The sequence below is a fragment of the Carcharodon carcharias genome, chromosome 33 (genome assembly GCF_017639515.1).
Source record: "Carcharodon carcharias isolate sCarCar2 chromosome 33, sCarCar2.pri, whole genome shotgun sequence".
Taxonomy (NCBI): domain Eukaryota; kingdom Metazoa; phylum Chordata; class Chondrichthyes; order Lamniformes; family Lamnidae; genus Carcharodon; species Carcharodon carcharias.
This window is the reverse complement of record NC_054499.1, coordinates 7,298,205-7,579,843: the sequence shown is the minus strand read 5'-3', so window position 1 is coordinate 7,579,843 and position 281,639 is coordinate 7,298,205. Positions and strand designations below refer to the sequence as shown.

The 281,639-nt window shown below is 50.4% G+C and overlaps 4 protein-coding genes across 6 annotated transcripts in view; 2 read left to right on the top strand and 2 right to left on the bottom strand.

The window, feature by feature from the left end:
• The window catches only part of acap1 (ArfGAP with coiled-coil, ankyrin repeat and PH domains 1), a 107,270-nt gene extending 90,364 nt beyond the window's left edge, over positions 1–16,906 (bottom strand). The window contains exon 1 of the mRNA XM_041179064.1: positions 16,742–16,906. Coding sequence (XP_041034998.1) covers positions 16,742–16,794 — 53 coding nt within the window. The 5' untranslated portion in view covers positions 16,795–16,906. The remainder of the gene's footprint in view (positions 1–16,741) is intronic.
• Positions 16,907–38,804: 21,898 nt separating this feature from the next.
• LOC121272331 (beta-1,3-galactosyltransferase 5-like) lies at positions 38,805–150,579 on the top strand. Of its 3 annotated transcripts, none has more exons than XM_041178953.1 (4): positions 38,805–39,215; positions 39,845–39,913; positions 40,716–41,311; positions 148,585–150,579. In XM_041178953.1, the coding sequence occupies exons 2-4, from the start codon at positions 39,897–39,899 to the stop codon at positions 149,031–149,033; spliced, it is 1,062 nt and encodes a 353-aa protein (XP_041034887.1). In that variant the 5' UTR covers positions 38,805–39,215; positions 39,845–39,896; the 3' UTR covers positions 149,034–150,579. The 3 variants fall into 3 exon arrangements, with proteins under 3 accessions (XP_041034887.1, XP_041034886.1, XP_041034885.1); XM_041178952.1 differs by having other exon boundaries at positions 39,809–39,913; XM_041178951.1 differs by having other exon boundaries at positions 39,480–39,913.
• An 8,619-nt stretch (positions 150,580–159,198) lies between these two features.
• Positions 159,199–166,874, top strand: znhit1 (zinc finger, HIT-type containing 1). Its single transcript, XM_041178899.1, has 5 exons — positions 159,199–159,273; positions 161,259–161,426; positions 162,110–162,189; positions 163,761–163,930; positions 166,103–166,874. The coding sequence occupies exons 1-5, from the start codon at positions 159,246–159,248 to the stop codon at positions 166,122–166,124; spliced, it is 468 nt and encodes a 155-aa protein (XP_041034833.1). The 5' UTR covers positions 159,199–159,245; the 3' UTR covers positions 166,125–166,874.
• Positions 166,875–172,625: 5,751 nt separating this feature from the next.
• On the bottom strand, positions 172,626–194,535 carry ache (acetylcholinesterase). The gene is made up of 3 exons (XM_041178744.1): positions 193,034–194,535; positions 189,331–189,497; positions 172,626–172,747 (listed from the first exon to the last, which is right to left on the bottom strand). The coding sequence occupies exons 1-3, from the start codon at positions 194,533–194,535 to the stop codon at positions 172,626–172,628; spliced, it is 1,791 nt and encodes a 596-aa protein (XP_041034678.1).
• Between the last annotated feature and the right edge of the window lie 87,104 nt (positions 194,536–281,639).

The window sequence follows — 281,639 nt, the reverse complement described above, 5'->3', positions numbered from 1 at the left end:
TCCCCCCAGAGTTTCAGCTTATTACAGCCTCAGGAAAGGGCATCAGTTAGCCCCACGGTGGATCTTAGTTGATCAACCTTCTCCCTTGCTTCCTGTAGGAAAACGGAGACAAGGTCCAGCCGGTGGAAATTGGATTCCCGAATCTTGGCTCGTGTTGGAAACAAGTGTCGCTGAGTCTTGACGGGCGGAAACTGATTGATGTTTCATGGTATTTGTATCCCTGAGGTAGCTCAGTTTCTGTGCAGACACATTAATTTATTTTGGCATCTTGAGCGCCCTTTTCCAAGACTTTCTCCTGGTGTGATTCCTTTTGTGATTGATAAAGGGTGGAGGATGTGCTTCCACAGGTGCTGCACTATTTCACTATGGGCAAGCTTATCAGGTGCTAGCAAAAGCAGGCATGATATAACTTGTAATTTGATGAGGCTAAATACTGTACGGCCTGTTTCCAAGTGCTTAAATCACTAAGGACGCAGTGCGAACTTAATTTAACTTAATTTAATTCCCATTTCACCTATTTTTGAAGAGGTACAATCATCAAACATTGAATAAACAAACATGGCCTCGCAGGCCTGAGGTGTGCAAGAGGTCAAAGGGTGATTTCTAGCCTATCAGAAACTCTCTCACATTTTCACCTCTAATCGAAGGCAGAGCCAGTCGCGATCTTGAGCCAATTACTCAATGAATTAAGGTGGTGTCCATTGCTGCTGACAAATTTGTTCCTTAGGGGGCTCTTCACCGGCTGCTTTTAAAGGCCCCTCTTGGAGAATGAGAAGAAAGTTATCTGTTCCCTGGGCTGATTTCTGAGCCCCAACGCTTGTGGGTTGTCACCACTTCCTATGTGTTTTTATCGTTCCCTGCCATCAATCAACCAAGCATTGCTAGTTTCCTGTTCTCACAACCGTTGCCTAGCGATGCATCATGATATTGTACGGGTAGGCCTCACAGCATACGTTAGACTGACTGTATTGGCTGGATTTTTCAAATGTGGCGACGCTCCGACATAGATCCTTTGAGCTGCGCTGCTACCTCGTTTGAAAAGTTGGAATCTATAGACATGTAAACAGCTCTCACAAGTGGGTATTTTCTGTCCTGGGACCACTCAGGCAGGACCTCCCAGCACCTCTCAGTTCTGCTTTTAATACGCAGAATCCCAACAAGTGAATCTTGAAAGGGAACAAGCTTCACACAACATAGAGGAAGCTGAATATTGTATCTAACCGCGTGCTGTACCTGTCCTGGGAGTGTTTGATGGGGACAGTGTAGAGGGAGCTTTACTCTGTATCTAACCCCGTGCTGTACCTGTCCTGGGAGTGTTTGATGGGAACAGTGTAGAGGGAGCTTTACTCTGTATCTAACCCCGTGCTGTACCTGTCCTGGGAGTGTTTGATGGGGACTGTGTAGAGGGAGATTTACTCTGTATCTAACCTCGTGCTGTACCTGTCCTGGGAGTGTTTGATGGGGACAGTGTAGAGGGAGCTTTACTCTGTATCTAACCCCGTGCTGTACCTGTCCTGGGAGTGTTTGATGGGGACAGTGTAGAGGGAGCTTTACTCTGTATCTAACCCCGTGCTGTACCTGTCCTGGGAGTGTTTGATGGGGACAGTGTAGAGGGAGATTTACTCTGTATCTAAACCGGTGCTGTACCTGTCCTGGGAGTGTTTGATGGGGACAGTGTAGAGGGAGATTTACTCTGTATCTAACCTCGTGCTGTACCTGTCCTGGGAGTGTTTGATGGGGTCTGTGTAGAGGGAGATTTACTCTGTACCTAACCCCGTGCTGTACCTGTCCTGGGAGTGTTTGATGGGGACAGTGTAGAGGGAGATTTACTCTGTATCTAACCCCGTGCTGAACCTGTCCTGGGAGTGTTTGATGGGGACAGTGTAGAGGGAGCTTTACTCTGTATCTAACCCCGTGCTGTACCTATCCTGGGAGTGTTTGATGGGGACTGTGTAGAGGGAGCATTACTCTGTATCTAACCCCGTGCTGTACCTGTCCTGGGAGTGTTTGATGGGGACAGTGTAGAGGGAGATTTACTCTGTATCTAACCCCGTGCTGTACCTGTCCTGGGAGTGTTTGATGGGGACAGTGTAGAGGGAGATTTACTCTGTATCTAATTCCTTTTTATTCCTATGATGGGAGTGATTGTGATGTTGAGACCAGAGATAAAAATAGAAACATACGAAATAGCAGCAGGAATAGGCCATTCAGCCCCTCGAGTCATGTTTGGCCATTCGATCCCATCATAGTTGATTTGATTGTAGCCTTAACTCAACTTTCCTGTCTACACCCCATAAACCTCGACTTCCTTATCGATCAAAAATCTGTCTAACTCTGCCTTGAAGATATTCAGTGACTGAGCCTGCACTGCTCGCTGGGATAGAGTACTCCAAAGATGAACAACTCTCTGGGAGTAGAAATTCCACATCTCAGTCTTAAATGGGAGGCCCAAAACCATGTCTCCTATTGCTTGAATTCTCCATGAGGGGCATCATCCGCTCAGCACCTACTCTGTCAAGCCCCCTTAGAATTGTAATAAGATTATTTAATGTTTCAATCAGGTCATCTCTCATTCTTCTAAACTCCAAGGAGTACAGGCCCAACCTGCTCAACCTCTCCTCATAAAACAATCCCTTTATTCCAGGAATCTCTGAACTGCCTCCAATGCAAGTAAATCCCTCCTTAAATCTCACCAATGCCCGGTACAGTTGTAGCAAGACTTTCACACTTTTATATTCCTCTGCCAACTTTGCAATAAAGGCCAATGTTTCATTTGCCTTCTTAATTACTTCTTGTTAAACTTTGTTGACACTTGAGTCCCTCTGTATTGCAGCATTCTGCAGTCTCTGCCCTTTTAAATCATGTTCTGCTTTTCTATTCTTCCGACCGCCCACATTATACTCCATCTGCCAAATTTTTCCCACTCACTTAACTCATCTATATCCCTTTTTAGACTCTTTGTCTCCTCCTCACAACTTGCTTTCCTACCTCTCTTTGTATCATCACCAAATTTGGCTACAGTACACTCTGTCCCTTCATTCAAGTCATTTTATAGGCTGTAAATAGTTGAGGCCCCAGCACAAATTCACTTAGCACCCCACTAGCTAGTTTGTCAACATGAAAATGACTCACTTATCCCTACTCTCTGTTTCCTGTCAGTAAGCTAATCCTCTATCATACAAGTATATTACCCCCCACAAAACCATGAGCTCTCATCTTGTCTCGGTCACCTTTTTGAATGCCTCTAGAAATCCAAGTATACCACATCTACTGGTTCCCCTTTATCTACCCTGCCTACATCCTCAAAGAGCTCAAATTTGCCCATTCATAAAACCGTGTTGACTTTGATTTTCTGGTATTATTCCCTTAATAATAGATTCCAGCATTTTCTTTAGGTTATAATTCCCTGTCTTCTGCCTCCCTCCTTTCTTACAGATACAGTTCTCCAATCCACAGGGACCTTTCCAGAATCTCAGGAATTTTGGAAGTTTACAGCCAATGCATCTGCTATCTCTGCAGCCACTTTGTTAAGACTCTAGGATGCAGGCCACCAGGGGACTTGTCAAGCTTCGGTCGCATTAGTTTTATTTCATTCATTCATGGGGGGTGGGAGGCTAGGCCTACATTTATTGCCCTTGCGAGCTGAGTGGCTTGCTGGGGCCATTTAAGAGTCAATCACATTGCTGTGGGTCTGGAGTCACGTGTAGACCAGACCAGGGTAAGGACAGCAGATTTCCTTCCCTGAAGGGTATTAGTGAACCAGACGGGCCTTTACAATAATCAACAATGGCTTCGTGCTCATCATCGGACTTGGTAATTGCAGATTAAACCGAACTGAATTCAAATCTCACCATCTGCAGTGGTGGGATTCGAACCCTGGTCCCCAGAGCATTAACTGGATTACTCATCCAGTGGCTGCTTCCTCCCTCCCTTTTGCTTCTTGACTTTCCACTATTCTTTGGATGCTTTCTATGTCCCGCGCTGTGGAGGCTGATACGAAACACTGTTCAAAACATATGAAGAATCAGTTGTGGAAAATACAAAAAATTGATACAGGGAAAGAGAGAGAGAGGCAGGCCCCTCCTTAGAAACAGACTTCAGCAATGTCTGCTCAGGATCATGACGAATGTGAATTGTAATTAGGACGAAATTAGCATTTTGAAAACCACAAGTAAAATGGGGCCTTGATGGCAGGAAATTAAATGCAGAGTGACTGTCTTAGCGTCAGTTCAGACACGCTCCGGGTGAGTCTGGGCCTGTAACTATCACTCAGTGCTCTGGATCAGTGCTGTACAGAGGAGCTGAGAAACACAAGCGAGAAACAGCCCAAATTCCACCTCCGCTTCAGCGCTGGGTTCTCTGATCTCAGCCGAGCAACCAGTTTCAGAAAAATAAGCCGAGGTTCCCGCTGTCCAGTGATTGCCACCTGCAAGGGGCTGAACGTGTGGGTAATGGCGGGTTAGTCCCAGTCCTTTCACTCTGGGCCTGCACTCCGACTCCTACAACCTCATTGTGTCAAGCTTCTACATGAAACAATGTTGGAGCACCCAGCTCCCACAAACTGGTCCTGATTGACGAAGCAACCAATGACTTAACACAAATTCACCGAATCACGGTCCACTCAGTAACCTCCTAATCTCTACTAGCCCCTTGGCGAGGAAGGGCCCTTCCACTGCCTTGTGGGGGCTGGGCCCAAACCCATGTCCTGTACGACTGGGCTCTTCCCCCCGCACAGTGGGACTGGACCCTTCCCCCCACCCTGTGGGACTGGACCCTTCCCCCGGCCTGTGGGACTGGACCCTTCCCCCGGCCTGTGGGACTGGACCCTTCCCCCCGGCCTGTGGGACTGGACCCTTCCCCCCGGCCTGTGGGACTGGGCCCTTCCCCCTGCCCTGTGGGACTGGGCCTTCCCCCCGGCCTGTGGGACTGGGCCTTCCCCCCTGGCCCGGTGGGACTGGGCCTTCCCCCCTGGCCCGGTGGGACTGGGCCTTCCCCCCGGCCTGTGGGACTGGACCCTTCCCCCCGGCCTGTGGGACTGGGCCCTTCCCCCCGGCCTGTGGGACTGGGCCTTCCCCCTGCCCTGTGGGACTGGGCCTTCCCCCCGGCCTGTGGGACTGGGCCTTCCCCCCTGGCCCGGTGGGACTGGGCCTTCCCCCCGGCCTGTGGGACTGGGCCTTCCCCCCGGCCTGTGGGACTGGGCCCTTCCCCCTGCCCTGTGGGACTGGGCCTTCCCCCCGGCCTGTGGGACTGGGCCTTCCCCCTGCCCTGTGGGACTGGGCCTTCCCCCCGGCCTGTGGGACTGGGCCTTCCCCCTGCCCTGTGGGACTGGGCCTTCCCCCCGGCCTGTGGGACTGGGCCTTCCCCCCGGCCTGTGGGACTGGGCCCTTCCCCCTGCCCTGTGGGACTGGGCCTTCCCCCCTGGCCCGGTGGGACTGGGCCTTCCCCCCGCCCTGTGGGACTGGGCCTTCCCCCCCGGCCTGTGGGACCGGGCCTTCCCCCCGGCCTGTGGGACTGGGCCTTCCCCCCCGGCCAGTGGGACTGGGCCTTCCCCCCGGCCTGTGGGACTGGGCCTTCCCCCCCGGCCTGTGGGACTGGGCCTTCCCCCCGGCCTGTGGGACTGGGCCTTCCCCCCGGCCTGTGGGACTGGGCCTTCCCCCCTGGCCCGGTGGGACTGGGCCTTCCCCCCGGCCTGTGGGACTGGACCCTTCCCCCCGCACAGTGGGACTGGGCCCTTCCCCCTGCCCTGTGGGACTGGGCCTTCCCCCCGGCCTGTGGGACTGACCCTTCCCCCCGGCCTGTGGGACTGACCCTTCCCCCCGGCCTGTGGGACTGGGCCTTCCCCCCGTCCTGTGGGACTGGGCCTTCCCCCCGGCCTGTGGGACTGGGCCTTCCCCCCGGCCTGTGGGACTGGGCCTTCCCCCCGGCCTGTGGGACTGGGCCTTCCCCCCGGCCTGTGGGACTGGGCCTTCCCCCCGGCCTGTGGGACTGGGCCTTCCCCCCGGCCTGTGGGACTGGGCCCTTCCCCCTGCCCTGTGGGACTGGACCTTCCCCCCGGCCTGTGGGACTGGGCCTTCCCCCCTGGCCTGTGGGACTGGGCCTTCCCCCCGACCTGTGGGACTGGGCCTTCCCCCCGGCCTGTGGGACTGGGCCTTCCCCCCTGGCCCGGTGGGACTGGGCCTTCCCCCCTGGCCCGGTGGGACTGGGCCTTCCCCCCTGGCCCGGTGGGACTGGGCCTTCCCCCCGGCCCGGTGGGACTGGGCCTTCCCCCCTGGCCCGGTGGGACTGGGCCTTCCCCCCTGGCCCGGTGGGACTGGGCCTTCCCCCCTGGCCCGGTGGGACAGGCCCCTTCCCCCCGGCCTGTGGGACTGGGCCTTCCCCCCGGCCTGTGGGACTGGGCCTTCCCCCCTGGCCCGGTGGGACTGGGCCTTCCCCCCTGGCCCGGTGGGACTGGGCCTTCCCCCCGGCCTGTGGGACTGGGCCTTCCCCCCGGCCTGTGGGACTGGGCCTTCCCCCCGGCCTGTGGGACTGGGCCTTCCCCCCGGCCTGTGGGACTGGGCCTTCCCCCCTGGCCCGGTGGGACTGGGCCTTCCCCCCTGGCCCGGTGGGACTGGGCCTTCCCCCCGGCCTGTGGGACTGGGCCTTCCCCCCGGCCTGTGGGACTGGGCCTTCCCCCCTGGCCCTGTGGGACTGGGCCTTCCCCCCGGCCTGTGGGACTGGGCCTTCCCCCCTGGCCCGGTGGGACTGGGCCTTCCCCCCTGGCCCGGTGGGACTGGGCCTTCCCCCCGGCCTGTGGGACTGGGCCTTCCCCCCGGCCTGTGGGACTGGGCCTTCCCCCCTGGCCCGGTGGGACTGGGCCTTCCCCCCGGCCTGTGGGACTGGGCCTTCCCCCCTGGCCCGGTGGGACTAGGCCTTCCCCCCTGGCCCGGTGGGACTGGGCCTTCCCCCCCCCTGCCCTGTGGGACAGGCCCCTTCCCCCCCCCCGCCCTGTGGGACTGGGCCTTCCCCCCTGGCCCGGTGGGACTGGGCCTTCCCCCCTGGCCCGGTGGGACTGGGCCTTCCCCCCTGGCCCGGTGGGACTGGGCCTTCCCCCCTGGCCCGGTGGGACTGGGCCTTCCCCCCTGGCCCGGTGGGACTGGGCCTTCCCCCCTGGCCCGGTGGGACTGGGCCTTCCCCCCTGGCCCGGTGGGACAGGCCCCTTCCCCCCGGCCTGTGGGACTGGGCCTTCCCCCCGGCCTGTGGGACTGGGCCTTCCCCCCTGGCCCGGTGGGACTGGGCCTTCCCCCCTGGCCCGGTGGGACTGGGCCTTCCCCCCGGCCTGTGGGACTGGGCCTTCCCCCCGGCCTGTGGGACTGGGCCTTCCCCCCGGCCTGTGGGACTGGGCCTTCCCCCCGGCCTGTGGGACTGGGCCTTCCCCCCTGGCCCGGTGGGACTGGGCCTTCCCCCCTGGCCCGGTGGGACTGGGCCTTCCCCCCGGCCTGTGGGACTGGGCCTTCCCCCCGGCCTGTGGGACTGGGCCTTCCCCCCTGGCCCTGTGGGACTGGGCCTTCCCCCCGGCCTGTGGGACTGGGCCTTCCCCCCTGGCCCGGTGGGACTGGGCCTTCCCCCCTGGCCCGGTGGGACTGGGCCTTCCCCCCGGCCTGTGGGACTGGGCCTTCCCCCCGGCCTGTGGGACTGGGCCTTCCCCCCTGGCCCGGTGGGACTGGGCCTTCCCCCCGGCCTGTGGGACTGGGCCTTCCCCCCTGGCCCGGTGGGACTAGGCCTTCCCCCCTGGCCCGGTGGGACTAGGCCTTCCCCCCTGGCCCGGTGGGACTGGGCCTTCCCCCCCCCTGCCCTGTGGGACAGGCCCCTTCCCCCCCCCCGCCCTGTGGGACTGGGCCTTCCCCCCTGGCCCGGTGGGACTGGGCCCTTCCCCCCGGCCTGTGGGACTGGGCCTTCCCCCCTGGCCCGGTGGGACTGGGCCTTCCCCCCGCCCTGTGGGACAGGCCCCTTCCCCCCCCCCCGCCCTGTGGGACTAGGCCCCTTCCCCCCGGCCCGGTGGGAGTGGGTTCCTCCAGCACTGAGCACATAATCCGTTTCCTGACATCGTGTTGATTGAAGGATAAATATCGGCTCGGGACACAGAATCACAGAAGGTTATGGAGCAGAAGGAGGCCATTTGGCCCATCCTGTCTGCACCGGCTCTTCGAACGAGCTTCATGACTTAGCGCCATTCTCCTACTTCTTCCCCCTTCCCCTGCACATTGTTTCTATTTAAATAATAATCCAACGTCCTCTTGAAAGCCTCCATTGAACCTGCCTCCACCGGACGTCCAGGCCGCGCACTCCGGGCTTGAACCGCTCGCTGTGTGGAAAAGTTTTTTGCTCCCATCACACTTGCTTCTCGCTTCCCTGCTTCTTCTCTGCAGTGGCTCATCCTGGGCTCTCTCGCAAACACCTGAGGTGGGTGGTCTCTCTCTTCACATCTCATTCAAAAAAGGTGAGACCCGCAACAGTGCAGGGCCCCCTCGGCGCTGCACTGAGGGTGTCCAACGCAGAGCGTGTGGCTAGGCGATCGGAGAGGAACTGGAACCCGTAACTTGCAGACTCAGGAGGGGGAGATCGCTACCCGTGGAGGCGCAGCTACCTCAGGGAAGCGATGGTCCTGGTTTCCATCCATTGGATGTTAAAAACCCGAAGCTGAGCGTTAAGAGAGGCGGAGGTCATTCTTGGGGAGGAATGGGAGACGGACCGACTGTCGTGCAGCGATGAACATCCACTGCGCCTGCATTAGTGCAAACAGGCACAGCTCCCACAGATTTGGTCAGGGTGCATAAAGGCAGCCTGTGGTTTTTCGACAGAAGTTCAGCAGTGCTGCATGCAACATCCTGTGACTGAATCCACATGAAGTCAACAGTACGGCTCCCAGCTGACTGCGAGCCACCACAGTCCACAGTCGGCGCACAGCACTCTGTGGCCGGATTTCGGCCAGGCTGAGAGGCCTTTGGCCAGGCCAATGTCGCTCCGCCCTGCTTTAGTTGATCCCACTGGCACCCCCTTCCTTCTTCTCTCCACTTCCTGGGGTCCTGCGCAGCTGCCGGCTGCCTGAGTGGCCGTGGGCCGAGGGCCGCTCAAATGGCGAGCTGCTCGACTGTGACGTGAATCGCAGCCGAGGCCAGACCTGTTCTCCCCCACACCGCTTCCTTTCAGCAAGGGTTGTCAGCTGGCGTTCTTCCCTCCCCTCCCTTCTCCACGAGTGCCTGCCTACCTCTGCGGTATCTCGGCCGGGCTCCCAAACCAGGGACTGAACCTGGGACCTTCCAGGCTGCAGAGTTGCCAACTCTCCAGGGATATCCCGGAGGATCCAGGGATTAAAGGTTAACCTCCGGCACCCTCCGCTGCCAGACAAATGGGGAGGAAAATCACAGGGCCTTTAAAGGAATGCTTGCCCGCCATTTCTTTGAACCCTTTTAGCTTTTTTGGTCATACAAGTGCTAGAGTTTGGGGAAGAATGTGGTTTGTCTAAAAGCCATCTCAGTCAAGAAGAGTCTGTTCGTTTTCCCAATTGACTAAGGGGAGGCAGGGGATCCATGACGATGAATGTCAGGTGACTGGCGGCAGGAGGATGGGGTTGAGACTGTGGGGGGGGATGGGGGCAGGATGTCACCTGATTAGACCTCCAGGAATACAACTGGCCAGGGTTGGCAACTCAGTTACATTAGGCACAAAATTGATTCAGCCAGATATTTGGCTGCAGAGGCTGCGGTTTGCCTGTTCAGATTGAGGTGGCTAAAATACAATATTCATCTCACCACCTCATCCGAATGGTTATGGTACCAGTGCCCAGGCCTCCAGCCCTGACCTCCTCTTCTCCACGCTGCTGCTCTGCACACAGCAGGAGGGGCCAGCAGTGTTGCTGCACACCTACGAGGTACTGGCGGCCTGCTTTTCCTTAAAGGCAGGCTGTTTCTTAAAGGCACCGTGAAACGAAAGATTGCTGCAATGGGAATTCTTGCAGACGGGACACTGGGGTATATAGAGGGATCCAGATCCATGGAGGCAGCGCTGGAGGCATCAGTGGTGCAGGTGGGTAGGAGGAGGTAGGTCAGGGGGTCAGGTGGTCTTGCAGGGACCAACCCTCGGAAGGGAGTGGGACCAGGTGCCCAGGGGGGTTACGTCCTGGAGTCTGAACCTTAAAACCTGTCAGCGGTGCCAGAAGGAGCTCAATGACCTTACGCGAGAGGTCAAGGTCTGTGACTGAACCGTCACCCTGATATCTCCGGCTTACCACAGCTTTCTCACTGCTCAGTGCACCATACCCCATCACTCAGCCAGCAGCGCTCCCTGCACTCAGGGTTCACACTTACCGCCCATTCAGAAACCCCGCACACACCTACCAAGCACAGTCAGCCTCACATCTGCCTTTCACAGCTATCCACAGGCCTTATTGAGCAACACCAGCCAAACGCACAGCTACACAATCACTGCCCTCCGGCCCTGCCTCCTGTAGACAGAGGGTGGGACACAGAAGGAGGGAGCAGAGCAGAAGTGGGGGGGGGACGGGGGGGGAACGCGGATGCCTGTATCGCCTGGACCCCCGGGGAAAGGAGATGGCCCCTTGCATCATGGGGCAGGCAGCATTGATACCTCTGGGAAAATGGATAACTTCCCAGCGCACCCTCATCCTGCTGCTGGGCGTCCCCATGGACCTCTTGCTTTTCACCCCACCCCCCCCTCTGCCCCAAACAACCCTCCCCCCCTGAGTCCCTCTGTGCCGACTTCGCTGCAGCCCCCAACGGTGGGGGGTGGTGGGGGTGGTGGGGGTGGTGGTGGTGGGGGGGGGGGAAGCGGGGGGGGGTGGGGGTGGGAAGATGGGCAGCAATTGCCCAGCAGCACTGAAGAGACCCCTCCTGACCCCCGACCCCTCACCTGATCCGACCCTGGCAGCCACCAGCTCAGATACTGGCACTGCCCGTACACTGAGGGCCGGAACAGGAGTTGGGATAAGCACATGTTAAGACATCAGGTTGCAGGGTCACTGCAGAGCGAGGCAGCAGGCAAGTCTTGCCGGTTTTGAAGGAAAGCGCTTACTGGGCATGCGCACTGCCATTCTCTGGCCTCTCCCGTCAACGTCAATAAGCTTGGAGGGGTCCTGCTTCAGATCGACAGAGGGACAGGGTGTGCAGCTCCCCCCTCCCCCCACACCCCCCTCCGCAGCCTCTCTACACCACACACGCTGCAGATCCAGAGACATAGTCACACCTTTGTGTGTGGGCAGGTCACTTAACCCTCTGCCATCCCTGAGGCAAAACTCTCTGACCAAAACACCTCCGAAAACTCTCGGGGGGTGGGGCACCTTCAGGCATTTGCGAATAGAGAACGTTCCAGAAGTTTGACTGACCTGCAATCAGGGTTTGCCTGGTCCTTTAAGTAGCATCACCGCAGGGGCCATTGTGTTGCTTCAGGCCTCTGACGTTGGCCGATGCCAACTGTGGCTTTATGAGAGTCGGTATTGCCCCATTAGGAGGTGTGACATCCTATTAGCTGTGAAGCTGTGAGGTGCCAGGATAGTGACAATGCGGAGTGTTCAGGCACACTTGGAGCAGCACAGAGCAAATACATTGCTCGCCCATTAACACATTACTAAATAGGCAGATTTAAAGCAGCTTCACTTACACCACACTTTAGTTAGGCTGCAATTGTAGTATTGAACATGACTATTCGATGCCTGTTTATAGACGGGTATTAAAAGCAGAGAGAGGGAGAGAGAGAGTACAGTGTGGGTTCACCAAGATAATGCAGGTTTTGGAAACTCTAATTAGAAGAGAGAGTTACTAAGAATCAATGAATGATACAGTTGCAGAATGAGGCCATTCCACCTTTCTTGCCTGTGCTAGCCCTTTGAAAGAGCCATCCAATCAGTCCCAGTCCTTCTGCTCAATCCCCCATTGGCCCTGCAATTTTTTTCCATTAGGTATTTATCCAGTTCCCTTTGGAGTTTTTGGAACAGATTTCACTGCAGAAGGGAGGAGCCAAAAGGAAATGTAACAGCAGATTTGAAGATAATAATTTGGTAGAGTGAATAAGGAAAAATGTATTCGATAGGCTTAGGAAATCACATCATCAATAGCAAGTTGCCAATAAGAGAGGTTAGGAAGAATGTGTTTACACAAAGAGCTTGGTAAGTAGATCAATATTTCAAACACAGAGCTATGGAGAGAGAGAGCTGGGCAGTAGGATTAACTTTACATTGAAACAGAGCTTTGAGGAGAGAGCAGTCCAATAGGATTAGTTTTAGATTAATACAGGGCTATGGAGAGAGAGTGGGGCAGTGGGATTAGTTTGGGATTGATAAAGGGCTATGGGGAGTGAGTGGGGCAGTGGGATTAGTTTGGGGATTGATACCGGGCTATGGGGAGAGAGTGGGGCAGTGGGATTAGTTTGGGATTGATAAAGGGCTATGGGGAGAGAATAGGGCAGTGGGATTAGTTTGGGGATTGATACAGGGCTATGGGGAGAGAATAGGGCAGTGGGATTAGTTTGGGGATTGATACAGGGCTATGGGGAGAGAATAGGGCAGTGGGATTAGTTTGGGATTGTTACAGGGCTATGGGGAGAGAGTGGGGCAGTGAGGTTAGTTTAGGATTGATATAGGGCTATGGGGAGAGAGTGGGACAGTGGGATTAGTTTGGGATTGATACAGGGCTATGGGGAGAGAGTGGGGCAGTGAGGTTAGTTTAGGATTGATATAGGGCTATGGGGAGAGAGTGGGGCAGTGGGATTAGTTTGGGATTGATACAGGGCTATGGGGAGAGAATGGGGCAGTGGGATTAGTTTGGGATTGATACAGGGCTATGGGGAGAGAGAGCGGGGCAGTGGGATTAGTTTGGGGATTGATACAGGGCTATGGGGAGAGAGCAGCACAATATGTATCTCTTAACCAGTGTCGCCAGAACAGATTTATCTGTTGTTACTGGGAACTTGGAGGGGATTCAGCACAAGTTCACCACAATAATAGCGACACTGAAGGAGTTAAATTATCAGGATAGGTTTCATCAAGTCAATTTGTATTTTCTTGCCAATGAGAGCTGTAATGTTGGAGGTGTTCATAATATTAAAAAGACTGGAAAGGGAACAGAATAAGAAACTAATTCCTCTGGTGGGCAATTCCAAACCAAGGTCATTTTAATCGCAATGGGATTAATTGACGTCAAAGCGCAGTGCAAATCTAGAACTCTCTCGCTGCTGCTCAGTTCGAGTGTTCAGGACTACGATTGGTAGATTTTTGTTTGGGTAAGAGTAGCGTCATAGAATAATACAGTACAGAAGAAGGCCATTCAGCCCATTGCACCGGTGCTGGCTCTTTGGTGGAGCTATTACAGTTAATTCACTCGGCCCGTTATTTCTCCATGTATTTTATCCCTTCTAGTATTTCAGTCACTATTGAATCTGCTTGCTTCACTCTTCCTAGCAGTACATCCCAGATCGTCAGAGCTCACTGAACAATGTTTCCTCAAGACACCTCTGCTCTTTTTCCAATCGCCTTAAATGTGTGTCCTCTGGTTACTGACCTTCCTGTCACGGTAAAAAGTGGTTTAAAAAGGGTTAGCCTAACTTGCATACATACGAATTTAGGAATGAGGAGCAGGAATAGGCCACTCGGCCCATCGAGTCTGCTCCGCCATTCAATAAGATCGTGGCTGATCTGATTGTGACCGCAACTCCACATTCCGGCCTACCCACCCACCTAACTCCACATTCCGGCCTACCCACCCCGTGCCCCTCCCCTGCCCCCCCCCCCCACCAATAACCTTTCACACCCTCCGCCTCCCCCTTGCTTATCAAGGACTCATCTAGTTCCGCCTTCAAAATATTCAAAGGCCGGGATTTTCCGGCCCTGTCCTCTGCCGGAAACTTCTGGTCCAGCCGAAAGTTCGTGGACTTCTGTCTGGCCCGCCGCAGACCCCCGCCGCGGGTCCCACCATAGTGGGCCGCAAAATCCCGACCTAAGACCCTGCTTCCGCCGCCTTTGGAGGAAGAGAACTCCAAAGATACACTACCCTCTGAGGGAAAAAGCTTCTCCTCATCTCTCTCTTAAATGGACGACCCCTCATTTTTAAACAGTGACCCCCTAGTTGTAGATTCTCCCACACGAGGAAACACCCTCTCCACATCCACCCTGTCAACACCCCTCAGGATCTTATATGTTTCAATCAAGTCACCTCTCACTCTTCTAGACTCCAGCGGATACAAGCCTAACCTGTCCGACCTTTCCCCATAAGATAACCTGCCACTTACAACCCTTAACCTCTTCACCTTTGTCCTCTATTCTCCTATTTTAATAAAACTGAGGATCTCATATTTATTTATTTTTTTAAGAACAGCCTTCTCCTGCCACCTTCATTCAAAACATCACCTGGCCTCCAAGATCCTGTGGCCCCTTTAATATTGTACCGTTTAGTCTGTATGGCCTCGTCTTTACTCTTCCTACCAGAGTGAACCCTCCCACCTGCTACGTGTCCTCCTACAGTCCATTATCATCCACCTCACTGTTTACTACACTCAAGAATATCACGGGAGATGGAGCAGAGGTGAGTGAATGGAGCGGTTATACAGATCAGCCGCGACCTATTTGAATGGCAAAATAGGTCCGAGGTACTGAATGACCTCCTGCTGTCCCATCAATTCAATTCAACGTGTTTATCCGACCTTGTTCCCAGTTCCTGCCGAAAGGGGATAACCAAATTGATGTCAATTGGTTTACGTGGAGGGGGTCTGTTCATCTGTCCGCTGCTTCGTTAGCTGTGTGCCCAGGATATTCCAGCATTGAAGGCATCACAGTGCCCCCCCGCCCTGCTCAGGGTAAACCCCCAGCGTACCCACCCCACCACTTCCCTGCTCTTCTTCAAATCTTCGCCTTCAGGTCCGTTTCCTCTTGCTGAGCAATGTCTACAATGTTGTGCCAGAAACCTCCACTGGAAGCAACAGCATGTTGGCAACCAGGCTTCGTTGTTAATTATGGGGCAAAACAGCCAAAAAGTCTCAGTATTTTCCAAGGTGACCGGCCAGCAGTCTTGTCAGGAGAGTTCCCCTAGAGGTGTTGCATGGCTTGCTGACGTCCACATTTAGAGCCACTGTCCTCTTGCGAGGGTTATCTGCCTTTTCCAACATCCCAGACCAGTTGTACTTAGAGGCCTTATGTCCCCAGGCGGAGCTGATAATACCCTCGTTTCATTCAGCTCGCCAGCTGAGGCAAGGTACCAGGATGTGCCCCGCTGGTGTCCATTACCAGCTGCTTGGAGGCATAAGTGAGGGCACTGTGGAACACCAAAGAATATTAGCCATGTTCAAAACTGGAGTGCATGGTGGGGGCGCTGGCAATGACTCTCAGGTGGAACCTGAAGTCAAAGTCTCACCTGAAAGATGGCACCCACGTCAGCGCAGCACTCCCTCGGCACTGCACCGGGAGTGCCCGCCTGGACTCTTGTGCTCAAGTCTCTGGAGGGGGCCTTGAGCCCAGAACCTGTTGACTCAGAGACCAACCAACAGAGCCACAGTCGACAGTCCTGAGGAGCTGAGAGAGTGCGGGAGCTGATTTAAGATCCTGACATAGTGTGAGCTAAAGTAGAAGCTTCTGCAGTGGCGAGGAGGAGTGTGCAGGGTGATATATTTGGAGTGTAGGCAGAGAAAGAGAGGAGAGTTCATAGTAGTGCTGACTGGGGGAAGACTGATCATAAATGGAAAGTTGAAAAAATAACAAGCTTGCATTTTTATAGCGCCTTTCACTACATAGGAATACCTTAAAGTGCTTCACAACCAACAAAGCACTTTTGAAATGTAGATGCTGATCTAAAATGTCAGCAATCGGAACATGCTGATGTGATAATGAATGGACAACCTGGTTCTAGTCGAGGGGTCAATATTGGCTCTAGGCAGTGGGACGAATTCCCCTCCTCTTCTTCCAATAGTGCCAAGGCATCACTTTACAGCCACCTGAGAGAGCAGGCGAGGACTTGCATTCACATCTCATCTCAAAGACTGGCACTTCTGGTGATACAGCATGCTGGGGGTGGGGGGGGCAGGTTGGTGGTTGGGGTGGGGGGGGGGGTGGTGGGTAGGGGGGCGAGGAGGCAAGTGGGCTGGGGTGGAAGGGTTTTGTGTGGGAGGGAGGTCACCAACCGTGTGATCTCTATCAGACATGCTAATCACAATTTAGGCCAATTCTGTGACACTTCTGTCACTTCCTTCAAGCAGAGGCAGTGCGATGTAGAGTGTGTGACAACCAAACAAATAGGCCGAGATTTGTGCTATTCACCATGTAGCGGGAGGCACTACCTGCTCGACAAAGTACTGCAAACTCGTCTTGTTAAAACTTAGCTTCCGGATCCTTTAAAGGGCTAGCAAAGGCAAAGTGGGCTGAATGACCTCCTTCTAGGCTGTGTTATCCTGTGAGGTCAGAGGATCGATGACTGAGATGTTCTTAACTTCCTTTCCTGCGATGTTCTGAACTTCGTCACCCCAAAGCAAACAGAGTTTTTTCCCCCAAAGAGTTAGTTTCAAAACAAGACCCTCCGCAAGGCAAGGCAGGCTTGAAATGTTTGGCTTAAATTTTGTTAAAATAATTTCGGAGCAGGGAGAAAGAAAGAACCTTAAAAGCAAGAAAAGAGGAGCAGGGCAGAGAACAGAGAAGGTGCTTGAGGTTGTGACATTCATCTCCTGAATTGTCCGCCTTGTAACCCGAGGCTTTAACGTGACTCGGTCCTACCTGAACTTTAGCGAGTCTTTCAGACATTCTTCAAAGTCCACAGCGATGGTCATCTTGGCCAGCCACAGAGGGGACAAAGGAGCAGATGGCGGAGGTCGTTGTCTCTAATGGTACATCTTATCCAGAGAGAGGTTACAGAGAGCGGCTCTGAAGCGGTTGATCAATTTCTTGCAAGAGGAAGGGTGGTGTGGGCGGAGCAGAGCTGGTGACCACATCCTGGAAATACGGAATCAAATTCGTAAGTCGACAGAAAGAAATTTCAGACGGAACAAAGAGAGAGCCATCTGCTGAGCCCAACTCGGAGATCAGCCGCTGAGTGTGGAGCTCACTGCAGGAGGGTCAGGCCAGTCAGAATCCTTCCCAGAACTCATCCAAGTGGAAAGAGACCAGGACTGTAGATTGGGACAAGGTCAACAAAGAGTGTTACCAGGACAGGTACAGCACGGGGTTAGATACAGAGTAAAGCTCCCTCTACACTGTCCCCATCAAACACTCCCAGGACAGGTACAGCACCGGGTTAGATACAGAGTAAATCTCCCTCTACACTGTCCCCATCAAACACTCCCAGGACAGGTACAGCACGGGGTTAGATACAGAGTAAAGCTCCCTCTACACTGTCCCCATCAAACACTCCCAGGACAGGTACAGCACGGGGTTAGATACAGAGTAAAGCTCCTTCTACACTGTCCCCATCAAACACTCCCAGGACAGGTACAGCACGGGGTTAGATAGTGAGTAAAGCTCCCTCTACACTGTCCCCATCAAACACTCCCAGGATAGGTACAGCACAGGGTTAGATACAGAGTAAATCTCCCTCTACACTGTCCCCATCAAACACTCCCAGGACAGGTACAGCACGGGGTTAGATACAGAGTAAATCTCCCTCTACACTGTCCCCATCAAACACTCCCAGGACAGGTACAGCACGGGGTTAGATACAGAGTAAAGCTCCCTCTACACTGTCCTCATCAAACACTCCCAGGACAGGTACAGCATGGGGTTAGGTACAGAGTAAATCTCCCTCTACACTGTCCCCATCAAACACTCCCAGGACAGGTACAGCACGGGGTTAGATACAGAGTAAATCTCCCTCTACGCTGTCCCCATCAAACACTCCCAGGACAGGTACAGCACGGGGTTAGATACAGAGTAAATCTCCCTCTACGCTGTCCCCATCAAACACTCCCAGGACAGGTACAGCACGGGGTTAGATACAGAGTAAATCTCCCTCTACACTGTCCTCATCAAACACTCCCAGGACAGGTACAGCACGGGGTTAGATACAGAGTAAAGCTCCTTCTACACTGTCCCCATAATACACACCCAGGACAGGTACAGCACGGGGTTAGATACAGACTAAATCTCCCTCTACACAGTCCCCATCAAACACTCCCAGGACAGGTACAGCACGGGGTTAGATACAGAGTAAATCTCCCTCTACACTGTCCCCATCAAACACTCCCAGGACAGGTACAGCACCGGGTTAGATACAGAGTAACTCTCCCTCTACACTGTCCCCATCAAACACTCCCAGGACAGGTACAGCACGGGGTTAGATACAGAGTAAATCTCCCTCTACACTGTCCCCATAATACACACCCAGGACAGGTACAGCACGGGGTTAGATACAGAGTAAAGCTCCCTCTACACTGTCCCCATCAAACACTCCCAGGACAGGTACAGCACGGGGTTCGATACAGAGTAAATCTCCCTCTACACTGTCCCCATCAAACACTCCCAGGACAGGTACAGCACAGGGTTAGATACAGAGTAAATCTCCCTCTACACTGTCCCCATCAAACACTCCCGGGACAAGTACAGCACGGGGTTAGATACAGAGTAAATCTCCCTCTACACTGTCCCCATCAAACACTCCCAGGACAGGTACAGCACGGGGTTAGATACATAGTAAATCTCCTCTACACAGTCCCCATCAAACACTCCCAGGACAGGTACAGCACGGGGTTAGATACAGAGTAAATCTCCCTCTACACTGTCCCCATCAAACACTCCCAGGACAGGTACAGCACGGAGTTAGATACAGAGTAAATCTCCCTCTACACTGTCCCCATCAAACACTCCCAGGACAGGTACAGCACGGGGTTAGATACAGAGTAAAGCTCCCTCTACACTGTCCCCATCAAACTCTCCCAGGACAGGTACAGCACGAGGTTAGATACAGAGTAAAGCTCCCTCTACACTGTCCCCATCAAACACTCCCATTTGAAGTGCTATAAATAAATTTGTCCCAGTTTTCAGGCAAGAGGGGTTGTGATTCACAACCTGGCTGTGCTGGTTCTGTTGGAGGGAGACAGCCCACAGTCTTGGTGCTCTGACCTCCTTTTCCTCAGTGTATCTTTGGGCTGAGCGGGTTCCTGGCTGCTGGTGCCCTCTTGCTGCGGCCATTTGCGTCCCCACTCAGCAGGGACAGGTCAGCATTCCGATTTGAGCACTTGGTCCAGTTAGCAATCTTTTAGGAACATAGGAGATGGAGTAGGCATTCAGCCCATCGAGTCTGCTCCGCCATTCAATACAATCATGCCTGACACTTCAATTCCTTTCACCCCCTCCATTCCCCTTTATGTCATGGTTATTTAGAAATCTGTCAATCTCTCCTTTAAACATACTCAGCTCGTTCATACTGAGCTCAGCACATCAGTGCAAACAATAAAGCTGAAGCTTTTGCTACAATCTTCAGCCAAAAGTGCCGAGTGGATGATCCATCTCGGCCTCCTCCAGAGATCCCCAGTATCACAGATGCCAGTCTTCAGACAATTCAATTCACTCCACACGATATCAAGAAACGGCTGAAGGCACTGGATACTGCAAAGGCTATGGGCCCTGACAATATTCCGGCTATAGAACTGTAGATTGTGCACCAGAGCTTGCCACACCCCTAGCCAAGCTGTTCCAATACAGCTACAACACTGGCATCTACCCAGCTATGTGGAAAATTGCCCAGGTATGTCCTGTACACAAAAAGCAGGACAAATCCAATCCGGCCAATTACCCCCCCATCAGTCTACTCTCCATCATCAGTAAAGTAATGGAAGGGGGCATCAACAGTGCTATCAGGTGACACTTGCTTAGCAATAACCTGCTCACTGACGCCCAGTTTGGGTTCTGCCAGGGCCACTCAGCTCCTGACCTCATTACAGCCTTGGTTCAAACATGGACAAAAGAGCCGAACTCCTGAGGTGAGGTGAGAGTGACTGACATTGACATCAAAGCAGCATTTGACCGAGTGTGGCATCAAGGAGCCCTATCCATTGCTTATGTACCGTCATACCTTTTAATGTATTTTCCCAATCTACCTCAGCCAATTCCAGAACCTTCATAGTTTTCTTTGTTCAAATTTAACATCCTGGCTTCAGATGGAACTACTTCACTTTCAAACAGAATGTAAAATTCGATCATATTATGGTCACTCATCCCTAAAAGTCCTTTTATAACAAGATTATTGATTAGTCCTTTATCGTTACATAATACTCAACACAAAATAGCCCGTTGTCTAGTGAGTTCCTCAACATACTGCTCTAGAAAACCATCCCTAACACACTCTGGAAACTCATCCTCCACAGCATTAGTGCTCATGATGTTTACCCAGTCTATATGCAGATTGAAGTCACCCTCAATTACTGTATTCCCCAATTCTTAAAGGCAGACTGTTCGTCTTAAAGGAACACTGCACTGAATGATTTTGCTGGAGTTTAAAGGGTGGAAAATGGAACATCGGAGCAAAGAGAGAGCTCCAGCCTGATGGAAAGGGTGCTAGAGGCATTAGTGGTCGAAGTGGGCAGGAGGAGAGATGCCATGTGTTGGCGGAGCCAGGAGGCAGTCAAGTGGGAGTAGGTAGCCAGGGTGGTCAGCTCTGCAGCTTGAGCCTACAGACCCATGGCAGCATTATGGCAAGAAGTCTAATGACCTCATGTGGATGGTCAAGCACAGTGAATGCATCTTCTACCCACCACGCCATCAGCCTCTCATGCTGCTCAATGCAACACACCCTCATCAATCACCCAGCAGCACTCCCTCACACACAGGGCTCAAGCCTAACATATAGATACTTCCCATAAGATGTAGGAGCAGAAGTAGGCCATTCAGCCCATCAAGTCTGCTCCGCCATTCAATGAGATCGTGGCTGATCTGATAATCCTCAACACCACTTTCCTGCCTTTTCCCCATAACGCTTGATTCCCTTACTAATTAAAAAGCTGTCCATCTCAGTCTTGAAAATACTGAACGACCCAGCTTCTATAGCCCTCTGCAGTAAAGAATTCCACAGATTGACTACTCACTGAGAGAAGAAATTCCTCCTCATCTCTGTCTTAAATGGGTGACCCCTTACTCTGAGATTATGCCCTCTGGTCCTAGACTCTCCCACAAGGGGAAACAACCTCTCAGCATCTGCCCTGTCAAGTTCCCTAAGAATCTTATATCTTTCCATAAGGTTGCCTCTCATTCTCCTAAACTCCAGTGAGTACAGGCCCAACCTACTCAGCCTCTCCTCATAGGAAAATCCCTCCATCCCTGGGATCAATCCAGTGAACCTTCTCTGGACTGCCTCCAGTACCAATTTTCTTTCCTTAGATAAAGGGACCAAAACTGTTCGCAGTATTCTGGGTGTGGTCTAATTATAGCTTAAGCAAGACTTCCCTATTTTTATATTGCATTCCCTTTGCCTTCCCTATTACCTGTTGAACTTGTATGTTAGCTTTTTGTGATTCATGCACAATGACTGCCAAATCCCTCTGTGCTGCAGCTTTCTGCAGTCTTTCTCCATTTAAATAATAGTCAGCTCCTCTATTCTTCCTGCCAAAGTGCATAACCTCACATTTTCCCACATTATATTCCATCTGCCAATTTTTTGCCCACTCGCTTAACCTGTCTCTATCCCTCTGTAGACTCCTTGTATCATCCACACCACTTGCCTTCCCACCTATTTTTGTGTCATCTGCAAACTTGGTGATAGTACATTCACTTCCCTCATCCAATTCATTAATATATATTGTAAATGATAATAGCATATTCACCCATCTTTCACAGCCTCCACATAACTCCTGCGCTATGACATCACCCAATACTCTTGCATGAAAATGGCACACAACTGAAGGGAACAGAGCAGAGCTGGCAGGGGCTGGGACATCTGCAATTGTTAAAAATTCTTTTGTGGGACATGGGTGTTGCTGGTAAGGCAGCGTTTGTTGCCCATTCCTAATTGCCCTTGAACTGAGTGGCTAGTGAGGCCATTTCAGAGGGGCAGCTAAGAGTCAACCACATCGCTGTGGGTCTGGAGTCACATGTAGGGCCAGACTGGGTAAGGAGGGCAGATTTCCTTCCCTGAAGGGGCATTAGTGACCCAGATGGGCTTTTACAACAATTGATGATAATTTTCATGGACTAGCTTTAGATTCCAGATTTATTAACTGAATTTAAATTTCACCAACTGCAGTGGTGGGATTTGAACACATGCCCCCAGAGCTTTAGGCTGGGCCTCTGGATTACTAGTCCAGTGACATTACCACTAGGCCACCATCTCCTCCCTAAAAGCTTCAGCAATATGGAGGAGTTGGCCCTCAGCATCATGGGAGTGGCTGCAACAGGGCCTATGGCAGATGATGTTGCTCAGAACATTGAGGGTGGGGGCATATTTCCACCTTATTCTCCTTCACGACTCCCAGCGCACCCACATCTTGCTATGTGGCATCACGATTAAGCTGACAATGGTGTGACCATGGCTCTCCTGCTTCCCATCCCGCTCCCCTTCCCTCACAACAACCTAGTTTTCTGATTTCCTGCTTTCAGGTAGCCAAGCACTGCAGCCTGCACAATCAGCCCGAGGGGAGAGAGAGAGAGAGAGAGAGAGAGAGTAGAGAGAGAGAGAGTAGAGAGAGAGAGAGAGTAGAGAGAGAGAGAGAGAGAGAGAGCGAGAGTAGAGAGAGAGAGAGCGAGAGTAGAGAGAGAGAGAGAGAGAGAGATAGAGAGAGAGAGAGCAGAGAGTAGAGAGAGAGAGAGAGTAGAGAGAGAGAGAGAGCAGAGAGAGAGAGTAGAGAGAGAGAGAGCGAGAGTAGAGAGAGAGAGAGAGAGAGTAGAGAGAGAGAGAGAGAGAGCGAGAGTAGAGAGAGAGAGCGAGAGTAGAGAGAGAGAGAGAGAGAGAGAGATAGAGAGAGAGAGAGCAGAGAGAGAGAGAGAGAGCGAGAGTAGAGAGAGAGAGAGAGAGAGTAGAGAGAGAGAGCGAGAACAACAGCACAGCACTAATGAAGAGGCCCTCACAGCCACCAGTTCAGATATTGGCACTGCATTCACCTCAGAGTCAAATATAGAGACAGGATCAGCATGTGGTGAGTCATCCAGGTGATCGTAAAGCTTCGGCCAAGCCAGGATGAAAGGAGGTTTGCTCATTCACTGGAGGGTGAGGCGTTACAGGGGATTCAGGTGAGGGCCCGCGGTGCCTGCTAGACAGCCTCCTGTCACTGTCAAGGAGCTCTGAGGAGTCCGGATTTAACGGGCAGGGGGCATCTTGCAGAGGTTACGCTCCCCGCAGTCTCTGCTTGATATCCTTCTGGTGCTGCTGACCCAGAGTCACAACCAATGCTGTCCCTGTTGCTGTTGCAGTCTTTTTGTGGAGGAGTCACTTGCTCCTCCATCACACCGCTCCACATTTCCAAAGGCACATCCTGTTACTCCCAGACACTTTACAATAGCAGCAGTTCTTAAGAATCACTTTGCCTGCATTTTTGGTCCCTGCCCAAAATGTTCTGGCATCTTTTTAAAAAATTTGTTCATGGGATGTGGGTGTCGCTGGATAGGCCAGTCCTTGTTCAGAGGGCAGTTAAGAGTCAACCACGTTGTGGGTCTGGAGTCACATGTAGGCCAGACCGGGTAAGGTCAGCAGATTTCTTTCCCTACAGGACATTGGTGAACCGGATGGGTTTTTACAACAATTGTTTCATGGTCACCATTAGACTTTGTAAATTCAAGATTTTAAATTGAACTCAAATTTCCCCAGCTGCCGTGGTGGGATTTGAACCCGGGTCCCCAGAGCATTACCCTGGGTCTCTGGATTACACTATGCCACTGCGGGGACTCCCTCCCTCCTGGCCTCTCCACAAACACCCCAACCCTCTCTGCCCATCCCCCCTGGGCCTCACATCCCCACCCTGCCCTGAGACCCTCACACTTGCCTGGTCTTGGACTCCCAGGACTTTGGCTCTGGGGACTGCAAGCAGTTCCAGTACTGTCCACTGCAGCCTCGGGCGCTGCGGGGGTGGGGGGGGGTGCTGGAGAGCTCCCGGCCAATCAGATTGGCTGGTAACTCTCAGAGGCGGGACTTCCTCCAGAGCGAGGGGTGGAAGTCCAGCCTCCAGGCCAATTCACAGAATCACACACAACCACACGGTGCAGTAGAGGCCCTTCGGCCCATCAAGTCTGCACCAACACGTGAGAAACACTTGACCTACGTCCCTAATCCCGTTTACCAGCACTTGGCCCATAGCCTTGAATGTTATGATGTGCCCAGTGCTCATCCAGGTACTTTTTAAAGGATGTGAGGCAACCCGCCTCCACCACCCTCCCAGGCAGCGCATTCCAGACCCTCACCACCCTCTGGGTAAAAATGTTTTTCCTCACACCCCCCCTAAACCTCCTGCCCCTCATCTTGAACTTATGCCCCCTCATGACTGACCCTTCAGCTAAGGGAAACAGCTGCTCCCTATCCACCCTGTCCATGCCCCTCATAATCTTGTACACCTCGATCAGGTCGCCCCTCAGTCTCCTCTGTTCCAATGAAAACAACCCAAGTCTATCCAACCTCTCTTCATAACTTAAATGTTTCATCCCAGGCAACATCCTGGTGAATCTCCTCTGCACCCCCTCCAGTGCAATCACATCCTTCTTATAATGTGGCGACCAGAACTGCACACAGTACTCCAGATGTGGCCTCACCAAGGTTCTATACAACTCCAACATGACCTCCCTACTTTTGTAATCTATGCCTCGATTGATAAAGGCAAGTGTCCCATATGCCTTTTTCATCACCCCACTAACATGCCCCTCTGCCTTCAGAGATCTATGGACATACACGCCAAGGTCCCTTTGTTCCTCAGAACTTCCTAGTGCCATGCTGTTCATTGAATACTTCCATGTCAAATTACTCCTTCCAAAGTGTATCACCTCACACTTTTCAGGGTTGAATTCCATCTGCCACTTATCTGCTCATTTGACCATTCCGTCTATTTCTTCCTGTAGCCCAAGACACTCAACCTCACTGTTAACCACCTGGCCAATCTTTGTGTCATCTGCAAACTTACTAATCCTACCCCCCATATAGTCATCTCTGTCGTTTATATAAATGACAAATAATAGGGGACCCAGCACAGATCCCTGTGGTACACCACTGGACACTGGCTTCCAGTCACTAAAGATCCTTCTGTCATCACCCTCTGTCTCCTCCAGCTAAGCCCATTTTGAATCCACCTTATCAAATTACCCTGTATCCCATGTGCCTTTGCTTTCTTTATAAGTCTCCCATGTGGGACCTTGTCAAAGGCTTTGCTGAAATCCATATAAACTACAATTAACATATATTGGAGTGTTAAATGGCTGTGGGGTGGGCAGTATTGGTGGGGGAGTGTCCAACTCTGACTCCTTGAATGGCGGGTAGAGAAACCCCACCATTCTAAAAATCCTGGCTCCGGTGAAGGAATAATCACAAGTTAATTCCCAGGAAGGGAACAGTTGGACAAACGTGGGCATGAGGGCAAGAGAGACCAGCCTGAACAAGAGGGCGTCAATCTTGTCAAAGGTGAAGCATGCTACACTTCATTGACTCAACATTTCTACCAGCAACAATGGAGATTTTCATATGAAATTTGAAAGGCAGGAATACTGCATCATTGGATGGCCAGAGTAAGTTCCCAAGTGATCTCACCTTGAAACAATGCTTTGAACAACGGAGACATCTCAGTGATGTGGGTGACTTGCTGATTTGTGATGAGAGGTCATTCATAGCAGCCTCAGGCACAAGGCCCTTCAGACAATACACCAGGGACACATGGGCATTACAAAGCAGTGTGTCAGAGTGCAACACTCAATTGGCTGACCAGGGATCTCAAAATGATTAGCAGGAATGATTTCAAACTGCATCACCTGTCCAACCCATCGTCAGGAACAAAGGGAAATGCAGGTGGTATCCTCATCTCCATCCAGACTGTGGGAGCGTCTCAGGATGGATCTTTGCGAGCTCAAAGGTAAGACATTGCTCATCGTTGCTGACCATTACTCCAGGTGGATTGAGGGGTCTACAGGGTATCACCTTGGAAGCTGTCATTACTTTACTAAAAGTAATAAAAAGACTAATAGAGTCAGAAACTTCGGGAGAGATGTAGTGCAAGGGGTTAATGTTAATAGTTTTTGCCATGTACGGTATTCCAGACCTAATCATTTCAGACACAGGCCCACATTTGCCAACAAACATTGTAAACAGTTCACAGAAGTCTATAGCTTTGTCCGCACAATTAGTGTTGTAAAGCATTGGGCGATGTTTGGTAGGTTTTATTAAGGTGTACATGGTTCAACAGTAAGTATTTATTAACTACTAGAAACTATATACATAAGTATGGTAAAGAGTCCAAGCTAGGAGCTGTCTCCATGCTTGCTTCTACACACGGCTCTGTCCAAGACCACACTGACTGCCAAGTGCGGGTCATGTGTTCTCTTACATCACTGTGTGGGCAGTACTGTACTCAGTCCTGGGTTAACCTTTATACTACAACTAGCTCACCCAGATAATGGGGAGGCTGAGCATTGGGGATAGCGGAGGCTTTGCTGAAGAAGAACAATGATATCAACCTAGCACTGCACAGCGACAGAATGGTCTGGCTCTGTCTGAACTGACTGCCTTTTCTTCCACACGCACTTACACCATTACCTGAAAGCAACAGATGTAGAGACAGCGCAACAATTTTCTCTGTGACCCACAGATGAAGGGAGAGACGGGGAGGGGGGAGATGTAAGGGAGGAGGAGGATGAGTATTGTGTAAATCAAACCAGAAACTATACATAACTTACATAACTTACCAGAACTCCAGATAGGGGAGTCAGTTTGGGTTTGTGACCGAAACCGTGAACACCAAGTTTTTGGAAAAAAAACCCATTATATCCACGATTTTATCTTGTGAACGCTGAAAATGGAATAGTGAGAAGAAACAGGAACACACTCGTATCCACAAGGTGGAGGCCTTCAGTGGAATGGACCAGTTACCTGGATCAGGAAGACAGCCAGAACAGCGAGCTTCTCTAACAGGTTTGAGCATGAGCAGGGAGAACTTCAAACCAATGCACCCTCCAAGAGCAATGAGAACAAGGTCAGGGAGATTGGTTAGATCAGCACAGCAGCTTTCTCTGTGAACCAGAGATGAAGGAAGAGACGGGGAGCGGGGAGAAGTAGGATAATGTAACTAATATATTTAATAGAGTCAGAGACTGGGGGGGGAGATGTAGGATAATGTAAATAATGTATTTAATAGAGTCAGAGACCGGGGGGAGATGTAGTGCAAGGGGTTAATGTTAATAGTCACTCCACATCATCAATCACATAAGGCCACATGACAACAGGGCATACTGAGGGATGGTTCTATGTGAAGCTTTATCCTGCACATTGAAGAATGTTTAATAAATGTTAAAGCTTACCAACAGCCTTGCCTCCAGCAGTCCCTATCGATTCTAACCAAGGACAACCGAAGCTGAGTCCCACAACGATGATGACAGAATTCATGGTTGCACGTCAGTCTCACACTGCTGATGCTTGGCTAGCCAGAATGGACGGAAAGGGCCTCTTGCTGGGTCCTGAGCTGCCCACGATGCCACCCGAAAGTCTAGGTGGAGCGCACTTGATGCGGGGGTGGGCTGCCTGCCAGCCTCTTCTCTGTAGCAATGTCCATGTCTGCTTGTGCCTAGAGAGAGAGAGAGAGAGAGCGCGTCTGCTGTGTCTTTTTGAGGGTTTGTGTGGATTATGGGCACCAGGGAGAGTGCAGGACATGGTGGATACAGGAATGGAATTATAATTTGAAAAGTGTTTGAACTTAGTTTTATCATAATTTGGAACTTATTGCTGTGGCAATGTAATAATGGGACACTTAATCACTGAAGTTCTGAAATGTTGCAGTTTGATGGTACTGTATAATCGTCCTTATTAATGAAGTGAAATGGGAAGCTGCAACCTTTACTCTCTCGGTATGAGCTCCTGGACAGAGTGACTGAGCAGGACAGATGGTTTGATCCACTTATGATGCTGAGGCCTGTGATTGGTGGAATCGATTCCATTGGTCTGGGTATTCTTTAGAAGCTTCTTATTGGACAGGATTGGATTGGGTTGATCTGGATATATAGGCAGGCTGATCAGTGGTTTCTCAGGAGTGAGTTTGTATTCAGTGGTGTTGGGGAAAGGGTGGTCAGTGATGCAGTCCTTAGTTTCAGGGCTTTTTTTAGTTGCAGCCGTTTGCTCTAATCATTGGGGGCACTTGAGGCATCTGAAGGGCAGATTCAGGGCCATGCCTGCCCCTGGGCAGGTTACTGGTGGCTGGGCTTCTGCCTCTGTTGTTGGCTCTCCCCGCTCCTTGCAAGCTGTCACTGCTCTGTGTGGGGAGCAGATGTTACTGGTGATTGCCAAGCTGGACCTGTTTGGAGGTGAGCACCCGGTTCAGCCTGCAGACCTGGCCTTAGGGCCTCCTGGATGCCCCTTCACTCAGCTGGACACTTGGACAAACACTGTGCTCTTTCAGTATGGTCTGTCTGATTGTGGCACTACTGTAATGGTAAGGAGGTTGAGTGGGACTAATGGAGTATTGGTTTTTTGGGGAGCCTCCCCTTTCCCTTCTGGAGGGGGTAGGGGGTGGAGGCTCTATCTTTGGGTGTGGGGAGGGAATTCCCCCCTCCCCTTTCTCTTTTGTCTGTTTTTTTTCCCCCCCACTTTTAGTTTGTATTTGCTCAATGTTACTACTATAACCACAAATCTATATTTCAGGTAACTGAACACCACCTCTTCTACTCTACCCACCTGTACTATGTGCCAAGGCCACCTGAATCAGCTGTTGTGCGAACTAGTTCAGCCATTGTCCACATTAAGTGCTGTTATCCCAGGTAATCTTACACTCCTCTAGTCCTGGTGTCCAGTATAAACTTGGAACTTGATGATCTTTTCTTCTGGCAGGGGGGATAATGTCAACAGCCAGGTTGTCTGGGTCCCCTTCAGCTCTATGATGACCACAGGGAGGTTTCTGTCATATTCTCTGTGCCAGATGAATGGTAAGGCCAAAGATGGATGTTTAAACATGGAATTTTGAGCAGTTGCCAGTTAAGGAGTTTAAGCTGGATTCGTTCTCTTTTTTTTTCCTCCTCATATTTCCAGATAACTGGGATGTGGAGTGGGCCTCAAATCTCTACTATTTGGGAGAGTTCATCTACATTGAGGCCTTGGTTATGGCCATGAGCCATGTGCCACTGAAGCTTTATGTTGATAGCTGTGTGGTAACACTGACTGCAGACAAGGACTCCACTCCCAGATACCATCTCATTGACTTCAATGGGTGAGTGCTGTCTGCTTGATTCTGGGCAAGGGAAAAAAAACTGGCTCATTAGATTTACTAGCACACTGATGCACTCTGTCCCCTTCCTTGCAGCTGCCTGATGGACAGTAAAGCTGGTGACTCCTGCTCTTTTGTGTCCCCAAGAACTCACCCAGACAAACTCTGGATCAAGCTATGTGCATTCAGATTCCTGAACGGCGGGAGCTCGGTAAGATGGTCCCCTTAACACCCCCAGTCATAGCCCTGAAATGTTGAGATTGCTCTCAGAGGTTAAGGGATTTAATTGAATGGTCAAAACTGAGGACTTTCTATTAAATAAATAAGGAGAAATAATTTTCCAATAACCAGAGGAAACCAATCTTAAGAAGATTGGTTCATCTGCCAGAGGAGATGAGAATTTTTATTAGGGCAGGGTTATGATTTGCCTGGACCGATGGAGGAAGCAGATTTCAATGGCAATTTCAAACAGTAATTGAAGGGAAATAAACTTGCTGGGTTACAGGAATAATTGGGAAATTGGACTGTTCTACAGAGGGTTGGACCTACTCAATGGGCCAGATGGCTGCTTGTTGTGTCGTTTTGAGACTGGCCAGAATTTAGTTGCTGGTAGCTCAAGTCAATGTTTTATGTTCCAGTTGTTTTAACAATCTATGGAGCTCTTGATCATATGTACTTGATATCGGATTCATGAAACTCACTCAAAGATTTTAAATCTCAAGTGTTCAATCTGTTATTTTAAAAACAAACTTCTATTCATTAACCACATACAAGACAATTAAACTGTTAATAGCTGCTTTAAATTTTCAATCAATGTGAAATCAGCCCCCATGCTGAGATGTGCTTTTGAAACTCAGCCAAGCATTCATAATGGTTGGCTATAATCAGCCTTTGGGGAATGATAAGTCTATTCAAACTGCAGGGACAGAAGGTTTTTTTACTTACCAGTAGATGGTCTGTCAATCAAAGCAGTAGAGCAACAGCAGAGGGTTTTCTATATCCCTTGACAGTTTCAGCCTGTTGTGTTTAAACCCCCAGCCCTTTAAACAAAACTTCAGATCATGACACTTGGAGCTTATCTGCCCTTCAAGAGTGTTTGTCTATACCATGAATTTGACTCTTGCATTATGGGTTAACACCCTCTAGAACAGCAAAAAATGGAGTCTGATTGAATCTGGCACCAATTTCAAGTAGTTTTACTGAGTTTGGTTACCTGCCTATGATTCACACCCTACTCCCTCTCCACTTCTGGCAAAAGTGGGATTAGTTGTAAGTAAGAGTTGGACTCTCTCAGTGGAGTCCTGCCTGCTATTTTAAAGGTCTCTGGATTAGGCCTGACTCCTGTGAAAAGGTGTGTCCAGCCCTAGGACACTCCTACTTGCAGGGGCTTTATTTTCAGGCAGTTCTGAGCAGTGAAGTGGGAATAATTGGATGACTTTCAGAACTAGGCCATGTTTGGCTGAATGGCCTCCTCCTCCTTCTGATCTGTGAATTGTCTCTTGCAGATTTTCATTACCTGTCAGTTAAAAGCTGCTGAAAGAGGTGGAAGGCCGAATCCAGTCGAGGCTTGTTTCTACCAGGAGCCAGCTAATGAGTAAGTGCCTCTATCTCTTTGTTGTTTCCACTGATTACTATGGCAACCTGAGAAATTGCTCCGTTTTTCAGGTGGGCTTCAGTAGAGGGACCCAGTGGAGTTTGTCTGTGCTGTAACCATGGAAACTGCAGAGGGGGAAGAAGAGGGTGGTGGAGTGGTTTCCTCTGGCAGAGAGCGGCCGGTAGGTATACCTGAGGGAGGATGTGCTTTGCATTAGTATAGACTAAATGATCTCTGTGCTCCCTGACCTACACTAACTCCACAACCCTCCAGGCTCTGCTTCTCTTTCTGGGATCTCAACCCCACTGTTCCCAGTTGTAATGCCTGGTTTGGGGGCTGAAAGCACTTCCTGGGCCCTGGCTCTAGAATTCCCATCTTTGCCTCGACCTCCCATCTCCTTTTTTGAGATGCCTCCTGAAAGCCTATCTCTTCGACTGTGTGGTTTCTGTTACCTGCTCTGGTTTGGCTCTGTGTCTGTGTCGGCTTTCACTTCTTGTGAAGCACTTTCACGTCTTTAATGTTAAAAGGTCCCATGTAAATGCAAACTACTGCTGCTGCTGTTGTTAGTGTCTCAGTCTCAGGATGACCAGTTAAGGAAGGGAGGTGAGATTCAGATGGGGCTCTCGGTAATGCTGACAGCTGATCCTGGAGACCTGACTCCTCGAACACAACCCAAAAGCCGGAATGAATCAGACGGGCCGGAGACCCCTGGGCACAGTAAGAATGTTGAATGACCTGGCAAGATCCAATCTTACCAGCTCAGTGGAGTGGGTGGGATGACTGCCTCACCGTTTGTGTCCTCACTGTTTGTGTTCCCTTTCACAGATGGCATCGACCTGAAGAACGCACTGATCCTGATGGGGGTGTCGGCACTCCTATTGTCTGGGCTCCTGGTTGGAGGGGCTGTAATCTGTGGGGCTTTAATCATTTTCAATCTGTACAACAAACTGGCCTAACCCTCCATTCAGCCCCCGGCCTGTGATCTGGGCCCAGTTTGCTGGGCCTGATGTTTCGGTCAATGAAGGAGCTTCCTGACCAATGCCAGGTGGTTGGCGTTGGCTCATCACACTGATCTCCAATGGGATGTTGTTTGATGTGGTCAGTGACCAGTTTTACAATAGTGACAATGCTGTATTGACATTAAATATAAAATATTAACCAAACTGTGATTTGCCCTCCCTTTGGGGACTGGAGTAACTGATCTAGACTAAATCCAATCTGATAATATGATCTGCATCTCGAGTGTTTTTTTTAAAAACCTGCTACAAGCTGCTTCCACACTGATATATCTTTACTAACTCATCACACTTATAGTGAAAAGCCTTTATTCAGAGTACTGAGTACACAGCCCTGCTGCAAGGCTCTCAAACGGAGTCTCACTACTTGAAGGCCTGGACCTTGTACTGAGTGTCAATGACGTGGAAAAACTTTGGATGCAATTTCCACTTTATGTGGAAAATCTTCATTAACCCTTGACTCCTGTTGCCTGGTAAGACCCAGGTGCAGAATCTCACTCTGGGGTGGTCAGTCTACCAAACAAATTCTTTCCCATGTGACTGACTGGGTCATATTTCCTGGCTGCAGCTTTCTATTCCTTTCTGACCCTGGTCTCCCAGCATATTAAGCAATATCTTGACTCAGCAGAGAGAGGAAGGGCAGGGTCTGTAACCAAGGCTGGAACAAAACCATTCATATGAGGCCATTGTTTAGGTCAGTTTTTTGTAGCCAGTGTTAGTCAATGCCCCAATGCCATGTCCTCACATGTGTATCCTTATTCAGTATTTATTTTTAAGAAGTTCCATATAAGCCTCAGGGTTGAAGTCTTGAGTCAGAATTCTTCTCCATTTGTCCCAATGTCCTCCACATTCCAATCTTCCTACCACTCAGTGTGAGCTCTGTACACTGGTCCACGTGGCAACTGGCTATGTTTCAGAAACCCAAGACATAAATGACAGTACAACAGGGATATGCAAATATCTTTCACTACCCAGCATCCATAAGTGTGCACAGAGGTGAATCACCTGTTTTGATGCCCTTTATTGTGGATCAGTAACAATCAAAGCACTAAACAAAGCTTGCCTGGATGATTTGCATCGTGTAGACATAGGCCAGAATTTGATATTTCTGCGGTGGGGTTTTGTGCTGGGGTGGGGGGGGTGTGAAATTGAAGGGACAGGGTTGCTACCTACCACGACCACACACTGATTTTACACTGGGGTGGGCAAGGCCCCAAATGGGCCAATTGGCTACTTAAAGCATTTATTGAGGAGGATTGAACGTGCATGGGGGAGGCCTGAAACACTACAGAATTACATCTCGGGTGTGGCAGGGGAGGGGTGCCTCAATCAGAAGCCCCCTTAAGTTGGGCACCCCACCTTCCCCCACCCCCCCCACCAAGGCAGTGGCCTCTGAACCACCTCCTCCTCCTCCTCCTCCTTGCCAGCCTTTACCCATTCACCCCTTTGTGCCCCACCCCCCCATCCCCCACCAGGCCTTCTCTACCCTCCCTGTCCTGGGGCCCCTTGAACTTACCTGGACCTCTGGTGCCTGGGCTTCGGCTCTGATGTCCTCCAGCAATTCTTCTTCTGTCCACTGCGGCGCTGTTGCTGCAGGGGGACTGGAGAGCTGCTGGCCATTGGCATTGGCCGGCAGCTCTCTGAGGCGGGACTTCCTCCCGAGTGAGGGGCGCAAGTCCCGCCTTCAGCCTCTTAACGCTCATTCGAGGGTGAAGTGGCTACGGGATGCTGGGAGTTGGTGATCCCCACTGACTCTTCGGATGGTGGGAGGCGAGACCTCACTATCTGGGAAAAATTCAGGCCATGGTTTCAAATTGCTTGGGTTCTGACTGTTTTTGGCCTTTGGCACCCCTTATCGGGGTAGCTGTGCCCAAACAACGAATAGTATTTTCCTACCAAGAAACCTAACTTAACCCCAGAGGCACCATTCATGTGATGTCAGCATTGCTAGCAAGTCTGTCACTTATTGCCCATTCCTGGTTCACCATGCGGAGGTGATGAGCTGCTGCAGTCTGTGTGGGATAGGTACACCACACCTACAGTGATGCTGGGGAGCGAGTTCCAGGATTCTGGCCCAGTGAATAGTTGAGGAGCAGGGATATCGTTCCAAGACAGGGTGGTGTGTGGCTTGTGTTGCAGGGTACTAGCTATAGTTTGGTTAGTCTGATGAGATCTTCATAGTCCTAAGTAGGTTAACTAAGCCTTTATTGACTCTTGTGCCCTTTACTGTAATTTGTAAATAGTTTAAGCTAGGAACTGTCTCCATGCCTGGTCCAGCATGTCGCTCTGTCCAACACCACACTGACTCTCGATGTGGGGGCCACAGTATTTGTGGATTGTCCAGTTCAGTTTCTGGTCAATGGTAACCCAGGATATTGGTGGTGCACTTCAGCAGTGTAGCGCTGTTCAACATCAAGGGGAGGTGGTCATTGCCTGGTATTTGTGTGGTGTGAATGTAACTTGTCACTCATCAGCTGAAAGTTTACCTGGGTCTTGGATATGGGGGAAAACTGCTTCAGTATCTGGGGAGTTGTGAATGCTACTGAATGCTGCAATCAGCTCACCACCTTTGTGAACAGGAACATACCAACGTATGAACTAGGAGTAGGCCGTTTGACTCCTCGAGCCTGCTTCAGCATTCAATAAGATCATGGCTGATCTGATTGTAACCTCCTCTCCACATTCCTGCCTATCCCGATAACCAAGAGGGTCAAAGGTTATCAAGAATCTAGCTCTGCTTTAAAAATATTCGAAGACTCGGCTCCCACCCCATTCTCTCAAAGTTCCAAAGACTCATGACCCTCTGAAGGCAATTTCTCCTCATCTGTCTTAAATAAGTGACCCCTTATTTTTAAACAGTGACCCCCTAGTTCTAGATCCTCCTACGAGAGGAAACATCATCTCCACATCCACCCTGTCAAGATCCCTCTGGATCTTTAAAGGTTTCAATCAAGTCACCTCTTACTCTTCTAAACTCCACTGGATACAAGCCTAGTCTGTCCAACCTTTCCTCTATAATACAGCCCACCCATTCCAGTATTAGTCTGGTAAACCTTCTCTGCACTGCTTCCAATGCATTTACATCCTTCCCTAAATTTGGAGACCAATACTGTACATAGTACTCCAGATGTGCTCTCACCAATATCCTGTGCAACTGAAGCATAATGTTACTACTTTTGTATTCAATTCCCCTTGCAGTAAACAATAGCATTCTATTAGCTTTCCTAATTACTCGCTGGACCTTTTTAATTCAATCACAGGATGTGGGCTTCGCTGGCTGGGCCAGCACTTCTTGCCCATCCCTAGTTGCCCTTTGAGAAGGGGGCGGTGAACTGCTGCCTTGAACCACTGCAGTCCATGTGGTGTACGTACACCCACAGTGCTATTCGGAAGAGTTCCAGGATTTTGACCCAGTGACAGTAAAGGAATGGTGATATATTTCCAAATCTGGATGGTGAGTGACTTGGAGGGGGACTTCCAGTTGGTGTTCCCATCTATCTGCTGCCCTTGTCCTTCTAGATGGTAGTGGTTATGGGTTTGGAAGGTGCTGTCAAAGGAGTCTTGGTGAATTCCTGCAGTGCATCTTGTAGATGGTACACACACTGCTGCTACTGTGTGTCGGTGGTGGAGGGAGTGAATGTTTGTGGATGGGGGGGCCAATCAAGTGGGGCTGCTTTATCCTGGATGGTGTCGAGCTGCTTGAGTGTTGTGGGAGCTGCACTCATCCAGGCAATGGGGGAGTATTCCATCACACTCCTGACTTGTGCCTTGTAGATGGTGGACAGGCTCTGGGGAGTCAGGAGGTGAGTTAAACATCAGTGATGGTAACGCCATTGAATGTCAAGGTGTGATGGTTAGATTCTCTCTTGTTGGAGATGGTCTTTACCTGGCACTTGTGTGGTGTGAACGTTACTTGCCTCTTGTCAGCCCAAGCCTGGATATTGTCCAGGTCTTGCTGCATTTGTACATGGACTGCTTCAGTATCTGAGGAGTCGTGAATGGTGCTGAACATTGTACAATCATCAGCGAACATCCCCACTTCTGACCTTATGATGGAAGGAAGGTCATTGATGAAGCAACTGAAGATGGTTGGGCTGAGGACACTACCCTGATTCCCTCCCCACCAACGCACAGTAGCAGCAGTGTGTGTACCATCTACAAGATGCACTGCAGGAATTCACCAAGGCTCCTTAGACAGCACCTTCCAAACCCACGACCACTGCCATCTAGAAGGACAAGGGCAGCAGAACACTCACCACCTGGAAGTTCCCCTCTAAGCCACTCACCATCTTGATTTGGAAATATATCGGCTGTTCCTTCACTGTCACTGGGTCAAAATCCTGGAACTCCCTCCCTAACAGCACTGTGGGTGTACCTACACCACAGGGACTGCAGCGGCTCAAGAAAGTGGCTCACCTTCTCAAGGGGCAATTAGGGATGGGCAATAAATGCTGGGCCCAGCCAGTGATGCCCACATTGCCGTGAATGAATTTAAAAAGGTTGTTGCTGATTGAATCCTTCTCCTTCAGGGTTTCCATATGCTCCAGAGACCTTGTTGATTTTCAGTTCATCAATGGTGTTTTCAACTTCACTCCAGATCAGGGTAGCTCTGAGACAGAATCAGACAAGGGACTGTGGAATGGAATTGAGAACCTTAAATATCATAGAAAATCAGCAAGGCAGAGTCAGAATTTAGGTCTTCCATTATCGTCAGAGCAGAAAATTATTTCTCGATGTTTAGGGGACTCCAGGAATGTGAAACCAATGTCATGAAAGCTGATTACAGCCACGAATTACTGACGGAGAACTTGAATTTCTTAAGGAAGACCTGTGTTTTTCTTTTTAAAAAGGGGTGATGGTTAGATTCTCTCGTGTTGGAGATGCTCATTGCCTGGTACTTGTGTGGTACGAATATTACCTGCCACTTCTCAGCCCAAGCTTGGATGTTGTCCAGGTCTTGCTGCATTTGGACATGGACTGCTTCAGTATCTGAGTCGTGAATGGTGCTGAACATTGTGCATTGTACAATTATCAGCGAACATCCCCACTTCTGACCTTATGACGGAAAGAAGGTCATTGATGAAGCAGCTGAAGACGGTTGGGCCAGGGACACTACCCTGATTCCCTCCACAAGTAAAGACACTGAGTAAAATATGGCTTTCCAGAAAATGCCTATGTGGATTATACTTGACCAGCTGGTCCTGAGAGAACATGGAATGTCGCACCTGAAAAGGTGTCATGACCTTCTTCAAGCAGAGACACTTGGAAGGGAGATAGAAAAGATGCAAAAGACTGAACTTTGATCTCCTATGTTTGCGGAGGCAAAAGACTGATCCACACATCTCAGCAGTCACCCAAAAATTCATCTCCTATTGATTTATATCTCAATTTGTAAATGGCCTGAGATGAAAAGGACATGGACTTTGGGTGTGTGTCAGTACACAGGGAAAATTGGTATGCTGTGTGTGACAGCAAGGAGGAGACTAACTGGTCACCCCTGCAGTTGCAGGTGCTCTCTGTGTCTCTCTCGGTCTCTGTGTCTCTCTCGGTCTCTGTGTCTCTCTCGGTCTCTATGTCTCTCTCTGACTCTGTGTCTCTCTCTGTCTCTGTGTGCAAGGCTCAGTAAAAGCCACCATCACAATGGTAATAGGGCTGCTGAGTCAGCTACCCTGCAGAACCAAGTGTCTCCAAACCAACTGCCAAAGTCAGCTTCTCCGGACTCACCCAACTTAATGGCCCCAATGTAACACCATCTACGCTTCATGGACAAGCCAAAGACTGATTCATATTTTCTTTTAACTTTTATTTGGATTCTTAACTTCTCATTTCTGATCTGAGTGCATGTGTGTTGTGTTGTTACTATTTTTCTCTGGGTTTAAGAAACAAATAAACTTATTATTTCGTTGACTCAAGAAAGCCTGGTTAAATTGGCTCCTTCTAAAAAATATATACATTTGGACTGGGAAAAGGTTTTTTTGGAGGGAAGGGATTGCTTGTAAGTTAACCTTGTTGCGACCAGCCAAGGGAGTTGAATAAGGAAGGGGAGCCAGCTCATTCCTCCTCAACCCGGGAGCATAACAAAATAGGATTCCCATTCGGGAAGATAACAAATTGGGGAACCTTGCCTGGGGACAGGTTGTAACGCCAAGCGTGAAAGATGATGTAGATCTAGATTGTTCCACAATTTGCAGATCATAGTGTTAGGGTGCTTGGCAGAGCAAAGGTCAATAAGGGACTGGGGAAACAGTACCACCCCCAATATAACGTAGAGAGTCAAACGATAGTGGACTGAGTAAAGGAGTAGCCTAGCAGAAACCAACATGGAGATGGATGCTGGAGAGAAGGTGGGAGAATGGGGTTGAGAAACTTATTAGCCATGATTGAATGGCGGAGCAGACTCGATGGGCCGAATGGCCTAATTTCTGCTCCTATGTCTTATGGTCTCAAATCTGAAACAAAAACAAAAAGTGCTGGAAAAACTCAGCAGGTCCGACAGCATCTGTGGAGAGAGAGAGAGACGGAGTTAACGTTTCGAGTCCGTATGACTCTTCCTCAGAGCCGTGAAGAAGGGTCCAACAGAGTCGAAACCTTAACCGTCTTCCTCTCCACAGATACTGTCAGACCTGCAGTGTGTTTCCAGTATTTTTTTGTTTCCGCTGGAGGTGGTATCGAGTTATGGCTAATTACCCTGGAAATGTATAAAGTAATCTGTTACCAACAGCCACTTGCTGTTGAACCACACAAGACGCCAGACCCCCCTCTTGAGAGACGCAGAGCAATTCCTTCCGCAGCTCAGCAGGGAAGAAGAAAACATGATTCGCATCAGATTCTGAGGCTGAATAGACAAACAGGGAAAACGTGGTAAAACAAAAGCAGAATTGCCTGGAAAAACTCAGCAGGTCTGGCAGCATCGGCGGAGAAAAGAGTTGACGTTTCGAGTCCTCATGACCCTTCGACAGAACTTGAGTGAATCCAAGAAAGGGGTGAAAACGTGGTACTGGAAAATATTTATGACAGGTGACATCAGTTAAAGAGCTAACTTATCCACAGCCCTGGTCTGATTGATGGAGGCAGCTTCTAAAAGTGAAATCAAAACATGTGATTCAGCTATCAAATTTCAACCGATTACACATTTGGAGATTGTGACACTGTGCAACACCCCGAAGTTCATTTGCACAGTTCGAATGCAGAGACTCTGTTTGTCCCTCCGGAACAGCCAGAAGCAGCGTCGATTTCCACCCGTCTCTGCTGAAGGATGGACGAGTGAAAGTTTGACAAAACAGGTAGATTTGAAGGGAAGGAACCCGGGGTTTAGGGATCAAAGGAAGCTGGTTCCCAGCTTTGTGTTCCCCAAAGGGGTTTTTTCAGTGAGATTTGGTTGAAAACAGAGCCTCCGGGCTGGAGGAGTTTGGAGAGAGGCGAGGGGTGGGGGGAGGTGAGCTTTGCAAATACCTCTGGAGGTATTAATTTAAAATGAGAGTTACACAGCTAGCGATGTAACCCAGGCCCTGACAGCTTGAGAATTTGAATTCTGTTTTCTTTTTAAGCAAATCTGTTAACAAAAAGTTGGCTGTTGAAGGGACCCCGAAGCTGTTGAACTGACAGAACCCAAGTGATTCACTGATGTCCTACCCAGTTCGAACATTGTGCCTTCAGTCCCACACCAACTGCAACTGCCCCTCTGGAGTGGGCCAGCGAGCCCCTCAGTTCCATCACAACCATCTCAGGGAAGCTAGGGAGTGAGAAATGAGTGTCAACTTTACCAGCAATGCCTGTACACGGAAAAGGAGAAAGGTCCTGCTCAAAAGTGTGTCAGCAACCATACCTGGGGCCAATGGGAACAATTCTGATTTTCAACTTGGGTTCTGCTGTCCAGGTGGAAGAGTTTATCATCAGCAACTGCATGTTTCAGGTCGCAGTGCATAAACGAATCAGGAGTGAAGACAAACAAGCCTGGAGCCAAAATGAATGGCAAAATAAGGTCAGTAGCTTTACCTGGCTAGGGGCTGGGTGAATGAGCGTCAGTGCGTTTGTGAGTGCTAGTGTGTGTCTGCGTGTTTGGGTGCGTGTATGTGTGTGGCTGCGAGTGCGGGTGCGGATGTATGTGTGTGTTGGTGCATGTATGTGCGTGTGTGTTTTAGTGTGATGTGTGTTTTAGTGTGGTGTGTGTGTTTTAGTGTGGTGTGTGTGTTTTGGTGTGGTGTGTGTGTGTTTTGGTGTGGTGTGTGTGTGTTTTGGTGTGATGTGTGTGTTTTGGTGTGATGTGTGTGTTTTGGTGTGGTGTGTGTGTTTTGGTGTGGTGTGTGTGTTTTAGTGTGGTGTGTGTGTTTTGGTGTGATGTGTGTGTTTTAGTGTGGTGTGTGTGTTTTAGTGTGTGTGTGTTTTGGTGCGGCGTGTGTGTGTGTTTTGGTGCGTGGACGCGGATGGGTTAGCAGTTCCACTCATTAGATATCTGGTCATTTGATTAGTGAATCAGTGTTTTGTGTTTATCCAGCACCTGGTTCGATTGTTAGGTGGATGGGCAGCTCGTTGGGTGGAAGTGTTGATTATAAGTGAGATAAATGGGGCAGCGAGGTGGTGGCTGGTGAGGGAACAATGATCAAGAACAGAGAGACTTGCCAACATTTCTCACCTTATGTCAGTTTATTTACATCAATCTATTTTCATCAATGTTCAATCTTGGTCGTAAGTTATAAAGCGTTATACTCTACACCCATCAATTCCCTAATAAGCTGAAACACTTTTATAAACCTGCCCTTGCTTAACATTTGTTGTATATTTAGGAGGAACATGTATTGTGTGTTTGGACTGATGATAGTGATCGGTGTTGGATTTCTAGTCATGGATTTCTACTTTTCCAACTTCATTGTTCCAAAGAGATTTTTCAAGGATTTAATTTATTATCCAAGCGAAGCAAACGAAACCAAAAAAATCTATCATAGACAATCGATCAATCTGACTGACGGCAAGAACACTTTCCACATGGACCTGAACCGCTTCCGAGCAGAGTACAGCTACATGCAAGATTACAAGTGCAAAGTTAATATCAGTAACCCTGAAATGTGCTCCACACCAAAGTCCAGCAAACTGCTCCTAATTGCTACCAACTCCTATCCGAACTCGTTTGCTAAGAGGTTAGCCCTACGAAGGGCCTACGCCAAACGCCAACAAATTAAGGACTACCTGGTGGTCACGGTTTTCATGTTGGCCATGACCCACGATAAGAAGATGATGGAACTGGTTGGCATCGAGTCACGTCAACACGGGGACATTATTATGTGGGATTTCGAAGAGCATCGTGCCAACCTAACCCTGAAGATCAGCTGCCTCCTGGAGTGGCTGAATAACGAATGCACGTCAGCAGATTTTTTTGTGAAAGGTTAGTGCATTGGCTGGATTGATGGGGCTGCTGGGTGAAATAATAGCGGTGAACCAGGAAATGGCAGAGGAGTTGAATAAATACTTTGCATCAGGAGACACTAATTGCTTTCCAAGACTAAATAATCAAGGCAGCAGAGGAGGAGGAGGAAATAAATACTATTGGCTTTTATTTTATTCGTTCATGGGATGTAGGCATCACTGGCACAGCCAGCGTTTATTGCCCATCCCTAATCACCCTTTGTTCAGGGGGCATTTAAGAGTCAACTGTGTTGCAGAGGGTCTGGAGTCACATGTAGGCCAGACCAGGTAAGGACAGCAAATTTCCCTCCCTAAAGGGGCAATAGTGAATCAAATGGGGTTTTTAATGAAAACGGGCGATGATTTTCCAGTCATCATTAGACTTTTAATTCCAGATTTTTAGTGGATTCAAATTGCACTATCCCATGGTGGGATTTGAACCCCAGCCCCCAAAGCATTACCGCTAGGTTCCCAGATTATTGGTCTAGTGACAATACCACTACACCATTACCTCTCCTAATCATGAGAGAAGAAGTACTAGGGAAACTAATGGGGCTAAAGGCCGATAAGTCCCCTGGACCTGATGGGTTGCATCCTAGGATATTAAAGGAAGTAGCTACAGAGATAATGGATGTAGTGATTACTGGTAGTAATCTTCCAAGAATCCTTAGGTTCTGGAAAAATCCCAGAGGATTGAAAAATTGCCTTATTCAAAAGGGGAGGGAGACAAAAAACAGGTAACTATAGGCCAGTTAGCTTAACATCTGTCATTTCAAAAATGTTAGAGGATGTAATAGCGGAACATTTAGAAACTCATCATCTAATCGAGCAGAGTCAGTATGGCTTCATGAAGGAAAAATCATGCCTAACAAATTTATTAGAATTCTTTGAGGAAGTAACAAGCAGGATAGGTAAAGGAGAACCAGTAGATGTAAAATATTTGGATTTCCTAAAGGCATTCGATCAGGTACCGCACGTAAGGCTACTTAATAAGATAAGAGCCCATGGTGTTGGGGGTAGTATATTAGCATGGATAGGGGATTGGCTAACTAATAGAAGACAGAGTTGGGATAAGGGGGGCATTTTCAGGATGGCAACCTGATCAGTGTTGGAGCCTCAATTATTTACAATATATATTAATGACTTAGATGAGAGAAGTGAATGTACTATCGCCAAGTTTGCAGATGACACAAAAATAAGTGGGAAGGCAAGTGGTGAGGGTGACACAAAGAGTCTACAGAGGGATAGAGACAGGTTAAGTGAGTGGACAAAAACTTGGCAGATGGAATATAATGTGGGAAAATGTGAGATTATGTACTTCGGCAGGAAGAATAGAGGAACTGAATATTATTTAAATGGAGAAAGACTGCAGAAAACTGCAGCACAGAGGGATTTGGGAGTCCTTGTGCATGAATCCCAAACAGCTAACATACAAGCTCAACAGGTAATAGGGAAGGCAAATGGAATGTTGGCCTTTATTTCAAAGGGAATGGAGTCTAAAAATAGGGAAGTCTTGCTAAAACTACACAAGGCACTAGTTAGACCACACCTAGAATACTGCGAACAGTTTTGGTCCCCTTATCTAAGGAAAGATATACTGGCATTGGAGGGAGTCCAGAGAAGGTTCACTAGGTTGATCCCAGGTATGGAGGGATTTTCTTATGAGAGGTTGAGTAGGTTGGGCCTGAACTCACTGGAGCTTAGAAAAATCAGAGGCGACCTTAATGAAATATATAAGATTCTTAGGAGGCTTGATAGGGTAGATGCGGAGAGGTTATTTCCCCTTGTGGGAGAGTCTAGGACCAGAGGGTATAATCTTGGAGTGAGGGGTGGCCCATTAAAAACAGAGATGAGGAGGAATTTCTTCTCTCAGAGGGTAGTGAATCTGTGGAATTCTTTACCGCAGAGGCCTGTAGAGGCTGGGTCGATCAGTATATTCAAGGCTTCTAAGTGTGGATATTCAATGGGTATGTTCATTTAGGGATTGTCAAATGTTAACAAACATTTGGGTACAGAAAGCAATTAGGAAGGCAAATGGCATGTTGGCCTTTATTGCAAGGGGGGATGGGTGACAAGAATAAAGAAGCCTTGCTACAATTGGACAGAGTTTCGGTGTGACCACATCTGGAGCACTGTTTGCAGTTTTGATCTCCATATTTAAGAAAGGATACACTTGCATTGGAGGTGGTACAGTGAAGGTTCACTAGATTGGTCACTGGGATGAGGGGGCTGTCCAATGGTGAGAGGCTGAGAAAGTTGGGTCTAATTTCTCTGGGGTTTGGAAGAATGCAGGGCGATCTCATTGAAGCATACAGGATTCTGAAGGGGTGGACGCTGAGGGATCGCTTCTACTGGCCGGGGAGTCTAAAACATGGGGGACACAGTCTCAGGGTAAAGGGGATAATCATTTCGGACTGTGATGAGGAGAAATTACTTCACTCAAAGGGTGGTGAATCTTTGGAATTCCCAACCCCAGAGGATTGTAGATGTTCCATCATTGCGTACATTTCAGGCTGGGATAGACAGATTTTTACTCTCTCAGGGAATCAAGTGATATGGGGAGTGGGCAGGAAAATGAAGTTCAAACCCAAGATCAGCCAGGATGGTATTGAATAATGAACAGGCAGGATGGGCCAAATGGCCTACTCCTCGTATTTCTTGTGTTCTTGATTTCCTCTGTCTCCGTGTGGAGCAGTCTCCCTATCCCTCTGTCTCCGTGTGGAGCAGTATCCCTGTGCCTCTGTCTCCACGTGGAGCAGTCTCCCTGTCCCTCTGTCTCCGTGTAGAGCAGTCTCCCTGTCCCTCTGTCTCCGTGTAGAGCAGTCTCCCTGTCCCACTGTCTCCATGTAGAGCAGTCTCCCTGTCCCTCTGTCTCCATGTAGAGCAGTCTCCCTGTCCCTCTGTCTCCGTGTAGAGCTGTCTCCCTGTCCCCCTCTGTCTCCATGTGGAGCAGTATCCCTGTGCCTCTGTCTCCACGTGGAGCAGTCTCCCTGTCCCTCTGTCTCCGTGTAGAGCAGTCTCCCTGTCTCTCTGTCTCCGTGTAGAGCAGTCTCCCTGTCCCTCTGTCTCCGTGTAGAGCAGTCTCCCTGTCCCACTGTCTCCACGTAGAGCAGTCTCCCTGTCCCTCTGTCTCCGTGTAGAGCAGTCTCCCTGTCCCCCTCTGTCTCCGTGTAGAGCAATCTCCCTGTCCCTCTGTCTCCCTGTAGAGATGTCTCCCTTTCCCCATTTGTCTCCGTGTAGAGCAGTCTCCCTGTCCTCCTCTGTCTCTGTGTAAAGATGTCGCCCTGTCCCCAACTGTCTCCGTGTAGAGCAGTCTCCCTGTCCCTCTGTCTCCCTGTAGACATGTCTCCCTTTCCCCATTTGTCTCCATGTAGAGCAGTCTCCCTGTCCCTCTGTCTCCGTGTAGAGAAGTCGCACTGTCCCCTTTTGTCTCCTTGTACAGCAGTCTCCCTGTCCCTCTGTCTCCATGTAGAGCAGTCTCCCTGTCCCACTCTGTATCTGTGTAGAGAAGTCTCCCTGTCCCCCGCTGTCTCCGTGTAGAGCAGTCTCCCTGTCCCCCTCTGTCTCTGTGTAGAGCTGTCTCCCTGTCCCCCTCTGTCTCCATGTGGAGCAGTCTCCCTGTCCCTCTGTCTCCGTGTAGAGCAGTCTCCCTGTCCCTCTGTCTCCGTGTAGAGCAGTCTCCCTGTCACACTCTGTCTCTGTGTGGAGCAGATCCCTGTCCCTCTGTCTCCGCGTAGGGCAGTCTACCAGTCCCTCTGTCTCCGTACAGAGCAGTCTCCCTGTCCCCCTCTGTCTCCGTGTAGAGCAGTCTCCCTGTCCCCCTCTGTCTCCGTGTAGATCTGTCTCCCTGTCCCCCTCTGTCTCCATGTAAAGCAGTCTCCCTGTCCCCCTCTGTCTCCGTATAGAGCTGTCTCCCTGTCCCCCTCTGTCTACATGTAGAGCAGTCTCCCTGTCCGCATCTGTCTCTGGGTAGAGCAGTCTCCCTGTCCCCCTCTGTCTCCATGTAGAGTTGTCTCCCTGCCGCCCTCTGTCTCCATGTAGACCTGTCTCCGTTTACCCCTCTGTCTCCGTGTAGAGCAGTTTCCCGGTCCCTCTGTCTCCGTGTAGACCAGTCTCCCTGTCCATCTGTCACCGTGTAGAGCAGTGTCCCTGTCCCACTCTGTCTCTGTGTAGAGCAATCTCCCTGTCCCTCTGTCTCCGTGGAGAGCATTCTCCCTGTCCCTCTGTCTCCGTGTAGAGCAGTCTCCTTCACCCTCTGTCTCTGTGGAGAGCAGTCTCCCTGTGCCTTTGTCTCCATGTAGAGCAGTCTCCCTGTCCATCTGTCCATATGTAGAGCAGTCTCCCTGTCCCTCTGTCTCCGTGTAGAGAAGTCTCCCTGTCCCTCTGTCTCCGTGTAGAGCAGTCTCCCTGTCATTCTGTCTCCATGTAGAGCATTCTCCCTGTCATTCTGTCTCCGTGTAGAGCAGTCTCCCTGTCCCTCAGTCTCCCTGTAGAGAAAGCTCCCTGTCATTCTGTCTCTGTGTAGAGCAGTCTCCCTATCCCTCTGTCTCCATGTAGTGCAGACAAACTGTCCCTCTGTCTCCGTGTACAGCAGTCTCCCTGTGCCTCTGTCTCCGTGTAGAGCAGTCTCGCTGTCCCTCTGTCTCCGTGTAGAGCAGTCTCCCTGTCCCTCTGTCTCCATGTAGAGCAGTCTCCCTGTCCCTCTGTCTCCATGTAGAGCAGTCTCCCTGTGCATCTGCCTCCATGTAGAGCAGTCTCCCTGTCCCTCTGTCTCCGTGTAGAGCAGTCTCCCTGTCCCTCTGTCTCCGTGTAGAGCAGTCTCGCTGTCCCTCTGCCTCCATGTAGAGAAGTCTCCCTGTCCCCATTTGTCTCCGTGTAGAGCAGTCTCCCTGTCCCCCTCTGTCTCCGTGTAGAGCAGTCTCCCTGTCCCTCTGTCTCCGTGTAGAGCAGTCTATCCATCCCCCTCTATCTCCGTGTAGAGCAATCTCCCTGTCCCCCTCTATCTCCGTGTAGAGCAATCTCCCTGTCACACTCTGTCTCTGTGTGGAGCAGATCCCTCTCACACTCTGTCTCTGTGTGGAGCAGATCCCTGTCCCTCTGTCTCCGCGTAGGGCAGTCTACCAGTCCCTCTGTCTCCGTACAGAGCAGTCTCCCTGTCCCCTCTGTCTCCGTGTAGAGCAGTCTCCCTGTCCCCCTCTGTCTCCGTGTAGATCTGTCTCCCTGTCCCCCTCTGTCTCCATGTAAAGCAGTCTCCCTGTCCCCCTCTGTCTCCGTATAGAGCTGTCTCCCTGTCCCCCTCTGTCTACATGTAGAGCAGTCTCCCTGTCCGCATCTGTCTCTGGGTAGAGCAGTCTCCCTGTCCCCCTCTGTCTCCATGTAGAGTTGTCTCCCTGCCCCCCTCTGTCTCCATGTAGACCTGTCTCCATTTACCCCTCTGTCTCCGTGTAGAGCAGTTTCCCGGTCCCTCTGTCTCCGTGTAGACCAGTCTCCCTGTCCATCTGTCACCGTGTAGAGCAGTGTCCCTGTCCCACTCTGTCTCTGTGTAGAGCAATCTCCCTGTCCCTCTGTCTCCGTGGAGAGCAATCTCCCTGTCCCTCTGTCTCCGTGTAGAGCAGTCTCCTTCACCCTCTGTCTCTGTGGAGAGCAGTCTCCCTGTGCCTTTGTCTCCATGTAGAGCAGTCTCCCTGTCCATCTGTCCATATGTAGAGCAGTCTCCCTGTCCCTCTGTCTCCGTGTAGAGAAGTCTCCCTGTCCCTCTGTCTCCGTGTAGAGCAGTCTCCCTGTCATTCTGTCTCCATGTAGAGCATTCTCCCTGTCATTCTGTCTCCGTGTAGAGCAGTCTCCCTGTCCCTCAGTCTCCCTGTAGAGAAAGCTCCCTGTCATTCTGTCTCTGTGTAGAGCAGTCTCCCTATCCCTCTGTCTCCATGTAGTGCAGACAAACTGTCCCTCTGTCTCCGTGTACAGCAGTCTCCCTGTGCCTCTGTCTCCGTGTAGAGCAGTCTCGCTGTCCCTCTGTCTCCGTGTAGAGCAGTCTCCCTGTCCCTCTGTCTCCATGTAGAGCAGTCTCCCTGTCCCTCTGTCTCCATGTAGAGCAGTCTCCCTGTGCATCTGCCTCCATGTAGAGCAGTCTCCCTGTCCCTCTGTCTCCGTGTAGAGCAGTCTCCCTGTCCCTCTGTCTCCGTGTAGAGCAGTCTCGCTGTCCCTCTGCCTCCATGTAGAGAAGTCTCCCTGTCCCCATTTGTCTCCGTGTAGAGCAGTCTCCCTGTCCCCCTCTGTCTCCGTGTAGAGCAGTCTCCCTGTCCCTCTGTCTCCGTGTAGAGCAGTCTATCCATCCCCCTCTATCTCCGTGTAGAGCAATCTCCCTGTCCCCCTCTATCTCCGTGTAGAGCAATCTCCCTGTCCCCCTCTGTCTACATGTAGAGCAGTCTCCCTGTCCCTCTGTCTCCCTGTAGAGCAGTCTCCCTGTCCCTCTGTCTCCCTGTAGAGCAGTCACCCTGTCCCTCTGTCTCCCTGTAGAGCAGCCTCCCTGTCCCTCTGTCTCCGTGTAGATCAGTCTCCCTGTCCCCCTCTGGCTCCATGTAGAGCAATCTCCTTGTCCCCCTCTGTCTCCGTGTAGAGCAGTCTATCCATCCCCCTCTAACTCCATGTAGAGCAATCTCCCTGTCCCCCTCTGTCTCCGTGTAGAGCAATCGCCCTGTCCCCCTCTGTCTCCATGTAGAGCAGTCTCCCTGTCCCTCTGTCTCCCTGTAGAGCAGTCTCCCTGTGCCTCTGTCTCCGTGTAGAGCAGTCTCCCTCTCCCTCTGCATCCATGTAGGGCAGTCTCCCTGTCCCTCTGTCTCCCTGTAGAGCAGTCTCCCTGTCCCTCTGTCCATATATAGAGCAGTCTCCCTGTCCCTCTGTCTCCCTGTAGAGCAGTCTCCCTGTCCCTCTGTCTCCCTGTAGAGCAGCCTCACTGTCCCTCTGTCTCCGTGTAGATCAGTCTCCCTATCCCCCTCTGGCTCCATGTAGAGCAATCTCCTTGTCCCCCTCTGTCTCCGTGTAGAGCAGTCTATCCATCCCCCTCTAACTCCATGTAGAGCAATCTCCCTGTCCCACTCTGTCTCCGTGTAGAGCAATCGTCCTGTCCCCCTCTGTCTCCATGTAGAGCAGTCTCCCTGTCCCTCTGTCTCCGTGTAGAGCAGTCTCCCTCTCCCTCTGCATCCATGTAGGGCAGTCTCCCTGTCCCTCTGTCCATATAGAGAGCAGTCTCCCTGTCCATCTGTCTCCCTGTAGAGCAGTCTGCCTGTCATTCTGTCTCAGTGTAGAGCAGTCTCCCTGTCACCCTCTGTCTCCACGTAGTGCAGTCTCCCTGTCCCTCTGTCTCCTTGTAGTGCAGACTCCCTGTCCATCTGTCTCAGTGTAGAGCCGTCTCCCTGTCCCTCTCTGTCTCCGTGTACAGCTGCCTCACTGTCCCCCTCTGTCTCCACGTGGAGCAGTCTCCCTGTCCGTATCTGTCCCGGGGTAGAGCAGCCTTCCTGTCCCCCTCTGTCTCCATGTAGAGCAGGCTCCCTGTCCCTCTGTCTCCGTGTAGATCAGTCTCCCTGTCCCCCTCTGGCTCCATGTAGAGCAGTCTCCCTGTCCCCCTCTGTCTCTGTATAGAGCAGTCTCCCTGTCCCCCTCTGTCTCCGTGTAGAGCTGTCTCCCTGTCCCACTGTCTCCATGTAGAGCAGTCTCCCTGTCCCTCTCTGTCTCCGTGTAGAGCTGTCTCCCAGTCCCCCTCTGTCTCCATGTAGAGCAGTCTCCCTGTCCGCATCTGTCTCTGGGTAGAGCAGTCTCCCTGTCCCCCTCTGTCTCCATGTAGAGCTGTCTCCCTGTCCCCCTCTGTCTCCATGTAGACCTGTCTCCATTTACCCCTCTGTCTCAGTGTAGAGCAGTTTCCCTGTCCCTCTGTCTCCATGTAGACCAGTCTCCCTGTCCATCTGTCACCGTGTAGAGCAGTGTCCCTGTCCCTCTGTCTCCGTGGAGAGCAGTCTCCCTGTCCCTCTGTCTCCGTGTAGAGCAGTCTCCCTCTCCCTCTGTCTCCATGTAGGGCAGTCTCCCTGTCCCTCTGTTTCCCTCTAGAGCATTCTCCCTGTCTCGCTGTCCATATGTAGAGCAGGTTCCCTGTCCCTCTGTCTCCCTGTAGAGCATTCTCCCTGTCCCTCTGTCCATATATAGAGCAGTCTCCCTGTAGAGCAGTCTCCCTGTCATTCTGTCTCTGTGTAGAGCAGTTTCCCTGTAGAGCAGTCTCCCTGTCATTCTGTCTCTGTGTAGAGCAGTCTCCCTGTCACCCTCTGTCTCCATGTAGTGCAGTCTTCCTGTCCCTCTGTCTCCTTGTAGTGCAGACTCCCTGTCCCTCTGTCTCAGTGTAGAGCCGTCTCCCTGTCCCTCTCTGTCTCCACGTACAGCTGCCTCCCTGTCCCCCTCTGTCGCCACGTGGAGCAGTCTCCCTGTCCGTATCTGTCCCGGGGTAGAGCAGCCTTCCTGTCCCCCTTTGTCTCCGTGTAGAGCAGGCTCCCTGTCCCTTTGCCTCCACGTAGAGCAGTCTCCCTGTCCCTCTGTCTCCGTGTAGATCAGTCTCCCTGTCCCCCTCTGGCTCCATGTAGAGCAGGCTCCTTGTCCCCCTTTGTCTCCGTGTAGAGCAGTCTCTCCATCCCCCTCTGTCTCCGTGTAGAGCAGTCTCTCTGTCCCCCTCTGTCTCCGTGTAGAGCAGTCTCTCTGTCCCCCTCTGTCTCCGTGTAGAGCAGTCTCTCTGTCCCCCTCTGGCTCCATATAGAGCATTCTCCCTGTGCCCCTCTGTCTCTGTATAGAGCAGTCTCCCTGTCCCCCTCTGTCTCCGTGCAGAGCAGTCTCCCTGTCCCACTCTGTCTCTGTGTAGATCAGTCTCCTGTCCTTCGGTCTCCCTGTAGAGAAGTCTCCCTGTCCCCATTTGTCTCCGTGTAGAGCAGTCTCCCTGTCCCTCTGTCTCCCTGCAGAGCAGTCTCCCTGTCCCTCTGTCTCCATGTAGAGCAGTCCCTGTCTCTCTGTCTCCCAGTAGAGCAGTCCCTGTCCCTCTGTCTCCCTGTAGATCAGTCTCCCTGTCATTCTGTCTCCGTGTAGAGCAGTCTCCCTGTCACCCTCTGTCTCCGCGTAGAGCAGTCTCCCTGTCCCTCTGTCTCGGTGTAGAGCAGTCTCCCTGTCCCTCTGCCTCCATGTAGAGAAGTCTCCCTGTCCCCATTTGTCTCCGTGTAGAGCAGTCTCCCTGTCCCCCTCTGTCTCCGTGTAGAGCAGTCTATCCATCCCGCTCTATCTCCGTGTAGAGCAATCTCCCTGTCCCCCTCAGACTCCGTGTAGAGCAATCTCCCTGTCCCCCTCTGTCTCCATGTAGAGCAGTCTCCCTGTCCCTCTGTCTCCCTGTAGAGCAGTCTCCCTGTCCCTCTGTCTCCCTGTAGAGCAGTCACCCTGTCCCTCTGTCTCCCTGTAGAGCAGCCTCCCTGTCCCTCTGTCTCCGTGTAGATCAGTCTCCCTGTCCCCCTCTGGCTCCATGTAGAGCAATCTCCTTGTCCCCCTCTGTCTCCGTGTAGAGCAGTCTATCCATCCCCCTCTAACTCCATGTAGAGCAATCTCCCTGTCCCCCTCTGTCTCCGTGTAGAGCAATCGCCCTGTCCCCCTCTGTCTCCGTGTAGAGCAGTCTCCCTCTCCCTCTGCATCCATGTAGGGCAGTCTCCCTGTCCCTCTGTCTCCCTGTAGAGCAGTCTCCCTGTCCCTCTGTCCATATATAGAGCAGTCTCCCTGTCCCTCTGTCTCCCTGTAGAGCAGTCTCCCTGTCCCTCTGTCTCCCTGTAGAGCAGCCTCCCTGTCCCTCTGTCTCCGTGTAGATCAGTCTCCCTATCCCCCTCTGGCTCCATGTAGAGCAACCTCCCTGTCCCCCTCTGTCTCCGTGTAGAGCAATCGTCCTGTCCCCCTCTGTCTCCATGTAGAGCAGTCTCCCTGTCCCTCTGTCTCCCTGTAGAGCAGTCTCCCTGTGCCTCTGTCTCCGTGTAGAGCAGTCTCCCTCTCCCTCTGCATCCATGTAGGGCAGTCTCCCTGTCCCTCTGTCTCCCTGTAGAGCAGTCTCCCTGTCCCTCTGTCCGTATATAGAGCAGTCTCCCTGTCCCTCTGTCTCCCTGTAGAGCAGTCTCCCTGTCATTCTGTCTCAGTGTAGAGCAGTCTCCCTGTCACCCTCTGTCTCCACGTAGTGCAGCCTCCCTGTCCCTCTGTCTCCTTGTAGTGCAGACTCCCTGTCCCTCTGTCTCAGTGTAGAGCCGTCTCCCTGTCCCTCTCTGTCTCCGTGTACAGCTGCCTCACTGTCCCCCTCTGTCTCCACGTGGAGCAGTCTCCCTGTCCGTATCTGTCCCGGGGTAGAGCAGCCTTCCTGTCCCCCTCTGTCTCCATGTAGAGCAGGCTCCCTGTCCCTTTGCCTCCACGTAGAGCAGTCTCCCTGTCCCTCGGTCTCCGTGTAGACCAGTCTCCCTGTCCCCCTCTGGCTCCATGTAGAGCAGTCTCCCTGTCCCCCTCTGTCTCTGTATAGAGCAGTCTCCCTGTCCCCCTCTGTCTCCGTGTAGAGCTGTCTCCCTGTCCCACTGTCTCCATGTAGAGCAGTCTCCCTGTCCCTCTCTGTCTCCGTGTAGAGCTGTCTCCCAGTCCCCCTCTGTCTCCATGTAGAGCAGTCTCCCTGTCCGCATCTGTCTCTGGGTAGAGCAGTCTCCCTGTCCCCCTCTGTCTCCATGTAGAGCTGTCTCCCTGTCCCCCTCTGTCTCCATGTAGACCTGTCTCCATTTACCCCTCTGTCTCAGTGTAGAGCAGTTTCCCTGTCCCTCTGTCTCCGTGTAGACCAGTCTCCCTGTCCATCTGTCACTGTGTAGAGCAGTGTCCCTGTCCCACTCTGTCTCTGTGTAGAGCAATCTCCCTGTCCCTCTGTCTCCGTGGAGAGCAGGCTCCCTCTCCCTCTGTCTCCGTGTAGAGCAATCTCCCTGTCCCCCTCTGTCTCCATGTAGAGCAGTCTCCCTCTCCCTCTGTCTCCATGTAGGGCAGTCTCCCTGTCCCTCTGTTTCCCTCTAGAGCATTCTCCCTGTCTCGCTTTCCATATGTAGAGCAGGTTCCCTGTCCCTCTGTCTCCCTGTAGAGCATTCTCCCTGTCCCTCTGTCCATATATAGAGCAGTCTCCCTGTAGAGCAGTCCCCCTGTCATTCTGTCTCTGTGTAGAGCAGTCTCCCTGTAGAGCAGTCTCCCTGTCATTCTGTCTCTGTGTAGAGCAGTCTCCTTGTCACCCTCTGTCTCCACGTAGTGCAGTCTCCCTGTCCCTCTGTCTCCTTGTAGTGCAGTCTCCCTGTCCCTCTGTCTCCGTGTAGAGCAGTCTCCCTGTCCCTCTGCCTCCATGTAGAGCAGTCTATCCATCCCCCTCTATCTCCGTGTAGAGCAATCTCCCTGTCCCCCTCTGTCTCCGTGTAGAGCAATCTCCCTGTCCCCCTCTGTCTCCATGTAGAGCAGTCTCCCTGTCCCTCTGTCTCCCTGTAGAGCAGTCTCCCTGTCCCTCTGTCTCCCTGTAGAGCTGTCTCCCTGTCCCTCTGTCTCCCTGTAGAGCAGCCTCCCTGTCCCTCTGTCTCCGTGTAGATCAGTCTCCCTGTCCCCCTCTGGCTCCATGTAGAGCAATCTCCTTGTCCCCCTCTGTCTCCGTGTAGAGCAGTCTATCCATCCCCCTCTAACTCCATGTAGAGCAATCTCCCTGTCCCCCTCTGTCTCCGTGTAGAGCAATCGCCCTGTCCCCCTCTGTCTCCATGTAGAGCAGTCTCCCTGTCCCTCTGTCTCCCTGTAGAGCAGTCTCCCTGTGCCTCTGTCTCCGTGTAGAGCAGTCTCCCTCTCTCTCTGCATCCATGTAGGGCAGTCTCCCTGTCCCTCTGTCTCCCTGTAGAGCAGTCTCCCTGTCCCTCTGTCCATATATAGAGCAGTCTCCCTGTCCCTCTGTCTCCCTGTAGAGCAGTCTCCCTGTCCCTCTGTCTCCCTGTAGAGCAGCCTCCCTGTCCCTCTGTCTCCGTGTAGATCAGTCTCCCTATCCCCCTCTGGCTCCATGTAGAGCAATCTCCTTGTCCCCCTCTGTCTCCGTGTAGAGCAGTCTATCCATCCCCCTCTAACTCCATGTAGAGCAATCTCCCTGTCCCCCTCTGTCTCCGTGTAGAGCAATCGCCCTGTCCCCCTCTGTCTCCATGTAGAGCAGTCTCCCTGTCCCTCTGTCTCCCTGTAGAGCAGTCTCACTGTGCCTCTGTCTCCGTGTAGAGCAGTCTCCCTCTCCCTGTGCATCCATGTAGGGCAGTCTCCCTTTCCCTCTGTCTCCCTGTAGAGCAGTCTCCCTGTCCCTCTGTCCATATATAGAGCAGTCTCCCTCTCCCACTGTCTCCCTGTAGAGCAGTCTCCCTGTCATTCTGTCTCAGTGTAGAGCAGTCTCCCTGTCACCCTCTGTCTCCACGTAGTGCAGTCTCCCTGTCCCTCTGTCTCCTTGTAGTGCAGACTCCCTGTCCCTCTGTCTCAGTGTAGAGACGTCTCCCTGTCCCTCTCTGTCTCCGTGTACAGCTGCCTCACTGTCCCCCTCTGTCTCCACGTGGAGCAGTCTCCCTGTCCGTATCTGTCCCGGGGTAGAGCAGCCTTCCTGTCCCCCTCTGTCTCCATGTAGAGCAGGCTCCCTGTCCCTTTGCCTCCACGTAGAGCAGTCTCCCTGTCCCTCTGTCTCCGTGTAGATCAGTCTCCCTGTCCCCCTCTATCTCTGTATAGAGCAGTCTCCCTGTCCCCCTCTGTCTCCGTGTAGAGCTGTCTCCCTGTCCCACTGTCTCCATGTAGAGCAGTCTCCCTGTCCCTCTCTGTCTCCGTGTAGAGCTGTCTCCCTGTCCCCCTCTGTCTCCATGTAGAGCAGTCTCCCTGTCCGCATCTGTCTCTGGGTAGAGCAGTCTCCCTGTCCCCCTCTGTCTCCATGTAGAGCTGTCTCCCTGTCCCCCTCTGTCTCCATGTAGACCTGTCTCCATTTACCCCTCTGTCTCAGTGTAGAGCAGTCTCCCTGTCCATCTGTAACCGTGTAGAGCAGTGTCCCTGTCCCACTCTGTCTCTGTGTAGAGCAATCTCCCTGTCCCTCTGTCTCCCTGTAGAGCAGTCTCCCTGTCCCTCTGTCTCCCTGTAGAGCAGTCACCCTGTCCCTCTGTCTCCCTGTAGAGCAGCCTCCCTGTCCCTCTGTCTCCGTGTAGATCAGTCTCCCTGTCCCCCTCTGGCTCCATGTAGAGCAATCTCCTTGTCCCCCTCTGTCTCCGTGTAGAGCAGTCTATCCATCCCCCTCTAACTCCATGTAGAGCAATCTCCCTGTCCCCCTCTGTCTCCGTGTAGAGCAATCGCCCTGTCCCCCTCTGTCTCCATGTAGAGCAGTCTCCCTGTCCCTCTGTCTCCCTGTAGAGCAGTCTCCCTGTGCCTCTGTCTCCGTGTAGAGCAGTCTCCCTCTCCCTCTGCATCCATGTAGGGCAGTCTCCCTGTCCCTCTGTCTCCCTGTAGAGCAGTCTCCCTGTCCCTCTGTCCATATATAGAGCAGTCTCCCTGTCCCTCTGTCTCCCTGTAGAGCAGTCTCCCTGTCCCTCTGTCTCCCTGTAGAGCAGCCTCACTGTCCCTCTGTCTCCGTGTAGATCAGTCTCCCTATCCCCCTCTGGCTCCATGTAGAGCAATCTCCTTGTCCCCCTCTGTCTCCGTGTAGAGCAGTCTATCCATCCCCCTCTAACTCCATGTAGAGCAATCTCCCTGTCCCACTCTGTCTCCGTGTAGAGCAATCGTCCTGTCCCCCTCTGTCTCCATGTAGAGCAGTCTCCCTGTCCCTCTGTCTCCGTGTAGAGCAGTCTCCCTCTCCCTCTGCATCCATGTAGGGCAGTCTCCCTGTCCCTCTGTCCATATAGAGAGCAGTCTCCCTGTCCATCTGTCTCCCTGTAGAGCAGTCTGCCTGTCATTCTGTCTCAGTGTAGAGCAGTCTCCCTGTCACCCTCTGTCTCCACGTAGTGCAGTCTCCCTGTCCCTCTGTCTCCTTGTAGTGCAGACTCCCTGTCCATCTGTCTCAGTGTAGAGCCGTCTCCCTGTCCCTCTCTGTCTCCGTGTACAGCTGCCTCACTGTCCCCCTCTGTCTCCACGTGGAGCAGTCTCCCTGTCCGTATCTGTCCCGGGGTAGAGCAGCCTTCCTGTCCCCCTCTGTCTCCATGTAGAGCAGGCTCCCTGTCCCTCTGTCTCCGTGTAGATCAGTCTCCCTGTCCCACTCTGGCTCCATGTAGAGCAGTCTCCCTGTCCCCCTCTGTCTCTGTATAGAGCAGTCTCCCTGTCCCCCTCTGTCTCCGTGTAGAGCTGTCTCCCTGTCCCACTGTCTCCATGTAGAACAGTCTCCCTGTCCCTCTCTGTCTCCGTGTAGAGCTGTCTCCCTGTCCCCCTCTGTCTCCATGTAGAGCTGTCTCCCTGTCCCCCTCTGTCTCCATGTAGACCTGTCTCCATTTACCCCTCTGTCTCAGTGTAGAGCAGTTTCCCTGTCCCTCTGTCTCCATGTAGACCAGTCTCCCTGTCCATCTGTCACCGTGTAGAGCAGTGTCCCTGTCCCTCTGTCTCCGTGGAGAGCAGTCTCCCTGTCCCTCTGTCTCCGTGTAGAGCAGTCTCCCTCTCCCTCTGTCTCCATGTAGGGCAGTCTCCCTGTCCCTCTGTTTCCCTCTAGAGCATTCTCCCTGTCTCGCTGTCCATATGTAGAGCAGGTTCCCTGTCCCTCTGTCTCCCTGTAGAGCATTCTCCCTGTCCCTCTGTCCATATATAGAGCAATCTCCCTGTAGAGCAGTCTCCCTGTCATTCTGTCTCTGTGTAGAGCAGTTTCCCTGTAGAGCAGTCTCCCTGTCATTCTGTCTCTGTGTAGAGCAGTCTCCCTGTCACCCTCTGTCTCCATGTAGTGCAGTCTCCCTGTCCCTCTGTCTCCTTGTAGTGCAGACTCCCTGTCCCTCTGTCTCAGTGTAGAGCCGTCTCCCTGTCCCTCTCTGTCTCCACGTACAGCTGCCTCCCTGTCCCCCTCTGTCGCCACGTGGAGCAGTCTCCCTGTCCGTATCTGTCCCGGGGTAGAGCAGCCTTCCTGTCCCCCTTTGTCTCCGTGTAGAGCAGGCTCCCTGTCCCTTTGCCTCCACGTAGAGCAGTCTCCCTGTCCCTCTGTCTCCGTGTAGATCAGTCTCCCTGTCCCCCTCTGGCTCCATGTAGAGCAGGCTCCTTGTCCCCCTTTGTCTCCGTGTAGAGCAGTCTCTCCATCCCCCTCTGTCTCCGTGTAGAGCAGTCTCTCTGTCCCCCTCTGTCTCCGTGTAGAGCAGTCTCTCTGTCCCCCTCTGTCTCCGTGTAGAGCAGTCTCTCTGTCCCCCTCTGGCTCCATATAGAGCATTCTCCCTGTGCCCCTCTGTCTCTGTATAGAGCAGTCTCCCTGTCCCCCTCTGTCTCCGTGCAGAGCAGTCTCCCTGTCCCACTCTGTCTCTGTGTAGATCAGTCTCCTGTCCTTCGGTCTCCCTGTAGAGAAGTCTCCCTGTCCCCATTTGTCTCCGTGTAGAGCAGTCTCCCTGTCCCTCTGTCTCCCTGCAGAGCAGTCTCCCTGTCCCTCTGTCTCCATGTAGAGCAGTCCCTGTCTCTCTGTCTCCCAGTAGAGCAGTCCCTGTCCCTCTGTCTCCCTGTAGATCAGTCTCCCTGTCATTCTGTCTCCGTGTAGAGCAGTCTCCCTGTCACCCTCTGTCTCCACGTAGAGCAGTCTCCCTGTCCCTCTGTCTCGGTGTAGAGCAGTCTCCCTGTCCCTCTGCCTCCATGTAGAGAAGTCTCCCTGTCCCCATTTGTCTCCGTGTAGAGCAGTCTCCCTGTCCCCCTCTGTCTCCGTGTAGAGCAGTCTATCCATCCCGCTCTATCTCCGTGTAGAGCAATCTCCCTGTCCCCCTCTGTCTCCGTGTAGAGCAATCTCCCTGTCCCCCTCTGTCTCCATGTAGAGCAGTCTCCCTGTCCCTCTGTCTCCCTGTAGAGCAGTCTCCCTGTCCCTCTGTCTCCCTGTAGAGCAGTCACCCTGTCCCTCTGTCTCCCTGTAGAGCAGCCTCCCTGTCCCTCTGTCTCCGTGTAGATCAGTCTCCCTGTCCCCCTCTGGCTCCATGTAGAGCAATCTCCTTGTCCCCCTCTGTCTCCGTGTAGAGCAGTCTATCCATCCCCCTCTAACTCCATGTAGAGCAATCTCCCTGTCCCCCTCTGTCTCCGTGTAGAGCAATCGCCCTGTCCCCCTCTGTCTCCGTGTAGAGCAGTCTCCCTCTCCCTCTGCATCCATGTAGGGCAGTCTCCCTGTCCCTCTGTCTCCCTGTAGAGCAGTCTCCCTGTCCCTCTGTCCATATATAGAGCAGTCTCCCTGTCCCTCTGTCTCCCTGTAGAGCAGTCTCCCTGTCCCTCTGTCTCCCTGTAGAGCAGCCTCCCTGTCCCTCTGTCTCCGTGTAGATCAGTCTCCCTATCCCCCTCTGGCTCCATGTAGAGCAACCTCCCTGTCCCCCTCTGTCTCCGTGTAGAGCAATCGTCCTGTCCCCCTCTGTCTCCATGTAGAGCAGTCTCCCTGTCCCTCTGTCTCCCTGTAGAGCAGTCTCCCTGTGCCTCTGTCTCCGTGTAGAGCAGTCTCCCTCTCCCTCTGCATCCATGTAGGGCAGTCTCCCTGTCCCTCTGTCTCCCTGTAGAGCAGTCTCCCTGTCCCTCTGTCCGTATATAGAGCAGTCTCCCTGTCCCTCTGTCTCCCTGTAGAGCAGTCTCCCTGTCATTCTGTCTCAGTGTAGAGCAGTCTCCCTGTCACCCTCTGTCTCCACGTAGTGCAGCCTCCCTGTCCCTCTGTCTCCTTGTAGTGCAGACTCCCTGTCCCTCTGTCTCAGTGTAGAGCCGTCTCCCTGTCCCTCTCTGTCTCCGTGTACAGCTGCCTCACTGTCCCCCTCTGTCTCCACGTGGAGCAGTCTCCCTGTCCGTATCTGTCCCGGGGTAGAGCAGCCTTCCTGTCCCCCTCTGTCTCCATGTAGAGCAGGCTCCCTGTCCCTTTGCCTCCACGTAGAGCAGTCTCCCTGTCCCTCGGTCTCCGTGTAGACCAGTCTCCCTGTCCCCCTCTGGCTCCATGTAGAGCAGTCTCCCTGTCCCCCTCTGTCTCCGTGTAGAGCTGTCTCCCTGTCCCACTGTCTCCATGTAGAGCAGTCTCCCTGTCCCTCTCTGTCTCCGTGTAGAGCTGTCTCCCAGTCCCCCTCTGTCTCCATGTAGAGCAGTCTCCCTGTCCGCATCTGTCTCTGGGTAGAGCAGTCTCCCTGTCCCCCTCTGTCTCCATGTAGAGCTGTCTCCCTGTCCCCCTCTGTCTCCATGTAGACCTGTCTCCATTTACCCCTCTGTCTCAGTGTAGAGCAGTTTCCCTGTCCCTCTGTCTCCGTGTAGACCAGTCTCCCTGTCCATCTGTCACTGTGTAGAGCAGTGTCCCTGTCCCACTCTGTCTCTGTGTAGAGCAATCTCCCTGTCCCTCTGTCTCCGTGGAGAGCAGTCTCCCTCTCCCTCTGTCTCCGTGTAGAGCAATCTCCCTGTCCCCCTCTGTCTCCATGTAGAGCAGTCTCCCACTCCCTCTGTCTCCATGTAGGGCAGTCTCCCTGTCCCTCTGTTTCCCTCTAGAGCATTCTCCCTGTCTCGCTTTCCATATGTAGAGCAGGTTCCCTGTCCCTCTGTCTCCCTGTAGAGCATTCTCCCTGTCCCTCTGTCCATATATAGAGCAGTCTCCCTGTAGAGCAGTCTCCCTGTCATTCTGTCTCTGTGTAGAGCAGTCTCCCTGTAGAGCAGTCTCCCTGTCATTCTGTCTCTGTGTAGAGCAGTCTCCTTGTCACCCTCTGTCTCCACGTAGTGCAGTCTCCCTGTCCCTCTGTCTCCTTGTAGTGCAGTCTCCCTGTCCCTCTGTCTCCGTGTAGAGCAGTCTCCCTGTCCCTCTGCCTCCATGTAGAGCAGTCTATCCATCCCCCTCTATCTCCGTGTAGAGCAATCTCCCTGTCCCCCTCTGTCTCCGTGTAGAGCAATCTCCCTGTCCCCCTCTGTCTCCGTGTAGAGCAATCTCCCTGTCCCCCTCTGTCTCCATGTAGAGCAGTCTCCCTGTCCCTCTGTCTCCCTGTAGAGCAGTCTCCCTGTCCCTCTGTCTCCCTGTAGAGCTGTCTCCCTGTCCCTCTGTCTCCCTGTAGAGCAGCCTCCCTGTCCCTCTGTCTCCGTGTAGATCAGTCTCCCTGTCCCCCTCTGGCTCCATGTAGAGCAATCTCCTTGTCCCCCTCTGTCTCCGTGTAGAGCAGTCTATCCATCCCCCTCTAACTCCATGTAGAGCAATCTCCCTGTCCCCCTCTGTCTCCGTGTAGAGCAATCGCCCTGTCCCCCTCTGTCTCCATGTAGAGCAGTCTCCCTGTCCCTCTGTCTCCCTGTAGAGCAGTCTCCCTGTGCCTCTGTCTCCGTGTAGAGCAGTCTCCCTCTCTCTCTGCATCCATGTAGGGCAGTCTCCCTGTCCCTCTGTCTCCCTGTAGAGCAGTCTCCCTGTCCCTCTGTCCATATATAGAGCAGTCTCCCTGTCCCTCTGTCTCCCTGTAGAGCAGTCTCCCTGTCCCTCTGTCTCCCTGTAGAGCAGCCTCCCTGTCCCTCTGTCTCCGTGTAGATCAGTCTCCCTATCCCCCTCTGGCTCCATGTAGAGCAATCTCCTTGTCCCCCTCTGTCTCCGTGTAGAGCAGTCTATCCATCCCCCTCTAACTCCATGTAGAGCAATCTCCCTGTCCCCCTCTGTCTCCGTGTAGAGCAATCGCCCTGTCCCCCTCTGTCTCCATGTAGAGCAGTCTCCCTGTCCCTCTGTCTCCCTGTAGAGCAGTCTCACTGTGCCTCTGTCTCCGTGTAGAGCAGTCTCCCTCTCCCTGTGCATCCATGTAGGGCAGTCTCCCTTTCCCTCTGTCTCCCTGTAGAGCAGTCTCCCTGTCATTCTGTCTCAGTGTAGAGCAGTCTCCCTGTCACCCTCTGTCTCCACGTAGTGCAGTCTCCCTGTCCCTCTGTCTCCTTGTAGTGCAGACTCCCTGTCCCTCTGTCTCAGTGTAGAGACGTCTCCCTGTCCCTCTCTGTCTCCGTGTACAGCTGCCTCACTGTCCCCCTCTGTCTCCACGTGGAGCAGTCTCCCTGTCCGTATCTGTCCCGGGGTAGAGCAGCCTTCCTGTCCCCCTCTGTCTCCATGTAGAGCAGGCTCCCTGTCCCTTTGCCTCCACGTAGAGCAGTCTCCCTGTCCCTCTGTCTCCGTGTAGATCAGTCTCCCTGTCCCCCTCTATCTCTGTATAGAGCAGTCTCCCTGTCCCCCTCTGTCTCCGTGTAGAGCTGTCTCCCTGTCCCACTGTCTCCATGTAGAGCAGTCTCCCTGTCCCTCTCTGTCTCCGTGTAGAGCTGTCTCCCTGTCCCCCTCTGTCTCCATGTAGAGCAGTCTCCCTGTCCGCATCTGTCTCTGGGTAGAGCAGTCTCCCTGTCCCCCTCTGTCTCCATGTAGAGCTGTCTCCCTGTCCCCCTCTGTCTCCATGTAGACCTGTCTCCATTTACCCCTCTGTCTCAGTGTAGAGCAGTCTCCCTGTCCATCTGTAACCGTGTAGAGCAGTGTCCCTGTCCCACTCTGTCTCTGTGTAGAGCAATCTCCCTGTCCCTCTGTCTCCCTGTAGAGCAGTCTCCCTGTCCCTCTGTCTCCCTGTAGAGCAGTCACCCTGTCCCTCTGTCTCCCTGTAGAGCAGCCTCCCTGTCCCTCTGTCTCCGTGTAGATCAGTCTCCCTGTCCCCCTCTGGCTCCATGTAGAGCAATCTCCTTGTCCCCCTCTGTCTCCGTGTAGAGCAGTCTATCCATCCCCCTCTAACTCCATGTAGAGCAATCTCCCTGTCCCCCTCTGTCTCCGTGTAGAGCAATCGCCCTGTCCCCCTCTGTCTCCATGTAGAGCAGTCTCCCTGTCCCTCTGTCTCCCTGTAGAGCAGTCTCCCTGTGCCTCTGTCTCCGTGTAGAGCAGTCTCCCTCTCCCTCTGCATCCATGTAGGGCAGTCTCCCTGTCCCTCTGTCTCCCTGTAGAGCAGTCTCCCTGTCCCTCTGTCCATATATAGAGCAGTCTCCCTGTCCCTCTGTCTCCCTGTAGAGCAGTCTCCCTGTCCCTCTGTCTCCCTGTAGAGCAGCCTCACTGTCCCTCTGTCTCCGTGTAGATCAGTCTCCCTATCCCCCTCTGGCTCCATGTAGAGCAATCTCCTTGTCCCCCTCTGTCTCCGTGTAGAGCAGTCTATCCATCCCCCTCTAACTCCATGTAGAGCAATCTCCCTGTCCCACTCTGTCTCCGTGTAGAGCAATCGTCCTGTCCCCCTCTGTCTCCATGTAGAGCAGTCTCCCTGTCCCTCTGTCTCCGTGTAGAGCAGTCTCCCTCTCCCTCTGCATCCATGTAGGGCAGTCTCCCTGTCCCTCTGTCCATATAGAGAGCAGTCTCCCTGTCCATCTGTCTCCCTGTAGAGCAGTCTGCCTGTCATTCTGTCTCAGTGTAGAGCAGTCTCCCTGTCACCCTCTGTCTCCACGTAGTGCAGTCTCCCTTTCCCTCTGTCTCCTTGTAGTGCAGACTCCCTGTCCATCTGTCTCAGTGTAGAGCCGTCTCCCTGTCCCTCTCTGTCTCCGTGTACAGCTGCCTCACTGTCCCCCTTTGTCTCCACGTGGAGCAGTCTCCCTGTCCGTATCTGTCCCGGGGTAGAGCAGCCTTCCTGTCCCCCTCTGTCTCCATGTAGAGCAGGCTCCCTGTCCCTCTGTCTCCGTGTAGATCAGTCTCCCTGTCCCCCTCTGGCTCCATGTAGAGCAGTCTCCCTGTCCCCCTCTGTCTCTGTATAGAGCAGTCTCCCTGTCCCCCTCTGTCTCCGTGTAGAGCTGTCTCCCTGTCCCACTGTCTCCATGTAGAGCAGTCTCCCTGTCCCTCTCTGTCTCCGTGTAGAGCTGTCTCCCAGTCCCCCTCTGTCTCCATGTAGAGCAGTCTCCCTGTCCGCATCTGTCTCTGGGTAGAGCAGTCTCCCTGTCCCCCTCTGTCTCCATGTAGAGCTGTCTCCCTGTCCCCCTCTGTCTCCATGTAGACCTGTCTCCATTTACCCCTCTGTCTCAGTGTAGAGCAGTCTCCCTGTCCATCTGTAACCGTGTAGAGCAGTGTCCCTGTCCCACTCTGTCTCTGTGTAGAGCAATCTCCCTGTCCCTCTGTCTCCCTGTAGAGCAGTCTCCCTGTCCCTCTGTCTCCCTGTAGAGCAGTCACCCTGTCCCTCTGTCTCCCTGTAGAGCAGCCTCCCTGTCCCTCTGTCTCCGTGTAGATCAGTCTCCCTGTCCCCCTCTGGCTCCATGTAGAGCAATCTCCTTGTCCCCCTCTGTCTCCGTGTAGAGCAGTCTATCCATCCCCCTCTAACTCCATGTAGAGCAATCTCCCTGTCCCCCTCTGTCTCCGTGTAGAGCAATCGCCCTGTCCCCCTCTGTCTCCATGTAGAGCAGTCTCCCTGTCCCTCTGTCTCCCTGTAGAGCAGTCTCACTGTGCCTCTGTCTCCGTGTAGAGCAGTCTCCCTCTCCCTGTGCATCCATGTAGGGCAGTCTCCCTTTCCCTCTGTCTCCCTGTAGAGCAGTCTCCCTGTCCCTCTGTCCATATATAGAGCAGTCTCCCTCTCCCACTGTCTCCCTGTAGAGCAGTCTCCCTGTCATTCTGTCTCAGTGTAGAGCAGTCTCCCTGTCACCCTCTGTCTCCACGTAGTGCAGTCTCCCTGTCCCTCTGTCTCCTTGTAGTGCAGACTCCCTGTCCCTCTGTCTCAGTGTAGAGACGTCTCCCTGTCCCTCTCTGTCTCCGTGTACAGCTGCCTCACTGTCCCCCTCTGTCTCCACGTGGAGCAGTCTCCCTGTCCGTATCTGTCCCGGGGTAGAGCAGCCTTCCTGTCCCCCTCTGTCTCCATGTAGAGCAGGCTCCCTGTCCCTTTGCCTCCACGTAGAGCAGTCTCCCTGTCCCTCTGTCTCCGTGTAGATCAGTCTCCCTGTCCCCCTCTATCTCTGTATAGAGCAGTCTCCCTGTCCCCCTCTGTCTCCGTGTAGAGCTGTCTCCCTGTCCCACTGTCTCCATGTAGAGCAGTCTCCCTGTCCCTCTCTGTCTCCGTGTAGAGCTGTCTCCCTGTCCCCCTCTGTCTCCATGTAGAGCAGTCTCCCTGTCCGCATCTGTCTCTGGGTAGAGCAGTCTCCCTGTCCCCCTCTGTCTCCATGTAGAGCTGTCTCCCTGTCCCCCTCTGTCTCCATGTAGACCTGTCTCCATTTACCCCTCTGTCTCAGTGTAGAGCAGTCTCCCTGTCCATCTGTAACCGTGTAGAGCAGTGTCCCTGTCCCACTCTGTCTCTGTGTAGAGCAATCTCCCTGTCCCTCTGTCTCCGTGGAGAGCAGTCTCCCTGTCCCTCTGTCTCCGTGTAGAGCAATCTCCCTGTCCCCCTCTGTCTCCATGTAGAGCAGTCTCCCTCTCCCTCTGTCTCCATGTAGGGCAGTCTCCCTGTCCCTCTGTTTCCCTCTAGAGCATTCTCCCTGTCTCGCTGTCCATATGTAGAGCAGGTTCCCTGTCCCTCTGTCTCCCTGTAGAGCATTCTCCCTGTCCCTCTGTCCATATATAGAGCAGTCTCCCTGTAGAGCAGTCTCCCTGTCATTCTGTCTCTGTGTAGAGCAGTCTCCCTGTAGAGCAGTCTCCCTGTCATTCTGTCTCTGTGTAGAGCAGTCTCCCTGTCACCCTCTGTCTCCATGTAGTGCAGTCTCCCTGTCCCTCTGTCTCCTTGTAGTGCAGACTCCCTGTCCCTCTGTCTCAGTGTAGAGCCGTCTCCCTGTCCCTCTCTGTCTCCACGTACAGCTGCCTCCCTGTCCCCCTTTGTCTCCACGTGGAGCAGTCTCCCTGTCCGTATCTGTCCCGGGGTAGAGCAGCCTTCCTGTCCCCCTTTGTCTCCGTGTAGAGCAGGCTCCCGGTCCCTTTGCCTCCACGTAGAGCAGTCTCCCTGTCCCTCTGTCTCCGTGTAGATCAGTCTCCCTGTCCCCCTCTGTCTCTGTATAGAGCAGTCTCCCTGTCCCCCTCTGTCTCCATGTAGAGCAGTCTCCCTGTCCCCCTCTGTCTCCGTGTAGAGCTGTCTCCCTATCCCCCTCTGTCTCCATGTAGAGCAGTCTCCCTGTCTGCATCTGTCTCTGGGTAGAGCAGTCTCCCTGTCCCCCTCTGTCTCCATGTAGAGCTGTCTCCCTGCCCACTTCTGTCTCCATGTAGACCTGTCTCCATTTACCCCTCTGTCTCCGTGTAGAGCAGTTTCCCTGTCCCTCTGTCTCCGTGTAGACCAATCTCCCTGTCCATCTGTCACCGTGTAGAGCAGTCTCCCTATCCCTCTGTCTCCGTGTAGAGCAGTCTCCCTGTCTCCGTCTGTCTCCGTGTAGAGCAGTCTCCCTGTCCCTTTGCCTCCTTGTAGTGCAGACACCCTGTCCCTCTGTCTCCGTGTAGAGCCGTCTCCCTGTGCCTCTGTCCCCGTATAGAGCAGTCTCCCCGTCCCTCTGTCTCCGTGTAGAGCAGTCTCCCTGTCCCTCTGTCTCCTTGTAGTGCAGACTCCCTGTCCCTCTGTCTCAGTGTAGTGCAGTCTCCCTGTCCCTCTGTCTCCGTGTGCAGCTGCCTCCCTGTCCCCCTCTGTCTCCACGTGGAGCAGTCTCCCTGTCCGTATCTGTCCCGGGGTAGAGCAGCCTTCCTGTCCCCCTCTGTCTCCGTGTAGAGCAGGCTCCCTGTCCCTTGCATCCACCTAGAGCAGTCTCCCTGTCCCTCTGTCTCCGTGTAGAGAAGTCTCCCTGTCCCTCTGTCTCCGTGTAGAGCAGTCTCCCTGTCACCCTCTGTCTCCACGTAGTGCAGTCTCCCTGTCCCTCTGTCTCCTTGTAGTGCAGACTCCCTGTCCCTCTGTCTCAGTGTAGAGCCGTCTCCCTGTCCCTCTCTGTCTCCGCATACAGTTGCCTCACTGTCCCCCTCTGTCTCCAAGTGGAGCAGTCTCCCTGTCCGTATCTGTCCCGGGGTAGAGCAGCCTTCCTGTCCCCCTTTGTCTCTGTGTAGACCAGTCTCTTTGTCCCTCTATCTCCGTGTAGAGCAGGCTCCCTGTCCCTTTGCCTCCATGTAGAGCAGTCTCCCTCTCCCTCTGTCTCCGTGTAGATCAGTCTCCCTGTCCCCCTCTGGCTCCATGTAGAGCAGTCTCCCTGTCCCCCTCTGTCTCTGCATAGAGCAGTCTCCCTGTCACACTGTCTCCATGTAGAGCAGTCTCCCTGTCCGCTTCTGTCTCTGGGTAGAGCAGTCTCCCTGTCCTTCTCTGTCTCCGTGTAGAGCTGTCTCCCTGTCCCTCTCTGTCTCCATGTAGAGCAGTCTCCCTGTCCGCATCTGTCTCTGGATAGAGCAGTCTCCCTGTCCCCCTCTGTCTCCCTGTAGAGCAGTCTCCCTGTCATTCTGTCTCTGTGTAGAGCAGTCTCCCTGTCACCCTCTGTCTCCACGTAGTGCAGTCTCCCTTTCCCTCTGTCTCCTTGTAGTGCAGACTCCCTGTCCCTCTGTCTCAGTGTAGAGCCGTCTCCCTGTCCCTCTCTGTCTCCGCATACAGTTGCCTCACTGTCCCCCTCTGTCTCCAAGTGGAGCAGTCTCCCTGTCCGTATCTGTCCCGGGGTAGAGCAGCCTTCCTGTCCCCCTTTGTCTCTGTGTAGAGCAGCCTTCCTGTCCCCCTCTGTCTCCGTGTAGAGCAGGCTCCCTGTCCCTTGCCTCCACGTAGAGCAGTCTCCCTGTCCCTCTGTCTCCGTGTAGAGAAGTCTCCCTGTCCCTCTGCCTCCGTGTAGAGCAGTCTCCCTGTCATACTGTCTCCATGTAGAGCATTCTCCCTGTCATTCTGTCTCCGTGTAGAGCAGTGTAGAGCAGTCTCCCTGTCCCTCAGTCTCCCTTAGAGAAAGCTCCCTGTCATTCTGTCTCTGTGTAGAGCAGTCTCCCTATCCCTCTGTCTCCGTGTAGAGCAGTCTCCCTGTCTCCGTCTGTCTCCGTGTAGAGCAGTCTCCCTGTCCCTCTGCCTCCTTGTAGTGCAGACACCCTGTCCCTCTGTCTCCGTGTAGAGCAGTCTCCCTGTGCCTCTGTCTCCGTGTAGAGCAGTCTCGCTGTCCCTCTGTCTCCGTGTAGAGCAATCTCCCTGTCCCTCTGTCTCCATGTAGAGCAGTCTCCCTGTCCCTCTGTCTACATGTAGAGCAGTCTCCCTGTCCCTCTGTCTCCATGTAGAGCAGTCTCCCTGTGCCTCTGTCTCCATGTAGAGCAGTGTCCCTGTCCCTCTGTCTCCGTGTAGAGCAGGCTCCCTGTCCCTTGCATCCACCTAGAGCAGTCTCCCTGTCCCTCTGTCTCCGTGTAGAGAAGTCTCCCTGTCCCTCTGTCTCCGTGTAGAGCAGTCTCCCTGTCACCCTCTGTCTCCACGTAGTGCAGTCTCCCTGTCCCTCTGTCTCCTTGTAGTGCAGACTCCCTGTCCCTCTGTCTCAGTGTAGAGCCGTCTCCCTGTCCCTCTCTGTCTCCGCATACAGTTGCCTCACTGTCCCCCTCTGTCTCCAAGTGGAGCAGTCTCCCTGTCCGTATCTGTCCCGGGGTAGAGCAGCCTTCCTGTCCCCCTTTGTCTCTGTGTAGACCAGTCTCTTTGTCCCTCTATCTCCGTGTAGAGCAGGCTCCCTGTCCCTTTGCCTCCATGTAGAGCAGTCTCCCTCTCCCTCTGTCTCCGTGTAGATCAGTCTCCCTGTCCCCCTCTGGCTCCATGTAGAGCAGTCTCCCTGTCCCCCTCTGTCTCTGCATAGAGCAGTCTCCCTGTCACACTGTCTCCATGTAGAGCAGTCTCCCTGTCCGCTTCTGTCTCTGGGTAGAGCAGTCTCCCTGTCCTTCTCTGTCTCCGTGTAGAGCTGTCTCCCTGTCCCTCTCTGTCTCCATGTAGAGCAGTCTCCCTGTCCGCATCTGTCTCTGGATAGAGCAGTCTCCCTGTCCCCCTCTGTCTCCCTGTAGAGCAGTCTCCCTGTCATTCTGTCTCTGTGTAGAGCAGTCTCCCTGTCACCCTCTGTCTCCACGTAGTGCAGTCTCCCTTTCCCTCTGTCTCCTTGTAGTGCAGACTCCCTGTCCCTCTGTCTCAGTGTAGAGCCGTCTCCCTGTCCCTCTCTGTCTCCGCATACAGTTGCCTCACTGTCCCCCTCTGTCTCCAAGTGGAGCAGTCTCCCTGTCCGTATCTGTCCCGGGGTAGAGCAGCCTTCCTGTCCCCCTTTGTCTCTGTGTAGAGCAGCCTTCCTGTCCCCCTCTGTCTCCGTGTAGAGCAGGCTCCCTGTCCCTTGCCTCCACGTAGAGCAGTCTCCCTGTCCCTCTGTCTCCGTGTAGAGAAGTCTCCCTGTCCCTCTGCCTCCGTGTAGAGCAGTCTCCCTGTCATACTGTCTCCATGTAGAGCATTCTCCCTGTCATTCTGTCTCCGTGTAGAGCAGTGTAGAGCAGTCTCCCTGTCCCTCAGTCTCCCTTAGAGAAAGCTCCCTGTCATTCTGTCTCTGTGTAGAGCAGTCTCCCTATCCCTCTGTCTCCGTGTAGAGCAGTCTCCCTGTCTCCGTCTGTCTCCGTGTAGAGCAGTCTCCCTGTCCCTCTGCCTCCTTGTAGTGCAGACACCCTGTCCCTCTGTCTCCGTGTAGAGCAGTCTCCCTGTGCCTCTGTCTCCGTGTAGAGCAGTCTCGCTGTCCCTCTGTCTCCGTGTAGAGCAATCTCCCTGTCCCTCTGTCTCCATGTAGAGCAGTCTCCCTGTCCCTCTGTCTACATGTAGAGCAGTCTCCCTGTCCCTCTGTCTCCATGTAGAGCAGTCTCCCTGTGCCTCTGTCTCCATGTAGAGCAGTGTCCCTGTCCCTCTGTCTCCGTGTAGAGCAGGCTCCCTGTCCCTTGCATCCACCTAGAGCAGTCTCCCTGTCCCTCTGTCTCCGTGTAGAGAAGTCTCCCTGTCCCTCTGTCTCCGTGTAGAGCAGTCTCCCTGTCACCCTCTGTCTCCACGTAGTGCAGTCTCCCTGTCCCTCTGTCTCCTTGTAGTGCAGACTCCCTGTCCCTCTGTCTCAGTGTAGAGCCGTCTCCCTGTCCCTCTCTGTCTCCGCATACAGTTGCCTCACTGTCCCCCTCTGTCTCCAAGTGGAGCAGTCTCCCTGTCCGTATCTGTCCCGGGGTAGAGCAGCCTTCCTGTCCCCCTTTGTCTCTGTGTAGACCAGTCTCTTTGTCCCTCTATCTCCGTGTAGAGCAGGCTCCCTGTCCCTTTGCCTCCATGTAGAGCAGTCTCCCTCTCCCTCTGTCTCCGTGTAGATCAGTCTCCCTGTCCCCCTCTGGCTCCATGTAGAGCAGTCTCCCTGTCCCCCTCTGTCTCTGCATAGAGCAGTCTCCCTGTCACACTGTCTCCATGTAGAGCAGTCTCCCTGTCCGCTTCTGTCTCTGGGTAGAGCAGTCTCCCTGTCCTTCTCTGTCTCCGTGTAGAGCTGTCTCCCTGTCCCTCTCTGTCTCCATGTAGAGCAGTCTCCCTGTCCGCATCTGTCTCTGGATAGAGCAGTCTCCCTGTCCCCCTCTGTCTCCCTGTAGAGCAGTCTCCCTGTCATTCTGTCTCTGTGTAGAGCAGTCTCCCTGTCACCCTCTGTCTCCACGTAGTGCAGTCTCCCTTTCCCTCTGTCTCCTTGTAGTGCAGACTCCCTGTCCCTCTGTCTCAGTGTAGAGCCGTCTCCCTGTCCCTCTCTGTCTCCGCATACAGTTGCCTCACTGTCCCCCTCTGTCTCCAAGTGGAGCAGTCTCCCTGTCCGTATCTGTCCCGGGGTAGAGCAGCCTTCCTGTCCCCCTTTGTCTCTGTGTAGAGCAGCCTTCCTGTCCCCCTCTGTCTCCGTGTAGAGCAGGCTCCCTGTCCCTTGCCTCCACGTAGAGCAGTCTCCCTGTCCCTCTGTCTCCGTGTAGAGAAGTCTCCCTGTCCCTCTGCCTCCGTGTAGAGCAGTCTCCCTGTCATACTGTCTCCATGTAGAGCATTCTCCCTGTCATTCTGTCTCCGTGTAGAGCAGTGTAGAGCAGTCTCCCTGTCCCTCAGTCTCCCTTAGAGAAAGCTCCCTGTCATTCTGTCTCTGTGTAGAGCAGTCTCCCTATCCCTCTGTCTCCGTGTAGAGCAGTCTCCCTGTCTCCGTCTGTCTCCGTGTAGAGCAGTCTCCCTGTCCCTCTGCCTCCTTGTAGTGCAGACACCCTGTCCCTCTGTCTCCGTGTAGAGCAGTCTCCCTGTGCCTCTGTCTCCGTGTAGAGCAGTCTCGCTGTCCCTCTGTCTCCGTGTAGAGCAATCTCCCTGTCCCTCTGTCTCCATGTAGAGCAGTCTCCCTGTCCCTCTGTCTACATGTAGAGCAGTCTCCCTGTCCCTCTGTCTCCATGTAGAGCAGTCTCCCTGTGCCTCTGTCTCCATGTAGAGCAGTGTCCCTGTCCCTCTGTCTCCGTGTAGAGCAGGCTCCCTGTCCCTTGCATCCACCTAGAGCAGTCTCCCTGTCCCTCTGTCTCCGTGTAGAGAAGTCTCCCTGTCCCTCTGTCTCCGTGTAGAGCAGTCTCCCTGTCACCCTCTGTCTCCACGTAGTGCAGTCTCCCTGTCCCTCTGTCTCCTTGTAGTGCAGACTCCCTGTCCCTCTGTCTCAGTGTAGAGCCGTCTCCCTGTCCCTCTCTGTCTCCGCATACAGTTGCCTCACTGTCCCCCTCTGTCTCCAAGTGGAGCAGTCTCCCTGTCCGTATCTGTCCCGGGGTAGAGCAGCCTTCCTGTCCCCCTTTGTCTCTGTGTAGACCAGTCTCTTTGTCCCTCTATCTCCGTGTAGAGCAGGCTCCCTGTCCCTTTGCCTCCATGTAGAGCAGTCTCCCTCTCCCTCTGTCTCCGTGTAGATCAGTCTCCCTGTCCCCCTCTGGCTCCATGTAGAGCAGTCTCCCTGTCCCCCTCTGTCTCTGCATAGAGCAGTCTCCCTGTCACACTGTCTCCATGTAGAGCAGTCTCCCTGTCCGCTTCTGTCTCTGGGTAGAGCAGTCTCCCTGTCCTTCTCTGTCTCCGTGTAGAGCTGTCTCCCTGTCCCTCTCTGTCTCCATGTAGAGCAGTCTCCCTGTCCGCATCTGTCTCTGGATAGAGCAGTCTCCCTGTCCCCCTCTGTCTCCCTGTAGAGCAGTCTCCCTGTCATTCTGTCTCTGTGTAGAGCAGTCTCCCTGTCACCCTCTGTCTCCACGTAGTGCAGTCTCCCTTTCCCTCTGTCTCCTTGTAGTGCAGACTCCCTGTCCCTCTGTCTCAGTGTAGAGCCGTCTCCCTGTCCCTCTCTGTCTCCGCATACAGTTGCCTCACTGTCCCCCTCTGTCTCCAAGTGGAGCAGTCTCCCTGTCCGTATCTGTCCCGGGGTAGAGCAGCCTTCCTGTCCCCCTTTGTCTCTGTGTAGAGCAGCCTTCCTGTCCCCCTCTGTCTCCGTGTAGAGCAGGCTCCCTGTCCCTTGCCTCCACGTAGAGCAGTCTCCCTGTCCCTCTGTCTCCGTGTAGAGAAGTCTCCCTGTCCCTCTGCCTCCGTGTAGAGCAGTCTCCCTGTCATACTGTCTCCATGTAGAGCATTCTCCCTGTCATTCTGTCTCCGTGTAGAGCAGTGTAGAGCAGTCTCCCTGTCCCTCAGTCTCCCTTAGAGAAAGCTCCCTGTCATTCTGTCTCTGTGTAGAGCAGTCTCCCTATCCCTCTGTCTCCGTGTAGAGCAGTCTCCCTGTCTCCGTCTGTCTCCGTGTAGAGCAGTCTCCCTGTCCCTCTGCCTCCTTGTAGTGCAGACACCCTGTCCCTCTGTCTCCGTGTAGAGCAGTCTCCCTGTGCCTCTGTCTCCGTGTAGAGCAGTCTCGCTGTCCCTCTGTCTCCGTGTAGAGCAATCTCCCTGTCCCTCTGTCTCCATGTAGAGCAGTCTCCCTGTCCCTCTGTCTACATGTAGAGCAGTCTCCCTGTCCCTCTGTCTCCATGTAGAGCAGTCTCCCTGTGCCTCTGTCTCCATGTAGAGCAGTGTCCCTGTCCCTCTGTCTCCGTGTAAAGCAGTCTCCCTGTCCCTCTGTCTCCGTGTAGAGCAGTCTCCCTGTCCCTCTGCCTCCATGTAGAGACGTCTCACTGTCCCCATTTGTCTCCGTGTAGAGCAGCCTCCCTGTCCCTCTGTCTCCGTGTAGATCAGTCTCCCTGTCCCCCTCTGTCTCCATGTAGAGCAATCTCCTTGTCCCCCTCTGTCTCCGTGTAGAGCAGTCTATCCATCCCCCTCTATCTCCGTGTACAGCAATCTCCCTGTCCCCCTCTGTCTCCATGTAGAGCAGTCTCCCTGTCCCTCTGTCCCCCTGTAGAGCAGTCTCCCTGTCCCTCTGTCTCCTTGTAGTGCAGACTCCCTGTCCCTCTGTCTCAGTGTAGAGAAGTCTCCCTGTCCCTCTGTCTCCGTGTAGAGCAGTCTCCCTGTCATTCTGTCTCCGTGTAGAGCAGTCTCCCTATCCCTCAGTCTCCCTGTAGAGAAAGCTCCCTGTCATTCTGTCTCTGTGTAGAGCAGTCTCCCTATCCCTCTGTCTCCCTGCAGAGAAAGCTCCCTGTCATTCTGTCTCTGTGTAGAGCAGTCTCCCTATCCCTCTGTCTCCGTGTAGAGCAGTCTCCCTGTCTCCGTCTGTCTCCGTGTAGAGCTGTCTCCCTGTCCCTCTGCCTCCTTGTAGTGCAGACACCCTGTCCCTCTTTCTCCGTGTAGAGCAGTCTCCCTGTGCCTCTGTCTACATGTAGAGCAGTCTCCCTGTCCCTCTGTCTCCGTGTACAGCTGCCTCCCTGTCCCCCTCTGTCTCCACGTGGAGCAGTCTCCCTGTCCGTATCTGTCCTGGGGTAGAGCAGCCTTCCTGTCCCCCTCTGTCTCCGTGTAGAGCAGGCTCCCTGTCCCTTTGCCTCCACGTAGAGCAGTCTCCCTGTCCCTCTGTCTCCGTGTAGATCAGTCTCCCTGTCCCCCTCTGGCTCCATGTAGAGCAGTCTCCATGTCCCTCTGTCTCCCTGTAGAGCAGTCTCCCTGTCCCTCTGTCTCCGTGTAGATCAGTCTCCCTATCCCCCTCTGGCTCCATGTAGAGCAATCTCCTTGTCCCCCTCTGTCTCCGTGTAGAGCAATCTCCCTGTCCCCCTCTGTCTCCGTGTAGAGCAATCTCCCTGTCCCCCTCTGTCTCCGTGTAGAGCAATCTCCCTGTCCCCCTCTGTCTCCATGTAGAGCTGTCTCCCTGTCCCTCTGTCTCCCTGTAGAGCAGTCTCCCTGTGCCTCTGTCTCCGTGTAGAGCAATCTCCCTCTCCCTCTGCATCCATGTAGGGCAGTCTCCCTGTCCCTCTATCTCCCTGTAGAGCAGTCTCCCTGTCCCTCTGTCCATATATAGAGCAGTCTCCCTGTCCCTCTGTCTCCCTGTAGACAGTCTCCCTGTCCCTCTGTCTCCGTGTAGAGCAGTCTCCCTGTCCCTCTGTCTCCTTGTAGTGCAGACTCCCTGTCCTTCTGTCTCAGTGTAGTGCAGTCTCCCTGTCCCTCTGTCTCCGTGTACAGCTGCCTCCCTGTCCCCCTCTGTCTCCACGTGGAGCAGTCTCCCTGTCCGTATCTGTCCTGGGGTAGAGCAGCCTTCCTGTCCCCCTCTGTCTCCGTGTAGAGCAGGCTCCCTGTCCCTTTGCCTTCACGTAGAGCAGTCTCCCTGTCCCTCTGTCTCCGTGTAGATTAGTCTCCCTGTCCCCCTCTGGCTCCATGTAGAGCAGTCTCCCTGTCCCCCTCTGTCTCTGTATAGAGCAGTCTCCCTGTCACCCTCTGTCTCCGTGTAGAGCTGTCTCCCTGTCCCCCTCTGTCCCCATGTAGAGCAGTCTCCCTGTCCGCATCTGTCTCTGTGTAGAGCAGTCTCCCTGTCCCCCTCTGTCTCCATGTAGAGCTGTCTCCCTGTCCCCCTCTGTCTCCATATAGACCTGTCTCCATTTACCCCTCTGTCTCCGTGTAGAGCAGTTTCCCTGTCCCTCTGTCTCCGTGTAGTACAGTCTCCCTGTCCATCTGTCACCGTGTAGAGCAGTGTCCCTGTCCCACTCTGTCTCTGTGTAGAGCAATCTCCCTGTCCCTCTGTCTCCGTGGAGAGCAGTCTCCCTCTCCCTCTGTCTCCGTGTAGAGCAATCTCCCTGTCCCCCTCTGTCTCCATGTAGAGCAGTCTCCCTGTCTCACTGTCTCCCTGTAGAGCAGTCTCCCTGTCCCTCTGTCTCCATGTAGAGCAGTCTCCCTGTGCCTCTGTCTCCGTGTAGAGTAGTCTCCCTCTCCCTCTGTCTCAATGTACGGCAGTCTCCCTGTCCCTCTGTTTCCCTCTAGAGCATTCTCCCTGTCTCTCTGTCCATATGTAGAGCAGGTTCCCTGTCCATCTGTCTCCCTGTAGAGCATTCTCCCTGTCCCTCTGTCCATATATAGAGCAGTCTCCCTGTAGAGCAGTCTCCCTGTCATTCTGTCTCTGTGTAGAGCAGTCTCCCTGTCACCCTCTGTCTCCACATAGTGCAGTCTCCCTGTCCCTCTGTCTCCTTGTAGTGCAGACTCCCTGTCCCTCTGTCTCCTTGTAGAGCCGTCTCCCTGTCCCTCTCTGTCTCCGCATACAGTTGCCTCACTGTCCCCCTCTGTCTCCAAGTGGAGCAGTCTCCCTGTCCGTATCTGTCCCGGGGTAGAGCAGCCTTCCTGTCCCCCTTTGTCTCTGTGTAGAGCAGCCTTCCTGTCCCCCTCTGTCTCCGTGTAGAGCAGGCTCCCTGTCATTCTGTCTCCATGTAGAGCATTCTCCCTGTCATTCTGTCTCCGTGTAGAGCAGTCTCCCTGTCCGTCAGTCTCCCTTAGAGAAAGCTCCCTGTCATTCTGTCTCTGTGTAGAGCAGTCTCCCTATCCCTCTGTCTCCGTGTAGAGCAGTCTCCCTGTCTCCGTCTGTCTCCGTGTAGAGCAGTCTCCCTGTCCCTCTACCTCCTTGTAGTGCAGACACCCTGTCCCTCTGTCTCCGTGTAGAGCAGTCTCCCTGTGCCTCTGTCTCCGTGTAGAGCAGTCTCGCTGTCCCTCTGTCTCCGTGTAGAGCAGTCTCCCTGTCCCTCTGTCTCCATGTAGAGCAGTCTCCCTGTCCCTCTGTCTCCATGTAGAGCAGTCTCCCTGTGCCTCTGTCTCCATGTAGAGCAGTGTCCCTGTCCCTCTGTCTCCATGTAGAGCTGTCTCCCTGTCCCTCTGTCTCCGTGTAGAGCAGTCTCCCTGTCCCTCTGCCTCCATGTAGAGACGTCTCCCTGTCCCCATTTGTCTCCGTGTAGAGCAGCCTCCCTGTCCCTCTGTCTCCATGTAGATCAGTCTCCCTGTCCCCCTCTGGCTCCATGTAGAGCAATCTCCTTGTCCCCCTCTGTCTCCGTGTAGAGCAGTCTATCCATCCCCCTCTATCTCCGTGTACAGCAATTTCCCTGTCCCCCTCTGTCTCCATGTAGAGCAGTCTCCCTGTCCCTCTGTCTCCCTGGAGAGCAGACACCCTGTCCCTCTGTCTCAGTGTAGAGAAGTCTCCCTGTCCCTCTGTCTCCGTGTAGAGCAGTCTCCCTGTCATTCTGTCTCCGTGTAGAGCAGTCTCCCTATCCCTCAGTCTCCCTGTAGAGAAAGCTCCCTGTCATTCTGTCTCTGTGTAGAGCAGTCTCCCTATCCGTCTGTCTCCCTGTAGAGAAAGCTCCCTGTCATTCTGTCTCTGTGTAGAGCAGTCTCCCTATCCCTCTGTCTCCGTGTAGAGCAGTCTCCCTGTCTCCGTCTGTCTCCGTGTAGAGCAGTCTCCCTGTCCCTCTGCCTCCTTGTAGTGCAGACACCCTGTCCCTCTGTCTCCGTGTAGAGCAGTCTCCCTGTCCCTCTGTCTCCATGTAGAGCAGTCTCCCTGTCCCTCTGTCTCCATGTAGAGCAGTCTCCCTGTGCCTCTGTCTACATGTAGAGCAGTCTCCCTGTCCCTCTGTCTCCGTGTACAGCTGCCTCCCTGTCCCCCTCTGTCTCCACGTGGAGCAATCTCCCTGTCCGTATCTGTCCTGGGGTAGAGCAGCCTTCCTGTCCCCCTCTGTCTCCGTGTAGAGCAGGCTCCCTGTCCCTTTGCCTCCACGTAGAGCAGTCTCCCTGTCCCTCTGTCTCCGTGTAGATCAGTCTCCCTGTCCCCCTCTGGCTCCATGTAGAGCAGTCTCCGTGTCCCTCTGTCTCCCTGTAGAGCAGTCTCCCTGTCCCTCTGTCTCCGTGTAGATCAGTCTCCCTGTCCCCCTCTGGCTCCATGTAGAGCAATCTCCTTGTCCCCCTCTGTCTCCGTGTAGAGCAATCTCCCTGTCCCCCTCTGTCTCCGTGTAGAGCAATCTCCCTGTCCCCCTCTGTCTCCGTGTAGAGCAATCTCCCTGTCCCCCTCTGTCTCCATGTAGAGCTGTCTCCCTGTCCCTCTGTCTCCCTGTAGAGCAGTCTCCCTGTGCCTCTGTCTCCGTGTAGAGCAATCTCCCTCTCCCTTTGCATCCATGTAGGGCAGTCTCCCTGTCCCTCTATCTCCCTGTAGAGCAGTCTCCCTGTCCCTCTGTCCATATATAGAGCAGTCTCCCTGTCCCTCTGTCTCCCTGTAGACAGTCTCCCTGTCCCTCTGTCTCCGTGTAGAGCAGTCTCCCTGTCCCTCTGTCTCCTTGTAGTGCAGACTCCCTGTCCTTCTGTCTCAGTGTAGTGCAGTCTCCCTGTCCCTCTGTCTCCGTGTACAGCTGCCTCCCTGTCCCCCTCTGTCTCCACGTGGAGCAGTCTCCCTGTCCGTATCTGTCCTGGGGTAGAGCAGCCTTCCTGTCCCCCTCTGTCTCCGTGTAGAGCAGGCTCCCTGTCCCTTTGCCTTCACGTAGAGCAGTCTCCCTGTCCCTCTGTCTCCGTGTAGATTAGTCTCCCTGTCCCCCTCTGGCTCCATGTAGAGCAGTCTCCCTGTCCCCCTCTGTCTCTGTATAGAGCAGTCTCCCTGTCCCCCTCTGTCTCCGTGTAGAGCTGTCTCCCTGTCCCCCTCTGTCCCCATGTAGAGCAGTCTCCCTGTCCGCATCTGTCTCTGGGTAGAGCAGTCTCCCTGTCCCCCTCTGTCTCCATGTAGAGCTGTCTCCCTGTCCCCCTCTGTCTCCATATAGACCTGTCTCCATTTACCCCTCTGTCTCCGTGTAGAGCAGTTTCCCTGTCCCTCTGTCTCCGTGTAGTACAGTCTCCCTGTCCATCTGTCACCGTGTAGAGCAGTGTCCCTGTCCCACTCTGTCTCTGTGTAGAGCAATCTCCCTGTCCCTCTGTCTCCGTGGAGAGCAGTCTCCCTCTCCCTCTGTCTCCGTGTAGAGCAATCTCCCTGTCCCCCTCTGTCTCCATGTAGAGCAGTCTCCCTGTCTCACTGTCTCCCTGTAGAGCAGTCTCCCTGTCCCTCTGTCTCCATGTAGAGCAGTCTCCCTGTGCCTCTGTCTCCGTGTAGAGTAGTCTCCCTCTCCCTCTGTCTCAATGTACGGCAGTCTCCCTGTCCCTCTGTTTCCCTCTAGAGCATTCTCCCTGTCTCTCTGTCCATATGTAGAGCAGGTTCCCTGTCCATCTGTCTCCCTGTAGAGCATTCTCCCTGTCCCTCTGTCCATATTTAGAGCAGTCTCCCTGTAGAGCAGTCTCCCTGTCATTCTGTCTCTGTGTTGAGCAGTCTCCCTGTCACCCTCTGTCTCCACGTAGTGCAGTCTCCCTGTCCCTCTGTCTCCTTGTAGTGCAGACTCCCTGTCCCTCTGTCTCCATGTAGAGCCGTCTCCCTGTCCCTCTCTGTCTCCGCATACAGTTGCCTCACTGTCCCCCTCTGTCTCCAAGTGGAGCAGTCTCCCTGTCCGTATCTGTCCCGGGGTAGAGCAGCCTTCCTGTCCCCCTTTGTCTCTGTGTAGAGCAGCCTTCCTGTCCCCCTCTGTCTCCGTGTAGAGCAGGCTCCCTGTCATTCTGTCTCCATGTAGAGCATTCTCCCTGTCATTCTGTCTCCGTGTAGAGCAGTCTCCCTGTCCGTCAGTCTCCCTTAGAGAAAGCTCCCTGTCATTCTGTCTCTGTGTAGAGCAGTCTCCCTATCCCTCTGTCTCCGTGTAGAGCAGTCTCCCTGTCTCCGTCTGTCTCCGTGTAGAGCAGTCTCCCTGTCCCTCTGCCTCCTTGTAGTGCAGACACCCTGTCCCTCTGTCTCCGTGTAGAGCAGTCTCCCTGTGCCTCTGTCTCCGTGTAGAGCAGTCTCGCTGTCCCTCTGTCTCCGTGTAGAGCAGTCTCCCTGTCCCTCTGTCTCCATGTAGAGCAGTCTCCCTGTCCCTCTGTCTCCATGTAGAGCAGTCTCCCTGTGCCTCTGTCTACATGTAGAGCAGTCTCCCTGTCCCTCTGTCTCCGTGTACAGCTGCCTCCCTGTCCCCCTCTGTCTCCACGTGGAGCAATCTCCCCGTCCGTATCTGTCCTGGGGTAGAGCAGCCTTCCTGTCCCCCTCTGTCTCCGTGTAGAGCAGGCTCCCTGTCCCTTTGCCTCCACGTAGAGCAGTCTCCCTGTCCCTCTGTCTCCGTGTAGATCAGTCTCCCTGTCCCCCTCTGGCTCCATGTAGAGCAGTCTCCGTGTCCCTCTGTCTCCCTGTAGAGCAGTCTCCCTGTCCCTCTGTCTCCGTGTAGATCAGTCTCCCTATCCCCCTCTGGCTCCATGTAGAGCAATCTCCTTGTCCCCCTCTGTCTCCGTGTAGAGCAATCTCCCTGTCCCCCTCTGTCTCCGTGTAGAGCAATCTCCCTGTCCCCCTCTGTCTCCGTGTAGAGCAATCTCCCTGTCCCCCTCTGTCTCCATGTAGAGCTGTCTCCCTGTCCCTCTGTCTCCCTGTAGAGCAGTCTCCCTGTGCCTCTGTCTCCGTGTAGAGCAATCTCCCTCTCCCTCTGCATCCATGTAGGGCAGTCTCCCTGTCCCTCTATCTCCCTGTAGAGCAGTCTCCCTGTCCCTCTGTCCATATATAGAGCAGTCTCCCTGTCCCTCTGTCTCCCTGTAGACAGTCTCCCTGTCCCTCTGTCTCCGTGTAGAGCAGTCTCCCTGTCCCTCTGTCTCCTTGTAGTGCAGACTCCCTGTCCTTCTGTCTCAGTGTAGTGCAGTCTCCCTGTCCCCCTCTGTCTCCATGTAGAGCTGTCTCCCTGTCCCTCTGTCTCCCTGCAGAGCAGTCTCCCTGTGCCTCTGTCTCCGTGTAGAGCAATCTCCCTCTCCCTCTGCATCCATGTAGGGCAGTCTCCCTGTCCCTCTATCTCCCTGTAGAGCAGTCTCCCTGTCCCTCTGTCCATATATAGAGCAGTCTCCCTGTCCCTCTGTCTCCCTGTAGACAGTCTCCCTGTCCCTCTGTCTCCGTGTAGAGCAGTCTCCCTGTCCCTCTGTCTCCTTGTAGTGCAGACTCCCTGTCCTTCTGTCTCAGTGTAGTGCAGTCTCCCTGTCCCTCTGTCTCCGTGTACAGCTGCCTCCCTGTCCCCCTCTGTCTCCACGTGGAGCAGTCTCCCTGTCCGTATCTGTCCTGGGGTAGAGCAGCCTTCCTGTCCCCCTCTGTCTCCGTGTAGAGCAGGCTCCCTGTCCCTTTGCCTTCACGTAGAGCAGTCTCCCTGTCCCTCTGTCTCCGTGTAGATTAGTCTCCCTGTCCCCCTCTGGCTCCATGTAGAGCAGTCTCCCTGTCGCCCTCTGTCTCTGTATAGAGCAGTCTCCCTGTCCCCCTCTGTCTCCGTGTAGAGCTGTCTCCCTGTCCCCCTCTGTCCCCATGTAGAGCAGTCTCCCTGTCCGCATCTGTCTCTGGGTAGAGCAGTCTCCCTGTCCCCCTCTGTCTCCATGTAGAGCTGTCTCCCTGTCCCCCTCTGTCTCCATATAGACCTGTCTCCATTTACCCCTCTGTCTCCGTGTAGAGCAGTTTCCCTGTCCCTCTGTCTCCGTGTAGTACAGTCTCCCTGTCCATCTGTCACCGTGTAGAGCAGTGTCCCTGTCCCTCTCTGTCTCTGTGTAGAGCAATCTCCCTGTCCCTCTGTCTCCGTGGAGAGCAGTCTCCCTCTCCCTCTGTCTCCGTGTAGAGCAATCTCCCTGTCCCCCTCTGTCTCCATGTAGAGCAGTCTCCCTGTCTCACTGTCTCCCTGTAGAGCAGTCTCCCTGTCCCTCTGTCTCCATGTAGAGCAGTCTCCCTGTGCCTCTGTCTCCGTGTAGAGTAGTCTCCCTCTCCCTCTGTCTCAATGTACGGCAGTCTCCCTGTCCCTCTGTTTCCCTCTAGAGCATTCTCCCTGTCTCTCTGTCCATATGTAGAGCAGGTTCCCTGTCCATCTGTCTCCCTGTAGAGCATTCTCCCTGTCCCTCTGTCCATATATAGAGCAGTCTCCCTGTAGAGCAGTCTCCCTGTCATTCTGTCTCTGTGTAGAGCAGTCTCCCTGTCACCCTCTGTCGCCACGTAGTGCAGTCTCCCTGTCCCTCTGTCTCCTTGTAGTGCAGACTCCCTGTCCCTCTGTCTCCTTGTAGAGCCGTCTCCCTGTCCCTCTCTGTCTCCGCATACAGTTACCTCACTGTCCCCCTCTGTGTCCAAGTGGAGCAGTCTCCCTGTCCGTATCTGTCCCGGGGTAGAGCAGCCTTCCTGTCCCCCTTTGTCTCTGTGTAGAGCAGCCTTCCTGTCCCCCTCTGTCTCCGTGTAGAGCAGGCTCCCTGTCATTCTGTCTCCATGTAGAGCATTCTCCCTGTCATTCTGTCTCCGTGTAGAGCAGTCTCCCTGTCCGTCAGTCTCCCTTAGAGAAAGCTCCCTGTCATTCTGTCTCTGTGTAGAACAGTCTCCCTATCCCTCTGTCTCCGTGTAGAGCAGTCTCCCTGTCTCCGTCTGTCTCCGTGTAGAGCAGTCTCCCTGTCCCTCTGCCTCCTTGTAGTGCAGACACCCTGTCCCTCTGTCTCCGTGTAGAGCAGTCTCCCTGTGCCTCTGTCTCCGTGTAGAGCAGTCTCGCTGTCCCTCTGTCTCCGTGTAGAGCAGTCTCCCTGTCCCTCTGTCTCCATGTAGAGCAGTCTCCCTGTCCCTCTGTCTCCATGTAGCGCAGTCTCCCTGTGCCTCTGTCTCCATGTAGAGCAGTGTCCCTGTCCCTCTGTCTCCGTGTAGAGCAGTCTCCCTGTCCCTCTGTCTCCGTGTAGAGCAGTCTCCCTGTCCCTCTGTCTCCGTGTAGAGCAGCCTCCCTGTCCCTCTGTCTCCATGTAGATCAGTCTCCCTGTCCCCCTCTGGCTCCATGTAGAGCAATCTCCTTGTCCCCCTCTGTCTCCGTGTAGAGCAGTCTATCCATCCCCCTCTATCTCCGTGTACAGCAATCTCCCTGTCCCCCTCTGTCTCCATGTAGAGCAGTCTCCCTGTCCCTCTGTCTCCCTGGAGAGCAGTCTCCCTGTCCCTCTGTCTCCTTGTAGTGCAGACTCCCTGTCCCTCTGTCTCAGTGTAGAGAAGTCTCCCTGTCCCTCTGTCTCCGTGTAGAGCAGTCTCCCTGTCATTCTGTCTCCGTGTAGAGCAGTCTCCCTATCCCTCAGTCTCCCTGTAGAGAAAGCTCCCTGTCATTCTGTCTCTGTGTAGAGCAGTCTCCCTATCCCTCTGTCTCCCTGTAGAGAAAGCTCCCTGTCATTCTGTCTCTGTGTAGAGCAGTCTCCCTATCCCTCTGTCTCCGTGTAGAGCAGTCTCCCTGTCTCCGTCTGTCTCCGTGTAGAGCAGTCTCCCTGTCCCTCTGCCTCCTTGTAGTGCAGACACCCTGTCCCTCTGTCTCCGTGTAGAGCAGTCTCCCTGTCCCTCTGTCTCGATGTAGAGCAGTCTCCCTGTCCCTCTGTCTCCATGTAGAGCAGTCTCCCTGTGCCTCTGTCTACATGTAGAGCAGTCTCCCTGTCCCTCTGTCTCCGTGTACAGCTGCCTCCCTGTCCCCCTCTGTCTCCACGTGGAGCAATCTCCCTGTCCGTATCTGTCCTGGGGTAGAGCAGCCTTCCTGTGCCCCTCTGTCTCCGTGTAGAGCAGGCTCCCTGTCCCTTTGCCTCCACGTAGAGCAGTCTCCCTGTCCCTCTGTCTCCGTGTAGATCAGTCTCCCTGTCCCACTCTGGCTCCATGTAGAGCAGTCTCCGTGTCCCTCTGTCTCCCTGTAGAGCAGTCTCCCTGTCCCTCTGTCTCCGTGTAGATCAGTCTCCCTGTCCCCCTCTGGCTCCATGTAGAGCAGTCTCCGTGTCCCTCTGTCTCCCTGTAGAGCAGTCTCCCTGTCCCTCTGTCTCCGTGTAGATCAGTCTCCCTATCCCCCTCTGGCTCCATGTAGAGCAATCTCCTTGTCCACCTCTGTCTCCGTGTAGAGCAATCTCCCTGTCCCCCTCTGTCTCCGTGTAGAGCAATCTCCCTGTCCCCCTCTGTCTCCGTGTAGAGCAATCTCCCTGTCCCCCTCTGTCTCCATGTAGAGCTGTCTCCCTGTCCCTCTGTCTCCCTGTAGAGCAGTCTCCCTGTGCCTCTGTCTCCGTGTAGAGCAATCTCCCTCTCCCTCTGCATCCATGTAGGGCAGTCTCCCTGTCCCTCTATCTCCCTGTAGAGCAGTCTCCCTGTCCCTCTGTCCATATATAGAGCATTCTCCCTGTCCCTCTGTCTCCCTGTAGACAGTCTCCCTGTCCCTCTGTCTCCGTGTAGAGCAGTCTCCCTGTCCCTCTGTCTCCTTGTAGTGCAGACTCCCTGTCCTTCTGTCTCAGTGTAGTGCAGTCTCCCTGTCCCTCTGTCTCCGTGTACAGCTGCCTCCCTGTCCCCCTCTGTCTCCACTTGGAGCAGTCTCCCTGTCCGTATCTGTCCTGGGGTAGAGCAGCCTTCCTGTCCCCCTCTGTCTCCGTGTAGAGCAGGCTCCCTGTCCCTTTGCCTTTACGTAGAGCAGTCTCCCTGTCCCTCTGTCTCCGTGTAGATTAGTCTCCCTGTCCCCCTCTGGCTCCATGTAGAGCAGTCTCCCTGTCGCCCTCTGTCTCTGTATAGAGCAGTCTCCCTGTCCCCCTCTGTCTCCGTGTAGAGCTGTCTCCCTGTCCCCCTCTGTCCCCATGTAGAGCAGTCTCCCTGTCCGCATCTGTCTCTGGGTAGAGCAGTCTCCCTGTCCCCCTCTGTCTCCATGTAGAGCTGTCTCCCTGTCCCCCTCTGTCTCCATATAGACCTGTCTCCATTTACCCCTCTGTCTCCGTGTAGAGCAGTTTCCCTGTCCCTCTGTCTCCGTGTAGTACAGTCTCCCTGTCCATCTGTCACCGTGTAGAGCAGTGTCCCTGTCCCACTCTGTCTCTGTGTAGAGCAATCTCCCTGTCCCTCTGTCTCCGTGGAGAGCAGTCTCCCTCTCCCTCTGTCTCCGTGTAGAGCAATCTCCCTGTCCCCCTCTGTCTCCATGTAGAGCAGTCTCCCTGTCTCACTGTCTCCCTGTAGAGCAGTCTCCCTGTCCCTCTGTCTCCATGTAGAGCAGTCTCCCTGTGCCTCTGTCTCCGTGTAGAGTAGTCTCCCTCTCCCTCTGTCTCAATGTACGGCAGTCTCCCTGTCCCTCTGTTTCCCTCTAGAGCATTCTCCCTGTCTCTCTGTCCATATGTAGAGCAGGTTCCCTGTCCATCTGTCTCCCTGTAGAGCATTCTCCCTGTCCCTCTGTCCATATATAGAGCCGTCTCCCTGTAGAGCAGTCTCCCTGTCATTCTGTCTCTGTGTAGAGCAGTCTCCCTGTCACCCTCTGTCGCCACGTAGTGCAGTCTCCCTGTCCCTCTGTCTCCTTGTAGTGCAGACTCCCTGTCCCTCTGTCTCCTTGTAGAGCCGTCTCCCTGTCCCTCTCAGTCTCCGCATACAGTTACCTCACTGTCCCCCTCTGTCTCCAAGTGGAGCAGTCTCCCTGTCCGTATCTGTCCCGGGGTAGAGCAGCCTTCCTGTCCCCCTTTGTCTCTGTGTAGAGCAGCCTTCCTGTCCCCCTCTGTCTCCGTGTAGAGCAGGCTCCCTGTCATTCTGTCTCCATGTAGAGCATTCTCCCTGTCATTCTGTCTCCGTGTAGAGCAGTCTCCCTGTCCGTCAGTCTCCCTTAGAGAAAGCTCCCTGTCATTCTGTCTCCTTGTAGAGAAAGCTCCCTGTCATTCTGTCTCTGTGTAGAGCAGTCTCCCTATCCCTCTGCCTCCTTGTAGTGCAGACACCCTGTCCCTCTGTCTCCGTGTAGAGCAGTCTCCCTGTGCCTCTGTCTCCGTGTAGAGCAGTCTCGCTGTCCCTCTGTCTCCGTGTAGAGCAGTCTCCCTGTCCCTCTGTCTCCATGTAGAGCAGTCTCCCTGTCCCTCTGTCTCCATGTAGCGCAGTCTCCCTGTGCCTCTGTCTCCATGTAGAGCAGTGTCCCTGTCCCTCTGTCTCCGTGTAGAGCAGTCTCCCTGTCCCTCTGTCTCCGTGTAGAGCAGTCTCCCTGTCCCTCTGTCTCCGTGTAGAGCAGCCTCCCTGTCCCTCTGTCTCCATGTAGATCAGTCTCCCTGTCCCCCTCTGGCTCCATGTAGAGCAATCTCCTTGTCCCCCTCTGTCTCCGTGTAGAGCAGTCTATCCATCCCCCTCTATCTCCGTGTACAGCAATCTCCCTGTCCCCCTCTGCCTCCATGTAGAGCAGTCTCCCTGTCCCTCTGTCTCCCTGGAGAGCAGTCTCCCTGTCCCTCTGTCTCCTTGTAGTGCAGACTCCCTGTCCCTCTGTCTCAGTGTAGAGAAGTCTCCCTGTCCCTCTGTCTCCGTGTAGAGCAGTCTCCCTGTCATTCTGTCTCCGTGTAGAGCAGTCTCCCTATCCCTCAGTCTCCCTGTAGAGAAAGCTCCCTGTCATTCTGTCTCTGTGTAGAGCAGTCTCCCTATCCCTCTGTCTCCCTGTAGAGAAAGCTCCCTGTCATTCTGTCTCTGTGTAGAGCAGTCTCCCTATCCCTCTGTCTCCGTGTAGAGCAGTCTCCCTGTCTCCGTCTGTCTCCGTGTAGAGCAGTCTCCCTGTCCCTCTGCCTCCTTGTAGTGCAGACACCCTGTCCCTCTGTCTCCGTGTAGAGCAGTCTCCCTGTCCCTCTGTCTCCATGTAGAGCAGTCTCCCTGTGCCTCTGTCTACATGTAGAGCAGTCTCCCTGTCCCTCTGTCTCCGTGTACAGCTGCCTCCCTGTCCCCCTCTGTCTCCACGTGGAGCAATCTCCCTGTCCGTATCTGTCCTGGGGTAGAGCAGCCTTCCTGTCCCCCTCTGTCTCCGTGTACAGCAGGCTCCCTGTCCCTTTGCCTCCACGTAGAGCAGTCTCCCTGTCCCTCTGTCTCCGTGTAGATCAGTCTCCCTGTCCCTCTGTCTCCGTGTAGATCAGTCTCCCTGTCCCCCTCTGGCTCCATGTAGAGCAGTCTCCGTGTCCCTCTGTCTCCCTGTAGAGCAGTCTCCCTGTCCCTCTGTCTCCGTGTAGATCAGTCTCCCTATCCCCCTCTGGCTCCATGTAGAGCAATCTCCTTGTCCCCCTCTGTCTCCGTGTAGAGCAATCTCCCTGTCCCCCTCTGTCTCCGTGTAGAGCAATCTCCCTGTCCCCCTCTTGTCCGTGTAGAGCAATCTCCCTGTCCCCCTCTGTCTCCAAGTAGAGCTGTCTCCCTGTCCCTCTGTCTCCCTGCAGAGCAGTCTCCCTGTGCCTCTGTCTCCGTGTAGAGCAATCTCCCTCTCCCTCTGCATCCATGTAGGGCAGTCTCCCTGTCCCTCTATCTCCCTGTAGAGCAGTCTCCCTGTCCCTCTGTCCATATATAGAGCAGTCTCCCTGTCCCTCTGTCTCCCTGTAGACAGTCTCCCTGTCCCTCTGTCTCCGTGTAGAGCAGTCTCCCTGTCCCTCTGTCTCCTTGTAGTGCAGAGTCCCTGTCCCTCTGTCTCAGTGTAGTGCAGTCTCCCTGTCCCTCTGTCTCCGTGTACAGCTGCCTCCCTGTCCCCCTCTGTCTCCACGTGGAGCAGTCTCCCTGTCCGTATCTGTCCTGGGGTAGAGCAGCCTTCCTGTCCCCCTCTGTCTCCGTGTAGAGCAGGCTCCCTGTCCCTTTGCCTTCACGTAGAGCAGTCTCCCTGTCCCTCTGTCTCCATGTAGATTAGTCTCCCTGTCCCCCTCTGGCTCCATGTAGAGCAGTCTCCCTGTCCCCCTCTGTCTCCGTGTAGAGCTGTCTCCCAGTCCCCCTCTATCCCCATGTAGAGCAGTCTCCCTGTCCGCATCTGTCTCTGGGTAGAGCAGTCTCCCTGTCCCCCTCTGTCTCCATGTAGAGCTCTCTCCCTGTCCCCCTCTGTCTCCATGTAGACCTGTCTCCATTTACCCCTCTGTCTCCGTATCGAGCAGTTTCCCTGTCCCTCTGTCTCCGTGTAGTACAGTCTCCCTGTCCATCTGTCACCGTGTAGAGCAGTGTCCCTGTCCCACTCTGTCTCTGTGTAGAGCAATCTCCCTGTCTCTCTGTCTCCGTGGAGAGCAGTCTCCCTCTCCCTCTGTCTCCGTGTAGAGCAATCTCCCTGTCCCCCTCTGTCTCCATGTAGAGCAGTCTCCCTGTCTCACTGTCTCCCTGTAGAGCAGTCTCCCTGTCCCTCTGTCTCCATGTAGAGCAGTCTCCCTGTGCCTCTGTATCCGTGTAGAGTAGTCTCCCTCTCCCTCTGTCTCAATGTCCGGCAGTCTCCCTGTCCCTCTGTTTCCCTCTAGAGCATTCTCCCTGTCTCTCTGTCCATATGTAGAGCAGGTTCCCTGTCCCTCTGTCTCCCTGTAGAGCATTCTCCCTGTCCCTCTGTCCATATATAGAGCAGTCTCCCTGTAGAGCAGTCTCCCTGTCATTCTGTCTCTGTGTAGAGCAGTCTCCCTGTCACCCTCTGTCTCCACGTAGTGCAGTCTCCCTGTCCCTCTGTCTCCTTATAGTGCAGACTCCCTGTCCCTCTGTCTCAGTGTAGAGCCGTCTCCCTGTCCCCCTCTGTCTCCAAGTGGAGCAGTCTCCCTGTCCGTATCTGTCCCGGGGTAGAGCAGCCTTCCTGTCCCCCTTTGTCTCTGTGTAGAGCAGCCTTCCTGTCCCCCTCTGTCTCCGTGTAGAGCAGTCTCCCTTTCCCTCTGTCTCCTTGTAGTGCAGACTCCCTGTCCCTCTGTCTCAGTGTAGTGCAGTCTCCCTGTCCCTCTGTCTCCGTGTGCAGCTGCCTCCCTGTCCCCCTCTGTCTCCGTGTGCAGCTGCCTCCCTGTCCCCCTCTGTCTCCACGTGGAGCAGTCTCCCTGTCCGTATCTGTCCCGGGGTAGAGCAGCCTTCCTGTCCCCCTCTGTCTCCGTGTAGAGCAGGCTCCCTGTCCCTTGCATCCACCTAGAGCAGTCTCCCTGTCCCTCTGTCTCCGTGTAGAGAAGTCTCCCTGTCCCTCTGTCTCCGTGTAGAGCAGTCTCCCTGTCACCCTCTGTCTCCACGTAGTGCAGTCTCCCTGTCCCTCTGTCTCCTTGTAGTGCAGACTCCCTGTCCCTCTGTCTCAGTGTAGAGCCGTCTCCCTGTCCCTCTCTGTCTCCGCATACAGTTGCCTCACTGTCCCCCTCTGTCTCCAAGTGGAGCAGTCTCCCTGTCCGTATCTGTCCCGGGGTAGAGCAGCCTTCCTGTCCCCCTTTGTCTCTGTGTAGACCAGTCTCTTTGTCCCTCTATCTCCGTGTAGAGCAGGCTCCCTGTCCCTTTGCCTCCATGTAGAGCAGTCTCCCTCTCCCTCTGTCTCCGTGTAGATCAGTCTCCCTGTCCCCCTCTGGCTCCATGTAGAGCAGTCTCCCTGTCCCCCTCTGTCTCTGCATAGAGCAGTCTCCCTGTCACACTGTCTCCATGTAGAGCAGTCTCCCTGTCCGCTTCTGTCTCTGGGTAGAGCAGTCTCCCTGTCCTTCTCTGTCTCCGTGTAGAGCTGTCTCCCTGTCCCTCTCTGTCTCCATGTAGAGCAGTCTCCCTGTCCGCATCTGTCTCTGTGTAGAGCAGCCTTCCTGTCCCCCTCTGTCTCCGTGTAGAGCAGGCTCCCTGTCCCTTGCCTCCACGTAGAGCAGTCTCCCTGTCCCTCTGTCTCCGTGTAGAGAAGTCTCCCTGTCCCTCTGTCTCCGTGTAGAGCAGTCTCCCTGTCATTCTGTCTCCGTGTAGAGCAGTCTCCCTGTCCCTCAGTCTCCCTTAGAGAAAGCTCCCTGTCATTCTGTCTCTGTGTAGAGCAGTCTCCCTATCCCTCTGTCTCCGTGTAGAGCAGTCTCCCTGTCTCCGTCTGTCTCCGTGTAGAGCAGTCTCCCTGTCCCTCTGCCTCCTTGTAGTGCAGACACCCTGTCCCTCTGTCTCCGTGTAGAGCAGTCTCCCTGTGCCTCTTTCTCCGTGTAGAGCAGTCTCGCTGTCCCTCTGTCTCCGTGTAGAGCAGTCTCCCTGTCCCTCTGTCTCCATGTAGAGCAGTCTCCCTGTCCCTCTGTCTCCATGTAGAGCAGTCTCCCTGTGCCTCTGTCTCCATGTAGAGCAGTGTCCCTGTCCCTCTGTCTCCGTGTAGAGCAGTCTCCCTGTCCCTCTGTCTCCGTGTAGTGCAGTCTCCCTGTCCCTCTGCCTCCATGTAGAGACGTCTCCCTGTCCCCATTTGTCTCCGTGTAGAGCAGCCTCCCTGTCCCTCTGTCTCCATGTAGATCAGTCTCCCTGTCCCCCTCTGGCTCCATGTAGAGCAATCTCCTTGTCCCCCTCTGTCTCCGTGTAGAGCAGTCTATCCATCCCCCTCTATCTCCGTGTACAGCAATCTCCCTGTCCCCCTCTGTCTCCATGTAGAGCAGTCTCCCTGTCCCTCTGTCTCCCTGGAGAGCAGTCTCCCTGTCCCTCTGTCTCCTTGTAGTGCAGACTCCCTGTCCCTCTGTCTCAGTGTAGAGAAGTCTCCCTGTCCCTCTGTCTCCGTGTAGAGCAGTCTCCCTGTCATTCTGTCTCCGTGTAGAGCAGTCTCCCTATCCCTCAGTCTCCCTGTAGAGAAAGCTCCCTGTCATTCTGTCTCTGTGTAGAGCAGTCTCCCTATCCCTCTGTCTCCCTGTAGAGAAAGCTCCCTGTCATTCTGTCTCTGTGTAGAGCAGTCTCCCTATCCCTCTGTCTCCGTGTAGAGCAGTCTCCCTGTCTCCGTCTGTCTCCGTGTAGAGCAGTCTCCCTGTCCCTCTGCCTCCTTGTAGTGCAGACACCCTGTCCCTCTGTCTCCGTGTAGAGCAGTCTCCCTGTCCCTCTGTCTCCATGTAGAGCAGTCTCCCTGTCCCTCTGTCTCCATGTAGAGCAGTCTCCCTGTGCCTCTGTCTACATGTAGAGCAGTCTCACTGTCCCTCTGTCTCCGTGTACAGCTGCCTCCCTGTCCCCCTCTGTCTCCACGTGGAGCAGTCTCCCTGTCTGTATCTGTCCTGGGGTAGAGCAGCCTTCCTGTCCCCCTCTGTCTCCGTGTAGAGCAGGCTCCCTGTCCCTTTGCCTCCACGTAGATCAGTCTCCCTGTCCCTCTGTCTCCGTGTAGATCAGTCTCCCTATCCCCCTCTGGCTCCATGTAGAGCAATCTCCTTGTCCCCCTCTGTCTCCCTGTAGAGCATTCTCCCTGTCCCTCTGTCTCCGTGTAGATCAGTCTCCCTATCCCCCTCTGGCTCCATGTAGAGCAATCTCCTTGTCCCCCTCTGTCTCCGTGTAGAGCAATCTCCCTGTCCCCCTCTGTCTCCGTGTAGAGCAATCTCCCTGTCCCCCTCTGTCTCCGTGTAGAGCAATCTCCCTGTCCCCCTCTGTCTCCATGTAGAGCTGTCTCCCTGTCCCTCTGTCTCCCTGCAGAGCAGTCTCCCTGTGCCTCTGTCTCCGTGTAGAGCAATCTCCCTCTCCCTCTGCATCCATGTAGGGCAGTCTCCCTGTCCCTCTATCTCCCTGTAGAGCAGTCTCCCTGTCCCTCTGTCTCCGTGTAGATCAGTCTCCCTATCCCCCTCTGGCTCCATGTAGAGCAATCTCCCTGTCCCCCTCTGTCTCCGTGTAGAGCAATCTCCCTGTCCCCCTCGGTCTCCATGTAGAGCTGTCTCCCTGTCCCTCTGTCTCCCTGTAGAGCAGTCTCCCTGTGCCTCTGTCTCCGTGTAGAGCAATCTCCCTCTCCCTCTGCATCCATGTAGGGCAGTCTCCCTGTCCCTCTATCTCCCTGTAGAGCAGTCTCCCTGTCCCTCTGTCCATATATAGAGCAGTCTCCCTGTCCCTCCGTCTCCCTGTAGAGCAGTCTCCCTGTCCCTCTGTCTCCGTGTAGAGCCGTCTCCCTGTCCCTCTGTCTCCTTGTAGTGCAGACTCCCTTTCCCTCTGTCTCGGTGTAGTGCAGTCTCCCTGTCCCTCTGTCTCCATGTACAGCTGCCTCCCTGTCCCTCTCTGTCTCCACGTGGAGCAGTCTCCCTGTCCGTATCTGTCCTGGGGTAGAGCAGCCTTCCTGTCCCCCTTTGTCTCCGTGTAGAGCAGGCTCCCTGTCCCTTTGCCTCCACGTAGAGCAGTCGCCCTGTCCCTCTGTCTCCGTGTAGATCAGTCTCCCTATCCCCCTCTGGCTCCATGTAGAGCAATCTCCCTGTCCCCCTCTGTCTCCGTGTAGAGCAATCTCCCTGTCCCCCTCTGTCTCCATGTAGAGCTGTCTCCCTGTCCCTCTGTCTCCCTGTAGAGCAGTCTCCCTGTGCCTCTGTCTCCGTGTAGAGCAATCTCCCTCTCCCTCTGCATCCATGTAGGGCAGTCTCCCTGTCCCTCTATCTCCCTGTAGAGCAGTCTCCCTGTCCCTCTGTCCATATATAGAGCAGTCTCCCTGTCCCTCTGTCTCCCTGTAGAGCAGTCTCCCTGTCCCTCTGTCTCCGTGTAGAGCAGTCTCCCTGTCCCTCTGTCTCCTTGTAGTGCAGACTCCCTGTCCCTCTGTCTCAGTGTAGTGCAGTCTCCCTGTCCCTCTGTCTCCGTGTACAGCTGCCTCCCTGTCCCCCTCTGTCTCCACGTGGAGCAGTCTCCCTGTCCGTATCTGTCCTGGGGTAGAGCAGCCTTCCTGTCCCCCTCTGTCTCCGTGTAGAGCAGGCTCCCTGTCCCTTTGCCTCCACGTAGAGCAGTCTCCCTGTCCCTCTGTCTCCGTGTAGATCAGTCTCCCTGTCCCCCTCTGGCTCCATGTAGAACAGTCTCCCTGTCCCCCTCTGTCTCCGTGTAGAGCTGTCTCCCTGTCCCCCTCTGTCTCCATGTAGAGCAGTCTCCCTGTCCGCATCTGTCTCTGGGTAGAGCAGTCTCCCTGTCCCCCTCTGTCTCCATGTAGAGCTGTCTCCCTGTCCCCCTCTGTCTCCATGTAGAGCTGTCTCCCTGTCCCCCTCTGTCTCCATGTAGACCTGTCTCCATTTACCCCTCTGTCTCCGTGTAGAGCAGTCTCCCTGTCCCTCTGTCTCCGTGTAGAGCTGTCTCCCTGTCCCCCTCTGTCTCCACGTAGAGCAGTCTCCCTGTCCGCATCTGTCTCTGGGTAGAGCAGTCTCCCTGTCCCCCTCCATCTCCATGTAGAGCTGTCTCCCTGTCCCCCTCTGTCTCCATGTAGAGCTGTCTCCCTGTCCCCCTCTTTCTCCATTTAGACCTGTCTCCATTTACCCCTCTGTCTCCATGTAGAGCAGTTTCCCTGTCCCTCTGTCTCCGTGTAGTACAGTCTCCCTGTCCATCTGTCACCGTGTAGAGCAGTGTCCCTGTTCCACTCTGTCTCTGTGTAGAGCAATCTCCCTGTCCCGCTGTCTCCGTGGAGAGCAGTCTCCCTGTCCCTCTGTCTCCGTGTAGAGAAGTCTCCCTGTCCCTCTGTCTCCGTGTAGAGCAGTCTCCCTGTCATTCTGTCTCCTTGTAGAGAAAGCTCCCTGTCATTCTGTCTCTGTGTAGAGCAGTCTCCCTATCCCTCTGTCTCCCTGTAGAGAAAGCTCCCTGTCATTCTGTCTCTGTGTAGAGCAGTCTCCCTATCCCTCTGTCTCCGTGTAGAGCAGTCTCCCTGTCTCCGTCTGTCTCCGTGTAGAGCAGTCTCCCTGTCCCTCTGCCTCCTTGTAGTGCAGACACCCTGTCCCTCTGTCTCCGTGTAGAGCAGTCTCCCTGTGCCTCTGTCTCCGTGTAGAGCAGTCTCGCTGTCCCTCTGTCTCCGTGTAGAGCAGTCTCCCTGTCCCTCTGTCTCCATGTAGAGCAGTCTCCCTGTCCCTCTGTCTCCATGTAGAGCAGTCTCCCTGTGCCTCTGTCTCCATGTAGAGCAGTGTCCCTGTCCCTCTGTCTCCGTGTAGAGCAGTCTCCCTGTCCCTCTGTCTCCGTGTAGAGCAGTCTCCCTGTCCCTCTGCCTCCATGTAGAGACGTCTCCCTGTCCCCATTTGTCTCCGTGTAGAGCAGCCTCCCTGTCCCTCTGTCTCCATGTAGATCAGTCTCCCTGTCCCCCTCTGGCTCCATGTAGAGCAATCTCCTTGTCCCCCTCTGTCTCCGTGTAGAGCAGTCTATCCATCCCCCTCTATCTCCGTGTACAGCAATCTCCCTGTCCCCCTCTGTCTCCATGTAGAGCAGTCTCCCTGTCCCTCTTTCTCCCTGGAGAACAGTCTCCCTGTCCCTCTGTCTCCTTGTAGTGCAGACTCCCTGTCCCTCTGTCTCAGTGTAGAGAAGTCTCCCTGTCCCTCTGTCTCCGTGTAGAGCAGTCTCCCTGTCATTCTGTCTCCGTGTAGAGCAGTCTCCCTATCCCTCAGTCTCCCTGTAGAGAAAGCTCCCTGTCATTCTGTCTCTGTGTAGAGCAGTCTCCCTATCCCTCTGTCTCCCTGTAGAGAAAGCTCCCTGTCATTCTGTCTCTGTGTAGAGCAGTCTCCCTATCCCTCTGTCTCCGTGTAGAGCAGTCTCCCTGTCTCCGTCTGTCTCCGTGTAGAGCAGTCTCCCTGTCCCTCTGCCTCCTTGTAGTGCAGACACCCTGTCCCTCTGTCTCCGTGTAGAGCAGTCTCCCTGTCCCTCTGTCTCCATGTAGAGCAGTCTCCCTGTCCCTCTGTCTCCATGTAGAGCAGTCTCCCTGTGCCTCTGTCTACATGTAGAGCAGTCTCACTGTCCCTCTGTCTCCGTGTACAGCTGCCTCCCTGTCCCCCTCTGTCTCCACGTGGAGCAGTCTCCCTGTCTGTATCTGTCCTGGGGTAGAGCAGCCTTCCTGTCCCCCTCTGTCTCCGTGTAGAGCAGGCTCCCTGTCCCTTTGCCTCCACGTAGATCAGTCTCCCTGTCCCTCTGTCTCCGTGTAGATCAGTCTCCCTGTCCCCCTCTGGCTCCATGTAGAGCAGTCTCCGTGTCCCTCTGTCTCCCTGTAGAGCATTCTCCCTGTCCCTCTGTCTCCGTGTAGATCAGTCTCCCTATCCCCCTCTGGCTCCATGTAGAGCAATCTCCTTGTCCCCCTCTGTCTCCGTGTAGAGCAATCTCCCTGTCCCCCTCTGTCTCCGTGTAGAGCAATCTCCCTGTCCCCCTCTGTCTCCGTGTAGAGCAATCTCCCTGTCCCCCTCTGTCTCCATGTAGAGCTGTCTCCCTGTCCCTCTGTCTCCCTGCAGAGCAGTCTCCCTGTGCCTCTGTCTCCGTGTAGAGCAATCTCCCTCTCCCTCTGCATCCATGTAGGGCAGTCTCCCTGTCCCTCTATCACCCTGTAGAGCAGTCTCCCTGTCCCTCTGTCTCCGTGTAGATCAGTCTCCCTATCCCCCTCTGGCTCCATGTAGAGCAATCTCCCTGTCCCCCTCTGTCTCCGTGTAGAGCAATCTCCCTGTCCCCCTCGGTCTCCATGTAGAGCTGTCTCCCTGTCCCTCTGTCTCCCTGTAGAGCAGTCTCCCTGTGCCTCTGTCTCCGTGTAGAGCAATCTCCCTCTCCCTCTGCATCCATGTAGGGCAGTCTCCCTGTCCCTCTATCTCCCTGTAGAGCAGTCTCCCTGTCCCTCTGTCCATATATAGAGCAGTCTCCCTGTCCCTCCGTCTCCCTGTAGAGCAGTCTCCCTGTCCCTCTGTCTCCGTGTAGAGCCGTCTCCCTGTCCCTCTGTCTCCTTGTAGTGCAGACTCCCTTTCCCTCTGTCTCGGTGTAGTGCAGTCTCCCTGTCCCTCTGTCTCCATGTACAGCTGCCTCCCTGTCCCTCTCTGTCTCCACGTGGAGCAGTCTCCCTGTCCGTATCTGTCCTGGGGTAGAGCAGCCTTCCTGTCCCCCTTTGTCTCCGTGTAGAGCAGGCTCCCTGTCCCTTTGCCTCCACGTAGAGCAGTCGCCCTGTCCCTCTGTCTCCGTGTAGATCAGTCTCCCTATCCCCCTCTGGCTCCATGTAGAGCAATCTCCCTGTCCCCCTCTGTCTCCGTGTAGAGCAATCTCCCTGTCCCCCTCTGTCTCCATGTAGAGCTGTCTCCCTGTCCCTCTGTCTCCCTGCAGAGCAGTCTCCCTGTGCCTCTGTCTCCGTGTAGAGCAATCTCCCTCTCCCTCTGCATCCATGTAGGGCAGTCTCCCTGTCCCTCTATCTCCCTGTAGACCAGTCTCCCTGTCCTTCTGTCACCGTGTAGAGCAGTGTCCCTGTCCCACTCTGTCTCTGTGTAGAGCAATCTCCCTGTCCCTCTGTCTCCGTGGAGAGCAGTCTCCCTGTCCCTCTGTCTCCCTGTAGAGCAATCTCCCTGTCCCCCTCTGTTTCCATGTAGAGCAGTCTCCCTGTCTCACTGTCTCCCTGTAGAGCACTCTCCCTGTCCCTCTGTCTCCATGTAGAGCAGTCTCCCTGTGCCTCTGTCTCCGTGTAGAGCAATCTCCCTCTCCCTCTGCATCCATGTAGGGCAGTCTCCCTGTCCCTCTATCTCCCTGTAGAGCAGTCTCCCTGTCCCTCTGTCCATATATAGAGCAGTCTCCCTGTCCCTCTGTCTCCCTGTAGAGCAGTCTCCCTGTCCCTCTGTCTCCGTGTAGAGCAGTCTCCCTGTCCCTCTGTCTCCTTGTAGTGCAGACTCCCTGTCCCTCTGTCTCAGTGTAGTGCAGTCTCCCTGTCCCTCTGTCTCCGTGTACAGCTGCCTCCCTGTCCCCCTCTGTCTCCACGTGGAGCAGTCTCCCTGTCCGTATCTGTCCTGGGGTAGAGCAGCCTTCCTGTCCCCCTCTGTCTCCGTGTAGAGCAGGCTCCCTGTCCCTTTGCCTCCACGTAGAGCAGTCTCCCTGTCCCTCTGTCTCCGTGTAGATCAGTCTCCCTCTCCCCCTCTGGCTCCCTGTAGAACAGTCTCCCTGTCCCCCTCTGTCTCCGTGTAGAGCTGTCTCCCTGTCCCCCTCTGTCTCCATGTAGAGCAGTCTCCCTGTCCGCATCTGTCTCTGGGTAGAGCAGTCTCCCTGTCCCCCTCTGTCTCCATGTAGAGCTGTCTCCCTGTCCCCCTCTGTCTCCATGTAGAGCTGTCTCCCTATCCCCCTCTGTCTCCATGTAGACCTGTCTCCATTTACCCCTCTGTCTCCGTGTAGAGCAGTCTCCCTGTCCCTCTGTCTCCGTGTAGAGCTGTCTCCCTGTCCCCCTCTGTCTCCACGTAGAGCAGTCTCCCTGTCCGCATCTGTCTCTGGGTAGAGCAGTCTCCCTGTCCCCCTCCATCTCCATGTAGAGCTGTCTCCCTGTCCCCCTCTGTCTCCATGTAGAGCTGTCTCCCTGTCCCCCTCTTTCTCCATTTAGACCTGTCTCCATTTACCCCTCTGTCTCCATGTAGAGCAGTCTCCCTGTCTCCGTCTGTCTCCGTGTAGAGCAGTCTCCCTGTCCCTCTGCCTCCTTGTAGTGCAGACACCCTGTCCCTCTGTCTCCGTGTAGAGCAGTCTCCCTGTCCCTCTGTCTCCATGTAGAGCAGTCTCCCTGTCCCTCTGTCTCCATGTAGAGCAGTCTCCCTGTGCCTCTGTCTACATGTAGAGCAGTCTCACTGTCCCTCTGTCTCCGTGTACAGCTGCCTCCCTGTCCCCCTCTGTCTCCACGTGGAGCAGTCTCCCTGTCTGTATCTGTCCTGGGGTAGAGCAGCCTTCCTGTCCCCCTCTGTCTCCGTGTAGAGCAGGCTCCCTGTCCCTTTGCCTCCACGTAGATCAGTCTCCCTGTCCCTCTGTCTCCGTGTAGATCAGTCTCCCTGTCCCCCTCTGGCTCCATGTAGAGCAGTCTCCGTGTCCCTCTGTCTCCCTGTAGAGCATTCTCCCTGTCCCTCTGTCTCCGTGTAGATCAGTCTCCCTATCCCCCTCTGGCTCCATGTAGAGCAATCTCCTTGTCCCCCTCTGTCTCCGTGTAGAGCAATCTCCCTGTCCCCCTCTGTCTCCGTGTAGAGCAATCTCCCTGTCCCCCTCTGTCTCCGTGTAGAGCAATCTCCCTGTCCCCCTCTGTCTCCATGTAGAGCTGTCTCCCTGTCCCTCTGTCTCCCTGCAGAGCAGTCTCCCTGTGCCTCTGTCTCCGTGTAGAGCAATCTCCCTCTCCCTCTGCATCCATGTAGGGCAGTCTCCCTGTCCCTCTATCTCCCTGTAGAGCAGTCTCCCTGTCCCTCTGTCTCCGTGTAGATCAGTCTCCCTATCCCCCTCTGGCTCCATGTAGAGCAATCTCCCTGTCCCCCTCTGTCTCCGTGTAGAGCAATCTCCCTGTCCCCCTCGGTCTCCATGTAGAGCTGTCTCCCTGTCCCTCTGTCTCCCTGTAGAGCAGTCTCCCTGTGCCTCTGTCTCCGTGTAGAGCAATCTCCCTCTCCCTCTGCATCCATGTAGGGCAGTCTCCCTGTCCCTCTATCTCCCTGTAGAGCAGTCTCCCTGTCCCTCTGTCCATATATAGAGCAGTCTCCCTGTCCCTCCGTCTCCCTGTAGAGCAGTCTCCCTGTCCCTCTGTCTCCGTGTAGAGCCGTCTCCCTGTCCCTCTGTCTCCTTGTAGTGCAGACTCCCTTTCCCTCTGTCTCGGTGTAGTGCAGTCTCCCTGTCCCTCTGTCTCCATGTACAGCTGCCTCCCTGTCCCTCTCTGTCTCCACGTGGAGCAGTCTCCCTGTCCGTATCTGTCCTGGGGTAGAGCAGCCTTCCTGTCCCCCTTTGTCTCCGTGTAGAGCAGGCTCCCTGTCCCTTTGCCTCCACGTAGAGCAGTCGCCCTGTCCCTCTGTCTCCGTGTAGATCAGTCTCCCTATCCCCCTCTGGCTCCATGTAGAGCAATCTCCCTGTCCCCCTCTGTCTCCGTGTAGAGCAATCTCCCTGTCCCCCTCTGTCTCCATGTAGAGCTGTCTCCCTGTCCCTCTGTCTCCCTGCAGAGCAGTCTCCCTGTGCCTCTGTCTCCGTGTAGAGCAATCTCCCTCTCCCTCTGCATCCATGTAGGGCAGTCTCCCTGTCCCTCTATCTCCCTGTAGACCAGTCTCCCTGTCCTTCTGTCACCGTGTAGAGCAGTGTCCCTGTCCCACTCTGTCTCTGTGTAGAGCAATCTCCCTGTCCCTCTGTCTCCGTGGAGAGCAGTCTCCCTGTCCCTCTGTCTCCCTGTAGAGCAATCTCCCTGTCCCCCTCTGTTTCCATGTAGAGCAGTCTCCCTGTCTCACTGTCTCCCTGTAGAGCACTCTCCCTGTCCCTCTGTCTCCATGTAGAGCAGTCTCCCTGTGCCTCTGTCTCCGTGTAGAGCAATCTCCCTCTCCCTCTGCATCCATGTAGGGCAGTCTCCCTGTCCCTCTATCTCCCTGTAGAGCAGTCTCCCTGTCCCTCTGTCCATATATAGAGCAGTCTCCCTGTCCCTCTGTCTCCCTGTAGAGCAGTCTCCCTGTCCCTCTGTCTCCGTGTAGAGCAGTCTCCCTGTCCCTCTGTCTCCTTGTAGTGCAGACTCCCTGTCCCTCTGTCTCAGTGTAGTGCAGTCTCCCTGTCCCTCTGTCTCCGTGTACAGCTGCCTCCCTGTCCCCCTCTGTCTCCACGTGGAGCAGTCTCCCTGTCCGTATCTGTCCTGGGGTAGAGCAGCCTTCCTGTCCCCCTCTGTCTCCGTGTAGAGCAGGCTCCCTGTCCCTTTGCCTCCACGTAGAGCAGTCTCCCTGTCCCTCTGTCTCCGTGTAGATCAGTCTCCCTGTCCCCCTCTGTCTCCATGTAGAGCAGTCTCCCTGTCCGCATCTGTCTCTGGGTAGAGCAGTCTCCCTGTCCCCCTCTGTCTCCATGTAGAGCTGTCTCCCTGTCCCCCTCTGTCTCCATGTAGAGCTGTCTCCCTGTCCCCCTCTGTCTCCATGTAGACCTGTCTCCATTTACCCCTCTGTCTCCGTGTAGAGCAGTCTCCCTGTCCCTCTGTCTCCGTGTAGAGCTGTCTCCCTGTCCCCCTCTGTCTCCACGTAGAGCAGTCTCCCTGTCCGCATCTGTCTCTGGGTAGAGCAGTCTCCCTGTCCCCCTCCATCTCCATGTAGAGCTGTCTCCCTGTCCCCCTCTGTCTCCATGTAGAGCTGTCTCCCTGTCCCCCTCTTTCTCCATTTAGACCTGTCTCCATTTACCCCTCTGTCTCCATGTAGAGCAGTTTCCCTGTCCCTCTGTCTCCGTGTAGTACAGTCTCCCTGTCCATCTGTCACCGTGTAGAGCAGTGTCCCTGTTCCACTCTGTCTCTGTGTAGAGCAATCTCCCTGTCCCTCTGTCTCCGTGGAGAGCAGTCTCCCTGTCCCTCTGTCTCCGTGTAGAGAAGTCTCCCTGTCCCTTTGTCTCCGTGTAGAGCAGTCTCCCTGTCATTCTGACTCCTTGTATAGAAAGCTCCCTGTCATTCTGTCTCTGTGTAGAGCAGTCTCCCTATCCCTCTGTCTCCCTGTAGAGAAAGCTCCCTGTCATTCTGTCTCTGTGTAGAGCAGTCTCCCTATCCCTCTGTCTCCGTGTAGAGCAGTCTCCCTGTCTCCGTCTGTCTCCGTGTAGAGCAGTCTCCCTGTCCCTCTGCCTCCTTGTAGTGCAGACACCCTGTCCCTCTGTCTCCATGTAGAGCAGTCTCCCTGTCCCTCTGTCTCCATGTAGAGCAGTCTCCCTGTGCCTCTGTCTACATGCAGAGCAGTCTCCCTGTCCCTCTGTCTCCGTGTACAGCTGCCTCCCTGTCCCCCTCTGTCTCCACGTGGAGCAGTCTCCCTGTCCGTATCTGTCCTGGGGTAGAGCAGCCTTCCTGTCCCCCTCTGTCTCCGTGTAGAGCAGGCTCCCTGTCCCTTTGCCTCCACGTAGAGCAGTCTCCCTGTCCCTCTGTCTCCGTGTAGATCAGTCTCCCTATCCCCCTCTGGCTCCATGTAGAGCAGTCTCCGTGTCCCTCTGTCTCCCTGTAGAGCAGTCTCCCTGTCCCTCTGTCTCCGTGTAGATCAGTCTCCCTATCCCCCTCTGGCTCCATGTAGAGCAATCTCCTTGTCCCCCTCTGTCTCCGTGTAGAGCAATCTCCCTGTCCCCCTCTGTCTCCGTGTAGAGCAATCTCCCTGTCCCCCTCTGTCTCCGTGTAGAGCAATCTCCCTGTCCCCCTCTGTCTCCATGTAGAGCTGTCTCCCTGTCCCTCTGTCTCCCTGTAGAGCAGTCTCCCTGTGCCTCTGTCTCCGTGTAGAGCAATCTCCCTCTCCCTCTGCATCCATGTAGGGCAGTCTCCCTGTCCCTCTATCTCCCTGTAGAGCAGTCTCCCTGTCCCTCTGTCCATATATAGAGCAGTCTCCCTGTCCCTCTGTCTCCCTGTAGACAGTCTCCCTGTCCCTCTGTCTACGTGTAGAGCAGCCTCCCTGTCCCTCTGTCTCCTTGTAGTGCAGAGTCCCTGTCCCTCTCTCTCAGTGTAGTGCAGTCTCCCTGTCCCTCTGTCTCCGTGTACAGCTGCCTCCCTGTCCCACTCTGTCTCCAAGTGGAGCAGTCTCCCTGTCCGTATCTGTCCTGGGGTAGAGCAGCCTTCCTGTCCCCCTCTGTCTCCGTGTAGAGCAGGCTCCCTGTCCCTTTGCCTTCACGTAGAGCAGTCTCCCTGTCCCTCTGTCTCCGTGTAGATTAGTCTCCCTGTCCCCCTCTGGCTCCATGTAGAGCAGTCTCCCTGTCCCCCTCTGTCTCCGTGTAGAGCTGTCTCCCTGTCCCCCTCTGTCCCCATGTAGAGCAGTCTCCCTGTCCGCATCTGTCTCTGGGTAGAGCAGTCTCCCTGTCCCCCTCTGTCTCCATGTAGAGCTGTCTCCCTGTCCCCCTCTGTCTCCATGTAGACCTGTCTCCATTTACCCCTCTGTCTCCGTGAAGAGCAGTTTCCCTGTCCCTCTGTCTCCGTGTAGTACAGTCTCCCTGTCCATCTGTCACCGTGTAGAGCAGTGTCCCTGTCCCACTCTCTCTCTGTGTAGAGCAATCTCCCTGTCCCTCTGTCTCCGTGGAGAGCAGTCTCCCTCTCCCTCTGTCTCCGTGTAGAGCAATCTCCCTGTTCCCCTCTGTCTCCATGTAGAGCAGTCTCCCTGTCTCACTGTCTCCCTGTAGAGCAGTCTCCCTGTCCCTCTGTCTCCATGTAGAGCAGTCTCCCTGTGCCTCTGTCTCCGTGTAGAGTAGTCTCCCTCTCCCTCTGTCTCAATGTACGGCAGTCTCCCTGTCCCTCTGTTTCCCTCTAGAGCATTCTCCCTGTCTCTCTGTCCATATATAGAGCAGGTTCCCTGTCCCTCTGTCTCCCTGTAGAGCATTCTCCCTGTCCCTCTGTCCATATATAGAGCAGTCTCCCTGTAGAGCAGTCTCCCTGTCATTCTGTCTCTGTGTAGAGCAGTCTCCCTGTCACCCTCTGTCTCCACGTAGTGCAGTCTCCCTGTCCCTCTGTCTCCTTGTAGTGCAGACTCCCTGTCCCTCTGTCTCAGTGTAGAGCCGTCTCCCTGTCCCTCTCTGTCTCCGCATACAGTTGCCTCACTGTCCCCCTCTGTCTCCAAGTGGAGCAGTCTCCCTGTCCGTATCTGTCCCGGGGTAGAGCAGCCTTCCTGTCCCCCTTTGTCTCCGTGTAGAGCAGTCTCTCTGTCCCTCTATCTCCGTTTAGAGCAGGCTCCCTGTTCCCCTCTGGCTCCATGTAGAGCAGGCTCCTTGTGCCTCTCTGTCTCCGTGTAGAGCAGTCCCTCTGTCCCCGTCTGGCTCCTTGTAGAGCATTCTCCCTGTGCCCCTCTGTCTCTGTATAGAGCAGTCTCCCTGTCCCCCTCTGTCTCCGTGCAGAGCTGTCTCTCTGTCCCCCTCTGTCTCCGTGCAGAGCAGTCTCCCTGTCCCCCTCTGTCTCCGTGTAGTGCAGTCTCCCTGTCCCTCTGTCTCTATGTAGAGCCCTCTCCCTGTCCCCGTCTGTCTCCGAGTAGAGCTGTCTCCCTCTGTCTCCATGTAGAGCTGTCTCCCTGTCCCCCTCTGTCTCCGTGTAGAGCTGTCTCCCTGTCCCCCTCTGTCTCCATGTAGAGCAGTCTCCCTGTCCCTCTGTCTCCGTGTAGAGCTGTCTCCCTGTCCTCCTCTGTCTCCATGTAGAGCTGTCTCCCTGTCCGCATCTGTCTCTGGGTAGCGCAGTCTCCCTGTCCCCCTCTGTCTCCGTGTAGAGCAGTCTCCCTGTCCGTATCTGTCTCTGGGTAGAGCAGTCTCCCTGTCCCCCTCTGTCTCCATGTAGACCTGTCTCCATTTACCCCTCTGTCTCCATGTAGAGCAGTTTCCCTATCCCTCTGTCTCCGTGTAGACCAGTGTCCCTGTCCCACTCTGTCTCTGTGTAGATCAGTCTCCTGTCCTTCTGTCTCCCTGTAGATAAGTCTCCCTGTCCCCATTTGTCTCCGTGTAGAGCAGTCTCCCTGTCCCTCTGTCTCCCTGCAAAGCAGTCTCCCTGTCCCTGTGTCTCCATGTAGAGCAGTCCCTGTCCCTCTGTCTCACTGTAGAGCAGTCCCTGTCCCTCTGTCTCACTGTAGAGCAGTCCCAGTCCCTCTGTCTCCCTGTAGAGCAGTCTCCCTGTCACTCTGTCTCCCTGTAGAGCAGTCTCCCTGTCATTCTGTCTCCGTGTAGAGCAGTCTCCCTGTCACCCTCTGTCTCCGTGTAGAGCAGTCCCCCAGTCCCTCCTTCTCCATGTAGAGCAGTCTCCCTGTCCCTTTGCCTCCACGTAGAGCAGTCTCCCTGTCCGTCTGTCTCCATGTAGAGCAGTCTCCCTGTCCCCCTCTGTCGCTGTATAGAGCAGTCTCCCTGTCCCCCTCTGTCTCCGTGTAGAGCAGTCTCCCTGTCCCCCTCTGTCTCCGTGTAGAGCAGTCTCCCTGTCCCCCTCTGTCTCCGTGCACAGCTGTCTCCCTGTCCCCCTCTGTCTCCGTGTAGACCAGTCTCCCTGTCCCCCTCTGTCTCCATGTAGAGCAGTCTCCCTGTCCGCATCTGTCTCTGGGTAGAGCAGTCTCCCTGTCCCCCTCTGTCTCCATGTAGAGCTGTCTCCCTGTCCCTCTGTCTCCCTGTAGAGCAGTCTCCTTGTCCCTCTGTCTCTGTGTAGAGCAGTCTCCCTGTGCCTCTGTCTCCGTGTAGAGTAGTCTCCCTCTCCCTCTGTCTCAATGTACGGCCGTCTCCCTGTCCCTCTGTTTCCCTCTAGAGCATTCTCCCTGTCTCTCTGTCTCCACGTAGTGCAGTCTCCCTGTCCCTCTGTCTCCTTGTAGTGCAGATTCCCTGTCCCTCTGTCTCATTGTAGAGCCGTCTCCCTGTCCCTATCTGTCTCCGCATACAGCTGCCTCACTGTCCCCCTCTGTCTCCACGTGGAGCAGTCTCCCTGTCCGTATCTGTCCCGGGGTAGAGCAGCCTTCCTGTCCCCCTTTGTCTCCGTGTAGAGCAGTCTCTCTGTCCCTCTATCTCCGTGTAGAGCAGGGTCCCTGTCCCTTTGCCTCCATGTAGAGCAGTCTCCCTCTCCCTCTGTCTCCGTGTAGATCAGTCTCTCTGACCCCTCTGGCTCCATGTAGAGCAGTCTCCCTGTCCCCCTCTGTCTCTGTATAGAGCAGTCTCCCTGTCCCACTGTCTCCATGTAGAGCAGTCTCCCTGTCCGCTTCTGTCTCTGGGTAGAGCTGTCTCCCTGTCCCCCTCTGTCTCCAAGTAGAGCAGTCTCCCTGTCCGCATCTGTCTCTGGGTAGAGCAGTCTCCCTGTCCCCCTCTGTCTCCACGTAGAGCTGTCTCCCTGTCCCCCTCTGTCTCGATGTAGACTTGTCTCCATTTACCCCTTTGTCTCCGTGTAGACCAGTCTCCCTGTCCATCTGTCACCGTGTAGAGCAGTGTCCCTGTCCCACTCTGTCTCTGTGTAGAGCAATCTCCCTGTCCCTCTGTCTCCGTGGAGAGCAGTCTCCCTGTCCCTCTGTCTCCCTGTAGAGCAATCTCCCTGTCCCTCTGTCTCCGTGGAGAGCAGTCTCCCTCTCCCTCTGTCTCCGTGGAGAGCAGTCTCCCTCTCCCTCTGTCTCCATGTAGGGCAGTCTCCCTGTCCCTCTGTTTCCCTCTAGAGCATTCTCCCTGTCTCTCTGTCCATATGTAGAGCAGGTTCCCTGTCCCTCTGTCTCCCTGTAGAGCATTCTCCCTGTCCCTCTGTCCATATATAGAGCAGTCTCCCTGTAGAGCAGTCTCCCTGTCATTCTGTCTCTGTGTAGAGCAGTCTCCCTGTCACCCTCTGTCTCAACGTAGTGCAGTCTCCCTGTGCCTCTGTCTCCTTGTAGTGCAGACTCCCTGTCCCTCTGTCTCAGTGTAGAGCCGTCTCCCTGTCCATCCCTGACTCCGCGTACAGCTGCCTCCCTGTCCCCCTCTGTCTCCACGTGGAGCAGTCTCCCTGTCCGTATCTGTCCCGGGGTAGAGCAGCCTTCCTGTCCCCCTTTGTCTCCGTGTAGAGCAGTCTCTCTGTCCCTCTATCTCCGTTTAGAGCAGGCTCCCTGACCCTTTGCCTCCACGTAGAGCAGTCTTCCTCTCCCTCTGTCTCCGTGTAGATCAGTCTCCCTGTCCCCCTCTGGCTCCATGTAGAGCAGGCTCCTTGTTCCCCTCTGTCTCCGTGTAGAGCAGTCTCCCTGTGCCCCTCTGTCTCTGTATAGAGCAGTCTCCCTGTCCCCCTCTGTCTCCGTGCAGAGCAGTCTCCCTGACCCCCTCTGTCTCCGTGTAGTGCAGTCTCCCTGTCCCTCTGTCTCTATGTAGAGCCCTCTCCCTGTACCCCTCTGTCTCCGAATAGAGCTGTCTCCATGTAGACCTGTCTCCCTGTCCCCCTCTGTCTCCGTGTAGAGCTGTCTCCCTGTCCCCCTCTGTCTCCATGTAGAGCAGTCTCCCTGTCCCTCTGTCTCCGTGTAGAGCTGTCTCCCTATCCTCCTCTGTCTCCATGTAGAGCTGTCTCCCTGTCCGCATCTGTCTCTGGGTAGAGCAGTCTCCCTGTCCCCCTCTGTCTCCGTGTAGAGCAGTCTCCCTGTCCGTATCTGTCTCTGGCTAGAGCAGTCTCCCTGTCCCCCTCTGTCTCCATGTAGAGCTGTCTCCCTGTCCCCCTCTGTCTCCATGTAGACCTGTCTCCATTTACCCCTCTGTCTCCATGTAGAGCAGTTTCCCTATCCCTCTGTCTCCGTGTAGAGCAGTGTCCCTGTCCCACTCTGTCTCTGTGTAGATCAGTCTCCTGTCCTTCTGTCTCCCTGTAGAGCAGTCTCCCTGTCCCCATTTGTCTCCCTGTAGAGCAGTCTCCCTGTCCCCCTCTGTCTCCGTGTAGTGCAGTCTCCCTGTCCCTCTGTCTCTATGTAGAGCCCTCTCCCTGTACCCCTCTGTCTCCGAATAGAGCTGTCTCCATGTAGACCTGTCTCCCTGTCCCCCTCTGTCTCCGTGTAGAGCTGTCTCCCTGTCCCCCTCTGTCTCCATGTAGAGCAGTCTCCCTGTCCCTCTCTCTCCGTGTAGAGCTGTCTCCCTATCCTCCTCTGTCTCCATGTAGAGCTGTCTCCCTGTCCGCATCTGTCTCTGGGTAGAGCAGTCTCCATGTCCCCCTCTGTCTCCGTGTAGAGCAGTCTCCCTGTCCGTATCTGTCTCTGGGTAGAGCAGTCTCCCTGTCCCCCTCTGTCTCCATGTAGAGCTGTCTCCCTGTCCCCCTCTGTCTCCATGTAGACCTGTCTCCATTTACCCCTCTGTCTCCATGTAGAGCAGTTTCCCTATCCCTCTGTCTCCGTGTAGAGCAGTGTCCCTGTCCCACTCTGTCCCTGTGTAGATCAGTCTCCTGTCCTTCTGTCTCCCTGTAGAGCAGTCTCCCTGTCCCCATTTGTCTCCCTGTAGAGCAGTCTCCCTGTCCCTCTGTCTCCCTGCAGAGCAGTCTCCCTGTCCCTCTGTCTCCATGTAGAGCAGTCCCTGTCCCTCTGTCTCCCTGTAGAGCAGTCCCTGTCCCTCTGTCTCTCTGTAGAGCAGTCTCCCTGTCATTCTGTCTCCGTGTAGAGCAGTCTCCCTGTCACCCTCTGTCTCCATGTAGAGCAGTCCCCCAGTCACTCCTCCGTGTAGAGCAGTCTCCCTGTCCCTTTGCCTCCACGTAGAGCAGTCTCCCTGTCCGTCTGTCTCCGTGTAGATCAGTCTCCCTGTCCCCCTCTGGCTCCTTGTGGAGCAGTCTCCCTGTCCCCCTCTGTCTCTGTATAGAGCAGTCTCCCTGTCCCCCTCTGTCTCTGGGTAGAGCAGTCTCCCTGGCCCCTCTGTCTCCGTGTAGAGCTGTCTCCCTGTCCCCCTCTGTCTCCATGTAGAGCAGTCTCCCTGTCCGCATCTGTCTCTGGGTAGAGCAGTCTCCCTGTCCCCCTCTGTCTCCATGTAGAGCTGTCTCCCTGTCCCCCTCTGTCTCCATGTAGACCTGTCTCCATTTACCCCTCTGTCTCCGTGTAGAGAAGTTTCCCTGTCCCTCTGTCTCCGTGTAGTACAGTCTCCCTGTCCATCTGTAACCGTGTAGAGCAGTGTCCCTGTCCCACTCTGTCTCTGTGTAGAGCAATCTCCCTGTCCCTCTGTCTCCGTGGAGAGCAGTCTCCCTCTCCCTCTGTCTCAATGTAGGGCAGTCTCCCTGTCCCTCTGTTTCCCTCTAGAGCATTCTCCCTGTCTCTCTGTCCATATGTAGAGCAGGTTCCCTGTCCCTCTGTCTCCCTGTAGAACATTCTCCCTGTCCCTCTGTCCATATATAGAGCAGTCTCCCTGTAGAGCAGTCTCCCTGTCCCTCTGTCTCAGTGTAGAGCCGTCTCCCTGTCCCTCTCTGTCTCCGCGTACAGCTACCTCACTGTCCCCCTCTGTCTCCACGTGGAGCAGTCTCCCTGTCCGTATCTGTCCCGGGGTAGAGCAGCCTTCCTGTCCCCCACTGTCTCCGTGTAGAGCAGGATCCCTGTCCCTTTGCCTCCACGTAGAGCAGTCTCTCTTTCCCTCTGTCTCCGTGTAGATCAATCTCCCTGTCCCCCTCTGTCTCTGTATAGAGCATTCTCCCTGTCCCACTGTCTCCGTGTAGAGCAGTCTCCCTGTCCGCTTCTGTCTCTGGGTAGAGCAGTCTCCCTGTCCTTCTCTGTCTCCGTGTAGAGCTGTCTCCCTGTCCCCCTCTGTCTCCATGTAGAGCTGTCTCCCTGTCCCCCTCTGTCTCCATGTAGACCTGTCTCCATTTACCCCTCTGTCTCCGTGTAGAGCAGTTTCCCTGTCCCTCTGTCTCCGTGTAGACCAGTCTCCCTGTCCATCTGTCACCGTGTAGAGCAGTGTCCCTGTCCCACTCTGTCTCTGTGTAGAGCAATCTCCCTGTCCCTCTGTCTCCGTGGAGAGCAGTCTCCCTGTCCCTCTGTCTCCCTGTAGAGCAATCTCCCTGTCCCCCTCTGTTTCCATGTAGAGCAGTCTCCCTGTCTCACTGTCTCCCTGTAGAGCACTCTCCCTGTCCCTCTGTCTCCATGTAGAGCAGTCTCCCTGTGCCTCTGTCCATATATAGAGCAGTCTCCCTGTAGAGCAGTCTCCCTGTCATTCTGTCTCAGTGTAGAGCAGTCTCCCTGTCACCCTCTGTCTCCGTGTAGATCAGTCTCCCTGTCCCCCTCTGTCTCCATGTAGAGCAGTCTCCCTGTCCCCCTCTGTCTCTGTATAGAGCAGTCTCCCTGTCCCCCTCTGTCTCTGGGTAGAGCAGTCACCCTGTCCTTCTCTGTCTCCGTGTAGAGCTGTCTCCCTGTCCCCCTCTGTCTCCATGTAGAGCAGTCTCCCTGTCCACATCAGTGTCTGGGTAGAGCAGTCTCCCTGTCCCCCTCTGTCTCCATGTAGAGCTGTCTCCCTGTCCCCCTCTGTCTCCATGTTGACCTGTCTCCATTTACGCCTCTGTCTCCGTGTAGAGCAATTTCCCTGTCCCTCTGTCTCCGTGTCGACCAGTCTCCCTGTCCCTCTGTCTCCCTTTAGAGCAGTCTCCCTGTCCCTCTGTCTCCATGTAGAGCAGTCTCCCTGTGCCTCTGTCTCCGTGTAGAGCAGTCTCCCTCTCCCTCTGTCTCCATGTAGGGCAGTCTCCCTGTTCTTCTGTTTCCCTCTAGAGCATTCTCCCTGTCTCTATGTCCATATGTAGAGCAGGTTCACTGTCCTTCTGTCTCCCTGTAGAGCATTCTCCCTGTCCCTCTGTCCATATATAGAGCAGTCTCCCTGTAGAGCAGTCTCCCTGTCATTCTGTCTCTGTGTAGAGCAGTCTCCCTGTCACCCTCTGTCTCCACGTAGTGCAGTCTCCCTGTCCCTCTGTCTCCTTGTAGTGCAGACTCCCTGTCCCTCTGTCTCAGTGTAGAGCCGTCTCCCTGTCCATCTCTGTCTCCGCGTACAGCTGCCTCACTGTCCCCCTCTGTCTCCACGTGGAGAAGTCTCCCTGTCCGTATCTGTCCCGGGATAGAGCAGCCTTCCTGTCCCCCTTTGTCTCCGTGTAGAGCAGTCTCTCTGTCCCTCTATCTCCGTTTAGAGCAGGCTCCCTGTCCCCCTCTGGCTCCATGTAGAGCAGGCTCCTTGTCCCCCTCTGTCTCCGTGTAGAGCAGTCTCTCTGTCCCCCTCTGGCTCCATGTAGAGCATTCTCCCTGTGCCCCTCTGTCTCTGTATAGAGCATTCTCCCTGTCCCCCTCTGTCTCCGTGTAGAGCAGTCTCCCTGTCCGTATCTGTCTCTGGGTAGAGCAGTCTCCCTGTCCCCCTCTGTCTCCATGTAGACCTGTCTCCATTTACCCCTCTGTCTCCATGTAGAGCAGTTTCCCTAGCCCTCTGTCTCCGTGTAGACCAGTGGCCCTGTCCCACTCTGTCTCTGTGTAGATCAGTCTCCTGTCCTTCTGTCTCCCTGTAGAGAAGTCTCCCTGTCCCCATTTGTCTCCGTGTAGAGCAGTCTCCCTGTCCCTCTGTCTCCCTGCAGAGCAGTCTCCCTGTCCCTGTGTCTCCATGTAGAGCAGTCCCTGTCCCTCGGTCTCACTGTAGAGCAGTCCCTGTCCCTCTGTCTCACTGTAGAGCAGTCCCTGTCCATCTGTCTCCCTGTAGAGCAGTCTCCCTGTCCCTCTGTCTCCCTGTAGAGCAGTCTCCCTGTCATTCTGTCTCCGTGTAGAGCAGTCTCCCTGTCACCCTCTGTCTCCGTGTAGAGCAGTCCCCCAGTCCCTCCTTCTCCATGTAGAGCAGTCTCCCTGTCCCTTTGCCTCCACGTAGAGCAGTCTCCCTGTCCGTCTGTCTCCGTGTAGAGCAGTCTCCCTGTCCCCCTCTGTCTCTGTATAGAGCAGTCTCCCTGTCCCCCTCTGTCTCCGTGTAGAGCAGTCTCCCTGTCCCCCTCTGTCTCCGTGTAGAGCAGTCTCCCTGTCCCCCTCTGTCTCCGTGCAGAGCTGTCTCCCTGTCCCCCTCTGTCTCCGTGTAGAGCTGTCTCCCTGTCCCCCTCTGTCTCCATGTAGAGCAGTCTCCCTGTCCGCATCTGTCTCTGGGTAGAGCAGTCTCCCTGTCCCCCTCTGTCTCCATGTAGAGCTGTCTCCCTGTCCCTCTGTCTCCCTGTAGAGCAGTCTCCCTGTCCCTCTGTCTCTGTGTAGAGCAGTCTCCCTGTGCCTCTGTCTCCGTGTAGAGTAGTCTCCCTCTCCCTCTGTCTCAATGTACGGCCGTCTCCCTGTCCCTCTGTTTCACTCTAGAGCATTCTCCCTGTCTCTCTGTCTCCACGTAGTGCAGTCTCCCTGTCCCTCTGTCTCCTTGTAGTGCAGACTCCCTGTCCCTCTGTCTCATTGTAGAGCCGTCTCCCTGTCCCTATCTGTCTCCGCATACAGCTGCCTCACTGTCCCCCTCTGTCTCCACGTGGAGCAGTCTCCCTGTCCGTATCTGTCCCGGGGTAGAGCAGCCTTCCTGTCCCCCTTTGTCTCCGTATAGAGCAGTCTCTCTGTCCCTCTATGTCCGTGTAGAGCAGGGTCCCTGTCCCTTTGCCTCCATGTAGAGCAGTCTCCCTGTGCCCCTCTGTCTCTGTATAGAGCAGTCTCCCTGTCCCCCTTTGTCTCCGTGCAGAGCAGTCTCCCTGACCCCCTCTGTCTCCGTGTAGTGCAGTCTCCCTGTCCCTCTGCCTCTATGTAGAGCCCTCTCCCTGTACCCCTCTGTCTCCGAATAGAGCTGTCTCCATGTAGACCTGTCTCCCTGTCCCCCTCTGTCTCCGTGTAGAGCTGTCTCCCTGTCCCCCTCTGTCTCCATGTAGAGCAGACTCCCTGTCCCTCTGTCTCCGTGTAGAGCTGTCTCCCTATCCTCCTCTGTCTCCATGTAGAGCTGTCTCCCTGTCCGCATCTGTCTCTGGGTAGAGCAGTCTCCCTGTCCCCCTCTGTCTCCGTGTAGAGCAGTCTCCCTGTCCGTATCTGTCTCTGGGTAGAGCAGTCTCCCTGTCCCCCTCTGTCTCCATGTAGAGCTGTCTCCCTGTCCCCCTCTGTCTCCATGTAGACCTGTCTCCATTTACCCCTCTGTCTCCATGTAGAGCAGTTTCCCTATCCCTCTGTCTCCGTGTAGAGCAGTGTCCCTGTCCCACTCTGTCTCTGTGTAGATCAGTCTCCTGTCCTTCTGTCTCCCTGTAGAGCAGTCTCCCTGTCCCCATTTGTCTCCCTGTAGAGCAGTCTCCCTGTCCCCATTTGTCTCCCTGCAGAGCAGTCTCCCTGTCCCTCTGTCTCCATGTAGAGCAGTCCCTGTCCCTCTGTCTCCCTGTAGAGCAGTCCCTGTCCCTCTGTCTCTCTGTAGAGCAGTCTCCCTGTCATTCTGTCTCCGTGTAGAGCAGTCTCCCTGTCACCCTCTGTCTCCATGTAGAGCAGTCCCCCAGTCCCTCCTCCGTGTAGAGCAGTCTCCCTGTCCCTTTGCCTCCACGTAGAGCAGTCTCCCTGTCCGTCTGTCTCCGTGTAGATCAGTCTCCCTGTCCCCCTCTGGCTCCTTGTGGAGCAGTCTCCCTGTCCCCCTCTGTCTCTGTATAGAGCAGTCTCCCTGTCCCCCTCTGTCTCTGGGTAGAGCAGTCTCCCTGGCCCCTCTGTCTCCGTGTAGAGCTGTCTCCCTGTCCCCCTCTGTCTCCATGTAGAGCAGTCTCCCTGTCCGCATCTGTCTCTGGGTAGAGCAGTCTCCCTGTCCCCCTCTGTCTCCATGTAGAGCTGTCTCCCTGTCCCCCTCTGTCTCCATGTAGACCTGTCTCCATTTACCCCTCTGTCTCCGTGTAGAGCAGTTTCCCTGTCCCTCTGTCTCCGTGTAGTACAGTCTCCCTGTCCATCTGTCACCGTGTAGAGCAGTGTCCCTGTCCCACTCTGTCTCTGTGTAGAGCAATCTCCCTGTCCCTCTGTCTCCGTGGAGAGCAGTCTCCCTCTCCCTCTGTCTCAATGTAGGGCAGTCTCCCTGTCCCTCTGTTTCCCTCTAGAGCATTCTCCCTGTCTCTCTGTCCATATGTAGAGCAGGTTCCCTGTCCCTCTGTCTCCCTGTAGAACATTCTCCCTGTCCCTCTGTCCATATATAGAGCAGTCTCCCTGTAGAGCAGTCTCCCTGTCCCTCTGTCTCAGTGTAGAGCCGTCTCCCTGTCCCTCTCTGTCTCCGCGTACAGCTACCTCACTGTCCCCCTCTGTCTCCACGTGGAGCAGTCTCCCTGTCCGTATCTGTCCCGGGGTAGAGCAGCCTTCCTGTCCCCCTCTGTCTCCGTGTAGAGCAGGATCCCTGTCCCTTTGCCTCCACGTAGAGCAGTCTCTCTTTCCCTCTGTCTCCGTGTAGTTCAGTCTCCCTGTCCCCCTCTGTCTCCGTGTAGAGCAGGCTCCCTGTCCCTTTGCCTCCACGTAGAGCAGTCTCCCTGTCCATCTGTCTCCGTGTAGATCAATCTCCCTGTCCCCCTCTGTCTCTGTATAGAGCAGTCTCCCTGTCCCACTGTCTCCGTGTAGAGCAGTCTCCCTGTCCGCTTCTGTCTCTGGGTAGAGCAGTCTCCCTGTCCTTCTCTGTCTCCGTGTAGAGCTGTCTCCCTGTCCCCCTCTGTCTCCATGTAGAGCTGTCTCCCTGTCCCCCTCTGTCTCCATGTAGACCTGTCTCCATTTACCCCTCTGTCTCCGTGTAGAGCAGTTTCCCTGTCCCTCTGTCTCTGTGTAGACCAGTCTCCCTGTCCATCTGTCACCGTGTAGAGCAGTGTCCCTGTCCCACTCTGTCTCTGTGTAGAGCAATCTCCCTGTCCCTCTGTCTCCGTGGAGAGCAGTCTCCCTGTCCCTCTGTCTCCCTGTAGAGCAATCTCCCTGTAACCCTCTGTTTCCATGTAGAGCAGTCTCCCTGTCTCACTGTCTCCCTGTAGAGCACTCTCCCTGTCCCTCTGTCTCCATGTAGAGCAGTCTCCTTGTGCCTCTGTCTCCGTGTAGAGCAGTCTCCCTCTCCCTCTGTCTCCATGTAGGGCAGTCTCCCTGTCCCTCTGTTTCCCTCTAGAGCATTCTCCCTGTCTCTCTGTCCATATGTAGAGCAGGTTCCCTGTCCCTCTGTCTCCCTGTAGAGCATTCTCCCTGTCCCTCTGTCCATATATAGAGCAGTCTCCCTGTAGAGCAGTCTCCCTGTCATTCTGTCTCAGTGTAGAGCAGTCTCCCTGTCACCCTCTGTCTCCGTGTAGATCAGTCTCCCTGTCCCCCTCTGTCTCCATGTAGAGCAGTCTCCCTGTCCACCTCTGTCTCTGTATAGAGCAGTCTCCCTGTCCCCCTCTGTCTCTGGGTAGAGCAGTCACCCTGTCCTTCTCTGTCTCCGTGTAGAGCTGTCTCCCTGTCCCCCTCTGTCTCCATGTAGAGCAGTCTCCCTGTCCGCATCTGTGTCTGGGTAGAGCAGTCTCCCTGTCCCCCTCTGTCTCCATGTAGAGCAGTTTCCCTGTCCCTCTGTCTCCGTGTAGACCAGTCTCCCTGTCCCTCTGTCTCCCTTTAGAGCAGTCTCCCTGTCCCTCTGTCTCCATGTAGAGCAGTCTCCCTGTGCCTCTGTCTCTGTGTAGAGCAGTCTCCCTCTCCCTCTGTCTCCATGTAGGGCAGTCTCCCTGTTCTTCTGTTTCCCTCTAGAGCATTCTCCCTGTCTCTATGTCCATATGTAGAGCAGGTTCACTGTCCTTCTGTCTCCCTGTAGAGCATTCTCCCTGTCCCTCTGTCCATATATAGAGCAGTCTCCCTGTAGAGCAGTCTCCCTGTCATTCTGTCTCTGTGTAGAGCAGTCTCCCTGTCACCCTCTGTCTCCTTGTAGTGCAGTCTCCCTGTCCCTCTGTCTCCTTGTAGTGCAGACTCCCTGTCCCTCTGTCTCAGTGTAGAGCCGTCTCCCTGTCCATCTCTGTCTCCGCGTACAGCTGCCTCACTGTCCCCCTCTGTCTCCACGTGGAGAAGTCTCCCTGTCCGTATCTGTCCCGGGATAGAGCAGCCTTCCTGTCCCCCTTTGTCTCCGTGTAGAGCAGTCTCTCTGTCCCTCTATCTCCGTTTAGAGCAGGCTCCCTGTCCCCCTCTGGCTCCATGTAGAGCAGGCTCCTTGTCCCCCTCTGTCTCCGTGTAGAGCAGTCTCTCTGTCCCCCTCTGGCTCCATGTAGAGCATTCTCCCTGTGCCCCTCTGTCTCTGTATAGAGCATTCTCCCTGTCCCCCTCTGTCTCCGTGTAGAGCAGTCTCCCTGTCCGTATCTGTCTCTGGGTAGAGCAGTCTCCCTGTCCCCCTCTGTCTCCATGTAGACCTGTCTCCATTTACCCCTCTGTCTCCATGTAGAGCAGTTTCCCTATCCCTCTGTCTCCGTGTAGACCAGTGGCCCTGTCCCACTCTGTCTCTGTGTAGATCAGTCTCCTGTCCTTCTGTCTCCCTGTAGAGAAGTCTCCCTGTCCCCATTTGTCTCCGTGTAGAGCAGTCTCCCTGTCCCTCTGTCTCCCTGCAGAGCAGTCTCCCTGTCCCTGTGTCTCCATGTAGAGCAGTCCCTGTCCCTCGGTCTCACTGTAGAGCAGTCCCTGTCCCTCTGTCTCACTGTAGAGCAGTCCCTGTCCATCTGTCTCCCTGTAGAGCAGTCTCCCTGTCCCTCTGTCTCCCTGTAGAGCAGTCTCCCTGTCATTCTGTCTCCGTGTAGAGCAGTCTCCCTGTCACCCTCTGTCTCCGTGTAGAGCAGTCCCCCAGTCCCTCCTTCTCCATGTAGAGCAGTCTCCCTGTCCCTTTGCCTCCACGTAGAGCAGTCTCCCTGTCCGTCTGTCTCCGTGTAGAGCAGTCTCCCTGTCCCCCTCTGTCTCTGTATAGAGCAGTCTCCCTGTCCCCCTCTGTCTCCGTGTAGAGCAGTCTCCCTGTCCCCCTCTGTCTCCGTGTAGAGCAGTCTCCCTGTCCCCCTCTGTCTCCGTGCAGAGCTGTCTCCCTGTCCCCCTCTGTCTCCGTGTAGAGCTGTCTCCCTGTCCCCCTCTGTCTCCATGTAGAGCAGTCTCCCTGTCCGCATCTGTCTCTGGGTAGAGCAGTCTCCCTGTCCCCCTCTGTCTCCATGTAGAGCTGTCTCCCTGTCCCTCTGTCTCCCTGTAGAGCAGTCTCCTTGTCCCTCTGTCTCTGTGTAGAGCAGTCTCCCTGTGCCTCTGTCTCCGTGTAGAGTAGTCTCCCTCTCCCTCTGTCTCAATGTACGGCCGTCTCCCTGTCCCTCTGTTTCACTCTAGAGCATTCTCCCTGTCTCTCTGTCTCCACGTAGTGCAGTCTCCCTGTCCCTCTGTCTCCTTGTAGTGCAGACTCCCTGTCCCTCTGTCTCATTGTAGAGCCGTCTCCCTGTCCCTATCTGTCTCCGCATACAGCTGCCTCACTGTCCCCCTCTGTCTCCACGTGGAGCAGTCTCCCTGTCCGTATCTGTCCCAGGGTAGAGCAGCCTTCCTGTCCCCCTTTGTCTCCGTATAGAGCAGTCTCTCTGTCCCTCTATCTCCGTGTAGAGCAGGGTCCCTGTCCCTTTGCCTCCATGTAGAGCAGTCTCCCTCTCCCTCTGTCTCCGTGTAGATCAGTCTCCCTGTCCCCCTCTGGCTCCATGTAGAGCAGTCTCCCTGTCCCCCTCTGTCTCTGTATAGAGCAGTCTCCCTGTCCCACTGTCTCCATGTAGAGCAGTCTCCCTGTCCGCATCTGTCTCTGGGTAGAGCAGTCTCCCTGTCCTTCTCTGTCTCCGTGTAGAGCTGTCTCCCTGTCCCCCTCTGTCTCCATGTAGAGCAGTCTCCCTGTCCGCATCTGTCTCTGGGTAGAGCAGTCTCCCTGTCCCCCTCTGTCTCCACGTAGAGCTGTCTCCCTGTCCCCCTCTGTCTCCATGTAGACCTGTCTCCATTTACCCCTCTGTCTCCGTGTAGACCAGTCTCCCTGTCCATCTGTCACCGTGTAGAGCAGTGTCCCTGTCCCACTCTGTCTCTGTGTAGAGCAATCTCCCTGTTCGTCTGTCTCCGTGGAGAGCAGTCTCCCTGTCCCTCTTTCTCCCTGTAGAGCAATCTCCCTGTCCCTCTGTCTCCGTGGAGAGCAGTCTCCCTCTCCCTCTGTCTCCGTGGAGAGCAGTCTCCCTCTCCCTCTGTCTCCATGTAGGGCAGTCTCCCTGTCCCTCTGTTTCCCTCTAGAGCATTCTCCCTGTCTCTCTGTCCATATGTAGAGCAGGTTCCCTGTCCCTCTGTCTCCCTGTAGAGCATTCTCCCTGTCCCTCTGTCCATATATAGAGCAGTCTCCCTGTAGAGCAGTCTCCCTGTCATTCTGTCTCTGTGTAGAGCAGTCTCCCTGTCACCCTCTGTCTCAACGTAGTGCAGTCTCCCTGTCCCTCTGTCTCCTTGTAGTGCAGACTCCCTGTCCCTCTGTCTCAGTGTAGAGCCGTCTCCCTGTCCATCCCTGACTCCGCGTACAGCTGCCTTACTGTCCCCCTCTGTCTCCACGTGGAGCAGTCTCCCTGTCCGTATCTGTCCCGGGGTAGAGCAGCCTTCCTGTCCCCCTTTGTCTCCGTGTAGAGCAGTCTCTCTGTCCCTCTATCTCCGTTTAGAGCAGGCTCCCTGACCCTTTGCCTCCACGTAGAGCAGTCTTCCTCTCCCTCTGTCTCCGTGTAGATCAGTCTCCCTGGCCCCCTCTGGCTCCATGTAGAGCAGGCTCCTTGTTCCCCTCTGTCTCCGTGTAGAGCAGTCTCCCTGTGCCCCTCTGTCTCTGTATAGAGCAGTCTCCCTGTCCCCCTCTGTCTCCGTGCAGAGCAGTCTCCCCGTCCCCCTCTGTCTCCGTGTAGTGCGGTCTCCCTGTCCCTCTGTCTCTATGTAGAGCCCGCTCCCTGTCCCCCTCTGTCTCCGAGTAGAGCTGTCTCCATGTAGACCTGTCTCCCTGTCCCCCTCTGTCTCCGTGTAGAGCTGTCTCCCTGTCCCCCTCTGTCTCCATGTAGAGCAGTCTCCCTGTCCCTCTGTCTCCGTGTAGAGCTGTGCCCCTGTCCCACTCTGTCTCTGTGTAGATCAGTCTCCTGTCCTTCTGTCTCCCTGTAGAGAAGTCTCCCTGTCCCCATTTGTCTCCATGTAGAGCAGTCCCTGTCCCTCTGTCTCCCTGTAGAGCAGTCCCTGTCCCTCTGTCTCTCTGTAGAGCAGTCTCCCTGTCATTGTGTCTCCGTGTAGAGCAGTCTCCCTGTCCGCATCTGTCTCTGGGTAGAGCAGTCTCCCTGTCCCCCTCTGTCTCCATGTAGAGCTGTCTCCCTGTCCCCCTCTATCTCCATGTAGACCTGTCTCCATTTACCCCTCTGTCTCCGTGTAGAGCAGTTTCCCTGTCCCTCTGTCTCCGTGTAGTACAGTCTCCCTGTCCATCTGTCACCGTGTAGAGCAGTGTCCCTGTCGCACTCTGTCTCTGTGTAGAGCAATCTCCCTGTCCCTCTGTCTCCATGGAGAGCAGTCTCCCTCTCCCTCTGTCTCAATGTAGGGCAGTCTCCCTGTCCCTCTGTTTCCCTCTAGAGCATTCTCCCTGTCTCTCTGTCCATATGTAGAGCAGGTTCCCTGTCCCTCTGTCTCCCTGTAGAACATTCTCCCTGTCCCTCTGTCCATATATAGAGCAGTCTCCCTGTAGAGCAGTCTCCCTGTCCCTCTGTCTCAGTGTAGAGCCGTCTCCCTGTCCCTCTCTGTCTCCGCGTACAGCTACCTCACTGTCCCCCTCTGTCTCCACGTGGAGCAGTCTCCCTGTCCGTATCTGTCCCGGGGTAGAGCAGCCTTCCTGTCCCCCTCTGTCTCCGTGTAGAGCAGGCTCCCTGTCCCTTTGCCTCCACGTAGAGCAGTCTCTATGTCCATCTGTCTCCGTGTAGATCAGTCTCCCTGTCCCCCTCTGTCTCCGTGTAGAGCAGGCTCCCTGTCCCTTTGCCTCCACGTAGAGCAGTCTCCCTGTCCCTCTGTCTCCGTGTAGATCAATCTCCCTGTCCCCCTCTGTCTCTGTATAGAGCAGTCTCCCTGTCCCACTGTCTCCGTGTAGAGCAGTCTCCCTGTCCGCTTCTGTCTCTGGGTAGAGCAGTCTCCCTGTCCTTCTCTGTCTTCGTGTAGAGCAGTCTCCCTGTCCCTCTGTCTCCCTGTAGAGCAATCTCCCTGTCCCTCTGTCTCCGTGGAGAGCAGTCTCCCTCTCCCTCTGTCTCCGTGGAGAGCAGTCTCCCTCTCCCTCTGTCTCCATGTAGGGCAGTGTCCCTGTCCCTCTTTTTCCCTCTAGAGCATTCTCCCTGTCTCTCTGTCCATATGTAGAGCAGGTTCCCTGTCCCTCTGTCTCCCTGTAGAGCATTCTCCCTGTCCCTCTGTCCATATATAGAGCAGTCTCCCTGTAGAGCAGTCTCCCTGTCATTCTGTCTCTGTGTAGAGCAGTCTCCCTGTCACCCTCTGTCTCAACGTAGTGCAGTCTCCCTGTCCCTCTGTCTCCTTGTAGTGCAGACTCCCTGTCCCTCTGTCTCAGTGTAGAGCCGTCTCCCTGTCCATCCCTGACTCCGCGTACAGCTGCCTCACTGTCCCCCTCTGTCTCCACGTGGAGCAGTCTCCCTGTCCGTATCTGTCCCGGGGTAGAGCAGCCTTCCTGTCCCCCTTTGTCTCCGTGTAGAGCAGTCTCTCTGTCCCTCTATCTCCGTTTAGAGCAGGCTCCCTGTCCCTTTGCCTCCACGTAGAGCAGTCTCCCTTTCCCTCTGTCTCCGTGTAGATCAGTCTCCCTGTCCCCCTCTGGCTCCATGTAGAGCAGGCTCCTTATTCCCCTCTGTCTCCGTGTAGAGCAGTCTCCCTGTGCCCCTCTGTCTCTGTATAGAGCAGTCTCCCTGTCCCCCTCTGTCTCCGTGCAGAGCAGTCTCCCCGTCCCCCTCTGTCTCCGTGGAGAGCAGTCTCCCTCTCCCTCTGTCTCCGTGGAGACCAGTCTCCCTCTCCCTCTGTCTCCATGTAGGGCAGTCTCCCTGTCCCTCTGTTTCCCTCTAGAGCATTCTCCCTGTCTCTCTGTCCATATGTAGAGCAGGTTCCCTGTCCCTCTGTCTCCCTGTAGAGCATTCTCCCTGTCCCTCTGTCCATATATAGAGCAGTCTCCCTGTAGAGTAGTCTCCCTGTCATTCTGTCTCTGTGTAGAGCAGTCTCCCTGTCACCCTCTGTCTCAACGTAGTGCAGTCTCCCTGTCCCTCTGTCTCCTTGTAGTGCAGACTCCCTGTCCCTCTGTATCAGTGTAGAGACGTCTCCCTGTCCATCCCTGACTCCGCGTACAGCTGCCTCACTGTCCCCCTCTGTCTCCACGTGGAGCAGTCTCCCTGTCCGTATCTGTCCCGGGGTAGAGCAGCCTTCCTGTCCCCCTTTGTCTCCGTGTAGAGCAGTCTCTCTGTCCCTCTATCTCCGTTTAGAGCAGGCTCCCTGTCCCTTTGCCTCCACGTAGAGCAGTCTTCCTCTCCCTCTGTCTCCGTGTAGATCAGTCTCCCTGTCCCCCTCTGGCTCCATGTAGAGCAGGCTCCTTGTTCCCCTCTGTCTCCGTGTAGAGCAGTCTCCCTGTGCCCCTCTGTCTCTGTATAGAGCAGTCTCCCTGTCCCCCTCTGTCTCCGTGCAGAGCAGTCTCCCTGTCACCCTCTGTCTCCGTGTAGTGCAGTCTCCCTGTCCCTCTGTCTCTATGTAGAGCCCTCTCCCTGTCCCCCTCTGTCTCCGAGTAGAGCTGTCTCCATGTAGACCTGTCTCCCTGTCCCCCTCTGTCTCCGTGTAGAGCTGTCTCCCTGTCCCCCTCTGTCTCCATGTAGAGCAGTCTCCCTGTCCCTCTGTCTCCGTGTAGAGCTGTCTCCCTATCCTCCTCTGTCTCCATGTAGAGCTGTCTCCCTGTCCGCATCTGTCTCTGGGTAGAGCAGTCTCCCTGTCCCCCTCTGTCTCCGTGTAGAGCAGTCTCCCTGTCCGTATCTGTCTCTGGGTAGATCAGTCTCCCTGTCCCCCTCTGTCTCCATGTAGAGCTGTCTCCCTGTCCCCCTCTGTCTCCATGTAGACCTGTCTCCATTTACCCCTCTGTCTCCATGTAGAGCAGTTTCCCTATCCCTCTGTCTCCGTGTAGAGCAGTGTCCCTGTCCCACTCTGTCTCTGTGTAGATCAGTCTCCTGTCCTTCTGTCTCCCTGTAGAGAAGTCTCCCTGTCCCCATTTGTCTCCGTGTAGAGCAGTCTCCCTGTCCCTGTGTCTCCATGTAGAGCAGTCCCTGTCCCTCGGTCTCACTGTAGAGCAGTCCCTGTCCCTCTGTCTCACTGTAGAGCAGTCCCTGTCCATCTGTCTCCCTGTAGAGCAGTCTCCCTGTCCCTCTGTCTCCCTGTAGAGCAGTCTCCCTGTCATTCTGTCTCCGTGTAGAGCAGTCTCCCTGTCACCCTCTGTCTCCGTGTAGAGCAGTCCCCCAGTCCCTCCTTCTCCATGTAGAGCAGTCTCCCTGTCCCTTTGCCTCCACGAAGAGCAGTCTCCCTGTCCGTCTGTCTCCGTGTAGAGCAGTCTCCCTGTCCCCCTCTGTCTCTGTATAGAGCAGTCTCCCTGTCCCCCTCTGTCTCCGTGTAGAGCAGTCTCCCTGTCCCCCTCTGTCTCCGTGTAGAGCAGTCTCCCTGTCCCCCTCTGTCTCCGTGCAGAGCTGTCTCCCTGTCCCCCTCTGTCTCCGTGTAGAGCTGTCTCCCTGTCCCCCTCTGTCTCCATGTAGAGCAGTCTCCCTGTCCGCATCTGTCTCTGGGTAGAGCAGTCTCCCTGTCCCCCTCTGTCTCCATGTAGAGCTGTCTCCCTGTCCCTCTGTCTCCCTGTAGAGCAGTCTCCTTGTCCCTCTGTCTCTGTGTAGAGCAGTCTCCCTGTGCCTCTGTCTCCGTGTAGAGTAGTCTCCCTCTCCCTCTGTCTCAATGTACGGCCGTCTCCCTGTCCCTCTGTTTCACTCTAGAGCATTCTCCCTGTCTCTCTGTCTCCACGTAGTGCAGTCTCCCTGTCCCTCTGTCTCCTTGTAGTGCAGACTCCCTGTCCCTCTGTCTCATTGTAGAGCCGTCTCCCTGTCCCTATCTGTCTCCGCATACAGCTGCCTCACTGTCCCCCTCTGTCTCCACGTGGAGCAGTCTCCCTGTCCGTATCTGTCCCAGGGTAGAGCAGCCTTCCTGTCCCCCTTTGTCTCCGTATAGAGCAGTCTCTCTGTCCCTCTATCTCCGTGTAGAGCAGGGTCCCTGTCCCTTTGCCTCCATGTAGAGCAGTCTCCCTCTCCCTCTGTCTCCGTGTAGATCAGTCTCCCTGTCCCCCTCTGGCTCCATGTAGAGCAGTCTCCCTGTCCCCCTCTGTCTCTGTATAGAGCAGTCTCCCTGTCCCACTGTCTCCATGTAGAGCAGTCTCCCTGTCCGCATCTGTCTCTGGGTAGAGCAGTCTCCCTGTCCTTCTCTGTCTCCGTGTAGAGCTGTCTCCCTGTCCCCCTCTGTCTCCATGTAGAGCAGTCTCCCTGTCCGCATCTGTCTCTGGGTAGAGCAGTCTCCCTGTCCCCCTCTGTCTCCACGTAGAGCTGTCTCCCTGTCCCCCTCTGTCTCCATGTAGACCTGTCTCCATTTACCCCTCTGTCTCCGTGTAGACCAGTCTCCCTGTCCATCTGTCACCGTGTAGAGCAGTGTCCCTGTCCCACTCTGTCTCTGTGTAGAGCAATCTCCCTGTTCGTCTGTCTCCGTGGAGAGCAGTCTCCCTGTCCCTCTTTCTCCCTGTAGAGCAATCTCCCTGTCCCTCTGTCTCCGTGGAGAGCAGTCTCCCTCTCCCTCTGTCTCCGTGGAGAGCAGTCTCCCTCTCCCTCTGTCTCCATGTAGGGCAGTCTCCCTGTCCCTCTGTTTCCCTCTAGAGCATTCTCCCTGTCTCTCTGTCCATATGTAGAGCAGGTTCCCTGTCCCTCTGTCTCCCTGTAGAGCATTCTCCCTGTCCCTCTGTCCATATATAGAGCAGTCTCCCTGTAGAGCAGTCTCCCTGTCATTCTGTCTCTGTGTAGAGCAGTCTCCCTGTCACCCTCTGTCTCAACGTAGTGCAGTCTCCCTGTCCCTCTGTCTCCTTGTAGTGCAGACTCCCTGTCCCTCTGTCTCAGTGTAGAGCCGTCTCCCTGTCCATCCCTGACTCCGCGTACAGCTGCCTTACTGTCCCCCTCTGTCTCCACGTGGAGCAGTCTCCCTGTCCGTATCTGTCCCGGGGTAGAGCAGCCTTCCTGTCCCCCTTTGTCTCCGTGTAGAGCAGTCTCTCTGTCCCTCTATCTCCGTTTAGAGCAGGCTCCCTGACCCTTTGCCTCCACGTAGAGCAGTCTTCCTCTCCCTCTGTCTCCGTGTAGATCAGTCTCCCTGGCCCCCTCTGGCTCCATGTAGAGCAGGCTCCTTGTTCCCCTCTGTCTCCGTGTAGAGCAGTCTCCCTGTGCCCCTCTGTCTCTGTATAGAGCAGTCTCCCTGTCCCCCTCTGTCTCCGTGCAGAGCAGTCTCCCCGTCCCCCTCTGTCTCCGTGTAGTGCGGTCTCCCTGTCCCTCTGTCTCTATGTAGAGCCCGCTCCCTGTCCCCCTCTGTCTCCGAGTAGAGCTGTCTCCATGTAGACCTGTCTCCCTGTCCCCCTCTGTCTCCGTGTAGAGCTGTCTCCCTGTCCCCCTCTGTCTCCATGTAGAGCAGTCTCCCTGTCCCTCTGTCTCCGTGTAGAGCTGTGCCCCTGTCCCACTCTGTCTCTGTGTAGATCAGTCTCCTGTCCTTCTGTCTCCCTGTAGAGAAGTCTCCCTGTCCCCATTTGTCTCCATGTAGAGCAGTCCCTGTCCCTCTGTCTCCCTGTAGAGCAGTCCCTGTCCCTCTGTCTCTCTGTAGAGCAGTCTCCCTGTCATTGTGTCTCCGTGTAGAGCAGTCTCCCTGTCCGCATCTGTCTCTGGGTAGAGCAGTCTCCCTGTCCCCCTCTGTCTCCATGTAGAGCTGTCTCCCTGTCCCCCTCTATCTCCATGTAGACCTGTCTCCATTTACCCCTCTGTCTCCGTGTAGAGCAGTTTCCCTGTCCCTCTGTCTCCGTGTAGTACAGTCTCCCTGTCCATCTGTCACCGTGTAGAGCAGTGTCCCTGTCGCACTCTGTCTCTGTGTAGAGCAATCTCCCTGTCCCTCTGTCTCCATGGAGAGCAGTCTCCCTCTCCCTCTGTCTCAATGTAGGGCAGTCTCCCTGTCCCTCTGTTTCCCTCTAGAGCATTCTCCCTGTCTCTCTGTCCATATGTAGAGCAGGTTCCCTGTCCCTCTGTCTCCCTGTAGAACATTCTCCCTGTCCCTCTGTCCATATATAGAGCAGTCTCCCTGTAGAGCAGTCTCCCTGTCCCTCTGTCTCAGTGTAGAGCCGTCTCCCTGTCCCTCTCTGTCTCCGCGTACAGCTACCTCACTGTCCCCCTCTGTCTCCACGTGGAGCAGTCTCCCTGTCCGTATCTGTCCCGGGGTAGAGCAGCCTTCCTGTCCCCCTCTGTCTCCGTGTAGAGCAGGCTCCCTGTCCCTTTGCCTCCACGTAGAGCAGTCTCTATGTCCATCTGTCTCCGTGTAGATCAGTCTCCCTGTCCCCCTCTGTCTCCGTGTAGAGCAGGCTCCCTGTCCCTTTGCCTCCACGTAGAGCAGTCTCCCTGTCCCTCTGTCTCCGTGTAGATCAATCTCCCTGTCCCCCTCTGTCTCTGTATAGAGCAGTCTCCCTGTCCCACTGTCTCCGTGTAGAGCAGTCTCCCTGTCCGCTTCTGTCTCTGGGTAGAGCAGTCTCCCTGTCCTTCTCTGTCTTCGTGTAGAGCAGTCTCCCTGTCCCTCTGTCTCCCTGTAGAGCAATCTCCCTGTCCCTCTGTCTCCGTGGAGAGCAGTCTCCCTCTCCCTCTGTCTCCGTGGAGAGCAGTCTCCCTCTCCCTCTGTCTCCATGTAGGGCAGTGTCCCTGTCCCTCTTTTTCCCTCTAGAGCATTCTCCCTGTCTCTCTGTCCATATGTAGAGCAGGTTCCCTGTCCCTCTGTCTCCCTGTAGAGCATTCTCCCTGTCCCTCTGTCCATATATAGAGCAGTCTCCCTGTAGAGCAGTCTCCCTGTCATTCTGTCTCTGTGTAGAGCAGTCTCCCTGTCACCCTCTGTCTCAACGTAGTGCAGTCTCCCTGTCCCTCTGTCTCCTTGTAGTGCAGACTCCCTGTCCCTCTGTCTCAGTGTAGAGCCGTCTCCCTGTCCATCCCTGACTCCGCGTACAGCTGCCTCACTGTCCCCCTCTGTCTCCACGTGGAGCAGTCTCCCTGTCCGTATCTGTCCCGGGGTAGAGCAGCCTTCCTGTCCCCCTTTGTCTCCGTGTAGAGCAGTCTCTCTGTCCCTCTATCTCCGTTTAGAGCAGGCTCCCTGTCCCTTTGCCTCCACGTAGAGCAGTCTCCCTTTCCCTCTGTCTCCGTGTAGATCAGTCTCCCTGTCCCCCTCTGGCTCCATGTAGAGCAGGCTCCTTATTCCCCTCTGTCTCCGTGTAGAGCAGTCTCCCTGTGCCCCTCTGTCTCTGTATAGAGCAGTCTCCCTGTCCCCCTCTGTCTCCGTGCAGAGCAGTCTCCCCGTCCCCCTCTGTCTCCGTGGAGAGCAGTCTCCCTCTCCCTCTGTCTCCGTGGAGACCAGTCTCCCTCTCCCTCTGTCTCCATGTAGGGCAGTCTCCCTGTCCCTCTGTTTCCCTCTAGAGCATTCTCCCTGTCTCTCTGTCCATATGTAGAGCAGGTTCCCTGTCCCTCTGTCTCCCTGTAGAGCATTCTCCCTGTCCCTCTGTCCATATATAGAGCAGTCTCCCTGTAGAGTAGTCTCCCTGTCATTCTGTCTCTGTGTAGAGCAGTCTCCCTGTCACCCTCTGTCTCAACGTAGTGCAGTCTCCCTGTCCCTCTGTCTCCTTGTAGTGCAGACTCCCTGTCCCTCTGTATCAGTGTAGAGACGTCTCCCTGTCCATCCCTGACTCCGCGTACAGCTGCCTCACTGTCCCCCTCTGTCTCCACGTGGAGCAGTCTCCCTGTCCGTATCTGTCCCGGGGTAGAGCAGCCTTCCTGTCCCCCTTTGTCTCCGTGTAGAGCAGTCTCTCTGTCCCTCTATCTCCGTTTAGAGCAGGCTCCCTGTCCCTTTGCCTCCACGTAGAGCAGTCTTCCTCTCCCTCTGTCTCCGTGTAGATCAGTCTCCCTGTCCCCCTCTGGCTCCATGTAGAGCAGGCTCCTTGTTCCCCTCTGTCTCCGTGTAGAGCAGTCTCCCTGTGCCCCTCTGTCTCTGTATAGAGCAGTCTCCCTGTCCCCCTCTGTCTCCGTGCAGAGCAGTCTCCCTGTCACCCTCTGTCTCCGTGTAGTGCAGTCTCCCTGTCCCTCTGTCTCTATGTAGAGCCCTCTCCCTGTCCCCCTCTGTCTCCGAGTAGAGCTGTCTCCATGTAGACCTGTCTCCCTGTCCCCCTCTGTCTCCGTGTAGAGCTGTCTCCCTGTCCCCCTCTGTCTCCATGTAGAGCAGTCTCCCTGTCCCTCTGTCTCCGTGTAGAGCTGTCTCCCTATCCTCCTCTGTCTCCATGTAGAGCTGTCTCCCTGTCCGCATCTGTCTCTGGGTAGAGCAGTCTCCCTGTCCCCCTCTGTCTCCGTGTAGAGCAGTCTCCCTGTCCGTATCTGTCTCTGGGTAGATCAGTCTCCCTGTCCCCCTCTGTCTCCATGTAGAGCTGTCTCCCTGTCCCCCTCTGTCTCCATGTAGACCTGTCTCCATTTACCCCTCTGTCTCCATGTAGAGCAGTTTCCCTATCCCTCTGTCTCCGTGTAGAGCAGTGTCCCTGTCCCACTCTGTCTCTGTGTAGATCAGTCTCCTGTCCTTCTGTCTCCCTGTAGAGAAGTCTCCCTGTCCCCATTTGTCTCCGTGTAGAGCAGTCTCCCTGTCCCTGTGTCTCCATGTAGAGCAGTCCCTGTCCCTCGGTCTCACTGTAGAGCAGTCCCTGTCCCTCTGTCTCACTGTAGAGCAGTCCCTGTCCATCTGTCTCCCTGTAGAGCAGTCTCCCTGTCCCTCTGTCTCCCTGTAGAGCAGTCTCCCTGTCATTCTGTCTCCGTGTAGAGCAGTCTCCCTGTCACCCTCTGTCTCCGTGTAGAGCAGTCCCCCAGTCCCTCCTTCTCCATGTAGAGCAGTCTCCCTGTCCCTTTGCCTCCACGTAGAGCAGTCTCCCTGTCCGTCTGTCTCCGTGTAGAGCAGTCTCCCTGTCCCCCTCTGTCTCTGTATAGAGCAGTCTCCCTGTCCCCCTCTGTCTCCGTGTAGAGCAGTCTCCCTGTCCCCCTCTGTCTCCGTGTAGAGCAGTCTCCCTGTCCCCCTCTGTCTCCGTGCAGAGCTGTCTCCCTGTCCCCCTCTGTCTCCGTGTAGAGCTGTCTCCCTGTCCCCCTCTGTCTCCATGTAGAGCAGTCTCCCTGTCCGCATCTGTCTCTGGGTAGAGCAGTCTCCCTGTCCCCCTCTGTCTCCATGTAGAGCTGTCTCCCTGTCCCTCTGTCTCCCTGTAGAGCAGTCTCCTTGTCCCTCTGTCTCTGTGTAGAGCAGTCTCCCTGTGCCTCTGTCTCCGTGTAGAGTAGTCTCCCTCTCCCTCTGTCTCAATGTACGGCCGTCTCCCTGTCCCTCTGTTTCACTCTAGATCATTCTCCCTGTCTCTCTGTCTCCACGTAGTGCAGTCTCCCTGTCCCTCTGTCTCCTTGTAGTGCAGACTCCCTGTCCCTCTGTCTCATTGTAGAGCCGTCTCCCTGTCCCTATCTGTCTCCGCATACAGCTGCCTCACTGTCCCCCTCTGTCTCCACGTGGAGCAGTCTCCCTGTCCGTATCTGTCCCAGGGTAGAGCAGCCTTCCTGTCCCCCTTTGTCTCCGTATAGAGCAGTCTCTCTGTCCCTCTATCTCCGTGTAGAGCAGGGTCCCTGTCCCTTTGCCTCCATGTAGAGCAGTCTCCCTCTCCCTCTGTCTCCGTGTAGATCAGTCTCCCTGTCCCCCTCTGGCTCCATGTAGAGCAGTCTCCCTGTCCCCCTCTGTCTCTGTATAGAGCAGTCTCCCTGTCCCACTGTCTCCATGTAGAGCAGTCTCCCTGTCCGCATCTGTCTCTGGGTAGAGCAGTCTCCCTGTCCTTCTCTGTCTCCGTGTAGAGCTGTCTCCCTGTCCCCCTCTGTCTCCATGTAGAGCAGTCTCCCTGTCCGCATCTGTCTCTGGGTAGAGCAGTCTCCCTGTCCCCCTCTGTCTCCACGTAGAGCTGTCTCCCTGTCCCCCTCTGTCTCCATGTAGACCTGTCTCCATTTACCCCTCTGTCTCCGTGTAGACCAGTCTCCCTGTCCATCTGTCACCGTGTAGAGCAGTGTCCCTGTCCCACTCTGTCTCTGTGTAGAGCAATCTCCCTGTTCGTCTGTCTCCGTGGAGAGCAGTCTCCCTGTCCCTCTTTCTCCCTGTAGAGCAATCTCCCTGTCCCTCTGTCTCCGTGGAGAGCAGTCTCCCTCTCCCTCTGTCTCCGTGGAGAGCAGTCTCCCTCTCCCTCTGTCTCCATGTAGGGCAGTCTCCCTGTCCCTCTGTTTCCCTCTAGAGCATTCTCCCTGTCTCTCTGTCCATATGTAGAGCAGGTTCCCTGTCCCTCTGTCTCCCTGTAGAGCATTCTCCCTGTCCCTCTGTCCATATATAGAGCAGTCTCCCTGTAGAGCAGTCTCCCTGTCATTCTGTCTCTGTGTAGAGCAGTCTCCCTGTCACCCTCTGTCTCAACGTAGTGCAGTCTCCCTGTCCCTCTGTCTCCTTGTAGTGCAGACTCCCTGTCCCTCTGTCTCAGTGTAGAGCCGTCTCCCTGTCCATCCCTGACTCCGCGTACAGCTGCCTTACTGTCCCCCTCTGTCTCCACGTGGAGCAGTCTCCCTGTCCGTATCTGTCCCGGGGTAGAGCAGCCTTCCTGTCCCCCTTTGTCTCCGTGTAGAGCAGTCTCTCTGTCCCTCTATCTCCGTTTAGAGCAGGCTCCCTGACCCTTTGCCTCCACGTAGAGCAGTCTTCCTCTCCCTCTGTCTCCGTGTAGATCAGTCTCCCTGGCCCCCTCTGGCTCCATGTAGAGCAGGCTCCTTGTTCCCCTCTGTCTCCGTGTAGAGCAGTCTCCCTGTGCCCCTCTGTCTCTGTATAGAGCAGTCTCCCTGTCCCCCTCTGTCTCCGTGCAGAGCAGTCTCCCCGTCCCCCTCTGTCTCCGTGTAGTGCGGTCTCCCTGTCCCTCTGTCTCTATGTAGAGCCCGCTCCCTGTCCCCCTCTGTCTCCGAGTAGAGCTGTCTCCATGTAGACCTGTCTCCCTGTCCCCCTCTGTCTCCGTGTAGAGCTGTCTCCCTGTCCCCCTCTGTCTCCATGTAGAGCAGTCTCCCTGTCCCTCTGTCTCCGTGTAGAGCTGTGCCCCTGTCCCACTCTGTCTCTGTGTAGATCAGTCTCCTGTCCTTCTGTCTCCCTGTAGAGAAGTCTCCCTGTCCCCATTTGTCTCCATGTAGAGCAGTCCCTGTCCCTCTGTCTCCCTGTAGAGCAGTCCCTGTCCCTCTGTCTCTCTGTAGAGCAGTCTCCCTGTCATTGTGTCTCCGTGTAGAGCAGTCTCCCTGTCCGCATCTGTCTCTGGGTAGAGCAGTCTCCCTGTCCCCCTCTGTCTCCATGTAGAGCTGTCTCCCTGTCCCCCTCTATCTCCATGTAGACCTGTCTCCATTTACCCCTCTGTCTCCGTGTAGAGCAGTTTCCCTGTCCCTCTGTCTCCGTGTAGTACAGTCTCCCTGTCCATCTGTCACCGTGTAGAGCAGTGTCCCTGTCGCACTCTGTCTCTGTGTAGAGCAATCTCCCTGTCCCTCTGTCTCCATGGAGAGCAGTCTCCCTCTCCCTCTGTCTCAATGTAGGGCAGTCTCCCTGTCCCTCTGTTTCCCTCTAGAGCATTCTCCCTGTCTCTCTGTCCATATGTAGAGCAGGTTCCCTGTCCCTCTGTCTCCCTGTAGAACATTCTCCCTGTCCCTCTGTCCATATATAGAGCAGTCTCCCTGTAGAGCAGTCTCCCTGTCCCTCTGTCTCAGTGTAGAGCCGTCTCCCTGTCCCTCTCTGTCTCCGCGTACAGCTACCTCACTGTCCCCCTCTGTCTCCACGTGGAGCAGTCTCCCTGTCCGTATCTGTCCCGGGGTAGAGCAGCCTTCCTGTCCCCCTCTGTCTCCGTGTAGAGCAGGCTCCCTGTCCCTTTGCCTCCACGTAGAGCAGTCTCTATGTCCATCTGTCTCCGTGTAGATCAGTCTCCCTGTCCCCCTCTGTCTCCGTGTAGAGCAGGCTCCCTGTCCCTTTGCCTCCACGTAGAGCAGTCTCCCTGTCCCTCTGTCTCCGTGTAGATCAATCTCCCTGTCCCCCTCTGTCTCTGTATAGAGCAGTCTCCCTGTCCCACTGTCTCCGTGTAGAGCAGTCTCCCTGTCCGCTTCTGTCTCTGGGTAGAGCAGTCTCCCTGTCCTTCTCTGTCTTCGTGTAGAGCAGTCTCCCTGTCCCTCTGTCTCCCTGTAGAGCAATCTCCCTGTCCCTCTGTCTCCGTGGAGAGCAGTCTCCCTCTCCCTCTGTCTCCGTGGAGAGCAGTCTCCCTCTCCCTCTGTCTCCATGTAGGGCAGTGTCCCTGTCCCTCTTTTTCCCTCTAGAGCATTCTCCCTGTCTCTCTGTCCATATGTAGAGCAGGTTCCCTGTCCCTCTGTCTCCCTGTAGAGCATTCTCCCTGTCCCTCTGTCCATATATAGAGCAGTCTCCCTGTAGAGCAGTCTCCCTGTCATTCTGTCTCTGTGTAGAGCAGTCTCCCTGTCACCCTCTGTCTCAACGTAGTGCAGTCTCCCTGTCCCTCTGTCTCCTTGTAGTGCAGACTCCCTGTCCCTCTGTCTCAGTGTAGAGCCGTCTCCCTGTCCATCCCTGACTCCGCGTACAGCTGCCTCACTGTCCCCCTCTGTCTCCACGTGGAGCAGTCTCCCTGTCCGTATCTGTCCCGGGGTAGAGCAGCCTTCCTGTCCCCCTTTGTCTCCGTGTAGAGCAGTCTCTCTGTCCCTCTATCTCCGTTTAGAGCAGGCTCCCTGTCCCTTTGCCTCCACGTAGAGCAGTCTCCCTTTCCCTCTGTCTCCGTGTAGATCAGTCTCCCTGTCCCCCTCTGGCTCCATGTAGAGCAGGCTCCTTATTCCCCTCTGTCTCCGTGTAGAGCAGTCTCCCTGTGCCCCTCTGTCTCTGTATAGAGCAGTCTCCCTGTCCCCCTCTGTCTCCGTGCAGAGCAGTCTCCCCGTCCCCCTCTGTCTCCGTGGAGAGCAGTCTCCCTCTCCCTCTGTCTCCGTGGAGACCAGTCTCCCTCTCCCTCTGTCTCCATGTAGGGCAGTCTCCCTGTCCCTCTGTTTCCCTCTAGAGCATTCTCCCTGTCTCTCTGTCCATATGTAGAGCAGGTTCCCTGTCCCTCTGTCTCCCTGTAGAGCATTCTCCCTGTCCCTCTGTCCATATATAGAGCAGTCTCCCTGTAGAGTAGTCTCCCTGTCATTCTGTCTCTGTGTAGAGCAGTCTCCCTGTCACCCTCTGTCTCAACGTAGTGCAGTCTCCCTGTCCCTCTGTCTCCTTGTAGTGCAGACTCCCTGTCCCTCTGTATCAGTGTAGAGACGTCTCCCTGTCCATCCCTGACTCCGCGTACAGCTGCCTCACTGTCCCCCTCTGTCTCCACGTGGAGCAGTCTCCCTGTCCGTATCTGTCCCGGGGTAGAGCAGCCTTCCTGTCCCCCTTTGTCTCCGTGTAGAGCAGTCTCTCTGTCCCTCTATCTCCGTTTAGAGCAGGCTCCCTGTCCCTTTGCCTCCACGTAGAGCAGTCTTCCTCTCCCTCTGTCTCCGTGTAGATCAGTCTCCCTGTCCCCCTCTGGCTCCATGTAGAGCAGGCTCCTTGTTCCCCTCTGTCTCCGTGTAGAGCAGTCTCCCTGTGCCCCTCTGTCTCTGTATAGAGCAGTCTCCCTGTCCCCCTCTGTCTCCGTGCAGAGCAGTCTCCCTGTCACCCTCTGTCTCCGTGTAGTGCAGTCTCCCTGTCCCTCTGTCTCTATGTAGAGCCCTCTCCCTGTCCCCCTCTGTCTCCGAGTAGAGCTGTCTCCATGTAGACCTGTCTCCCTGTCCCCCTCTGTCTCCGTGTAGAGCTGTCTCCCTGTCCCCCTCTGTCTCCATGTAGAGCAGTCTCCCTGTCCCTCTGTCTCCGTGTAGAGCTGTCTCCCTATCCTCCTCTGTCTCCATGTAGAGCTGTCTCCCTGTCCGCATCTGTCTCTGGGTAGAGCAGTCTCCCTGTCCCCCTCTGTCTCCGTGTAGAGCAGTCTCCCTGTCCGTATCTGTCTCTGGGTAGATCAGTCTCCCTGTCCCCCTCTGTCTCCATGTAGAGCTGTCTCCCTGTCCCCCTCTGTCTCCATGTAGACCTGTCTCCATTTACCCCTCTGTCTCCATGTAGAGCAGTTTCCCTATCCCTCTGTCTCCGTGTAGAGCAGTGTCCCTGTCCCACTCTGTCTCTGTGTAGATCAGTCTCCTGTCCTTCTGTCTCCCTGTAGAGAAGTCTCCCTGTCCCCATTTGTCTCCGTGTAGAGCAGTCTCCCTGTCCCTCTGTCTCCCTGCAGAGCAGTCTCCCTGTCCCTGTGTCTCCATGTAGAGCAGTCCCTGTCCCTCTGTCTCCCTGTAGAGCAGTCCCTGTCCCTCTGTCTCTCTGTAGAGCAGTCTCCCTGTCATTCTGTCTCCGTGTAGAGCAGTCTCCCTGTCACCCTCTGTCTCCATGTAGAGCAGTCCCCCAGTCCCTCCTCCGTGTAGAGCAGCCTCCCTGTCCCTTTGCCTCCACGTAGAGCAGTCTCCCTGTCCGTCTGTCTCCGTGTAGATCAGTCTCCCTGTCCCCCTCTGGCTCCTTGTGGAGCAGTCTCCCTGTCCCCCTCTGTCTCTGTATAGAGCAGTCTCCCTGTCCCCCTCTGTCTCTGGGTAGAGCAGTCTCTCTGTCCCGCTCTGTCTCCGTGTAGAGCTGTCTCCCTGTCCCCCACTGTCTCCATGTAGAGCAGTCTCCCTGTCCGCATCTGTCTCTGGGTAGAGCAGTCTCCCTGTCCCCCTCTGTCTCCATGTAGAGCTGTCTCCCTGTCCCCCTCTGTCTCCATGTAGACCTGTCTCCATTTACCCCTCTGCATCCGTGTAGAGCAGTTTCCCTGTCCCTCTGTCTCCGTGTAGTACAGTCTCCCTGACCATCTGTCACCGTGTAGAGCAGTGTCCCTGTCCCACTCTGTCTCTGTGTAGAGCAATCTCCCTGTCCCTCTGTCTCCGTGGAGAGCAGTCTCCCTCTCCCTCTGTCTCAATGTAGGGCAGTCTCCCTGTCCCTCTGTTTCCCTCTAGAGCATTCTCCCTGTCTCTCTGTCCATATGTAGAGCAGGTTCCCTGTCCCTCTGTCTCCCTGTAGAACATTCTCCCTGTCCCTCTGTCCATATATAGAGCAGTCTCCCTGTAGAGCAGTCTCCCTGTCCCTCTGTCTCAGTGTAGAGCCGTCTCCCTGTCCCTCTCTGTCTCCGCGTACAGCTACCTCACTGTCCCCCTCTGTCTCCACGTGGAGCAGTCTCCCTGTCCGTATCTGTCCCGGGGTAGAGCAGCCTTCCTGTCCCCCTCTGTCTCCGTGTAGAGCAGTCTCCCTCTCCCTCTGTCTCCTTGTAGTGCAGACTCCCTGTCCCTCTGTCTCAGTGTAGAGCCGTCTCCCTGTCCCTCTCTGTCTCCGCGTACAGCTGCCTCACTGTCCCCCTCTGTCTCCACGTGGAGCAGTCTCCCTGTCCGTATCTGTTCCGGGTTAGAGCAGCCTTCCTGTCCCCCTTTGTCTCCGTGTAGAGCAGTCTCTCTGTCCCTCTATCTCCGTGTAGAGCAGGGTCCCCGTCCCTTTGCCTCCATGTAGAGCAGTCTCCCTCTCCCTCTGTCTCCGTGTAGATCAGTCTCCCTGTCCCCCTCTGGCTCCATGTAGAGCAGTCTCCCTGTCCCCCTCTGTCTCTGTATAGAGCAGTCTCCCTGTCCCACTGTCTCCATGTAGAGCAGTCTCCCTGTCCGCTTCTGTGTCTGGGTAGTGCAGTCTCCCTGTCCTTCTCTGTCTCCGTGTACAGCTGTCTCCCTGTCGCCCTCTGTCTCCATGTAGAGCAGTCTCCCTGTCCGCATCTGTCTCTGGGTAGAGCAGTCTCCCTGTCCCCCTATGTCTCCATGTAGAGCTGTCTCCCTGTCCCCCTCTGTCTCCATGTAGACCTGTCTCCATTTACCCCTCTGTCTCCGTGTAGACCAGTCTCCCTGTCCATCTGTCACCGTGTAGAGCAGTGTCCCTGTCCCACTCTGTCTCTGTGTAGACCAATCTCCCTGTCCCTCTGTCTCCGTGGAGAGCAGTCTCCCTGTCCCTCTGTCTCCCTGTAGAGCAATCTTCCTGTCCCTCTGTCTCCGTGGAGAGCAGTCTCCCTCTCCCTCTGTCTCCGTGGAGAGCAGTCTCCCTCTCCCTCTGTCTCCATGTAGGGCAGTCTCCCTGTCCCTCTGTTTCCCTCTAGAGCATTCTCCCTGTCTCTCTGTCCATATGTAGAGCAGGTTCCCTGTCCCTCTGTCTCCCTGTAGAGCATTCTCCCTGTCCCTCTGTCCATATATAGAGCAGTCTCCCTGTAGAGCAGTCTCCCTGTCATTCTGTCTCTGTGTAGAGCAGTCTCCCTGTCACCCTCTGTCTCAACGTAGTGCAGTCTCCCTGTCCCTCTGTCTCCTTGTAGTGCAGACTCCCTGTCCCTCTGTCTCAGTGTAGAGCCGTCTCCCTGTCCATCCCTGTCTCCGCGTACAGCTGCCTCACTGTCCCCCTCTGTCTCCACGTGGAGCAGTCTCCCTGTCCGTATCTGTCCCGGGGTAGAGCAGCCTTCCTGTCCCCCTTTGTCTCCGTGTAGAGCAGTCTCTCTGTCCCTCTATCTCCGTTTAGAGCATGCTCCCTGTCCCTTTGCCTCCACGTAGAGCAGTCTCCCTCTCCCTCTGTCTCCGTGTAGATCAGTCTCCCTGTCCCCCTCTGGCTCCATGTAGAGCAGGCTCCTTGTTCCCCTCTGTCTCCGTGTAGAGCAGTCTCCCTGTGCCCCTCTGTCTCTGTATAGAGCAGTCTCCCTGTCCCCCTCTGTCTCCGTGCAGAGCAGTCTCCCTGTCCCCCTCTGTCTCCGTGTAGTGCAGTCTCCCTTTCCCTCTGTCTCTATGTAGAGCCCTCTCCCTGTCCCCCTCTGTCTCCGAGTAGAGCTGTCTCCATGTAGACCTGTCTCCCTGTCCCCCTCTGTCTCCGTGTAGAGCTGTCTCCCTGTCCCCCTCTGTCTCCATGTAGAGCAGTCTCCCTGTCCCTCTGTCTCCGTGTAGAGCTGTCTCCCTATCCTCCTCTGTCTCCATGTAGAGCTGTCTCCCTGTCCGCATCTGTCTCTGGGTAGAGCAGTCTCCCTGTCCCCCTCTGTCTCCGTGTAGAGCAGTCTCCCTGTCCGTATCTGCCTCTGGGTAGAGCAGTCTCCCTGTCCCCCTCTGTCTCCATGTAGAGCTGTCTCCCTGTCCCCCTCTGTCTCCATGTAGACCTGTCTCCATTTACCCCTCTGTCTCCATGTAGAGCAGTTTCCCTATCCCTCTGTCTCCGTGTAGAGCAGTGTCCCTGTCCCACTCTGTCTCTGTGTAGATCAGTCTCCTGTCCTTCTGTCTCCCTGTAGAGAAGTCTCCCTGTCCCCATTTGTCTCCGTGTAGAGCAGTCTCCCTGTCCCTCTCTCTCCCTGCAGAGCAGTCTCCCTGTCCCTCTGTCTCCATGTAGAGCAGTCCCTGTCCCTCTGTCTCCCTGTAGAGCAGTCCCTGTCCCTCTGTCTCCCTGTAGAGCAGTCTCCCTGTCATTCTGTCTCCGTGTAGAGCAGTCTCCCTGTCACCCTCTGTCTCCGTGTAGAGCAGTCCCCCAGTCCCTCCTTCTCCGTGTAGAGCAGTCTCCCTGTCCCTTTGCCTCCACGTAGAGCAGTCTCCCTGTCCGTCTGTCTCCGTGTAGATCAGTCTCCCTGTCCCCCTCTGGCTCCATGTAGAGCAGTATCCCTGTCACCCTCTGTCTCTGTATAGAGCAGTCTCCCTGTCCCCCTCTGTCTCCATGTAGAGCAGTCTCCCTGTCCCTCTGTCTCCCTGTAGAGCAGTCTCCCTGTCCCTCTGTCTCCATGTAGAGCAGTCTCCCTGTGCCTCTGTCTCCGTGTAGAGCAGTCTCCCTCTCCCTCTGTCTCCATGTAGGGCAGTCTCCCTGTCCCTCTGTTTCCCTCTAGAGCATTCTCCCTGTCTCTCTGTCCATATGTAGAGCAGGTTCCCTGTCCCTCTGTCTCCCTGTAGAGCATTCTCCCTGTCCCTCTGTCCATATATAGAGCAGTCTCCCTGTAGAGCAGTCTCCCTGTCATTCTGTCTCAGTGTAGAGCAGTCTCCCTGTCACCCTCTGTCTCCGTGTAGAGCAGTCCCCCAGACCCTCCTTCTCCATGTAGAGCAGTCTCCCTGTCCCTTTGCCTCCACATAGAGCAGTCTCCCTGTCCGTCTGTCTCCGTGTAGAGCAGTCTCCCTGTCCCACTCTGTCTCCGTGTAGAGCAGTCTCCCTGTCCCCCTCTGTCTCCGTGCAGAGCTGTCTCCCTGTCCCCCTCTGTCTCGGTGTACAGCTGTCTCCCTGTCCCCCTCTGTCTCCGTGTAGTGCAGTCTCCCTGTCCGCATCTGTCTCTGGGTAGAGCAGTCTCCCTGTCCCCCTCTGTCTCCATGTAGAGCTGTCTCCCTGTCCCCCTCTGTCTCCATGTAGAGCAGTCTCCCTGTCCGCATCTGTCTCTGGGTAGAGCAGTCTCCCTGTCCCCCTCTGTCTCCATGTAGAGCTGTCTCCCTGTCCCCCTCTGTCTCCATGTAGACCTGTCTCCATTTACCCCTCTGTCTCCGTGTAGACCAGTCTCCCTGTCCTTCTGTCACCGTGTAGAGCAGTGTCCCTGTCCCACTCTGTCTCTGTGTAGAGCAATCTCCCTGTCCCTCTGTCTCCGTGGAGAGCAGTCTCCCTGTCCCTCTGTCTCCCTGTAGAGCAATCTCCCTGTCCCTCTGTCTCCGTGTAGAGCAGTCTCCCTGTGCCTCTGTCTCCGTGTAGAGTAGTCTCCCTCTCCCTCTGTCTCAATGTACGGCAGTCTCCCTGTCCCTCTGTTTCCCTCTAGAGCATTCTCCCTGTCTCTCTGTCTCCACGTAGTGCAGTCTCCCTGTCCCTCTGTCTCCTTGTAGTGCAGACTCCCTGTCCCTCTGTCTCAGTGTAGAGCCATCTCCCTGTCCCTCTCTGTCTCCGCGTACAGCTGCCTCACTGTCCCCCTCTGTCTCCACGTGGAGCAGTCTCCCTGTCCGTATCTGTTCCGGGGTAGAGCAGCCTTCCTGTCCCCCTTTGTCTCCGTGTAGAGCAGTCTCTCTGTCCCTCTATCTCCGTGTAGAGCAGGGTCCCTGTCCCTTTGCCTCCATGTAGAGCAGTCTCCCTCTCCCTCTGTCTCCGTGTAGATCAGTCTCCCTGTCCCCCTCTGGCTCCATGTAGAGCAGTCTCCCTGTCCCCCTCTGTCTCTGTATAGAGCAGTCTCCCTGTCCCACTGTCTCCATGTAGAGCAGTCTCCCTGTCCGCTTCTGTCTCTGGGTAGTGCAGTCTCCCTGTCCTTCTCTGTCTCCGTGTACAGCTGTCTCCCTGTCCCCCTCTGTCTCCATGTAGAGCAGTCTCCCTGTCCGCATCTGTCTCTGGGTAGAGCAGTCTCCCTGTCCCCCTCTGTCTCCATGTAGAGCTGTCTCCCTGTCCCCCTCTGTCTCCATGTAGACCTGTCTCCATTTACCCCTCTGTCTCCGTGTAGACCAGTCTCCCTGTCCATCTGTCACCGTGTAGAGCAGTGTCCCTGTCCCACTCTGTCTCTGTGTAGACCAATCTCCCTGTCCCTCTGTCTCCGTGGAGAGCAGTCTCCCTGTCCCTCTGTCTCCCTGTAGAGCAATCTTCCTGTCCCTCTGTCTCCGTGGAGAGCAGTCTCCCTCTCCCTCTGTCTCCGTGGAGAGCAGTCTCCCTCTCCCTCTGTCTCCATGTAGGGCAGTCTCCCTGTCCCTCTGTTTCCCTCTAGAGCATTCACCCTGTCTCTCTGTCCATATGTAGAGCAGGTTCCCTGTCCCTCTGTCTCCCTGTAGAGCATTCTCCCTGTCCCTCTGTCCATATATAGAGCAGTCTCCCTGTAGAGCAGTCTCCCTGTCATTCTGTCTCTGTGTAGAGCAGTCTCCCTGTCACCCTCTGTCTCAACGTAGTGCAGTCTCCCTGTCCCTCTGTCTCCTTGTAGTGCAGACTCCCTGTCCCTCTGTCTCAGTGTAGAGCCGTCTCCCTGTCCATCCCTGTCTCCGCGTACAGCTGCCTCACTGTCCCCCTCTGTCTCCACGTGGAGCAGTCTCCCTGTCCGTATCTGTCCCGGGGTAGAGCAGCCTTCCTGTCCCCCTTTGTCTCCGTGTAGAGCAGTCTCTCTGTCCCTCTATCTCCGTTTAGAGCAGTCTCCCTGTCCCTTTGCCTCCACGTAGAGCAGTCTCCCTCTCCCTCTGTCTCCGTGTAGATCAGTCTCCCTGTCCCCCTCTGGCTCCATGTAGAGCAGGCTCCTTGTTCCCCTCTGTCTCCGTGTAGAGCAGTCTCCCTGTGCCCCTCTGTCTCTGTATAGAGCAGTCTCCCTGTCCCCCTCTGTCTCCGTGCAGAGCAGTCTCCCTGTCCCCCTCTGTCTCCGTGTAGTGCAGTCTCCCTGTCCCTCTGTCTCTATGTAGAGCCCTCTCCCTGTCCCCCTCTGTCTCCGAGTAGAGCTGTCTCCATGTAGACCTGTCTCCCTGTCCCCCTCTGTCTCCGTGTAGAGCTGTCTCCCTGTCCCCCTCTGTCTCCATGTAGAGCAGTCTCCCTGTCCCTCTGTCTCCGTGTAGAGCTGTCTCCCTATCCTCCTCTGTCTCCATGTAGAGCTGTCTCCCTGTCCGCATCTGTCTCCGTGTAGAGCAGTCTCCCTGTCACCCTCTGTCTCCGTGTAGAGCAGTCCCCCAGTCCCTCCTTCTCCACGTAGAGCAGTCTCCCTGTCCGTCTGTCTCCGTGTAGATCAGTCTCCCTGTCCCCCTCTGGCTCCATGTAGAGCAGTCTCCCTGTCCCCCTCTGTCTCTGTATATAGCAGTCTCCCTGTCCCCCTCTGTCTCTGGGTAGAGCAGTCTCCCTGTCCCCCTCTGTCTCCGTGTAGAGCTGTCTCCCTGTCCCCCTCTGTCTCCATGTAAAGCAGTCTCCCTGTCCGCATCTGTCTCTGGGTAGAGCAGTCTCCCTGTCCCCCTCTGTCTCCATGTAGAGCTGTCTCCCTGTCCCCCTCTGTCTCCATGTAGACCTGTCTCCATTTACCCCTCTGTCTCCATGTAGAGCAGTTTCCCTATCCCTCTGTCTCCGTGTAGAGCAGTGTCCCTGTCCCACTCTGTCTCTGTGTAGATCAGTCTCCTGTCCTTCTGTCTCCCTGTAGAGAAGTCTCCCTGTCCCCATTTGTCTCCGTGTAGAGCAGTCTCCCTGTCCCTCTGTCTCCCTGCAGAGCAGTCTCCCTGTCCCTGTGTCTCCATGTAGAGCAGTCCCTGTCCCTCTGTCTCCCTGTAGAGCAGTCCCTGTCCCTCTGTCTCCCTGTAGAGCAGTCTCCCTGTCATTCTGTCTCCGTGTAGAGCAGTCTCCCTGTCACCCTCTGTCTCTGTGTAGAGCAGTCCCCCAGTCCCTCCTTCTCCTTGTAGAGCAGTCTCCCTGTCCCTTTGCCTCCACGTAGAGCAGTCTCCCTGTCCGTCTGTCTCCGTGTAGATCAGTCTCCCTGTCCCCCTCTGGCTCCATGTAGAGCAGTCTCCCTGTCCCCCTCTGTCTCTGTATAGAGCAATCTCCCTGTCCCCCTCTGTCTCCATGTAGAGCAGTCTCCCTGTCCGCATCTGTCTCTGGGTAGAGCAGTCTCCCTGTCCCCCTCTGTCTCCATGTAGAGCTGTCTCCCTATCCCCCTCTGTCTCCATGTAGACCTGTCTCCATTTACCCCTCTGTCTCCGTGTAGAGCAGTTTCCCTGTCCCTCTGTCTCCGTGTAGTACAGTCTCCCTGTCCATCTGTCACCGTGTAGAGCAGTGTCCCTGTCCCACTCTGTGTCTGTGTAGAGCAATCTCCCTGTCCCTCTGTCTCCGTGGAGAGCTGTCTCCCTCTCCCTCTGTCTCAATGTAGGGCAGTCTCCCTGTCCCTCTGTTTCCCTCTAGAGCATTCTCCCTGTCTCTCTGTCCATATGTAGAGCAGGTTCCCTGTCCCTCTGTCTCCCTGTAGAACATTCTCCCTGTCCCTCTGTCCATATATAGAGCAGTCTCCTTGTAGAGCAGTCTCCCTGTCCCTCTGTCTCAGTGTAGAGCCGTCTCCCTTTCCCTCTCTGTCTCCGCGTACAGCTACCTCACTGTCCCCCTCTGTCTCCAAATGGAGCAGTCTCCCTGTCCGTATCTGTCCTGGGGCAGAGCAGCCTTCCTGTCCCCCTCTGTCTCCGTGTAGAGCAGGCTCCCTGTCCCTTTGCCTCCACGTAGAGCAGTCTCCCTGTCCCTCTGTCTCCGTGTAGATCAGTCTCCCTGTCCCCCTCTGTCTCCGTGTAGAGCAGGCTCCCTGTCCCTTTGCCTCCACGTAGAGCAGTCTCCCTGTCCCTCTGTCTCCGTGTAGATCAATCTCCCTGTCCCCCTCTGTCTCTGTATAGAGCAGTCTCCCTGTCCCACTGTCTCCGTGTAGAGCAGTCTCCCTGTCCGCTTCTGTCTCTGGGTAGAGCAGTCTCCCTGTCCTTCTCTGTCTCCGTGTAGAGCTGTCTCCCTGTCCCCCTCTGTCTCCATGTAGAGCTGTCTCCCTGTCCCCCTCTGTCTCCATGTAGACCTGTCTCCATTTACCCCTCTGTCTCCGTGTAGAGCAGTTTCCCTGTCCCTCTGTCTCCGTGTAGACCAGTCTCCCTGTCCATCTGTCACCGTGTAGAGCAGTGTCCCTGTCCCACTCTGTCTCTGTGTAGAGCAATCTCCCTGTCCCTCTGTCTCCCTGTAGAGCACTCTCCCTGTCCCTCTGTCTCCATGTAGAGCAGTCTCCCTGTGCCTCTGTCTCCGTGTAGAGCAGTCTCCCTCTCCCTCTGTCTCCATGTAGGGCAGTCTCCCTGTCCCTCTGTTTCCCTCTAGAGCATTCTCCCTGTCTCTCTGTCCATATGTAGAGCAGGTTCCCTGTCCCTCTGTCTCCCTGTAGAGCATTCTCCCTGTCCCTCTGTCCATATATAGAGCAGTCTCCCTGTAGAGCAGTCTCCCTGTCATTCTGTCTCAGTGTAGAGCAGTCTCCCTGTCACCCTCTGTCTCCACGTAGTGCAGACTCCCTGTCCCTCTGTCTCAGTGTAGAGCAGTCTCCCTGTCCCTCTGTCTCCTTGTAGTGCAGACTCCCTGTCCCTCTGTCTCAGTGTAGAGCCGTCTCCCTGTCCCTCTCTGTCTCCGCGTACAGCTGCCTCACTGTCCCCCTCTGTCTCCACGTGGAGCAGTCTCCCTGTCCGTATCTGTCCCGGGGTAGAGCAGCCTTCCTGTCCCCCTTTGTCTCCGTGTAGAGCAGTCTCCCTGTCCCTTTGCCTCCACGTAGAGCAGTCTCCCTCTCCCTCTGTCTCCGTGTAGATCAGTCTCCCTGTCCCCCTCTGGCTCCATGTAGAGCAATCTCCTTGTCCCCCTCTGTCTCCATGTAGAGCAGTCTCCCTGTCGCCCTCTGTCTCCGTGTAGAGCAGTCTCCCTGTCCCTCTGTCTCCCTGTAGAGCAGTCTCCCTGTCATTCTGTCTCCGTGTAGAGCAGTCTCGCTGTCACCATCTGTCTCCGTGTAGAGCAGTCCCCCAGTCCCTCCTTCTCCGTGTAGAGCAGTCTCCCTGTCCCCCTTTGTCTCCGTGTAGAGCAGTCTCTCTGTCCCTCTATCTCCGTGTAGAGCAGTCTCCCTGTCCCCCTCTGTCTCTGTATAGAGCAGTTTCCCTGTCCCCCTCTGTCTCCGTGTAGAGCTGTCTCCCTGTCCCCCTCTGTCTCCATGTAGAGCAGTCTCCCTGTCCGCATCTGTCTCTGGGTAGAGCAGTCTCCCTGTCCCCCTCTGTCTCCATGTAGAGCAGACTCCCTGTCCCCCTCTGTCTCCATGTAGACTTGTCTCTATTTACCCCTCTGTCTCCGTGTAGAGCAGTTTCCCTGTCCCTCTGTCTCCGTGTAGTACATTCTCCCTGTCCATCTGTCACCGTGTAGAGCAGTGTCCCTGTCCCACTCTGTGTCTGTGTAGAGCAATCTCCCTGTCCCTCTGTCTCCGTGGAGAGCAGTCTCCCTCTCCCTCTGTCTCAATGTAGGGCAGTCTCCCTGTCCCTCTGTTTCCCTCTAGAGCAGTCTCCCTGTCTCTCTGTCCATATGTAGAGCAGGTTCCCTGTCCCTCTGTCTCCCTGTAGAACATTCTCCCTGTCCCTCTGTCCATATATAGAGCAGTCTCCCTGTAGAGCAGTCTCCCTGTCCCTCTGTCTCCTTGTAGTGCAGACTCCCTGTCCCTCTGTCTCTGTGTAGAGAAGTCTCCCTGTCCCCCTCTGTCTCCATGTAGAGCAATCTCCTTGTTCCCCTCTATCTCCATGTTGAGCAGTCTCCCTGTCCCTCTGTCTCCGTGTAGAGCAGTCTCCCTGTCCCTCTGTCTCCGTGTAGAGCAATCTCCCTGTTCCTCTGTCTCCGTGTAGCGAAGTCTCGCTGTCCCTCTGTCTCCGTGTAGAGCAGTCTCCCTGTTCCTCTGTCTCCGTGTAGAGCAGTTTCCCTGTCCCCATTTGTCTCCGTGTAGAGCAGTCTCCCTGTCCCTCTGTCTCCGTGTAGAGTAGTCTCCCTGTCCCTCTGTTTCCGTGTAGAGAAGTCTCCCTGTCCCCATTTGTCTCCGGGTAGAGCAGTGTCCCTGTCTCTCTGTCTCCGTGTAGAGCAGTCTCTCTGTCCCTCTGTCTCCGTGTAGAGCAGTCTCCCTGTGTCTCTGTCTCTGTGTAGGGCAATCTAACTTTCCCTCTGTCTCCGTGTAGAGCATTCTCCCCATTCCTATGTCTCCCTGTAGAGTAGTCTCCCTAGTCCTCTGTCTCCGTGTAGAGAAGTTTCCCTGTCCCCATTTGTCTCCGTGTAGAGCAGTCTCCCTGTCCCTCTGTCTTTGTGTAGTGCAGTCTCCCTGTCCCACTGTCTCCTTGTAGAGCCATCTCCCTGTCCCTCTGTCTCCGTGTAGAGCAGTCTCCTTGTCCCCCTCTGTCTCCTTGTAGAGCAATCTCCCTGTCCCTCTGTCTCCATGTAGAGCATTCTCCCCGTCCCTCTTTCTCCATGTAGAGTAGTCTCCCTAGCCCTCTGTCTCCATGTAGTGAAGTTTCCCTGTCCCCATTTGTCTCCGTGTAGAGCAGTCTCCCTGTCCCTCTGTCTTTGTGTAGTGCAGTCTCCCTGTCTCTCTGTCTCCTTGTGGAGCAGACTCACTTTCCCTCTGTCTCCATGAAGAGCAGGTTCCCTGTCCCTCTGTGTCCATGTAAAGCAGTCTCCCTGTCCCCCACTGGCTCCATATAGAGCAATCTCCTTGTCCCCCACTGTCTCCATGTCGACCAGTCTCCCTGTCCCCCTGTCTCCACGTAGAGCAGTCTCCCTGTCCCTCTGTCTCCATGTAGAGCAGTCTCTCTGTCCCTCTGTCTCCATGTAGAGAAGTCTCCCTGTCCCCATTTGTCTCCATGTAGAGCAGTCTACCTGTCCCCCTTTGTCTCCGTGTAGAGCAGTCTCCTTGTCCCTCTCTCAGTGTAGAGATGTATCCCTGTCCCCATTTTTCACCTTGTAGAGCAGTCTCCCTGTCCCTCTGTCTCCGTGTAGAGCAGTCTCCCTGTTTCTCTGTTTCCGTGTACAGCAATCTCCCTGTCCCTCTGTCTCTGTGTAGAGCAGTCGCCCTGCCCCTCTGTCTCCGTGTAGAGCAGTCTCCCTGTCCCTCTGTCTCCGTGTACAGCAGTCTCCCTGTCCCTCTGTATCTGTGTAAAGCAGTCTCCCTGCCCCTCTGTCTCCGTGTAGAGCAGTCTCCCTGCCCCTCTGTCTCCATTTAGAGCAATCTCCCTGTTCCTTTGTCTCTGTGTAGAGCAGTGTCCCTGTCCCTCTGTCTACGTGTAGAGCAGTCTCCCTGTCCCTCTGTCTCTGTGTAGGGCAATCTAACTTTCCCTCTGTCTCCGTGTAGAGCAGTCTCCCTGTCCCTCTGTTTCCGTGTAGAGAAGTCTCCCTGTCCCCATTTGTCTCCGGGTAGAGCAGTGTCCCTGTCCCTCTGTCTCCGTGTAGAGCAGTCTCCCTGTCCCTCTGTCTCCGTGTAGAGCAATCTCCCTGTTCCTCTGTCTCCGTGTAGCGAAGTCTCGCTGTCCCTCTGTCTCCGTGTAGAGCAGTCTCCCTGTTCCTCTGTCTCCGTGTAGAGCAGTTTCCCTGTCCCCATTTGTCTCCGTGTAGAGCAGTCTCCCTGTCCCTCTGTCTCCGTGTAGAGTAGTCTCCCTGTCCCTCTGTTTCCGTGTAGAGAAGTCTCCCTGTCCCCATTTGTCTCCGGGTAGAGCAGTGTCCCTGTCTCTCTGTCTCCGTGTAGAGCAGTCTCTCTGTCCCTCTGTCTCCGTGTAGAGCAGTCTCCCTGTGTCTCTGTCTCTGTGTAGGGCAATCTAACTTTCCCTCTGTCTCCGTGTAGAGCATTCTCCCCATTCCTATGTCTCCCTGTAGAGTAGTCTCCCTAGTCCTCTGTCTCCGTGTAGAGAAGTTTCCCTGTCCCCATTTGTCTCCGTGTAGAGCAGTCTCCCTGTCCCTCTGTCTTTGTGTAGTGCAGTCTCCCTGTCCCTCTGTCTCCTTGTAGAGCCATCTCCCTGTCCCTCTGTCTCCGTGTAGAGCAGTCTCCTTGTCCCCCTCTGTCTCCTTGTAGAGCAATCTCCCTGTCCCTCTGTCTCCATGTAGAGCATTCTCCCCGTCCCTCTTTCTCCATGTAGAGTAGTCTCCCTAGCCCTCTGTCTCCATGTAGTGAAGTTTCCCTGTCCCCATTTGTCTCCGTGTAGAGCAGTCTCCCTGTCCCTCTGTCTTTGTGTAGTGCAGTCTCCCTGTCTCTCTGTCTCCTTGTGGAGCAGACTCACTTTCCCTCTGTCTCCATGAAGAGCAGGTTCCCTGTCCCTCTGTGTCCATGTAAAGCAGTCTCCCTGTCCCCCAATGGCTCCATATAGAGCAATCTCCTTGTCCCCCACTGTCTCCATGTCGACCAGTCTCCCTGTCCCCCTGTCTCCACGTAGAGCAGTCTCCCTGTCCCTCTGTCTCCATGTAGAGCAGTCTCTCTGTCCCTCTTTCTCCATGTAGAGAAGTCTCCCTGTCCCCATTTGTCTCCATGTAGAGCAGTCTACCTGTCCCCCTTTGTCTCCGTGTAGAGCAGTCTCCTTGTCCCTCTCTCAGTGTAGAGATGTATCCCTGTCCCCATTTTTCACCTTGTAGAGCAGTCTCCCTGTCCCTCTGTCTCCGTGTAGAGCAGTCTCCCTGTTTCTCTGTTTCCGTGTACAGCAATCTCCCTGTCCCTCTGTCTCTGTGTAGAGCAGTCGCCCTGCCCCTCTGTCTCCGTGTAGAGCAGTCTCCCTGTCCCTCTGTCTCTGTGTAGGGCAATCTAACTTTCCCTCTGTCTCCGTGTAGAGCAGTCTCCCTGTCCCTCTGTTTCCGTGTAGAGAAGTCTCCCTGTCCCCATTTGTCTCCGGGTAGAGCAGTGTCCCTGTCCCTCTGTCTCCGTGTAGAGCAGTCTCTCTGTCCCTCTGTCTCCGTGTAGAGCAGTCTCCCTGTGTCTCTGTCTCTGTGTAGGGCAATCTAACTTTCCCTCTGTCTCCGTGTAGAGCATTCTCCCCATTCCTATGTCTCCCTGTAGAGTAGTCTCCCTAGTCCTCTGTCTCCGTGTAGAGAAGTTTCCCTGTCCCCATTTGTCTCCGTGTAGAGCAGTCTCCCTGTCCCTCTGTCTTTGTGTAGTGCAGTCTCCCTGCCCTCTGTCTCCGTGTAGAGCAGTCTCCTTGTCCCCCTCTGTCTCCTTGTAGAGCAATCTCCCTGTCCCTCTGTCTCCATGTAGAGAATTCTCCCCGTCCCTCTTTCTCCATGTAGAGTAGTCTCCCTAGCCCTCTGTCTCCATGTAGTGAAGTTTCCCTGTCCCCATTTGTCTCCGTGTAGAGCAGTCTCCCTGTCCCTCTGTCTTTGTGTAGTGCAGTCTCCCTGTCTCTCTGTCTCCTTGTGGAGCAGACTCACTTTCCCTCTGTCTCCATGAAGAGCAGGTTCCCTGTCCCTCTGTGTCCATGTAAAGCAGTCTCCCTGTCCCCCTCTGTCTCCGTGTAGAGCAGGCTCACTGTCCCTTTGCCTCCACGTAGAGCAGTCTCCCTGTCCCTCTGTCTCCGTGTAGATCAATCTCCCTGTCCCCCTCTGTCTCTGTATAGAGCAGTCTCCCTGTCCCACTGTCTCCGTGTAGAGCAGTCTCCCTGTCCGCTTCTGTCTCTGGGTAGAGCAGTCTCCCTGTCCTTCTCTGTCTCCGTGTAGAGCTGTCTCCCTGTCCCCCTCTGTCTCCATGTAGAGCTGTCTCCCTGTCCCCCTCTGTCTCCATGTAGACCTGTCTCCATTTACCCCTCTGTCTCCATGTAGAGCAGTTTCCCTGTCCCTCTGTCTCCGTGTAGACCAGTCTCCCTGTCCATCTGTCACCGTGTAGAGCAGTGTCCCTGTCCCACTCTGTCTCTGTGTAGAGCAATCTCCCTGTCCCTCTGTCTCCGTGGAGAGCAGTCTCCCTGTCCCTCTGTCTCTCTGTAGAGCAATCTCCCTGTCCCCCTCTGTCTCCATGTAGAGCAGTCTCCCTGTCCCTCTGTCTCCCTGTAGAGCACTCTCCCTGTCCCTCTGTCTCCATGTAGAGCAGTCTCCCTGTGCCTCTGTCTCCGTGTAGAGCAGTCTCCCTCTCCCTCTGTCTCCATGTAGGGCAGTCTCCCTGTCCCTCTGTTTCCCTCTAGAGCATTCTCCCTGTCTCTCTGTCCATATGTAGAGCAGGTTCCCTGTCCCTCTGTCTCCCTGTAGAGCATTCTCCCTGTCCCTCTGTCCATATATAGAGCAGTCTCCCTGTAGAGCAGTCTCCCTGTCATTCTGTCTCAGTGTAGAGCAGTCTCCCTGTCACCCTCTGTCTCCACGTAGTGCAGACTCCCTGTCCCTCTGTCTCAGTGTAGAGCAGTCTCCCTGTCCATCTGTCTCCTTGTAGTGCAGACTCCCTGTCCCTCTGTCTCAGTGTAGAGCCGTCTCCCTGTCCCTCTCTGTCTCCGCGTACAGCTGCCTCACTGTCCCCCTCTGTCTCCACGTGGAGCAGTCTCCCTGTCCGTATCTGTCCCGGGGTAGAGCAGCCTTCCTGTCCCCCTTTGTCTCCGTGTAGAGCAGTCTCCCTGTCCCTTTGCCTCCACGTAGAGCAGTCTCCCTCTCCCTCTGTCTCCGTGTAGATCAGTCTCCCTGTCCCCCTCTGGCTCCATGTAGAGCAATCTCCTTGTCCCCCTCTGTCTCCATGTAGAGCAGTCTCCCTGTCGCCCTCTGTCTCCGTGTAGAGCAGTCTCCCTGTCCCTCTGTCTCCCTGTAGAGCAGTCTCCCTGTCATTCTGTCTCCGTGTAGAGCAGTCTCGCTGTCACCCTCTGTCTCCGTGTAGAGCAGTCCCCCAGTCCCTCCTTCTCCGTGTAGAGCAGTCTCCCTGTCCCTTTGCCTCCACGTAGAGCAGTCTCCCTGTCCCTCTGTCTCCGTGTATATCAGTCTCCCTGTCCCCCTCTGGCTCCATGTAGAGCAGTCTCCCTGTCCCTCTCTGTCTCCGTGTACAGCTGCCTCACTGTCCCCCTCTGTCTCCACGTGGAGCAGTCTCCCTGTCCGTTTCTGTCCCGGGGTAGAGCAGCCTTCCTGTCCCCCTTTGTCTCCGTGTAGAGCAGTCTCTCTGTCCCTCTATCTCCGTGTAGAGCAGTCTCCCTGTCCCTTTGCCTCCACGTAGAGCAGTCTCCCTCTCCCTCTGTCTCCGTGTAGATCAGTCTCCCTGTCCCCCTCTGGCTCCATGTAGAGCCGTCTCCCTGTCCCTCTCTGTCTCCGTGTACAGCTGCCTCACTGTCCCCCTCTGTCTCCACGTGGAGCAGTCTCCCTGTCCTTTTCTGTCCCGGGGTAGAGCAGCCTTCCTGTCCCCCTTTGTCTCCGTGTAGAGCAGTCTCTCTGTCCCTCTATCTCCGTGTAGAGCAGTCTCCCTGTCCCCCTCTGTCTCTGTATAGAGCAGTTTCCCTGTCCCCCTCTGTCTCCGTGTAGAGCTGTCTCCCTGTCCCCCTCTGTCTCCATGTAGAGCAGTCTCCCTGTCCGCATCTGTCTCTGGGTAGAGCAGTCTCCCTGTCCCCCTCTGTCTCCATGTAGACCTGTCTCTATTTACCCCTCTGTCTCCGTGTAGAGCAGTTTCCCTGTCCCTCTGTCTCCGTGTAGTACAGTCTCCCTGTCCATCTGTCACCGTGTAGAGCAGTGTCCCTGTCCCACTCTGTGTCTGTGTAGAGCAATCTCTCTGTCCCTCTGTCTCCGTGGAGAGCAGTCTCCCTCTCCCTCTGTCTCAATGTAGGGCAGTCTCCCTGTCCCTCTGTTTCCCTCTAGAGCATTCTCCCTGTCTCTCTGTCCATATGTAGAGCAGGTTCCCTGTCCCTCTGTCTCCCTGTAGAACATTCTCCCTGTCCCTCTGTCCATATATAGAGCAGTCTCCCTGTAGAGCAGTCTCCCTGTCCCTCTGTCTCCTTGTAGTGCAGACTCCCTGTCCCTCTGTCTCTGTGTAGAGAAGTCTCCCTGTCCCCCTCTGTCTCCATGTAGAGCAATCTCCTTGTTCCCCTCTATCTCCATGTTGAGCAGTCTCCCTGTCCCTCTGTCTCCGTGTAGAGCAGTCTCCCTGTCCCTCTGTCTCCGTGTAGAGCAATCTCCCTGTTCCTCTGTTTCCGTGTAGCGAAGTCTCGCTGTCCCTCTGTCTCCGTGTAGAGCAGTCTCCCTGTCCCTCTGTCTCCGTGTAGAGCAGTCTCCCTGTCCCCATTTGTCTCCGTGTAGAGCAGTCTCCCTGTCCCTCTGTCTCCGTGTAGAGTAGTCTCCCTGTCCCTCTGTTTCCGTGTAGAGAAGTCTCCCTGTCCCCATTTGTCTCCGGGTAGAGCAGTGTCCCTGTCTCTCTGTCTCCGTGTAGAGCAGTCTCTCTGTCCCTCTGTCTCCGTGTAGAGCAGTCTCCCTGTGTCTCTGTCTCTGTGTAGGGCAATCTAACTTTCCCTCTGTCTCCGTGTAGAGCATTCTCCCCATTCCTATGTCTCCCTGTAGAGTAGTCTCCTAGTCCTCTGTCTCCGTGTAGAGAAGTTTCCCTGTCCCCATTTGTCTCCGTGTAGAGCAGTCTCCCTGTCCCTCTGTCTTTGTGTAGTGCAGTCTCCCTGTCCCTCTGTCTCCTTGTAGAGCCATCTCCCTGTCCCTCTGTCTCCGTGTAGAGCAGTCTCCTTGTCCCCCTCTGTCTCCTTGTAGAGCAATCTCCCTGTCCCTCTGTCTCCATGTAGAGCATTCTCCCCGTCCCTCTTTCTCCATGTAGAGTAGTCTCCCTAGCCCTCTGTCTCCATGTAGTGAAGTTTCCCTGTCCCCATTTGTCTCCGTGTAGAGCAGTCTCCCTGTCCCTCTGTCTTTGTGTAGTGCAGTCTCCCTGTCTCTCTGTCTCCTTGTGGAGCAGACTCACTTTCCCTCTGTCTCCATGAAGAGCAGGTTCCCTGTCCCTCTGTGTCCATGTAAAGCAGTCTCCCTGTCCCCCACTGGCTCCATATAGAGCAATCTCCTTGTCCCCCACTGTCTCCATGTCGACCAGTCTCCCTGTCCCCCTGTCTCCATGTAGAGCAGTCTCCCTGTCCCTCTGTCTCCATGTAGAGCAGTCTCTCTGTCCCTCTGTCTCCATGTAGAGAAGTCTCCCTGTCCCCATTTGTCTCCATGTAGAGCAGTCTACCTGTCCCCCTTTGTCTCCGTGTAGAGCAGTCTACCTGTCCCCCTTTGTCTCCGTGTAGAGCAGTCTCCTTGTCCCTCTCTCAGTGTAGAGATGTATCCCTGTCCCCATTTTTCACCTTGTAGAGCAGTCTCCCTGTCCCTCTGTCTCCATGTAGAGCAGTCTCCCTGTTTCTCTGTTTCCGTGTACAGCAATCTCCCTGTCCCTCTGTCTCTGTGTAGAGCAGTCGCCCTGCCCCTCTGTCTCCGTGTAGAGCAGTCTCCCTGTCCCTCTGTCTCCGTGTACAGCAGTCTCCCTGTCCCTCTGTCTCTGTGTAAAGCAGTCTCCCTGCCCCTCTGTCTCCGTGTAGAGCAGTCTCCCTGCCCCTCTGTCTCCATTTAGAGCAATCTCCCTGTTCCTTTGTCTCTGTGTAGAGCAGTGTCCCTGTCCCTCTGTCTACGTGTAGAGCAGTCTCCCTGTCCCTCTGTCTCTGTGTAGGGCAATCTAACTTTCCCTCTGTCTCCGTGTAGAGCAGTCTCCCTGTCCCCCTCTGTCTCCGTGTAGAGTAGTCTCCCTAGTCCTCTGTCTCCGTGTAGAGAAGTTTCCCTGTCCCCATTTGTCTCCGTGAGGACCAGTCTCCCTGTCCCTCTGTCTCCGTGTAGAGCAGTCTCCCTGTCTCTCTGTCTCAATGTAGAGCAGTCTCCCTGTCCCCATTTGTCTCTGTGTACAGCAGTCTCCCTGTCCCTCTGTCCCATTGTAGAGCAGTCTCACTATCCCTCATTCTCCGTGTAGCGCAGTCTCCCTGTCCCTCTTTCTCCATGTAGAGCAATCTCCTTGTTCCCCTCTATCTCCATGTTGAGCAGTCTCCCTGTCCCTCTGTCTCCGTGTCGAGCAATCTCACTATTCCTCTCTCTCCGAGTAGAGCAATCTCCCTGTCCCTCTGTCTCCGTGTAGAGCAGTCTCCCTGTCCCTCTGTCTCCGTGTAGAGCAATCTCGCTGTTCCTCTGTCTCCGTGTAGAGCAGTCTCCCTGTCCCTCTGTCTCCGTGTAGAGCAGTCTCCCTGTCCCTCTGTCTCCGTGTAGAGCAGTCTCCCTGTCCCCATTTGTCTCCGTGTAGAGCAGTCTCCCTGTCCCTCTGTCTTTGTGTAGAGCAGTCTCCCTGTCCCTCTGTCTCCGTGTAGAGAAGTCTCCCTGTCCCCATTTGTCTCCGTGTAGAGCAGTGTCCCTGTCCCTCTGTCTCCGTGTAGAGCAATCTCCCTGTCCCCATTTGTCTCCGTGTAGAGTAGTCTCCCTGTCCCTCTGTCTCCATGTAGAGCCATCTCCCTGTCCCTCTGTCTCCGTGTAGAGCAGTCTCCCTGTTCCTCTGTCTCCGTGTAGAGCAGTCTCCCTGTCCCTCTGTCTCTGTGTAGAGCAGTCTCCCTGTCCCCCTCTGTCTCCGTGTAGAGCTGTCTCCCTGTCCCCCTCTGTCTCCATGATGATACGGGGTCTCTCTGTGCTGGAGCTGACTCGGATTCTCTTTTTTTTCCCAAAGCCGACGACGACGAGTTTGTCAACCCTGAGGCGATTGTGAAGCACATCAGTGACGACAGAAACACAACGAGGTTCATTTCTGGCTACGTGTACCGACATGACAAGGTTTACCGGGAAGGCAGGAACAAAGTGAGCCGGAACCTCTTCCCCGACAACATCTACCCAGACTTCCCATCCGGCGGAGGATACATGGTGCCCCGTTCGTTCATACCTGAGCTTTACCGGAAATCGAAGACTTTACCCGTGTTCCCTGTGGACGATGTTTTCATGGGATTTATGGCTCTGGCCAGCAATGTCCCTCTGAAACACGAGGAACGTTTTTATGTTTGGGGACTCGAGTATTCAGTGCAGCTATATAAGGGTGCGTTTGTTGTGCACTCATTAGCTGCGGAAAAGGTTATTGAAATGTGGGAGAAACTACAGAAGGAGAAGAAGAAAGAGACAGTTTAATTGGACCGGGGTTTTGTTTGTTGGGGTGAGCGAGAAGCTACACCTTCAGATCTCGGCTTTAGGGTTCCCAATCCTCCAGGATCGTCCTGGTGCCTCCACCAACTGGTGATTAAACCCAAAACACTGCTGCAAGTAATTTTGGGGGCTAGGGGGCAGGTGGGTGGGCTGGAGAGGGAGACATCATTAAACAGTGTGTACATTTTTCGCTTTCTTTCATTACTTTTGCTTTATCATTGTAAAAAAAAATATTGGAGCTGGGCAAACGGAGGCTGTTTGATCGAGTGGCGAGGACCATCCAGTCGTGTGAGGAAGGGACGTTCCAATTGGATGCTGGAAGGAGGGGCTGGGGAGAGGTAGCAGGACGTGCCCTGTGACGTGTGGGCATGAGGTGTGGGGTGGACGGGATCGGAGTCGGGATTTCATGGGATAGGATCTCCAGGACTAGGTGGAACCAGAGTTGGCAACCCTTTGGTCAGACCCCATCCATGGGAGGAGGCAAATTGCAACAACTACTTACCTTTCCATAGCACCTTTGACTGAGCAATGGAAAAAAAAACAGAGGAGTTCACCTCTCCCCCTCTGAGTGATCTAGCCAGCCACTCAGTTGTATCAAAGCTAACAGCAGGTACAAGGCAGATGACAGAAACAGATTCAATCGTGGCTTTCAAAAGGGAATTGGATAAGTGCCTGAAGGAGGAAGAGAATTGGAGAGGTATGGGGAAAGGAACAGGCAGTAGAACTTGCTGAATTGCACATGCAGACAGCCAGCACAGGCTCAGTGGGCCGAATGGCTTCTTTCTTTGCTGTAAGCATTCCATGATTCAGGGAAGGTGTGCCTCCATGTTCTCAGAGCAGTTAGCAATTGGTGATAAATGCAGCCTTGCCAGCGATGAGAATGAGTAATTAAAAAAAACTGGCTCTTCCTGTTTCTACTGATTCTACCATCCCCTGATTCACGGCTGCAGAGTGTTTCTGATCCCCTCCCTACCATTGCAAATATTAATCACTGTGTGTGTGATCTGTTTCCTGACACCAGTCCTCAACTTGCCTTTTACCTGCTTGTCCCCATACCCTGATCAACGGGTGGTTTTTGTGAATAGAAAACTGTTTCCAGCAGTGTTCCACAGGGTTCAGTGTTGGGGCCCTTGTTACTTTGTTGTAGATATTAACGATTTGGATTTAAACGTGGGAGGCATGATTGGGAAATTTGCAGATGACACAAAAACTAGGCGTGTGGTTGATAGTGAAGAGGATAGATGTGGACTCCGGAATGAGATCAGTGGTTTGCTTGAATGGGCGGAAAAGTGGCAGATGGAACTCAATCCAGAGAAGTGTGGTAATGCATTTCGGGAGGGCAAACAAAGAAAGGAAATATTCAATAAACAGGAAGTTATTGACCGGGGTTGATGAAATGAGAGACCTTGGAATGCATGTCCTCGGGTCCCTGAAGGTGGCAAGACAGGTGGATAGGTGGTAAAGAAAGCATATGGAATGCTTTCCTTTATTGGGCGAGGTATTGAATACAAAATCAGAGATGTAATGATGGAACTGTATAAAATGCTGGTTAGGCCACAACTGGAATTTTGTATACAGTTCTGACCACATTACAGGAAGGGCATAATTGCTCTGAGAGAGGGTGCAGAGATTTACAAGAATGTTGCCAGGGCTTGTAAATTGCAGCTATGAGGAGAGATTGGATAGGCTAGGGTTGTTTTCCTTAGAACGGAGGAGGCTAAGAGGTGAACTAATTAAGGTGTACCAAATAATGAGGGGCCTAGATAGGGTAGATAGGAAAGACTTGTTTCTCCTAGATGAGAGGTCAATTACCAGGGGGCATAGATTTAAGGTGATTGGTAGAAGGATTAGAGGGTACATGAGAATAAACCTTTTCACCCAGAGGGTGGCGGGCGTCTGGAATTTGCTGTCCGGATTGGTGGTGGAGGCAGAAACTCTCAACTCATTAAAAAGGTACCTGGATCTGCACCTGAAGTGCTGAAACCTGCAAGGCTATGGACCAGATGCTGGAAGGTGGGATTAGAATGGGCAGCTAGATTTTTCAGCCAGCACAGACACGATGGGCTGAATGGCTTCTTTCTGTGCTGTAACTTTTCGATGGCTCTAGCACAGCGAACCTAGAGCAGCTCTTCCAATCATAACTCTGCAGTCATTTCCTGCTCTCAGTAGCGATCAGAAACATATTGAGTATGAACTGCAACTTTTGACGTTGTATCAGCTTCGTGGGAATCTGGCAAGTTATCACTTCTGACTTTTTTTCTTAAATCCGGCAGTTTTTTTTGACTCCCCAACCCACAAATCTTGCTGCCTTGTGTGATCACCTAGATTATCTAGTGGTTGCGCCAACTCTGCAGAAGGGTCTGTGAATTTAACAAATTTCAGAATGATTTATAGTTGTTTTTTCCTCATATTCTGCAACTGGTGATGGATGCTGTGTAATTTCAGTTGTCATTACCACTTGGCACTTGTTCGAATATCAGATTTATCCAAAAGTTACTTCCACTTATTAAAATCTTTCAAAATGTTTTTACATCAGTTTATTAGAAGCACCAAAAATACCAACTGGTTCAGTAGACATTCAGCTAATTAGTAAACCACAGGTGTCTAGACAATGTATACCAACCCTCCCTTGGCCAATGGGGTCTACACACTGCCGACCGACAACGTCTTGGCCAAAGTTGTCTGGCTAACAGCTGCTCGGTGACACGCTGATGGTTCAATGAAGGACACTGAAGAGCAGGTTGTGTTGGGTGATGCTGAAGGGTGGGTGGGTTGGTTTGGGTGACGCTGAAGGGTGGGTGGGTTGGTTTGGGTGACGCTGAAGGGTGGGTGGGTTGGTTTGGGTGACGCTGAAGGGTGGGTTGGTTTGGGTGACGCTGAAGGGTGGGTGGGTTGGTTTGGGTGACGCTGAAGGGTGGCTGGGTGGGTTTGGGTGACGCTGAAGGGTGGGTGGGTGGGTTTGGGTGACACTGAAGGGTGGGTGGGTGGGTTTGGGTGACGCTGAAGGGTGGGTGGGTTGCTTTGGGTGATGTCATGATAATAATGTATATAATATTTTGGAAAATATTTTTCTTTTAAAATTGATGTTTGGTCTGTGGGTGTGCCTGAATTAGATTAAAGCCAGCTAGTCTGTATGCTTTGATGGAAACTAGTTTTGATATGTAAGGGATATAGCATGCATTTTTTGAATAGAGCATTCAAGAAGGGGGATTGGTGGTTGACAGGGCCCTCAACCGTGGCCGGCCCATCTCCCGCGCATCCGCCCTCACACCTTCTTCTCCCTCCCAGAACCATGATAGGGTTCCCCTTGTCCTCACTTATCACCACACCAGCCTCTGCATTCAAAGGATCATCCTCCGCCATTTCCGCCAGCTCCAGCATGATGCCACCACCAAACACATCTTCCCTTCACCCCCCCCATCGGCATTCCGCAGGGATCATTCCCTCCGGGACACCCTGGTCCACTCCTCCATCACCCCCTACTCCTCAACCCCCTCCCATGGCACCTTCCCATGCAACCACACAAGATGCAACACCTGCCCCTTTATTTCCCCTCTCCTCACCGTCTAAGGGCCCAAACACTCCTTTCAAGTGAAGCAGCATTTCACTTGCGCTTCCCTCAATTTAGTCTACAGCATTCGTTGCTCCCAATGCGGTTTCCTCTACATTGGAGAGACCAAATGCAGACTGGGTGACCGCTTTGCAGAACACCTGCGGTCTGTCCGCAAGAATGACCCAAACCTCCCTGTTGCTTGCCATTTCAACACTCCACCCTGCTCTCTTGCCCAAATGTCCATCCTTGGCTTGCTGCATTGTTCCAGTGAAGCTTAACGCAAACTGGAGGAACAACATCTCATCTTCCGACTAGGGACTTTACAGCCTTCTGGACTGAATATTGAGTTCAACAATTTTAGATCATGAACTCTCTCCTCCATCCCCACCCCCTTTCCGATCCCCCTTCCTTTTATCCCCAATAATTTATATAGATTTTTCTTTTCCCACCCATTTCCATTATTTTTAAATGTATTTCCATCCATTGTTTTATCTCTACCTATTTCGATTCCTTCACCCCACCCCCACCCCCACTAGGGCTATCTGTACCTTGCTTGTTCTGCTTTCTACCCTTAATTAGCACATTCCTTAGATAATATCACCACCTTCAACCTCTTTGTCCTTTTGTCTATGACATCTTTTGGCTATCTCCACCTATCACTGGCCCTCTATCCAGCTCTACACTTCACCCCCCTAAACCAGCTTATATTTCACTCCTTTTCTATTTTTACTTCGTTCTGTTGAAGAGTCATACGGACTCGAAACATTAACTGTGTTCCTCTCCGCAGATGCTGTCAGACCTGCTGAGTTTTTCCAGGTATTTTTAATTTTATTTTTGTTTTGGATTAAAACTGACACCTTTCTAGCAGTTCCCAAGCAATATTACTAATGGAATTGGTACAACGAAAGGGGTTTCATTGTTAAAAGGTGAAGTTCAAAGAGGCTGGTGAGAAATTGAGAATTTGAATTCAATCAGTGCTGGTAGGTATAACTTCAGTAGTTTTCGGAGGCGATGTGAGATGAAAATGCAGCTGCAAACCTCCAACTGGATCCACAGAGAACCTCATTTTCAATTCATAAGGTGAAAATGCTTTACCTGGTGTCTGGTTAAATCTACAGGTTGCTGTTGCTTTAATGGAGATTAGTTTGGGAATTTGTTAAAAGTTAGGATAGTAGTAATTTCACAGAATCACATTGCAGAAGAGGCCCTTCGGCCCATCGAGTGCACCGACACGTGAGAAACACCTGACCTACCTCCCTAATCCCATTTATCAGCACTTGGCCCATAGCCTTGAATGTTATGACGCGCCAAGTGCTCATCCAGGTACTTTTTAAAGGATGTGAGGCAACCCGACTCCACCACCCTCCCAGGCAGCGTATTCCAAACCCTCACCACCCTCTGGGTAAAAATGTTTTTCCTCACACCCCCCCTAAACCTCCTGCCCCTCACCTTGAACTTATGCCCCCTCATGACTGACCCTTCAGCTAAGGGGAACAGCTGCTCCCTATCCACCCTGTCCATGCCCCTCATAATCTTGTACACCTCGATCAGGTCGCCCCTCAGTCTTCTCTGTTCCAACGTAAACAACCCAAGTCTATCCAACTTCTCTTCATAACTTAAATGTTTCATCCCAGGCAACATCCTGGTGAATCTCCTCTGCACCCCCTCCAGTGCAATCACATCCTTCCTATAATGTGGTGACCAGAACTGCACACAGTACTCCAGCTGTGGCCTCACCAAGGTTCTATACAACTCCAACATGACTTCCCTACTTTTGTAATCTATGCCTCAGTTGATAAAGGCAAGTGTCCCATGTGCCTTTTTCACCACCCCACTAACATGCCCCTCTGCCTTCAGAGATCTATGGACACACACGCCAAGGTCCCTTTGTTCCTCAGAACTCTTCCTAGTGACATGCTGTTCATTGAATACTTCCATGTCAAATTACTCCTTCCAAAGTGTATTATCTCACACTTTTCAGGGTTAAATTCCATCTGCCACTTATCTGCCCATTTGACCATCCCGTCTATATCTTCCTGTAGCCCAAGACACTCAACCTCACTGTTAACCACCCGGCCAATCTTTGTGTCATCTGCAAACTTACTAATCCTACCCCCCATATAGTCATCTCTGTCGTTTATATAAATGACAAATAATAGGGGACCGAGCACAGATCCCTGTGGTACGCCACTGGACACTGGCTTCCAGTCACTAAAGCATCCTTCTGTCATCACCCTCTGCCTCCTACAACTAAGCCAATTTTGAATCTACCTTATCAAATTACCCTGTATCCCATGTGCATTTGCCTTCTTTATAAGTCTCCCATGTGGGACCTTGTCAAAGGCTTTGCTGAAATCCATATAAACCACATCAACTGCACTACCCTCATCTACACACCTGGTCACCTCCTCGAAAAATTCAATCAAATTTGTTAGGCCTGACCTCCCTCTGACAAAGCCATGCTGACTATCCCTGATCAAACCTTGCCTCTCCAAATGGAGATAGATACTCCCCATCAGAACTTTCTCTAATAGTTTCCCTACCACTGACGTGAGACTCACTGGCCTGTAGTTCCCTGGCTTATCTCTACAACCCTTCTTAAATAGCGGAACCACATTAGCTGTTCTCCAGTCCCCAGGCACCTCCCCCATGGCCAGAGAGGAATTAAAAATTTGGGTCAGAGCCCCTGTGATCTCCTCCCTTGCCTCCCTCAGCAGTCTGGGACACAAGTCATCTGGACCTGGAGATTTGTCCACTTTTAAGCCTGCCAACACCTCCAATACCTTGTCACTCCCTATATCAATTTGCTTAAGAACCTCGCAGTCTCACTCCCCGAGTTCGATACCTTCATCCTCAATCTCTTGGGTGAAGATGGATGTGAAGTATTCGTTCAAGACTCTGGCGATGTCCTCTGGCTCCACCCATAGATTTCCCCCTCGGTCCCTTATGGGCCCTACTCTTTCCCTGGTTATCCTCTTCCCATTGATATACTTATAGAATATCTTGGGATTTTCCCTACTTTTACCAGCCAGAGCTTTCTCATATCCCCTCTTTGCTCTCCTAATTGCTTTCTTAAGCTCCACCCTGCACTTTCTGTACTCCACTAATGCCTCTGCTGATTTGCTTCCTTTGTACCTGCTAAAAGCCTCTCTTTTCCTTCTCATCGTAACCTGAATATCTCTGGTCATCCATGGCGCTCTGGGTTTGTTACTCCTTCCTATCACCCTAAAGGGAACATGTTGAGCTTGTACCCTCCTCATTCCCTTTTTGAAAACCCACTGTTCCTTTGTAGATTTCCCCACATGTAACTGCTCCCAGTCTACCTTGGCCAGATCCTGCCTTATTTTACTAAAATCCACTCTCCCCCAATCCAAAAATATTTTTTTGCAACTTGTTGATTTCTTTGTCCATAATAAACTTAAACTTGTCGTGGTCGCTATCACTAAAATGCTCCCCCACCACCACCTCAGCCACCTGTCTGGCTTCAATCCCCAGAATTAGGTACAGCACTGCACCGTCCCTTGTTGGACCCTCTACATATTGACCTAAAAAGTTCTCCTGTACACATTTCAAGAAATCCATTCCATCCAAGCCCTTAACACTATGTCTATCCCAATTAATGTTGGGAAAGTTGAAATCACCTAATATAATTACACTATTGTTATTGTTTTTACACACCTCCGCAAATTGTGCACATAATTGCTCCTCAATTTCCCTCTGACTATCTGGGGGTCTATAATAAACACCTAACAATGTGGCTGCCCCTTTTTTATTCCTAAGCTCTACCCACAAAGCTTCATTCGATGTCCCCTCCAAGATATCATCTCTCCTTGCTGCAGTAACTGACTCCTTAACTAATAATGCAACACCTCCTCCTCTTTTAACCCCCTCCTCTGTCTCGCCTGAAGATTCTATATCCTGGAATGTTGAGCTGCCAATCCTGCCCCTCTCTCGTAGCCATGTGTATATTTATTTTGACCTGTGTAAATTAAGAAAATGCTTCCTTTAGTTTAATGTAAAGCTTCGAGAACTGGCGGTCTGATTCCTGAAATTAGAGTTGCATCTCAAACCTAACACTTAAAATTATAGGTTATGACAGTTTTTTTAACGTTTCCCTCTGAGATTTTTAAATAACTCCGTCTTACCAACTGCATCGGTCATAACAATTGGGGGCTGTGCCGGGATAAATTATATTTCGAATTCCTCGATTGGTTCGGAATTGGTGAATCTTGAAGTTTACAAGTACAAGAGGCACTTTGAATTCAGGATTTGGTGAAGTATTTTAGAAGTGGTGAGGCTGCAAGATGGCTTTGGCAATTGCGAAGACTTGTCTGGAAGAAGAAGAGATAACTCTGATTGGGTTGGAGAGAATAACCAAAAGTAAGTTAACAGAGTTGGTGGATAAGTTACAATTGGGGTTACCTACAGCGGCTCAGAAATCAGATATAGTTAAAAATAAAGCACAGCATCTACAGTTGGAAGTGAAACCTGACACTCATGAGTCACTGGAGGTAGCGAGACTTCAGTTGCAAATGAAAAAGCTTGAATTAGAAGCAAAGGACAGAGAGATGGCTTTTAAAAGAGAATTAGAAATTGTGGAGATGGAGAAGAAGGAAAGAGAAATGTTGGCAGTTACAAAAGTGATTTGCAAAAGTAGGTGAGGAAGGATTTATTTTCAGAGTAGACCCCGGTGGGGATATGTTTAAATTTGTATTAGCTCTTCCAAAGTTTGAGGAAAAAGATATTGAGGATTGCATCAGGATGTAGTCAAATTCTGTAGAACCTATCATATATGTCAAGTAACAGGAGAACCACAAGCAGTGATTAAGCCGGTGCTTTTAATCCCAATACCAGCACTTGAAGAACGTTTTACCAGGGTCATGATTGATTGTGTAGGACCCCTCCCTAAGACTAAAAGTGGAAATCAATATTTATTGACAATAATGGACGTGTCCACTAGGTTTCCTGAAGTGATACCTTTAAGAAGTATTACAACTAAGAAGATTGTAGAGGTGACACTGAAGGGCAGGTTGGTGAACAATACTGGCAGGGTGTTGGGCAACACAGGTATGTTGGTGGGTGACACTGAATGGCAGGTTGGTTCAGTGAATCTGATTGGTGCCTGAATATGACAGAAACTGTAGTAAAACACCACCACCTGCTAGTTCCCCTCCAAATCACTCACCATCCTGACATGGAAACATATTGCTATTCCTTCACTGTCGCTGGGTCAAAATACGAACGTACGAACAAGGAGCAGGAGTAGGCCAGTCAGCCCCTTGGGCCAGGCAATGACCATCTCCAACAAGAGAGAAACCATCACCCCCTTGACATTCAATGGCATTACCATCGCTGAATGCCCCACTATCAACATCCTGGGTGTCCCATTGACCATAAACTGAACTGGACTAGCCATATAAATACTGTGGCTTCAAGAGCAGGTCAGAGGCTAGGAATCCTGCAACAAGTAACTCACCTCCTGACTCCCCAAAGCCTGTCCACCATCTACAAGGCACAAGTCAGGAGTGTGATGGAATACTCCCCACTTGCCTAGATGAGTGCAGCTCCAACAATACTCAAGAAGTTTGACACCATCCAGGACAAAGCAGCCCACTTGATTGGCTCCACATCCACAAACATTCACTCCCTCCACCATCGGCGCACAGTAGCAGCAGTGTGTGTACCATCTACAAGATGCACTAAAGCAGCTCACCAAGGCTCCTTTGACAGCACCTTCCATACCTGCGGCTGAACACTGTACTCCAGGTGTGGTCTCAGTAAAACCCTGAATGATTGCAACATGACTTCTTTATTCTTGCACTTCAATCCACTTACAATAAAGGCCAACATACCCTTTGCCTTCCTAATAGCTTGCTGTTACCCGTTTGCTAACTTTGACCCATAATGTCCATGCTCCAGACCATCCTAGCTGGGGAGTACCCCAAAATATGTGCTGGGGAACCCACCCCACCCGCTGGAAACTTCCCTGCTGAAAATCCCCAGGTAAGGATTGAAAAGTACGCTTTAAATTGCAAATGTCATTTGGTGCCGACTGTCTTACAGCAATAGTTACCCAGAGAAAGTTAGAAGAATTGAAACCACTTCTGTTTCCTGAGTAACTAATATTAATCCCCCCAGACTGACCCCGGGACTACTCCACCTCTCCTTAGCACCTGACCTACCCCATTGACCAACTGGCCAACCCCCACCAATCCACTGGCCAGCCAACCCCCACCAATCCATTGGCCACCCCCCCCCCCCATTGACCAACCACCCCATTGACCACCCCCCCATTGACCACCTGCCCAACCAGCCAACCCACACCCATCCCTCCATTGACCACACCCCCATTGACCATCCCCCAATCAGCCAATGCCCACCCTTCCCTGACCAACCAACACCTAACTAACGGACCCACCTGACCCTTCCCCACTGACTACACAGCTCACTCTCCCACCACTGACCCCACCCTCTGAATGGTGGGTTAGTGGGCGCCTCTGATTGGTGGGTTACTGAGTAACTTCTATCCGATGGAGTCTGACCTCCGGCCGCCGGTGTCGCTGTTTGGAAAACCGGAAGTGCATCTTTCTAATCGTTCCCCCAGCAGCTCCGGGCGCAGCGGTTTAATTGTTCCCCCGGGAAGGATGGTGGAGAAGAAGCGGGAGAGTTTGGGTAAGAATGGGGGGGGGGGGGGGGTGGTCCCGCGCGGGGTTGGAGGTGGGGGGGTCCCGCGCGGGGTTGGAGGTGGGGGGGTCCCGCGCGGGGTTGGAGGTGGGGGGGGGGGGGGTGGTCCCGCGCGGGGTTGGAGGTGGGGGGGGGGGGGGGGTCCCGCGCGGGGTTGGAGGTGGGGGGGGGGGGGGTGGTCCCGCGCGGGGTTGGAGGTGGGGGGGGGGGGGTGGTCCCGCGCGGGGTTGGAGGTGGGGGGGGGGGGGGGGGGGGTGGTCCCGCGCGGGGTTGGAGGTGGGGGGTGGTCCCGCGCGGGGTTGGAGGTGGGGGGTGGGGGGTGGGGGGGGGGGGGGGGGGGGGGTGGTCCCGCGCGGGGTTGGAGGTGGGGGGTGGTCCCGCGCGGGGTTGGAGGTGGGGGGTGGGGGGGGGGGGGGGGGGGTGGTCCCGCGCGGGGTTGGAGGTGGGGGGTGGTCCCGCGCGGGGTTGGAGGTGGGGGGTGGTCCCGCGCGGGGTTGGAGGTGGGGGGTGGTCCCGCGCGGGGTTGGAGGTGGGGGGGGGGGGGTGGTCCCGCGCGGGGTTGGAGGTGGGGGGTGGGGGGGGGGGGGTGGTCCCGCGCGGGGTTGGAGGTGGGGGGTGGGGGGGGGGGGTGGTCCCGCGCGGGGTTGGAGGGGGGGGGGGGGGGGTGGTCCCGCGCGGGGTTGGAGGGGGGGGGGGGGGTGGTCCCGCGCGGGGTTGGAGGGGGGGGGGGGGGGGGGGCGGGTGGTCCCGCGCGGGGTTGGAGGGGGGGGGGGGGGTGGTCCCGCGCGGGGTTGGAGGGGGGGGGGGGGGGGGGTGGTCCCGCGCGGGGTTGGAGGTGGGGGGTGGTCCCGCGCGGGTTGGAGGGGGGGGGGGGGGGGGGTGGTCCCGCGCGGGGTTGGAGGTGGGGGGTGGTCCCGCGCGGGGTTGGAGGTGGGGGGGGGGGGGGGTGGTCCCGCGCGGGGTTGGAGGTGGGGGGGGGGGGGGGGTGGTCCCGCGCGGGTTGGAGGTGGGGGGGGGGGGGGGGGGGGGTGTGGTCCCGCGCGGGGTTGGAGGTGGGGGGTGGGGGGGGGGTGGTCCCGCGCGGGGTGGAGGGGGGGGGGGGGTGGTCCCGCGCGGGGTTGGAGGGGGGGGGGGGGGTGGTCCCGCGCGGGGTTGGAGGGGGGGGGGGGTGGTCCGCGCGGGGTTGGAGGGGGGGGGGGGGGGGGGTGGTCCCGCGCGGGGTTGGAGGTCCGCGCGGGGTTGAGCCGCGCGGGGTTGGAGGTCCCGCGGTTGGAGGGGGGGGGGGGGGGGGGGTGGTTCCCGCGCGGGGTTGGAGGGAGGTCCCGCCGGGGTTAGGGGGGGTCCCGCGCGGGTTGGAGGTGGTCCGCGCGGAGGGGGGGGGGTGGTCGCGGGTTGGAGGTGGGTCCCGCGCGGGGTTGGAGGTCCCGGCAGGGGGTTCCCGCGCGGGGTGGAGGGGGGGGGTCCGCGCGGGGTTGGAGCTCGGGGGGGTGGTCCCGCGCTGGAGGGGGGGGGGGGTGGTCCCGCGCGGGGGTGGAGGGGGGGGTGGTGCGCGGGGTTGGACCGCGCGGGGTGGAGGCTGGTCCGCGCAGTGGTCCCGCGCGGGGTTGGAGCGCTGGACCGCGCGGGTTGGAGGGGGGGTGGGGGTGGTCCCGCGCGGTCCGCGCGGGGGTGGAGAGGGGGGGGGGGTGGTCCCGCGCGGGGTTGGGGGGGGGGGGGGGTGGTCCCGCGGGGGGGGGGGGGGGGGGTGGTAGAGGGAGGGTGTCCCACGCGGGGAGGGAGGAGGGAGGGTCCCACGCGGGGTTGGAGGTGGGGGGGGGGGGGGGTGTGGTAGAGGGAGGGGGTCCCACGCGGGGAGGGAGGGTCCCGTGTGGGGGTGGGGTGGGGGGGGGGGGCGGTGATGATGGTCCCGCGGGTCCCACCCACCCCCCCCCCCCCCCCCCGGCTGCTCTGACCCGACTCTCTGCTCCCTCCAGGCCGGTTCCAGGACGGGGGGCAGCGGCGGGTCCTGGACCAGGCCACCCGGCAGCGGCGGCTGAACCGGCAGCTCGACGCCCTGGAGAAGGACAACTTCCAGGATGATCCGCACGCCAACCTCCCCCAACTGAAGAGGCTGCCGCAGTTCGATGACCACACGGAGTCCGGTAAAGGGGCGGGGGGTGGGGTGGGGAGGAGAGACGAGGAGGGGGAGAGAGAGACGAGGGGAGAGGAGGGGGGTGAGGGGAGATGAGGGGGGAGGGGAGTGAGGTAAGGGGTGAAGGAAGGGGAGAGGAGGGGGTTGAGGGGAGATGAGGGGGGAGGGGAGTGAGGTAAGGGGTGAAGGAAGGGGAGAGGAGGGGGTTGAGGGGAGATGAGGGGGGAGGGGAGTGAGGTAAGGGGTGAAGGAAGGGGAGAGGAGGGGGTTGAGGGGAGATGAGGGGGGAGGGGAGTGAGGTAAGGGGTGAAGGAAGGGGAGGGGAGGGAGACGAGGGGGAGTGGAGAGGAGGGGGGTGGAGGGGAGTGAGGTAAGGGGTGAAGGAAGGGAGGAGGAGGGGAGAGAGGGGAGGGAGGGAGGAGAGACGAGGAGGGGAGAGAGAGACGAGGGGAGAGGAGGGGGGTGAGGGAAGGGGAGGGGAGGAGGAGGGTAGGGAGAGACGAGGGGGAGTGGAGAGGAGGGGGTGGAGGGGAGTGAGGTAAGGGGTGAAGGAAGGGAACGGAGGAGGAGGGGAGGGGGGAGTGTGAGAGGGGGAGGAGGAGGTTAATGGGGTTGGAACCAGATGAGGTGAGGAGTGAGTGAGTGTGGGGGAGGTATTGCTGCTGCTGCTGCTGACGACTGTTTGTCTTTCAGCGAAGAAGAAGAAGAAAACTCGGGGCGATCACTTCAAGCAGCGATTCCGGAAGAATTTCCAATCCCTCCTCGAGGAGCAGGTAGGCGATTAGTGTTGGCTTGTTCGGGGGAAGCACTGACCAGCTCACACGTGAGGGGAGGGATGGAGGGTGTTGGATTTATGGAATAATTTAACTGTAAACCTAATAAAAGTCTGAGGAAGGACCCGAGTCTGATTTTAATATATTTATTTATCAAAGCATTATCTCTGTGACACTGGTACCAAAAGTGACTCTCATGCAATGCACTCACTGGATCTCATAGTCATATCATCGTGACTGCTCACGTTAGCTGACACGTGGCTAAGTAGATGATAACAAAGAGGCTTTGTAAACTGCATCTTTTTAGGGTCTATTACACTCTCTAACGTGAAACCATTACAGTGTCTTTTTATGTTTAGAGACTTTGAGTATGTTTATCAAACATGTCAGTTTGTCAAGTGACATTTAGATGACACACACAAAACCACCAACAGGAGGAGACCATTCGCTTCCTCAACCCTGCTTTACTATTTCAGTTTGATCATGGCTGATCTGTATCTTAACTTCATCTATCTCCCTTGGTTCCATATCACTTCTGGAGGAGGGGATGCCCACCTTTGAATAGAAACAGGTCCAACTATCACTTGAATGACTGTTGCACTGAATTCCATCCAGTCCTCCACTGTCCTTTGTGTGAAGAAACACTTCCTGATTTCACCCCGAACGGTGAAACAGTGAACAGTGTGACTCAGTGGATAGCGCTTGTGTGTGCTCCCGAGTCAAAAATGTTCTACTCCAGTAACTTGAGTGCAAAATCCATGTTGATACTCAGTGCAGATACTGGAGGAGCACTGCGGTGTCAGAAACAGATAAGAGGTTAAACCCCAGTGCAGCCAGAAAAGATCCCACAGCCCTATTTCAGAGAAGAGGAGGAAATATCACTGATTATCCCTCAACCACATTGCTTTTAAAAAAATGTTATCTAGCCTCCACCATCATGTTTGCTGTTTGTGGGAGCTTGCTATGCACAAATTGGCTGCTGTGTTTCCTACATTAAAGCAGTGACTTTAAAATTAATTCACTGTAAAGCACTTTGCGATGTCCTGAGGATGTGAAAGGTGCTATAGAAATGCGAGTTCTGTCTTTTTAGGGCTAAATTAATGTTGTGCTCTCTTGTTCTGGACTGTCCCGCAAGAGGCAGTAGTTCTCTCCATCTGCTGTATCAAGTCATCTTAAACAGCTCAGTTAGATCACCCTCCCTTAATCATCTACAATTGAGGGATTACAAACCTACTCTCTGCAACCTGTCCACCCAATTTAACCCTTTTCAGTTGGCAGTACAGCTCTTACCGCTCCCAGTATCGATGACCTGTGTTTTCCACACCAATTCCTCAGTTACACGTTTCCTTTCTTGACCTGCTTATCCTTGTGTCACCTTGCACACAGCTTGAGTAATAAACGGGAGAAGAGTGCCCTTTAGGGCCTGTGTTTACTTTCGTCCCCATTTGCTGTTAGTTGTTTAGCAGGATCTTCTCTCTGTCTCCATGTTGTTGGTCTTGACCAAAGCTTCTGAATGATCGTAACCCAGGGCTTTGAGATGATATCAACATATTTAATTTCTGACAAAACAGAACTTGAGTGCAAGTGAAGGACCGAACTACCTGACAACCTGTGCCACTCCTTCCAAACTACCCCAACGCCATTTCTGTGCAGTCTGCGGTTTTCCATCCAACTACACCTGTGTGTCATGTGGAGCCCGGTATTGCTGTGTTAAATGCTTGGGGACACATCAGGAAACCAGGTATGTCTGCATCTGAAATGGAGTGAAACTCCCTCAGCACTGTCCCCATCAAACACTCCCAGGACAGGTACAGCACGGGGTTAGATACAGAGTAAAGCTCTCTCTACACTGTCCCCATCAAACACTCCCAGGACAGGTACAGCACGGGGTTAGATGGTGAGTAAAGCTCCCTCTACACTGTCCCCATCAAACACTCCCAGGACAGGTACAGCACGGGGTTAGATACAGAGTAAAGATTCCTCTACACTGTCCCCATCAAACACTCCCAGGACAGGTACAGCACGGGTTTAGATACAGAGTAAATCTCCCTCTACACTGTCCCCGTCAAACACGCCCAGGACAGATGCAGCACGGGGTTAGATACAGAGTAAATCTCCCTCTACACAGTCCCCATCAAACACTCCCAGGACAGGTACAGCATGGATTAGATACAGAGTAAAGCTCACTCTACACTGTCCCCATCAAACACTCCCAGGACAGGTACAGCACGGGGTGAGATACAGAGTAAAGCACCCTCTACACTGACCCCATCAAACACTCCCAGGACAGGTACAGCACGGGTTTAGATACAGAGTAAATCTCCCTCTACACTGTCCCCGTCAAACACTCCCAGGACAGGTACAGCACGGGGTGAGATACAGAGTAAAGCTCCCTCTACACTGACCCCATCAAACACTCCCAGGACAGGTACAGCACGGGGTTAGATAGTGAGTAAAGCTCCCTCTACACTGACCCCATCAAACACTCCCAGGACAGGGACAGCACGGGTTTAGATACAGAGTAAATCTCCCTCTACACTGTCCCCATCAAACACTCCCAGGACAGGTACAGCACGGGGTTAGATACAGAGTAACTCTCCCTCTACACTGTCCCCATCAAACACTCCCAGGACAGGTACAGCACGGGGTTAGATACAGAGTAAAGCTCCCTCTACACAGTCCCCATCAAACACTCCCAGGACAGGTACAGCACGGGGTTAGATACAGAGCAAATCTCCCTCTACACTGTCCCCATCAAACACTCCCAGGACAGGTACAGCACGGGGTTAGATACAGAGTAAATCTCCCTCTACACAGTCCCCATCAAACACTCCCAGGACAGGTACAGCACGGGGTTAGATACAGAGTAAATCTCCCTCTACACTGTCCCCATCAAACACTCCCAGGACAGGTACAGCACGGGGTTAGATACAGAGTAAAGCTCCCTCTACACTGACCCCATCAAACACTCCCAGGACAGGTACAGCACGGGGTTAGATACAGAGTAAATCTCCTCTACACAGTCCCCATCAAACACTCCCAGGACAGGTACAGCACGGGGTTAGATACAGAGTAAAGCTCCCTGTACACTGTCCCCATCAAACACTCCCAGGACAGGTACAGCACGGGGTTAGATACAGAGTAAAGCTCCCTCTACACTGTCCCCATCAAACACTCCCAGGACAGGTACAGCACGGGGTTAGATACAGAGTAAATCTCCTCTACACAGTCCCCATCAAACACTCCCAGGACAGGTACAGCACGGGGTTAGATACAGAGTAAATCTCCCTCTACACTGTCCCCATCAAACACTCCCAGGACAGGTACAGCACGGGGTTAGATACAGAGTAAATCTCCCTCTACACTGTCCCCATCAAACACTCCCAGGACAGGTACAGCACGGGGTTAGATACAGAGTACTCTCTATTCTATTTCCTCACTGAGCAACCTTTGTTTCTGTCTCTCTGAGATGGGAGAGTTTCCACCTGTAGACTTGCTCCCTCTGGTGGACGTGACTGAGATTGCTCGACCTTTACATTTAGCCAACGCAGACTCCTCGGAACTTCAGTCAGGATCAGCTTTGAGCTTCGGTCCTGAAGTTAGTCTGTCAGTAACGCCCTCCTTTTCCACATGGCCCTCCCAGTTTGGATTGATGCATCTATCAGAATACTGCTGATAGCTTGTTCAGCCATCAGACGGGATAGTGTTCTCGCTTGACTTTGGCACAGATAGGCTCCTGGCTGAGGAGGAAAGATAAAGCCACTGGAACACTATTGTCCTGACAGTGACCAATGAACTCCCAACGGAGGGGCTGAAAAGACCCACTCGAGTACTGGATCCCCGCTGCTGATTTTAGTAAACTGACTGTTTCTTACAGGTTAACTGGGACTCACTGTAATGATCTTACCTGCAGGTGTCTGAAGTGGACGGTGTGAAGTCGGGGGGGTGTCCAGCAGACGGCAACTGTAATCCTGCCTGAATTATCAAAACCAACTGTTCTCTTAATCTCATCCTCCTTTCAGGCCCGGTAGTAAGGGGGCCCAGAAAATGCCACGTTGTGATGTTATTTGTAGCTGTACAGGGGACCTGTGGACTGTCGGAAGGCAATTGTCGTCTCCTTTTCTTTAAGGAAGGGATTGGTTTGGATGAAGAAAACGTGGTGTAAAGTAGCTCGGCTGGCATCACAGTTACAGCTCCAAGTCCTGACTAGCAAGGCAGACTGGACCTTGGTTTCACGATGGGACTGTCTCCTGTGGTCAGCTCACTTCCCAGATGGGAACACCATGTGCTCTACCACCTTGCGACTTTCTGAACTAGATGTAACCAAGTTAACTGTTCCTTTGATGTGACTGGTTGAGCAGCTGATGGATGCCTCAAACACGCGTATGCTGATGGTAATGGTGATGTGATGGTGCAGCCTCAGCTGAGAGGCTCAGTTACTTTGGTCCCAGCTCGTTTAGTGCTATGTCTTTGCTATTGTTTCTAGTCATTAGTAAGCAGTTACGTTTATGTTCAATTGTTATTACTTGCCATGTCACTATCCTCCAGCCTCGTGTCTTTATAACAGTTTATTTTTCCCTTCTTGGTACCGAATCGTGATTGAATCTCGACCTCCCCAAACTGCTTGACTCTGTACCTCCCCACGTTTTATTTTCTAGGTTAATAAAGTTCACCAGACCCAGTGACCTACAGTTGAGTGTGATTGGTTGTATTTAAGGTGTGAACTCGCATTTGCGGTGTGTTTAAAATGTTCTTTACTGGCTTGGGTAAGTTGGTGAGGGAGAGATGTAGAATGGGGCTTGAGTGTCTTTCACAACCTCAATAACCCAAAGCACTTTATAGTCAATTTTTTTTTTAACTTTTGGAGGGTAGCCGCTGTTGTAGACAATGTGGCAGCCAAATTGTGCACAGCAAGGTCCCAGAAATAGCGATCGGATGATGACCAGTTATAATGGCAGCAGTCGAGGGACCCAGTTGTAATGGTATTAGGTCCAGTTGAGCTGCATTACAGGGCCTCAGTTTAATGTCTCACCCAGAAAGGAAACGAGCTGCTCTGTGTTCTCTTTCCTGTTACAGCAGTGACCACATTTCAGAGTGACCTTTAGCTGTGAGGTGTCGCAAAGCCGTGAAATGTGCTGTTTACCAGTTGCTCTGCCTATCCACACGGGGTAATCGACTTCAGAGAGGATGTTTCTCCTGACAGATCAAAGCCCTTGCTGCCTCCCTGGATCTAGTCGTGGCCCTTCCTGTCTCCTTACTGGGGACCCACTAGCCTCTAATGTGCAGCACAGTTCAATACCTGATCAAAATAGCCTCAGTTTGACACTGGGGAAGTGGCTGGGAGTTCATCACTGGGAGAGATTCGACTGCCCTGGGGGCTGGGGTTGGGGGAGCTGTGATAAATTGGGGAATATTAAGGAATGGGGGCTCGTTGGGGGTGGGGGGGTGGGGGGGTGGTTGTGGTGGGAAGAGGGAGAATGGGAATTTGGACAGTTGGGAGTGGGACGCAAGTTGGGGGTGGGGTGAGTGGAAAAGAAGCTGCAGCAATCCCTACAGAGCTGGGAGCAGCAGTGAAGACAGAGGGAGGAGTAGCCAATAAAGAGTTGAGTGAAAGAAACCAAGGCACCTTACTGCAGGAGCAGCGGCCTCTGACAGTTCAGCGCTGGGAGCAGCATCCTGTGTTACTCAAGCATGACTTTTTGATTTGGGCAAACATGCTTTCCACAGCCTAAGGTTGCCTGGTTCATAACCAGGTGGGTCACTGCTCGAGAAGGAAGTCTGCTCAGTCTGTTGGGCGAGATGGTCAAGTCTGTTGAAGTAAAGTCCATCTGTTTATTCATATAGATATATTAAATTTATTGAAAAGTGCACAGATTATTAGCATCACAATATACATTCACTTCACATGCTTCATATACAATGCCTTGATTGTGAATACTTTAATGCAGAAGAGACAGTGTCTGATGTGGGTGTCAGGCGGCTCCCTGACAGGACTCCTGCATTCCAATGTAAAGAAATTGAGCGTGGAGAAGCAGTGTTAGAATCAGAATGGTTACAGCACAGAAAGAGGCCATTCAGCCTGTTGAGTCCATGCTGGCTCTTGCAAGAGTAATGTAGCTAGTCCCATTCCTGACCCTTTCCATGTAGTTCTGCAAAGTTTATGACACTTGGGTGTTTATCCAAATCCCTTTTGAAAGCAGTGATTGAATCTGCTTCCACCACACTCTCTCAGGCAATGCATTCCAGGTCCTAACCCCTCGCTGCCTTTAGTGTTTTTGCCAGTCACCTTCAATCTGTGACCTGTTTCTCGACACTTTCACCAAAGGGAACAGTTTCTCCCTACCTACTCTCTCCAGACCGTCTCATGATTTTGAACACCACTGTCTAATATCTTCTCAAGCTTTTCTCTAAGGAGAGCCTCAGCTTCTCTAATCTCTCCACGTAAACGAAGGTCCCTCATCTCTTGAACCGTTCTCATAAATATTTTCGGCACACTTGGTTAAAAACCTTCATATTAATGCAGTGCCCAGAATTGGATACAATACTGCTGAGAGGCCAAACCAGTGGTTTATAAAGATTCCTCATAACTTCCTTGCTTTAGTACTCTATACCTCTAGCCTAGCGTTCTATATGCCTTTATAACCACTTTCTCAACCCATCTTGCCATCCTCAATGATTTGTGCACATGTGCCCTCACAGTTTCCTTGTTTCTATACCCCCCACCCCCTTTAGAATTGTTCCCTCTCATTTCCTACCAGAACCTATTGCTTTGCACTCCTCTCATTAAATTGCATTTGCCACGTTTGTGCCTGTACCACCAGATTGTCTCTCTCTGTCCTCTTGAAGTCTTATCACCGTCCTCACAGTTCACAATGCTTCCAAGTTTCAATAGCACCTCCCAACACCTAGAAAGGGAAGGTCAGCAGGCTCATGGGAATACCATCATCTCCAGGCTGCGCGCGCACACCTATCCTGACTTGGACACCTATCAGCTGTTCCTTCATTGTCATTGAATCAAAATCCTGGAATTCCCTAGCAGCTGTGTGAGAGCACTTTCATCTCTCAGACTGCAGCGGTTTAAGTAGAAGACCCACCAGCACCACCTCAACGGCTAATAGGAATGGGCAATAAATACTGGCCTTCCCCACAATACCCACCCGCCCAAGCATTTGTTTAAAGATTGAGCAGGAGGTGCTGTAGGACACATACGGACTGCCTGAAATTTACAGTACCTTTTATCAATGACTCCAGTTTCTGAATTTTATTCTGGTTGCTCTCAGGTAGCTGGTGTGACAATAAGAGTAATAGCATGGTTGTGTTATAACTGAAGGCCCATATTATGCACAAGATGTTATTTAGTTGCTATGGTGTTGGTCACAGCTTGAGGACAGCTAGAAGCTCGCGGAAGGAAGTTTCTGTGTATTGGGTGGGGGCTGCTAGTAAATTCCCAGCTCTTCCCCCATGAGGGCAGACCTGGTTATTAAGGCAGAAGATGTGTGTTTCTTTCTCTTGATACTTCTTTGAGAGTTGCCATTTCTTCATGACATCATACAATTGCTGTTCTGTGAATATATTATTGAAGGCAATTAGATTCAAGCGGGATACTTTCCAAATGTGACAGGTGTACAGACTCGAGATATTTGTACGCATATCTGTTGATCTCCAAGTATCTAGAAGAAAGAACCTGCATTTATGTAGCGCCTTTCACATCCTCAGGAAGTTCCAAAATGGCTCACAGCCACCGGAGAACCTCTGAAATCACTGAAACGTATGGAAATGTGACGACCAACTTGCACTGACTCCGCTGTGCAAACACAGCAAGCTCCCACAAACAGCAGTGAGGTAAGGCTGAGCGAGGGATAAATATTGGACAGGAGGTTGAGCCAACTTATCCATTCCTTGTTGAATTAGTGGGTGTGGGGGTTGGGGGCGGGGTGGGAGGGGAATCACCTGTCGGGCCTCAAATTTAAGTTTCATCTGAAAGATGGCACCTCAGTGCCGCACAGTGAATGTCGGCTCAGATTTTGTGCTCAAGTCTCTGAAGTGAGGCTTGACATCATGACCCTCTGTCTTAGAGGTGGGAGCGATGAGACCACACTTGGGCTCCCTGTGAATTTGCACAGGGATAGTGAAAGCTGTGCATTTTCTGCCTAGTGTAGGGTTTGGGTTCACTGGACCAGGATGCACTGATGTGATTCAGCCCCCATTTTGAGTTGCAGCTACTTCCATTTAAAAACTCCTGTGTCCCCATTTAAGCTTGTCACTTTGCAATCCCAGTAGTGTCACTGTTTAAAAACCTCAAAACATATCAGACGCTGCCTCTTGCAGAAAGCACACAAAATACACTTAAATAAATAACTTTATAATATATATCTCGGAGCAGAATATCTTATTCAGGGAAGTTCTAGGAACAGTCAGTTTCAATTCAGTGTTATAATGATGGGGGTGGTGGTGGAGGAGGGAAACCACAGCTCTACTGGTTATAGTGCATTCATCCACAAGTTACCTTGCACAATTCTAATGAGCAGAGGATGTTGTAAGCATCTGCAAAGATCTTGATATGTGATGGGACTGAGGAAGTGGTGCAAAACGTGTGAAGGGTCAGCTCCTTAGCTAATGGTGTTCATTACAGTGAGGCATTAAGGATCCCAACAACCTCATCCTTAAAGGGTCTGCCATTACAAATTCTGCACTCCAGGCGAGCTGAGACTAGATTTTGGAAATGCATGTTTGCCGACGTGTTCCTCTTAAACTCGATGGTGAGTAGAGGCAGGATAAGCGATAGATGGGTGAGGAAGGTCGTTCCCACAGCCCCTTCTGCAACCCCTGCCAGCTAGTTTAAGATCAGCAAAAGCGGAGCCTGGAAGCTTGTGCACGAAACACAGTGCGGTGGGGGGGGGGGGGGTCAGGGGTTGTGGGGGGGGTGGTGGATAGCACTTTGACTACACCATTCACGATCTCAAGACATCCCAAAGCACTTTACAACGGTGAAGTTACTTTTTGAAATGTAGTCACAGTTGTAAGAAATGTGACAGTCAATTTGCGGGTAGCAAGCTCCCACAACAATGTGATAATGACCAGATCATCTGTTTTTAGTCGTCTTAGTTGAGGGATAAATTTTGGCGAGGGCGCTGGGGAGAACTCCCCTGCTCTTTTTCAACGTAGTGGCCATGGGATGGTCTACCTGAGAGCAGATGGGGCTTCGGTTTAATGCCTCATCCGAGAAATGGAACTTCCACAGTGCAGAACTCCCTCAGCACTGCAGAGGGGTGTTAGCCTAGGTTATTGGTTCAAGTCTGGAGTGGGACCTGAACCCACAGCCTTCTAACCTAGAGACTGGAGTGCTATGGACCAGCTTTTACAGTGATTTAAACTTAAATAAGTAAGCTAGGGAAACTGTAAATGCTAGGAATACTGTGCAAGACTCGGTCAGTCACTAAGATGGAGGAGCTTGGCTGAGACTGTCCAAAACCTTCCAACGGGGTTGGAGAGAGTCTGTCCCACTTCAAGTGTCCGGTGTCAGTGCCAGACAGGCTGTGGGCCGGTTAAATATTGTCCTTAACCAAACCTCCATTTTGTTTTGACTGCAAAAGGATTTTGTTCTACACTTGATGAATGCAAGTTGCTTGTGGACATTGTGTTCTGAAAACTGGCCTTGGCTACAATATACAAAGGGGCCATCATTCTCAGTGGTCAGGTTCCTGTTTACAGTGATTGACCAGGGCTGATTCACTGGGTTAGTGGCCTGCAAGTCTCACACGCCAGGATATCCCCAATGGGTCAATGAACAGAGTGTGGCGGGGGGAGAGAGAGAGAGGGAAAGGGTGTGCAGGTGAAGTGGAGAGAGGATGGGTAGGTGAGAGGAAGGGCACGGGAGAGGTGGGTGGCTGGGGAGGGAGAGGGGGAGTGCGGCTGGGGGAAGAGGGTAGTTGGGGTGAGGGGGATGGAAAAGAGTGATCAGGAATTCGGGTGGGTGAGGGGAGGGAATGGTTGGGGGAGGGGAGCGCGTGAGGGGGATGGGAGCGAGCGCGTGAGGGGCAGAGAGGGTGGGCGAGTGAGGGGAAGGCAGCGGGTGGGTGAGGGGATTTAAGAGCGTGGTGGGGGGAAGAAGGCGGGCGGGTGAGGCAAGAGAGCGGCGTGGGGAGGGTTGGGGGGGGTGGTGGGGGGGAGGAGGAAGAAACACCAGTGGAAATTGATGCACTCGCCCTGGTGCTGAACATTTGACCATTCATGGGGTAAACAAATGTTTATGGGCGATGGTGAGATTTGCATGACTGAAGTGTCATGTGACCAAGCCTCAAACCTGATGGTAGTCACACCTTCAAATTTTTATGATAGACACAGAGGGTCATGCAGCGTCACTGGGAACTAGACTGGGCGTCTGGTTGAACTTGGACTCCGCTCTCTGCCTCAACGCGTGACCTGAGGTGTCGGGATCACAGGTCGGCACATCGCTCCTGCCTGCTGTAATGGTCAAACTGATTCTTCCAGTGCATCATGTAGGAGCTCCATCGATGGAACTCCATCTTCCACTGACGTTCAGCCTCATGGATAGTTTCTGGAAGGGAAGGAAGAGAAGGTGAGTCGGAGTCTCCCTGTTTAATGTAGACACCAGCTGCATTACAATAACATCACCCTCACCGACACTGATGTTAATCGTAGCTCAGTAGGTGGCACTCTCGCTTCTCAGTCAGAAGGTCATAAGTTTGAGTTCCGCTCCAGAGCACAAAATCTAACAGGGTTCAGGGAGTCTACGTATAGAATAACACGTATTCGGGAGTCAGTTAGTTTGGAATCAAATCAAAACAGGGTGGTTCCTCTATAAAGTCCTGTTGGAATGTAGGAAATGCAGCAGCCAATTTACACACAGTCAAATCCCACAAAACTGCAATATGATAATGACCAGATAATCTGTTGTGTAGTTTTGGCCTGAACACTGAGGACAACCTCAATCCACAAAGAGTCCCCGTGGGATATTTTATGCCCACCTGGGAGGCCTGGTAGGGATTGGGATTACATCCCGTCCGACAGATGGCACCTCTGACAGTGCCGCACTCCACTGGGAATGCCAGTCTAGATCTGTGCCCAGAGGTGAGAGAGTGCCATCCACTGAGCAGTGGTGGCAAAGAAGATTTTATGGAATCTCACGTCCACAACACCAGTTGGGTGGCAGGCTCTGACTCAGTTCTGTGCTCAAACTCAACAGGTTTTGCACTCAGAGTAGGAATGCTGCTGATTGAGTTATGGTGGTATCTCTGATGCGCGTTGTACAGGTGCTGACTTGAACTACCTGACTGGCAGGGTGAGCAGCTGGTGTCCATTTTACCCGGCTCTGCTCAGAAAGTGATAAAGGTCACAGCCTCAAACTGGGGGGAAGGTCCTTTAGATGTGCAGGTCAGGGTGTGATGACATCATTGGGGAGAGGGGGTGGGGGGGGGAGGAGATCCTGAGTGCTGTTTTAACCCTTTGATCAGGTGAGGCAGTTCAAAGTGATCCTTCAGGCTCCACAAGGGAGCGTTAGGCATCCTTCTGCATCACCTGCTGCCTGCTTCTCATCCTCTTCAGGCTAGCAGCTGACTGGCAGCACGTAAGCAGGCCCGGGGTTAAAAATGTCCTGGCCGCCTTACCCTCACCTCATTATTTCCCTCCCCTCCCCTCCCCTCCCCTGCATCCCTCAGATCTCGCTCCTATTTATTTTCCTGTGTTCGCTATCTGATGCTGATGAATTTCAGAATTACCTCAAACAAAAAGATGTCATTTCTGTCCAGGAGGTCTGCTGAATGGGAACTTTATGTGTGCCATCTCTTCTCTCCTTTTAAGTGATTAAGAAGGTATATGGGATACTTTATTGGCAGAGGCATAGAGCATAAGAGCAGGGAGGTTACGCTGGAACTATGTAGAAAACTAGTTAGGTCACAGTGGCTGAGTACAGTTGGCTGCTGCCTTAAAGGAAGGATATGCTCACACCACAGGGGTTAGAGTGGAGATTTATGAGGATTGACAGCAGCATTTTAGCTACGAGGAAGAATATTGTGTTCCTTGGAACAGAAGAGGCTGAGGGGAGATTTAATTGCAGTGTATATCATGCTGAGGGGCCTAGATAGAGTGGATAAGAAGGTCCTAATTCGGGTAGCAGAGAGGTGAGGTGAGGGGACATAGATTCAAAGTAGTTGGTAAAAGGATGAGAAGAGAGGCGAGGGGAATTTTTTTTCACTCGGAGGCAGCTGGGTTATGGTCTGGTATTCAATTCCTGAAAGCATAATCGAGACATTGGATTTATATAAAAAAACCACATTGATGTACACTGGAGTGCTGGAACCTACAGGGCTACAGACCCACAGCTGGGAAGTGCGACCAGCCTGGATAGCTTTTTTGGCCAGCACTGACACGATGGGCCGAATGACCTCACCTGTGCTGTAAATTTCTATGATCTTCTAAACCATGTGATCAGTTTTACACGCAGAGAGGGAGATGTACATTTCTACAGTGCCTTCCAGAACCTCAGGACGTTCCAAAGCGCTTTACAGCCAATGAAATGCTTCCTGAAGTATAGTTACAGGCACTTGTGACAGTGCAGCACTCGGCTGGTAGAGCACTGCGAGTGTCATCTTCGATAACATGCTCAAGTCTCTGGAGTGGCGACTAAAGCCATGACCTTCTCACTCAGAGGTAAGCATGCTGACCCCCCAAACATGGTGGGGCGGGGAGTGGAAATAAGTTCGATCCTGTGCAACATTTGTGGATCGACTCGAGCAGGGATCCAGCGATCAGGAATGATTTCATAGAGGAAGATTTTCCTTTCTCTCTAGCTCTCTGACTGGTTATGATGCCCAAACCCCTCACTCTAACCTCCAACGCGTTCTTGCATCTTTTTCTGATTTTGCGCAACATGGTGGAAGATGTCCTCAACCTCCGCCCAAGCCATTCTTAAAAATCACACACGGAACGTTATTAAAGATGGAAAGACTGAACCCAGGATGCGGCTGCACAGGGTTTGGAGGGTTTGGAGGCATTGCTTTATTGACGATATTCACACATGCAGGAAATAGCAAACATACAAAGCCACGTGAACTGTCAGAACAGAAAATCAGATGCATATTTAACAGGTAATAAAATAAATTGTACAATCGCATAACTCAAAAAATAAAGCCACAAAGAAATTTTTACCAGAGTTGCATAGCAGAATGAAAAATATAAATCAGCATATAAAATCAGCACATGAAAGTACACGTTTCTTTTTAAAATTGTCATGGAAAAATAACGTTTTGATCTTTTTGAGGGGCGATGGAGAGATGCTGAAAGCATAAAATGGAAATGAATCAACGAGCGAATGCAGGGCAGAAGAACGACGAACGTAGAGAAGGAGAGAGAAAATGAGTGTATGGCAACAAGGAATGAGAGAAGATGGATGCAAGAGAAAGGAAACTAGCAAAGAGAAGAACCGGGAGAGAGCAAGGAGAGAAATAGAGTGGGGAACATGTGAGGGACAGAATGGATTGGTCACAAGAGTGCATGAGCAAACAAGTCGAATCATCGAATAGTAGGAGGCCAGTGAGTTTACATTGTCTCTTTCTAATTTAGTCCCAGTCCCTTCATCTATTTTTACCTTATCCACTAGCTCGACAGGGGAGGCAGCGGTATTGTCACTGACCTGGTATTCCAGTGACCCAGGATAATTCCCTGGGGATCTGTGTTCAAATCCCGCCATGCCAAATGGCGAAATTTGAATTCAAAAGAAATCTGGAATTAAAAGTCTGATGGTGACCATGAAACCATCGCTGATTGTTATAAAAACCCATCTGGTTCACTAATGTCCTTTAGGGAAGGAAATCTGCTGCCCCTACCCGGTCTGGCCTACATGTGACTCCAGACTCAATGTGGTTGACTCTTAAATACCCTCTGAACAAGGGCAATTAGGGATGGGCAATAAATGCTGGCCAAGCCAATAAAAAACACCACCTCGTTCACTGTAACTGGCAAAGTCCACCTCCTTGATAGACACTGATATAAAGTACATGAGGGACAAAAACTACATGACATAAAAAAGAAAAGTTAATGTCATTGTTGCCAAATACTGATGCAACACTCTCCGTTTCCTCCCTAAACATCTATGTACTGACTCAGTACATATTGGTTCTGCTTTCTTACACCTATATAGCTGCCTCTCTTGCCTTTGATCTGCCTGTGTTCTCCTCTGGTCAAGAGGGTCAGTTCCTGTAAAACATAACGGCTGGAGCCAGTCCACCCCCCCACAGCGATGACCAAGAAGAAGGTGCTTCTCTCTCACCTCCAGAGTGCAAGGATTATATCTACTATTCCTTTTCAGATGGGCCAGCTCCTGGTATAGTAGGGTTGCCAATCCCCTGCCCCCCCCAGGATCACCCTGGGTGTCTACAGGAATTAATTATTAATTCTCTCGGACACCAATGCAAACAAAACTGACGGCACAGAAGAGTCTGGATCCCTGACCATTACAGTCCGCTGGTTGTTCAGGATCATCTCGATCACTACATGCCAGGGTGGACATCAGCCTAGCAGATCCTGAATGGCTACACCCACCGACCATCTTTAGCAATGGGATCTCACCCACTTAGCAACAGATGTTGGGGGGAACAAAATACCCGGGTTCTGCTTCAGATGTTGGCGAGGACACCTACTGCTGGGCTGGGGCAGCCAGTGAGGGGACATGGCCACAAACCCTAGTACTTACCCTCGTTGTTTTGGATGATCTTTCATCCTTCACCAAGGCTGCTAATAGTTTGAGATGTCCCATTGAGCTTTTCCCAGAGGTGATCAGAAATGTTGATTCCACCCATCGTCCTTGCCATGGTGACACTTTTATTAGATCCAACCATTTAAACTCTGTGAAGTGTTTCATTTTCACCACTGGAATTGGTAAATGCCCATCAGTGACCTAGGCCTGTCCCTTTGATTAATGAGCTGAACTACAGCCAGAAGAGTTTGAGCACTGCTCGACCCTGTCAGTAGATGCGATTAACAACTTCTCTGAACCTGTCAGTTACCAGTTCCCCCAATAGAGGAAAATCACTTGGTCATAGTTCTTGATCCTTTCTATGGTATCTAACTGAATGTGATATGAATACAGTCACCTCTCCAATAAATGCAACTGGTCCCAGATCTGACGACTCCTTCAGGGAGCTTCACTTAAACGGCTGAGCAAGGGCCTGGATTTTGAGCTCAAGTCTTTGGCATAGGCCTTAAACCCATGACGTACCAACAGTAACTACGCCTCAAGACGTGATTCACTGATTGTGAAGCACTGTAAGATGCAAAAGGTGCTACAGAAATGCAAGTTCATTATTTCTTCCTCCAACCCTCACTTCATTGGCCTCCTAACAGAAACTCCATTTCTTTCAGAAGCCCAGATGCTTACATCCCATGCTGGCTGAACTGGCACAACATCCATCACTGCCCCCGCCTTTACATCATTGACTCCCCACCCGCTGGTCCATCAGCTACAAAATCCTTGTCCTTTTTTAACTATGTCTGTACAAGGCCTTGATTCATCTACAGTCCTATTTGCAATCCGTGCCCTTGCTATCTTCCATTGGAACACACAAAAGGGGCCAATCAGTCCCTTGAGCCTGCTCTTGTTATTAAGTTGCATCATGGCTGATCTGCACCTCATTTGTATTGACCTGCCTCGTTTTCATACCCCTCAGCCAACCAAATTCTAACAAGCGCAGTCTTGAAAGTTCCAATTGACCCGCAGCCTCAACAGCTTTTTGGTGGGGGAGAGAGTTCCACATTTCCACTATTCTTTGTGTGACGTGCTTCATGACATCATCCCTGAACAGCCCTCTCCAATTTTAAAGTTACCTCCCCTCATTACTGATTCCCCGCCAGAGGTTTTCTCAGTTTCTAACTTATCAAATATCTTTAGAATTTTAAGCGTCTCGATTAGATCACCCCATAACCGCCGAAACTCCACGGAATACAAGCCAACTTTGGACTGCCCGACTACACCTCTCTTCCTTGTACCCTTCCTTCATTCTACCTTGGTGAGAACAGCCCTCAATCGCCATTGACCGTTTGACAGCATGTCGCCCCTCTTGTAAAGTTTTGGCTAAGGCTCAAATTATCCTGTCACTTGAGAGTTTTCTTGCTGGTTTTCTCTTTGCCACATCTGCTGCGTGGTTAGAGGAGGAAGAGTTACCGTATCGGGAATCTGAAAAACCAGCCCATATGCTCCCTTGGCACAGTGGGATGTCCGTGTTCCTGCTTTTAGTAAAGTGCCGTGAGTTACCCACTGCTTACCTTCTGCTGCTCCCCTAATATCGCAATGACTCATTCTCTCTCACTTCACACCTTAACCTCTCCGCCCCCACATGTAACTTGTAAAATGAAGAAAACAGGAAGATCATGGAGCTGATGGGGAATAATCCAAATCAGATCAATTAAACTTACCTTACAGTTTCCTATGTGGACGTCTTTTTCATTCATTCATGGGATGTGGTCATTGCTGGCTAGGCTAGCGTTGGTCTTGACAAGGTGGACATGGAAAGGATGTTTCCTTTTGTGGGTGAGTCCAGAACTAGGAGGCACTGTTTTAAAATTAGGGGTCGTCCTTTTAGGACAGAGGTGAGGAGAATTTTTTTCTCTCAGAGGGTTATGCGACTTTGGAACTCTCTGTCTCTGAAGGTGGTGGAGGCGGGCTCACTGAATATCTTTAAGGTGGAGGTAGATAGATTCTTGTCAGGCGAGGGAACTGAAGGTTATCTGGGATAGAATTGTGGAACTTGAAACGCAAACTGATCGGCCATGATCTTATTGAATAGCGGAGCAGGCTCCAGGGACAGAATGGACCACTTGTGTTCCTATTTCGTATGTTCATATTTATTGCCTACCCCTAATTTTCTTTGAGAAGGTGGTGGTGAGCTGTCTTCTTGAACCGCTGCAGTCATGTGGTGTAGGCACACCCACAGTGCTGTTAGGAAGGGAATTGTAGGATTTTGACCCAGCGACAATGAACGAACGGTGATATATTTCCAAGTCAGGACAGGAACTTCCAGATGGTGGTGTTCCCATGTATCTATTTGTCCTTCTAGATGGTAGTGGTCGTGGGTTTGGAAGGTGCTGTCTAAGAAGTCCTGGTGAATTCCCGCAGTACATCTTGTAGATGGCACACACTGCTGCTACTGTGCTTTGGTGGTGGATAGAGTGTATGTTTGTGGATGGGGTGCCAATCAAGTGGGCTGCTTTGTCCTCGATGGTGTCGAGCTTCTTGAGTGTTGTTGGAGTTGAACACATCCAAGTGGGGAGTATTTCCTTACGCTCCTGACTTGTGCCTTGTAGATGGTGGACAGGCTTTGGGGAGTCAGGAGGTGAATTAATTGCCGCACGATTCTCAGCCTCTGACCTGCTCTTGTAGCCACAGTATTTATATGGCTAGTCCAGTTCCGTTTCTGGTCAATGGTAACCCCCCAGGATGTTGATAGTGGGGGATTCAGTGATGGTGATGCCATTGAATGTCAAGGGGCAATGGTTACCTTGCTGGGAGTCGATGCAGACCTGCAGGAGACGGTTGGGAGCTGAGGGGGCGCAACATTTCACTGAGGCAGCAGTAAAAGCAACTGCAATGTCAAAGGAAACTAGTAAGTTGATTGGCCAGTAAGTGCTCAGAGTAAGGGACAGTGTGTGAAAAACCAGCTTAGAACAAGGGAGTTAGGGGAGATCTAACAACAAAAAGAACTAAAACTTTAAAATAAAAAAAACTAAAACTTTAAAAATGAAAATAAAACAATAAAAATAAAATAATTAAAATAAACATCTAAAACAATACGTGTAGTTAAGAAACTTATAACTTTTAATTGTCAGTGGTACTAGCATTCAACCGGCACAGTAACATTGTAGCATACATGGGAATTACTCTAAGTTAATTAAGAAAATAATTAAATAAATAACAAGAAACAATGGCAGGGCAGCTGTTATGTTGCAGCTGTGGAATGTGGGCGCTTTTGGACGCCAAGGTAATCATGGACAAACATGTCTGTAAAAAAGCGATTCCGGATCAGGATTACTGATCTGGAAGCTGAACTGCAGATACTGCGCAACATAAGAGAGGGCGCGAAATACCCGGACATCCTGTTCCAGAAGACAGTCACACCTCTTAGAATAGGGTTGTCTGTTTTGTTCAGCGGTGAGGGACAGGAGGATGTGACCGTCAGTGAGGCAGGCAGGTGTGAGGTGCTCATAACCTGTGTGGACGAAAGTGAGGTCATGCAAGGTGGCTGAGTAGGTCTGCCATGGCACCGTGCTATAGGAAACCAAGCAGGGGAGCAAACAGGAATGCAGTGGTGTAGTAGGGGACAGTATAGTGAGGGGAAAGTGGGGGCTGTACTGTTGGAATGGTCTACACCTGAACTGTGCTGGGACGAGTGTTCTTCCGAATCGCATTAGTAGGGAAGTAGAGAGGGTTTTAAAATAAACAAGAGGGGTGAGGGATCAAGCTTGGGTAGATATGGCAAATCAAGGGGTAGAGTCAAGGCAGGAAATGAGGGTCATAGAATGGCAGGAAGGGACAGAGAGTAAAAAAAACAATGAATACACCAACAGTCAACACTAGATGTTACAAAGATAACAAAAAGACAAAACGGAAGGCTCTGTATCTGAATGTGCGTAGCATTCATAACCAAGTAAATGAATTGATAGTGCACATTGAAGTAAGTAAATGTGATCTGATAGCAATTACAGAGGCTGCAGGATGACAAGGATTGGGTCCTGAACATTGAGGGATACATGATATTCAAGAAGAAAAGGGAGCTAGGTAAAGGTGGAGGGGTAGCACTGTTAATCAAGGCTGGCATTGGCGCAATAGTTAGAGATGACCTTGGTTCAGGATATCAGGATGTAGAATCGGTTTAGGTGGAGATAAGGAATAGTAGGGGAAAGAAGTCACGAGTGGGAGTGGTCTGCAGGCCTCCTAACAGTAACCACAATGTAGGACAAAATATACAAGAAAAAATATTGGGTGCTTGTGATAAAGGGACTGCAATAATCAGGGGTGATTTTAATCTACATATAAACTGGAAAAATCAGATTGGTAGTATTAGCCTGGATGAGGAGTTCTTCGAATGCTACGAGATAGTTTCTGAGCAGCACGTTCAGGAACCAACCAGAGAGCCATTGTGTAATGTGACAGGATTAATTAATGACCTCAGAGTTTAACCAATTTATTGGAGTTTTCTGAAGGAGTACCATGAGCTGTGGATAAAGGGCAGCCTGTAGATGTGTTGTACTTGGATTTCTAGAAGGCATTTGATAAGGTGTCACATCAAAGGTTATTGCAGAAAATAAAAGCTCATGGTGTGAGCTCACAGAGACAGTATGCATAACTGGGTCTTTTTCTGATTGGCAGGATGTGACGAGTGGAGTCCTGCAAGGGTCTATGCTGGGGCCTCAAATTTTTATAATTTACATCAATGATGAGGGGAGGGATGGCGTGGTAGCTAAATTTGCAGGTGACACAAAGATAGGTAGGTAATTATGTTGTGAAGAGCACATAAGGAGGTTGCAGATGGATATAGATAAGTTGAGTGAGTGGGCAAAGATTTGGCAAATGGAATATAATGTGGGAAAATGTGAAGTTGTTCACTTTGGCAGGAAGAACAAAAAAGCAGAGCATTACTGAAATGGAGAATGGCTGCAGAATTCCGAGGTACAGAGGGATCTAGCTGTTAGTTAGTATGCAGGTACAGCAAGTAATTAAGAAGGCTAATGGAATGCTATCCTTTATTATGAGAGGGATTGAACATAAAAGTAAGAATGTTATGCTTCAGTTATGCAGGGCATTGGTGAGACCACACCTCGAATCCTGTGTGCAGTTTGGGTCTCCTTATTTAAGGAAGGATATAAATGAATTGGAGGTGATTCAGAGGAGGTTTTCTAGATTGATACCTAGAATGAGCAGGTTGTCTAATGAGGAGAGGTTCGACTAGGCTTGTTTCCACTGGAGTTTGGAAGAGTGAGGGGTAACTTGATTGAAGTTTACAAGATCCTGAACGGCTTTGACAAGGTGGATGTGGAAAGGATGTTTCCTCTTGTGGGTGAGTCCAGAACTGGGGGGCACTGTTTTAAAATTAGGGGTCACCCTTTTAGGACAGAGATGAGGAGAATTTTTCTCTCTGAGGGTTGTGTGACTTTGGAACTCTCGGCCTCAGAAGGCGGTGGAGGCAGGGTCATTGAATATTTTTAAGGCAGAGGTAGATAGATTCTTCTTAGGCAAAGGAATAAAAGATTATCTGAGGTAGATGGGAATGTGGAATTTGAAACACAAACAGATCAGTCATGATCTTATTGAATGGTGGAGCAGGCTCGAGGGGCCCAATGGCATGTTAGATTCTCTCTTGTTGGAGATGGTCATTGCCTGGCACTTGTGTGGCATGAATGTTACTTGCCACTTGTCAGCCCAAGCCTGGATATTGTCAGGATATTGTCCAATTCTCCACATCAACAGCTCAAAAATGAAACTGGAGCATTAGGCTTTCAAGTAGAAGTCACAGTTCTGAATCCTAATCTTGAACTGATACTCAGGCTTCAGAGAATTGTTCCTTAAAGAACATTTTTTTAAAAATACCACTCTGATTTTCCATTGTTGATCTGGCAGGGTGCATCCCTCCCCTTTCCCCTCATCCTAATATCCTGAAAACGGGATGATGAAATGTGGCTCCAAGATTGAACGGTCATTCTGATCTACCAAAACAGGGAAGGATGCTGCAGTCTGGAAGCTCTGTTACTCCTTGTCACTCATATTTGTGATGAACTCGTGCTTCACTGAAGCATCAGTGGGGAGGTCAGTGAGCTTTGCAGAACCTATTACTTTGCAAGATTCTCCCTATTATAATATCAGGCAATATTGCACAGTTATTCAGCTCTGAGGCTGCTGGAAGAAAAACCTGTATTTCTGTAGCATCTTTCACAGCTTCAAGACATCCCACAGCATTTTACAGCCAATGAAACACTTTCTGAAGTGTTGAAGTAGTCTTCCCCTGATCTTCCTACATCTTCCTCTGCTTCAATGTCCATGCACGTCCATTTGTAATGACAAATTATTTAGCAATGCAGTGAAATCCCTGTGCCTTTAACAACAATTCGATGTCTGAAATAGTCACTGTTCTAAAGTGGGAAATCTGGCAGCCAGTTTGCATAGCCTGACGATTATACCAGATAATGTGTGTTTGTGATGGTTGAGAGATAAATATTGATGAGGTAATCTAGAGAAAACTCTCGTGTTCTTCAAAATAGTGCCTGGGGATTTTTTTACAGTCCACCTGAGAGGGTGGACAGGGCTTCAGTTTAGCATCTCATCCACAGGGTGGGATCTCCAACAGTGCACCACTCCCTCTGTACCGCAGTCGAGTGTCAGCCTGGATTATGTGCTCAAGTCACCTTCTAATGCAGAGGTAAGAATGCTACCCACTAAGTCACTGACGAAACTTTAAAGCCTAAGACATAGGGGAAGATAGAGGCCTGTGAGGCCCCTACGTGTGAAGAGATTTATAATGCTGAAGGTGACCATTTGGTCCATAGCATCTGTGCTGGCTCTTTCCTGGAGCAATCAAAAACCAGCCCTACTACTCTCCTCTTCCCCAATAGTCTTACATCTTCCCCTCCTTCAATGTTGATCCAATTTTTTTCTCTTCAAAGGATACAATGATCTTCCTCAACCATTCCCTGTGGCAAAGAATTTCCTGCTCCAATCAATCGATGTGTAAAGAAATTTCTTCTAACCTCCTCACTCTGAGTGAGGATTTTAAGTTGATGATCCCTTTCCACTGGTTCCCCAGCCAGAGGAAATAAAAGCTTAACAATTAAAAAGAACTCAATTAAATCTCCTCTTAGCCTTCTCTGCTCCGTGTATCTCCATTAGAAAACGGCAAAATATTTGGCAACTCAGTCGAGTTCCTGTGCCTTTGGTGTCCATGCGATATTTTTTTTTGTCTCCTCTCTATTTAAAGAAAAACCGTGAACAGCCATTTTCCTGGTAATCTGCTTACAGGACATGTTTTGGAGTCAAATTGGAATGAATCCTTAGATGGGAATTTTTCTGAGCCAGTAGGGGCTAAACTATTCAGTTCAAATCTTGTGGGATTGGTTCTAATTATGTTTGACCGGCTCATTTTTGCAACCAAGAGTATTTCTCAGTCTAGCTTGTTCACTGGGAGTTGATGTGAAGACTTCATTGAGTGATAGGACAGAGAAAACGGCAAAGTCACGTTAATAAGACTTGGGGAGGCTGGGGTTGCTCTCTTTAGAATAAAGAAGGTTAAGGGGGAAGTTTAATTGAGGAGTTCAAAGTTGCAAAGGATTTTGGTAGATAAATATGGAGAAACTGTTTCCACTGGCAGGAGGATAGGAAATCAGCAGACACAGATGTAAAATAGTTTACAAAAGAGCCAGAGGGGGAGAGGAGGAGATTTTTTTGATTTGCGGAGTAAGTTGTTGTGATCTGGAAGGCGTGTCTGAAAGGGGGGCAGAAGCAGATTCAATAGGAACTTTCAAAGGGTGAAAACTTGAAAAGGACAACATTCACAGGACAATGGGAAAGAGCAGGGCAATGGGACTAATCGGATAGCTCTTTCAAAGGGATTGTGTAGGCGTTCTGTGTTGTAAGATTCTATGAAATACTTCAGAGCAATCGCCTGCTATTTATTATGTTCAGCTTTGGCATAAGGACAGTACTTGGGTTGATCTTTAACATAAATGACTCAATGGGTCAGAAAACCACATTTCAATGGATCCTACAAGCCCCACTATGGGACCTTGAGCTAAAACCAAAAGAGAACAACAGTACGACATACAGAGGACAACTGGCCTGTTAGAAAAGCACCTCAATGGTAAATCCCCATTTTCTATGACAACCACTCTTTCACTCTGAGGTAGCTGCAGCATCTGGTTGGCAAATTGTTGAATTGGGCCAAGACTATGCAAAGTCGCTTCACGTTGAACCCTGACAGAAGAGAGAGAGAGCGAGAGAGAGAGAGAAAGGGAGAGAGACGGACACAGAGATGGCGAGCCTGGTAAACAGGTGTGCAAGGCAGATAGTAGGAAGATGGCAATAATGACATGCACCTACAATTCGCCAACAAACTCTGTCAGGTGGGTGCGGTTTGGTACCAAGAGCAGGTACAGGTAGGAGTTACCCATGGCCAGGATTTTACGGCCCCGCCCGTGTTGTGTCTCTGCTCACCCTGACACCCACCCTGCCCCCCACCCTCCCCCGCCCCGGCGGAAGCGGCAAGCCGTTTAAATCTCCATTCAGTTCGGCATGGCCGTAATAACCTGCTGGGCGGGAGGGGCTGTAAAATTCTGGCCCATGAGAATGAAACTTCTTTAGCAGCAAAGCAGCTTATAGATAAGGTGGGCTGGTCAAAGGCCACCCAGAAGGGAAAAAAACAGTAAAAACTGGAAAATAAGAAAACTGGTTCGAACTGGTCTTGTATACCTTACAATGGAACACCAGGAGAAACTGGGGGATAAGAGTCCTGGTCCGAACTGTTTCTTCCTTCGAGGAAATGACTCGGAGAAACAGCTCAGTCCATTGAATTCGAATGGAGTTAGGAACACATTTTAACGTTACAGGTAAATGTGCTATAGTAACACACGATAGAAATGTTTTAATCTAGCTTCACTTGGAGATTAATAAAGCTGTAACTGAACAATAAGGTAACAATTAAGGTGGCTTTACAAATTAAATAACTTGAATTCAGCCAAGAGTTTTGAGGGTGTATTAGGCAAGTTTTTTTTAAAAAGTGCTAAAAGTTTAACAGGAGTTTTTTTGGTGGTTTGATTTTATAAAGCAAGTCATTTTTTAAAACTCGCTTTATTTTTCTGAGCTGCTTGAGGAGGGGTTGCAGTTTTTGAAGCCTGTGGTACTAAACTTACCCCCCACCTTCCCCCATCCCATAGCAGCTCCCCCGACCTCAGCCTGTTGTACCTCAGCTTCTTCTAACTCAGTGAGCAAGGCCGAGGTTTAGGCCTCAAGCCGGGCCTGCCCTTTAACATCAAAGTTCCCCTTTTCATCTTTGGCTCCCCACCAATTCAATGTGCCCCGCTCCCGCCCCACCCCCTCACTCCGGTGCGCTATTTCCAAGCAGGAAAGTGAGGCGAGTCCAAGGCCGGTGGTGGAGTTGCCCTATGGGAGGGGAGCAGGAACGATGCTCCCTCTGGTATATCACAGTCAAGGAGCGGCTTCCCAGACTCCCGGCTAAGGGTCAATAGTTTGGGTGAATAGTCTCAGTGAGGGTTTTCTGCTCTCATTGCAACGGCTCAGAGGTAATTCTCAATGGCCAGTCCTTGCCTTTGTTCACATTGCCAGAAAAGAAAGGAGAGCAGCACTGAATCTCCAAGACCAGGAGGGGTGGGGAGGTCCATTATAGTCTGTTACGCTAGGGCCTGAGAGACCCCAGTGCAGCTAGTGGGCAGCTTACCTAACAGGGAGGGCGGAGATCAGTCCTGGAAGGGAGGCAGGATGAAGGGGTGAGGTAGGGATGTTGCGGGAGAGGGTTTGGGGAGGGGGCAGGAAAACGAAAGAAAGTTTGGGCCTGTTTTGGGAGTGACCTGCTGCCCTTTAAGGAGAACTGGTCGGACCGCCTATCACCCGAGTCCAATGGAGTGGGGCAGTCGTACACAAGGCCCACCCACTAGTCCATGAAATGCACCTCACGACAGGGGGTGAGGGGGGTGGGAGGGGAACACTCCACTGAAATAATGTTCTTACTTCTTTCAGACGGGAAGGGTGGTCACCCAGCTCAAGAGCCCCTGGAGAATCCAGTCGGGCGGCTGTTGCATTTTTAAATTGTGCTTTTGTCTCTTGTTCCGCTCCACAGTATAAGTGGGGTGGTAGGCTTAGTAAAAACCACCCCACCGGCCCCGACCAACTCAACTCATCATCTCATAGTCAGGCAAGAGTGAAGGAGGCTCTGAATTGTCCCCATTCTGTAGTTCACTGGACTGGGATCTTTTACAAACTCCTGATAAACAGTTCCCCTTTTTCTCCGTTAACCTTGCAATGGCTTTCTCACATCAGGGTGCACATTATACGCCCCAGGGCATTTTTGCATAGTGGAGAATGAAGTAGAGAAGGATAAATGAAACAACATAGAAACCTTTCCCTTTACACCTAGGTGTCCCGTTGCTAGAAAGTTCTCCATCACATGCTAAAATAAAAAGGGAACAAGGATTAAATTAACTCAAAATATAAAATTAAAACAAAGTTATATAATTAGGAGAAATAAATTAAGATATTTAAATTTACAGAAATGGCTTCCAGTTAATCGTCTGCTCCCTCCAATTTCTCAGCTCTTCCCCCACAAAAGGCAGTGTTTCATTGTCAAGGGTAATCCCCTCTCTTCTCTGCCCCCAACCAACCCCACCCAAAAAACGTCTGGTATCAGTCTTCATATATGAGCATAAACAGTGCTGTTGGGCTGTTTGGAGTCTGGAGCATCACTTCGGAACACTCCACCCTGCCCTCGCCCTGCATGTCCGCACACTCCCCTGCTCATCCCCGCTAAGTTCCCTCTTCCCTACTCTGAGGCTCGTTACAGTTCACGACCCACTGGTCGAGCTGGGCGTGTCAAACAGAAACGGAGCCCGTGGGATCTTGCTCCCCCAGTAAAGGATCAGTTTCCACAAGCAGGTAAGGCACTTGGAGAGACAATGACTGGTCCTTAAAGGAGCAGCATTTATTTTTCTGAGTCATGATGAATGGTCAAACAGAAACCGACGCTCCGTAGCTGTTAAGTGTTGTGTGAATAAGAGAGTGGCACAACAACTCTCTCCCCTCCCCTCGGTAGCCTTCCTGAAGAATGGTTACAAAGGCTGTTCTGTTGAGACAGCTTTCAGGTCCAGGATACTCACTGAAGAAGGAATGGCCCTTTGTGAACACCACATGGATTGGACAGTAGGAGCTGTGTATACTGATTTTCACAGATTATCTGTTTTGAACAGATGCCCAACTGATTATCGCCAACATCAAGGAAGTGACTCTAAACCTTTGTAAATCACAAGTTAGGCCTCAGCTGCAGTACTGTATCCAATTCTGGGCACATTAGGAAGGATACTGACGCCTTGGAGCGAGGGCAAGAATTTACCTGAATGATACCAGAGACAAGCAAACTTCAGTTCTGGAGAGACTGGAGAAGCTGGGATTGTTCTCCTTGGAGCAGAGAAGGTTAAGGAGAGATTTAATCGAGGCATGCAAAAATCATGAAGGGTTTGGATAGAGTGAATAAGCAGAAACTGTTTCCAGTGGTAGGAGGGTCGGTAACCAGAGGGACACAGATTGAAGAGAATCAGCAAGAGGAGGAGATGAGGAGGATTTTTTTTTTAAGTAGAGGGAGTTGTTATGATCGACCTGAAAGGGTAGCAGATGCTGGTTCAATAGTAACTTTCAAAAGGAAATTGGATAAAAATTGAAAAGGAAAAGGATTTGCAGGACTATGAGGATAGAGCAGGGGAGTGGGGCTAATCGGATAGCTGGCACAGACATAATGGGCTGTGTGATCCCCTTCTGTGCTGCATCATTCTAATCATGAGGAATGGTTCCGTTACCAAATGGTGTAAGTGTTAAAAATGCTGGACTCCACAACCTTACACTGTATTGCACAAGTTCCTGAACTCCAGTGAAGTCAATCCCAGGCTCCTTGAACATCACCTTTTAGCATACACATGAATGAATGTATTCCTCTTTAAATGGAAACACGAGTGGAAACAGCTTCCGGTGGTGTCCATGGCACCAGTATCACGTGGAACTGAATCCCACGGGAAGCTCCCAGATTGAATCCCGGCCTGTGCTGAGAGAGAGCTGGTCCCAGTGTGGGTATGTGTGTTTTGGGGGGGGTGGAGAAATCACTTCCCCATGTTAGAGAGGGACAGATTGGGTTCTCCTTGCCCGCTGCCTGCTGTTTGGGCACAGTGTGGGTGGGGGGGGGGGGGGGGCTGCCATTGGGCTCACACAGCTGGCCCAGGACAGACGGGCAGGCGGGCATGGTCCACAAGAGGGGACCCCCAGGGCTCTGAGGAAAGAAGAGCAAGTGGAGAGCATCAGTACAACTCAGCAAGGTGCTAGGTTTTAGTGGGGATTAGAACCAAGCTGCATCGAGGAGAGAAAGAGGTTACCTGTGGCATTGAGGAGCTTGGGAAGGAACTGGTTCCAGAAGGCACACATCTGAACTCGTAGACCTTTATTGACCTTGATGGGCTCCACGTTGAGGTCAATGAACTTCTGGTCACTGGCAGTGAAAGGCGGCCATTTTCTTTTTTGTGTATGAGGCTCATTTGGGTTTCTGGAGAGAAGAAAAATCATAATCAGATATTTGTTAGATGAACCTTCAGCTAATGTGCTTCAGACATAAGTACCTAATGGAATAAGAATGTGAAAACAGCAGGAAGTCACTAAGCCACTTGATATTTTTCCATCCTCAGATCTTGGCTAATTTGCACCTCAACTCGATTTTTGCATCTTAGCTTCGTATCCCTCAATATCCTCACTTAATAAAAATCTATCAATCTCAGTCTAGAAAGCTCCGATTGGACCCCCAACATCCACAGCCTTTTGAGGAGAGTTTTAGATTTCTGTTCTGTCGAAGGGTCATGAGGACTCGAAACGTCAACTCTTTTCTTCTCCGCCGATGCTGCCAGACCTGCTGAGTTTTTTTCCAGGTAATTCTGTTTTTGTTTTAGATTTCTACTCTCCAGCACATGAAAAAATGTTTCCTGATTTTACTCCTAAATAGCCCAGCTCTAATTTTAAGATTGTACCGTCTTGCTCTCCACTCTCTGCATCAGAGGAAATAATTTCTCCAAATTGACCTTATCAGGTCCATTTATCATTTTGAACATCTCAATTAGATCAAGTCTTCAGGGAATACAAATCAAGGTTAGGCAATTTGTCCATGCTACTTATTCCTAAAAGCCCAGGAATAATAGCGCAGAAGCCTGGCTGAGACTTTGTTACAATCAGAGAGAGATTCCACCCCAGTCCATTATCCAATTGCTAACATTAGCATTTGTGAGGGATCTTTAACACTAACTGTCCAAGTATGGCTAGATTCTGCTGGAATATTCAACTAAATTGAGTCCATGTCAAACTCATTTCACTCTCACATCTTTTTTTTCCATTCGTTCATGCGATGTGGACGTTACTGGCTGTCCTTGAGAGCTGAGTGTGCTCGCTCGGCTATTTCAGAAGGCATTTAAGAGTCAACCACATTGCTGTGGGTCTGGAGTCACATGTAGGCTAGAGTGGGTAAGGACGGAAGATTTCCTTCCCTAAACGACATTAGTGAACCAGTTGGGTTTTTACGACAATCGGAAATGGTTTCATGGTTGTCATTAGACTTTTAATTCCAGATTTTTTATTTGAATTAAAATTTCACCATCTGCTGTGGTGGGATTTAAACCCATGTCCCCAGAGCAATTGGGTATCTGGAGTCCAGTGACAATGCCACAGTGCCACTGCCTCCCTGAAGGTGAGCTCCTCATGTCGACCTGGGTTTATTTTGAACCTGGATCCACTTGGGCTGCTGAGTATGTTACCAGGCTGGTAATCTAGAAGCCGAGATTGGCAGGATTTCACCCACTGTAGAAGTTTGAGATTTCCAATTCAGATTTTTAAATAGTCTGGAAATTAAAAATCCAGACCATGCTCTGGCTCAGTGGGACGGCAGTCTTGCTTCCAAGTTAGAGGGTTGTTGGTCCAGAAACATAAGCACAAGATCTAGCCTGAAACTCCTAGTACAGTGCCGAGCACTATCAGTGGTGTCACACCATCTTTAGGATGAGACAGTAAACCAATAGGTCTGTCATTTCAGGTGACTGTAAAAGATCTCTCATCACAATTTGAAGTGCCTGGGCTAATATTCATCCCTCAGCCAACATATTAGGGCCGATTCTGGAGAGAGAAACAGAATTAATGTTTCGAATCCGTATGATTTTTTACAGCTGGAGAGGTCGAAATGTGATGGGTCCTATACTTTTGAAGGAGGGAGTGTGGGGGAGGGGGGGGAGAAGGTGGATCAAAATTAAAGGTCTGGGATAGGTGGGAGCTCAGGAGATGTCATGGGCACAAGACAAAGGGAGTGGCGATGATAGTGTTAAAGACTAAAAAAGGTGCAAATAGTAAAGGTAAAATAGCAGAATGTGTTAATAGCAGGACAAGGATTAGTGCTCTCTGAAAGTAAAACATAAGAACCCAAGTCACAGAGTGGCCCTGTCGGGGGAGAGGGTTGGGAAAAAAGTTATCAGAGTATATGGTCTGAAGTTGTTGAACTCAATGTTAAGTCCAGGAGGCTGTAAAATTCCTAATCGGAAGATGAGGTGCTGTTCCTCCAGTTTGCGTTGAGCTTCACTGGAACAATGCAGCAGGCCAAGGACAGACATGTGGGCATGAGAGCAGGGTGGAGTGTTGAAATAGCAAGCGACAGGGAAGTCTGGGTCACGCTTGCGGACTGGGCGAAGGTGTTCCGCAAAGCAGTCATCCAGTCTGGGTTTAGTCTCCCCAATGTACAGGAGGCTGCACCGGGAGCAGCGAAGGCACTAGACGAAACTGCAGGAGTTGCAAGTGAATCACTGCTTCATCTGGAAGGAGTGTTTCGGACCTCGGATGGTGAAGAATGAGGAGGTAAAGGGGCAAGTGTTACACCTCCTGCAATAGCATGGGTAGGTGCCATGGGTGTTGGGGTGATGGAGGAGTGGACCAGTGTATCATGGAGGGAATGATTCCTACGGAATGCTAACAGGGGGATGAGGGCACGATGTGTTTGGTGATAGCATCAGGCAGACATGGTGGAGGATGATCCTTTTACTGCAGAGGCTGGTGGGGTGATAAGTGAGGACAAGGGGGTCCCTATCATGAGTCTGGGAAAGGGGGGTAAGGGGTGAGGGCAGAAATGTGCGAGAGCAGTCGGATATGGTTGAGAGCCCTGTCAACCACAGTTAGGGGACTCCCGGCTCAGGAAATAGGAAGACACGTCAGAAGCGCTATTCTGGAAGCTGGCACCATCGGAACAGATATAACAGAGGTGAAGAAACAGAGAATGGGATGGAGTCCTTACAGGAAGCGGGGTGTGAGGAGCTGTAGTCGAGGTATCTGTGGGGGTCGGTAGGCTTATAATGGATATTAGTAGAGAGTCTATCACTAGAAATAGAGACAGAGAGATCAAGAAAGGGAAGTGAAGTGTCAGAGATGGACCATGCAAAGGTGAGAGACAGGTGGAAATTGGAAGCAAAATTGATAAATTTTTCCAGGTCCAGAAGAGAGCATGAAGCGGCACCGATACAGTCATTGATGCACTGGAGGAAGAATTGTGGGAGGGGGCCGGAGTAGGACTGGAACAAGGAATGTTCCACATACCCCATAAAGAGACAGGCATAATTGGGGCCCATGCGGGTACCCATAGCCACACCTTTTATTTGGAGGAAGTAAGACAAGTTAAAGGAGAAATTGTTCCGTAAGAGAACAAGTTCAGCTCTGAAGAAGAGTCATACGAACACAAAACGTTAACTTTGTTTCTCTCTCCACAGATGCTGCCAGACCTGCTGAGTTTTTCCAGCATTTTCTGTTTTTATTTCAGATTTCCAGTACCTGCAGTATTTTGCTTTTATCTTAGAACAGATTACCTGGTCACTTATCAAATTTCTGTTTGTGGGATCTTGTTATGCACAACACTTGGCTGCTGTGTTTCCTGCATTACAACAGTGACCACACTTCAAGAAGTACATCATTGGGACATCCTAAAATCATGAAACGTGCTAGAGAAGTGCAAGCCTTTAGAAAGGAAAATCACATCTTTTTCATGAATTTCTCTCGTTTTAACCTTACCCAGTTCTTGCAAATGTTGACCAGTAGTGCATTATCTTTCTGCTCAACATCTCCTCCTCCTCAGTGTAGTTTAGTCGCTGCTCCAGAGGCAACCCAAAGACGAACTCAATCTCATAGCCGTGGATGACTCCCATCCACTCTGGCCAAACCAAGTTGGAGGCTCGATGATTAAAGAAGTACATGTAGATGCCATTGCCGAATTCTGAGTACATGTGGGCAAAGTGCATCAAGGGGCAGATGACATTATGATCTCCCACAATGTCATCCATCGCATCTCTGTTCTTTTTGCCATTGTGCTCATCTAGCCAGTCTGTGTATTGAAGGGCAACAGCTTCCAGCCCCAAATCGCTGGCATGAGGGACACTTAGCTTGACCCCTGCCATGAAGTCTTCACGGGTTATAATGCTTTCCGAGTCCTTGCTGAAGCCTGGGGCTCCATATAGTAGGAAGTAAGACCCTTCATCCTTGTTGACTCCCAGCAAGACCTGAGTTTTCTTGAAGCTGCCTGAGTTGAGCATGGAGTCCAGGGAGCCTGGGAAGAAGTCCCCATCAATGATCGGAACAAATGAAAACCTGAATACGCTGCTGTAGGGAAGGACAGACCACTCCTTGTCAATGAGTTCTTGGGGCTCTTTTGCTCGAAGACAGTCAATTATCTCTTCGTCGCTGTTGATATTACAGTTGAGGAGCCTTCCTAACTCGACCGCTCTCCTACGACCTTCAGCTACAGAGACGGTCGCCCACGGGCAATTCGGTGAGCCGCTTTGGAGGATGGCCCTGTTGAAGAGGTCTCTGCTCCCTGGGGAGAGCAGGTGCATGCCGACAGAAGCTCCTCCGGCACTCTCTCCGAAAATAGTCACCATCTTTGGATTTCCACCAAAGAACTGGATGTTGTCCTGCACCCATTTCAGTGCCAGCCTTTGGTCCAGAAGCCCAACATTTCCTGGTGCCTCTTGGCTTCCGTGTAGAGCGAGGAAACCAAATGCACCAACCCGATAGTTCATGGAGACCACCACCACCTGCTCGGTGTGAGCAAGATACTTCCCATTGTAGACGTCCAATGTTGAAGCTCCGCTGTAGAAACCACCTCCGTAGACCCACACCATGACAGTTGCATTTTTTGGTCTAGGCGAGGGGACCCACACATTGAGGTACAAACAGTCTTCGCTCATCTCCTTATTTGGGTTCCACATCTCTGAGCCGGGAAATCCTGGGAACTGAGTGTCAACATATTGCTGACAGTTCTTGGGATAGGAGGAAGCATTCCAGATCCCTGACCACGGCTTCTTGGCCTCAGGTTTCTTAAATCGCAAGTTCCCAACTGGAGGTTCGGCAAAGGGTATCCCGAGGAAAGCGCTGAGGTAGCTGGACAGAACTGGCATTCTTGTTCCCACCACCTTCCCCAACTTAGTGCTGACCAGGAGTTCAGAGTGATGCTGTGATTGGCACAGGGCTATCAAGAGCTGAAGCACACCCAGTGAAGAGAGAAACAGTGTCTTCATTTTTCTTATGGTTGTGATGGAACTGAAAGGAAAAATGAGGAGAGAGCAAGAGGGAGAGAGAGAGAGAGAGAGAGGAATAACAATCATTCCTAACGTTCTGGTCTACTATTAAATTCTTCAAAATCTTTCATGTGTAGTTATGCCACATGTGGACATTACCCAAATTTTGCATTATGTAATTTATTATTCATCGATTCAAATATCAAAAATAGATATATGGTTTGTTATGAGTGGATTGTGTAAACGTTTAGTGAAGTGCCACATAACAGACTTGTCAGCAAATTTGAAGGCCATGGAATACAGGGGACATTTGGAGCAGAATACCAAGTTGGCTGAGTGTCAGGAAGCAGAATAGTGGGGAATGGTTGTCTTTCAGACTGGATGATAGTATATGGAGGGGTTTCCCGAGGTTGGTATTAAGGCCACTGCTTTTCTCGATCTACACTAATGATCTAGATTTGTGAGCGGCACTTAGAGGAGGATGGTGATAGACTTCAAGAGAACATAGGCAGGCTGATGGACTGGGTAGACAAGTGGCAGATGAAATTTAATGCAGAGAAGTGTGAAGTGATACATCTTGGTAGGGAAAATAAAGGGAGGCAATATAAAGGATATGCTCCTTAAGGGGGTGCAGGAGCAGAAGAGCCTGACCACAAATCATTGAAGCCGACAGGGTGAGTAGAGAAAGTGGGTAATAAGGTACACGGGATCCTGGGCTTTAGAAACAGAAGCATAGAGCATGAAAACAAGGAGGTCATGGTGAACTTTCTCAAATGTTAGTCTGGCCTCAACTAGAGTATTGTGTCCAATTCTGAGCCCCTTGCTTTAGGAAGGATGTGAAGGTTTTGGAGAGGGCCCAGAAAAGATTCATGAGAATGGTTTCAAGGATGTGGTGCATAAGTTCTGCATGTACATTGGAAAAACTAGGACTTTTCTCCCTAAAGAGAAGGTTGAGAGGAGATTTGATTGAGGTGTTCAGAATCATTAGGGGGTCTGGGACAGATGAGGAGAAACTGTTCCCATTGGGAAGGATCGAGAACCGGAGGGCACAGGTTTAAGGAGACTGATCCAGAGAACCAGAGGCGGCAAGAGGAGAAACTTTTTCACACAGCAAGTGGAACGAACTGCCTGAGAGTGTGGTGGAGACAGGGTCAATTGAGCGGTTAGGGTCTGGAATGCATTGTCTGAGAGTGTGGTGGAGGCAGGGTCAATCGAGTGGTTAGGGTCTGGAATGCATTGTCTGAGAGTGTGGTGGAGACAGGGTCAATCGAGTGGTTAGGGTCTGGAATGCATTGTCTGAGAGTGTGGTGGAGCCAGGGTCAATCGAATGGTTAGGATCTGGAACAAACTGTCTGAGAGTGTGGTGGAGACAGGGTCAATCGAGCGGTTAGGGTCTGGAATGCATTGTCTGAGAGTGTGGTGGAGACAGGGTCAATCGAGTGGTTAGGATCTGGAACAAACTGCCTGAGAGTGTGGTGGAGGCAGGGTCAATCAAGTGGTTAGGATCTGGAACAAATTGCCTGAGAGTGTGGTGGAGACAGGGTGAATCGAGCGGTTAGGGTCTGGAATGCATTGTCTGAGAGTGTGCTGGAGGCAGGGTCAATTGAGTGGTTAGGATCTGGAACAAACTGCCTGAGAGTGTGGAGACAGGGTCAATCGAGTGGTTAGGGTCTGGAACAAACTGCCTGAGAGTGTGGTGGAGGCGGGGTCAATTGAGGTTTTTAAAAGAGAATTGGATAATTATAATGAAGAGAAAAAATTTGCAGGGTTACTGGGAAAGCATCAGGGAGCGAGTGAATGTCTCCCAAAGAAAGGCAGCAGGGACATGACTGGCCAAATGGCCTCCTGTGCTGTGACCATTCTATGATTCTATGAAACGGAATTAATAATTCATCCATTCTATACTCGCATTGCACTCCAATGCACTAAAAGACATGGAATAATCAGAAAGCACAGAGCAAGGAGCTCATATTAATACTGCCCTCCGGGAGCAATTGCTAGAAATTCTATAGAATCAAGGAATACCAGGCTTGGCTCAGCAGATAGCACCTCTTAACTCTGAGTCAGAAGGCTGTACTTTGATGCTTCAGTTCATAGCGTGTAATCGAGGCTGACAGTCCTAGTGTAGTACTTACTGAGGGAGTGCTGCACTTTTGGTGGCGCTATCTTTTAGATTAGATGTTAAACAGAGGCCCCTGTCTTATGTCCACCTGAGAGGGCAAAGATGCCAAAGTATCATTGCAAAGGAGAGCTTTCCTAGTGTCCTGGCCATCATCTATTTCACAGCCAACGTACCCTCCTCCCCCGACTCCAAAACAGATGATTGCTGTTTGTGGGAGCTTGCTGTGTGCAAATTGGTTCCTGCATTTCCTATGTTATAACAGTGACTACATTTCAAAAGTCCTTAAATGTTTGTAAAGCACTTTGGGACAAGTGAGGTCATGAAAGGGGTTATGCAAAAACAAGTCTCTTTTTCTTTTAGTTATACAGACCCGGATTAACAATGAGGAGAATGTGGGTTCAAATCCCACCAGGGCTGTTTGAGAATTCGAATTCAGGTCAAAGAAAAAATGGGAAGTGGTCTCAGTAGAGTGACCATGCAGCTGTTGGATTATCATAAAAACCCCAAATGGTTCACTTATGACCTTTAGTGAAGAAACCTTCTTGTACTTATCTGTCATCCAGGTGTTTGACTCTAAACTGACCTGTTGCCTAGCAATCTGCTTAATTGTCTGAAACCGTGACAGAGAAAGTTCAATAGGGTAACCAGGGATGGGCAATTAATGCCGGTGACGGGTATATCCTGAGAGTGAACATGCAGGAGGTGTGGCAGCTGACAGTCCCGTGAACTTCCTAGACTGAGTCAGAAGGGAGGAGGTGGTGGGCAATGTAAGGAGCTCTCCTGTGTGAGACATCATGGTGAAGTCGCAGGCCTATCAGCAACCACTGTCCTCTCTGCCCCCACCCACCTACTCTGTAGTGCCAGTTGCCAACAGCATCCAGAACACAGCTTATGGAAATAATTTTGTGTTAAAGTATCTTTGGAAAAGCTGACGTGAATCATTTCCAGGAGATGTCACGTTGGCATGCAGGAATAATATATGACACCAGAAATGAAGAGCCAGCCGTTTGCCTTGTACTAAAAGTACATGTGATAGCACAGGGAAAGCCCCAGGAAAATGCAGCTATACAGTCACAATATTTAAAGATACAACTTCAACTTTTAAAAAAGGGAGGGGGTGGGATGAATGTATTTTGTATCAGTGAGGGAGTCTCTGTTCCATGCATAGCATTATCTTATCAAGTCCAGTTCCAAACTAATACCCAGTAAATTCAGCCCCAGAAATGCACCCTGACCACGAGTCAGTACAGTTCCCCTGGCCTTACAAGTGAGGCACTCCCTCTCACCCTGTTCTCACTCTGACTCTGACTGTCCATACAGCTGGAATGTCAGTAGATTGTGCCCAAAGCCTCAAGCCCTTTTCCGTTCATTCCCATTGTACACAATCCCAATGGATCAAACCCCTTCCCGTTCATTCCCATTGTACAGAATCCCAATGGACCCAAACCCTTTTCCATTCACTCCCACTGTACACATTCCCAATTGATCAAACCTCCTCCCATTCATTCTCAAATTGATGTCCTGGCCAATATTTATTCCACAGTCACTATCATTACCAACAGATCACCCAGTCATTACCACAATGTTGGTTGTGGGAGCTTGCTGTGTGCATATTAGCTGCAGCACTTCTTACATTAGGACAGTGACTACACTTCAAAACTCTTTAATTGATTGTAAAACTCTTTGGGATGTCTTGAGGTTGCACAAAGCACTACAGGAATTCTTTCTTGCTTTCTTTCTTGCCTGTGGAGCTGTATTTCAACTGCCACATTTTGGTGCAATTTCTCCTCAATTACAAATTCTATTGTTGTCATTTCTCCTCGAACTTCCCAGATAAATCACACTGTAATTACATCCTGCCAGCAGTGGTGGTGCTGTAGTCCCTCAGTACTGCACCTCCCAACTATTGTCTTCGGACATAGAGAGAGATTCCTGTGCTCCAGTGAGAATCATTCTGATAACAACTTGCATTTATATAGTGCCTTTAACAAAGTTAAAACACCTCAAGGGGCTTCATGGGAGCATACAGGCTAAATTTGGCAGCTGATCACATAAGCAAATAATAGGCCAGATGATCAAAAGCTTGGTTAAAGAGACAGGTTACAAGCAACGTCTGAAAGAAATAGAGATAGAGAAGCTTGGGGCATAGGCAGCTGAAGGCATGGTTGCTAATGGTGGAGCAGAGGACAGCAAAGATGCACTAAAGACCAGAATTGGAGGAAAGTTCAGTGGGTTATGGGGCTGGAGGAGATCACACAGATGGAAAGAATGAGATCATAGAGGAATTTGAAACGAGGACGAGGGTTTTAAAGTTGAGGTATTGCAGGCCCAGGACCCAACACAAGTCAGTGCGCAGAGCGGTAAGGAGTGAATAGGACTTGGTGTGAGTCCACATACAGGCAGAAGAGTTTTGGATGAGCTCAAGTTTATGGAGGGTAGAAAATGGGAAATCTCTCCCTTTGTGATTGATGAATCCGATCAAACTATTCCTTTACCATGCAGAACCAACTCCAGATCATTGTGACAATCCTTTCATCAACTCCAACCATTACAATCGACCACTCTGTAAGACTTCCCTCTGCCGCTCTGCTTACAATTTACTAATCCAGGTGCAGTCTTACCCTGGACACTCACTGACCTTAGTTCAAAGCAAGTCTTGCCTCTGTTGGCTTCCTCGAAAGGAGGTCAGTTTTGACTACAGGCCTGGAGTCTCCTTCTGCCATAAAGATCTCACAAGGTCTCATCCAGCTCGTGGGCACGGACCATCGCCCAAACCTGCCAGCAGCACCTCTCCAGCCAGACCAAGCTTTTGGTTGGCCAATACTTGTCAGGTGCCCTCAAACACATCCCAAATACAACCGAACTATCCTAATAGTTGTTTGGCAGTACAGATCTCGAGTATTGCTGAAAAAAGAGACATGTTGAAGCTTTTCATCTTGCACTCATCAGGACACTCGCAAGATACCAATGTAAGGGGAAATCAACAATTTATACTGTTTGTGAAGAGAGTGCTGATTGGTAGAGTCTTTGCCATGGAAGTACTGGGAGCTGCATATATTAATACACAGATCCCTGTTCTTTGCAGACAGAAAGAACATGTATAGACATTGTGCCTCTTTCAGCTAAACAACATAAATGGCAGCCATTCGCTGATTCATTCCTCATGGCAATGCCTTGACCAATCAAGGTCAAGCTGCCTGGTTTAAACTTCAAACAATTCTTGGCAGTTAGCTGTCAGTCATCATCAACAGGTGCATTCTCTATGGCAATACTTCCACCAATCAGAGCCCACCTACCAATCAGCACTCTCTTCAGATAGAGTATAAGTTGTTGCTTTCCCTTTATATTGGTATTCTTGTGAAGTGTCCTGATGTGTGCAAGATGAAAAGCTTTGGCATGTCTCTTTTTTTCAGCAACACCTAACTATCCTGAGTGAACTTTGAACCTAGCAGATTGCACAGTGTGAGATTCGAGTAGGATTAATCCAGTTCCCAGCTATAAATATCAGGACAGGCTGAACAGGCTGGAGCACTTTTCTCTGGAAAAGAAGAGTGAGTGGGATCTTGACAGAAGGCTTTAAAATTCTGAAGGCGTTGGGCAGGATAGGCACAGAGAAGATGTTTCCATTTGCGTGGAGAGCACAACTAGGGGGCCATAAATATATGACAGTCACTAACCAATCCCGTAGGGAATTCAGGAGAAACTTCTTTATCCAGGGAGTTGTGAAAATGTGAAACTCGCTGCCACAGGAAGTGGCTGAGAACAATTGCATTGATGCATTTAAGAGGGAAGCTGGATAAGTACCTGGGGAAGAAAGGAATAGAAGGGTATGTTGATAGGATGAGACAAAGAGAGGGTGGGAGGAAGCTCGAGTGGAACATAAATGCCAGCACGGAGCAGACGGGCTGAATGGCCTCTTTCTGTGCTGTAAATTCTGGGCCTTTCTGAGCAGATAGTAAGGAGCAGCCCCTCGAACTCCTTTAGATCATGGCCAGGCTATACCTCAGTTCCACTCACCTGCCTTTCACTCTGTATCGCTTGATGCCTTAACAGAAAATGATGACAAGTTCCAGCAAGCCATCACCATTAGCCAGTTAGCAAGATGGACAAGCAAGTCAGAGCAGCTGCCTGTACAGTAAGAAATAGGGTGAGCGTCAATCACTGCTTTTTGGACCTTGGACCCTGAGCACAACAAACCCAAGGGTGAGGATAAGCCTGGCTGCTCCAGTGACCTGAAAACGTTGGCATTTAATTCATTTGTTTTGAACCTAAATTAACAAGATAAGATAACATCCAGGTCACTGACAGAAACATTTCACCAAATTCCAGGAAGTCTTTTCCAGCTGCTCACATTTTAAGTTTGGATCCAATTTAAGTGGTCATTGAGCTTTTTATTTTTTAAAAAAAGCTTTCCTTAACCCTCCCCACCCCAACCCAACCACCCCCCCACCCCTCCCCCTTCCCCCCCCCCACCCCTCCCCCTTCCCCCCCCCCCCACCCCCCCCCCTTCCCCCCCCCCCCACCCCCCCCCCCCCCCACCCAACCTTATTATGGTCCATCATCCTGCTTCAGGAAATTTTCAGTCCCCCGCCTAACCCCTATGAACACATCGTGCTCAAGTGGCTGTTCCTTATCTATGGGCCCAACCCTGGAGTTCAGGGAGACATCACAGTTTAATTTTCTCCTCACCATGACAACATCCATGACAGGGGCCACTAGGGACTTGCGGGGGGGTGGTGATGAGTGAAAGAAAGAACTTGCATTCCTGTAGCGCCTGTCACTACCTCAGGATCTCCCAAAGCACTTTACAGCCAATTAAGTACTCTTGAAGTATGGTCACTGTTGCAATGTAGGAAATGCAACAGCCAATTTGCACACAGCAAGCTCCCACAAACAGCAATGAAATAATAATCAGATTATTTGTTTTTTGGCAAAGTTGGTGGAAAAATCAATATTGGCCCGTGATACGGGGAGAACACTGTGCTATTCTTCTGAGAGGGCAGATGGGGCCTTGGTTTAATATCTCAATCAAAAAACAGCACCGCTAGCAGTACAGCACTCCTCATTATTGCATTGGGAGTGTCAACCTGGATTATGTGGTAAAGTCTCTGGTGTCAGACTTGAACCCACAATGTCTGACTCAGAGGAGAGAGAGTGTGCTACTCCCTAAACCATAGCTGACACTCATGAGATGACATCTCATTAGGGGAGGGGATGATAGTCTTACTTCAAGGCTTGTTCAATGTGGAGATAGATACTTGTCCTGGCTCTCTTCATTGCTGGAGCACTGCAGTGATATCTATTAGGGGATTGGTTCCATTGACCATGGTTGGAGTCACAAACTCATTCTGTCCTGTGGATTCTCCTGCGCTATCCCAGCAGAGGCAACCAGGCTGTGAGATTTCCTCACAGTCCTAGGGGTGCTACCCCTGGGTCACAGAGCCCCTGGGTGTGGACAGGGGAAAAGAGGAGTCAGTGTTCCCGCTCTGGGTGCCTACACAAGGAGCCTGCACGTGTCGGAACGTTGGTTGACGATCAGGATTAGGCTCATGTCCGATGTCATCTCCCAACATGGCTGAATAGTCCTACTTAGCGGCAGTGTTGTTCAACCTCTGAAAAGATAGGCACCAATGGGTCAGAGTAGCAACAGCGGCCATCCCCAGGCAGCTCTGGAGCAGTGGACGTCAATCAAACGGGTGAACCTCGCTGACTGCCGTGGGAGTAGGGCGTGGAATTAAGGGGAATGGGAGTCGACGGGAATGTGGCAACTAAACCTTGAGGAGGATCGGGCACTGGCCTGAGGTGCCTCTGTGGAGCTGGGAGGAGCCTGGCAAAAAAAAAAGCCCCCCCCCCCAAAAAAAATGCTTCAAAGCCCTGCCATGCAGCGGCCCTTTAAGGGCTGCTGGTTTCCTCTACTTTTCATATCCACCGTGACAAGAATAGGGTTTTAAAACTGCCAGCCTTAGTCTGTGGGCTCACAAAAGCCCAACAGCTCGGGTAGGTTCACCAACTCTGATTGGCCATTATCACATGACCACCTGCTATTGGTCACTTGTGTGCCCTCCCCCACCAAGAGGACAGCGAATCTTGTTACCAGATTTTGGACGTTGTCAAAGAACACCAAACCAATAAAAAAAGCAACATTAATGTTTCAACAGCCGGGTAGATTTCTCTCCTGAGTGCCGTTTCCAGGAGACTAATCTTTGGAGACTTCTGATCTCATTGTTGGAGGCTCCGAGATAATCCTGGGATGGTTGATCCTGTTACTTAAAGTCTTACAATAGACTTGGTCCATCATGCCCATGCCAGCTCTTTGATAGCTGGTTGCAGCGGCAAGCACGTAAACAAACATGGGATCAGCACCTTGTGGGGAGGACGTTAGATACGTGAGAAAATAAACAAGGAATCTGGAAAGGCCCAAACCTCCCTGGCCCAGTCCATCAGTAAAGTGTTGAATACTCTTTCGAGTACAAACACATTTCCATCTGTTTTCAGATGAAGTTACATTGTTTCATAGTTTGCCATTGTGAGATTTGAACTCTTGATCTTAGGGTTACAAGCCCACTACCATAACCACGTGTTGAATATTAACTGGGATTAACTGCAGCTTGTATCTAATCACCCCTATTCACTCACATGATAAAACCAATTTACAAATAAAAAGTGATAACAACTTGTAGTGAACATAGTTAAAAAGTCCCCAGGGCAATTCAGTTAAGTAATAACAGTCATCATTTAACACCCAGTCAGATAGGGAGATGTTAGGGGGAAAGGCCGGAAGCCTGATCAAAGAGGGAGGTTTAAAGGAGTTCCTTAAGGGAAAAGAGAGGGGCACAGGGGTTTAGGGAGCGAATTTCACAACCTAGAGCCCTGGATAGCTGAAGACAGCTTGGTGGGGCAAAGGGGCTAGGAGTTGGGTTCCAGCCCAGAACCTCTGACAATGCAGCACTCCCTTAGTACTCCACTGGAGTATCAGCCTAAATTTTGTGCTGGAGTGGGGTTTGAACCCACAACCTTTTGACTCAGAGGCAGGATGGTGCTATCCACTGAGCAACTCTTTTGAGTACAAACCTGTTTCCATCTGTTTCAGATGAAATTACATTGTTTCATAGTTGACCATTGTGAGATTTGAACTCTTGATACTCTTTTTGAGTAAACCTGTTTCCATCTGTTTCAGATGAAGTTACATTGTTTCATAGTTTGCCATTGTGAGATTTGAACTCTTGATACTCTTTCGAGTACAAACCTGTTTCCATCTGTTTCAGATGAAGTCACATTGTTCCATAGTTTGCCATTGTGAGATTTGAACTCTTGATCTTGGGGTTACAAACCCAGTACCATAACCACTTGGCTATTTAGGCCAAGCAAATATTGTAACTCTTTCGAGTACAAACACGTTTCCATCAGTTTCTGATGAAGTTACATTGTTTCATAGTTTACCTTGTGAGATTTGAACTCTTGATACTCTTTTGAGTAAACCTGTTTCCATCTGTTTCAGATGAAGTTACATTGTTTCATAGTTTGCCATTGTGAGATTTGAACTCTTGATCTTGGGGTTACAAAACCAGTACCATAACCACTTGGCTCCACTGAGCAAATAGCAGTACTTTGTGCCTGTGTGTAATTGGCCTAGTGATGAAATGATGAGATGTGACTGTGATTCCACCCATGGTGCAACACCCCTCTGACTGATGTCACACCCATTTCCTAGCAACAGCCTGTTCTTCCAAGAGAGCTTCGGGTGAAAACTGTCCAAACCTATGCGGTGCCTATTGCAAATTAGCACTGGGCTATTCAATGGAAACAGCTGAGGTCACTTTGGTTCTCATCTAAAATCTGCACAGGGCCACTTTCTGCCAGTAGTTAGTGATTAATGATTCAGAGATGAAATGCCATGGGATCATCCCCCCCCCCCTATCAGAGATGCCTAGGCTACTGGGATTATTGCATTAACTGAGATGCGCTAAATAAATGCAGACTGCTGGTCAAACAAGAGGAGGGGGTTTCATGGGCCTGTGTGACATGGTGACACATCACCATCATCAACAAAGTTTAATGGCTTCTGTTTTGGAAAGGGTTGGTGCAAGTCTTTCAGACGAGGCACTGAATCAAAGCGATTCTTTTTTCCTCCAGAGGAGTTCCCTCCAACGCCCTAGACAACTTCTCTCTCTCAACCAACATCACCAAAATAATAAAATAATCCCCCACTATCAATATCCTGGGGTTACCATAGACCAGAAACCGAACTGGACTAGCCATATAAATACTGTGGTTACAAGACTAGGTCAGAGGCTAGGAATCCTGCGACGAGTAACTCACCTCCTGTCTCCTCAAAGCCTGTCCACCATCTACAAGGTACAAGTCAGGAATGTGCTGGAATACTCCCCACCTGTCTGCATGGGTGCAGCTCCTACATGCTCAAGAAGCTGGACACTGTCCAGGACAAAGCAGTCCACTTGATTGGCACCACATCCACAAACATTCACTTCCTCCACCACCAATGCACAGTAGCAACAGTGTGTGTACCATCTACAAGATGCACTGCAGGAATTCACCAAGGCTCCTTAGATAGCACTTTCCAAACCCACGACCACTACCGCCTGGAAGGACAAGGGCAGCAGGCACATGGGGAACACCACCACCTGGAAGTTTCCCTCCAAGCCACTCACCATCCTGACTTGGAAATATATCGGCCGTTCCTTCACTGTCGCTGGGTCAAAATCCTGGAACTCCCTCCCTAACAGCACGGTGGGTGTACCTACACCACACGGACTGCAGCGGTTCAAGAAGGCAGCTCACCACCACCTTCTCAAGGGGCAACTAGGGATGGGCAATAAATGCTGGGCCCAGCCAGCGAAGCCCATGTCCCATGAATGAATAAAAAAAAATACAGGTGGCTGCAGGAGCCATTTATCTTGTCTGCTGTTTCTGTGATCTTGCTGTGTGGGAAACAATTGCCACGTTTGCCTCTGTAACAACGATATCCGTGCTCCAGAAGTATTCCATAGCCCTGAAGTGCTCCGGGATATCCCATGGGTGTGGAAGGCACTATTGCCTTGGGAGTCCCAGATGTTCAAAATAATCACACTCTTTAGGCTTCAAATACTGGAGCTTTATCTAATATATTTCTCCGATCACACCAAGTGCTGCAGACTTCTGTGTTCTGTGCCCTTACTGTAGTGCAGTAGTGAGTGATATGGCACTCTGGATACTTGTGTACACGTCCACGTGAACATTCCTAAATTAACCAGGCACTATGCAAATATAAAATCTTTCTTTGTTTAATTGGGTGACCCACCCCAGAAGGGGGAGGGGGTAGGGACACACCACAATCCCATTTGAGAGGGGCGGGGGGGGAGGGGGTGGTGGGCAGGGCTGGCTGTGTGTCAATATTTATTTCAGTGGGGAGATTTTCTGTTTAACATTTGTCGTGAGCTTCAAAGGCGGGTGCGAATGTAGCAAGTGAAATTGGCTTTGCTGTTGCTCCTCTGGAGCTGCCACCCAAGTCAAACTTTGACCCCCCCCCCACCCCCCACCAACCCGGACTGAGGAAATCCCTCCCCATCCCCCACTCACCTCAGAATCTCAAAGGGCAGGAAGGGGGGTGAAAGTGATTACTGGATGTGAGCGCTCCACGAAAGGCAGATTGATGGAAGCTTTGGGACTCATTCCGAAACAACACTTGCACAATTACATCAGAGGCATCAGCAGGATAGATGAGAGTTGGCAGACTAACTGATAAAACTGCTGTTCAGCAAGAGGCTGCCAGTCTCTTGCTGCCTTACTCAGTACGCCTTCCTTAAGGGCTATTTCCTACCCAAAATAATCATAGCCTCCAAAACCAAACACCGCACCCGTTTAAGTGAAAGATTGTGGAGTATCAGCACAATTTTTAAAAGTCTTATAAGAGCCTGCGCTGCTGGTGAGTGAGATACTGGGGCTTTCACCTTGGAGGACTGAAGTTCAAATCGAACCGTCACTGCTTTCAGGAAGATTTTACCAGTCTGTCAGGATTTTACAATCTTGTTACAATCTTTCAAATCTGGATGTCTCTCCATTCACACCCCCTCTTGGGAGAAATGGGTCAAAAGCAGGAAAATGGAGTCGAGATACAGATCAGTCATGATCTAATTGAAAGCTGGAACAGGCTCGAGGGGTTGAATGGTCTCCACCTGTTACTATGAGCCCAAGGTTCCGAATCTACACCCTGGCAAAGGGGGGGTTGTGGAATCTTGCTGGCTGCCAGCAACCACAGAAAATCTGTGTATGGAAAAGCAGGTGGACATGAGCAATCCCACAGCACTAATGTCGAGGAAGAACAGGGGAGTTCTCCCTATGCCATGGCCCCCGACAGTTATCCCTAAGCCAAAAACAATAAAAAGCAAATTATCTGGCCATTGTCACATTGCTTTTTGAGGGAGCTTGCTGTGCACAAATTAGCTACCACGTTTCCTATATATATTCAAAAAGTACTTCGTTGGCTGTGAAAATCTTTGGGACATCCTGAAAGATGCCGGGGGGAATTTCTTTTCTTATTTCACTCATTACTTTCCAGGTGAAATGCCGCTGAAGATAGGGCGTTGGTACATTTTTTGCTGCATCACTTACTGCTTGCATGTTTATTTAAAATTGCGAAAAACACACTTGGAACCGAGGTATCGCTGCTGCCAGTGTGGCTTAACCTTCTTCTCCCTCATTGTCCTGTCTTTCCTTAGTCACTCACCCTGTTAACATAAATGCTGGCCTTGCCATCGATGCTCACACCCCAAAAGTACTAATAAACAAAGGGCTTAATCCTCAGTTACAATTCTCCATTGCAGGGACCTAACACTAAAGGGCTACACACTCTTCCACCACAATTAACGGCAACTGGTTCTGAGAATAAAGCTTCCTATGGGACAAGATAAAAGAAAATCTTCAACAGCTGTCGCCAACGCCACACCCTACCATGCATCCACGTTCTTAGAATCATCGAGCACAGAGTAAACCATTCAGCCTGTCATGCCTGTACTAGCCCCTTTAAAAGGGCTATCCAATTAGTTCCACCACGCCCTCCTCTATCCCCATAGACCTGCAAGCTTTTGCCCCATCCAGTATTTATCCAATTCCCCTTTTGAAAGTTATTATTGAACCTGCTTTCACCACCCTTCCAGGTCACAACAACTCACTTTGTAAAAATTAATTCTCCTCTTCACGCCTCTTGCCGATTCTCTTCAAACCGTGTCTCTCGGGTCACTGACCCTCCTGCCAGTAGAAACAAGTTTCTCCCTATCTGCTCTAACAAACCCTTTCGTAATTTTGAACACCTTGATTAAATCTTCTCCTAACCTTCTCTACTCTAGGCAGAACAATCCCAGCCTCCTCTTTCTTATCGTTCTTCCTGCTTTGCTCTGATAATTGATACCGAGAGACAGAATAGAAATGAATGAGTAGAGGGCACCTACCAAGCAAAGATATCAGCAGTTAGGATCGTTTCGGGCTGTCTCAACCAGCTGAATCTATTTAAAGGCTGCAGCTGTCCCACAGGAACACACAAAGGTTTAAGCACTGATGCAAATCAAGGGGGAGATTTAGTGCCTCGCAATAAGGGGTGTGAGGGTCCTTTAGCCCGTGAGTGGCTGCACTGTTTTAAAGTGACAGGGCCTTTTTTGTTCAAAAGGGTAGGCTGGCTTTCGAAAACCCATCAAGAGAAATGTAACTTTCTGACTTCTCAGCTGACCTTCTGACATCAACTTGTCATTGACATTTGACTGAGTCGTGTTAATTAGGTGTCTACTGAATGTATTAAAATAGTAAAATACAGCTGGTTTCTGCAGGACAATATCCCGCTTGTAATATTTGATAGCTTGATTTTTAATTAAAGACTTGCATTGACATATCACCATTCCTGACCTCAGGAAGCATCCCAAAGCACATCGCAACCTTTTGAAGCCACTGTTGTCATGTATGAGATGCAGCCGTCAACTTGGGCACAGCAAGGTTCCAGGAACAGAAATGGGAAAATGACTTTTAGTGGTTTTTATCAGGGGGTAAATATTGGTCAGGACACCAAGCAGAATTCCCCCGCTCTTCTGTAAAACATGGCTGTGGGATCTTTTACATCCGCCTGAGAGAGTAGACAGGGGTCTTGGTATAACATTGCTGAAAGACAGCACCTCCGATAGCCCAGTGCTACCTCACTCCTGCACTGGGAGGGTCAGTCTCGATTACCCACCTTCTGTCTCAGAGGTGAGAGTCCTATGATTGAGCCAAGCCGATTCTATAGGACCTAAAGTTAAAATGAAAAATGCTACTTCAATCCTACAGAGAGTAGGGGATTGGGATTGGATGGTTTTTTAAAAATTCTTTCACAGGGTGTAGGTATCGCTGGCTGGCCCAGCATTTATTGCCATCCCTAATTACCCTCGAGAAGGTGGTGGTGAGCTGCTGCCTTCTTGAACCGCTGCAGTCCATGTGGTATAGGTACACCCACAGCGCTGTTAGGGAGGGAGTTCCAGGATTTTGACCCAGCGACAGTGAAGGAACGGCCGACATATTTCCAAGTCAGGATGGTGAGTGACTTGGAGGGGAACTTCCAGGTGGTGGTGTTCCCATGTGTCTGCTGCCCTTGTCCTTCTAGATGGTAGAGGTCGTGGGTTTGGAAGGTGCTATTGAAGGAGCCTTGGTGCCTTGCTGTAGTGCATCTTGTAGATAGTACACACTGGGAGAGATTCCCTCTGACCTAGTGAGGCCTGGGTGCCATCGAACCAACCCTAAAACAACCTATCCAGTTTATTATTGAGCCTTGATATGTGTCAGCATGCTATTGGACTGAAGAAGGCATCACATTAAATCCCCATCCTATCCTGACCTGATGTGCAGACACTTGTATTTCCAGCACTTCAAATGAAACTGGTCCAGGGGTCATGAGGCTAACAAAATGTTTTTGATGTCCTACCATTTGTTGTCTCTCTCTATCCGTGGCCCCTACATCAATCTACCTTTGACTATCTCCATCTATAACAAGGCACTATTTTGTTGGTGCCTCTCATACTGTCTGTCCCTAATTGCCTGTCAGTCTGCCCTTGTATTACGCATTGCTGTTCTCAACATAATTCAACCTGCTCAACTAAAGACAATTCAGCTCCTGCATGCTGTTACCAGTTACAAGAAGATAAACAATGCATTTGTCACAGATGAGCATCTCTCCCCTCTGCAGGTCTGCCCTTGATCTGTAACTTTGGGGTTTAATCAGATCACCCCTGATCTGTCACACTGGATTCCATAGTTGTCTGGCTTGTTTATGTAGTCAGGGAGATCTCTGGTGATGTACTAGGAGTCTAGTTGGCTGCCACAATCCATTCCCCATGGTCCTAGTGCTGTAATATTGAGAGTGAATCACATCACATTATAAATCTGCAACTGTTTGTCCCTCAGCCAGATCAGCGGCTCAGTGGGCAGCTTCCTAACTCTCAATCAGAAGATTGTGGCTCCAAATTCCACTCCAGGGACATGACCGCATTAGCTAGGCTGACACTCCCAGTGCAGTACCTGAGAGAGAGTGCTACCCTGTTGGAGGGGCACTGATGAGAGGCTACCTCACTGTTGAAGGATCAGCACTGAGCGAATGCTGCAGTGTCAGAGGTGCTACCTTTTGGATGAGACTTTAAATAGAGGCCCCTGTCACACCACCCGCCCTGGCCCCACCATCTGCCCTCTAAGGTGGGAACGAATGGACCCATGACCCTATTCTGAAGAAGAGCAGGAGCAATCTCCTTACTGCCCTGCAGAAGTATTGATCCCTCAGCCAACATCCGTGAAAAGATAGATTATCTGGTCAGTGTCACGTTGCTGCTCGTGGGATCTTGCTGTGCGAACATTAACTGCTGCTTCCTACATTACAGCGGTGACTACCCTTCAAATAAAAGCACTTCATTGACCGTAAGGCATTTTGTGATGTCCTGGGGTGGCGAGAGGCACTATGGAAAATGCAAGCTCTTTGTTTTTGAGAGATATCTTATTGGATGTGTGCATTCACAGGGAAGGAACCGACTGAAACAAACCAACAGAGCAACAGGGGAGAAGCTACTAACAAGCACCCACCCTGCCCGGTGCCAAAACTCAAAGGGCAGGCGTTTTCAAATCAGCTAGATGCTGTCTCTGAATTACAGCCGAGCTGTTTGTAAACACCGGAGCTGGTCTAATTATACCACAGGAGGAAGCTGCCAGAGTAATAATAGATCCTTGTGTCTTTCTGCAAGCTTAGCATTGGCTTGCTTTCCGGTAACATTTCCTCAAGTATTCCATGTGGCCTCTCATTGGCACCCTGGGCAGTTCAGATGTGGAGGTCAGACTGATACAGTGTCCGGACGAACAGCTGCTACCAGCACCCCAAGTTTTACCAGCTGCGGAACCTATCTCTCCAAATCTAAATGGGATAACCCCATTCAGGTGTTTATGATTTTTATTTAAATTACACCCGCAGCAAATACTTTGCTAAAATATCGCTAAAAACCTCAGAGTCAACTAACACCGAAGGTGCCAAATCAAGGGGGTGGGGGTAATCTAGGAAACAACACAACAGCTGGTCCATCCAGAACAAAAACAGAAAATGCTGGACAAACTCAGCAGGCCTGGCAGCATCTGTGGAGAGAGAATCAGAGTTAACAACCCTTCTGCAGAGCAGGGGTCATGTGGACTCGAAACGTTAACTCTGTCTTTCTCTCCACAGGTGCTGTCAGGCCTGCTCAGTTTTTCCAGCATTTTCTGTTTTTGTTTCAGATTTCCAACATTCGCAGTATTTTGCTTTTATCTTAGCACATCTATCCCGCTACTCAACTGGACCAGTGTTATACTGAGGACAGTGAATCAAACTCTGCCCTCAGGAGAGGGCACTCAATGTTAACCCATTTTACCTTTGTCACTCTTCTTTTATTTGTAACAGCTATTTTCTATCTTATTTCTCTATCTTTAACTGTCTATTTCTATCCACCTCTCCATCTTGTTTGGGATCTATCTGTAACTCCCTATTCCTGGTTTATCAGCTCACCCACTATTTCTATTTGTTCTACTGCTCTGTCTGTAGCTATTTCTGTTTGACACTCTCTTTCCATCCATATCAATCTCCCGATCTACGTCTCCCCCTCTCTATCCTTTTGTATCTGCATTTCTCTATTTTTGTCAGACTGTCTCTATTTCAGACACCCTATCCATTTCTGTTTCCCTATCTGTGCCCCTCTCTGTGACTTTCCCCTATTGGACTCTATATCCCTATTGCTATATCAGTCTAACCCTGTCAGATGATATCTATCTCTGTGCCTGCATATCCTGCATATCCAGATATATCAAATCTGCAGTTTTCTTTCTAATTATCAATGGAGTGAACAAGAAACCAAACGGAAGTGAATTATGGGATGTTTACTCAGTTCTCCTGCACAAGTCTATGAACTCAGTCCCTTAATTCTCCGATCAAGGGGTGGTGAATGCAGCATAACTGGATTAAGTGAAGCTGCAAGCTACCCTGGACTAAGTTTCACAGCAGTGTAATTACATTTCCAATAACACAGGAAAGAGACTCATCTATAAATAATGGAGGATTTATACATCATCATTTATAGAGCACTGGGTCTAGGAGACACATTTCCCCCTTGATAACAAAATATAACACCCTGGATTTATATTTAAGATCTGCTGGATGGCTCTCTGCTTCTGCTGAAGGCGATATTGGGCATGGAGGTTTCTGTTGATTTTTGGGGTGTGTCCAGCTCCCTTTGCTTTACTTTCAAACAGACAGCTGCTAAAGAATATGACATGGGTTTATGACCCCCACCACCTCCCCACCACAACTACCACAATTTGCATTTATATAGTGCCTTAATGTGCTGAAACATCCCAAGGTGTTTCACGGGAAACTTACCACTCAAAAACAGAAACCAAGCCACAGGAGGGGGTATTAAGGCAGCTTACCAAAAGCTTGGTCCAAGAGGTAAGTTTTAAGGAATGTCTTAAAGAAGGAGAGAGGTGGAGCAGGGAGGTGGCAGATAGAGGTGGTGGAGAGAGGAGGCAAGGCAAAGAGCTCAGAGAATTCCAGATTTCATTAAATATATATCCCCTTGAAATACTGAACCTCTTGGCAATGAAAGCTGTTTCTCTCTATCTACACTATCAACAGTTTTGAACACCTCTATTAAATCTTCCCTTAACCTTCTCTGCTCTGATGTGAACAATCCCAACTTCTGTCATCTCCCCACAAAACTGATGTGTAAACACTATCCTAACTGATAGATCAAAGGTGATCTCTCCTCTCCTTCTTACCAAATAAAGTCAAACCTTCCCCCAACTTTCCCCACTGTCCTAGCTGTGGACTCTTCTAGTATCTCTTCTATCTCCCTTCATTCTCTCTCTCTCTCTCTCTCGAGGTTCTCTCATCCATGAGACCCATCTCCTACTCTCCCCACCACTCCCCCCATCCCATTCCCACTAAGCTGCTGAATTGCAAAATTTCATTTCCTCGCTCCTCCCCTCGCGCCCCCCCACCATGTTAGGCGATTCCCTCTTCTCAGGTCCTATCAAAAGTACCATCAGCGGCCTCCCCCATTTTACATCCTTGAAAGTTGCCACCTCCCAAATCCATCTTCCCAGCAATTCCATGTGAGAATCCCTCCAGTCAGGTATTCACCTCTTCCACAACACTGAATCAAAGTCACAAGTGACATTCTCTGCAATTATGACCATGGTGAACTATCAATCCTCAGTCACCTCGATCTATCTGCAGCCTCTGACCTGGTCGACCAGGCCATTCTCAGCCAACGCCTCTCCTCTGTTATCCAACTTAGTGGGACAGCCCTCACTTGCTTCTACTCTCACCCATGCAATCATATCCAGGTCACCTCCAGTCATGGCTTCGCTGCCTGCCATGCACCATTACCCCCTGGAATCCCCAGACCATCCATCCTCATGCTCCCCCTCATCTACATGTTTCCCCTTGCTGGCATCATCCAAAGACATGGGTTCAGCTTCCACATGTACAATGACAACATCCAGCTCTACTTCTCTGTGCTCGAATCCTTCCACTGCCTCTCTGTTGTTTGACTGCTTGTTCTTGATTAAAACACCTTTGCTTCTCTTTACTTAAACAACAGTTTGAATTTATACAGCACCTTTAATATAATAAAACACTCCAAGATGGTTTGGTCCAACAAAATTTGACATTGAAACACATAAGGAGACACAAGGATAGGTGACAAAAAGCTTGATCAAACATGCAGATTGAAGCAATGTCTTAAAACAAAGAGGCTGAGAGGCTTAAGGAGGGAATTTCAGAGCTTAGGGCCCAACAAAAGCACACCTATCAAAGGTGGAGCAATGAAAGTTGAGGATGTGCAAGAGGCTGGAATTGGAGAGGCACAGAGACCTTGAAGGATCGTTGGGCAGGAAGCAGTTAGGGAGGGGGGTGAGGTTGTCTTTCACTTCTATATACACTAACTCCTTTCACACAAAAATAGGGGAAAAAAAACATTTGTAGCTGGCTCTGATTGGTCAGCTGGGTAAAGGTTCACTGAGAAACCACCAAACTCATTCTACAGAATTACCTGGAAAAACTCAGCAGGTCTGGCAGCATCAGCGGAGAAGAAAAGAGTTGACGTTTCGAGTCCTCATGACCCTTCGACATTTAAACTCATTCTACTGTTGGACTGCGCCTGGTCCTTTCGTATCAGAGTTCAACAAGGCCAGCCTCACATTCACGCTGCTCAGCCCACACCTCAGTCCTGGGAACCAAACCTCAGGAAGGATATACTGGCTTTGAAGGGGTTGCAGCAAGGTTCACCAGATTGATGCTGGGGCTAAAAAGGTTAGGTTATGAGGCTGGGTTGCACAAAGAGTTGTGGAAATCTAGAACTCTCTCTCCCCTTAAAAATGCTGTCATGGCTGGAGGTCAGCTGAGCATTTTAAAACTGAGATTGGTAGATTTTGTTGGGTAAAGAACCAGGACAGGTGAATTGAATTAAGTTACGGATCAGCCATGATGCAACTGAATGATGGAATAGCATGAGGAGTTGGAAGTAGCTTGAGGGGCTGAATGGCCTCCTCCTGTTTTGATGCTCGTACAATGTCTGGACACGGAATGTGGATGGACATTTAACAAATCATGCATGTTCCTTTGATAAACCACAAAGAACCCAATTGGGATGCAGTGACCCACCAACTTCAATAATGCAGTTTGGTTGCTGCACTGAGATGGTGAAGCTGGCAAGGATTGGGATCAGCCATGAGGCTCTCTTGGGATCAAATCGGATCACCCTCTCAGTTGAGGTGCTCAAAATGTCAAAGGATCTATTAGAGAGATGTGGAGGAAGTAATTTCTCCCCAAGGAAACTTAACCTTAAACTGAGAGCTAGGCTCTTTAGGAGCGAAATCAGGAGGCACTTTTTCCACACAAAAGGTGGTAGAAATCTGGAACTCTCTTCTCCCCAAAAGCTGTGGATGTTGCGGAGCTTTCAGGAATGAAATCGGGAGACTTCTGTTGGCTAAGGGTATCAGGGATATGGAGCTGAGGCAGGTAAATAGAGTTGAGGTATGGTTCAGGCTGCTCCACCCTCCAGGTGATAAATGACCTACTCCTGTTCCTCATGTCCTGGAGGTACTTTTCATCCTTGGTGACTGAAATGGACAGAGTTCCCACATCATCATCAAGGACAAAAATCACCAAATTGCTGCAAAAACAATTTTTTCAAGTTGCATTGAATGAAAGGGCTCAAACTTCTCTCCACAGTAACTGGGCAGCAGTTATTAAACAGAGAACACTACCCCTGTCCAGAGTTCCCCTCTCTGATCTGTACCTGGTGGTAACTCTTTGGAGACAGTCTATTGTTGCATTTCACTAAGCACCTGACACAGAGGCATAAAATAATCTATCACAGGTCCTGTTTCTGGTCACAATTTCTCGCCAAAGCTGCTGTGAGGATGAGCAATGCCATCAGAGGGCTGCGAAAGGCCTCACATATGAATGGTACTGGACTCCAGAGCTATTCCGCGGCGGGAAAGCCCCGACGTGGGTGGGTGGAGGAGACCCAGACAGAATCCTACAACCAACAGACACTTTAACCTGTTTGTGCCGCATTCCAGCCGCTCTCTTCAGCCTGAAGGTTACCAAAGCCCAAAACTGATGCCCATGTTAAAGCTGGGGGCGGTCACAGCTAGAATTAGGGGAAGGGGCTTTGGGAAGGTTATATTTAGCACTCGTTCGTTCCCATTAACTGCTGCATCTACACGGGGGGGAGGGGGGGTGGTGTGTGTCTACAGGGCTTTTTTTAAAAAAATCTTAAGTGTTCTTGTGTCAAAGAAAAAACACGGCGACCACAAATAGCACAGGCGCCTTATTATTGTGGCGTTGTCATGGGCACCGAGAGGGATCGATTGCTTCCTGTCTCTGTCTCCTTTGCAAGGTGATGCATTGCAAATTTTTAGACCCTTGCACACACACTGACTCAAATGGATATTCCCACGGGATTCGCTTGGATCCCCTTTTCACTGCGTGTGAAACACACACATACACACACACATATACACACACACTGGGAATTAAATAGCTTCTCTCAATCTCTCTGGCGCGGATTGCAGCTGAATGGACTCTCTTCTCTGCGATGCGAATTGCAGAGATTCCCTTCCCCACCCGCCATTCAAAAGGCACAGACACGGCAGGATAAGATGCTCGGGGGTTGCTGGCTGGCTGGAGCCTGCATATGCCACTTGTCCGCTGCTTGGAGGGATGAGGAAGGCGCCAGATGACTTACCTGGGACTGAATGGATGCTGCACGCAGGCAGAGTCGGTAGCAGGTGGACGAGGTAGCAAGCACGGCGAGCAGGGTGGGGGCAGCGAACCAGGCAGACGGGGGCCGGGGGAGTGCTGCTTCTTGGCTGCCTGTGTCTTTCATTCAAGGTCTTGTGTGTGTGTGTATGTATGTCTGGGGTTAGAGTTGGGGGGGGGGGGGGGGGGGTGGGGGGGTGGGGGTTGGAAGGGGAGGGAGGGGGGGTGTTCTGGATGATGATGTGCAAATGGGAAGGAGTCTCGCGATGTTTGCTAAGGAGCTGCCTGGGGGGCGGACGAGTGTCCGCATTTTGCACAGGGAGGAGGGTACGATAGGGTTGGAGAAAGGGAGAGGGATGGATTAGCAAGTCCTGCTCTTACCTGTCACCTCGGAACAAGCTGTCTCCCACGTGGGAGGGGAAATTAATGCCTCATTCAGGATGGTTCAACTTTGGAGGCTTATTGCGCACAGAAGGTATTTTGCCCTTTGTAAAAACACTCCAAAGATATTTTATCCATGTATCAGTGAAACTGACACTATGCACAGAATGGTGCATTACATTTCTCCTGTCAGTGTTGTCTTTCCCTTGAGCTCCTTGATTTCCATTCTGATCCTGCCCCTCTCTCTTTGCACATTTTCTCTATTCTTGTTAACAATTAATTAAAAATTCAAACACTGCGTTTGTGGACCAACGATTCCAGCTCTCGGTTCTGCATTTAAAACTTTTCAAGAATAAATTACACCGCACGTTCAGGATCAACAATGTACTTGCCATATGTCCACGGTCTAAATGTTATAGCAACCTCCAAACTATTCCCCCCACCCCGCCATCTCATTCTGAGACAGAGACAAGTTAAAAATAAATGATCAGAATTCATATAGCATCAGTCACGGCCTCGTCACATCTCAATGTGGTTTCCAACCTTCCAAACCCAGGACTACTACCATCTAGGAGGACAAGGGCAGCAGACACATGGGAACCCCACCACCTGGAAGTTCCCCTGTCAAGCCACTCATCATCCTGACTTGGTCATCTTCAAATATGAATGCCCTAATTTGGCCAGAGGTGAGTCCAATTAGCATCATTGAGCATTACCAGGAGGTGGGAGCTGCCTGCAGATCATGAATGGCAAAGGCAGACCACTCTCTAAGTGCTTTGACAATCTAGCCCAATATTGTAGCTCTTTGCTAAAGGAAGAAAAAGGAAAGATTTGCAGATATAACACCTTTTATCAGCTCAGGATGTTCCAAAGCATCTTACAATCAATGAAATACTTTCTTGTGAAGTGTAGTCTATGTTATAATGTAGGAAATACAGCCAATTTGCACACAGTAAGTTCCCAAAAACAGCAATGTGATAATGAGAGGATAATCTGTTTTCTTTTAGCAATTGTTGGTTGAGTGATAAATATTAGGCAGGACATAGGAAAACAAGCCTGCTGTTTTCCGAAAGAGTGCCCTGGGATCTTTTACATTCACCTGAGAGAGCAGAGAGGACCTCAGTTTAACATTTCATCTGACCTGAAAGATGGCACCTCCATCAGTGTGACACTCTCTCTGAATTGCACTAGGAATATCAATCAATACTCAAGTCTCTGGAGTGGGGCTTGAACTCACAATTTACTGACTCAAGTGCACTTCCCAGTGAGCCACATGCACCATAAAGAATGATGATGATGAGGGTGAGCTGTGATACGCCCACAGATAATAGCCTGCAGCAATCAACATGCAGATGAAAAGTGAAGGAGGGTATATGCCAGGAGCAACACCTAAAAATGAGGTGTCAGCCTGGTGAAGCTATAATACAGAACTACTTGTGTGCCAAACTGCATAAGCAGCAAGTGTTGGACAGAGCTAAGTGACCCCACAACCAACGGATCAGATCTAAGCTCTGCAGTCCTCCCACATTCAGTTGTGAATGTTGGTGGCCAATTAAACAACTCACTGGAGGAGGAGGCTCCACAAAATCCCCAACCTCAATGATGGGGTAGTCCAGCACATCAGTGCAAAAGACAAGGCTATAACTTTTAGCCAGAAGTGCCAGCTGAACGATCCATCTTGACCTCCTCCTGGGGTCTCCAACATCAGAGATGCCAGTCTTCAGCCAATTCGATTCACTTCATGTGGCATCAAGAAATGGTTGAAGGCACTGGATAGTGCAAAGGATATGAGCCCTGATAATATTCTGGCAATAGCACTGAAGACTTGTGCTCCAGAACTTGCCGCGCCCCTAGCCAAGCTGTTCCAGTGTAGCTACAATACTGGCATCTACCCGGCTATGTGGAAAATTGCCCAGGTATGTCCTGTCCAGAGAAAGCAGGACAAATCCAACCCGGCCAATTACCACCCCATCAGTTTACTCTCGATCATCAGTAAAGTAATGGAAGGGGTCATCAACAGTGCTATCAAGCGGCACTTGCTTAGCAATATCCTGCTCACTGACGGCAGTTTGGGTTCAGTCAGGGCCACTCAGCTCCTGACCTCATTACAGCCTTGGTTCAAACATGGACAAAAGAGCTGAACTCCCGAGGTGAGGTGAGAGTGACTGCCCTTGACGTCAAGGCAGCATTTGACTGAGTGAGGCATCAAGGAGCCCGAGCAACACTGGAGTCAATGGGAATCAGGAGGAAAACTCTCCGCTGGTTGGAGTCATACCTAGCACAAAGGAAGATGGTTGTTGGAGGTCAGTCATCTCAGCTCCAGGACATCACTGCAGGAGTTCCTCAGGGTAGTGTCCTCGACCCAACCATCTTCAGCTGTTTCATCAATGACCTTCCTTCCATCATAAGGTCAGAAGTGGGGACGTTTGCTGATGATTGCACGATGTTCAGCACCATTCACAACTCCTCAGATACTGAAGCAGTCCATGTCCAAATGCAGCAGGACCTGGACAATATCCAGGCTTGGGCTGACTAGTGGCAAGTAACATTTGTGCCACACAAGTGCCAGGCAATGACCATCTCCAACAAGAGATAATCTAACCATTGCCCCTTGACACTCAACAGCATTACCATCACTGAATCCCTCACTATCAACATCCTAGGGGTTACCAATGCCCAGAAACTGAACTGCGCCAGCTATATAAATACTGTGGCTACAAGAGCAAGAGTAATCTGCCTGCTGACCACCACCCCCCCCACCCCCCGCCAAGTACACCATCCACAAGGCACAAGTCAGGAGTGCGATGGAATACTGTCCACTTACTTGCATGAGTGCAACTCCAACTACGCTCAAGAAGCTCGACGCCATCCAGGATGAAGTCTGCTTGATTGGCACCACATTCACCACCTTAAACATCCACTCCCTCCACCACCGATGCACAGTAGCAGTAGTGTATACCATCTACAAGATGCACTGCAGCAACTCACCAGGGATCCTTAGACAGCACCTTCCAAAGCCATGACCTCTACCATCTAGAAGGACAAGGGCAACAGATAGATGGAAACACCACCACCTGGAAGTTCCCCTCTAAGCCACTCACCATCCTGACTTGGAAATATATCGGCCATTCCTTCATTGTCACTGGGTCAAAATCCTGGAACTCCCTCCCTAACAGCACTGTGGGTGTGCTTACACCACATGGGCTGCTGCAGTTCAAGAAGGCAGCTCACCACCACCTTCTCAAGGGGCAACTAGGGATGGGCAATAAATGCTGGCCTAGCCAGCGAAGCCCACATCCCATTAAAAAAAAGAGATGCCCTGATAAACAGTGCTCCGTTGGCCAAGGAGGTGAAGAGCTGCAAGATGGTCATGGATCTGTGCCCCAAGGGAGCCCATCCTTCAGGAAAGGAAATTCAATGTTATTCTGGCTTCGTCCACGGTTCATACATTGTTCAGGTCTGGAAACATGTAAATGTTAAATGACTATTAAAATCTCAGCTCAGAGATGGGGGATTTAAGCTATCTGGAGAGACTATATAAACTGGGATTGTTCTCCTTAGAGCGATTTAAAAGATTTGCTCAAGATTATAAGAGGTTTGAAGGTGTAGTCAGAGGAAAGAACGTCAGGGATGATTAATAACCAGGGGACACAGATTTAAGGTAATTGACGAAAGAACCAGAGGAGGGGTGAGGAAGTCTTTCTATGCAATGAGTTGTCATGGTTGAGACTGTACTGCATGGAAGTGTCGCAGCAACAATCCACTGGTAACTTTCAAAGGGGAACTGGATAAATATCGAAAAGAAAAATTTCAGGGTTATGAGGGAAGAGCTGGCTGGCTCTTTCAAAGTTTAGGCACAGGCATAATGGGCTGTATGGCCGCCCTCTGTGCTGTATCATTCTATTATTCAAACCTTTTTGGACATGCAGAGGAAATGGGAATAAATGCCAACTGTTAACTATAAAAGAGGTTTTTTTGCATTGATTTACTGGGTCAGTAAAGGTCTAAACGACTGCATTCATTTCATTCATGCTCATCTCCCAGGCTACTGGTTAGTATTATCAATGGCCAGTCCTCACAATGTGAAGCATTTTCTAAAATGAATATTGGCTTCTTTAATTCATATTGTAAGCTAGAAACCTGCTTCACCCACTGGAGAGAGTGGCCTAGCTTTATTTTAACAGACGCAGCACAGGTGTGTGTGGGAGCGGCTCAGTCACTCAGTTCAAATATGAACGTTCTGTAGGATTGATATTAATTATGATGAGTGGGCAACTTCTTTCTCTTATTGGATAGAGAGCTATTTAAATCTGCTTGGTCCCAATCGCTAACCAGAGATCTGCCTGGTTCAAATTGGAGAGTGTGTTTGAAGCCTGATTGTCAGGCCAGTTAGCCTCCAGGAGCAATAAGTAAAAGAAATAAATGGTGCATCAGTCGTGATTGTTTGATATTTCCTTGTTTCCTATGAAGAGGTTGGTATGAGTCAGAAGGATGTTGGTTTAAGCCCCAGCCAGAAATGTAAGCACATAATCCAGGCTGATACATCAGTGCAGCGCTGAGGGAATGCTTTTGGTTGGGAGTGTCATCTTTCAGAGGCGCAGTTAAGTGGCGTTCCCTAACTCAGATGGACATAAAAGATCCTCTGGCACGATTCAGAGAACAGAGAAGTGCTCCCTTTATCTCTCAAACAACATCACTTCAACAGAATCATTTATTTTGCTGCTGTGCAAGATGGCTGCCCCATTTCCTAGTAGCGGCGGTGACTGCACTTCACAGTTACTGTGGCTTGAGAATTGGTCTGTTCAGTCACATGAAGACTCATGAGTAGATGTCACCCTTGAGTTGAGGGACAGCTGACAATTACGATTGGTTGTAGAGTACGTGCAAGTTCTTTCCTCTAGGTTAATCTGTCACTGTTTATTCCTTACAAAAATAGATTTACCTGGAAAAACTCAGCAGGTCTGGCAGCATCGGCGGAGAAGAAAAGACTTGACGTTTCGAGTCCTCATGACCCTTCAACAGAACTCTGAGGAAGATCATGCCAGGACATCTGATAACACCCCTCAGCTGAAACAAAATAAAGGGTACGTTTTGTTTGACCCTGGGCTTGCATACTAATTAAGTTAGAGGTTGAGAGGACCCAGGTGGCCCCAGCTTCTTGAGTTGCAAATGCAAAATGGTTGGAGCTGGTCCATTGACAATTGGGTATGACATCATCCCTGCAGATCCCCAGCCTAAGATGTTTTCTAAGTAAAAAAAGTACAAGTTGAGTTATCAGCACTTCCAGATTCTATGGTTCAGCAGAGTGCGATGTAGAAACCTGTCTTTCTACATCAAAGTGCCTGGTATCCCTTTCCATTTAATCTGCAAGAAACGTAAATCAATGTCACTGGATGCACTTAGCTGCTTTTCCAAATATCTTTGCTAATTAACAAAATTGCTTTTCGATCTTGTTCAAAACCAACTGCTGAAGACAGGGAAATATTTGACAAATTGCCTTGCTTTGATTACAAGGCTGCAGATTGTTTAAAAGGATGCTGGCTACCTCTCTGCTACGTGTCCATCTTTCCATCAAAAATAAATTAAACAGCTTGCGTGAGCAGGTCAACTTTTTTCCAATTCTTGTGGCCACTTTTATAATGGGGACATCCCATGTGAACTTGTCACACACTCATTACATCCTCCTACAACGGAGCCACTGCAGTGGTGCCTATTGGCGAGAGGATTTAACGCCAGCACTATTTTTACAAAACCAGTTTCCATTATAAATTGAGACGAAGGGATTCATAATGGAAACAAACATACCAAAATAGGGGCAGAATTTCTGAATTTGTCTGCCTGACTTTAGCCCTACTTCACCTGATCCATTACTGCACATTTGAATTTAGATTATAATACTAACTTCACACTCATTGCTAACTGCACACTCTTTGCACTTTCTTTTTGCCTAAGAACAGCGGGTTCAGTATTACTCTTCAAAGAGGGATTCTAGCACATAACCCTGGAGGGAAAATGATGATAGAACCAGAGGTTCGGCCATCTGAAGGAGGTCATTCAGCCCACTGTGCTCACACTGGCTCTTTGCTAGATTAAACCTAAACTAATCCCACTAACCTCTCCCCAAAACCTGTGTCAGCCTCTGCTTCAAACATGTATCTCTATTTCTGTTGGGTAGAGGAATAGAAGGAGATGGAGAATGGAATTGATCTCAATAGTTCCATGTTAAGTCAATTTAGTCAGTTTGAACCTGAAGTGGCTTTGCTCCCCCTTATCTCTGAAATCTCCTCTGGCCCTCCAACCCTCTCAGTTCTCTGTGCTCATCTAATTCTGGCTTCTTGCTCTTTCATTCAACCATTGGTGACCATGCCATCAGCCAGCTAGGAGGGAATTCCCTCCCTGCATTTCTCTCTGTCTCCCTCCTCCTTTAGGACACTCCTTAAAATTTACCTCTTTAATTAAGCTTTTGGTCACATGTCCTAATACCTCATGTGACCTGATGTTAAACTTTATCTGATAATGCTCCTGTATGTGTCAGTTTTTCCTGATCAGTGCATTCTCAGAGTTATCTTAGTGCACTACGTCCTGTAGTGGGGCTGAAAGTTTGTTTTTTAAGGTTTTTTTAAAAGTTATTTTTAAGGTGAGAGTGTGTTTTTCATTTTGGTCTGTTTTGGTCAGTGTAATCTTGTCCCTGGATAAAAAATAATTACTGAATAAGTCCCAAATTAACCACAATATGTACTTTTTTATAATTGTTATGTTTTAAGCCAGAGTGTTTCATAGGAAATATGCTGTGAGAATGACATGCTTAGTGATCCTGAGTCATTTGTCCCCCAGTGAACAGGCTGCAATGTCCTTACTCTTTGTAATGGCAGGCTATTCACCTTAAGCACCAACTATTGTGCACACTGCTGCATACCTTTGCTAGTTTAAATTCCTTAATCCTAACAGCTAATAAAGGTTAATAAATCTGATGGCCTCATTGTTATCACCAGAACATTCCAGACCCAGCTCACTCCAGCTCCAGCTCACTTTGGCTCCTGTTTTCTCCGGGCCCAGCTCACTCTGGCTCCAGTTCACTTTTGGTCCAACACAGTCTGGGTCTAGATTGCTCCAGGTCCAGCTCGATCCGAGTCCAGGTCCAGCTCGTTCCGGGTCCAGGTCCAGCTCATCCTGGGTCCAGCTCATCCTGGGTCCAGCTCGCTCCGGGTCCAGGTCCAGCTCATTCCGGGTCCAGGTCCAGCTCGATCCGGGTCCAGGTCCAGCTCACTCCACGTCCAGCTCATCCTGGGTCCAGCTCACTCCAGGTCCAGCTCACTCCGGGTGCAGTTCATCCTGGGTCCAGCTCGCTCCGGGTCCAGCTCGCTCCGGGTCCAGCTCGCTCCGGGTCCAGCTCACTCTGGGTCCAGTTCGCTTCGGGTCCAGCTCATCCTGGGTCCAGCTCGCTCCGGGTCCAGCTCATTCCGGGTGCAGTTCATCCTGGGTCCAGCTCGCTCCGGGTCCAGCTCGCTCCAGGTCCAGTTCACTTCGGGTCCAGCTCATCCTGGATCCAGCTCGCTCTGGGCTCAGCTTGCCCTGGGTCCAGCTCAGTCCGGGTCCAGCTCACTCAGTGATGTAACTCAATGATGTAACTTACTGATGTATCTGAGTGATGAAACTCAGTAATTTAGCACAATTATGTATGTAAATATGTAAATATTATGTAAAAATGATGGAATACAATAATGTAACACAGCAATGTAATGCAGAGATTTAATGCAATGACCTAATGCAGTAATGCAACACAATCATGTGATGTAATACAACCTGCAACAGTGTTAAGTACCAAAGAAGCACAGGGATTTAGGGTCAAAAGCAAATGTATCCAAGAGCTGACATTTTAAAATAATTACATTTAGATCTAGCATGGCAGGATCATATGGGACCTCAGGCGGTGATCATCTGCCTCCCTTTTGCAAGTTGCCCCAGATCCATGTAAGAGTCCTATGTAAGGGTCCTTTGTAAGGTTCTATATAAGTCCTATGTAAGGGTCTATGTAAGTCCTTTGTAAGGGTCCTATGTAAGTCCTACGTAAGGGTCTTTGTAAGGGTCCTTTGTAAGGGTCCTATGTAAGGTTCTATATAAGTCCTTTGTAAGGGTCTATGTAAGGGTCCTATGTAAGTCCTATGTAATGTTCTATGTAAGTCCTTTGTAAGGGTCTATGTAAGGGTCCTATATAAGTCCTATGTAAGGTTCTATATAAGTCCTTTGTAAGGGTCTATGTAAGGGTCCTATGTAAGTCCTATGTAAGGGTCCTTTGTAAGGTTCTATATAAGTCCTATGTAAGGGTTCTATGTAAGTCCTATGTAAGGGTCCTATGTAAGTCCTATGTAAGGGTCCTTTGTAAGGTTCTATATAAGTCCTATGTAAGGGTCCTATGTAAGGGTCCTTCGTAAGGGACCTATGCTCAGGGATATGAGCCATGGCCAACAGCGGAACCAGTGAATTTTCTGTGGAGATGGCGGAACAGCTGCTGATACCTGGAGGATCCTTTGGGAAGAGGATGTGTTTCCTTTCAGCACACATGGGGAATGCAATGGGAAACCACCTCATGTATTTCTTCCTAGTTAGATTGCTCATTTTTCGTTGGACATGAAAATGGGAGAAATGAGTTGAGAAGCTACCGTTGGGTTGATCACCACTACACATTTAGACCCTTAATGTATTTTCTCATGAAAGATGCTATTAGCTGAGTTGCAATCAGCAGCAGACTGTTAATGCTGCCATTATTGATTTACTGTCTGAATTTCAAATATTGAGCATAGCGGAGAAAGAAGTTGTAATATTGAAATTAATTCCTTTAATACATGGCAGGTGATTTATCAATTATTATGTTTAATTGTCCTTTGGGGCCAATTATTAACTTAGAATGAAGCAATGTAAATGCAACTCACAATGCAGTTTAAAGAGGTTTCCCACAACACATGGCTTGTAGACAGACCTAAGTCACTTTATTGGTTTAATTTCCTGATAACCTTATTTTAAATGGCCACATGCACAAACATAAATTCATAAACACAAACACACTTTCTATATACTCAGCCTGAGTGCCGTTCACCTCCTGAGGCACTTCATAGCCAATGAATCCCTTTTGAAGTGCAGTCATTTGTTTTATTGTAGAATGATACAGCGCAGAAGGAGGCCATTTGGCTCTTGCATATTTTTGAAAGAGCTAGCCACTTAGTACCCCTCCTCAGCTCTTTCCCCAGAGCCCTGCAAGTTTCTCTTTTCAATTTTATTGCAATTCCTTTTTGAAGTTACTTCCACCACCCTTTCAGGCAGCGCATTCCAGTTTGGAACAATTCGCTGCATTAAAAAAAAAACTCCTCACTTCGGCTTTCATTTTTTTGCCAATCATTTTAAATTTGTGCCCATGGTCACCAAACACCCACTAGTGGAAACAGGTTCCTGTTACAATTATGTCACCTCTTTCACGACCTCAGGGCATCCCAAAGCACTTTACGGCTAATTATGCAGTTATGAAGTGTGTTGCCATAAGAACATAAGAAGCAGGAGTGGGACCAGGACATACGGCCCCTTGACCTGCTCCGCTACTCAATAAGATCATGGCTGACCTTGTACCTCACTCCACATTCCTGCACTAACCACACTTCCACTGATTTCCCCCAGTGTCCATAAAACTATTGATCTCAATCTGGAATATACTCAATGTCTCAGCATTCACAGCCCCCCCCGGAGTAGAGAATCCTAAAAATTCACAACATTCTGTCTGAAGGAACTTTTCCTCAACTCAGTCTTAAATGGTTGATCCCTTATCCTGAGACTGTGACCCCTAGTTCTAGTTCTCCAGCCAAGAGAAACAGTGTCTCAGCAATTACTCTTGTCAAGCTGTAGTAGTTATGGTTTTATTTATTGTGCAATGTACCTTTAAAAATAATACTTGTTAGGCAAGATCATATGATCTCTAGTAACCAATAGGAGAGTAGCGCAGGCCACCTCAGGAGCAGTGTAGAGATAGGGTTGGAGTTGAAAGTGTTGTAAATAAACTTAATGTTTCCACCCAAGATGTGTCTGCAGATCAACTCTATCATTAAAAGTACAACTCAGCCATCCTACAACACAAGTCCTCCAAGAATTCTATAATTTTGTAATATCAGTGAGATTACCTCTCCTTCTAAACTTCAGAGAATATGGGCCCATGTCCTCAATCACTCCTCATAGGATAACACTGGCTCTCATCCCAGGAAGCAAACTAGTGAGCCCTCATTTTACAGTCTCCATAACAAGTATTTCTCTCTTTAGATAAGGAGACCAAAACTGTACTATACGCAGTATTCCAGGTGTGGTCTAACCAAAGTTCAGTACAATTGCAGCAAAATTCCTTTGCTCTTATACTCCAACCCTCTTGCAACAATGGCCAATGATACAATTTGCCTTCCTAATGACTTACATTCTAACTTTCTGCAAATTGTGTACAAATCTTTTGAATACCAACATTTACTCACATCTCTCCCTCTTAAAAAGTATTCTGCTCTTCTCCTCTTGCTTCCAAATTGGACAACCCACTGAGGGACAAATGACATTTTATGACTTTATTTTGGGAATTCCTGCTCTAATGCTTCCACTATACTTAAAGCATTGCCTGGGAGCCCCAATACACCCAGGGGACTTGGCCGACATTATATATTCTCATCCTTATAACAACATAGGAAATGGGAACAGAGGAGTTGGTAGTGTAGTGGTAATGTCACTGGGCTAGTAATTCAGATGCCCAGGCTAATGTTCTGAGGATATGTGTTCAAATCCCATCATAGCTGGTAGAATTCAAATTCAATTAATTCATCTGGAGTATAAAGCTACTCTCTGTATTGGTGACCATTAAGCTATCATTGATTGTTGTAAAAACTCATCTGGTTCTCTAATATTATTTAGGGAAGGAAATCTGCCATCCTTACCTGGTCTGGCCTACAGGTGACTCCAGACCCACAGCAATGTAGTTGACTCTTAACTGCCCTCTGAAATGGCCTTGCAAGCCATTCAGTTCAAGAGCAATTAGGGTTGGGCAACAAATGCTGGCCTTGCCAGTGACGCCCACATCCCATCAAAGAATAAAGAAAATAAGATAGGTCCCTTGTGATTGGTGCATCATTCAATCTGACCATGGTTGATCTTCTACCTTGACTCCACTTTTCAACTCTAGTTCATTGTTGTAATGTAGGAACCACAGCAGACAAATTGTGCACAGCAAAGTCCCACAGACAGCATGCTCACTTTCACTTATCCCACCCACCATTTGCTTTTTATCAGGTCCCTGGCTTCCTGCCGACCAGAAGCATGCTCTGGCCTGTCTGCTATTTGGTGCTACCCATCAGGTCTGGCACTATACTGACCAGTGTGTAGTTGAGGCTCGCATGTTAATATTGGGCCTTGCGCTGTGTAGGGTTGGCGGTGTATGGCAGTCACCTAACACCCCGGCTCCACAACTCCCACTGGGAGCTTGAATTCAGGCCTCAGTTTTCGAAGGTCTCAATTTTAAAATGCTCAGCCTTGCTTTTAAACTCCCCCATGACCTCACCAACCATTACCCCTCCCTTTCGTTGTACCCTCTTCTAGCCCTACAATCCTTGAGCTCTTTGCATTCCTCCAATCAGGGCCTCTAGAGCATCTCCAATATTAATCACTCCACCATTGGCCGCTATTGCTTGAGCTGTTGAGGTCCTGGAATTGGAATTCCTCCCTAAACCTCTGCACCCCTCTCTCTCTCGCTATCTCTTTCTCTCCTCCTTTAATACACTCCTCGTCGACATAGGTTCTCGTTATCTCTCCTAATGTCTCCTCATGCGTCTCATGACAGTTGTTGTTTGACAATCTCAACTGTGAAGAGCTGAAAAGTTTTACTTTTCTGGAAGCACTATAGTATAAATGCAAGTGGAATGTGTACATTCTGGTGCTGGAATATTTAAGAAACTGTAAGATGTGGAAATGGAAATTGCAGATCATGGGGTGGTGTGGTGAGCCTGTGTTTACAATGGGACAATAACCTGAACTCTATTCAATGTCTGATCTTCAAGTTATCTTTGTGTTTGCCATCTATATTGTGACAGGTTAATCAAAACATTATCTGCATTTAAGTTATAAAGTTAACTTAATTAACTTAATTATATTTTGCCTTTAAAGTGATATATGCATATATATAGATTAGTTGTGTAAAGCAGCCAGTGGATTCACCTATCCTGATTAAACGAGGACATTAAATGATTAAGGATGACAGAAAGAGATACAGGTCAAGTATCCTTTGTCCGTAAACCCAAAAATCAGACACATCCATTAACTGCACTTTTTCTGAACCACATCAGCCTTTAGTGTGGGAATTCTAGTTAGTCTGCACTGTTCACCTTGTGATTTTTCTGGCGGAATTGTCAAAAAAAACTTATGACAGGTACCCTGTATTTATTATTCAGTGTTACATCTTACTTTCTCAGCCATTTTATTGACTTTGGATTATAGCTAGACGAGGTTTAGTTATTTAAATTATAATGTAGATTTACATGCGGTATCCAGAAACCGAAATTATCCAAAATCCAAAAACACGATTGGTCCCAAGGGTTTTGGATAAAGGATACTCAATCTGTGACCATATGATTTAATCGTGCATTTCTCAACATGTACTCATCAGGATTCCAAATTAACGTCAATTTATATAAGTGTTTATTAGCTTTTATATTGCATCTTAATGCAGGAAAACATCAAAAGGGCCATAATTTTTTTTTTTTAAATGGATACTAATCCAAAGGACTGGGTTATAGGGTGGGTAATCACAAGTTTGGTCAAAGAGGTAGATTTTAAGAAGGTTCTTAGAGGAGGAGAGAGAAAGAGATGGAGAGTCTAAGGACAGAATTGTCCCAGATTTGCACAAAGTACAGCAGTGGGTGGGAAAAAGTTATTTTACCCGCCGGCTGCAATGGCGGGTTTAGGTGCCATATTGCCCCTTCTCACCGCATTAATTATGAGGCCACAGGAGACACACCATCTCACTGGTGGGCAGCCTCTGATTTACCCGCCACGCTGTTAGCTCGCCGCTTCCTCACCCCGGCGCCATATTTAAACTGCAGCCACGCGCACGCTTCTCAATGCTTGCAGCCCAGCTCTGGTGGAGACATGGCCACAAAAGGCAAGAAGAGTGCAGCTGCGCCACCCTGACGCATCCCTGGAATGCCTTCTGGACGCTGTGGAGGCCTGTCACGATGTCCCCTGCCCCCATTCTGGCACAAGAGGCCCATCGGTCTCACCACGCCGGCTTGGGAGGTGGTGGCAGTGGTGGTCAGTGCCATCCAGTGCAGAAAATGGATGAATGATCTCATTTGTGCCACCACCTCATCCACACTAAACTCACACACTCACAAGGCCATCACACGTTCACTGGCATCTTACTCACTGCCAGCTCAAGGGATATCACCACTCACTGTCTCACGCACACCCTCACCATCTTGAGGCCATTTGCACAGATTAACATGTGCACACACACACATACACACCCTGGGATACCCCCCTTCTTCAGTACAGCCCTCGCCCTGCAGTCTCTTCCCTTGCCTAAGCAAGCCCTGGCCCTGCAACTGTTGAAAAGCCAGCTGGTCTGGTAGGTAGGGACCCACTGCTGAACCCCCTAAAAGTGATGTGGTGCTGATGACCATGAGTGCTGCCCGAAGCAAGGTAGGGAAGGAAACCTCAAAGTCCCGAGCGAAGTGCAGCCCGCCAGGCTGTGAAATACGCTGGTGTGCAATCATGCCAAAGTGCCTGGATGAACCAATTTGAGGGGATGATTCCGGCGAGCGGAGCTTATAATGAGATGCTAAAGTATTGAAATTAGGTTCTTCCTGACGTGCAGCGGCAGGAAACGTGGCCCCACCATTGGCCTGTGCAACAGATGATCGCAAACTGGTTTCATGATGGCATGAAACCGATTTTTGACCTTCTCGCCAAGTTGTCCCACCCTCCCCCTGCCTGCCATGATGCCCGACACCATTGGGGCCGGAAGATTCCAGCCTAAGGGTGGGAATTTCAGAGCATGTAGAAACATAGAAAATAGGAGTAGGTCATTCGGGCCTTCAAGCCTGCTCTGCCATTCAATATGGTCATTGCTGAACTTCTAACTCAACGCCATACTCCTGCTCTCTCCCCATACCCCTTGGCTCCTTTAGAATCTAGAAATCTATTTATTTCCTTCTTAAATATATTCAGTGACTTGGCCTCCACAGCTTCCTGTGATAGGGAATTCCACAGGTTCACCACCCTCTGAGTGAAGAAGTTTCTCCTCATCTCAGACCTAAATGGTCTACCCCGTATCCTGAGACTGTGACCCTTTGTTCTAGACCCCCCCAGCCAGAGGAAATATCATCCCTGCATCCAATCTGTCCACCCATGTCAGAATTTTAAATGTTTCAATGAGACCCCCTCTCATTCTTCTAAACTCCAGTGAACCAAGGCCTAGTTGGGCCAATCTCTCCTAATACAACAACCCTGTCATCCCAGGAATCAGTCTGGTGAAGCTTTGCTGCACTCTCTCTATGGCAAGTATATCCTTCCTTAGGTAAGGAAACCAAAACTGCACATAATACTCCAGGTGTGGTCTCACCAAGGCCCTGTACAGCTGCTGTAAGACATCCTTGCTCCTGTACTCAAGTCCTCTCACAATGAAGGCCAACATACCAATTGGCATCTTAACTGTTTGCTGCACCTGCATGCTTGCTTTCAGTGATTTCTGTACAAGGGCACCCAGGTCTCTTTGTATATCATTTCCCAAATTATCACTATTTAAATAATACTTTGCTGTTCTACCAAAGTGGATAACTTCACACTTATCCATGTTATACTGCATCTGCCATGTATTTGCCCACTCACTCAACCTGTCTAAATTTCCTTGAAGCCTCTTAACACCTTCCTCATTGCTCATATTCCCACCAAGTTCTGTGTCATCAGCCAACTTGTAAATATTACATTTGGTTCCCTCATCCAAATCCAAATTGATATATATATATTGTAAATAACTGGGGTCCAAGCACTGATCCCTGCAGTACACTGCTAGTCACCACCTGCCACTGCGAAAAAGACCCATTTATTCCTACTCTCTGTTTCCTGTCTGCTAACCAATTCTCAATCCATACCAATCCATACTCCTAATTCCGTGTGCTTTAACTTCACACACTAACCTCTTATGTGGGACTTTATCAAAAGCTTTCTGAAAATCCAGATATGCCACATCCACTGGTTCTCCCTTATCTATTCTGCTAGTTACGTCCTCAAAAAACTCCAGTCAGTTTGTCAAACATGGTTTCCCTTTCATAAATCCATGCTGACTTTGTCTAATCCCGTTGATATTTTCTAAGTGTCCTGTTATCGCATCCTTTATAATAGACTCTAGCATTTTTCCTACCACTGATGTTAGGCTAACTGGTCTGTAATTCCCTGTTTTCTCCTTCACTCCTTTTTCAAATAGGGGGTTACATTTGCCACTCTCCAATCTGCTGGGATTACTCCAGAATCTACAGAATTTTGGAAGATGACAATCAATGCATCCGCTATTCCATGGCCACCTCCTTTAGTACCCTGGGATGTAGATTATCGAGCCCTGGGGATTTATCAGCTTTCAGTCCCATTAATTTCTCCAGCACTATTGTTTTAGTAATACTCATTTCCTTTAATTCCTCCTTCTCTCTAGACTCTTGGTTCCCTAGTATTTTTGGGAAGTTATTTTTGTCTTCCTCCATGAAGACACAACTAAAATAGTTCTTTAATTGCTCTTCCATTTCCTTATTCTCTATTATAAATTCTCCCATTTCAGACTGTAAGAGGCCTAAATTTGTCTTCACTAATATTTTTATTTTTATATACTTATAAAAGCTTTTACAGTCCGCTTTTCTGTTTCTTGCAATTTACTCTCATACTCTATTTTCCCCCTCTTAATCAACCTCTTGATCCTCCTTTGCTGAATTCTAAACTGCTCCCAACCCTCAAGCTTGCTACTTTTCTAGCAACTTTATATGACTCCTCTTTGGATCTAATGTTATCCTTGATTTCTTTTGTTCACCATGATTGGGCCACTTTTCCTGTTGCTTTTATGCACGAGAAAGGAACGTATAACTGTTGCAATGCATACATTTGTTCCTTAAATATTAGCCATTGTCTATCCACCTTCATGCCTTTTAATGAAGTTCCTCAATCCATCTTAGCCAACTCATGCCTCATAACTTCATAATTTCCTTTGTTAAGATTTAGGACCCTAGTTTCAGATCGGACTATGTCACTTTCCATCCTAGTAAAGAACTTTATCAGGTTATGGTCACTGTTCCCTAAAGAACTCCTTCTCATTGCACAATACTAAATCTAGGATCGCTTGTCCCAAGTCGGTTCCTTGACATACTGGTCTATCTAAGAAAACCATCTTGTACACTCTCCAGGAATTCATCCGTACGGTATTATTGCTAATTTGGTTTGCCCAGTCTTTTTGTAGATTTAAGTCACCCATGATTACTGTAGCACCCTTGTTACATGCATCTCTAATTTCTTTTTTAATGTCGCCCCCTACCTTATCACTATTGTTGGGAGGCCTATGGACAACGTCCACTAATGTTTTCTGCCCCTTGTTGCTTCTTAGTTCCACCCAGACTAATTCTACATTTAGATTTTCTGAGCCAATATCCTCTCTCTCTATCATACTGATTTTATCCTTAACTAATACACCACCCCTCCTCGTTTTTGGTTTTGCGTGTCCATCCTAAATTTTGAGTGCCCTTGGATAATCAGTTCCCAGCCTTGGTCACCCTGCAGCCATGTCTCTGTAATTGCAATCATATCATACCCGTTTACATCTATTTGCACTGTTAATTCATCTATCTTATTGCGAATGCTCTGTGCGTTCAGATACAGAACTGTCTTTTTAATATTTTTACCAGTTTTTTTTTGTATTATGGCCTATTTGCTGCTAGTCCTTGATTCCTCTGCCTTCCACTTTTGCTTTCTACTTTTCTGTCTTTCATTCCTATTGTTGTTTCCATCTCTTGTGTCTCCCCACACAGGTTCCCACCCCCCTGCCAATCTAGTTAAAACCCTCCCCCGCAGCACTAGCGAATACCCCTGCGAGGATTTTAAAATATATATGCATTCATGGGATGTGGGCGTTGCTGGCTAGGCTAACATTTATTGTCCATCCCTAATTGCCCTTGTTCAGAAGGTATTTAAGAGTCAACACATTGCTGTGGATCTGGAGTCACATGTAGGCCAGACCAGGTAAGGACAGCAGATTTCCCTCCCTGAAGGACATTAGTGAACCAGATGGGTTTCTATGACAATCAGCAATGGTTTTATGGTCGTCATCAGATTTTTAATTCCTAACCTTGCTAGCACACGGCACTGGCAGTAATCCTGAGATGACTACCTTTGAGGTCCTGCTTTTTAATTTATTTCCTAGCTCCCTATATTCTGCCTTCAGGACTTCATCCCTCTTTATTTTTTGTCATCGATACCAATATGGACCACAACCTCTGGTGTTCACCCTCCCCCTTCAGAATATCCTGCAGCCGCTCATTGACATCCTTGACCCTGGCACCGGGGAGGCAACATACCATCCTGGTGTCACATCTGCTGCTGCAGAAACATCTATTTGTTCCCTTTATGATAGAACCTCGTATTACTATTGTTCTCCCACTCTTTTCTCCCCTCCTCTCTGCTGCTGAGATACTCGTGGTGCCACCGACTTGGCTCCTGCTGCAATCCCCTGAGAAACCATCTTCCCCAGCAGTATCCAAAATGGAAAATCTGTTGGAGACGGAGATGGAACCAGGGGACTCCTGCATTACCTGCCTAGTGCTTTTACTCTGTCTGATGGTTACCCATTCCGTTTCTGCCTGTGCACTCTTTACCTGCAGTGTGACCACCTGGTACGTGCTATCCATAAAGATCTCATCCGTGTGGATGCTTTACAGTGACTCCAAGTGCAGCTCCAGCTCCGAAACATGGACTCCGAGTAGCTGCACCTGTAGACACTTCCTGCACACATGGTTGCCCTGGAATTGGAAGTGTCCCTAACTTCCCATGTGACACAGGAGGAGCACTCAATTTGGCCGTGCTGCTCTGTCATGACTTACCCTTAAATTACTCCCTTAACTTTTAGTTCCTCTATTTTAGAGAATATTAAGGACAGAGGAAATACTTACCAGGTCTTACTTACCAAGGCTGCCACTTGTCTTCCTGAGAAAGGGTAGAAAATGAAAGGGTCACTTCCTTCCCTTTTCAGCGAACTTCCTCTCTCACCAAACTCCTACTGAAGCACTCTAATGCAGCCTAAAGCTTCACTCCAGTGGTGGCCTAGGCAGCAGAAGCAACAGCTTTCCTGCTGTCCTGAGGTGACAGTGTAGAGGGCTGAAGAGTGGTGGGGAGTTGTAGGGCTGGCAGAAGTTACAGAGCTCAAGAGGGGCGAGGCCATGGATTTGAATACAAAAATGCGAATTCTAAATATGAAGTACACGGGGTCTCAGAAACGAATGTAATGCACCAGTGAGCACCTGGGTGAAGAGGACTCGGATAATTTTGAATAAGCTCAAGTTTACAGAAGAGGGGTAGGTGGGAGATCGGTCAGGAAAGCAATGAAATAATCAAGGCTGGAGGTAGCAAAGACAGGGATGAGAAATTTAGCAGTACATGGCTTGAGCAATGGTGAAGACAGGACATATTGCAGAGGTAGAAGCAGCCAGACTTGGTGAGGATATCAGGTCAAAAACTCAGCCAAGGGCTGATCAAGACATTAAGATTCAAAACAGCCTGTGACAGTGACTGAGAGAGTGATGGAATCAGTAGCAAAGCCACAGAGATTGTGCCAGAGGTATGAGGTTATGGCTTCTCCAAGGCCCTTCCTTATCTTTCTCCCAATATCCCAGTACCTCTTTCCCAATATCCCTTCATATTGCCTTTCTCAATATTCCTTCACTTAGCCTCTCTTGATTTCCCTTTTCAAATGATCCCCAGCCTCATATGTGTTTTGGGATAGAGAGTTCCTGATTTCCACTACCCTTTGTAAGAAAATTGCTTCTTCGTTTCGCTTCTGAATGGTCTAGTTTTAAGAGAATGCACCTTTGCTCTTGGTTCCCCTGCCACACAAAATGGTGTCTCCCTGTCTACCCTGTCATATCTTTTTAACATTTGAAGTTCCTTTGCATTGCCTTGATAAAGCAAACCTGAAATGACATGGCTGGTACTCTAAAGGGATGCGATCCAATGAAGCAACTGGCCCTCTACCAGCATGACTAACCTTATAATTGGACCTTTCATGTGTCAGCCTTGTGAAATGCTGTGATTAACCTTATGAAATAATTAAAGCCAAGCGTAATTTCTGAGTTCTTGAGCAAGATTTCAAATTAGCCAGTAAATGCTAAACTGAATTGTTTCTCAACAAGTTATCTTCAAAGTCATAAACTTATGTACTGTAAAATGCTATTTATGCATTTGTACCCAGCCCTTGTTTATGTTTGTTTACATTGCTTAATTATTTGTTCTTAGGTTACTGTTTGATTGAACATAAAACAGCTTTGTAGAATTTGATAATGGCAAACTACAGCTAACTTGCAACAGAGATTTTAGGACCCCACTTAGAGAACTTAGCCTCAGCTGTGGCTCAGTTAATAGTACTCTCACCTCTGAGTCAGAGGATGCTGGGTTCAAGTGTCACACCAAATATTTGAGGACATAATCGAGGTTGACACACTCAGCATTGTCAGACAGAGAGTTGCTTGTATGAGAGATAAAACTGAGGCCCCATCTACCCTCTCAGGAGATCTAAAAGATTCCATAGTACAATTTTGAAGAAGAGCAGTGGAGTCCACCTGAGGTTTCCTGGGGCTAATATTTATCCCTCAACCAACATCACTAAAACAGATTATCTGGTCATTTTCATCTTGCTTTTTGTGGAATCTTGCGAGGTGCAAAATGGCTATATGCTTCGTATATTACAACGATGCCTGTTCTCGAAAGTATTTCATTGGCTGTGAAGCATTTTGAGATGTCCCAACAACATGAATTCTATATAGAAGGTTCCTTCTTAAAGTGTCTGGACAATAGCTTAAAGCCATAACTTGAAACCCAGAAGCCTTTGTAAATTTGTTATATTATAAAGGGTTAATGTTAAATATGTAAATATATGGTCTCCGTCATCAGTGATGTAGCCGCAACATCTTGATTTTAAAATTTATCAAATTCCTTCTTGGCCTTGTCCCTCCCTCTTTCTAATCTCAGCTTCACAACACTCCAAGGTAGTTGAGGTCCTCTAATTCTGACAGATCCGCGATTTGAATTGCTCCACCATTGATAGCCATGCCTTCAGCTGCCAAGACCTTAATCTCTGGTATTCCCTCCCTAAACCTTTGCTCTTCTTTCCCCTTCTAAGCTGCTCCTTAGCATCGACCTCTTTGCCCAAGTTTTTGGTCATCTGCTATAATATCTCTATGTGGCTTGATGTCGATATCAGTTTATTTTCCTTTTGTGAAGCTCTTGTGAATGTCTTGGGATGTTTTATTAACTTAAAGGTGCCTATGCAGGTTGTTGTTGTAATCTGCCTAAGATTACAGACAGGGCCTCAGTTTTAACATAGCATGTGAAAAGTGGCACCCCTGATAGTGCAGCATACCCTCAGTGTCAACCTATAATGGATCATAAGAATCTACAGCCCAGGAGGCATTCAGCTGAAAGCCTGGGGACAGATGCCTGCAACATTAAGGAAGAGAAACCTTATATATTACTCACAATAAAGAAGCCGGAAAGCTTGTACAGATTTGCAAATTCTCTTTAAAGGGGATGAACTGGAAAACTTGGAGGAAACCAGACCGAAGATTTCCCTGGAACAGCAGGGAAAGGAGCCAGATGAATATGTACAAGGCAAGCAGCAAACCACAGCAGATACATTGTCATGCATGCCGGTGGGAAGCCAGAACAGGAGGACAAAATTCTTATTAAGGAGGTAGAGTCGTATGGCTCACTTATAAAATTCTTACCAGCAATGAAATACGCCAACCACAGAAAACAGATGAAGAATGTGTTAAAATCAGAGAATGCTGCAAAAATGAATGGCCAGAATATGTTCCTAACAATATCATCCTAACACAGTACTTCAAGCAACGCAGGCATCTCAGCATTCGGGGCGACTTATTAATCTGTGATGAGAGGTTCATCATGCTAAGAGTCCTCAGACTTGAGATCCTTCAAAGGGTAGACAAGGGACACCTACGCATCACAAAGTGATGGGCATTTTAGGGCACAATTTTAGGGCACAAAATACAATTTGGTGACCGGGGCGGAATTTTCTGCCTGTTGGGAGGGGCCGGTCGGGAGTGGGTACAGGCGGGCGCCATTTTACATGGGCGGGCCAATGAAGGCCCGCCCAGCGTGACACACGCCCAGTAGCGCTCAGCGCTACCTGTGTGGGCGAGGGGGAGGAGGCCAAGTCGGGTCCTGCGCTCTTTTGCGCTTGCGTGTGAAAGAATGCAGAAATCTCCCTGAGGCGCGGAGCTACCTCAGGGAGATTAAGTGCAGATTGAAAGTTTGAAAGAAAGAAAGATTAAAAAAATATTCAAACAAAATTATTCAGTGTCACATGAGCTGGGACATGTTTATGAATTGTTAAAATTTTTAAGAATTTATTTAATAAAACCTTCAGGAAGACTCATCCCGCCTGCCAGCCTTAAGGTTGGACGGCCAGCCCTGTCAATTACCTAAGTTGGTTTATTAATGGTCTTAACAGGCCTTTGACAGTTCAGCGGGTGCTCAGCCACCTCCAGCGCACACCCACCAAATGAAAAATCAGACGTACTCCGGACGTCACTACACATCATTTCACGCATCGGCGTGTGAGGCCCACCTCCACATGCCAACATGAAAGTTCTCCCCCAGGAATTTCAAAATCACTAGTGGGCATGATTTCGTGCTGCATCACCTGTGCAATCCATTGCCAAGAGCAGAGGGATCCTTTGTTGCCATCATCATTTTCACCCAGGCCCTGGGGAACATCTCGGAATGTGTCTATTTGAGTTCAAGGGCCGGACATTCCTCGTAGTTGTTGACTATTACTCCAGATGGATTGAGGTTAAATGTCTCCATGGAGCAACTTCAGAAGCAGTCATCAATTCACAGAATTTTTTTTTTGCCACACATGACGTTCCAGGTCGTGTCATTTCAGACAATGGTCCACAATTTACAAAGGAAGGACTCAGGAAATTTACAGATTTGCCCACACAATTAGTTTGCCCAGGTATCCACAAGCAAATGGTGAGGCTGAGGCAGGAGTAGGACGGTCAAAGCTTTGTTGAAGCAGAATGATGATCTCATCTTAGCACTGTTGAGTTCCACACCACTATAGAATGGGTTAGCTCCTCCAGGACTATGGATGGGAAGAAGATGATGCTCACAACTCCCTGTTCTTCCACATATGCTCATGCCGTGTCTAAAAACCTCTGACGTTGAGAGAGTAAGGGGTGGATGGATATTATGCAAATCAGACAAAGAATTACAATCAACCCCATAGAGTGCATGACTTACCAGATGAACCATGGATTAGAGACTAGAATAGAGAAGGCCAAGTACAGGAAAGGACACACAGTCTGAGATCTTTTCTGGTTGAAACCGAGAGTGGAATAGTGAGAAGAAATGGAAGTGCGCTCATGTTGGCAAGGAGAAGATCATAAATTGAATGGATGAACTATTGATATGATTAGGAAAACAACCTGATAGAGAGCCAACAGTGTCTGAAGATTCACAAGCTACTTCACAAAGTATTGCTGAAATAAAGAGACACCCTGTCAAAGCTTTTTGTCTTGCACTCATCAGGATAGCTCACAAGAAATTATCAACAGTAATGGAGGAACAACAATTTATACTGCATGAGAAGAGAGTGCTGATTAGTTGGCAGGTGGACTCTGATTGGTGGAGGTGTTGCCATGGAGAATGCAGCATGAAACAGTTAACTGCCCAACGTTTTGTTCAAATTCAAATTGGGCAGTTTGACTCTGATTGTCCAAGGTATATAGGTATAGCCTATATATCTGGCATCACACTGGCACTGTTGCTACTACACAGTAGCAAGATGAGTGGTATTCTCCACTAACAGGATGCTGCCATCAAGCCAAACACACATTCTGCCTATCACAAAATGAGCAATGTGGTAGATGAATTTCAGTGCCAGTGTGATGCCAGGTATATAGGCTGCATGTCCCAATGATTGGCAGATCAAATCAAATAACACGTTCCTTCTGCTGTTCGCAACAGGCAGAGTACTGACCGTACCCAACCAGCCCATGCTTACAAAACTCAAAACTGAGTGTCCAATAGTAGATGTGATTTGACGCACTGCAGGAATTCACCAAGGTTCCTTTGACAGCACCTTTCAAACCCACAACCACTACCATCTAGAAGGACAAGGGCAGCAGATAGATGGGAACACCACCACCTGGAAGTTCCCCTCCAAGTCACTCACCATCCTGGCCTAGAAATATATCGCCGTTCCTTCACTGCCACTGGGTCAAAATCCTGGAACTGCCTTCCTATTAGCACTGTGGGTGTACCTACACCTCATGGACTACAGCTATTAAAGAAGGCAGCTCACCACCACCTTTTCAAGGGCAGCTAGGGATGGGCAATAAATGCTGGCCCAGCCAGCGACACCCACATCCCATGACTGAATTAAAAAAAAACTAAACAAAAGCTTAGGGAACAATCATTTTTTGGTTCATTCCCCAGGGCAAAGCCTTGACCAATCAGAGTTGACCTGCCCAGTTTGAATTTGAACAAAGCTGGGCAGTTAACTGTTCCATGCTGCATTCTCCATGGCAATACCTCCACCAACCAGAGGTTGAGATTTTCCGGCCCTGCTATGGTGGAACATCCATTGACTTTCGGCGGGACCAGACAATCCCAGCGGCAGGTGGGGTTGATAAATCCCGCCAAGAGTCCCCTTGTCAACCTATCAGCACTCTTTTCTCATGCAGTATAAATTGTTGTTCCCTTGTTACTGTTGGTAATTTCTTGCGAGCTGTCCTGATGAGTGCAAGACAAAAGGTTTTAATAGCACGTCTCTTTTTCAGCAATACTCAAGTTCTGTCCTATCAAACAACTATTTCTACTCCACAGAGTTCAAGAGGGAACATTAAGAACTTGAATTCTACGCAATCTCAGAGCGAGTTCTGAACAAGGTCACGGAGGTTAATGAAACCATCACAATGTTTATCTTTGTAAACCAGAGATGAAGACAGAGGTCCCAGGTTTTTGCCACGTGCAGAGAGGCTGTTCGTCATGGTGAAAATCCCGGAACTGGCTAAAAGTTCTATGTCCCACCTCTGAACCTGGCATTTCCCATCTTTGCGGAGTTGGGATTGGAGTATGCACGTACGTGATTCAGGAAGGCATTTAAGTCACCAGCTGGCTCCACTGAAGTGGGATTTCTAGAACGTACAGATTAGAACAGGGAAGAAGAGGTCTGAACTTGGTGGATTCATTTGGATAGCCTTTGGATCTGGTCCTGGGATACCTTTAGGAAAGGTAAGGCACCTTTTTGAACAGGTAAGGCACCCTTTTGAAGAGGTGAGGCAACTTTTAGGATTGTTAAAAGTAAACATGTTTGTGCACTTTTTAACACACGGTCTCACCGGGTCTGTCAAACTGTCAAATGATACTAGGCGAATCAGCACGGAGGGGTAACAGCAAGGAGTGGTAGGTTGGGGCATTGGTTGGCATGAGTTGGCACCAGATTGGCACAGGTGGTTATAGAAAGCTATGGGGATATGGCGATATTCGGGTATTGGGTCCTTGGGGGCAGGTAGAGGGGCATGGGTTGCCATTGGGGATATGAGAGGCCATGGGAGTGAGTAGAGGGGTGTGGGTTGGCATAGGGGGTGTGAGGAGCAATGGGGGGATTGATGGGGGCATGAGGTGGCATAGGTTGGCATGGATGGGGCATGGGGAGTGTTTGGGGGAGAGGGGTCAGGGCTGTTTTTTTTTTTGTTTTATTCTTTTTTAAAAATGTAATTAAACACAGCTCCTGAGCACAGAGGCAGGCCTTCTGCCCAGCTTGCCTCCACATCCGTCAGATTCCGCACTTGTCCGGGTTGGTAAGCCCAACTTCCAGTCCAACCTATGCACCTGGAATGAAAATCTGACCTGCGGGCGCCACTTTTAAAGGCTGGGTTCACGGAGTCAGGAATTCTCCCATCTCTGTGCACATGATCTGGGTGTGGAAATCTGGGTCAGAGACTTTGGGGGGAGATGAAGAATAATGTAAATGGTATTTATTGAGTCAGAGCCTTGACAGGAGATGTACTGTAAAGGTTTATTGTTAAATATATAAATATATAGTCTACATGATCAGTGATGTAAGGTCACATGATAACAGAGTGTAGCGAGAGAGTGTTCCATGAAGACCTTCATATTGAGACTACCTTGTGAATAGTTAACCTTATGTTAATTGAAAGATAGATTGCTAATATTGCCTCCAGCCTTATCTATAAGTCCAGGGCCACGATTGCCACATGCCAGACCAAAGACAACAATACTTTTTTATTAATTCACAGGAAGTAGGCTTCGCTGGCTGGGCCAGTATTTATTGCCCATCGCTAGTTGCCCTTGAGAAGGTGGTAGTGAGCTGCCTTCTTGAACCGCTGCAGTCCTATGTGGTGTAGGTACACCCACAGTGCTGTTAGGAAGTTAGTTCCTGGGTTTTGACAGTGAAGGAATGGTGATATATTTTCAAGTCAGGATGGTGGTTGACTTGGTGGTGTTCCCATCCATCTGCTGCCCTTGTCCTTCTAGATGGTAGTGGTCATAGGTTTGGAAGGTGCTGTCTAAGGAGCCTTGGTGAATTCCTGCAGTGCATCTTGTAGGTGGTGCACATATTGCTGCTACTGTGCGTCGGTGGTGGAAGGAGTGAATGTTTGTGGATGGGGTGCCAATCAAGGGGGGCTGCTTTGTCCTGGACAGTGTCAAGCTTCTTGAGTGTTGTGGGAGCTGCACTCATCCAGGCAAGTGGAGAATATTCCATCACACTCCTGACTTGAGCCTTGTAGATGGTGGACAGGCTTTGGGGAGTCAGGAGGTGAATTACTCACTGCAGGATTCCTAGTCTCTGACTGCTCTTGTAGCCATAGTATTTATATGGCTAGTCCAGTTCAGTTTCTGGTCAATGGTAACCCCCGTAATGTTGATAGTAGGGGATTCAGTGATGGTAAAGCCCATAACTTGAAACCCAGAAACCATTATAAATTTGTGATAAGATTGGGTTAGCAAAACAAACAATTAGTAACGTGTGTGGCCCAAAGCCAAACTGGGTATTAATTGTCAACTCTGGTTCGACATATCCCTGGAAGATTAATCACATGACTTTCTGCCTCCAATTCCCCTGCTCCAGTGTTCCTGCTATTGGTTACCTCCCACGTCCATCCTTGTGGTGTGCAAGCTGATTCAAAAGTGAGCACGCTGGACTTCACACAATTAGATCATTCACTGTCAGTCGTCGCCAATATTTTCAAGCTATCAAAGAGAAGTGTTTAAAGAAAATGAACAAAAAAGGACAATTATTTTTCAATCTTGCAATGAATTTACGAAGACTCACACCCAACAATATAATCAGTGCAAAGGTCTTGGAGGTGCCTTTTTGTTGAAAGTTATGACGTAGGTACTAATGCAATTGCTTAAATAGTTGGCTTATTACAAATCATTTGACGTAACCACATTTATAATAATATTGCTATCATATTCAGTTGATGATCAGTGCTTGGTTGTCTTTTAAGAACTTTGTAACCTGGCACTACAGCTCACTTCAGCCTTGGCTTTGAACACTTGACACACCAACAAGGGCCGCAGTGAATATTTCCACCTGCACAGATATTTAATCCTGGGCGCTCTGCCATGACTTGTGAGCTGGGATTTTCATGTGTACAGCACAAAATGGACAACACCTCGTGCAGGCTGCTAACGGTGTTAGTTTTACTCTACTTGCTTCCTCCTGAAGTTGCAGTGACATCAGGTTAGTGATGCGAATAGACATTCTAGTTCAAAGTGCAGGGCTGAACAATGCTGTAGGGAAAGAAAGCCTTGTACTTGTAAAGTACACATCCTAAAGTTGTTCATGTACAATTAATTATTTGAAAATGGAGAAAATAAAGCGGATTTTGGAATAATTTGAGGGAGGACTACTGTCCTGGAATTGGGATAAGTCCCTGCTCTTTATAGAATCTTACAACACAGAAGGATGCTATTTGCCCTGTTGATCCAAGCCGGCCTTTTGAAAGAGCTACCCAATCACGCATCCCATCTGAACATAGTTAACATCTCATTTGAAAGACAGACCTGTCACAATGCAGCACTCCCTCAGTATAGTACTGGCAGTGTCAGCCTATAGATTTAGTCCTCAAAGCTCCTGAGTTTTAGTTTAATCTTTTGTGGGATCTGAGCATTGTTGGCAAGGCCAAAAGTTATTCCCCATTCTTAATTGCCCTTGAGAAGGTGGTGGTGAGCCGCCTTCTTGAACTGCTGCAGTTTATGTGGTGTAGGTACACCCACAGTGCTGTTAGGGAGGGAGTTACAAGATTTTGACCCAGCGACAGTGAAAGACTGGTAATATAGTTTCAAGTCAGGATGGTGTTTGGCTCGGAGGGGCACTTGCAAGTGGCAGTTATCCCATGCATCTGCTGCCCTTGTTCTTCTAGGCAGTTGATATTGCACATTTGGACAGAGCTGTCAAAGGAGGTTTGATTTGGAAAGTAATCATGAGCTTCCAACAGGGTTGAGAGTGCCAGACATGGAGCAAAGACAGACTCCTAAAGTAACATTTAGATTGAGGAGCGTAGAATGATACACACTCTTCCCTTTCGATATTTGACGCACATTAAAGCAGATCACATAGTGTAATAGTACGGGCAATTCTGATGGCAAAGCATTTGAAATAAATACCAAAAACGAGTAAATCTGAACCAACCAATGTGATATTAAACACGAACCTCAACAATAGGACAGGAATCAACTGGACAATCAACTTCAATTGATGCAACAACATTGATAAGCACTCCACATGTTCCAGATGTTTCCGCCGCATCTACTGGACCCTCAACATCAGGAGGTAAAGGGCAGACATTGTGACCTATTGGGCTGGAATTTTAATTATCAGTGGGGGCAGGAACGGGTGCAGGCAGGATTTCAAAATTGTTTTCCCGGAGGATGGTGTTGGAACCTCTGGGACAGTTTGCAATTTTCAAATGGCCTGCAGTGGAGAGGGAATGGAAAACCCACTTTCACCAAATAACAGCCCCTTGATCTCATTAAGGATCTTGTTGCGGTGCCTCTCTGGTACCAATTGGATTTTCACTCTTTTTGTCAGGGGAAAGCCAAACATCCTGGTGCAAGGTACTTTACAGCTATTGGGTCACCACACGGGAAAAGGAAGCTTGATTCCTTCGCTGTTATTTTGTGACATTGAGGGGTCAACTGGTTTTGGGTTGAACGATGGATTTCGACTTGGTACCCATGGCCACTTTCACCACCTTTAACCTCCTGGCCCTTTCATGAACTGCCTTGTCTCCTCAGCAGTGCAGCGGCAGCCTCCAACATGGCCACTGCCTGCCTTTGTTGCTGCGGCCAGTCAGGCAGCTCCCACCTCCTGGAGGTGTTTGGCAGCTCTAATTGGGGACCAAGCTCACCTCCTGCTGAAACAGCAGCTGTTAATGGGGAATGCAGTTCAGCATTAGGACCAGGACTCGTTGGCAGGATCCTGATCCACTTTGAAACTCCTTCACTGTCGCTGGGTCAAAATCCTGGAACTCCCTCCCTAACAGCGCTGTGGGTGTACCTACACCACATAGACTGCAGCAGTTCAAGAAGGCAGCTCACCACCACCTTCTCAATGGGCAATTAGGGATGGGCAATAAATGCTGGCCCAGCCAGCGATGCCCACATCCTGTGAAAGAATATTAAAATACAGTCAGACCATTTGTATCAGCACATCAACCTGAAATTACTCTCTGAGAATTTGATGGACAGAGTCTGTAACCAGTTCCTGTGACCAGGTAAAATGTCAGAGGGAGGAATTCCATGAAGAGCAGTCACTGTTTTAATGTAGTGAAACACAGCATCCAATTTATACACAATAGGACCAATCAAAACGCAAGAAGCATGTGACCAGATAATCTGTTTCAGTGATGTTGGTTGGGGGATAAATATTAACCCAGGACCCTGGGGGGAACTGTCCTGCTCCTAAATGTGTCCTCAGATCTGTTCCTGCCACCTAAGTGGGAAGGCTGAGATCCATTTAACATCTTATTTGAAAGATGGCATCTGTGATAGTGAAGCACTCCCTCAGTGCAGTACTGGCCGTGTCAGCCTTGATTTGATACTCAAAGCTCTGACTGGCTCTTAAGTTTCAGTGTGGGTGAGTGTATGAGAAGCACTGCTCCATTTCGATTTGAAACAAGCACAAATTTTGAGAAGACCATTTATGCAACCGATCCCCAGGCGAGGTGTCTGCCCCAATTTGCTAACTGCCAAATGGAATCCCAATTTTGTTGTGCTCCCAGGTGAGGAGGAATGAGCTGGTTCCTGCTTTTTATTCAACCCACTTGGCTGGTTGCAACAAGGTTAATTTAAAAGAGATCCCTTCTCCCTGTTGATACCTATTCACAGTCTAAATGTATTTATTTATTTTCAGAAGGAGCCAATTTAACTAGGCTTTCGTGAGTCAAAGTAAGATGAAGTTTATTAGTGACTAAAAACAAGGGAAAAATAATAAAAACGCAACACACATACACACAGATCAGAACTGAGAAATTAAGAGTGCAAATAAAAGTTAAAAAGGATATACAAATAGTCTTAGGCTGGTCCATGGGGCATAGTTGGCAATATATTAAGTTGGGTGAGTCCAGAGAGCTGACTTTGGCAGTTTTGCAGTTGGTCTGGAGACTCTTGGTTCTGCAGGGTAGCTGAAGCAGCTATTTCCATTTTGATTGTGGCTTCAACTGAGCCTTGTCTCCAGCAACAGAGAGAGAGAGAGAGACTTCACCAGCAGATCCACTGGTGACTAGTTGGTCTTCTTTTGCTGTCACTCTCACAGCACACAACATCACACACTGCACTGCTCTGCAGCTAGCTTTTTAACCCATTTTTCCCCGTGTATTCATGCAAGGGAGAAAAAAAAACATGTCTTGCACACAGAGCCTGTTTGCTTTCATCACCGGCAATTTTACACAATCTGAGATATAAATCAATGGGAGATGGATTTTAAGATGACTACTGAGATGTTGTAATTAGCGTAAACCTGACAAAATTAATGTTGTACCAAACAGGAATGACATCAATGGGACAGGAATCAACAAGGGAATCAAGCTCAACTGACATACCAGCAGCAACCAGCAGCCCAAATCTTTCCCTGGCATCCACTGGACCCTTGACACCAGAAGGTAAATGACAGACGTTGTGACCTATAGGGCTGGATTTTTAATCATCAGTGGGGGCGGAACAGGTGCAGGCGCGATTTTAAAATTGTGTTCCAGGAAGATGGCACTGGATCCCCCGGAACAGTTTGCAATTTTCAAATAGCCTGCAGGGGGAGGGAATGGAAAACCCACTTTTGTCAATTAAGGGCCCCTTGATCTTTTCGAGGAACTTGTTACGATGCCTCTCTGGAACAGAATTTCATTTTAAACTTTTTCCTCAGGGCAATGCCAAACATTCTGTTGCAGGTTAGTGCACAACTGGTGGTTTCCCAGGGTGCAAAAGGAAGTTCGTTTCATCTGTGTTATTTTGTGAAATTGAGGGTTCAGCTGATGCTGGGTGACGTCTTGTTGACCATGGCCACTTTGTGATGCCTTTTTCCTCCTGGTTCTTTCAAGAACTGCCTTGTCCCTTTGGCGGAGTAGTGGCAGTCCCCAACACAGCCACTGCCTGCCTTTGCTGCTGGGGCCAGTCAGGCAGTTCCGACCACCAAGAGTTATTTGGCATCTCCAGGTGGGCTCAGAGCTCACCTCCTGCCCACTCAGCCCATTTACATTTAAAACTAGGGTTGAATGGGGGAAACAGTTCAGGAACATGACCGGGAACCAGAATTCATCCAAGTGTCGGGTACCAGATTCCACTTTGAAATTACTCTCTGAGAATTTGTTGGATGGACAATAAGGGTTTCTGTCTGAAGTTCCTCCCCTTCCCGATTTTAACAGAGTCTGTGACCAGATCTGTGACCAGGTAAAATGTCAGAGGGCAGAATTCCATGAAGAGCAGTCACTGTTTTAATGTAGTGAAAGACAGCATCCAATTGATACACAATGGGACCAGTCAAAATGTAAGAATCAGATTATCAGATAATTTGTTTCGTGATGTTGGTTGGGGGATAAATATTAACCCAGGACACTTGGGAGAACTGACATGCTCCTTTTCCACATGTGCTCTCAGATCTATTATTGACACCAAAGAGGTTGGACATGGCTCCATTCAACATCTTGTCTGAAAGATGGGATCTGTGACAGTGAAGCACTTCCTCAGTGCAATACTGGCAGTGTCAGCCTAGATTTGGTCCAGAAAGCTCTGACTGGCTGTAAAGTTTGAATCCGGACGAGTCTAAGAGAAGCACTCTTCCTTTTCGAATTGAAACACACATACATTTTAGGCAGAACGTACAGTTTAATAGGATGCGATTCTCTTGGAAAAATACAGTGAAATTAATAAGGAAAACTATTCTGTATAAACCAGACAAAATCATGTGGTATGAAATAGGAAGAACGTCAACAACACAGGAATCAACAAGTGAATCAAGTAGAAATGACACACCAGCAGCTACCAGCAGCCCAAATCGTTCCCTGACATCGATAGGACCGTGGACATCAGGAGGTAAATGACAGATGTTCCAGATATTTCCACCACATCTACTGGGCCCTCAACATCAGGAGGTAAAGGGCAGACAATGAGACCTACTGGGCAGGAATTTTAATTATCAGTGGGGGCAGGAACGGGTGCAGGCAGGATTTCAAAATTGTGCCCCTGGGGAATGGCAGTGGATCCCCCAGGACAGTGTGTAATTTTCAAATGGCCTGCAGGGGAGCAGGAAACGAAGACGCACTTTTGTATATTAATGCTCCTTTATCTCTGAGAACTGCCCTGCTCCTTCTCCAAATGTGTCGTCAGATCTATTACTGAAAACTAAGTGGGGAAGCGGGGCTGCATTTAACATTTATGTGAAAATGGCATCAATGATACTGAAGCACTTCCTCAGTGCATTACTGGCAATGGCAGCCTAGATTTCGTCCATGACGCTCTGGCTGGCTTTTCAGCTTGCGTCTGGATAAGTCCAATGAAAGAAGCTTTCCCTTTCGATTTGAAAAAGGCACTCGTTGTGATTAAGTCACATAATCAGATAGGACAGCACACTCTGATGAGTAAGGATGGAGAAATGAAAACAGGAAATCTGTTAGTGTAAGCCTGACAAAATTCGCATGATTTTTAGCAGAAACGACCTCAACAGGACACGAAATAACAAGGGAATCAATTTCAACTGACACATCAGTTGTGTCCTCAGATCTATGACTGAAAGCTAAGTGGGGAAGCTGGGCTACATTTAACATTAATGTGAAAATGGCATCCGTGACAGTGAAGCACTCCCTCAGTGCAGTACTGGCAGTGCCAGCCTAGATTTGGTCCACCGAGCTCTGATTGGCTTTTACCTTGCGTCTGGATAAGTCCAAGGGAAGAAGATTTCCCTTTCGATTTGAGAAAGGCACTAATTGTGATGGGCCACATTATCTGAAAGAACTAAACCACTCCAATGGGTGAGGATGTAGAAATAAAGACAGGAAATCTTTCACTATAAGCCTGACAAAATTCATATGATTTTAAGCAGAAATCACGTCAACAGGACCGGTATCAACAAGGGAATTAATTTCAACTGACACACCAACAGCAACCAGCAGCCCAAATCCTTCCCTGACATCCATTGGACCCCCGACATCAGAAGGTAAATGACAGGCAATGTGAACTATTGTTTCAACAAATCAAACTGAAAATATTCTCTGAGAAATTGCTGCACGGAGACTAAACTTGTTTGTCTCAAGTTTTTCTCTCTTCAATTTTTGCACAGTCTGTAATTAATTTATCTTAATGAGTTAAAATATCAGAGGAAGGAATACGTGAAATGAAGTCACTGTATTCACTGTATTCAAAACAGAGCAACCCATTTAGGTCCAGTCAGATCATTTGGAAAGTAATCATGACATTAAACCAAGGTTGAGAATGCCAGATGTGAAGCAAAGACAGACTCCGAAAGTAACATTTAGATTGAGGAGGGTACAGTAATACACACTCTTCCCTTTCAATATTTGATACACATTAAAGCAGATCGCACAGTGTAATTGGACAAGCGATTCTGCTGGCAAAGCATTTGAAATAAATACCGAAAGCGTGTAAACCCAAACCAACTAATGTGATATTAAACTGGAACCTCAACAACAGGGCAGGAGTCATTTGGACAATCATCTTCAATTGAAGCAACAACATTGATAAGCACTCCGCATGTTCCAGTTGGTTCCACCACATCTATTGAGCCCTCAACATCAGGAGGTAAAGGGCAGACATTGTGACCTATTTGGCCGGATTATTAATTATCAGTGGGGGCGGGAACGGTTGCAGGCAGGATTTCAAAATTGTGCCCCTGTAGAATGGCAGTGGATACCCCAGGACAGTTTGTAATTTTGAAATGGCCTGCAGGGGAGCAAGAAACGAAGACGCACTTTTGTATATTAATGCCCCTTGATCTCTGAGAACTGCTCTGCTCCTTCTCCAAATGTGTCCTCAGATCTATTACTGAAAGATAAGTGGTGATGCAGAGCTTCATTTCACACTTATTTGAAAATGGCATCTGTGACAGTGAAGCACTCCCTCAGTGCAGTACTGGCAGTGCCAGCCTAGTTTTGGTCCATGGAGCTCTGATTGGCTTTAAGCTTGCATCTGGATAAGTCCAAGTGAAGAAGTTTACCCTTTCGATTAGAGAAAAGCACGAATTGTGATCGGGCCTGATTATCTCGTAGGACTAAACCACTCCGATGTGTAAGGATGTAGAAATAAAGAGAGGAAATCTTTCAGTATAAGCCTGACAAAATTCATGTGATTTTTAGCAGAAACAACCTCAACAGGACAGGTATCAACAAAGGAATCAATTTCAACTGACACACCAACAGCAACCAGAAGCACAAATCCATCCCTGACATCCATTGGACCCCCGACATCAGAAGGTAAATGACAGGCAATGTGAACTATTATTTCAACAAATCAAACTGAAAATATTCTCTGAGAAATTGCTGCACGGACACCAAACTTGTTTGTCTCAAGATTTTCTCCATTCTATTTTCGCAGTCTGTAATTAATTTATCTTAATGAGTTATAATATCAGAGGAAGGAATACATGAACTGCAGGCACTGTATTCACTGCATTCAAAACAGAGGAACCAATTTAGGTCCAGCCAGATCGTTTGGAAAGTAATCATGACCTTAAACCAAGGTTGAGAATGCCAGATGTGAAGCAAAGACAGACTCCGAAAGTAACATTTAGATTGAGGAGGGTACAATAATACACACTCTTCCCTTTCAATATTTGATACACATTAAAGCAGATCGCACAGTGTAATTGGACGAGCGATTCTGCTGGCAAAGCATTTGAAATAAATACCGAAAGCGAGTAAACCCAAACCAACTAATGTGATATTAAACAATAACCTCAACAACAGGACAGGAGTCAACTGGACAATCATCTTCAACTGATGCAACAACATTGATAAGCACTCCACATGTTCCACATGTTTCCACCACATCTACAGGGCCCTCAACATCAGGAGGTAAAGGGCAGACATTGTGACCTATTGGGCTGGAATTTTAATTATCAGTGGGGGCAGGAACAGGTGCAGGCAGGATTTCAAAATTGTGCCCCTGGAGAATGGCAGTGGATCCCCCAGGACAGTGTGTAATTTTCAAATGGCCTGCAGGGGAGCAGGAAGTGAAGACACCCTTTTGTATATTAATGCCTCTTGATCTCTGAGAACTGCCCTGCTCCTTCTCCAAATGTGTCCTCAGAACTATTACTGAAAACTAAGTGGGGAAGCGGGGCTGCATTGAAGATTTATCTGAAAATGGCATCTGTGACACTGAAGCACTTACTCAGTGCAGTACTGGCAGTGCCATCCTAGATTTCATCCATGACGCTCTGGCTGGCTTTTCAGCTTGCGTCTGGATAAGTCCAAGGAATGAAACTTTCCTTTTCAATTTGAAAAAGGCACTCGTTGTGATTAAGTCACATAATCTGAGAGGACAGCACACTCTGATGAATAAGGATGGAGAAATGAAAACAGAAAATCTGTTAGTGTAAGCCTGACAAACTTCGCCTGATTTTTAGCAAAGACGACCTCAACAGGAGAGGAAATAACAAGGGAATCAATTTCAACTGACACATCAATTGTGTCCTCAGATCTATGACTGAAAGCTAAGTGGGGAAACTGGGCTACATTTAACATTTATGTGAAAGTGGCTTCTGTGACAGTGAAGCACTCCCTCAGTGCAGTACTGGCATTGCCAGCCTAGATTTCGTCCATGACACTCTGGCTGGCTTTTCAGCTTGCGTCTGGATAAGTCCAAGGAAAGAAGCTTTCCCTTTCGATTTGAAAAAGGCATTCGTTGTGATTAAGTCACATAATCTGAGAGGACAGCACACTCTGAAGGGTTAGGATGGAGAAATGAAAACAGAAAATCTGTTAGTGTAAGCCTGACAAAATTCACATGGTTTTTAGCAGAGATGACATCAACAGGACAGGAAATAACAAGGGAATCAATTTCAACTGACACATCAATTGTGTACTCAGATCTATGACTGAAAGCTAAGTGGGGAAGCTGGGATACATTTAACATTTATGTGAAAGTGGCATCTGTGACAGTGAAGCACTCCCTCAGTGCAGTACTGGCAGTGCCAGCCTAGATTTGGTCCACCGAGCTCTGATTGGATTTTACGCTTGCGTCTGGATAATCCAAGGGAAGAAGTTTTCCCTTTCGATTTGAGAAAGGCACTAATTGTGATCGGGCCACATTAACTGATAGGACTAAACCACTCCGATGGGTGAGGATGTAGAAATAAAGACAGGAAATCTTTCACTTTAAGCCTGACAAAATTCATATGATTTTAAGCAGAAACGACGTCAACAGGACAGGTATCAACAAGGGAATCAATTTCAACTGACACACCAACAGCAACCAGCAGCACAAATCCATCCCTGACATCCATTGGACCCTCGACAACAAAAGGTAAATGACAGACAATGTGAACTATTGTTTCAACAAATCAAACTGAAAATATTCTCTGAGAAATTGCTGTACGGACACTAAACTTGTTTGTCTCAAGATTTTCTCTCTTCAATTTTCGCACAGTCTGTAATTAATTTATATTAATGAGTTAAAATATCAGAGGAAGGAATACGTGAAACGAAGTCACTGTATTCACTGTATTCAAAACAGAGGAACCAATTTAGGTCCAGTCAGATCATTTGGAAAGTAATCATGACCTTAAACCAAGGTTGAGAATGCCAGATGTGAAGCAAAGACAGACTCCGAAAGTAACATTTAGATTGAGGAGGGTACAGTAATACACACTCTTCCCTTTCAATATTTGAACATTAAACAGATCGCCCAGTGTAATTGGACGAGCGATTCTGCTGGCAAAGCATTTGAATTAAATACCCAAAGCGTGTAAACCCAAACCAACTAATGTGATATTAAACAGTAACCTCAACAACAGGACAGGAGTCAATTGGACAATCATCTTCAAATGATGCAACCGCATTGATAATCACTCCGCATGTTCCACATGTTTCCACCACATCTACTGGGCCCTCAACACCAGGAGGTAAAGGGCAGACATTGTGACCTATTGGGCTGGAATTTTAATTATCAGTGGGGTTGGGAATGGGTGCAGGCAGGATTTCAAAATTGTGCCCCTGGAGGAGAATGGCAGTGGATCCCCCAAGACAGCGTGTAATTTTCAAATGGCCTGCAGGGGAGCAGGAAACAAAGACGCACTTTTGTATATTAATGCCCCTTGATCTCTGAGAACTGCCCTGCTCCTTCTCCAAATGTGTCCTCAGATCTATTACTGAAATCTAAGTGGGGAAGCGGGGCTGCATTGAACATTTATGTGAAAATGGCATCAGCGATACTGAAGCACTTCCTCAGTGCATTACTGGCAATGGCAGCCTAGATTTCGTCCATGACGCTCTGGCTGGCTGTTCAGCTTGCGTCTGGATAAGTCGAAGGAAAGAAGCTTTCCCTTTCGATTTGAAAAATCGTTGTGATTAAGTCACATAATCAGATAGGACAGCACACTCTGATGAATAAGGATGGAGAAATGAAAACAGAAAATCTGTTAGTGTCAGCCTGACAAAATTCGCATGATTTTTAGCAGAGACGACATCAACAGGACAGGAAATAACAAGGGAATCAATTTCAACTGACACATCAATTGTGTCCTCAGATCTATGACTGAAAGCTCAGTGGGGAACCTGGTCTACATTTAACATTTATGTGAAAATGTCATCTGTGACAGTGAAGCACTCCCTCGGTGCAGTACTGGCAGTGCCAGCCTAGATTTGGTCCACGGAGATCTGATTGTCTTTTAAGCTTGCATCTGGATAAGTCCAAGGGAAGAAGTTTTCCCTTTCGATTTGAGAAAGGCACTAATTGTGTTTGGGCCACATTATCTGATTGGACTAAACCACTCTGATGGGTAAGGTTGTAGAAATAAAATCAGGAAATCTTTCAGTATAAGCCTGACAAAATTCATATGATTTTAAGCAGAAACGACGTCAACAGGACAGGTGTCAACAAGGGAATCAATTTCAACTGACACACCAACAGCAACCAGCAGCCCAAATCTTTCCCTGACATCCATTGGACCCTCGACATCAGAAGGTAAATGACAGACAATGTGAACTATTGTTTCAACAAATCAAACTGAAAAAATTCTCAGTGAAATTGCTGCACAGACACTAAACTTGTTTGTCTCAAGATTTTCTCTCTTCAATTTTCGCACAGTCTGTAATTAATTTATCTTAATGAGTTAAAATATCAGAGGAAGGAATACGTGAAATGAAGTTACTGTATTCACTGTATTCAAAACAGAGGAACCAATTTAGGTCCAGTCAGATCATTTGGAAAGTAATCATGACCTTAAACCAAGGTTGAGAATGCCAGATGTGAAGCAAAGACAGACTCCGAAAGTAACATTTAGATTGAGGAGGGTACAATAATACACACTCTTCCCTTTCAATATTTGATACACATTAAACAGATCGCACAGTGTAATTGGACAAGCGATTCTGCTGGCAAAGCATTTGAATTAAATACCGAAAGCGTGTTAACCCAAACCAACTAATGTGATATTAAACAGTAACCTCAACAACAGGACAGGAGTCAATTGAACAATCATCTTCAACTGATGCAACAACATTGATAAGCACTCCGCATGTTCCACTTGTTTCCACCACATTTACTGGGCCCTCAACATCAGGAGGTAAAGGGCAGACATTGTGACCTATTGGGCTGGAATTTTAATTATCAGTGGGGTTGGGAACAGGTGCAGGCAGGATTTCAAAATTGTGCCCCTGGAGGAGAATGGCAGTGGATCCCCCAAGACAGCGTGTAATTTTCAAATGGCCTGCAGGGGAGCAGGAAATGAAGACGCACTTTTGTATATTAATGCCCCTTGATCTCTGAGAACTGCCCTGCTCCTTCTCCAAATGTGTCCTCAGATCTATTACTGAAATCTAAGTGGGGAAGCGGGGCTGCATTGAACATTTATGTGAAAATGGCATCAGCGATACTGAAGCACTTCCTCAGTGCATTACTGGCAATGGCAGCCTAGATTTCGTCCATGACGCTCTGGCTGGCTTTTCAGCTTGCGTCTGGATAAGTCGAAGGAAAGAAGCTTTCCCTTTCGATTTGAAAATCGTTGTGATTAAGTCACATAATCAGATAGGACAGCACACTCTGATGAATAAGGATGGAGAAATGAAAACAGAAAATCTGTTAGTGTCAGCCTGACAAAATTCGCATGATTTTTAGCAGAGACGACATCAACAGGACAGGAAATAACAAGGGAGTCAATTTCAACTGACACATCAATTGTGTCCTCAGATCTATGACTGAAAGCTCAGTGGGGAACCTGGGCTACATTTAACATTTATGTGAAAATGTCATCTGTGACAGTGAAGCACTCCCTCGGTGCAGTACTGGCAGTGCCAGCCTAGAGTTGGTCCACGGAGATCTGATTGTCTTTTAAGCTTGCATCTGGATAAGTCCAAGGGAAGAAGTTTTCCCTTTCGATTTGAGAAAGGCACTAATTGTGATTGGGCCACATTATCTGATTGGACTAAACCACTCGATGGGTAAGGTTGTAGAAATAAAATCAGGAAATCTTTCAGTATAAGCCTGACAAAATTCATATGATTTTTAGCAGAAATGACCTCAACAGGACAGGCGTCAACAAGGGAATCAATTTCAACTGACACACCAACAGCAACCAGCAGCCCAAATCTTTCCCGGACATCCATTGGACCCCCGACATCAGAAGGTAAATGACAGACAATGTGAACTATTGTTTCAACAAATCAAACTGAAAATATTCTCTGAGAAATTGCTGCACAGACACTAAACTTGTTTGTCTCAAGATTTTCTCTTGCAATTTTCGCACAGTCTGTAATTAAATTATCTTAATGAGTTATAATATCAGAGGAAGGAATACATGAAATGAAGTTACTGTATTCACTTGTCAAAACAGAGGAACCAATTTAGGTCCAGTCAGATCATTTGAAAAGTGTTCATGACCTTACAACAAGGTTGAGAAGGCCAGATGTGAAGCAAAGACAGACTCCGAAAGTAACATTTAGATTGAGGAGGATAAAATGATACAGACTGTTCCCTTTCGATATTTGATACACATTAAAGCTGATTGCCCAGTGTAATTGGACAAGCGATTCTGCTGGCAAAGCATTTGAAATAAGTACCGAAATTTGTGTAAACCCAAACAACCTAATGTGATATTAAACAGGAACCTCAACAACAGGACAGGAGTCAACTGGACAATCATCTCCAACTGATGCAACAACATTGATAAGGACTCCGCATGTTCCAGATGTTTCCACCACATCTACTGACCCCTCAACATCAGGAGGTAAAGGGGAGACATTGTGAAATTTTGGGCTGGATTTTTAATTATCAGTGGGGGGCAGGATCGGGTGCTGGTAGGATTTCAAAATTGTGCCCCTGGAGAATGGCAGTGGATCCCCCAGGACAGTGTGTAATTTTGAAATGGCCTGCAGGGGAGCAGGAAGAGAAGACGCACTTTTGTATATTAATGCCCCTTGATCTCTGAGAACTGTCCTACTCCTTCTCTAAATGTGTCCTCAGATCTATTACTGAAGGCTAAGTGGGGAAGCTGAGCTGCATTTAACATTTATGTGAAAATGGCATCTGAGACAGTGAAGCACTCCCTCGGTGCAGTACTGGCAGTGCCAGCCTAGATTTGGTCCACCGAGCTATGATTGGCTTTTAAGCTTGCGTCTGGATACGTCCACGGGAAGACGTTTTCCCTTTCGATTTGAGAAAGGCACTAATTGTGCTCGGGCCACATTATCTGATAGGGCTAAGCCACTCCGATTGGTAAAGATGTCGAAATAAAGATAGGAAATTTTTCAGTATAAGCCTGACAAAATTCATATGATTTTTTAGCAGAAATGACCTCAACACGACAGGTATCAACAAGGGAATCCATTTCAACTGACACACCAACAGCAACCAGCAGCACAAATTCATCCCTGACATCCATTGGACCCCCGACATCAGAAGGTAAATGACAGACAATGTGAACTATTGTTTCAACAAATCAAACTGAAAATATTCTCTGAGAAATTGCTGCACGGACACTAAACTTGTTTGTCTCAAGATTTTCTCTCTTCAAATTTAGCACAGTCTGTAATTAATTTATATTAATGAGTTAAAATATCAGAGGAAGGAATACGTGAAATGAAGTCACTGTATTCATTTGTCAAAACAGAGGAACCAATTTAGGTGCAGTAAGATCATTTGGAAAGTAATCATGATCTTACAGCAAGGTTGAGAATGCCAGACGTGAAGCAAATACAGACTCCAAAAGTAACATTTAGATTGAGGAGGGTAGAATGACACACACCCTTCCCTTTTGATATTTGACACACATTTCGGCAGCTCACACAATGTAATCGTACGGGCGATACTGATGGCAAAGCATTTGAAATAAATACCAAAAACGAGTAAATCTGAACCAACTAATGTGATATTAAACAGGAACCTCAACAATAGGACAGGAATCAATTGTACAATCAACTTCAACTGATGCAACAACATTGATCAGCACTCCACATGTTCCGGATGTTTCCACCATATCTACTGGACTCTCAACATCAGGAGGTAAAGGGCAGACATTGTGACCTATTGGGCTGGAATTTTAATTATCAGTGGGGGCAGGAACAGGTGCAGGCAGGATTTCAAAATTGTGCCCCTGGAGAATGGCAATGGATCCCCCAGGATCCAAAATTTGTAATTTTGAAATGGTCTGCAGGGGAGCAGGAAGATTAAACACAGTTATGTCAATTAATGCCCCTTGATCTCTGAGAACTGTCCTAGTCCTTCTCCAAATGTGTCCTCAGATCAATTACTGAAGGCTAAGTGGGGAAGCTGGGCTACATTTAACATTTATGTGAAAATGGCATCTGAGACAGTGAAGCACTCCCTCGGTGCAGTACTGGCAGTGCCAGCCTAGATCTGGTCCACGGAGCTCTGATTGGCTTTTAAGCTTGCGTCTGGATAAGTCCAAGGGAAGAAGTTTGCCCTTTCGATTTGAGAAAGGCACTAATTGTGATCGGGCCACATTAACTGATAGGACTAAACCACTCCGATGGGTGAGGATGTAGAAATAAAGACAGGAAATCTTTCACTTTAAGCCTGACAAAATTCACATGATTTTAAGCAGAAACGACGTCAACAGGACAGGTATCAACAAGGGAATCAATTTCAACTGACACACCAACAGCAACCAGCAGCCCAAATCTTTCCCTGACATCCATTGGACCCTCAAAATCAGAAGGTAAATGACAGACAATGTGAACTATTGTTTCAACAAATCAAACTGAAAAAATTCTCAGTGAAATTGCTGCACGGACACTAAACTTGTTTGTCTCAAGATTTTCTCTCTTCAATTTTAGCACAGTCTGTAATTAATTTTTCTTAATGAGTTATAATATCAGTGGAAGGAATACGTGAAATGAAGTCACTGTATTCACTGTATTCGAAACAGAGGAACCAATTTACGTCCATTCAGATCATTTGGAAAGTAATCATGACCTTAAACCAAGGTTGAGAATGCCAAATGTGAAGCAAAGACAGACTCCGAAAGTAACGTTTAGATTGAGAAGGATACAATAATACACACTCTTCCCTTTCAATATTTGATACACATTAAAGCAGATCGCACAGTGTAATTGGACGAGCGATTCTGCTGGCAAAGCATTTGAAATAAATACCGAAAGCGTGTAAACCCAAACCAACTAATGTGATATTAAACAGTAACCTCAACAACAGGACAGGAGTCAACTGGACAATCATCTTCAACTGATGCAACAACATTGATAAGCACTCCACATGTACCACATGTTTCCACCACATCTACTGGGCCCTCAATATCAGGAGGTAAAGGGCAGACATTGTGACCTATTGAGCTGGAATTTTAATTATCAGTGGGGGCCGGAATGGGTGCAGGCAGGATTTCAAAATTGTGTCCCTGGAGGAGAATGGCAGTGGATCCCCCAGGACAGTGTGTAATTTTGAAATGGCCTGCAGGGGAGCAGGAAGAGAAGACACACTTTAGTATATTAATGCCCCTTGATCTCTAAGAACTGCCCTGCTCCTTCTCCAAATGTGTCCTCAGATCTATTACTGAAATCTAAGTGGGGAAGCGGGGCTGCATTTAACATTTATGTGAAAATGGCATCAGCGATACTGAAGCACTTCCTCAGTGCAGTACTGGCAGTGCCAGCCTAGATTTCGTCCATGACGCTCTGGCTGGCTTTTCAGCTTGCGTCTGGATAAGTCCAAGGAAAGAAGATTTGCCTTTCGATTTGAAAAAGGCACTCGTTGTGATTAAGTCACATAATCTAAGAGGACAGCACACTCTGATGGGTAAGGATGGAGAAATGAAAACAGAAAATCTGTTAGTGTCAGCCTGACAAAATTCGCATGATTTTTTCGCAGAAATGGCCTCAACCGGATACGAAGTAACAATGGCATCAATTTCAACTGACACATCAATTGTGTCCTCAGATCTAGGACTGAAAGCTAAGTGGGGAAGTTGGGCTACATTTAAGATTTATGTGCAAGTGGCATCTGTGAAAGTGAAGCACTCCCTCAGTTCAGTACTGGCAGTGCCAGCCTAGTTTTGGTCCACGGAGATCTGATTGGCTTTTAAGCTTGCGTCTGGATAAGTCCAAGGGAAGAAGTTTTCCCTTTCGATTAGAGAAAAGCACGAATTGGGATTGGGCCACATTATCTCTTAGGACTAAACCACTCTGATGGGTAAGGATGTAGAACTAAAGACAGGAACTCTTTCCTTAGAAGCCTGACAAAATTCATATGATTTTTTAGCAGAAATGACCTCAACAGGACAGGTATCAACAAGGGAATCAATTTCAACTGACACACCAACTGCAACCAGCAGCCCAAATCTTTCCGTGACATCCATTGGACCCTCGAAATCAGAAGGTAAATGACAGACAATGTGAACTATTGTTTCAACAAATCAAACTGAAAATATTCTCTGAGAAATTGCTGCACGGACACTAAACTTGTTTGTCTCAAGATTTTCCCTCTTCAATTTTAGCACAGGCTGTAAATAATTTATCTTAATGAGTTATAATATCAGAGGAAGGAATACATGAAATGAAGTCACTGTATTCACTTGTCAAAATAGAGGTTCCAACTTAGGTCCAGTCAGATCATTTGGAAAGTAATCATGACCGAAAACCAAGGTTGAGAATGCCATATGTGAAGCAAAGACAGACTCCGAAAGTAACATTTAGATTGAGGAGGGTAGAATGATACACACTCTTCCCTTTCGATATTTGATACACATTAAAGCAGATCGCACAGTGTAATTGGACAAGCGATTCTGCTGGCAAAGCATTTGAAATAAATACCGAAAGCGTGTAAACCCAAACCAACTAATGTGATATTAAACAGGACCCTCAACAACAGGACAGGAGTCAACTGGACAATCATCTTCAACTGATGCAACAACATTGATAAGCACTCCGTATGTTCCAGATGGTTCCACCACATCTACTGACCCCTCAACATCAGGAGGTAAAGGGCAGACATTGTGACCTATTGGGCTGGAATTTTAATTATCAGTGGGGGCAGGAACAGGTGCCAGCAGGATTTCAAAATTGTGCCCCTGGAGAATGGCAGTGGATCCCCCAGGACTGTGTGTAACTTTGAAATGGCCTGCAGGGGAGCAGGAAGACTAAACACACTTATGTCAATTAATGCCCCTTGATCTCTGAGAACTGTCCTACTCCTTCTCAAAATGTGTCCTCAGATCTATTACTGAAGGCTAAGTGGGGAAGCTGGGCTGCATTTAACATTTATGTGAAAATGGCATCTGAGACAGTGAAGCACTCCCTCGGTGCAGTACTGGCAGTGCCAGCCTAGATTTGGTCCACCGAGCTCTGATTGGCTTTTAAGCTTGCGTCTGGATAAGTCCAAGGGAAGACGTTTTCCCTTTCGATTTGAGAAAGGCACTAATTGTGCTCGGGCCACATTATCTGATAGGGCTTAGCCACTCCGATTGGTAAAGATGTCGAAATAAAGATAGGAAATTTTTCAGTAGAAGCCTGACAAAATTCATATGATTTTTTAGCAGGAATGACCTCAACACGACAGGTATCAACAAGGGAATCAATTTCAACTGACACACCAACAGCAACCAGCAGCACAAATCCATCCCTGACATCCATTGGACCCCCGACATCAGAAGGTAAATGACAGACAATGTGAACTATTGTTTCAACAAATCAAACTGAAAATATTCTCTGAGAAATTGCTGCACGGACACTAAACTTGTTTGTCTCAAGATTTTCTCTGTTCAATTTTCGCACAGTCTGTAATTAAATTATCTTAATGAGTTATAATATCAGAGGAAGGAATACATGAAATGAAGTTACTGTATTCACTTGTCAAAACAGAGGAACCAATTTAGGTCCAGTCAGATCATTTGAAAAGTGTTCATGACCTTACAACAAGGTTGAGAAGGCCAGATGTGAAGCAAAGACAGACTCCGAAAGTAACATTTAGATTGAGGAGGATAAAATGATACAGACTGTTCCCTTTCGATATTTGATACACATTAAAGCAGATTGCCCAGTGTAATTGGACAAGCGATTCTGCTGGCAAAGCATTTGAAATAAATACCGAAAGTGTGTAAACCCAAACAACCTAATGTGATATTAAACAGGAACCTCAACAACAGGACAGGAGTCAACTGGACAATCATCTTCAACTGATGCAACAACATTGATAAGGACTCCGCATGTTCCAGATGTTTCCACCACATCTACTGACCCTTCAACATCAGGAGGTAAAGGGGAGACATTGTGAAATTTTGGGCCGGATTTTTAATTATCAGTGGGGGGCAGGATCGGGTGCTGGTAGGATTTCAAAATTGTGCCCCTGGAGAATGGCGTTGGATCCCCCAGGATAGTGTGTAATTTTGAAATGGCCTGCAGGGGAGCAGGAAGAGAAGACGCACTTTTGTATATTAATGCCCCTTGATCTCTGAGAACTGTCCTACTCCTTCTCCAAATGTGTCCTCAGATCTATCACTGAAGGCTAAGTGGGGAAACTGAGCTGCATTTAACATTTATGTGAAAATGGCATCTGAGACAGTGAAGCACTCCCTCGGTGCAGTACTGGCAGTGCCAGCCTAGATTTGGTCCACCGAGCTCTGATTGGCTTTTAAGCTTGCGTCTGGATAAGTCCAAGGGAAGACGTTTTCCCTTTCGATTTGAGAAAGGCACTAATTGTGCTCTGGCCACATTATCTGATAGGGCTTAGCCACTCCGATTGGTAAAGATGTCGAAATAAAGATAGGAAATTTTTCAGTATAAGCCTGACAAAATTCATATGATTTTTTAGCAGGAATGACCTCAACACGACAGGTATCAACAAGGGAATCAATTTCAACTGACACACCAACAGCAACCAGCAGCACAAATCCATCCCTGACATCCATTGGACCCCCGACATCAGAAGGTAAATGACAGACAATGTGAACTATTGTTTCAACAAATCAAACTGAAAATATTCTCTGAGAAATTGCTGCACGGACACTAAACTTGTTTGTCTCAAGATTTTCTCTCTTCAAATTTAGCACAGTCTGTAATTAATTTATATTAATGAGTTAAAATATCAGAGGAAGGAATACGTGAAATGAAGTTACTGTATTCATTTGTCAAAACAGAGGAACCAATTTAGGTGCAGTAAGATCATTTGGAAAGTAATCATGATCTTACAGCAAGGTTGAGAATGCCAGACGTGAAGCAAATACAGACTCCAAAAGTAACATTTAGATTGAGGAGGGTAGAATGACACACACCCTTCCCTTTTGATATTTGACACACATTTCGGCAGCTCACACAATGTAATCGTACGGGCGATACTGATGGCAAAGCATTTGAAATAAATACCAAAAACGAGTAAATCTGAACCAACTAATGTGATATTAAACAGGAACCTCAACAATAGGACAGGAATCAATTGTACAATCAACTTCAACTGATGCAACAACATTGATCAGCACTCCACATGTTCCGGATGTTTCCACCATATCTACTGGACTCTCAACATCAGGAGGTAAAGGGTAGACATTGTGACCTATTGGGCTGGAATTTTAATTATCAGTGGGGGCAGGAACAGGTGCAGGCAGGATTTCAAAATTGTGCCCCTGGAGAATGGCAATGGATCCCCCAGGATCCAAAATTTGTAATTTTGAAATGGTCTGCAGGGGAGCAGGAAGATTAAACACAGTTATGTCAATTAATGCCCCTTGATCTCTGAGAACTGTCCTAGTCCTTCTCCAAATGTGTCCTCAGATCAATTACTGAAGGCTAAGTGGGGAAGCTGGGCTACATTTAACATTTATGTGAAAATGGCATCTGAGACAGTGAAGCACTCCCTCGGTGCAGTACTGGCAGTGCCAGCCTAGATCTGGTCCACGGAGCTCTGATTGGCTTTTAAGCTTGCATCTGGATAAGTCCAAGGGAAGAAGTTTGCCCTTTCGATTTGAGAAAGGCACTAATTGTGATCGGGCCACATTAACTGATAGGACTAAACCACTCCGATGGGTGAGGATGTAGAAATAAAGACAGGAAATCTTTCACTTTAAGCCTGACAAAATTCATATGATTTTAAGCAGAAACGACATCAACAGGACAGGTATCAACAAGGGAATCAATTTCAACTGACACACCAACAGCAACCAGCAGCCCAAATCTTTCCCTGACATCCATTGGACCCTCGACATCAGAAGGTAAATGACAGGAAATGTGAACTATTGTTTCAACAAATCAAACTGAAAATATTCTCTGAGAAATTGCTGCACGGACACTAAACTTGTTTGTCTCAAGATTTTCTCTCTTCAATTTTCGCACAGTCTGTAATTAATTTATATTAATGAGTTAAAATATCAGAGGAAGGAATACGTGAAATGAAGTTACTGTATTCACTGTATTCAAAACAGAGGAACCAATTTAGGTCCAGTCAGATCATTTGGAAAGTAATCATGACCTTAAACCAAGGTTGAGAATGCCAGATGTGAAGCAAAGACAGACTCCGAAAGTAACATTTAGATTGAGGAGGGTACAATAATACACACTCTTCCCTTTCAATATTTGATACACATTAAACAGATCGCACAGTGTAGTTGGACAAGCGATTCTGCTGGCAAAGCATTTGAATTAAATACCGAAAGCGTGTTAACCCAAACCAACTAATGTGATATTAAACAGTAACCTCAACAATAGGACAGGAATCAATTGTACAATCAACTTCAACTGATGCAACAACATTGATCAGCACTCCACATGTTCCGGATGTTTCCACCATATCTACTGGACTCTCAACATCAGGAGGTAAAGGGCAGACATTGTGACCTATTGGGCTGGAATTTTAATTATCAGTGGGGGCAGGAACAGGTGCAGGCAGGATTTCAAAATTGTGCCCCTGGAGAATGGCAATGGATCCCCCAGGATCCAAAATTTGTAATTTTGAAATGGTCTGCAGGGGAGCAGGAAGATTAAACACAGTTATGTCAATTAATGCCCCTTGATCTCTGAGAACTGTCCTGCTCCTTCTCCAAATGTGTCCTCAGATCAATTACTGAAGGCTAAGTGGGGAAGCTGGGCTACATTTAACATTTATGTGAAAATGGCATCTGAGACAGTGAAGCACTCCCTCGGTGCAGTACTGGCAGTGCCAGCCTAGATCTGGTCCACGGAGCTCTGATTGGCTTTTACACTTGCGTCTGGATAAGTCCAAGGGAAGAAGTTTGCCCTTTCGATTTGAGAAAGGCACTAATTGTGATCGGGCCACATTAACTGATAGGACTAAACCACTCCGATGGGTGAGGATGTAGAAATAAAGACAGGAAATCTTTCACTTTAAGCCTGACAAAATTCATATGATTTTAAGCAGAAACGACATCAACAGGACAGGTATCAACAAGGGAATCAATTTCAACTGACACACCAACAGCAACCAGCAGCCCAAATCTTTCCCTGACATCCATTGGACCCTCAAAATCAGAAGGTAAATGACAGGAAATGTGAACTATTGTTTCAACAAATCAAACTGAAAAAATTCTCAGTGAAATTGCTGCACAGACACTAAACTTGTTTGTCTCAAGATTTTCTCTCTTCAATTTTAGCACAGTCTGTAATTAATTTTTCTTAATGAGTTATAATATCAGTGGAAGGAATACGTGAAATGAAGTCACTGTATTCACTGTATTCGAAACAGAGGAACCAATTTACGTCCAGTCAGATCATTTGGAAAGTAATCATGACCTTAAACCAAGGTTGAGAATGCCAAATGTGAAGCAAAGACAGACTCCGAAAGTAACGTTTAGATTGAGAAGGATACAATAATACACACTCTTCCCTTTCAATATTTGATACACATTAAAGCAGATCGCACAGTGAAATTGGACGAGCGATTCTGCTTGCAAAGCATTTGAAATAAATACCGAAAGCGTGTAAACCCAAACCAACTAATGTGATATTAAACAGTAACCTCAACAACAGGACAGGAGTCAACTGGACAATCATCTTCAACTGATGCAACAACATTGATAAGCACTCCACATGTACCACATGTTTCCACCACATCTACTGGGCCCTCAATATCAGGAGGTAAAGGGCAGACATTGTGACCTATTGAGCTGGAATTTTAATTATCAGTGGGGGCCGGAATGGGTGCAGGCAGGATTTCAAAATTGTGTCCCTGGAGGAGAATGGCAGTGGATCCCCCAGGACAGTGTGTAATTTTGAAATGGCCTGCAGGGGAGCAGGAAGAGAAGACACACTTTTGCGACACTGAAGCACTTCCTCAGTGCATTACTGGCAATGGCAGCCTAGATTTCGTCCATGACGCTCTGGCTGGCTTTTCAGCTTGCGTCTGGATAAGTCCAAGGAAAGAAGATTTGCCTTTCGATTTGAAAAAGGCACTCGTTGTGATTAAGTCACATAATCTGAGAGGACAGCACACTCTGATGGGTAAGGATGGAGAAATGAAAACAGAAAATCTGTTAGTGTCAGCCTGACAAAATTCGCATGATTTTTTCGCAGAAATGACCTCAACCGGACACGAAATAACAATGGCGTCAATTTCAACTGACACATCAGTTGTGTCCTCAGATCTATGACTGAAAGCTAAGTGGGGAAGCTGGGCTACATTTAAGATTTATGTGCAAGTGGCATCTGTGAAAGTGAAGCACTCCCTCAGTTCAGTACTGGCAGTGCCAGCCTAGTTTTGGTCCACGGAGATCTGATTGGCTTTTAAGCTTGCGTCTGGATAAGTCCAAGGGAAGAAGTTTTCCTTTTCGATTAGAGAAAAGCACTAATTGGGATTGGGCCACATTATCTCTTAGGACTAAACCACTCTGATGGGTAAGGATGTAGAACTAAAGACAGGAACTCTTTCCTTAGAAGCCTGACAAAATTCATATGATTTTTTAGCAGAAATGACCTCAACAGGACAGGTATCAACAAGGGAATCAATTTCAACTGACACACCAACAGCAACCAGCAGCCCAAATCCTTCCATGACATCCATTGGACCCTCGAAATCAGAAGGTAAATGACAGACAATGTGAACTATTGTTTCAACAAATCAAACTGAAAATATTCTCTGAGAAATTTCTGCACGGACACTAAACTTGTTTGTCTCAAGATTTTCCCTCTTCAATTTTAGCACAGGCTGTAAATAATTTATCTTACTGAGTTATAATATCAGAGGAAGGAATACATGAAATGAAGTCACTGTATTCACTTGTCAAAACAGAGGAACCAATTTAGGTCCAGTCAGATCATTTGGAAAGTAATCATGACCTAAAACCAAGGTTGAGAATGCCATATGTGAAGCAAAGACAGACTCCGAAAGTAACATTTAGATTGAGGAGGGTAGAATGATACACACTCTTCCCTTTCGATATTTGATACACATTAAAGCAGATCGCACAGTGTAATTGGACAAGCGATTCTGCTGGCAAAGCATTTGAAATAAATACCGAAAGCGTGTAAACCCAAACCAACTAATGTGATATTAAACAGGACCCTCAACAACAGGACAGGCGTCAACTGGACAATCATCTTCAACTGATGCAACAACATTGATAAGCACTCCGTATGTTCCAGATGGTTCCACCACATCTACTGACCCCTCAACATCAGGAGGTAAAGGGCAGACATTGTGACCTATTGGGCTGGAATTTTAATTATCAGTGGGGGCCGGAATGGGTGCAGGCAGTATTTCAAAATTGTGTCCCTGGAGGAGAATGGCAGTGGATCCCCCAAGACAGCGTGTAATTTTCAAATGGCCTGCAGGGGAGCAGGAAATGAAGACGCACTTTTGTATATTATTGCCCCTTGATCTCTGAGAACTGCCCTGCTCCTTCTCCAAGTGTGTCCTCAGATCTATTACTGAAAACTAAGTGGGGAAGCGGGGCTGCATTGAACATTTATGTGAAAATGGCATCAGCGATACTGAAGCACTTCCTCAGTGCATTACTGGCAATGGCAGCCTAGATTTCGTCCATGACGCTCTGGCTGGCTTTTCAGCTTGCGTCTGGATAAGTCGAAGGAAAGAAGCTTTCCCTTTCGATTTGAAAAATCGTTGTGATTAAGTCACATAATCAGATAGGACAGCACACTCTGATGAATAAGGATGGAGAAATGAAAACAGAAAATCTGTTAGTGTAAGCCTGACAAAATTCGCATGATTTTTAGCAGAGACGACATCAACAGGAGAGGAAATAACAAGGGAGTCAATTTCAACTGACACATCAATTGTGTCCTCAGATCTATGACTGAAAGCTCAGTGGGGAACCTGGGCTACAATTAACATTTATGTGAAAATGTCATCTGTGACAGTGAAGCACTCCCTCGGTGCAGTACTGGCAGTGCCAGCCTAGAGTTGGTCCACGGAGATCTGATTGTCTTTTAAGCTTGCATCTGGATAAGTCCAAGGGAAGAAGTTTTCCATTTCGATTTGAGAAAGGCACTAATTGTGATTGGGCCACATTATCTGATTGGACTAAACCACTCTGATGGGTAAGGTTGTAGAAATAAAATCAGGAAATCTTTCAGTATAAGCCTGACAAAATTCATATGATTTTTAGCAGAAATGACCTCAACAGGACAGGTGTCAACAAGGGAATCAATTTCAACTGACACACCAACAGCAACCAGCAGCCCAAATCTTTCCCTGACATCCATTGGACCCTCGACATCAGAAGGTAAATGACAGACAATGTGAACTATTGTTTCAACAAATCAAACTGAAAATATTCTCTGAGAAATTGCTGCACGGACACTAAACTTTTTTGTCTCAAGATTTTCTCTCTTCAATTTTCGCACAGTCTGTAATTAAATTATCTTAATGAGTTATAATATCAGAGGAAGGAATACATGAAATGAAGTTACTGTATTCACTTGTCAAAACAGAGGAACCAATTTAGGTCCAGTCAGATCATTTGAAAAGTGTTCATGACCTTACAACAAGGTTGAGAAGGCCAGATGTGAAGCAAAGACAGACTCCGAAAGTAACATTTAGATTGAGGAGGATAAAATGATACAGACTGTTCCCTTTCGATATTTGATACACATTAAAGCAGATTGCCCAGTGTAATTGGACAAGCGATTCTGCTGGCAAAGCATTTGAAATAAATACCGAAAGTGTGTAAACCCAAACAACCTAATGTGATATTAAACAGGAACCTCAACAACAGGACAGGAGTCAACTGGACAATCATCTTCAACTGATGCAACAACATTGATAAGGACTCCGCATGTTCCAGATGTTTCCACCACATCTACTGACCCTTCAACATCAGGAGGTAAAGGGGAGACATTGTGAAATTTTGGGCCGGATTTTTAATTATCAGTGGGGGGCAGGATCGGGTGCTGGTAGGATTTCAAAATTGTGCCCCTGGAGAATGGCGTTGGATCCCCCAGGATAGTGTGTAATTTTGAAATGGCCTGCAGGGGAGCAGGAAGAGAAGACGCACTTTTGTATATTAATGCCCCTTGATCTCTGAGAACTGTCCTACTCCTTCTCCAAATGTGTCCTCAGATCTATCACTGAAGGCTAAGTGGGGAAACTGAGCTGCATTTAACATTTATGTGAAAATGGCATCTGAGACAGTGAAGCACTCCCTCGCTGCAGTACTGGCAGTGCCAGCCTAGATTTGGTCCACCGAGCTCTGATTGGCTTTTAAGCTTGCGTCTGGATAAGTCCAAGGGAAGACGTTTTCCCTTTCGATTTGAGAAAGGCACTAATTGTGCTCTGGCCACATTATCTGATAGGGCTTAGCCACTCCGATTGGTAAAGATGTCGAAATAAAGATAGGAAATTTTTCAGTATAAGCCTGACAAAATTCATATGATTTTTTAGCAGGAATGACCTCAACACGACAGGTATCAACAAGGGAATCAATTTCAACTGACACACCAACAGCAACCAGCAGCACAAATCCATCCCTGACATCCATTGGACCCCCGACATCAGAAGGTAAATGACAGACAATGTGAACTATTGTTTCAACAAATCAAACTGAAAATATTCTCTGAGAAATTGCTGCACGGACACTAAACTTGTTTGTCTCAAGATTTTCTCTCTTCAAATTTAGCACAGTCTGTAATTAATTTATATTAATGAGTTAAAATATCAGAGGAAGGAATACGTGAAATGAAGTCACTGTATTCATTTGTCAAAACAGAGGAACCAATTTAGGTGCAGTAAGATCATTTGGAAAGTAATCATGATCTTACAGCAAGGTTGAGAATGCCAGACGTGAAGCAAATACAGACTCCAAAAGTAACATTTAGATTGAGGAGGGTAGAACGATACACACCCTTCCCTTTTGATATTTGACACACATTTCGGCAGCTCACACAATGTAATCGTACGGGCGATACTGATGGCAAAGCATTTGAAATAAATACCAAAAACGAGTAAATCTGAACCAACTAATGTGATATTAAACAGGAACCTCAACAATAGGACAGGAATCAATTGTACAATCAACTTCAACTGATGCAACAACATTGATCAGCACTCCACATATTCCGGATGTTTCCACCATATCTACTGACCCCTCAACATCAGGAGGTAAAGGGCAGACATTGTGACCTATTGGGCTGGAATTTTAATTATCAGTGGGGGCAGGAACAGGTGCAGGCAGGATTTCAAAATTGTGCCCCTGGAGAATGGCAATGGATCCCCCAGGATCCAAAATTTGTAATTTTGAAATGGTCTGCAGGGGAGCAGGAAGATTAAACACGGTTATGTCAATTAATGCCCCTTGATCTCTGAGAACTGTTCTAGTCCTTCTCCAAATGTGTCCTCAGATCAATTACTGAAAGCTAAGTGGGGAAGCTGGGCTACATTTAACATTTATGTGAAAATGGCATCTGAGACAGTGAAGCACTCCCTCAGTGCAGTACTGGCAATGCCAGCCTAGATCTGGTCCACCGAGCTCTGATTGGCTTTTAAGCTTGCGTCTGGATAAGTCCAAGGGAAGAAGTTTGCCCTTTCGATTTGAGAAAGGCACTAATTGTGATCGGGCCACATTAACTGATAGGACTAAACCACTCCGATGGGTGAGGATGTAGAAATAAAGACAGGAAATCTTTCACTTTAAGCCTGACAAAATTCATATGATTTTAAGCAGAAACGACATCAACAGGACAGGTATCAACAAGGGAATCAATTTCAACTGACACACCAACAGCAACCAGCAGCCCAAATCCTTCCGTGACATCCAATGGACCCTCGACATCAGAAGGTAAATGACAGACAATGTGAACTATTGTTTCAACAAATCAACCTGAAAATATTCTCTGAGAAATTGCTGCACGGACAGTAAACTTGTTTGTCTCAAGATTTTCTCTCTTCAATTTTCGCACAGTCTGTAATTAATTTATCTTAATGAGTTAAAATATCAGAGGAAGGAATACGTGAAATGAAGTTACTGTATTCACTGTATTCAAAACAGAGGAACCAATTTAGGTCCAGTCAGATCATTTGGAAAGTAATCATGACCTTAAACCAAGGTTGAGAATGCCAGATGTGAAGCAAAGACAGACTCCGAAAGTAACATTTAGATTGAGGAGGGTACAGTAATACACACTCTTCCCTTTCAATATTTGGTACACATTAAACAGATCGCACAGTGTAATTGGACAAGCGATTCTGCTGGCAAAGCATTTGAATTAAATACCGAAAGCGTGTTAACCCAAACCAACTAATGTGATATTAAACAGTAAACTCAACAACAGGACAGGAGTCAATTGGACAATCATCTTCAACTGATGCAACAACATTGATAAGCACTCCGCATGTTCCACTTGTTTCCACCACATCTACTGGGCCCTCAACACCAGGAGGTAAAGGGCAGACATTGTGACCTATTGGGCTGGAATTTTAATTATCAGTGGGGGCAGGAACAGGTGCAGGCAGGATTTCAAAATTGTGTCCCTGGAGGAGAATGGCAGTGGATCCCCCAAGACAGCGTGTAATTTTCAAATGGCCTGCAGGGGAGCAGGAAATGAAGACGCACTTTTGTATATTAATGCCCCTTGATCTCTGAGAACTGCCCTGCTCCTTCTCCAAATGTGTCCTCAGATCTATTACTGAAAATTAAGTGGGGAAGCGGGGCTGCATTGAACATTTATGTGAAAATGGCATCAGCGATACTGAAGCACTTCCTCAGTGCATTACTGGCAATGGCAGCCTAGATTTCGTCCATGACGCTCTGGCTGGCTTTTCAGCTTGCGTCTGGATAAGTCGAAGGAAAGAAGCTTTCCCTTTCGATTTGAAAAATCGTTGTGATTAAGTCACATAATCAGATAGGACAGCACACTCTGATGAATAAGGATGGAGAAATGAAAACAGAAAATCTGTTAGTGTAAGCCTGACAAAATTCGCATGATTTTTAGCAGAGATGACATCAACAGGAGAGGAAATAACAAGGGAGTCAATTTCAACTGACACATCAATTGTGTCCTCAGATCTATGACTGAAAGCTCAGTGGGGAACCTGGGCTACAATTAACATTTATGTGAAAATGTCATCTGTGACAGTGAAGCACTCCCTCGGTGCAGTACTGGCAGTGCCAGCCTAGAGTTGGTCCACGGAGATCTGATTGTCTTTTAAGCTTGCATCTGGATAAGTCCAAGGGAAGAAGTTTTCCCTTTCGATTTGAGAAAGGCACTAATTGTGACTGGGCCACATTATCTGATTGGACTAAACCACTCTGATGGGTAAGGTTGTAGAAATAAAATCAGGAAATCTTTCAGTATAAGCCTGACAAAATTCATATGATTTTTAGCAGAAATGACCTCAACAGGACAGGTGTCAACAAGGGAATCAATTTCAACTGACACACCAACAGCAACCAGCAGCCCAAATCTTTCCCTGACATCCATTGGACCCTCGACATCAGAAGGTAAATGACAGACAATGTGAACTATTGTTTCAACAAATCAAACTGAAAATATTCTCTGAGAAATTGCTGCACGGACACTAAACTTGTTTGTCTCAAGATTTTCTCTCTTCAATTTTCGCACAGTCTGTAATTAAATTATCTTAATGAGTTATAATATCAGAGGAAGGAATACATGAAATGAAGTTACTGTATTCACTTGTCAAAACAGAGGAACCAATTTAGGTCCAGTCAGATCATTTGAAAAGTGTTCATGACCTTACAACAAGGTTGAGAAGGCCAGATGTGAAGCAAAGACAGACTCCGAAAGTAACATTTAGATTGAGGAGGATAAAATGATACAGACTGTTCCCTTTCGATATTTGATACACATTAAAGCTGATTGCCCAGTGTAATTGGACAAGCGATTCTGCTGGCAAAGCATTTGAAATAAATACCGAAAGTGTGTAAACCCAAACAACCTAATGTGATATTAAACAGGAACCTCAACAACAGGACAGGAGTCAACTGGACAATCATCTCCAACAGATGCAACAACATTGATAAGGACTCCGCATGTTCCAGATGTTTCCACCACATCTACTGACCCCTCAACATCAGGAGGTAAAGGGGAGACATTGTGAAATTTTGGGCCGGATTTTTAATTATCAGTGGGGGGGCAGGATCGGGTGCTGGTAGGATTTCAAAATTGTGCCCCTGGAGAATGGCAGTGGATCCCCCAGGACAGTGTGTAATTTTGAAATGGCCTGCAGGGGAGCAGGAAGAGAAGACGCACTTTTGTATATTAATGCCCCTTGATCTCTGAGAACTGTCCTACTCCTTCTCCAAATGTGTCCTCAGATCTATTACTGAAGGCTAAGTGGGGAAGCTGAGCTGCATTTAACATTTATGTGAAAATGGCATCTGAGACAGTGAAGCACTCCCTCGGTGCAGTACTGGCAGTGCCAGCCTAGATTTGGTCCACCGAGCTCTGATTGGCTCTTAAGCTTGCGTCTGGATAAGTCCAAGGGAAGACGTTTTCCCTTTCGATTTGAGAAAGGCACTAATTGTGCTCGGGCCACATTATCTGATAGGGCTTAGCCACTCCGATTGGTAAAGATGTCGAAATAAAGATAGGAAATTTTTCAGTATAAGCCTGACAAAATTCATATGATTTTTTAGCAGGAATGACCTCAACACGACAGGTATCAACAAGGGAATCAATTTCAGCTGACACACCAACAGCAACCAGCAGCACAAATCCATCCCTGACATCCATTGGACCCCCGACATCAGAAGGTAAATGACAGACAATGTGAACTATTGTTTCAACAAATCAAACTGAAAATATTCTCTGAGAAATTGCTGCACGGACACTAAACTTGTTTGTCTCAAGATTTTCTCTCTTCAAATTTAGCACAGTCTGTAATTAATTTATATTAATGAGTTAAAATATCAGAGGAAGGAATACGTGAAATGAAGTCACTGTATTCATTTGTCAAAACAGAGGAACCAATTTAGGTGCAGTAAGATCATTTGGAAAGTAATCATGATCTTACAGCAAGGTTGAGAATGCCAGACGTGAAGCAAATACAGACTCCAAAAGTAACATTTAGATTGAGGAGGGTAGAACGATACACACCCTTCCCTTTTGATATTTGACACACATTTCGGCAGCTCACACAATGTAATCGTACGGGCGATACTGATGGCAAAGCATTTGAAATAAATACCAAAAACGAGTAAATCTGAACCAACTAATGTGATATTAAACAGGAACCTCAACAATAGGACAGGAATCAATTGTACAATCAACTTCAACTGATGCAACAACATTGATCAGCACTCCACATGTTCCGGATGTTTCCACCATATCTACTGACCCCTCAACATCAGGAGGTAAAGGGCAGACATTGTGACCTATTGGGCTGCAATTTTAATTATCAGTGGGGGCAGGAACAGGTGCAGGCAGGATTTCAAAATTGTGCCCCTGGAGGAGAATGGCAGTGGATCCCCCAAGACAGCGTGTAATTTTCAATTGGCCTGCAGGGGAGCAGGAAATGAAGACGCACTTTTGTATATTAATGCCCCTTGATCTCTGAGAACTGCCCTGCTCGTTCTCCAAATGTGTCCTCATATCTATTACTGAAGGCTAAGTGGGGAAGCTGGGCTGCATTTAACATTTATGTGAAAATGGCATCTGAGACAGTGAAGCACTCCCTCGGTGCAGTACTGGCAGTGCCAGCTTAGATTTGGTCCACCGAGCTCTGATTGGCTTTTAAGCTTGCGTCTGGATAAGTCCAAGGGAAGACGTTTTCCCTTTCGATTTGAGAAAGGCACTAATTGTGCTCGGGCCACATTATCTGATAGGGCTTAGCCACTCCGATTGGTAAAGATGTCGAAATAAAGATAGGAAATTTTTCAGTATAAGCCTGACAAAATTCATATGATTTTTTAGCAGGAATGACCTCAACACGACAGGTATCAACAAGGGAATCAATTTCAACTGACACACCAACAGCAACCAGCAGCACAAATCCATCCCTGACATCCATTGGACCCCCGACATCAGAAGGTAAATGACAGACAATGTGAACTATTGTTTCAACAAATCAAACTGAAAATATTCTCTGAGAAATTGCTGCACGGACACTAAACTTGTTTGTCTCAAGATTTTCTCTCTTCAATTTTCGCACAGTCTGTAATTAAATTATCTTAATGAGTTATAATATCAGAGGAAGGAATACATGAAATGAAGTTACTGTATTCACTTGTCAAAACAGAGGAACCAATTTAGGTCCAGTCAGATCATTTGAAAAGTGTTCATGACCTTACAACAAGGTTGAGAAGGCCAGATGTGAAGCAAAGACAGACTCCGAAAGTAACATTTAGATTGAGGAGGATAAAATGATACAGACTGTTCCCTTTCGATATTTGATACACATTAAAGCTGATTGCCCAGTGTAATTGGACAAGCGATTCTGCTGGCAAAGCATTTGAAATAAATACCGAAAGTGTGTAAACCCAAACAACCTAATGTGATATTAAACAGGAACCTCAACAACAGGACAGGAGTCAACTGGACAATCATCTCCAACTGATGCAACAACATTGATAAGGACTCCGCATGTTCCAGATGTTTCCACCACATCTACTGACCCCTCAACATCAGGAGGTAAAGGGGAGACATTGTGAAATATTGGGCCGGATTTTTAATTATCAATGGGGGGCAGGATCGGGTGCTGGTAGGATTTCAAAATTGTGCCCGTGGAGAATGGCAGTGGATCCCCCAGGACAGTGTGTAATTTTGAAATGGCCTGCAGGGGAGCAGGAAGAGAAGACGCACTTTTGTATATTAATGCCCCTTGATCTCTGAGAACTGTCCTACTCCTTCTCCAAATGTGTCCTCAGATCTATTACTGAAGGCTAAGTGGGGAAGCTGAGCTGCATTTAACATTTATGTGAAAATGGCATCTGAGACAGTGAAGCACTCCCTCGGTGCAGTACTGGCAGTGCCAGCCTAGATTTGGTCCACCGAGCTCTGATTGGCTTTTAAGCTTGCGTCTGGATAAGTCCAAGGGAAGACGTTTTCCCTTTCGATTTGAGAAAGGCACTAATTGTGCTCGGGCCACATTATCTGATAGGGCTAAGCCACTCCGATTGGTAAAGATGTCGAAATAAAGATAGGAAATTTTTCAGTATAAGCCTGACAAAATTCATATGATTTTTTAGCAGAAATGACCTCAACACGACAGGTATCAACAAGGGAATCAATTTCAACTGACACACCAACAGCAACCAGCAGCACAAATCCATCCCTGACATCCATTGGACCCCCGACATCAGAAGGTAAATGACAGACAATGTGAACTATTGTTTCAACAAATCAAACTGAAAATATTCTCTGAGAAATTGCTGCACGGACACTAAACTTGTTTGTCTCAAGATTTTCTCTCTTCAAATTTAGCACAGTCTGTAATTAATTTATATTAATGAGTTAAAATATCAGAGGAAGGAATACGTGAAATGAAGTCACTGTATTCATTTGTCAAAACAGAGGAACCAATTTAGGTGCAGTAAGATCATTTGGAAAGTAATCATGATCTTACAGCAAGGTTGAGAATGCCAGACGTGAAGCGAATACAGACTCCAAAAGTAACATTTAGATTGAGGAGGGTAGAACGATACACACCCTTCCCTTTTGATATTTGACACAAATTTCGGCAGCTCACACAATGTAATCGTACGGGCAATACTGATGGCAAAGCATTTGAAATAAATACCAAAAACGAGTAAATCTGAACCAACTAATGTGATATTAAACAGGAACCTCAACAATAGGACAGGAGTCAATTGTACAATCAACTTCAACTGATGCAACAACATTGATCAGCACTCCACATGTTCCGGATGTTTCCACCATATCTACTGACCCCTCAACATCAGGAGGTAAAGGGCAGACATTGTGACCTATTGGGCTGCAATTTTAATTATCAGTGGGGGCAGGAACAGGTGCAGGCAGGATTTCAAAATTGTGCCCCTGGAGAATGGCAATTGATCCCCCAGGATCCAAAATTTTTATTTTGAAATGGTCTGCAGGGGAGCAGGAAGATTAAACACAGTTATGTCAATTAATGCCCCTTGATCTCTGAGAACTGTCCTAGTCCTTCTCCAAATGTGTCCTCAGATCAATTACTGAAAGCTAAGTGGGGAAGCTGGGCTACATTTAACATTTATGTGAAAATGGCATCTGAGACAGTGAAGCACTCCCTCAGTGCAGTACTGGCAATGCCAGCCTAGATCTGGTCCACCGAGCTCTGATTGGCTTTTAAGCTTGCGTCTGGATAAGTCCAAGGGAAGAAGTTTGCCCTTTCGATTTGAGAAAGGCACTAATTGTGATCGGGCCACATTAACTGATAGGACTAAACCACTCCGATGGGTGAGGATGTAGAAATAAAGACAAGAAATCTTTCACTTTAAACCTGACAAAATTCATATGATTTTAAGCAGAAACGACGTCAACAGGACAGGTATCAACAAGGGAATCAATTTCAACTGACACACCAACAGCAACCAGCAGCCCAAATCCTTCCGTGACATCCAATGGACCCTCGACATCAGAAGGTAAATGACAGACAATGTGAACTATTGTTTCAACAAATCAAACTGAAAATATTCTCTGAGAAATTGCTGCACGGACACTAAACTTGTTTGTCTCAAGATTTTCTCTCTTCAATTTTCGCACAGTCTGTAATTAATTTATCTTAATGAGTTAAAATATCAGAGGAAGGAATACGTGAAATGAAGTTACTGTATTCACTGTATTCAAAACAGAGGAACCAATTTAGGTCCAGTCAGATCATTTGGAAAGTAATCATGACCTTAAACCAAGGTTGAGAATGCCAGATGTGAAGCAAAGACAGACTCCGAAAGTAACATTTAGATTGAGGAGGGTACAGTAATACACACTCTTCCCTTTCAATATTTGAACATTAAACAGATCGCCCAGTGTAATTGGACGAGCGATTCTGCTGGCAAAGCATTTGAATTAAATACCCAAAGCGTGTAAACCCAAACCAACTAATGTGATATTAAACAGTAACCTCAACAACAGGACAGGAGTCAATTGGACAATCATCTTCAAATGATGCAACCACATTGATAATCACTCCGCATGTTCCACATGTTTCCACCACATCTACTGGGCCCTCAACACCAGGAGGTAAAGGGCAGACATTGTGACCTATTGGGCTGGAATTTTAATTATCAGTGGGGTTGGGAACAGGTGCAGGCAGGATTTCAAAATTGTGCCCCTGGAGGAGAATGGCAGTGGATCCCCCAAGACAGCGTGTAATTTTCAAATGGCCTGCAGGGGAGCAGGAAACAAAGACGCACTTTTGTATATTAATGCCCCTTGATCTCTGAGAACTGCCCTGCTCCTTCTCCAAATGTGTCCTCAGAGCTATTACTGAAATCTAAGTGGGGAAGCGGGGCTGCATTTAACATTTATGTGAAAATGGCATCAGCGATACTGAAGCACTTCCTAAGTGCAGTACTGGCAGTGGCAGCCTAGATTTCGTCCATGACGCTCTGGCTGGCTTTTCAGCTTGCGTCTGGATAAGTCGAAGGAAAGAAGCTTTCCCTTTCGATTTGAAAAAGGCACTCGTTGTGATTAAGTCACATAATCAGATAGGACAGCACACTCTGATGAATAAGGATGGAGAAATGAAAACAGAAAATCTGTTAGTGTCAGCCTGACAAAATTCGCATGATTTTTAGCAGAGACGACATCAACAGTACAGGAAATAACAAGGGAGTCAATTTCAACTGACACATCAATTGTGTCCTCAGATCTATGAATGAAAGCTCAGTGGGGAACCTGGTCTACATTTAACATTTATGTGAAAATGTCATCTGTGACAGTGAAGCACTCCCTCAGTGCAGTACTGGCAGTGCCAGCCTAGATTTGGTCCACGGAGATCTGATTGTCTTTTAAGCTTGCATCTGGATAAGTCCAAGGGAAGAAGTTTTCCCTTTCGATTTGAGAAAGGCACTAATTGTGTTTGGGCCACATTATCTGATTGGACTAAACCACTCTGATGGGTAAGGTTGTAGAAATAAAATCAGGAAATCTTTCAGTATAAGCCTGACAAAATTCATATGATTTTAAGCAGAAACGATGTCAACAGGACAGGTGTCAACAAGGGAATCAATTTCAACTGACACACCAACAGCAACCAGCAGCCCAAATCCTTCCCTGACATCCACTGGACCCTCGACATCAGAAGGTAAATGACAGGAAATGTGAACTATTGTTTCAACAAATCAAACTGAAAATATTCTCTGAGAAATTGCTGCACGGACACTAAACTTGTTTGTCTCAAGATTTTCTCTCTTCAATTTTAGCACAGTCTGTAATTAATTTATCTTAATGAGTTAAAATATCAGAGGAAGGAATACGTGAAATGAAGTTACTGTATTCACTGTATTCGAAACAGAGGAACCAATTTACGTCCAGTCAAATCATTTGGAAAGTAATCATGACCTAAAACCAAGGTTGAGAATGCCATATGTGAAGCAAAGACAGACTCCGAAAGTAACATTTAGATTGAGGAGGGTAGAATGATACACACTCTTCCCTTTCGATATTTGATACACATTAAAGCAGATCGCACAGTGTAATTGGACAAGCGATTCTGCTGGCAAAGCATTTGAAATAAATACCGAAAGCGTGTAAACCCAAACCAACTAATGTGATATTAAACAGTAACCTCAACAACAGGACAGGAGTCAACTGGACAATCATCTTCAACTGATGCAACAACATTGATAAGCACTCCACATGTACCACATGTTTCCACCACATCTACTGGGCCCTCAATATCAGGAGGTAAAGGGCAGACATTGTGACCTATTGAGCTGGAATTTTAATTATCAGTGGGGGCCGGAATGGGTGCAGGCAGGATTTCAAAATTGTGTCCCTGGAGGAGAATGGCAGTGGATCCCCCAGGACAGTGTGTAATTTTGAAATGGCCTGCAGGGGAGCAGGAAGAGAAGACACACTTTTGTATATTAATGCCCCTTGATCTCTGAGAACTGCCCTGCTCCTTCTCCAAATGTGTCCTCAGATCTATTACTGAAATCTAAGTGGGGAAGCTGGGCTGCATTTAACATTCATGTGAAAATGGCATCAGCGATACTGAAGCACTTCCTCAGTGCAGTACTGGCAGTGCCAGCCTAGATTTCGTCCATGACGCTCTGGCTGGCTTTTCAGCTTGCGTCTGGATAAGTCCAAAGAAAGAAGATTAGCCTTTCGATTTGAAAAAGGCACTCGTTGTGATTAAGTCACATAATCTGAGAGGACAGCACACTCTGATGGGTAAGGATGGAGAAATGAAAACAGAAAATCTGTTAGTGTCAGCCTGACAAAATTCGCATGATTTTTTCGCAGAAATGACCTCAACCGGACACGAAATAACAATGGCATCAATTTCAACTGACACATCAGTTGTTTCCTCAGATCTATGACTGAAAGCTAAGTGGGGAAGCTGGGCTACATTTAAGATTTATGTGCAAGTGGCATCTGTGAAAGTGAAGCACTCCCTCAGTTCAGTACTGGCAGTGCCAGCCTAGTTTTGGTCCACGGAGATCTGATTGGCTTTTAAGCTTGCGTCTGGATAAGTCCAAGGGAAGAAGTTTTCCCTTTCGATTAGAGAAAAGCACTAATTGGGATTGGGCCACATTATCTCTTAGGACTAAACCACTCTGATGGGTAAGGATGTAGAACTAAAGACAGGAACTCTTTCCTTAGAAGCCTGACAAAATTCATATGATTTTTTAGCAGAAATGACCTCAACAGGACAGGTATCAACAAGGGAATCAATTTCAACTGACACACCAACAGCAACCAGCAGCCCAAATCCTTCCGTGACATCCATTGGACCCTC

Excerpts from the sequence above, each read along its gene's own strand:
- znhit1 (XM_041178899.1), top strand. The coding sequence starts at position 159,246 with ATGGTGGAGAAGAAGCGGGAGAGTTTGG. Across the intron at positions 159,274-161,258 it reads GAAGAAGCGGGAGAGTTTGG|GCCGGTTCCAGGACGGGGGG; the intron begins GTAAGAATGGGG and ends TGCTCCCTCCAG. Across the intron at positions 162,190-163,760 it reads AATCCCTCCTCGAGGAGCAG|AACTTGAGTGCAAGTGAAGG; the intron begins GTAGGCGATTAG and ends CTGACAAAACAG.
- ache (XM_041178744.1), bottom strand. The coding sequence starts at position 194,535 with ATGAAGACACTGTTTCTCTCTTCACTGGGTGTGCTTCAGCTCTTGATA. Across the intron at positions 189,498-193,033 it reads TCAACATTTGCAAGAACTGG|AAACCCAAATGAGCCTCATA; the intron begins GTAAGGTTAAAA and ends TCTTCTCTCCAG. Across the intron at positions 172,748-189,330 it reads CAAGCTCCTCAATGCCACAG|AAACTATCCATGAGGCTGAA; the intron begins GTAACCTCTTTC and ends CTTCCCTTCCAG.
- LOC121272331 (XM_041178953.1), top strand. Across the intron at positions 41,312-148,584 it reads AGCAGATTTTTTTGTGAAAG|CCGACGACGACGAGTTTGTC; the intron begins GTTAGTGCATTG and ends TTTTTCCCAAAG.